Source organism: Choloepus didactylus, chromosome 7 (assembly GCF_015220235.1).
Source record: "Choloepus didactylus isolate mChoDid1 chromosome 7, mChoDid1.pri, whole genome shotgun sequence".
Taxonomy (NCBI): Eukaryota; Metazoa; Chordata; class Mammalia; order Pilosa; family Megalonychidae; genus Choloepus; species Choloepus didactylus.
In genome coordinates, this window is record NC_051313.1 from 119,942,517 (window position 1) to 120,208,049 (window position 265,533).

Below are 265,533 nucleotides of genomic sequence, written 5' to 3' on the forward strand. Positions count from 1 at the left end.
AGATATTACAACAGACATAGTACTCAACTAGGCCACACCTGGGGGAGGTAGGAAATGAGCTCAGCGAGTAGATTATCAGTGGCTCCCTGGGGACAAACAGGCCCAGCCGTTCTCAGAGGTCCTTTCTGTGCCCTGTGATGGGATTTTGAACCATGGAATTTTTCTTTTTGAGGGGAGAGGTTACTGAAGTCAGGGAGTGACTACAGAAAGTTTTGAGGAGGAGATGGTGAGAACCTGGATCCTGAAAAACAGGTGGAGATATGACTAGGTTCTATTAGGTTTTGTACAAAAAACAATTACAGATCCCTGGTTCATGGGAGAAGGCAGGAGAGAAAGCTCAGGGTAAAAAAGACATATTTCTTGCCCTTAAGGAGTTTACAAACCAGACAAAGAGTTCAATAAATAATTTAAACACAATTTAAATACAAACACATTAAAATATTTAAATTATTTAGATACAATCAAATAATTTAAATATCACAAATAATTTAAATACTCTACTAAGTAATGATAGAATTTGGCCCAGTGCACTTATTGGGAGACCAGTTGAAGGAATGGTGCCTCGGGACATTTGAAAGATGCATAGGGTTATCCAGATAAAGAAAAGGGGGAAGAGTGTTCCAGCTGAAGGTTCAGGTATTGCAGAGGGACAGCAAGAGAACATTGAATCCAATCATTTTGGAACACAATGTTTAGGTGGAGTTGAGACTGGAGAGAGCCCTGCAGCCAAGCCTTGGATAGTCTCACACTCCCTGCTAAGGGATTTAGATTTACCCCAAGGGAATTAATTGAAGGGTTTTAAGCAAAGGAGTAAAATACCTGATTTGCCATATTACTTTGCCTTCAGCATAGAGGCTAGAGCTGATGAGGGACAAAGCTAAGGTGGTGGTAGTTGGGAAGGAGAGAAGATAAATTCAAGAAATATTTACAAGATAAAATCAGAATTTAGTAGTTGAATAGAATGTGGAGCCAGGGAAGAGTTGTCTGTGATGCAGTTTTCTGGCTTGGAGGACCACGTGGCTGGTGAGGAGGAGCCAGTGTAGGGGCAGAGGGGACTAGGAAGTGGTTCGGAACATGTTGAATTTGGAGATGCCTTTGTGAGATCCAGGTGGATGCCCAGCAAGATTTATTAGTATGAGACTGAAACTCAGGGTAAGAAACACAGGTTTGGGCAGGTAGGTAAAACCGTGATCAGTGGCAAGATCACCCAGCGAGAGAAAGTGGAGTAAAAAGAGGCTGAAATCTGATAATTCCAACATTTAAGGGACAGGGAGAGGGAAGAAGAGGTGCCCACAAAGGAGACTGGGCAGGAATGGTCAATGTAGGAGAAGGATCAGGAGACATAAGCATCATGGAAGCTAAAGGAACTTTCAAGGACAAGTGATCAACAGCCTCATGAGGACCAGTAAGATGGAGACTAGTATCTTTCCTTGGGATCTCTCCACACAGAGGGTGCTGGGGCTTGGAGGGGACCACTTCAATGGCATGATGGGTGGCAGCCAGGCGGCACCAGACCGAGGGATGAATAAAATGTGTGGATGACTTACTCTCTTTAAGGAACTCTGGTTGAGACTGAGAAGAGGAATTGGGGGTGCAGAGTGGAGGGAGGATTAATTTTTCGTGGGATTAAAGAGACTGGAGCCAGTTTGTCGTCTGAGGAAGAAGCTGAAGATAGAGGGGAGAGGAATACAGGGAACAGTGAGGGTTAAGGTCAGAGAATGGGTGGAAGGCAACAGATTTGAGAGCACTGGAGGATGCCTGACCCTCTGAGATTGGGGGAAGACGAGGAGGATGGTGGTGTGGGTATTGGAAGAGTTCACGTCCAACTGTCTCAACTTCAGGGAAGTTGAGGTAGGGGTGATGGGCAGGTGGTGAGGGACCGGTAGGTCCCTGCAGGGCAGGAAAGGGAGAGTACAGGGACACTGGAGTGGAGGAGGGGCAGCTGTGACGAGACCATGGATCGATGGCTCCAATTCACAAGGCCCCCTGGACCTGCACTCAGGTGGCAGAGGGGAAGGTGAGATGGGGACACTGGGAGGGTGATGAGGGAACTGAAAGGGCAGAAGTAGGAGAGGGGATGGGCATGCCAGTGACCCAGGACAGCAGGTGGGGAGGGGGCTGCAGTCACTGGTTCTTCAGCAGAGGAAGATCACGTCATTGGGAGCAGATCATGCAGGGCCTGGATAGGTGGGTAGATGACACTTAAGGTGGTAGGAAATAGGAAGTCGTCCTGACTTGTCCAGTTGAGGGACATAACCAGTGTGAGGAAGTTAACCTGACAGTTGTGTGCACCCATGAGGGATGGTGTGGAAGCACAGACCAAGTAAGGGGATGGGGGAGAAAACTCAGACAAGGGAAAGAGCATGGGCTTTGCCATTAAGACAGATGTGGGTTTAAACTCCAGCTCCTCCTACACAAAGTGTCACAGCTCTGCACCTGTTTTTAGACCTGAAAAATGAGTTAACAGGATCTTTTGTGACTAACATTCACCAGGTAACAGCCCAGATACATATCAGATGCTCTACACCTGTTAGTCAGGAAAGCCACCAGGGAGGCTGCTACAACTGTCTAGGGAAGAACAGGGGGCTAGGTCAAGGCCAAGGCTGTAAGGGTAAAGATGTGCTAAAGGAAATGCCTTCAGAATGCGGAGGATGGAGAAGAAAGTTATAGGTGACTCCATGGACCTTGGTTCCAAGGAACACGTGACAGCAAAAGATGAGAATTTTTTAAAGAAAAATAAGGGCAGAACAAGAGAGCAATCAATGTCTGATGTTTAAAGCCTGCCTCCAAGAGGAGGGATTTAGAAGTAACTGGCATGGGCATCAAAGGCACCAATTTTAACAAAGGACATCAACTCTCCCCTTCAAATTAACTTACCCTTTTCCATCCGGTTCTCTTGCCCACTTTAATACAGCAGATAGCATCCTAACCAGCAGCCCCCAGCCTGACTTCCTCTATCTTTACATGGGCCATTCCTCTGGTTGCCCCACCCAGTAAATGGCAATTAATGCCCCATCTTGTGACAACTGAAAATGACCCCCTACACTTCAAAAAACCTTGGAATGGGGGTAAGTGTGCTTCAGTTTCCAATTAAGAACCTAAAGTGGAAGACATAGAATCCTAATCCACACTTGGGAGAAATCTTTCCTAGTAAGTCTGAATGATAAATCAGCAAGGTGATATTAGTGAAATAGGCAGGGAGCAGGTCCCCAGACAAAAAAACCTTTTGTACTTTTGAGGGGTTTTAATTAGTTTTAAATGTGTGGGCGTATACACATACACAGGGAGGGCAGTTTGTGGAGAAAGCAGAGGCAGCAAATGGCTAGAAATAGAGTATATAGGTAAGTCAGGCTATAAGCCATGTTAAAAGAATTTGGTTCTTGTCTCAAGAACACTAGGGTATCAGTAAAGGGTTAAGAATTTTGTCAAAATATATTAGTATTTTAATCCATGTTGTAGCTCCATTTGTTTGACTGTGAAAGCAGCAGTGTCAAGTGAGTCAATTTTACAAGATGAACTGATATGCAAACTATTGAGCAAAGCATTACCATCCAGGCTAGTGAGAGCAGGTTGAGAAAATGATCTTTTTTACTTCCCTAAATCTTTAAGATTGTTTTCACTGAGACAAAACATATTTGCATTAAAACATTTTTATTAGAATCTGTTTGGTAAAACCGGACATGTGTATAAAACAAATATAATAAAAATTTAAGTTTGTATCCAAAAATTCCGAGGTAGTTTTTACAGTCAAGTTCTCACGTTGCTTATACAGATAAATACAGTCAAGTTCCTAGGATCAGCCAAACACTAGATAGGATATTCCTTGTGTCAGCAAAATCCTGAAATTTCATAAAAGGAACATGTGTTAGAATCCATGGACTACAGTTAACAGTACAATTATAAAAATGTGCTGCCACCAACTGAAAATTGTTCACACCAATGCAAGACAATAAAAGGGTGGTACATGTAATTCTGTATTTCATATGATTATTCTGTAAACATACTTCTCTAATAAAGGAGAAAAAAAAAACCCTGAGGGCAACTCAAAGTAAAAACAAGAGCTGGGTGGGCAGGGGGTTGTCACAAGTCACAAGGGTCAAGGAGTTAAGAGTCCTCAGGGAAAAGCTCAGAGACTAGTCCAACCAAATCATCATTCCCACTCTGGGGCTGGGAGCCAAAATGGACACTCACCGCAGCAGCCAAAGACGTGTAGCTTTCCTCTTCTTGCAGATAGGTAGAAGGAACCATCACCACAAGGTTTCCCAGCCATCCCGACATCACTTCTCCAAGGAGGTAGAGATCCCAAACCTTAGGCCTTCAGGCATCAAACTAATGCAGTCTCCAGGAAGAGACACTGCCCCTGCCTGGGCATCCAGAACTCTCACCCTAGAAAAACAAGATAACCAATGAGAAGATGGACATGCAGAGAAAAACTGAAGGCTCCCCTATAGGTCCTTGTCAAAGACCCAAGTATCCTTTTCCCCAAATGAGTCAGAATTTGTTATTGACATCAGTACCAGCATCAGAGACTCTAGTCTGAGAAATCATCATTCCCAATTCAGGGACGGAAGACTTGGATCAAGAGAAACCAAAGAAATTGGCCACAAGACATGTAAAGATCTAGCAAGTAAGTTCAAGGATGGGAGATTTGGGAGAGTAGGAAACACAGAACTGCAGAGAATAGTACTATTGGGAGGGAATGAGAGCTTAACCAAAAATATGAATAATTACAAAACATTAATATAATAACTTCAAGATAAACGAAAACAAGTGGTGGAGAAAAACAATCGGTAAAACTTCTGCATTGCTGCACGTGTTCATTAGAAAATACGGGCAGATGCCATAATGCTTCATGGTCTGAGACACTCAAAAGGCTCACAGGTAACACTCACCTTTATTCAAGGACAACACACCGACCAACATCTTAAAGCCAAAGCCCCTAAAATATGGGGAAATAAATACAGAGAATTAATAAGAGTTCCTGGCCATCAAGTTCTTCCAGGTATCAAGGATCCCGATTCAGAAATTTGGGGCTGGGGCTTGTCAGCGCGCTGCGGTGATAGCGTCAGCGAGACACTCAGAATCACCTAGGGTCATCATCACCCCTAACCTCCCCTCAGCAGCCGCCACTGCAGCTCGCAAATCACTTACCCTCGTGGCGCTGGGACTCGCCTGCAGGATTCAGAGCCCTGGGAAGAAAGCAAAAAGTCAGCAGAGGCCGGGGAGACTCGGGCCAAGTTTCCCCTGCCCCAGGCTGGTCAGTTCCAAGTAGTAGCGTCACAGAGAGATCAGAAACTCTAGTCTGTAATGGTAGTTCATCCTTCTCAGCCTTGGACTGTGGTCCCCCTCACCCGGTAGGCCCCTACGGTACCTGCAGGTGGCGGTAGAGCAAAGATGGCGCAAGGGGCCGGGGCCTGCCGCATTCCCTTGGCTCAGGGGGTAACCGCCACAGAAAAGACGGCGCTTCCATTTCTCACTCCTTACAACAGCGTCGCACACGGAGGAAGAAAGGGATGAAACAACTAGGACAGGGCTATTTAAGGCGGTGCGGGTTCGGGGGCCTGACGGGCATAGCTGTCTTCTTAGTTGCCTGGCTTAACCCACGGTATTTTACGCAACGTTCGTTCAAATAGTAATGAAACAGTGAAAGAGAGACTATGAAACTATGTTTCACACTCTTCTGAGCAACTATTCGGAGGTGCTTTGGGAATTTTGAAAGACAAAAAACAGGCGACCTGGCTGGCCAAGCGAAAGAAAGTCCCCGGCCCTGGCGGGACGCGCGCCCGACCGGATGCCCTCCCCTTACAGTATTCCGGACAGTCTTGCGGGTTTAACTGCATGGACTGCTGGGGGCTAGGAAAGATGGTGGACATCGTTGCGAGCCTTTAATGACCCAAGGACTTTTCTCTCTTCCTAGCCCTTCCGATCTTAGTGTCCGGGTCAACCCCGGTTGACGCTCCCTTCAACCAGTGAAATCTGAATCGCTACCCGCCCTAGCCCGCAGACCCGCCAGGCACATTAAACTTTTCCTTTTTGCGTCCATTTCATGAGCAGCGCGTGGCCTGGAATTGGCGGCAGGGAGGTGGAAATGTTCAGTACTCTTGTCATAGGGGCATCGAGGGCGAACTGAGTTGCGGTGGAGGTGTTGCCAGGGTCTGTACTCCCTAGGCTATCGCTTTCGCTCCCTCAGAAATCTTCCCTAGTCATTTGTTCTTGTTTAATCCACCTCAATCCCACTTTCCTGCACCCTTCCCTACCCGCTCGTTTATCAAAGCAGACAGTGTTTGGTAATGTATGTTGGCATCTTTTCATCTTGTGAGAAAGCCACCTATAATTGGATGATTTGGGGGTTAACAAACCACACACAATCAGATTCCTTTTCTGAGTCACATAATTTTAGGTGCCGTGAGAATAAAATTTAGAAGGAGACCATTGTGGGTGCAGGGAAGATAACAGTGTCTTTCAAGAATCCTATATTGTTCACTTGCCTGTTTGACACATTTCTAATTTCTTGGCTCACAGGAGCTGAGTTGCACCAGTGGCAGATAGTACAAAGTGACTGCTTTTAAATTCCTAGATGTGTATATGTCACCTTGGTAGGCAGTGACTTCTCATGTTTCCTGACAAATCAAGAAGTCATGAACTTGACTGTTTCAGCCTCAGGAATTCTCCTTTCCATCCCATTAAGCTATTGCTGGAGATTTCCTAGCCTCTGTCACAGAGGCTGCTGCCGCTAGTCAATCAACCCTTTTAGGGCTTTCAAGCCTTCAGGCTCACACTCACAGCACAAAATCCCTTACTACCAGCTACTTCCCCAGGAAACAGTGACACTCTCCTTCCTCCCTCTCCCACTGCCCATACCCCCTAAAAAGTAAAATCATTGGTTCTGTTGCAATGGTTCTCAACGTTGGCTGCACGTTAAAGGTATCTGGGCACCTTTAAATACATACAAATACCCTGTGGGGAGCAATTCAGATTTCGCTGATTGAAGGGAGCAGGCTGACTGTCTCCGGGGTTGACCCAGACACCAAGATTGGAAGGGCTAGAAAGAGAGAAAAGTCCTTTGGTCATTAATGGCTCGCAATAATGTCCACCATTTTTCCTGGCCCCCAGCAGTCCATGCAGTTGAATCGGCGGGACTGTCCGGAAGGCGGTAAGGGGAGGGCATCTATGGACGAGGCCTGGGCATCTATCCATCTATTTTTTTAAAAGCTGTATATCTATATAGAATCATTTTACCTTCCCCAAATGATGCTATATTGCAACTGGGGTGAAGAACTGTGGTTCTAATGGCTTGAAGCTAAAGGATCTGTTTCTTCTACTGCCTGGCAAATAAAAAAGAGGAAAGAGAATCCCCAATTCCAGCTGCTGCAATTTTTTCCCATAGAGGTTATATTACACAGTGTGGTCAGAGGTGGTATTGAAGTCTACTTATCTTACAAGTAACACAGGTTTTGCCCAGGATCCAGAGAAACTCTTTTAACTATATTCTTTTTTCCTTTACAAATTTTCAAGGAGGGGCTTCCAATACTTTGTCATTCCTAAAATATGTGACTTTCTCAGAGGACGAAGATTTAATGAAAGGTGTAACCATGGAACTTTGATTTGAGTACACATTTCAGGGCTGTTTGAGGAAGGGTATTAGAATCCTCAGGCTGGAGATGACTACAACAGGAGGAATCCACTAGGGAAAGACATGTGAGAGAGATCCATTACCTGGGTCTTCCCAGCTCTATGTCTCCTCTCTTTTCTGATAATTAAATTTGCTTTTACTTTAAATTCTCATTGTTTTTAGATGGACCACAGAAAAAAGGAAGTGGCTACTGATTGTTAAACCATCAGTTGGAACCAGGGACGCACAGCCAAATGCCAACAGTAGTATGGTAGGGACATGTTCGAAGCAATGCAGTTATTTTAGGTTGTTTCTCTTATTCCTTTGTTTTGATTTTTAAAAATTTTTTATAAAGTTAAAAAAAAAACCCATTGCATTAAAAAAATTAGTTTCAATGTAGTTATTTTAGGTTATTTGGTTTTTCTTATGCTTTTGATTATGGTTTAATTTTGTTGGGGTATGATAGAAACATGTTGGAAACAAAATAGTTATTTTAGATTATTTTTCTTATTCCATTGCTTGGTTATGGTTTGTTAATTTTCTTGGGTATAGTAGGAACATGTTGGAAGCAAAGTAGGTTATTTGTTTTTCTTAATCTTTGTTTTGTTTAAAATGTGGGCTTTTTGTTTTTTTATTTTTTGATAAAGGTAAAAAAAAAAGTTAGAAAAAAAACCCACCAACAATACTCAAAGTAGAAAAAACTGTGGCCCCAAGACTGTCAACTTGCTGCTCTGGTCTTAGCCTGAATGTACAGCTGAAGTGACTACTTCCACATCCTGACCTATGAAACAAAGCTTTTGAATACCTAATATAGAGGGTGCTGTGGTGACTGAGATGCAAAGAACCTGGCTCATTCCTCTTTTGCTGCCATGACCCCAAACTCTGAATAGCTCACTGCTGAAGACCTTCACTTTGGAACCTAGCTTGCTTTGAAACTAAGGGTCATTCAGAGGTAATGCTTTGTTTTGAAGGAAGGCAACAAAAGCTAGGAGAGACTATATAATTTACATCTGGTCACACAGCTGATATTTCCAGAGCCAGAGGGTGAGCCCACATCTCATTTTGTCCTCCACCAAGGTTTATAATCCATATAAAAGCCTGTTAGGTGGGGAGTGAGAAATGAAAAGTCAAGGGCTCTGCACACATCAAGAGCAGGAAGGGGAAGAAGCCTTGCACTTTTCCTTCCTACTGCCTCTCCCCTTCCTGCCTAATCAACCCATACCAACCTCTCCTCACCCAAACCCTGTTGTGGCCCCCAACCCTATTTTTCCCCAGAAACAAGCCCCCACCTCAATCAAAATGGACACATGCAATTTTTACCTTCTCCCTAAGACAGACAATATTATTCACCTCCCTCCCACAAGTTAGCCATGCTTTGGATGTAAACCCTCCCCACCCCAAATTGTCCCATTCAGTATCTAAGGAATTCCATGGGATTCAGAGAAAAACCCACTATCCCTATCCAAATACAAAAAACAAACACATTTTTTAACATTTTATTTTCCATTGTTAGTGAACAAATTATAAAATGAAACATTCCCTGAATTTGACATGTGCAAAACAAAAAATTAGACAGAGGGTGGCAGTGTTGATTCATCTGGGAATCAAAAGGGCAGGGGGAACAAGACAGCTTTATAAAGTCAAACACATTAAATGTAAACAATTCTAACAAACACATTGGTTATATCACAATGAAATATGACACTAAAAAAAAAAACAGCTAGTTATCAGCAACTTACAAACTGAACTTCATAATGAACCAAACCAGAAAACTGAAACTAGAAAAATATAGGACAATGCAATGCTCATGACACCCAAACATGTCAAAGAAACACAGGCAGAGGAGAGAGGAGCCCCTAATCCACCTCCTCAATGGTGGGGCCAGACCCAGAGCTCCCCCTGGAGGCCTGAGCCCCGAAGCCACCAGCCCCGGGGCCGCCCGCGCCCTGGTACAGCCCGCTGATGATGGGGTTACACACCTGCTCCAACTCCTTCCTCTTGTGCTCAAACTCGTCCTTCTCCGCCAGGGTGTTGGCGTCCAACCAGGAAATTACCTCCTGACACTTGTCCAGCACCTTCTTCTTGTCCGCCTCGCTGAGCTTGCCCTTGAGCCCCTCATCCTCCACGGCGCTCTTCATGTTGAAGGCGTACGACTCCAGCGCGTTCTTGGCAGACACCCTCTCGCGCTGGACCTCGTCCTCGGCTTTGTACTTCTCGGCCTCCTGCACCATGCGCTCGATCTCCTCCTTGCTCAGGCGGCCCTTGTCGTTGGTGATGGTGATCTTGTTGGCCTTGCCCGTGCTCTTGTCCGTGGCGGTGACGTTCAGGATGCCGTTGGCGTCGATGTCGAAAGTCACCTCGATCTGGGGCACGCCCCTGGGTGCCGGGGGGATGCCGCTCAGCTCGAAGCGCCCCAGCAGGTTGTTGTCGCGCGTCATGGCCCTCTCGCCCTCGTACACCTGGATCAGCACACCGGGCTGGTTGTCCGAATAGGTGGTGAAGATCTGCGTCTGCTTGGTGGGGATGGTGGAGTTGCGCTTGATCAGGGCGGTCATCACGCCCCCGGCCGTCTCCAGCCCCAGCGACAGGGGGGCCACGTCCAGCAGCAGCAAGTCCTGCACGTTCTCCGACTTGTCCCCCATCAGGATGGCCGCCTGCACCGCCGCCCCGTAGGCCACCGCCTCGTCGGGGTTGATGCTCTTGTTGAGGTCGCGCCCGTTGAAGAAGTCCTGTAGCAGCTTCTGCACCTTGGGGATGCGCGTGGAGCCCCCCACCAGCACGAGGTCGTGGATCTGGGCCTTGTCCAGCTTGGCATCCCGCAGGGCCTTCTCCACGGGCTCCAGGGTGCTCCGGAACAGGTCGGAGCACAGCTCCTCGAACCGCGCCCTGGTGATGGACGTGTAGAAGTCGATGCCCTCGAACAGGGAATCGATCTCCAGGCTGGCCTGGGTGCTGGACGACAGGGTCCTTTTGGCCCTCTCGCAGGCGGTGCGCAGCCGCCTCACGGCCCGCTTGTTCTGACTGATGTCCTTCTTGTGTTTCCTTTTGAACTCCTCCACGAAGTGGTTCACCAGCCTGTTGTCGAAGTCTTCACCGCCCAGGTGGGTGTCCCCGGCCGTGGCCTTGACTTCGAAGATGCCGTCATCGATCGTCAGGATGGACACGTCGAAGGTGCCGCCGCCCAGGTCGAAGATGAGCACGTTGCGCTCCCCCTTGCCGGTCCTGTCGAGCCCGTAGGCGATGGCGGCGGCTGTGGGCTCGTTGATGATCCTCAGCACGTTGAGCCCGGCGATCACCCCCGCGTCCTTGGTGGCCTGGCGCTGCGAGTCGTTGAAGTAGGCCGGCACGGTGATCACCGCGTTGGTCACCGGGTAGCCCAGGTACGCCTCGGCGATCTCCTTCATCTTGGTCAGCACCATGGACGAGATCTCCTCGGGGTAGAATGCCTTGGTCTCCCCCTTGTAGCTCACCTGCACCTTTGGTTTGTCTCCGTCGTTGATCACCCGGAAAGGCCAGTGCTTCATGTCCGACTGCACCACCGGGTCTCCGAACTTGCGGCCGATCAGCCGCTTCGCGTCGAACACTGTGTTCTGCGGATTCAGCGCCACCTGGTTCTTGGCCGCATCTCCGATGAGCCGCTCGGTGTCGGTGAAGGCCACGTAGCTGGGGGTGGTGCGGTTGCCCTGGTCGTTGGCGATGATCTCCACCTTGCCGTGCTGGAACACCCCCACACACGAGTAGGTGGTGCCCAGGTCGATTCCAATGGCCGTGCTTTTAGCCATGCCGGACTGCTGCGCTCAGGCTGCGCTGACACTCAGGCCTGGAGGCGACGGAGCGATCGATGGCGAGAAGCTCGGGGCTTAGCTGAAAGCCGGACAGGGGCCTGCTCTCTCGGTCTGCGGCAGTCCAGCAACAGCGCTCGCGAAAAGCGAAAAAAAACCGCAGCTCTGCGATCAGGTTTGCTGCTTCTCCGCGGCGGCGCCGTGCTACCTTTATTGGTCTTCCCCGAGCCCCGCCTTTTCCCTGCTCCGCCAGTCACGGAGCCCAGCGGGGAGGGTGGGTCGGGAATGTTCCAGGGGGTTCTTCTTGCGTCCGGCCCACTTGCGTTCTGGAGCCAATCAGCGCCCGGGGTGCCGCCCCTCCCAGAACTCTCCAGACTCTTCTGGGATTCATTCGACCCGGGGGGAGCCCTGAGAGGGGCGGGGGAGGCGGGGGTTGGGGGAGGGCTTAGCCAAATCCGTCTACCCGTTCTCTGTGGCTGTGCTGGGCGCCAGCCCTTTAGTCAGTTTGGGATTGACCCGAAGAGCCACCGCTGGGGTTGTAATTGTAGGGATGAGAGGCTAGTGGGATTCAAACTAGTTGGGGGTTTACGGTAGGATTAAGGGCTACACACGCCCCCCCCCCCCGCCCGCTCCCCTCGCTCAGAAGCAAGTTCCTGAGTTTCTTTGAGGGGGGCGTGCCATTGGGCCTGATTGGACCGTGACGGTGAGGGGGGCTGCAGCCGCCGGGCACTGAAAGACCGAGTAGCCTGGGGTGCCTGAGCAGTCTCTGCGTCATCCGCTGCTTTTTTCTATCTTAAATTTTAAACTGGGAAGGAGAAGAAAAGGGATAATGCAGTACAATTTTAGACATGATCTTTCACCTGCACAGAGTATTTGGGCAGGGGGTGGGGGTGGGGGGCGCTATGAGTTTTCGAAAGAAAATTGATCAGATAAACGGGCTGTTCTGAAATAGAAGCTCCCTACCGCCGAGGGCGGGTGGGTAGGGCTGGGCCGGCTGGGCCGACTGGGCCCGCCGCGCCCCGCCGCGCCCCCGCGCCGAGCCGCGCCCCTTTGCCTCCGGCTGAACCCAAGTGTTGGGAAGAGAAAATTTTCCATAGAACAGGGAGAGTCTTTAAGGCCTTTTGGGCTTCTGCCTTTCCCTCACACTTCCCAGCCTGCGGTCCTAGCCATCCATCCTTCCGTCCTGCCTTGTTCCCAATTGCTAGGTCAGCCCCGGGTGGAGCACGGGGCCAGGGTCAGCCTTGGAGTCCCGAATTCGGTCGTCAGCTCTATCCCCTGCAAGCCCCCAAGCTGTGCACCGCTTTTAGATTAAATGTAAGGAGGCGGTGGACCTGCGAGGGAGGGAGGGATAGAAGAGGAGGGAGGCATTTCGAGCTACAGTGAGTTCAGAGATGGTACTTTTTAGGCAAAGCGTGTCGGGGTGATTCTGTATGGTTCTAGGTCCGACCCTCAAGTCTCAAATTATTTGGCATGCGCTTAATTCACCACTTAGTCTTTTCGTCTAGATTCCACCTTCCTTCACGTTTTCCACAACCTGTATTAAAGGCAATTACATCTGGTAATTTTCTTTTGCCTTTTGTCCGTTCATCCTTTGTGGGGATTCCAGACCCTTTTTAGGTGCTGCAAATGAAAACGTTAAGGTCATTGAAGCAATAGTACTGGGCTCGTAACCCACGGAAAAAAAAAAAATAGACCCATTACTTCACCCACAGGTCTTGAACGCAAAAAGCATGAAAGCACAAGTTGGGTGAAGGTAGTTTCGAATGTAGGTTGAGAAGCCTGCCTTTGAAACTCTACTCGCTTGGCATTCTCCGCGGGAGTACACACACACACACACACACACACACACACACACACACTCTCTCTCTCTCTGTCCATCCTCAATATACCGTTCCTGTTCACACACACACACACACACACACACACACACACACACACACACACACACTGTCCATCCTCAATACACCGTTCCTGGTAGTTCACTAGTGGTCTCCCAGGCAGCTTTGGCACTGTGAGGGCTCCAGGGCAGCAGCGGCAGCCTGCTAGAAAGACCACACTGCCCAACAGCGCTGCCAAAAGTGTCTGGCAGGAGAGATTTGTTTGCTAGTACTTGTGAAACACTCCCTGTAAATCCCAGAAATTTTGGAAAAATAGATAGATTGTAAAGGTGTAAGTTCTGCATGAGATGGGGTGGGGAAGAACCAATGAAACTTTTATTATGACTCAAATAGTAGATGGGGGAGGCTGGTAATTGTTATGGAAATTATAAGGAAAAACCTGAATTATTTCATACAGGATAGTACTAATCCTTTTGTTTTATTTTTTAGCTTTCCTGCCATCATTTTGAACATGAGAACTTGAACTCAGAATAAAGAAAAAGAACCATGTGCAAATGGAAAAAGAAAACACACCTTTCCTGGAATCCAAAGGTACCCAGTTGTTTGTTCTATAATTTGCTCAGCCTGATCGAAACTGATATTGCAAAGAGATTAATAATGCTGTGTGTGTTTATACGTGCATATAGGCTTGACTTCTTTTATATTTAGATGTGACTCCCTGATGAATCACCTCCTAATCTAGTCAAACTGGTCAAACTTCAGAAATTTTCCACTTCTCTCTGTGCAACTCTCTTGCTGGGGACTCCCCAGACTTCCATCCTCTGTATCCACACTGCTAATACCTCACCTCCTCCTTCTGGAAGCCCCCCTCACCACCAGGTGCCATCATCGGGAGCTCTGGATTAATTCCTTCCTTCCCTCCAAAATCTCCTGAAATTTAGGATACTTCTTTATTGGCTGGGAGTCTAGGGACTGTGTCCACTGTGTCCATGGCGTGGTAGGTTAGGTGATGATAGGGCCACAGATCTTGCTGCAGCAGGAGCAGAAAAAGATCCACTGAAAATGCTTTCTCCATGAATCAGTCAGCTACCCACTGTAGCCAAAGTCAATGGTACTATAATAGACCTACCTTGTGAGTTGTATCTCCTTCTTTGGACTGGCCTAAACCTCTTCTATAATCCTGTTCCATCTCCTCACGAGGAAAGGAACACCTGAATTTTGTCTTTGCAAGGCAGAAACCCAGCCATAAGTTCAACTAGTGTCTTAGGTGGCTATACAAACCTCTAGAGCTTTTCCCGAACTTTAATTAATTTTGGAACTAGGTTTTCATCAGGTTCACTGTTTGGAAACATCGGGGCTCAGGTTCCTCAAGCTGGCAGGACAATCAGGTCCTTTACAGGGCCAAGAATGCTGACTGCCACAGCAGACTGGGGTGGTGGTGGGGGGGGGGGGGGGGAGGTGGAGGGGGGGTAGTCCTCCTCAGCCTTGTGCTGCCGTCTTGTTTCTTCTCCCCCCTTTTCTTCTCTTCCTTTTTTTCTCATAATTTCTCAAGTGGTTACTGTTTTCCCCTCAGTTTTATTGGTTTTAAAACATGAAATAATTCTTAAGTTTATCCAGAAGAAAGCAAGAGATAACTGAGGTTAAATGGGACACATTAGATTATACATGTTACCACAAAAAAAACGTTAAAAAAAAAACAACTACACCCATAGAACTGTACAATACAAAATGTGAACCCTAATGCAATTGCTATTATGATTCTAATATTGGCTCATCAATTGTAACAAATGTACCATACTAATGTTAATAATAGGGAAAACTGGGGGGGGGATGGAAACTCTACTTTTTGCATTTTTTTAAAAACCTACAACTGCTCAAAAACGTAATAAAAAAAAAAAAGGTAACTGATCATGAAATCTAGAACCAGGCATTCTTAACCAAATGGCAAATGCTTCACTGATAGGGGATCCCTGTGGCTATCCAGTAGCTTGGATAAAACCTGAGAAGGGGAAGACCTGGGTTTGCATCTGGGCTGTACTTCTTTGTAGAGGCTGCTCTTCTTTTGTTTTTTAAACTATGAAGTACTTTTAAGTTACCTAGATTATTTTTCTCTATATGCTAATCTCTAAGATAGAATTAACAATACCTATCTCCATGGGATGGTGGCCTCAAGATTAATGGTTCAGGAAGGGTTAATAAGGGTTGCCGAGAACACACTTGCAGTTGGACTCCCTGTCCCTCCTCTCAGGTCTGACTTCCCTGTGTTTCTTATTGAGGTGCTTACAAGGCTGGGGACCACTACCAGGCTATGGCATTACTTCCAGTTTCTTACAGATCTTGTCTTAAGATTCTTAGGCAGAGGCCATTTGCCAAACCCTTTCATTTTCAGAGGGGCGCACAAAGGCTCAGAGAGGTTGAGTGGCTTGGTCTGGTCACCCAGATAATTCCAGAGCCCATGACTGAGCTTGTGTGTGCTCACACTTCCTATTTTTGACTCCTTCCCCCACAGGCTCATGGATCAGATCGTTTTATTCCCTAAATAAAGGAAAACAAGTGGCCACAGGGGAAGAGAGTGAAGAGTGAATAACAAGGGATCTGCGTGCATTAGGGGGGTCGTGACCAGCCAGGGCAGCCGCTCCAGCTTCTGGCTCACGACCATCCCCCCACAAACTCCCACCTTTCCTCCCCTCCCGCATCTCCCAGCCCGGATCCTCCCTCCTCTTCCGAGGAGAATGCTCTGTGGGAAAGAGGGGAAAGGAAAGGGAGCCCATTACTCTGGCAAGCCTGGCGTGTAGTTCACAGAATCTTCTGGAAGTTAAATATAGAGCAGTGACTAAGCTTCTTGTTCTAGGGCGGAGCGGGTTTGGGGGGGACGGGGGCAGACTCGGGCGGGGCAGTTTGTTTGTTGCGGAGCGTTCCTAAGAGCAAGGACAGGGCGCTTCTCACTTTGGGGCTCAGAAAACTGGAGAAAATTCTAGGCTGTGCCCGAAACAGGGCAAAGGAAGGACGGGGCGGGGCTGGCCGCGGAGCTGCCCGGCCGGCGCCTGCGTTTTCTGATTGTTTCTCAAAACCGGCTTGAAGGGGAAAGGAGGAGAAACTAGAGTTTCTCTCAAACTAGCTAATTTGACAGATGGAAAAGTTGGAAAGTCGTACACTTCTCATAAAACCAAGACAGATGAATTGGTTGGCCAGACGCGAGAAGACGCGGTTCCCAGCGCCCAGGAAGCGCGCCCCGCCTGTCGGGTGCTGGCGACGGGTCAGGGAGTGGGTTTGGGGGCTGCTGGGGACCCTCTGCCGCCACCTTCCCGGCCGGCTCGAGTCCCTGGGCCTGTGGGGCGTCTAGAGGCGTAGAACGATCAAGGACCTTCGGGAATCGTTCTGCAGCTCTGGACTCCTGGGCCCTCCCAGCCTCTGGACCTGCCCTCCCCTCCCCCGTTCTTCCCCCTCCGCCAGCTCCTGCTTCTGCCCCCTGGCGGCCGGCGGGGTGGGGCGCGATGAGCTACGCGGCCCGAATTTGCTCCGCTGCCCGACCGAAAAAAAAAAAAACAACCAAAAATGCAAGTCTGTCGACCACGTTAAGTTTAAATGTCTTTTTAATGGAAGGTGCAAGGAGAAAGCGTGGACGGAGGAGTTGCTCCGTCCCTGTGAACTGTACTCGTCACTGTAGAGGGCACCCAAAGGGACGGGATTTAGGGCGGTCCGTTAGGGTGAGGGGTGATGGCACTCACCGTTTCTCATTCCTACCACAAAGATCCCTCCTTTAGAAAGCTCCAGTGCTGGCCCCCGACATAACCCCATCACCACTCTTAGCCCAAACCCATGTTCCTGCCCACTTCCCTGACATTTGTGAAATAGTTAAGTTTTGGGCGTTTTGATATCTTACCCCCCCCTCAATCTTTTGAGGATGCCAGAATTCTCGTTAAATCCTAGGAATAACAGTAAATATATATTATTAATTTAGCAATATCCTGAATTCAAAGACCATAAAAATAAGTCTTATCAGCCTAGTCACATGCTTTCTGAGACCTGGCATAGGTAGGAAGACAGGAAGTGAGAATCGAATCAAGGAAGATAATCTATTTTTAAAAATTTTTCCTCACCCACTTTTCCGCCATGTGCACCTTCCTAGGCCAAAAAAAAAAACGTAAAAAAAAAAAAAAGATTCCTCCTGCTACCGTAAACATCACTTCTTCCAAGGATGGCAGTGTATTGTCTTGCTAATTCTACAGTTCTCAGCCTGTTCTTGACGTTACAAATTTATTATTTTCTAGGGATTCTTTGTCTGCCAGGGCATGCATGCATGGCAAGCCATACGTTATTTTGTATCTTAATGAAGCACCTACTCAGTAACCTTGGATGATCTAGAGGAACTCTTAATTTCTCCAGTCAGGATTATTTCTGGAGATTTCCCTAATCTCTATCTCTTGTGGAAGGTGTTTGGGAGGTCTTTCCTGGTCTCCATCCTCTTCCCCGCCCCCTGCAAAAAGTGATAAATTATTGGCTGAAAGAGTCAGTGTCTGTACTATCCATAGAGATAGATTCATTTTTCATTTTGAGACTTCCAAGGCAAGATAAGATGTCTCTGTATGTGCTATTTTCCTAATAGTGACGTTTCTTCAAAGGCAAAAATTTATTGAGAGATTTGATGGGCTTTGAAGTACACATAATTTCACAACAGGCTTTTATGGCGTGTCGATACATTTATTTGTGTTTTTTTACTGTATCTTTTTTTATTGTGAAAGTCACATAAAATTAACCATTTGAAAGTGTATATTTCTGTGGCATTTAGGATGTTCTCTCTGTTGTGTAACCATCATGCAGCATTTTCTAGTTTCACAACATTTTCATCACCTCCAAGATACAACTGACTTTTTAAAGGGGGCTGATGATGCCTTGATTTTGAACTTCTTTTAGCCACTAAACTGTGAGTCAGTAAATTCCCAGTGTTTAAACCAAGTCACTGCATGGAATTTGCTTTAGCAACAAGGAAACTAAAACAGTTTTTTTTTTTTTTTTTGTACCAGGAGAGTGTGATGAAGCTATTGCAAAAATACCCAAAAATGTAGAAACAGCTTTGGAATTGGGTAATGGGTAGAGGCAGGAAGAATTGTGAGGACATAAAAATGAGTGAGATCCCGGGGAGGAATGTAGACCCGGCATCGTGGGACGGAGAACATCTTCTTGACCAAAAGGGGGATGTGAAAGGAAATGAAATAAACTTCAGTGGCAGAGAGATTCCAAAACGAGCCGAGAGATCACTCTGGTGGGCACTCTTACGCACACTTTAGACAACCCTTTTTAGGTTCTAAAGAATTGGGGTAGCTGGTGGTGGATACCTGGAACTATCAAACTACAACCCAGAACCCATGAATCTCGAAGACAGTTGTATAAAAATGTAGCTTATGAGGGGTGACAATGGAATTGGGAAAGCCATAAGGACCAAACTCCACTTTGTCTAGTTTATGGATGGATGTGTAGAAAAGTAGGGGAAGGAAACAAACAGACAAAGGTACCCAGTGTTCTTTTTTACTTCAATTGCTCTTTTTCACTCTAATTATTATTCTTGTTATTTTTGTGTGTGTGCTAATGAAGGTGTCAGGGATTGATCTAGGTGATGAATGTACAACTATGTAATGGTACTGTAAACAATCGAAAGTACGATTTGTTTTGTATGACTGCGTGGTATGTGAATATATCTCAATAAAATGATGATTAAAAAAAAAATAACAAAGGGGTATATGGGAAAAAATGTACCTATTACAAACTATGGACTATAGTTAACAGTAATATTTTAATATTCTTTCATCAACAGTATCAAATGTACTACACCAATACTATGAGTCAGTAATATTGGGGGGATAAGGACATGGATTTTCTTTTTTATTTTTATTTGTTTTCTGAAGAAATGAAAATGTTCTAAATTTGATCATGGGGCTGTATGCACAACTATGTGATGATACTATGAACCACTGATTGTATACTTTGTGTGATTTCTATGCTGTGTGAATATATCTCAATAAAATTGCATTAAAAAAAAATGAGTGAGATCTGTAGAGAAAATTTGTATAATCTTCGAGAAAACGTACTTTGTCATGAAAAGAATGTTGGTAGAAATATGGATATTAAAGGTACTTCTGTTAAGGCCTTAGAAGAAAATGATGAATATGTCAAGGGAAATTGGAGGAAAAGCGATTCTTGTTTTAAAGTGGCAGAGAACTTGGTTAAACTGAGTTGTTTTTGTTTTTGTTTTTAAGATAGGCAGGATTTAATTATTAATATTATGAACTTTTTATTACAGATATAAGGGTACATTTTCATTTGCTTATGAAAAGATCTAATTTCTATGACCAGTGGTACAAGTCTCTGGCAAAGGGAAGATGGTACGATGGTATGGAGTGCTAAAAAGAATAGCATTGAAGAGCTAAATAGCTTCTGTTTACTAAATGTTTTCCCTGTGCTGGGTATTATTCTAAACATGCCATATGAATCTCATCTTTTGGTCTCTCAATATTGTAGAGAGATTAGTAGCCCCTTTGTACAGGCGAAGTACCCACAGACTCAGAGGGATTAACAGTCTTGCTCAAGACCACATCACCAGTAAGTCAGAGAGGTGAGCTACTAGTCCAGGTTTCTCTGATGCTGAATGATATTCTTTACCACAAATACTTCCTCTGTCTCTCCATTTGATGTTGGAAACAGATCACTTGTTTTCTAGGTTTCACAGGCTCCACAAACAGAGGGGAATTGTGCCCCAAGAAAACCACACCAATAACAGTTTTGATGAGACTTTGTACTTAGCCTTGTTACTGAAATGAATTATGGCTTTTGGGGCATTGTGATGTATTTTGCATGTGGAAAGAACACGTCCTTTTGGGATCCAGAGGGTGGGCAGCAGTGGTTTGGAACTATATACCCCAGAAGAACACGTTCTTAAACTTAATGCCTACCTGTGGGCCTGAACTTTCATAAATAGGACTTTTTGGTGAGGTTACTTCAGATAAGGTGCAGCCCACCTGAATCTGGCTGGGTCTTAATCCTATTAGTGAAGACTTATAGGGAAGGTCACAGAGGAAACAGCCAGAAGCTGAAAGTCAGTGGAAACTGGAGAGAATGGAGAGGTCAGGAGAGGCTACTGTCATGTGCATTGCCATGTGACTGAAAAGCTAAGCCCAAGGATTGCTGGCAGCCAGCCCTAGAACGTGTCTTTGGGGAGAAAGCATAGCCTTGATGACGCCTTGATCTTGGACTTCTCCCAGCCTCAAAATCGTAAGGCAATAAATATCTGTTGTTTAAGCCAGCTCAATGCATGCTATTTGCTTTAGCAACAAGGAAACTAAAACAGACCCTCACTTTCTAAGCCTTGAGGACAGTGGCAGGGCCTCCCAACAAGGAGGCTGTAGAGGGGATTACTTCCAGGCTGTCAGCAGCTGAGGCATGAGGCATCTCAAGGGAAGGAAATACATAGAAGGTCTTCTTGGCTCAGGCCTGCAGGGTTTTATTCTGTCTCACCTCTAAATTAAATAGTAAACCTTTATAATCTATTCTATAATGTATCTCGCATAATTGTTTTGAATTATGCAGAATAAAGGCAATTGTGAAACCCAGGGTGGTAACATAGCTTAGAATCAGTCACACACAAGCAAAAGCCCTGTGGACTTGGGGCAATATGACAGAAACCTCTAAAAAACCCTGGGTTGGAATCCAGGTTCAACATCTTTATTGAATCAGTGATCTTTTCTTTTTGACTTGTAAGGAGTTTTAGTTCAGGCATGCAATTTTTAAATCTCTCCATATGTTCACCTGTGAAAGTCAGTGATGCCTCACTCAGTGCGGTGGGAGTGAGGAGTGATAAAAACACACAAAAGGTCTTGGTACATAAGAGATCCAGCTGCTGGATCCCTTCTGCTGTTGGGGCCCCATATTCTTAGGTGACACCTCCTCAGGGTACTTAAATTTAGGTCATTACTGCTAGGAATGTGGCATTTCTATTTCAGCATCCTTCCAGAAATAACTTTAGGTTGAGGCATTTAGCTAAGCCCTTTCATTTGGAGAGATGAGAACAAGAGTGGGTAAAGTACTTGTGCCTAACTCAATAAGTGCTTGACTCATATCTCACTGCCAATTTAGGACTCTCATTTCACTTTGAATCCATGTTCTGGATGTATCAGGGGTACTTAGAGGAATAAGTATTTGAGGCCACAAACCAGCGAAGCCATAAATTCCTAGATAAGACAACCCCTGGCCGAAGGTGGATTTTAAAGGACATGTGTACATTCCTCGGCACAGTAGCTGTCTGTACTAGAAGCACTCCTGCTACATATCAGTAACTTCAAAGAGACGTGTTTGCAACCTTGCAAATCCCGGCTTGGCTCTGAGCCTGTCTTGTTCTTACCGATATAAACCCCTGTAACCTGCCAGGCGGTAAGGAGCACTACTCTGAACATCCTGGAACACCCAGGACCAACTTCCCAATCTGTAAGTTCCCTAATAAATTTACTGTTTTGCTAACTGGAGTGGCCTGCTTCGTTTATCAGGCTTAAGTGCCCATCAAACTGTGGCAGAAACTATTCTGTAGCTTCACACCCAGACAATTGGCAAGCCAGCCAGGGGACCAAAAACAAAACAAGTTGAAGGAAATGGGAATCCGGAGGAAATCCTGGGGCAACCAACTTCCAGTATTTGGAGAGAGGTAGCCCATTTTTTAGAACAGTTATGCCCAAGTGCATGAGTACAGGGATGTTCTGAATTTGCCAGCTGGAGTGTTATTTGTCCTGCAGGAGAGCCTGGGGGGAGGGGGGTGGTGCAAAGGGAAATTGCAGGGAGAAAATGCCATTGTGGCCCTGCGTGGCTCTCATTATGGGCAGCTGGATATGCTACCAAAGCCCAGTTAAAAGCAGAAGCAGAAGAAAGGAGATTAGAAGAAGCTTTAACTCTAGAAAAAATATTAGGTTAGCATCTTCCAACAACACTGATGTATTAGCAAAAAAGGTACAAACCCAAGAGGGGCCATTAGAAGTAATGGCATGTAAAGTTGCTAAAATGCGCAAAGGAGAAGCATGCCAAGTGGTTATCCAGAGGGAAGACTGGGATCCGAAGGCGTGGATCCCTGGGAGAGTGCAGAAGTGGGAGAATGGGAGGAGGAAGTTGAAACTGAAGATGAGCCTAAACAAGCAAAGCCATTAATTACTTCACAAATGAAAGTAACCAGAGATCCAGATGACCTTCAGGAAGCAATCCCTGCTCAGAAGCAAACAGTAATGAGGTAGTAAAACCTTGCAGAATTAGTAGAATTAACAGAAAAGTTTAAACAAAAGGACTGAGAGAGCATAGCTGCTTGTTTACTAAGATTTTGGGACATAGGGGGAGAAAGAAAGTGTTATGTTTTCAGGAGTGGAAATGGCAAAAATGTTAGCATAACTATGCATCCTCTCTTTGTCAGCATCTTTCCCAGGCACAGCAAAAACCTAATGACATTGAAAATGTATTAGTGTGGTGCATTTTAGTTGCAAAGTTAGTCTGGCCTAATCAGGGGGCCATGCTGTCCACAATAGGCAAATGGTTCTCTATGGAAGAACTACAGGATACAAGAGAATCAGGAATGAAGCATGTGGTATATGCTGAACACTTTGGTGGACCAGATGGCGCCTCCAGCCTGGTATGGGACATTAGTAGCTATTCTGAGCCCACTTGACAACCGGCCCAGTCACTGGGTGGCAATAGCAGACTGGGCAAGACAAGAAAGAATACTGTCGAAAGAGGTAAGGAAAGTAATCAAAGAGACCTAGCAAGGGAAGGGGCAAAGGGGGCCTGTATTGTAATCCGTAAACAATTATGGGCTGATTTAACTGCCGCAGGGACCCCCATAGAAAAAAAATAAACAACCTAATGCTATATTAGAAGGACTCTGGCAAAAGCTGCGTAAAGAGAAAAGATATCAGCCTCTGCCAACATCTAAATCTGTGCCACCAGTTATCACTCCCACATCATCCTCTGAGGAAAGAAAGTCTGGTGTAAAGAGGTGGATATCCCCTACCCCTATAGATTAGGGGTGGGACCATGGTCGCCTGCAAATATTGGCCGCAGCAGGTGATCGGAGGCCTCACATAGAGTTAGTTATCTAGTGGTTTCCAAGAAAATATTTGCACATAGTAGCCCTTATTGATGCTGAAGCAGAGTGCACACTCATCTATGGGAATCCCTGGAGATTTAATGGGTCCATAAAGGTGACATATGGGTATGGAGAAAAAGCCATACAAGTAGTGCTGACATTGCAAGTCAGGCACCTCACCCCCAAAAGTATATTGTATGTATTTCTCCCATTCCCAAATATATATTAGGGGTGGATGTGTTACAGGACCTACACCTTACCACCACCACCAGTGAATTTTGCCTTCACATCTGCACAGTGAAATCCATTATACGGGTGATGCTTGTCGGTCCCCAGAGCACCTGCCCCCACCCAGAAGGGTTACCCATACCAAGCAATATTGCCTCCCAGATGGACATGCTGAAATCAGTGAGAGGCTACAAGAACTGGCCAGAGTGGGGATCATACAACCAGCACAGAGCCCATTTAATACTCCTTTATGGCTGGTGAAAAAACCTGATGGTAGTTGGAGAATGACAGTTAATTATCAAGACTTGAATAAGGTTGTTCCTCCTTTTCTTGTTGCAGTACCTAATATTGTAAGGCTTCTTGATAATTTATTGGCCCAGTTAGGAGAGTTCCATCATGCACTAGACTTAGTAATGCCTTTTTCAGTATCCCACTAGTTGGAGATAGCCAAGATCAATTTGCATTTTTGTGGGGAGAGCAGCAGTGGACTTTGCAGGGTTTACCGCAAGGTTACCTACACGGTGCCACCATCTGTCACGGAATGGTAGAAGCTGATCTAGCAAAATGGGGAAAGCCACCAAAGTCTGCTGAGTGTCACTATACTGACAATATTATGTTTACTTCTGACAGTATTACATCTCCAGAAATGGTGGCCCCGCTGTTACAGTGCCTTTTAACAAGCCAAGATCCAGGGACCTGGAAAGTCTGTAAAATACCTAGGGTGCAAAGAAGCTAAGAGACACATTTTGGAGAGAAGCTAGGATTTGTAATCCAGTTTGCCCCCAGGAGAGGCTAAGAGCTGACACAGACCCAGATGCTTGGAGACACTGGGAGATGCAGACAAAAGGATGTTTGGAGATGCTAAGTTAAGAGATGAAGCCCAGAGTTTGTCCTGGAGAAGCTAAGAGAGGACTCCCAGGTGCTTAGAGAGAAATGCCCCAAGAGAACAAAGCAGAGAGCTGAGAGAAGCTAAGAGAGACAGAAGCCCAGAGACATTTTGGAGAAAGACATTTTGAAACACATCCCAGAGCAAAGGACCAGCAGATGCCAGCCATGTGCCTTCCCAGCTGACAGAGGCCATTGGCCATACTTTAGTGAAGGTATTATCTTGTTGATGCCTTAGTTTGGATAGTTTTATGGCCTTAGAACTGTACATTTGTAACTTAATAAATCCCTTTAAAAAGGCCAAAAAAAAAAAAAAATTCTTAGAGTGGTTTGGTCAGGTAAGACAAAGGTCATTCTGGCAATGGTCATAGATAAAGTACAAATGTGTCCAACTCCTCACACTGTACAGGAACAGCAAGACTTTATAGGCTTATGAAATTACCAGAGACATTTATATCCCACCTAGCTCAAATACTTTGACCATTACATAGATTGATTTAAAAAAGGGGTGGCGGGGGCTTACTGGCATTGGGACTGAGGCTGTGCTAGTATTCCAACAAACAAAAATAGCTGTAAAACAAAGCTGGTCTCTAGGTACTTTAATAGCAGGGCAAGCTTGTGAATTGGATGTTGCCAGCTCCAGAAGGGTCTGGTGGGGCCTGTGGCAAAAACAAAATGGGAAGCAGGTACCACCCGGGTTCTGGTCCCAGCTATGGAAAGGAACAGAGCAACGATATAGTCCTACTGAAAAACAACTGTTAACAGTATATCTTATTCTTATGCAAAGTGAGCCTATAACAATGACTTTGCCAATGATTCTGCAGTCGTTTTTGCCAGTACATGGATGGGTCAAAGACACTTGTATTTGACCAAAAAGTACTTGTGCACAGGCTAGCACACTGTAAGAACGGCATGCTTGTCTACAGAAATGGAGTTTTTTCCATACCAGCCAACTATCTGAGGAGTTACATAAATTATTAGGGCCAGTTACAAATGTAGAGAGTCTAAATTCTCCTACACCATGCCACCAATAAAGTAACATCAATAATAGAAGGTGTAGGAGTCCCAACTAAGGATGCCTGGTAAACTGATGGTTCCTACAGATGACAACCCCATCAGTGTACAGTAGCAGTTCAAATAACTACAGACACCATATGGATGGATGAGAACATCAGAGCCATCAGTGGGCTGAGCTATGAGCCATCTGGAAGGTTACAGTCCATAAGCCTATGTCGGTCTCTGTATGCACTGATAGCTGGGCCCTGTACCATGGTCAGACTCTCTGGATGGGACAGTGGCAACAGGAGAAATGGACCAGAGTCAGTAAGGACATATGGGGGAAGATATCTGGGTTAAGGCACAAAATCCCAATGCCAAAATAACCATCTGGCACATTCCAGCCCATACCTTACGCACACCTCTGGGAAATTTGGAAGCTGACAGCTTAGCTAAAATTGGATAGGTTGATGAAAACCATGACCAAGCAGACTGGCTACACCAGAAGTTGGGACACAAGGGTCCTAAGACTGCATGGGCATTATGTAAAAGGTTACATTTCTCTTTGAAATACAGCGATGTGCTCACAGCCTGTGAGTCCTGTCCAGCGTGCACTCAACGGAGGAGCCGACCCCTATCCCGTAACATGGGGCAGATACTGAGGAGAACGCAGGCTGGGTATACTGGTTTGTATCTGTTATGTCCCCCAGAGAAAGCCATGTTCTTTGATGCAGTCTTGTGGGGGCAGACATATTAGTGGGGATTAAGTTGGAACCTTTGGATTAGGTTGTTTCCATGGAAATGTGCCCCACCCACCAGTGGGTGATAACTCTGATTGGATAATTTCCATGGAGGTGTGGCCCCACTCATTCAGCATGGGCCTTGATGAGTTTATTGGAGCACTATATAAGCTCGGACAGGAGCAGGCTTGCTACAGCCAAGAGGGATGCTTTGAAGAATGCACAGAAGCTGAGAGAGTGGCTGCAGATGAGAGACAGTTTGAAGATGGCCATTGAAAGCACACTTTTGCTCCAAAGAAGCTAAGAGAGGACAAATGCCCCAAGAGCAACTGAGAGTGACACTTTTGAGGAACTGCAGCCTAGAAAGGAACGTCCCGGGAGAAAGCCATTTTGAACCCAGAACTTTGGAGCAGACGCCAGCCATGTGCCTTCCCAGTTAACAGAGGTTTTCCAGACCCCATTGGCCATCCTCCAGTGAAGGTACCCAATTGCTGAAGTGTTACTTTGGACACTTTATGGTCTTAAGACTGTAACCGTGTAACCAAATAAACCCCCTTTTATAAAAGCCAATCCATCTCTTTGTGTTTTGCATTCTAGCAGCATTAGCAAACTAGAACACTGGGCAACACCAGCAAATTGACTATATAGGACCCCTTCCTCTATCAGATGGACTAAAGTACACACTAACCTGTGTAGATACTGCTTCAGGTGTTCTGCAGGCTTTTGGATGTCGAGGGAATCAAGTTTCAACAATATGAGGACTCAAGAAACTTCCCTGTACATATGAGTACCCACAACACATTGACAGTGACTAAGGCACTCATTTTCCAGGTCACCAAGTCTAGAACCAGGTGCAAGAAAGAGAAATTGGCTGGCATTTTCATCTTCCATACAATCCCTAGGCTGCTGGTCTCATAGAAAGGAAAAATGGTATTTTATAACAAATACCAGCTGCGAAAAAAGAAAAAAAAAACAAAACAACAAAAAAAAACCAGCTGCAGCAGTTATCTCCCAACTACTCATTGCATGGGTGGGCCCCTCATTTACAGGAAGCAATTAGGCTGTTAAACAGAGAACCAAAGGCTGGAAAAACTTCAGCATATGAGCTTTTGAGAGCCCCAATGCCCACTCCATTAGCAATAAGAAATAACATTGGAACAAGGTATTCTTCCAATTAGAACAGAACAGGGGCTTGAATTGAAATTGCCACAGGCCATACCCAAAGGCACTCACTAAATTTGCTGGGGCTTCTGCTGGAAAATGCCACCCAAGTGAATAGAATTCTTATTCCTTAGGACGGGGTAAAGAATCAGCAATAACTGACTCGTATTTTATATGTAGAAGGCCCCCATTGCTCTAGTTTATAGTCTCTTCTCTAGAAATTGGGGCAGAAGTCAAACTCTTCGTATGGCTTAATACACAGGCTCCTTTATATAATGTTCTACCTCATGCCATAGAACCCTTGGGGGCTAGAGTTTGGTACAATCCCCAGGGAAGAAACCAATGTTGGGAAATATCTTATCAGGAAATGGGTCTATAACTTGCATATTACTGAACAGTCATGACCTCCCTATGTCAGTTCCCGCTAAATATCTTGTATTTTGTCTTTAGGTGAATGTTTCTAATTTTTACAACAGAAGGAAATTAATTCCTGAAATGTGCAACCAAAGCAGCTGCAACTCATTACCAAACTGTTGGGTGTGTAAACAGTTGCCAGCTTTCCCCAGAGATGGAACTCGTTGGATAGTATCACCTTTTAACCTAACAGAGGGGTGTTTGGGGATTTGCTTCTCTAATTTTCCCCTTGACATTAGCAGGCAGAGGTACCAGTATACTATTGTGGATTCTGCCTCCAGATGTGCCCCTTGATTACTGCTCAGGGATATTTGCAGAAGAGGGACATGCAGAGGGAATTTAAGGCATGCAGAGGGGTGGAGCATGAGGCCATAAAACAGAGAAGTCATAAATTCCTAGATACACAGACAGCCCTCCCACTACACTATGTGGATATTAAAGCACATGTGCACCTTCCTAAGTATCATAGCTAGCTTTCTGTACTAGAACCTATCAGTAACTTCAAAGAGACATGTTTATGATCATTTAATTCCTGACTTGACTCTGTGCCATCCCTGTTGTTGCCCATATAACCCCCTCTAACCCACCAGGAGGCAAGGAACACTAATCTGAATGTCCAGTGGCCACCCAGGACCAGCTTCCCAGTCTGTAAGTTCCCTAATAAACTATTATTGTTTTGCTATATGGAGTGGCCTGCTTCATTTTTCAGCCGTAAATTTTCATTGAACTTTGACAGAGCCAATTCTGCAGGCTCACAGCCAGAATACCCTGACATGACTCTCTCACCTAACTGCCTCTCCTTCCTGCCTGCTTGTCCAGGATTCTCTCCTCCCCCAACCACTTTTGAGGGCAGGAACCCTTAACTTTTTCTTGGCCCACACAGTGCCAACCCACCCAGAAGAAACAAGTCATTTTTACCCTTGAAAAGACACCATTTGCCTTACACAGATGAATCAATGCAATATAACATGCTTCCCAAGATCCCTGCTCCTGACTTGAGGCAAACTGCCATTCAATTTTGGATTCTGTGATAAAGACAACCTATGCAATCCCTTCTGACCACAAAGAAACCACAAACGCAGACATCACTCCAATTATTTTGATGTTTATTTACTTTCAAGTAACCAACTGAAAAAACTGACCAGAGTTTGGATATGAGTATTACAAAAAGCAAGATGTTAAAAAAAAAAGCAGTGTAAATTCATCTTTACATTTAGATACTGAAAAAGCAAGTCCAGCACGACTGATCTAAAGAGGTATAATTAAATGTTACAACCAACAAAGTCGAGGGAAGGGGAAATATAAGGCAATCCTAGGTTCTTGAGGTGCAATAGTTTCAAAGACAAACACAGGCAGAGGAGAGAGGAGCCCCTAATCCACCTCCTCAATGGTGGGGCCAGACCCAGAGCTCCCCCTGGAGGCCTGAGCCCCGAAGCCACCAGCCCCGGGGCCGCCCGCGCCCTGGTACAGCCCGCTGATGATGGGGTTACACACCTGCTCCAACTCCTTCCTCTTGTGCTCAAGCTCATCCTTCTCCGCCAGGGTGTTGGCGTCCAGCCAAGAAATCACCTCCTGACACTTGTCCAGCACCTTCTTCTTGTCCGCCTCGCTGAGCTTGCCCTTGAGCCCCTCATCCTCCACGGCGCTCTTCATGTTGAAGGCGTACGACTCCAGCGCGTTCTTGGCAGACACCCTCTCGCGCTGGACCTCGTCCTCGGCTTTGTACTTCTCGGCCTCCTGCACCATGCGCTCGATCTCCTCCTTGCTCAGGCGGCCCTTGTCGTTGGTGATGGTGATCTTGTTGGCCTTGCCCGTGCTCTTGTCCGTGGCGGTGACGTTCAGGATGCCGTTGGCGTCGATGTCGAAAGTCACCTCGATCTGGGGCACGCCCCTGGGTGCCGGGGGGATGCCGCTCAGCTCGAAGCGCCCCAGCAGGTTGTTGTCGCGCGTCATGGCCCTCTCGCCCTCGTACACCTGGATAAGCACACCGGGCTGGTTGTCCGAATAGGTGGTGAAGATCTGCGTCTGCTTGGTGGGGATGGTGGAGTTGCGCTTGATCAGGGCGGTCATCACGCCCCCGGCCGTCTCCAGCCCCAGCGACAGGGGGGCCACGTCCAGCAGCAGCAAGTCCTGCACGTTCTCCGACTTGTCCCCCATCAGGATGGCCGCCTGCACCGCCGCCCCGTAGGCCACCGCCTCGTCGGGGTTGATGCTCTTGTTGAGGTCGCGCCCGTTGAAGAAGTCCTGTAGCAGCTTCTGCACCTTGGGGATGCGCGTGGAGCCCCCCACCAGCACGAGGTCGTGGATCTGGGCCTTGTCCAGCTTGGCATCCCGCAGGGCCTTCTCCACGGGCTCCAAGGTGCTCCGGAACAGGTCGGAGCACAGCTCCTCGAACCGCGCCCTGGTGATGGACGTGTAGAAGTCGATGCCCTCGAACAGGGAATCGATCTCCAGGTTGGCCTGGGTGCTGGACGACAGGGTCCTTTTGGCCCTCTCGCAGGCGGTGCGCAGCCGCCTCACGGCCCGCTTGTTCTGACTGATGTCCTTCTTGTATTTCCTCTTGAACTCCTCCACAAAGTGGCTCACCAGCCTGTTGTCGAAGTCTTCACCGCCCAGGTGGGTGTCCCCGGCCGTGGCCTTGACTTCGAAGATGCCGTCATCGATCGTCAGGATGGACACGTCGAAGGTGCCGCCGCCCAGGTCGAAGATGAGCACGTTGCGCTCCCCCCTTGCCGGTCTTGTCGAGCCCGTAGGCGATGGCGGCGGCTGTGGGCTCGTTGATGATCCTCAGCACGTTGAGCCCGGCGATTACCCCCGCGTCCTTGGTGGCCTGGCGCTGCGAGTCGTTGAAGTAGGCCGGCACGGTGATCACCGCGTTGGTCACCGGGTAGCCCAGGTACGCCTCGGCGATCTCCTTCATCTTGGTCAGCACCATGGACGAGATCTCCTCGGGGTAGAATGCCTTGGTCTCCCCCTTGTAGCTCACCTGCACCTTGGGCTTGTCTCCGTCGTTGATCACCTGGAAAGGCCAGTGCTTCATGTCCGACTGCACCACCGGGTCTCCGAACTTGCGGCCGATCAGCCGCTTCGCGTCGAACACTGTGTTCTGCGGGTTCATCGCCACCTGGTTCTTGGCCGCATCCCCGATGAGCCGCTCGGTGTCGGTGAAGGCCACGTAGCTGGGGGTGGTGCGGTTGCCCTGGTCGTTGGCGATGATCTCCACCTTGCCGTGCTGGAACACCCCCACGCACGAGTAGGTGGTGCCCAGGTCGATGCCGATGGCCGTGCTTTTAGCCATGCCGGACTGCTGCGCTCGGGCTGCGCTAACACTCAGGCTTGGAGGCGGCGGAGCGATCGATGGCGAGAAGCTCTGAGATTGCCGAAAACCGGACACGGGTTCGCTCTCTCGGTCTCCGGGTGTGCACAGAACAAGCCGCAGGGCTCCGCTCACCTTTGCTGCTTCTTAGAGGCGGCGCCGTCCTGTATTTATATGCGTTCTCGGAGCCCCGCCTTTTTCCTGCTCAGCCAGTCACTGAGTCCGGCGGGGCGGACGGGTCGGGAATGTTCCAGGGGGTTCCTCTGGCGTTCGGCCCCCTTGCGTTTTGGCCCCAGTCAGCGCCCAGGTGCCGCCCCTCCCAGAACTCTCCAGACTCTTCTGGTCCCGCTCGGTTGAAGCGCGGGCGGGGGAGGGAGGGAGGGAGGAGGTGAGGCGGAAGGTGGTGCGGGGTGTGAGCAGCGCGGCAGGGGGCGGAGAGCCGGGCGGGGAGCCAGAGGGCGAGGGGCGTGGTCGCGGGTGACATCGCAGCGCCCGCCGCCGCGTTACAATGGCGATGTTGTTTCTGACCTCACGGGTCTGTTTGGAATCAGGATGACAGGACGCCGCCCGGCTCAAAGTGTCGGGAGGGTAGGGGTGGGGGGTGGGTGGACACCGACCGCGCCGTTTGTATGTTTAGCGAGCCCCTACCTGCGGGGCTTCGCAATCCGAAAGATTTCCAAACTGGATCCGAGACGGCGTGAGAAGAGGTGAGCCAGGAGGACTCCGATGGAATGGGGTTGGAATAGGCAAGGCCAGCGGGTCCTTGTTTGAGAAAGTGCTGCAAAGTTCTTTAGTTGGTTTAGGTCTAAGGTTGTTGGATCTATTGAGGACCTCCAAGGTGGCAGGAAGTAGTTCCAGCTACCCAAAAGAGGGTGGTGAGCAGCCCAGGAACACGTCAGAAAGATTTTGGAAAATGAAATAAAGTAAACTAAAGTAAAATAAAATAATAAAAGAAAAATTAAAGCAAAGACGTTGGAGCTCTTTCCTGAGCTGTCACTGGCCTCAGAGAACATAAGTTTTATTCCGGAGAAAGATATAGGAAGAGACTACCTGTAGTGCTCCACTTCTGTGGAAAAAACTTGTGTGGTCTTGATTGGAGTTCTAGACCCAGCTTCAGACTTGTTGAAATGTACTCCAAAGAATCCCTATTAGAGAGGAGTTCTAGACCCAGCTTCAGACTTGTTGAAATGTACTCCAAAGAATCCCTATTAGAGAGTAAAGGAGTCCAGGAGGGGAGCAGAAACTCAAATGTCGACATTTATTTTTCTTGGGGAGATGGGAAGGTAAGGTAACCTTAGCTCAGCAGAAGACAGGGACAATCCCACAATAAAATATGTCAGAGACCAAGGAACAAGACAGTTAAATCAGGCCCTGTGAATGTGGAAATAGTCCACACCCATTCCCTTCTACCTTCTGAGTTGGCTGAGAAGACTCTTGTCTATCTTGTACTGAAAGCACTCTGCCCAAATCCTATCTCATTCTTTCTCAATAGGCCTCAGAAAACCATGGCTACTCCTAAAGGAATGGCCATCGGCATCGACTTGGGCACTACCTATTCGTGCGTGGGGGTGTTCCAGCACGGCAAGGTGGAGATCATCGCCAATGACCAGGGCAACCGCACCACCCCCAGCTACGTGGCCTTCACCGACACGGAGCGGCTCATCGGGGATGCGGCCAAGAACCAGGTGGCTATGAATCCCCAGAACACTGTCTTTGATGCCAAACGTCTGATTGGTAGGAAGTTTAATGATCCTGTGGTGCAATCAGATATGAAACTTTGGCCTTTTCAAGTGATCAATGAAGGAGGCAAACCCAAGGTGCGGGTGTCCTACAAAGGCGAGAGGAAAGCTTTCTACCCTGAGGAAATCTCTTCTATGGTACTGACTAAAATGAAGGAGACTGCTGAAGCTTTTTTGGGCCACCTTATCACCAATGCTGTGATCACCGTGCCAGCATATTTCAATGACTCTCAACGCCAGGCCACAAAAGATGCAGGTGTGATTGCGGGACTCAATGTGCTAAGAATCATCAATGAACCCACAGCTGCTGCCATTGCCTATGGCTTAGATAAAGGAGGTCGGGGAGAGCGACATGTCCTGATCTTTGATTTGGGTGGAGGAACATTTGATGTGTCCATCCTGACCATAGATGATGGGATTTTTGAGGTCAAGGCCACAGCTGGGGACACCCATCTGGGGGGCGAAGACTTTGACAACAGGCTGGTGAGCCACTTCGTGGAAGAGTTCAAGAGGAAATATAAGAAGGACATCAGTCAGAACAAACGGGCAGTGAGGCGGCTGCGTACCGCCTGTGAGAGGGCCAAGAGGACCCTGTCATCCAGCATTCAAGCCAACATTGAAATTGATTCACTCTATGACGGTATTGACTTCTACACAACCGTCACCAGAGCCCGGTTTGAAGAATTGTGTGCAGACCTGTTCCAGGGCACCCTGGGATCCGTGGAGAAGGCGCTTCAGGATGCCAAGATGGACAAGGCTAAAATTCATGACATTGTTTTGGTGGGGGGCTCCACACGTATCCCCAAGGTACAGAAGTTGCTGCAGGTCTACTTTAATGGACGTGAACTTAACAAGAGCATCAACCCCGATGAGGCAGTTGCCTATGGGGCTGCAGTACAGGCAGCCATTTTGATGGGTGACAAGTCTGAAAAGGTACAGGATCTGCTATTGTTGGATGTGGCTCCCCTATCCCTAGGGTTGGAGACAGCGGGGGGCGTGATGACTGTCCTGATCAAGCGCAACTCCACCATCCCCACCAAGCAGACACAGATCTTCACTACCTATTCTGATAACCAGCCTGGGGTGCTGATCCAGGTGTACGAGGGTGAGAGGGCCATGACGCGGGACAATAATCTGCTGGGGCGCTTTGAACTCATTGGAATCCCTCCTGCACCCAGGGGAGTCCCTCAGATTGAGGTGACCTTTGATATTGACGCCAATGGTATTCTCAATGTCACAGCCATGGACAAGAGCACCGGCAAAGCCAACAAGATCACTATCACCAATGACAAGGGCCGCCTGAGCAAAGAGGAGATCGAGCGCATGGTTCTGGATGCTGAGAAATATAAAGCTGAGGATGAGGCCCAGAGGGAGAAAGTTGCTGCAAAAAATGCCTTAGAATCCTATGCTTATAACATGAAGAGTGCTGTGAGTGATGAAGGCTTGAAGGGCAAGATCAGTGAGTCTGATAAAAAGAAAATACTGGATAAATGCAATGAGGTCCTTTTGTGGCTGGAGGCCAATCAACTGGCTGATAAAGATGAGTGTGATCACAAGAGAAGGGAATTAGAGAGGGTGTGTAACCCAGTCATCACAAAACTCTACCAGGGAGGATGCACCGGACCTTCTTGTGGAACTGGATATACAACTGGAAGGCCTGCTGCAGGCCCCACTATCGAAGAAGTAGATTAATCCTATCTGGGACTGGAGGATTCTAGGGTGCCTCTCAGATGAATTTTGTTCCTCTCATCTTCAAATATCATTGATTCTGAAATTAACCAGATCTGAACCTAAGGTGACCATCCTTTGGATTCTGATGGAGGAGTCTTGTACACAACCTTTTCACACTTGAAGGTCCTGTTTTGACACTGCAATGGGACTCTTAGGAAACCTAGGCCCCTCTTTGAACCGTTTGATGAATTTGAATGTCTGTTATTTATTTCTGGCCAGCCTCAACTTTCTTCTTCCTGTGTGGATGGTTATTTGTCACTCAGTAAATTTGTTCTTAAAGCAAATTACTTTTGGTATCTTTAGTTTGTGAGTGTATCTTAAAAATTAGTGAAAAGAAGAGTTCATGGAGAGAGTGTGTTCATTGTGATCTCATTGTGAATGATTAAACTGCTAAGGGCAAAGGAATTGTTTCAAACAGGAAGATAATTTTTAACAATCAGCTAGGTCACTTGCTAACTATAGTTACTGTAGTAGTTACTGTGGTTAAACCAGTGCTATCTAGGCTGGTTTAGGTGCTTTAGGCATCAGCTCCAAGAGGCAAACTTCACCTTGATGTCCTGATGTGACTTACTTGGAGGGATCTAGGAGATCCAACATGTATGTACTCACAGTCCACTTATGACAAATGGGTACTTTTACGTAGAGATAAAGTGAGATGAGAAATGGATTTCGTAGTCTTATAGTCCATGAAAAAAATATTCCACCTATTGTGTCATGTCGCATATTTTGTATATGCTTGAAGGACATGAGTATAGAATATAAGTGTGTAACTGCATTCATATCCCTCTGTGTTTGAGAGGATAATATTTGAAAATGAAATACTGGAAGGGATATGGACAGTCCTAGGCAAAAGTGTATAAGAAATGTGGAGACGGGGGTTGGGTCCTTGGGAGAAATCTTATTTATTGGGAACCTTTGCTAAAAATCAAGATTTGTCCTCAGACTCCTTATCTCAGGGACTAAACATTTTTTAAAAATTTTGTCGAAAGTAACATGACACATGTTTAAAATGCACGAATCATACGTTTACACAAACTTCCCAACAATTTTCAGTAGGAAGTTTCTGTAGGGTGTAAACAAAGCATGCTGCGGACTGCACTGTCAAAGAAACCAACAAAAACCGGTAAGGGAATCTTGCAGCCTTGTGGCCAAAGCCGAGCCCGCGCCTGCGTGTTGGGAGTCGGCCGCTCCGGGAGGAAGTGGCCTGGCAGGAAGCACCGCCCTCTTGCCTGCAGCGTTACCCCGCCCGCCCGCCTTTCCCGAGTTGTGAACCCACCGCGCCTTGGTTTTCCTTGGCTCAGAGCTTTCAAAGGCTTTTTCCGCGGCGGCTGCGCGACCCTGTCCCGCCCCACGCGCGGGCTCGTGCTCCAGGTGCCTCCCGGCCCCCGACCCGCGGCCCCCGCCCTCTACTTCCCCGTGCGGCCAGCGGCTCGCGGCGCGGACATCATGGTAGGTTCCGTGACGTCACAAGGGGGGGCCCTCCGGGAGCGCGGGCGGTTTGGGGACAGTGGGGGGTGCGGGCTTTGTCCCTCTGGGCTGGAATTGAACCAGGGGGATTTTCTCTCTCTCCTTTGTTCCTGCGCCTCAAGTTCATTGAAGCACTTGGGAGAAAATGGGATTTTTTTTTCTTGTCTTATGAGAAAAAACTCCAAAACAAAATACGAGAGAGAGGCTTGAGGGAAAAGCTAGACATAAGAAGCGTTTTCTAGTCGGAGAACGGGCTTCGGGAGCGCGCGGGTTCGGGTGGGATGCTTTCCACAATTAACTAGTAATGGTCAGGCATCCCAAGAGAGGTGGGACGTTTGAGATTGCGGGGCCGGGGGTCTCGAGGGATGCGGGGCAGAGCCGCTCTCTGGGGCTTCAAGTGAGGGGCTCAGTTGAGTGTGCACAACGTTTGGGCTTCAGCCTTTCATCCCTGTCATGTGAGTCTTCTTTCCTGTGAAGTTTTGAGAACTGCCGGGGATGCGGTGGAGATCCCAATAACTAGCACCCGAGAAATGGCAGGGAACACCCCCTCTACCGTGACCTCCCCATGTGATGGTTTTCTCCTGTCGCCCAATAGCTCTTCTACTCCTTTTTCAAGTCCCTCGTGGGAAAGGATGTGGTTGTGGAACTCAAGAATGACCTAAGGTAGGTACCTATTCCAACAAATCTGTAGGGGATGATTGTGCCCAGGGACCTGGAACCCCTTTAATTTGACAAGTGTTTGAGGGCTGGGCAAGGTGGGAGAGATACTGAAGAAATAAATGATCAGCCCTTGCCTTCAGCTTACACATTAACTGGGGAGTTGTGTTTTGGAAAATATACAAAGTAATATATAATTTAAAGAGTAAAGACTGGAGAGACGTCAGAAGGTGGAGATAGCAATAAAATTTTTTCCTACTAAATGAACAGAATTTTTATTTTTTCTGATTAAATTATATACTCCTTTGACTCAAATTCTAGAAATTTAAGAATCACTTCCTCAAGATAAAATGTACAAAGATGTTTGTAGCTTTATTTGTAATACCCAGAGTTGGAAACAGTAGGGAATCAGTTTATTAAATTGTGGCACTTCCATGCTGTACGTACTGTGGATTTCAATTTATGGCACCGATGCCACTGTCAATGCACATATTGGACTTGGAAGACTCTAAGGCAGTCCCATGGGTTGGGGGAAGAGCTCTTTCTCTTATCCTTGTTGTCAGACCACATTTGTGCCAAACAGCTCCTCCTCAAGGGGTTGAATGAAGTGGCACCACCTTTTGCAATTCCTGAAAGTTGCTTCCACTGCAACTGGTGTAGTGTCAAAAGTTTTTGAGCAGGCAGGGATATGGTGAGACTGCCAAAGAAGCAGGAGGTCTCAGACACTGAATTTCAGACTTTTAGAATTTTACAAAAATGGGGGGTAGGGGTGGGGTGGGAGGTCCAACATAGAATTGTCAACTTTATTTTTGGTAAGATAAGGACACTTTAAAAAGTGCCGTTATCATCATCTCATTTAAAAGGCTTTTTTTTAAATACTAAAAAGTAGGAAAGACAATTAGAGCAGTTATTCTTAGGAAAAAACTACTGACAACCTTAAATACAATACATGCACACAGACTATGTTATACTGTGTTTCCTAGTTTGTGATGGACTCATAAAATCTTTGAGTATACATCAATGAAAACCACAGTTCTAAGGAACTTAGACTCTGGAGAGGACATGCAGGACAGTTAGGGTCAAGGTGACCAGGTTGGAGTCTGGTTTGGATTGAGGTGCTCCAAAACCTGGGTTTGTAGAAGTCAAACTAGAAAGGGATTACAGAAACATTGAAAGGAAGTCCGCAGACAATAGGGATTCACAGCTCATGGAGGGAGAAGAAGTACAATTCATAGGATTTGATGTTGTGGTACTTAAAGTATGGTAGCCACTGACAGAAATTAAAGAAATTGAGAGAAACTAAAGAAATTTAAAAAGTTGGGAGAGAGCTCCATGACTTGGAGCACTGGTGTTTAGATAACATTCCTCATTAACATTCATGGGGCTCAAGGATTGGGGAAGGGAGTAGATACCCCTGCATCATCAAGAGCATTTCTAGCTACCTTTATCTACATATAAGGCTTCTAGTTCCAAAGCAATAACTGTTTGAAAATAGCTGATGGTTCTGGGGGTCAGACTTGGACTGAAATCCCTGTCTATTTGTTCTAAACTTGGATATGTTATACAACCTCTCTGAGCCTCTCTACTTCTGTCTTGTAAGGTGGCTGTTAAAATTACAAATACAGGGCTCATGCTTAACAGTTGTTTGATGGTAGCTATTAAGAGTGGGTTGGTTTAGGGAGGGGAAGATTTAGGGTCTAAATAACATACCACTTAAAGCTCTTTCTTACTCCAGGGCTTAGAAATGCCCCCTTGGGTTCCACCTTTTCTGGGCTTCCTCACATTTTCACTTCTGCCAACCATGCCTTCATCACAGCCCTGAAGTCACCAAGTCACCTCTGTGTTGATTTTGGTGTAAACTAATAACAGTTCTTCCCTCTACCCCCAACAGCATCTGCGGAACCCTCCATTCTGTGGATCAGGTGAGATAAAGCAAGGGCCAAGAATCAGGTCTTGGGGAAGGAGAGGAAAGGTTTAAGGGCTGGGTACTTGCAGCTTGTTTCTAGGATTAATGATGGTGTCCATCTTCTCTTCTTAGTATCTCAACATCAAATTAACTGACATCAGTGTCACAGACCCTGAGAAATATCCTCATATGGTGAGTCAGGGATGGCCAAGAAGAGGAAAGACCTCCAAAAGCAGGAGGCCTCTGGGTGGGTAGCGGACATTTTTAAGGGTGTTTTCACATTTGTCCATCTATGTTTAGTTATCAGTGAAGAACTGCTTCATCCGGGGCTCAGTGGTCCGCTATGTGCAGTTGCCAGCAGATGAGGTTGACACACAGTTGCTACAGGATGCAGCAAGGAAGGAGGCCCTGCAGCAGAAACAGTGATGGCTCCTCCTCCCTTCCCTTCCCTTCCCTTTTCCAGTGGTGTTGCTTGACCTCATCCCTGTCCAGGATTCCTTGTCCCCAATACTTGAGATTTTTGTGTGTGTGTATTTTATATTGAAGCCTTTTTTTTTTTTTTTATAAGGATGAGTGGATGATAGAAATAAAAGTGGGGAGCAGCTATGGTCTGTTGAGAATGAGAGGTTCAGTAGGGTGGGGAACTTGTGTAAAGCCTTCCCAGTCCCCAGCACCTGCCTTCTCATTACTTCCCTGGAGCTCAAGGGAAAGTCTCCTAATCTCCAGGGCAGGATATGATTCCATATGGGGGTGAAGGACTTGTCCCGCATCGGGAATAAAATTTATGATGCAAATTTGAGTTCTGGTTCTGTGGTCTGTTGGGTGGTAAACTGTGGGGTGGGAAGGGAATGTTGGATTCATCCAAGCCCTGTTACTCTGCTCCCACAGCCAAGAATCCATCCCAACTTCTCAGCATCATCTGCCGCGACTCTCCTTGTATTAATCCATAAAATACCTCATCTGGACTGTACCGTGTGGCCTGAACATGCCCCTACCCAGAGTTCCTCACTCCAGCCTTTTGCTTATACTGTACATGCAACTGGGGTTGCTCACCGCCCTCCACCTCTGTGTACTTCCATAAATGTGACAGCCAATGCCTTGAGACACCAAGTGCCTAAGAGGTTTCCGGCACTCTAAATATATATACCGGGAAATACAAGTGACACGACTTGCAGTGTGGAGAGATTTATGACTGGGAATTATTAACTTTTCATTCACTCTGTCAGCAACTGAGTTTCCGCTACAGATGGAATTCACAGCTGACCTTAGAGGACATCTCGCGTGACTCTTTCACCTCAGAATAAAGAAACAAAGCTCAGAGAGGGAGCTGGACGCTGGCTCTTGGCGAAGCGGCCCTCCCCCTGCCGGTCGGCTCCCTCCTCGGTGTCCTTCTCACTACCCGAAATGCGCCGCGCCGCGCCGCCCTCCCCCGGCCTGGCCTGGCACAGTCCCCCTGACACTTCCCCGGCCGCCCGCTGGGCGCCGCCCTCCCCTGCCGGCAGCCCCGGCGCTCGCGCGCGCCCGTCTGGAAGACCCGTGCAGGGTGTCCGCGGCGGCGCCTGACGGGGGTGCCGTTCTCGGGGGCGCCCTCCCTTTCTGTGCCCGCGCGCCGCGCCGTTCCTCGTCAGCGCGCCCCGCGGCGGGAGTCTCGGGCCCTGGGGCAGGGACGAATAGGACAGTGGCCGCCCACACAGGCGGGACGCGGCCGCCCGCGCCAGGACCCGCAAGCCCGGAAAAGCTCCTTGTCACAAAGGGGAGTACACGTGGGCTCCGGCGGCGCGGCGGCGGTCGCAGGGAGCTAGGGTCGCCGGGAGGACCGCCTATCGCCCCCGCCCGCCCGACTCCTCGGCCTTTGCCACCCGGCCGGTAGCCGTGGCCGGCGCCCGGCTGCGAGGTGGATGCCCGGCCTGACCTGGCCGCCTCCCTCTAGTACGTACACGCTGCCCTAACGCGCATCCAGCCGGATGCCGAGGGGCCCCTAAGAGGACCCGCGATCGTGAGGAGTCCCTGTTCCCGAATTCCCCAGGCGCTTCCCACTGTCTTTGCCACTCTGAAAGCCGAGCCCTCGGCTCCTGAGGCCTGGTCAGACCCCCTGCCCTGGGGCGCCTGCGATAGAGGAGGCCCGGTGAGGGTTCCCTCTCTCATCAAATAGGACTGCCTTGAATCCCTCAGTCTTCCCCTGTATCTCTGTCTCCATAGGTTTTCCATCTCGTTCGGACCCCCTGCATAACCATGTCCATCCTCTACGTCTCCCCTCACCCGGATGCCTTCCCCAGCCTGCGAGCCCTCATAGCCGCGCGCTATGGTGAGGCAGGGGAGAGTCCAGGATGGGGAGGAGCCCACCCGCGCATCTGTCTCCAGCCTCCCCCGACCAGCAGGACTCCCTTTCCTCCACCTCGCCTGCCCGCCCTGGAACAGGGGCCCGGTGGGCTCTGGGTGTGGGGGGCCACTGCTGTGGCCCAGCTGCTGTGGCCAGCAGGCTTAGGGGGCCCTGGCGGTAGCCAGGCAGCTGTCCTTGTCCAACAGTGGGTCAGTTATGCCGACACGGAGCTAATACCAGCTGCCTGTGGGGCAACCCTTCCAGCCCTGGGACTCCGAAGTTCTGCCCAAGACCCCCAGGTGAGTGGTGAGAAGGAAAGAGAGGAAGGTGGGAGATTACAAGGAAAGAAGCAAGGATTGGGATGGATACTGAGATAGGAAGATAGTGTGTCAGATGTGGGAAGATTTCCCTCAAATCCCAGATTGCCACCTGGTACAGTAACCTTGAGCACATTAAATTCTCTGAACCTTAGTCTCTTTTTGTCTGTAAAATGAAAGTGATGTAATACCTGCCTCACTGAGTTAAGAAGATTAAAAGGTGTGTGCAAAACACTTAACCTCGATGCCTGGAGCTTTAAAGGCTCTGAGTAAATTGATGAGTCAAACTGGATGAGGATGAAGGTTACTTTGAATTGTGCGAAAAAACTGGGTGAAGGATTGATGAGGAGAAACAGGTTGGGCCAGGAGAGATGACAGTTGCTGGGGGGAGATAACCGTTTATGGAGCGCCCCACCAGATTGTAACTGCATGTGCCTGCAGAACGGGACTGTGCCTCAGTGTCCTTGTAGCTCCACCTCTTGTCCCTTTGCGGAGTTCTGAGCATATGGTGGATATTTAGTATTTCTTGAACGAATGAATATGTGACATAGACCCTTGTTTGCTCCCTCAGATCCTGATCACCCTATTTAAAATAGAGGCCCCCTCTTCTGGAATTCCCTCTCCCCCTCACCCTGCTTTATTTTTCTCCATAGCACTTAAGGAGAAAAATAGGATAATGCATTATATATTTGCTCATTTATTGTCACTCCCCCTAGAATGTAAACTACCGGGTCAAGGGCTCGGTCGGTTTAACTTGTCTTCTTGTTCCCTAGACAAGTGCCTGGCACATAGTAGGTGATTAATAAATATTTGTTGAAGCAATTGCTGTGTTGTCTCATGTAATCTTCACTCTAGCTTCCCATGCCTCTGACACATAGTGTTCAGTAGGAGTTGTTGAATAAATGGAGAGAAAGTATTTTTATTGTGACCATGTGAGCAAAGATGAAACTGGCCTCAGGTGGGTGGGTTTGTGGGAGTGGAGGGAGGCCAAATGGTTTGGGTTCCAGGTGAGGTGGTTGGGGAGTGGTGTTGAGGTGGGCCAGCCTTGTCTGGTCTTACCCTCTTCCCCTTCCTGCCAGGCTGCGCTGGGGGCCCTAGGCCGGGCCCTGAGCCCCTTGGAGGAGTGGCTTCGCCAGCACACCTATCTGGCCAGGGAGGCCCCCACTTTGGCTGACCTGGCAGCTGTCACGGCTTTGCTGCTGCCTTTCCGATATGTGAGTCGCTGAGTTCTGGGGAAGAATGAGGGGACTCCCTCAGACCTCACTGTAGGATGACTAAGGGTAGCTCATTTTTTTCTCTGTCCCAGGTCCTGGACCCTTCCGCCCGCCGGATCTGGGGTAATGTGACTCGCTGGTTTGTCACATGTGTCCAGCAGCCAGAATTCCGGGCTGTGCTAGGAGAGGTGGTTCTGTGCTCAGGTGCTAGACCTGTCTCCCAACAGCCAGGTGAGAAAGGATGGGCAGTGGGAGGGTAGGGGTTCCTTTGGAGCCTTCTGTGCAACGCACTTCCTTTTTTCTCTTGGGAATGGCAAATTCACTGCGGCAGGGAGAGATCCAAATGGGGGAACCCTCGGGCAGCTGGAATAGCCCATCTGAAACATACATAGTAGTAGGTTCATGAAGGATCCCCAGAGGGCTGAATCTACATTTCTCTGCCTTTCTCCAGGGCCTGAGTTTCCTGCACCACCAAAGACAGCTGCTCAGCTCAAGAAAGAGGCAAAGAAACGGGAGAAGCTAGAGAAATTTCAACAGAAGCAGAAGATCCAGCAGCAGCAGCCACCTCCAGGGGAGGTAAGAGGCTACGGTTGGAACTAGAAGGATGGTTGGTGCTGGTGATGGGGTGGCTGACATCTGGGCCTATATCTTATCCCTCCTATCAGAAGAAACCAAAACCAGAGAAGAAGGAGAAAAGGGATCCTGGTGTCATTACCTATGATCTCCCAACCCCACCTGGGGAAAAGAAAGGTATTGGGAGGGGGGAGTGACCTTCCACCACTATCCTCCTCAACTGCTCCTTGCAAGCTTTTACCCCTTCTTGCTCTGTCCTTGTTTCTACCGCTTTGTTTGGTGAGGGTTTGCAGATCCCAACATGATCAAGAGAGGCCCAGGTCCTTCTCTGCTGGCCCTTCCCCTTCCCAGCTGCTCCTGGCCTCAGCACTGACCTAGCCTGGGCACTGACCCTGCTTCTCCTCCCCCCCAGATGTCAGTGGCACCATGCCCGACTCCTACAGCCCTCAATATGTGGAGGCTGCCTGGTACCCTTGGTGGGAGCAGCAGGGCTTCTTCAAGCCAGAGTATGGGGTGAGTAGGTGCTGTTGCCCAGGCCTGGAGGGGTTGGGGGTAGGGAAGGACAGGGCTGAAGGACATATTGCCTGGGAACGGGTGGGGAGCGGTGACATGAGGCCTTAAGTGTGTGCCCCAACCCTCCTCCACCGGCAGCGTTCCAGTGTGTCAGTACCAAATCCCCGAGGTGTCTTCATGATGTGCATCCCACCCCCCAATGTGACAGGCTCTCTGCACCTGGGCCACGCACTGACCAACGCCATCCAGGACTGCCTGACCCGATGGTGAGTAGCATCCTCTCCTCTGCCTCTCTGGCTCCCCCTGCCCTGCACCCTCTTCTCTCCCACCATCTCACTCCTTCTCTACTGGCCCTCAGCTCTGCTCCCCAGGGAGACTACACTTCTTTTTTGGTCACTCCCATCTGATGCCTTAGTATCCTCCCCTAGTCAGAGAACCCCACCCAACATCCTCACCTGCAGACTGTCTTCCCTTCTACCTCTTTCTACTAAAAACAGCATTACTTTGAATTAAACAAGATGTATGTGAATATATTCATGTGAGATATTTAAGATTTCAAGTCTCCTTAGTAACCCCCCTTGCAGACCTGCATCCTTCCTGGAGATAGCCATTGTTTGTTATCACTTTGATGTGTGTCTTTCTAGATTTTTCTCATCTATTTATTTATCTACATATAACCATATAAATATATAGTTTCCATTTTAGGTGTTTTGATTTTTCTATTCTTTAATAGAAAAGGCTCACACCAAAGTTACTCTACAACTTTCTTCTTCCACTAAAGAGTTCGTCTTAGAGGTCTTTCCTTGTCCTTACAGAGAGACTGGCTTCACTTTAATTGCTTCATAGTATTCCATGGTGTGGGTACACCATACTGAAGTCATTTTTTTTTTATTAGTGGTTGTTCTGATCTTTCTCTGTTGAAACCCTTGCTGGAATACACATCTGTCCATGCTTCTCAAGCATATGTAGAAGGATTTCTCTGGTGTAGCCACCAGGAAGTGAGACTGCTCAGTTGGAGGGGCCTACCTTGTATTGCTGACGAATACACGCTGCCAGGTTGCCCCCCAGTTCAGCTTCCCTGTCCACACCTCCAAGCACTGAACGTGCCATGCTCTTGCCAACCCTAGATGTTAACGGTCTCTGTTTTGCCAACCAGTGGGTCCAAAATTGGTGTCTCTGTTATTTTCCTGTTTTTCTGATGACTGTTGAGGCTGTGCCTCTTGCCCTCGGTTTCTTGGCTAGTCAGGTTTACCCACTTGTGAATTTGTACCTATCGTTTACCCACTTTTCTTTTGGCTCTTTGTTATTTTTTCTTCTCATTGGTTGGTTTGTTAGAAATTTTTTTATGCATTCTTTTTAAAAATGCAGTTTTATTGAGATATATTCACATACCATACAATGATCCAAAGTGCACAATCATTTGTTCACAGTATCTTCAAATAGTTGTACATTCATCATCTTCATGCATTCTTGATAGTGATTTTTTGTTTGCTATATAAATTGTAAATGTTTTTTCCTATTCTAGCAAAACTTGCTTTTTAACTTCAGATAGAGAGTCTTCTGTTGTTCTGAGGTTTTACATTTTGATCCCGTCAACTTTTCCATGTTTTTCTTTGTGACTTTTGCTTTTGTGCCTGATTAAAGATGGCCTGTCCTACCTTGAAGATATAAACATACTCACCTAAGTTCCTCCCATTTTATATATATATTTGGAAGCTGTGTTAATTTCTATGCTTTTCTCATAGTTTTGTTTCTTGGGTTGAGTTCTTTGATCTGTCCAAAATTTATTTTTGTGACTATTGGGAAGTAGGAAGAAAAATTTTATTTTTTTCCAAATAATGAGTTAGTTGTCCCAAACAAATCTATTGAGTAGTTTGTTCTTCCCTACTGATTTGAAATGCCACCTTTAACAGTTGTTAAACTTCCTCAGATCTGTTTCCAGACAGTATTTTGTTTCCCTCATCTGTTTGTTTTTTCTTCTGCCATAACTTATTCTTTCATTCATCCTTTCACACGTATTTTGCTATTTTTAGTTAGGTAAGAGCCTCTCTTTGTTTTTTTGTTTTGTTTTGTTTTTTTTCAAAAGTGCCTTGGCTATTCTTACATATCTTCTTGACTAATTTTATCATTGTGGGGCGGGGGCTCCTAGCTCCACCTGAGTTCATCGACTCCCTGCCCAGAAGTCCCTTTTCCTGTGGTGCCAGGCTCCACTGGCCTAGCTCACCGTCTGGGTGGGCCTTTGCGTAACCTCAGCTCTCCGTGTGCCCCCTGCAGGCACCGCATGCGCGGAGAGATCACCCTGTGGAACCCTGGCTGTGACCATGCGGGCATTGCCACCCAGGTGGTGGTAGAAAAGAAACTGTGGCGCGAGCAGGGGTTGAGCCGGCACCAGCTGGGCCGCGAGGCCTTTCTGCGGGAGGTCTGGAAGTGGAAGGAGGAGTGAGTATGCAGCGTGCCTGTGGGCATCGCGGCCTGGCCTCCCTGTCCCTCCCTCCCCCTCCCCTGCCCGGCAGAGGCCTGTCCCCTACGACCCCTGGCTGCAGGGTGCAGAGCCCCTCACATAGGCTGAGTATCAGGTGACTCCCAGGCCTGGGCCAGATTCAGGGGATGAGTGACCCCCATACCGCCCCATTAGCCACCCAGTGCCCAGTGTCTCCCTCCAGCCAAGGCCTGAGTGCTGATGCTGGCCTGCCTGTCCGTCCACTTCCAGGAAAGGTGACCGGATTTACCATCAGCTGAAGAAGCTTGGCAGCTCTTTGGACTGGGATCGAGCCTGTTTCACCATGGACTCTGTGAGCAAAGGGGTCTCGGGCCTGGGGCTGGAAAGGGAGGTTCCCCCAGGGTACGGCACCCACAGAAAAGAGCACATCTGCTGCAGCCCGTCCCCCAGGAGGTGAAATCACTCACAGGAAACCACTAAGGGCTCAACTGTCCACACCTCTCCCCACCTCACATCATTATCTTTCATGTTCCCTGTGTCACCTGTGAGATCCACAGTCCTCTAGGCAGCTCTCCAAGCTTCTGAATCAGGCCTCTGCACCAGCACCTGTCCCCAGCTGGGTGGCTTCCCTGCCATCTCCAGCATTACCAGGCTTGTTCCCTGGCCCTCAGGTCCTGTAGCTTCCTCTCGTCCTCAGTAAAAGCTTGTCTACCCTCCAGCCCTCAAAGGGGCCTGTGTGCTGAAAGGTGGGAGTCTAGGCCCTGCTCAGGAGGCCCAGTCTCCCTGGACCCTGCCACCTTGGCATGTCTGTCAGGGCCCCTCAGACACCAGGGCCCAGCTCTCTGATGTTCTCCTGCCGCCACCCCAGAAACTCTCAGCGGCTGTGACCGAGGCCTTTGTCCGGCTCCACGAGGAAGGGGTCATCTATCGCAGCACTCGCCTGGTCAACTGGTCCTGCACTCTCAACTCCGCCATCTCTGACATTGAGGTGTGCCCGTCTCCTGCTCTCCAGCTCTTTCCATCTCTAGCCCTGGCCCCTCCCCTGGACCACTCCCTTAATATACAACTTGCAGGTGGATAAGAAGGAGCTGACAGGTCGCACCCTGCTCTCCGTGCCTGGCTACAAGGAGAAAGTGGAGTTTGGGGTCCTTGTTTCCTTTGCCTACAAGGTCCAAGGCTCAGGTAGGAGCTGGGGGCACCAGAGTTCTGGGTGGGGGGCAAGGGGGATGAAGGGGGGGGCCAGGGCTGAGACCACAAGGCCTCCTGTCACCCCAGATAGCGACGAGGAGGTGGTGGTGGCAACAACTCGGATCGAGACGATGCTGGGAGATGTGGCCGTGGCTGTGCACCCCAATGACTCCAGATACCAGGTGGGGCAGGCGCGCTTCCCACATTGGGATGACGCTGGCAGAGATGGGCTCCCAGGCTTTTGTGGGAGCAGGCAGGGGCCTGAGACCCTTGGCTGAGGAGAGGGAATTGGATTAGAAGCTCAGTCTTTCAGCTTCTTTCCCAGCCCTGAAAATGGAGTCATTTGGGGGAGTCTGGATTTTGGGACAGTCAGGGCCCTGGGTGGAAGCCCTTGGCACATTTTGGTTTTTTATTTAAACTCTTCTTATGGTAACACATATGCAACCTAACATTTCCCCTTTTAAGCACTCACAAGTGCACATGTCAGTGGTGTTAATCACGTTCAGTGTGGTGCCACCGTCACCACCACGTGCTACCTTGGTGCATTGTTGACACCTCCCTCTGTCCCCAGCACCTGCAGGGGAAGCACCTGGTCCACCCGTTCCTGTCTCGGAGCCTCCCCGTTGTCTTCGATGATTTCGTGGACATGGAGTTTGGCACAGGTGAGCAGCGGCTGGCCCTGTAGAGGGAGGGAGAGTCCGAGGCCCATCAGGCACTCCCTGCCCAGGCGTCTTTTCTCCCTTTAAGTAAAAGAAAATAAGCTTCAACTGAACAGGCAGGACTTGGGCTGGGTCTCAAGGTGGTTGTATTAGGAAATGGGAGTTGAGTGTGGGAAGGGACTTTACTGAGCCCCTCGTGCCCCTGGCCCCCCATGCGCCCCCAGGTGCGGTGAAGATCACCCCCGCCCACGACCAGAACGACTGCGAGGTCGGGCAGCGGCACGGGCTGGAGGCCATCAGCATCATGGACTCCCGCGGGGCCCTCATCAACGTGCCCCCACCTTTCCTGGTGAGGCTGGGGGTGGCATGGGGGGGCCCGGGGCGGGGGGAAGAGGGGAGTATCTAGGCCTCGCCCTGATGGGGTCTCTCTCCCACCCAGGGCCTGCCCAGGTTTGAGGCCAGGAAGGCCGTGCTGGCAGCACTGAAGGAGAAGGGACTGTTCCGTGGCATGGAGGACAACCCCATGGTGGTGCCACTTTGCAAGTGAGGGTGGGGATCAGGGAAGGGCGGGGCGCAGGGGCTCCTCAGGGGGTTCATCGCCCCACCCCCCCACCCCTGTGCACCCCCAGCCGCTCCAAGGACGTGGTGGAGCCTCTGCTGCGGCCGCAGTGGTACGTGCGCTGTGGGGAGATGGCCCAGGCCGCCAGCGCAGCTGTGAGGCGGGGCGATCTCCGCATCCTGCCTGAGGCCCATCGGCGCACGTGGCACGCCTGGATGGATAACATTCGGTGCGTGGTCCCCCAGGGTGGAGAGGGTGGCTGGGCAAGGGGCTGAGCAGGCTGCAGGCCAGGGCGCTGTCCTGTCCTCCCTGAACCTCCCCTCCCGCCCCCGGCCCGTTTGCAGGGACTGGTGCATCTCCCGGCAGCTGTGGTGGGGCCATCGCATCCCGGCCTACTTCATCACCATCAGCGACCCAGCTGTACCCCCCGGGGAGGTGAGGGCAGGGCCAGAGCTGGAGACTGGACCCTTTAGGGGAGCTGTGGGTTTGTTGGTTCCTTGGTAGGAGTGGGTCAGGGCTTCAGGGTTCACGGGGCCAGGCAGACAAGCCCCCTTGGATGCTCATTCCGCCCTTGGCAGGACCCCGACGGGCGGTACTGGGTAAGTGGGCGCAGTGAGGCCGAGGCCCGGGAGAAGGCGGCCAAGGAGTTTGGAGTGTCCCCAGACAAGATCAGTCTCCAGCAAGGCAAGGCAGGGCTTTGGGGGTGGGAGGGCAGAATTGGGGCTCTGATCCTCATCTCTGTGTCCTCTGACCTGTGACCTTCGGCCTTCCTCAGATGAGGACGTGTTGGACACCTGGTTCTCCTCCGGCCTCTTCCCATTCTCCATCCTGGGCTGGCCCAACCAGGTGCATTCCCGGGGCCAGGCAAGGGTGGGGGGTTCTTGGAATTGGGTGCTTGGCTTCCCATCACACCCTCTTCTGCCCCCAGTCAGAAGACCTGAGTGTGTTCTACCCGGGAACACTGCTGGAGACAGGCCATGACATCCTGTTCTTCTGGGTGGCTCGGATGGTCATGCTGGGGCTGAAGCTCACCGGCAGGCTGCCCTTCAGAGAGGTGCGCAGGTGCCGTGACCCCACCCCCAGCCCACTCCTCACCTGCCCGCCTCCTGTGCTGTAGGCTGAGCGTGGGTAGGCCCCGAGGGAGGGCTCCTTGGATGGCTGTGGGGGGTCCCAGCCAGGAGGGCTTGTGGCAGCCAAAATCCAGCCTGTGCCCTGGCACAGGGCTTCGTCTTCCCAGAGGAGAGAGCACCTACTAATTCGCATAAAGGCACTGAGTGGCCTGCAGGGGATGCTGGGAGGGGCCTGAGGTGTCGGCGTGGGGCAGAGCTGATGCCAGGTCGGTGGGGGCAGGGGGGTGGCATTGAGGCCTTGGTGTGCCCTTGGCCTCACGGGCCCCTCCTGCCCCTCAGGTCTACCTCCATGCCATTGTGCGAGACGCCCACGGCCGGAAGATGAGCAAGTCTCTGGGCAATGTCATTGACCCCCTGGATGTCATCCATGGGGTCTCCCTGCAGGTGGGGCCGGGGGGTGGGCCAGGCCAGGAGGGGGCAATGGGGCTGTGACCACGGCCACCTCACCGCTCCCCCCACCCCCAGGGCCTCCACGACCAGTTACTGAACAGCAACCTGGATCCCAGTGAGGTGGAGAAGGCTAAAGAAGGGCAGGTACGGAGGGTGAGGCCCTGAGGACTGCAGTGGGAGCAGAGGGTAGGAGGGCTGGCTGAAGACACCCCCTCTCTACCCCTGCTCCCGTAGAGGGCCGACTTCCCAGTGGGAATTCCTGAGTGTGGCACCGATGCTCTCCGCTTTGGTCTCTGCGCCTACACATCCCAGGGTATGGCCCCCAAAACCTCTCCCAGCTCCGCTCCTGCCTGAGGCCCACCCTCTCCTCCACCCTTGGCCCCTGGTGGCCGTGGGTTGGGGAGGGAGACCTGGTGAGGATCACACTTCACCCCCCACCCAGGCCGCGACATCAACCTGGATGTGAACCGGATATTGGGTTATCGCCACTTCTGCAACAAGCTCTGGAACGCCACCAAGTTTGCCCTCCGTGGCCTTGGGAAGGGTTTCGTGCCCTCACCTACCTCCGAGGTGTGGGCCTGCTGGGTGGTCATCAAGCAAAGCCTGTGTTGTGCCAGGATGGCAGCCAGCATCCAAGGCCCAGCCCCTGACCCCAGGGAGCCTTCATCTAATAGGGAGTGGGGGGTGGGGGGCAGATGGTTCACAGGGCTTGGGGGTCCTCCCCACAGGTGGCTGGCTGAGGGCCTGGGGTGTATGCTTGGTTGCCTTGGACCCCGTCTGGCTCCCTGACCTTGGGCATGTGCCCCCTGGGCCTGTGGGGCCCCCTGGCTGATAAGCACCCCTGTCCCCAGCCTGGAGGCCACGAGAGCCTAGTGGACCGCTGGATCCGCAGCCGGCTGGCTGAGGCCGTGAGGCTCAGCAACCAGGGCTTCCAGGCCTATGATTTCCCAGCTGTCACCACCGCCCAATACAGCTTCTGGCTCTATGAGCTCTGTGACGTCTACCTGGTGAGAAGCAGCAGAGGGAGGTCCCTGGGGAGTGGTAGGGGTGGCAGGGGCAGCAGAGCCCTGGGCCAGCTTTGCCAGTGGTTGGCCTCAAGGTGAGCCACCACTTCCCCTTCCTGGTCCCCACTGGCTCAGTGAGGGCTCGAGGTTAGACCTTCCCCAACCCTGCCCCCTGTACCTATACCTCCCCGCCCCATAGGAGTGCCTGAAGCCTGTACTGAACGGGGTGGACCAGGTGGCAGCCGAGTGCGCCCGCCAGACCCTCTACACCTGCCTGGACGTCGGCCTGCGGCTGCTCTCACCCTTCATGCCCTTTGTGACCGAGGAGCTATTCCAGAGGCTGCCCCGGCGGACACCCCAGGCACCCCCCAGCCTCTGCGTTACCCCCTACCCAGAGCCCTCGGAGGTATGAGGTGTGTTTGGTGGGGTAGGGGGTGTCTCTGGACTGCCCCCTCCAGCCTCCCTCACGCTCCCTCTGCCCACAGTGCTCCTGGAAGGACCCTGAGGCTGAAGCCGCCCTGGAGCTGGCACTAAGCATCACGCGAGCTGTGCGCTCCCTGCGTGCCGACTACAACCTCACCCGGACCCGGCCTGACTGTGAGCCTCAGACCCCCGTGCCCTCCCATGCCGCTGCCCCTCACCCACTCCGGGCGCCCACCCAGTGTCTGGCCACGACTGCCTCGTCTCCTGTCTCCTTGAGGCCACGCCTCACCTTCCGCCCTCCCCCACAGGTTTCCTGGAAGTGGCTGAGGAGGCCACGGGCACCCTGGCGTCAGCAGTGTCGGTCTATGTGCAGGCGCTGGCCAGCGCGGGTGTGGTGGCCGTCCTGGCCCTGGGGGCTCCCGCACCTCAGGGCTGCGCTGTGGCCCTGGCCTCTGACCGCTGCTCCGTCCACCTGCAGCTGCAGGGACTGGTTGACCCGGCCCGGGAGCTGGGCAAGCTGCAGGCCAAGCGTGGGGAGGCACAGCGGCAAGCCCAGCGCCTGCAGGAGCGCCGCGCCGCTCCGGGCTACCCTGCCAAGGTGCCCCTCGCAGTCCAGGAGACAGATGAAGCCAAGGTGTGGTGGGGCGGAGGGAGGGGGGCCCCCCTCCCCATTTCCCTCTCCCTCAGCTCCCTCTATCATCAAATCCCAGATCATGAGTCTGGACTCATTGCCCAGCCCTGGGGAATCTGGGGGAGCCCAGGGCCCAGGCTCCTTGAGCATGGGGGGTGTGTGTCTGGAGGGGAACAGATCAGGAAGAGGGGGCAGCCCAGGGTCACACAGCAAATTGGAGATGGAGGCAGGCCTAGACCCGGGTGTCCTGCCTCCCGGCCAGGCCCCAAACTCCTCCTGCTGCTCACACATGGAACCCACAGGCCTGGGGCTGGGCTGGGACCCCACGGGGCTGACCCAGGAAGGCCAGGCTCGCCTCCCAGTGCTCTCTCCGCACACTCACCACTCCGGGGAAGAGCAGGGGGTGAACCTCACCCAGGCACAGCAGCAGTGGGGCTGAGTTCTGAGCCTCGACAAGTGAATGCGGTTTCTCCATTTTCTGAATTGCCCTCTGAGGGCTGGCGGTATTATCTCCATTTTACAAATGAAGGTTTAGTGCCTTGCTGGGACTTTTGTCTGCCTCGAACCTTGAGCTCCTGACCACTGGACACTGGGGCAGGGGTCTGGGTGGGACATGTGGGCTCTGAGGCCCTTTTGTCCTGAGGGTCTGACCACTCTGTGGGAAAAGGTAAGACCCAAAAGGCCAGGTCATGGTAAAAACGGGAGGGGGTGCCGGAGGGGAAGGTAGAATTTGGGGGTACAGGGCTAGGCAAGCACACACACTTACCTGAACTTACCCTCCCAGGGTCCTCCCCCATCTTTCCAACTTTGCCCCCTCTGCCATCCTGGGTGTTTGGAGGCCTCTCTTGGGCCCAGGTCCTCACCACCCCCTCTTGCACCCCCAGCTCCAACAGACGGAAGCAGAGCTCAGGAAGGTGGACGAGGCCATCGCCCTGTTTGAGAAGATGCTGTGATACTCCCAACTCCCACCCTCACAACCCCCAGTGGTCCACCATGAGGATGGCAGCAATAAAATATTTTGCCACAAAACCATCTTTCGTCTGTGTGCATGGGGTGTGGGTGGGGAGGGGGTGCTGGAGGCGTGGGTTCCCGAGTCCTCAGAGCAGGCCGCCGGTGTCCTGGTGGGCAGAGGGGTGTGTCTGTCTGGGTCTGTCCCTGGCACTGAGCCAGGCCTGAGTCATGCTGCCCGCTCCCTGCCCCCTCCCTGGCGCTGCCTCACTCACCTCTGCACTGCGGCTGAGGGAGGCCCGCCCTGGAACTGGCTGCTGCTTCTAGCCATGAGCAAGCGTGAGTAGCAGGGCCGGGGGCCACCTGTCTTGTCCCCACCACGCTCGGGCCTCCCTCCCCTTGAACTGAGACCCGGCTAATTATAACTCTGACCTCAGGGCCCTGTGACACCACACCCCAGCCAGCCCTGCCCAGGAGACCCAGCAACCAGGTAGGGGAGAGGCCTGAGAAGAGACAGACTTCCGATGTGTGGGGACCGTCCCTGGGGCAGGGCTGGGGACTCGGCCCAGAGCTGGGGAGAGGGGGCCTGGGGTGGGGAGCCTTAGACCCTGCTGGCAGATGTGTGTCCCTACCAGCCTCATAAGGCCTTCAGGTGGTCTGGGTGACTGAATGGGGAGTGGGTGGGGGAGCCAAGCTGGAGCAGACAAGGCGCTCAAGGCAAAGCAGGTGGAGGAGGAGGAAGTGAAAGCAGGTGTCCTTGGAGACCGGCCTAACCTGGAATTGCCCACTGCTTCCTCCTCCCTTGAGAGCCTTTTCTTTCTAGGTCCATGTTTCAGCCATGCTGCCTGCAGAGGGGCCCCTAGCCCACCTGAGCCCCCCAGTGCTGCTCCTGCTGCAGCTGCTGCTGCCCCCAACATCTGCCTTCTTCCCCAACATCTGGAGCCTTCTGGCTGCCCCCGGCTCCATTACCCACCAGGACCTGACTGAGGAGGCGGCGCTCAACGCCACTCTGCAGCTCTTCCTGGAGCAGCCGCCCCCAGGCCGCCCCCCCACTTCGGCTTGAGGACTTCCTGGTGAGAGTCCCTGGGCCCCATCATGCCCCAGCCAGATTCCCTAATCCCCTGGACCTCTAGTCCTTGAGAACCTGGTTGCAAGAGAAGGGACCCCCTCCCACCACCCCACCCAGCAACAATACCCTGGGAAGCCTGGATGTGGAAACCAGGAGCCCCCTTCCTTGGAGAGGCCCAGGAATCCCACTTCCCTTATAGGGTCCAGCCATGAGTGCCAATTGCTGAGGTAAAGATGGGCTTTGCTGGAGCCCCTGCCCCCTACCACTGTCACCAGGGCCGCACCCTCCTTGCTGATGACCTCTTTGCTGCCTACTTTGGGCCTGGGTCTCCTTCCCGGCGTTTCCGAGCAGCCCTAGGAGAGGTGTCTCGTGCCAATGCCGCCCAGGACTTCCTGCCGACATCCAGGAATGACCCTGAACTGCACTTTGACGCTGAGCGGCTGGGCCAGGGGCGCCTGCGCGTGGCGGGGGCTCTTCGGGAGACCCTGGTGGCCGCCAGAGCCCTTGACCATACCCTGGCCCGCCAGCGCCTCGGGGCTGCACTTCATGCCCTGCAGGTGAGAACAGTGAACACCAGTTTGGGGTCATTAATTCTAGTTTTCCTATTTCTTGGATGGAGAAATTAACTGCCTTCTTAATCATGCCTCTCCCTATTGAGGAGGGTTTGGGGTACTTCCTGCCAATGCCCTGAGGCTATTTCCTAGTTTCTTACTTCCAAAATGGCAGCACTTTCTGTAGGAACAGCAAGAAGGCCATGGTGGCTGGAGAGAAGTGAGGGTGAGAGAGGAAGGCCATGAGGCTGGGAGGCGAAAGGGACACAGCGCTCCGTGTAGGGCCTTGGAGGCCAATGAAAGGCCTTTGGCTTATAATTCTGAGTGGGATGGAAAGAAAGAGTTCCCACTTGGGGTAAGGCCATCTTCTGGGCACTGGAGGAAGAGTAATGGAAGGGGACTCAAGGTGTCTGACAGGAGCAGTGGGGGTGGGAGAGGACTTTTTGGGTGGGAACCTCGGGGCAATGGTGTGTCAGGGCTGGAGATGGTGAGAGCAATCAGACCAGTGCCTCGTTTCCCCCCTTCTTCCTTCCCCAGGATTTTTACAGCCACAGCAACTGGGTAGAACTGGGGGAGCAGCAGCCACACCCTCATCTCCTGTGGCCAAGGCAGAAGCTCCAGAGCCTGGCACAAGGTAAGGGCATGACCCAGGTGGTAAGGTGGGAGCCCACCGAGCTACCTCCTCTCAGTCCACCCAGCCTCAGTGTCACATCCTGAGGTCACATAGATGTGACGTCACTTCATCTCTGGAAGGATCTATGAGGTCCCCTAGTCCAGCCAAGGGCCAGGTCAGTTAAGTGGCTTTTCTAAGGTCACACACGGGAGAAGAGAGCCAGGACGGGGTCTCAGACCTCAGTCAAGCACTGTTTCATGAGGCTCCCTCCCCTCACTGGGTCACATCCTGGTGCCTTCTCTCTGGTTGCATTCTTCTGTCTAAACTATGAACCAGAAGTTGCCTGCCGTATCCCATCACAAGCTCACTTCCTGTCCACAGCTCAGAGGGCAGAATCCCCATAGGATTGGTCCCCACACTTCCTGGGTTTCCTAGCACAGACCCAGTCTCAAATATTCAGTCTCATTGCCAGCCCATGAACTTTGGTTTTAGTCCAGAAAGCCTAGTCATAGTATCTATGAGCTTTTCACCTTCTTTCAGCTGAAAGGAAAAGCCAAAGAAGTTTGGATAGACAAGGATAAAAGGTTAGAGGTGGGGGGATCTTGGGTTCTAGCTCCCTGCCCTCTCTTCCCAGTGGGCGACCCGACCTGCTCCGATTGTGAGGAGTTGAGCTGCCCTGGGAATTTGCTGGGCGTCCCTCTCCTCACTTCTGGCTACTTTGGAACTCATCCCCCCAAACCTCCAGGTACCAGACAGGAAGGCTCCCAGAAGCAAGGGGGGGAAGTCACTTCCCTATGACAACCTAAAGGCAAAATGGACTCTTCTGAAGAAATGGGCCCTTGTCCCATTTCCTGTGGCATCCCTTCCTGGAAGAAGAGACTGTTGGGAATGGGGTGGGTCCACTGAGGTGGCTGTGATCATTGGGGTTGGGGGAGGAGGTCACTTCTTGCTCAGCTGATAGGAGTCTTCCATTGCCCCCAGGCAGCTTTGGGGGACTGACTGGCGGGATTGGGGGATCCCCTGCATGCCATGGTGACTGACCCCTCCACCTTTACTCCAGCTCTGTCCTCCACAAACTGTCATCATTTCCTGCTGATCCTTTGCTGAGGGACAGAGGGTCAGGCCAGGTCAGAGAGGGCAGCATTTTCTTAGGAAGCAGTGGGTTTTTGACCTCCACCCTCCAGAATCCCTTTTCCCAACCCAGGGAAATGTAGCCATGGGGGCCATTTTGACCGGAGCAGCTCCCAGCACCCCCGGGGAGGCATCAACAAGGATAGCACATCCCCAGGCTTCTCCCCCCACCACACGTTGCACCTCCAGGCTGCCAGACTGGCCCTTCTAGCCTCTATCCAGGCCTTCAGCCTCCTGCGAAGCCGCCTGGGAGACAGGGGTTTCTCCAGGTGAGCGGCCAGGGGCTCCCTGATGGGCAGATGCTCCTAGAGAGCTGAGAGACCAGGGGCTGGGGATGAATGTGCAGACCCTTCACTGGGTCTCTGGCCTGCTCCCCAGGCTGCTGGACATCACCCCAGCCTCTAGCCTGAGCTTCGTCCTGGACACAACAGGCAGTATGGGAGAGGAGATCAATGCTGCCAAAATCCAGGCTCGCCACATTGTGGAGCAGCGGCGGGGCGGCCCCATGGAACCCGTCCACTACATCCTGGTGCCTTTCCACGACCCAGGTAACTGTAGCCCAGGCAGGAAAGTCCAGGGCAGGGGGTAAGTGCCCCTGGTGGGAAAGTGGGCCTCATGCCTCCACTTCCTTAACAAAATGGTGGAACTTCCTTTGGTTCTTAGTGGGTCTTTACTGGATACATTTGTGTGTATAGGAGACAATCGGCCACATCTACCATAAGTCATGTTCAGTTTCTGCCATTTCCTGTAGAAAGATTGGGATGAAGATGGGGGTTGGTGGGTCCAGGGTTGAAGTGTCTGAGACAACTTTGTATTCCTTTCCCCCACTGAACTGGAAGTCAGAAGATTTGGCCCAGTCCTTAGGCCTGTCATTTCACTTCTCTTTATCTCAATTTCATCATCCCTAAAATAAGTCAGTACACCTGCCTTATCCTGCCTATCTCCCAGGGTTGAAATGATGATCAAATAGAACACCTACTGGACTGAGATTTCCCTAAGGGCAGGGTTTCCGTCTGATTTGTCTGTAAAATCTCATAGTGAGTGGCTGACATTTAATAGGGGCTTATTACATGTTTGCTGAAGATAGGAATAAATGAGTGAATGGTTAATTATGAATTTAGTACTTATTATGTGTCAAGGCCCTATTCTAAGAATTATGAAATCAACTCATTTAGTCCTCCCAATAATCCTGTGAAGTAAGTACTATTTATAATTTTTTCTGGCTTTTACCATGAGGAAACTGAGGCCCCCAATTGTTTTTTTATATGCACAAATATACCCAATAAAGGCCCACTCAGGACCATAGGAAGTGCCACCATTTTGTTAAGGAAGTGGAAGCATGAGGCCCAGTTTTCCACCAGACACACCTAACCCCTGCCCTGCCCTGTCAAGGTATAAGTAAGGGAATATTATTATTTAGATACTTGTCTACCCCAGGAGCACAGTGGGCCTCTTAACTGGGGAGGTGGCCTTGGATGGGAAAGAGGGGCAGTCCCTCCTCATTATCTCAACTTTCTTTTTCACTCCGCAGGGTTTGGCCCTGTCTTTACAACCAGTGACCCTGACAGCTTCTGGAAACAACTCAATGAACTCCATGCCTTAGGGGGTGGTGATGAGCCTGAGATGTGCCTGTCAGCCGTGGAGGTCTGACTCCTCCCTTCTCCTTCCCTTCTTATCCCGTCCTTTGCAGACCCCATTACCAAGGGAAGCCAGAGCCTTTCTGGGACACCCCCATACCCCACCTCACCTTCAGAGTCTAGTTCTTCTGGGCTCTCTCCAGGGTTCCAGGACCATATTTCCTCTCTGACTTCCTTTGCTCTACCCATTCCCATCACCGCCATTTTTAACACTAGCCCTGTTCCTCCCTGCCAGCTGGCACTGCTGTACACACCTCCACTCTCGGACATCTTTGTCTTCACTGATGCCTCACCCAAGGATGCCCTTCTCACCAACCGCGTGGAATCCCTGACTCGGGAGCGGCGCTGCAGAGTGAGCATAGCTGAGGGGAGACCCAGTGTTGGCCACTCAGTATGAGGATGTGGGAGAGCCTATGACCACACTTATAACAAGTGTCACTCCACACCATGGTGGTAGAACCAGCCTTAGCGTGGGGTAGGGAAGAGCGAACACTGAATGCAACACTTCCTGATACCTTTAACAATACTCAAGAGCGTGAGACCCTACTCTTGATGCTGAATTCAGATTTGAACATGCCCCAATAAACCATTTGAAGCACTAGAGAAGTAATTGCCAAGAATCCACTGTGAAATATCATACAGGTGGTTACAAGGAGTTGGCCAACTACTAACTGTGTCATTGGGAGACCCCGTGGGAGCAGCCAGAGGGTAGACAGGGACCTTATCTCCAGCCATCAGCTCTGTTGAAAGCCTGAGCACAGGCGATCCCTCATTCACAATGGTACGTGGCGCTCAGACCCCCAAATCCTGGGCTCTCTTCTGGCTTCAGGTGACGTTCCTGGTGACTGAAGACCCATCAAGGGTTCAGGGTCGAGCCCGGCGTGAGGTTTTGTCCCCTCTGCGTTTTGAGCCATATGAGGCGGTGGCTCTGGCCTCAGGAGGAGAGGTGATCTTCACCAAAGACCAGCACATTCGGGATGTGGCAGCCATTGTGGGGGAGAGCATGGCTGACCTGGTAAGTGTGGGGAGCCAGAGGGACCAGTGGCTTCCATTCAGAACTGAAGGGATAGGTGACACTGCATCTCATAGGGCAAAGGGGAATGGCTCTTGTTTCCCTCCCCCTGAGATCCATGGCTGCTCACCTTCAAGTGCTCCTTCCATATTAGTACCACCTCCCCGGACCCTGTTGCATCTTGAGGTCTCCACTATTCTGCCCTGCAGGGCTATCACAGAAAGTCCTAAGTCCTATCTTTGCTCCTACCGCATCCCATGGCTTATCTTCCCCCCATTTTTGATGCTGCCCATCCCCCAAGGTGACTCTTCCCCTGGAGCCCCCCGTCATGGTGCCTGGGAGGCTGCTTGTGTTCAGTGTGGATGGGCTGCTCCAGAGGCTCACAGTCCGGATCCATGGGCAGATCAGCACCTTCTGGATCAGGAACCCTGCAGGAACCTTCATGTGTATGTCTCAAGGGAGAGAAAGAATGGAGACTCAGGGGGAGGCTCTAAAGGAATGGGGTGGGAGTGGGAGACTGGAGCTCTGGTACTTGGGGGGAAGAGAGAAAAGGAATTATCTCCTGTGACAATCTCTTGTTCCCTCATCCCCCCACCCACCTTAGGGGTCTCCCAGGACCAGGAGGAAGGTGAGGGTCCTCTGGGTCACACTCACCGCTTTGGGCAGTTCTGGCTGGTGACCATGAATGACCCCCCACAGACTGGGGCCTGGGAGATCCAGGTCACGGCTGAGGGCACCCCTCGGGTGAGAGTGCAAGGTAAGGAGGGAGTTGATCCTTGGGAAGGAGAAGGGGAGGCTGCAGGCCTCAGGGAACAATATCCATCATATTTGCATTAGAAGTTCTCTGACTGCCTTCACCTCCCCAGCTCAGACCTCCGTGGACTTCCTCTTCCACTTTGGGATCCCCATGGAGGATGTACCCCATCCTGGTCTCTACCCCCTGACTCAGCCAGTTGCAGGTATTCTGCTCTCCCACCCTTCTTCATTAATTATTTTAATATATATTTTTTAACATTTTAATTGAAATACAATTTACATACAGTAAAGTGCACTAATCGTAAGTGTACAGTTTGATGGATTTCAAATGTACACCCTGTAACCATCACCCAGTTAAAGATACAGAACATTTCCAGCTTCCCAGAACTCCCTCCTGATGTTCCCCATCTTTCCCCTCAGAGGTAACCCTTTTTCCCCATCCATATTCCCCAGAGGTGACCCCTATTCCAAAGGCTGTTCATTCTTTTCTCCCTGTGACTGGTTTTCATGTAGACCACTGTTCTCCCCTCCCCTGCCCCAGGTCTCCAGACCCAGCTGCTGGTAGAGGTGACGGGGCCGGGCTTCAGAGGCAGCCCCAGGGAACCTCGGCCACATTTCTCCCACGTTGTCCTTCGAAGGGTCCCGGAGGGCACCGAGCTGGGCCGGGTCCCCCTGGAGTCCATGGGACCCGCGGAGCGAGGTCTCCTCTCCGCCTCGCTACCACCCACGCTGCTGTCCACCCCGCACCCCTTCTCCCTGGAGCTGGTTGGCCAGGACGGAGGAGGGCAGGGCCTGCACAGGGCAGCTCCCCAGCCCTGCATGGTGGTCCCTGTTCTGCTGGAGGTGAGACGGGAGAAGGTGCGGCTGGGGCTGGAGAGAGCAGGACCGGCTCCTCCCCTGACCAGCCCTCCCCTGCAGCTCAGTGGCCCTCCAGGTTTCCTGGCCCCGGGCAGCAAGGCCCCACTCAGCCTCCACATGGCCAGCTTCTCGGGCCCCCAGGATCTTGACCTTAGGACATCTGTCAACCCCAGCTTTGCCCTCACCTCTAACCTCTCCAGGTGAAGCCCTTGAATCCCCCTGCTCCCTTCAGGCTCCACCTTTCATTTCCTCTGATGTGGGACTTGGGTTCCCGCCCTTTTTTCCTTCTAATGTGCCCTCAGATTTCCTCTTCACTTGGCTCCCTGCTGTGGCTTTCAGCTCTCGGGTGCCTGGGGCCTCGGCAGGATGTCTGTATCCACTCTCCAGGGTTCGCCTGGGGCAGAATGAGTCCGCATGGGGGCGCCTGTGGTTGGAGGTCCCAGACTCAGCCACCCCGGACTCCGTGGTGACGGTGACAGTGACAGCGACCAGCAGAGAAGCCAGCGCAGTGCCCCCGACCCATGCCTTCCTCCGGCTCCTGGTGCTGGCCCCAGCCCCGCAGGTGAGACGCCCCCACTTTCCATTGGAAGATGGGCAGGGCAAGGCCAGAGTGGTGAAGGTTTAGTTTGGGTGCAGCCCTAGCCCCGCTCTGACATTCTCTCCTGTTTCCCCTTAGGACCAGCTCACTGTTGTCACCCACTCGTCCGGCCCCATCCTCACCACGGCCAGCCCTGCCTTTGGTCCCTCCACTTTGGTGACTCGAGACAGGGCTGGGGGAGGGATGGCGGGCAACTCCTGGTGGGGCACAGTTGGAGGGGTGCTGCTCCTGCTAGGTCTGACCTCCTGTTGACACAACAGCCCCTGAAGGGAGAGGCCTCTAGGGTACTTTACAATCTTCCCCTATTTGTGGGAAAGGAATGTGAGCCTTGGGGCTCCTTCTCTCCCAGCTGGGATGGAGGATTCCCTCCTAATGCACTTTGTCCCTTTTCTTTCTTAAAAACTATGAATCTGGGGTAGAGGGCAATGGATTTTCCCACAATGTCCTTTCCCTCCTAACCCTCCTGGGAACCAACCAAGACTTATTTTTGGAGAGAGTTGCTTTCTATTTCTCTGTAACATCTTTATTCCACTACCTATTCAGGCTCTCCCAGGCTCAGGTAGAAAGGAAGACATATGGGGAGGAGACTAGGGTTGGGAGTGGGGTAGGAGGATGCCAGGAAATGTTATTTATAGAATTGTTTTTATTTAAAACTCTGGAGCAGCCTCCATTTTATTTTTATATTTAAAGCTGAAGGACCAGTACAATAAAAGTGTCTTCTCCCCAAAGAGATTTCAAAGGAAGATCATTGTTGCACATCATATAGGGGAGAGAGAGGGCATGCAACAGCAAAAAGATGAAATGGAAGTTGCCAGAAGGAGAAGAGAAGCTTAACATCAAGAAGTATGAACTTCACTTGACCCACCACCTGTAGCCATTTGACTGTTGAGTTAAGAAGCAGAAAGAGGAGGTTGGGGGTTCTCTCAGCCTCCTCCCTCATCAGACCAAGGGGAGCAAGAGGAGGCCTTAGATGAGGCTGGGGCCCCTCCATCCTTTGGGGCAGCCCAGCTGAGCCCTCTCCCCCTTTGGCTGGATGACTCCTTTCTGCTGCCTTGACAACTCCTGGAGAAGAGGAGAGAAACAGACTAGGCATCTGTGCTGCTCCCTACCCTCAGGGTGAGGGCTCTGCCTTCCCCCACATCCCTAAAATTTACCTGTTGTAACCACAAGCCCTGTTTCCTTGACCTTTCCTTCCACTCCTGGGAGGTGCAGGGACTAGCCTTGTTCATTGGACACGGGGAGAACTGAGGGGAAATTGGTTGTGTTTTCTCTTAAACCAGCACTGAACCAACAATTCCCCTGTCCCCACTTACCAAATGCCTAAACTAAAAATAATAAACTCACCTTCTCCTGAATCAGGTTCTGCAAACAGATGTTCACCTTTAGAATCTGGGCTAACTGGAGGCCATGAGGCTCTGAGTATAAATCTGTCAGAAAAGTCTAAAGAAGGAGGAGTTGGAGGCTGACGACGTGGTGAAAATTTGAGGTTCATCTGCCAGCCTTCGTCTGTCATCACAGGACATTCCACTCCTCTATCTGGGTCCCCTCATCCCAGTACCCTCCAGGCAGGTAGAAAAATCCAATACTCCCCACCTGTATCTTCTTACCATTCCAATTCCTCCAACCCCTCAAATAGCACAATATACAACACCCCCTCTCCCTATGCTTTTGGATCCTCCCTGGCCATCCCTGCCCCAGCTTCCTAATCCAGGCCACTCCCCCATCTCAATGGAATGATCCAAATCATGTCCCTCTGAATAGAGTGTAGACCAGCCTCGTCCATCCCCAACAATGAACACTAACCTAACCCCCTGGCATCCTGTCATTACAATGCTGCCTTCAGTTCATGATCCTTATGATCCCTGCCCATTAACTCTCCCCTCTCCAGAGTGGTCTCAGGCTGTGTTCACACTTCCTTGCTCCCTCTGCACTGCCTGCCCCCCAAACACACACAGAGGGACAGCCCCGTACCTCCCCAAGGGCACCCAGATGCAGCTGCTGTCTCTGTGCCTCCCTCAGATGACTCTCAAACCAGGCCCGGCTGTGCTCCAGCAGCTCCAGCCCCTGCCACAGGACATCCTGTTCTCTCTCCAGAGTCTGCATCTTCTGCAGCTAGAAAAGGCAGAAAGCAGAGGCTTACTTTCCGTCCACAGCAGGGCTCTGGGCCCTGTTGGGTTCGTTGTCTGGTTACTGAGAACGAGCCCAGACTAGCCACTGAGCACCTGGCAGGCAGGAGAAGGAAGGGGGAAGACTGGTGAATCCTCAAAGTTGAGTGGAAATACAGAGGGCAGATCAAGGGAAAGGGGCTTTCCCATGGGCCTCCTTTTTAGGCTAATACTCACCCAAAGGAAGAAGTTCCGGGCCCCTGGGTCTTGGCAGCTTGTCCCCAGAGGCAGCAGCAGGACCGTGTAGGAAGCCTGCACCGGGCTCCCCATGGCTCTGAGGTGGGAGAGGGTGGAGCCACTCCCACGGGTGCAGCCCGGACTGGCCCTTCCCCCTCCACCCCTGACTCACACCGTCCTGAACTGTCAGCCTCTCAGGCTGTGTCTGTCTGAGGTTGGGGTGTTCCTACTTAAGGGCGAAGACCATATCTCCCCAGGGCTCCTTTTCTCCCCTCTAATCTGTTTTTGTAGGGCCGTCTTGAAGTGGCTTGTTCTCATGAAGTCCCCCCTGGGTAGAATCGGAGGTCTGCCTACAGCAGTGTCACTGTATCATTAATGAGGCAGGGCAGGTCCCTCTGTAAACTCCTGCTCTGTGTTTCATTTACTTCCTATTCTCTTGCTTTGTTGTAGCTGGTCTAAGAAAACAATAACCCTCTCAAAATAAACTTTATTCTTACTATTGAACAAAATATCCAGGGAAACAGAACTCTGAGTGTGAAAGAGGTAAGGCAACAAAGAGGGCGTGGCAGCCCACTGGGGTCCTGGGAGGTTGGGTTGGTCTTGGAAGAGGCCAGAGGAAGGGATCTCAGAGGACAGACTTGGCTGCAGGCAGCACTTCCTGATGCATGAAAATGTCCAAGTCCAGGTTGGGATCTTCCAAATCCAATTTCAGAAACTTATTCACTAAGGTCTGGCAACTGAAGGGGAGAGAGAGAACACTGAGATTTATGGGATATGGATACCCAAGTCCATGAGCAGAGGGGAGGGGCTGCAGCACAGGAAATTGAGGACCTTGATGATTTAGTGTTTCAGAAATAATTAGTGGGTCTTTGAAGGGTAAAGTGTTGGAAGAAGACCACCCAAGTCCATGAGAAGGGGAGAAGAGTTGTAGAAGATGCTAGAGACAAACAGGACACAGGGGCCACACTCACTTTTCCATCTGATTTTCCTTTAGCAACTCCTTGACAGGCTTGATGGGTTTCCCACTGCGGATCAAGTCTGAGACCTAGGAACGACAAGAAGGAAGGTGGACAGAGGAAATAAGAGTCAAATCTCTTGTGATCCCAGAAACCCAGGCCCCTGAGAGAGCAGGGACAATGGGAAGGGGCCCTGAGATGGAGGCAGTTGGACATTTGGATCTCATCACCTCCTTGCCACGAGCAATGAGTTTTTCAGGAAGCCCAGCCTGGGCAGCTGTGTGGGAGGCATGGCTGGCCTTGGCAACACCTTTGCACACCTGATAGAAGAAGACAAGCTCGTTCCCATCCTCACAGGTCTCCATGGTCTTAGAAGAGAACAAAAGGAAATAATGTGTCATCAATCATCCTACTTTCTGCCCCCAAATCCTTGGCCAGTCCCTATGGGGAGTGAGAAGAGGGAAGGGACATGGGCCCAGTGTTCAGGGAGCCTCTGTTCTGATGGAGGAGCCAACCTCCATCTCTGGGAAACACCCAATCTAGAGGCAACCAGGGGGCTGGACTGGTCTCCTCACCAAATACTGCACAAGAGGCCCTTGTGGCAGCAGCTGTAGCTGAACAAGGCTCAGAAAGTTGGTGGCCACAAAGATCTGGGGGCACGTGGCTCCAAGTGCCAGCCAGTGTCGGAGCACAGCAGCCAGAAGTGCCAGCCCATCCACCTGTAAGAGCAGGGATGAGGGTGTGGAAGCACGAGCAGCCCCATGCGCTCTCTTTCCACTTGCCTGGCCTTTCCCCACCTCCCACTCTGCTTTTCTGCCCACACATCTCTATTCTTTTCCTGAGCCCTCATGCTCCTTCATCATCCTCCATTTCCCCCTCCTTAGTTCCTGTTCAGTTTCTCCCCTCACCGTATTGGTTCCCTTTCCAAATTCATCAATAAGGACGAGAGACCGCTCAGTGGCGTTGTTCACTGCTTTCGCCACCTGCTGGCCAGAGGTAGACAAGGGAGAGTTTCTTTAGCATTTGTGTACTTTAATGCACTGACCATAGCCTGCCTGTGAATAAAGCCATGTCCATCCCACTGGACTGTAATTTCTTTCATGGTGAGGCACAGGTTTTGTTCATCCTTCTATTGTCAACAATGCTTCGCACAAGCATGGGTTCAATAAATGTTTACAGTATTGATTCCTCCAGTCTCTGAACTGGGTGCTCCCCACCCCTAGTATAGAGGGCATGAAGGTGCGGGTGTTTATCCTGTTCTGGGTAGACCTAGGAGGTCCCACGACCCTCTCCCCCAATCCCATCACCCTTTGCTCCCTTTGACCTGGTTGAGGTCGATCATAAAGGTGGAGAGGCCAAGGGAGATGGATTCACAGCTATGAATTCGGGTGAAGATGGCATCTACTGCCCCAATTTCAGCCTCTTCTGCTGGCACAAAGCTGCCCACCAGGGCCATGAATGTGATCAAACCTACCTGAATAGAGGAGGAGACAGAACCTGGGCCTGGTGAGGTGGGCTGAGGGGAAGGTGAGGCTAAACTGAGGGTGTGAGTGATAGATCAAGGAGAAATGGACAGAGTTTGATAGAGGAACAAAGGTAATAGAACACGCTGAATCTCCCCCTCAATCCTGACCACCACCCCTTATGCTCATTTTAGAATCAGTAAAGAGGGACAGGAGTGGGCAGAGGCACACTTGGGAACGGCCTGTATTCAGAGGTGGTGAAGGGAATTCAGGCCACAGAAAGATCTATGAGCTCATGGCTCTCCCTCAAAGTAGAGAATGAGAGCATGTGAGGTGGAGGAGCGGGGGGCAGGAGAGATGTGGATTATGGTCTGTCTGGACAAGTGGGGCCAGAACAGAGGGGAAGAAAAGCCAGGGGTGGCTGGCAGGTGAGGGGTGAAGAAGATGGAGATGATGCCAGAGGCCCAGGTTACAGAGATTCTCCTCACCTGTTTGAGGTATATGCTCTTCCCTGAGGAGTTGGGTCCGGTGATGACTTTGACCCTCCCTTTGTCCCCACCACATTCTGTGGAGTTGGGCACAAAGGTTCGGGCACAGAGTTCCATCAGAGGATGTCTGCAGTGGGTGAGAGGCTCCTTGCACACAGTCCGTGGAACCAGATGCCCATGGATCCCCCAGGAGATGAGGTCTTCAGGCCCCTCATGCCTGTGTTTCCACCCACTCTGTCCTCACCTGCCATTCTGGATTCGTACCCCAAGGAGTTGAGGGGAGTAATGGGGTCTTGAGTAGCCATACTCCCGGGCAGCACTGGCAAGAGCCAGCAGGACGTCCAGGCGGGAGGCAAGATCCAACACCCGGGTCAAGACGGCTGCCCGCGCCAGCACCTGGCACTGCAGCTGGTACATCAACAGGGTCTCCTGGTCTGGGGGGTGGGGTGAGTGAGGAGCTGGGGTCAGGGCCAGGGAACAGTGAAGGAAAGAGACAAAGACACCCACAGAGGGACCTGGAAACAGACTTGCAGATATAGTCTGAGACACTCAGAGACACTCAGAGGAGAAGATGCAGAGTCAAGAGTAGAGACACCGAGCAGGAAGGGAGGACCCTTTAGAATAATCTCCAGGCTCCCCATCCCCACCCCCAGCCTCCTGCTTCTCCTCACCCCGGATTTCGCAGTGCAGGTCTCCCAGGAATGCATCCAGCTCCTTGGTTCGAGCACTACGATAGTGCAGCTTCTCCTCTGAGAGAAACTGAGTTCAAGGGTTCAAAGCTGTAGGCTCTGCTCCCTTGGTCCTCCTTTCCTCTCCTTTCTAACCCCACCTCCAGCCTTCCACCTGAGTTCTCTCTTCTTTGTCCCAGAGCTGATTAAAACCAAAGTAAAACTACAGAGGAGAGATCCCATATTGGGCAGTGCTGATAGAGGGAGGCCTTCCTTCAGCTCCTGATTAATTTTCCTTATCACTCCCCTACAGAGGTCGAGGGTCTCACCATGAAGTCCAGTCCCTCGATCTCAAAGTCACTGGCTTCTACCATGGAAGGCAGGCGGGGAATAGAAAGAAGGAAGCCAATCTGGGGAAAGTAAAGAAGAGATAAAGCAGAGTGACTTCTTCCTAGAGTAGGCGCAGAGATCTCTGTATTCCCCAATGCCTCCCTCAGGGGGCTACAGCCACCAAAAGGTGTTCATGTTCTTCTTCAGACTCCTCAGAAGTCTTCTAATCTACCAGTGCGTCCTTCATAAGCTTAATATCTCCCCTAAAAGACCCTGGAGGCCACACCCACCCTCCTGCCCTCACCAGAGGAATGTAGATGACACTGCATGAAGGAATACGGGAGTCCAGAGTCTCCAGCTCCTTCCGAGCGACCTCAGTGAGGAAACTGGGAAGTCCCATCAGCCTTCGCTTTTCTAGGAGGGTGGAAAACACATAGATACTGAAAATAAGGCTGACTCCCTCTTCCTGCTCTGGTTGCTATGATGATGCCCAGTTGTGTTGAACGCCTGCCGAGGATGGTACACCATTACTGGGCAGGCTCGTGTTGCAGGGCTCACTGGCCCATCTGCACACCCAACACTCACTCTCATCAATTTCAGGATCTATGTTGGGGAGGACGGTGAAGCGATTTTCGGCAAGGCTGCCCTCAAAGTCCACCTGAGGAGATAAGAAGTCCGGTTTTTTATCACCCCAGGACCATCTCTCAGTCTCCAAGTCTCTCTGCCCAGTCCCTGCTTTAACCCCCAGGCAAGTCCCTGATATTGTGTCATCTCCTCTCACCACCCCCATTCTTTGGTCATCCAACTGACCTCAAAGCCACCCATGCCTCCGCATCTCCCACACTACATTCCCCACACCGCAGTCCCTCTCCATTCTCCAAGCCCATCTCTCTCGTCTACTTCCTCAGGTGCTCTGTCTCTTTCCTTCCACTCACCACTTTCCCAATGAGGCTGGCAATATGGTGCAGGTCATCAGAGAACTCTTGGGCAATGTCCTGAAAGAGCTGGATGGACTGGGGCAGGGAGCGGCAGGCATCCCTCAGGCCCAGGGCACTGTACACAGTCTGTGGGAGAAATGGACAGAGGAAGGCAGCCCTTACCTCCTGGGCTTAATGGAGGACACAGGGACTGACTCAGAAGAACAAAGACCAATAGGGAAAAACATGACAACAACAAAGACAGACGATGTCAAAAGCAAAAAGCAAGAAATAGTGAGAGAGCAAATGGCATCTATTACACTGTGCCAGACAGTGTACTAAAAGGTTACAATGGCAAATAAGATATGGTCCCTGTCCCAGAGGAGCTCATGGTCTAGTGAGGGAGACAGAAATACACTCCAAAGATTATGAAATAAGGTGTTAGGTGTTTTTATAGGGATTTGAAATCAGAGGTAACAGTATTAACTTATGAATTCTTTAATATACAGGTAGATAGATAAAGGAATACAGATGTACACGCATGGGTTAGTATACAGATGTACATTTCCTGGCTGTCTGTTGTGAGGGCCTACAAGAAGTGACAGACACCCCACACCTAAGATTTGACAGACAGCACACCTCACATCTAGATCTTGGTTTCTTATAAAACCAAGAAAAGTAACCAGGGCTCCTTGGAGAAGTGGTTGATTCCAGAGCTGGGACAAGGAAAATATCACCTTTTAGTGCTAGAAAGTAAGGAAGTGCTCAAAAAAGGATTAAAAGGACATATAAAAAACTAACCTGATTAAATGATATACCCAGAAAAAACAAATTTCATAAAGACAGACAGTAGATTAAACGTTTACTAGGGGCAGGGGCAGGGGGTGAGTGTGAGGGAATTATTGTTTAATGGGTGCCAAGTTTCTGTTTGAAAAAGTTGGGGTAATGGATATTGGTGATGATAGCACAAAATTGTGAATATAATTAAGACTATTGAATTGTACACTTGAATGTGATTAAAAAGGGAAATTTTGAGTTTTAGATGATATTACAATAAAAAATTTTTTTAATAATTTTTAAAATGTGGAAGGGCTCCCAATGACCAAACCTAGAAAATTTTGAGCAAAATTAAACAATGATATCATTGAATTATAGCCCATAAAATAAAATATCTATGAAATAATTGTACTATGGTTATATAAGATGCTAACATTAGGGGAAGCTGGGTAAAAAGCATCTGAGAACTCTGTACTATTTTTGCAACTTTTATTTAAGTCAAATTAGTTTTTTAAAAAGTTCAAAAATAGATAAATCTTAAAATTTTTAAACAAAAAAGGTAGAGAGAGGGCATAGGGTAGAGGGGACAGGAATAAAAGCTAAAATTAGTTAACTATAGCTCATTTCGGAGATTTAGTTGTGTAAATATTTTACAAAACTATAAACTGAAATTTAATTTAAAAAGCAAGTTCATAAAATCAAAAACAGAATGAAACAAATGAACATAAATGTATATCCAGACAGTGAAATAACCACACAGAGAACAACTATTCCATATGACTACAACACAGTAATTTGGCAGTATAACCCTTGTGTGGGCAAAAAGAATGTGCCTCCCTCCCCCCCAAAAAGTTACATGGTTTTCAATAATTATATGGTTAGTGGTAGTACTGGTATTGCTATTCTAAGATTATTGTGGATATACTGTGGGGAAAAGAAAATGAGTGATATTCTAATTTTATCATTCCCAGTGTCATTTTGAGAATCAGAATTTCTAGTGTGGAAGAAAGAAAATATTGGCAAGAATAAATAAAGAGAAACAAAAGAGGGTAAGAATCCTGAGGTTCTGATTTTAAATTGGTATATTTTATTTTTAAAAATGTTCTAGATCTGTTCACAGAAGAAATCTAAAAGCATTAAGCAAAATGCACTGAGCACTCTCTAGCACCCAGATTGTAGTACTGAATTACCATTTTCCATTAAAAGGAATCAGGAATTCTTGGAGAACTGGCTGATTCTGGTTCAGAAACCAGGAGATATAAATGATAATTTGGTACATCTTTTCAAACCAGAGAGCAGGGAAGCTCTCAAAGTCTACAGGTGTTGTGTTTGAAGGACTCAGAAACCAACATGAAGAAGTTCCCATTGGCCAAAGATTGAAACATGTAAAAGATTCATCTGAAGTAGATTGAAACATGTTTAATCCATGAGGTTGTAATGATACTAAAACAAAAACAAAATCGTTGGCTGCCTGGGAAGACATTAGGGAACAAATTTACTCTTTTGATAACTTGTAAATAAAGACCAAAAAAAAATCTAGCAATTTTCAGTATTTGTATATGAATTGTATCACTGGGTTACCAAATTGTAGCTGAGAGGAAGTTTGTCTTTACAGAAGTGTTTTGGCTAATAAATGAAGAAGGAATGACAGAATTTGAATTTTTTCATTTCATGAAAATGAAATTTTTCATTTGATTTTGCAATCCCTAAAGAATTAACGGATTTAGATATTAAACATTAAAGGTTGCTAATATCACAAAAAGAGAGTTCATTCCTCTATTTATGAAGCAGTCTTGGAAAAAAAAATCAAACCTGAACCTGATCAATCTTCTATATCTAACAATTAATTTACAGAAAATACAGAAGTGGCAGAAACATGTAAAATCACCTAGGGAATGTAATCAGCAAAATCCAGACTGAAGGAAACTCTATAGGATAAATAATCCAGTTTCTTCAACAAATAAATTGCAAGGAGGGTGGAGAAGAGAGATGGAGTAGGAGCCCATAGATTAAATGGGACTAAAGAGACATCATCCCATTGCCATGTTGACCATATTTGGCTACTAATTCAAATGAACTATAATAAAGAAAAATCATGGCATTTAAGAGATGATTGTAAATCTAAACATCAGATATTTGATGTCATTGTTCTGTTATTTTTAAGGTAAAATAATGATATCGTGATTCTTTTTTAAAAATACTTTTCTTTTAGAAATAATCCTGAAATATTTATGGATGAAATGATATGCTGGCTTGGATTTGCTTATGCAGGAAGAAGAATGTGGGTTAAGATATAGATGAAACAAGATTGGCATGAGTTGATAAGTATTGAAGGTACATGGTGGGTACACTGAGGTATATTATATTGTTCTTTTTTTTTTTTTAATTATCCATAATACAAAGCTTAAAAAAAAAAATAAAAGATAAAGGTGAGATAAAGTTGGACAGGGTGCCCAGAGTACAGAGGGTCTGGAACAAAGGCTGAGGGACTTACCTTGTAGAGAACCTGCCAGTCGCTGACCTTGGTGTGGGACAACTTCATGCGTTTCAGAATCAGCTACAGTCAGAGGAGGGGACAGCCATTATTTTCCCTCCCTCACCTTAACTCCCCTCAAGAAGCCCAATGTCCAGTACTAGCCCTCAACCTCCTTCTCTACCCTCTGCCCCCCACCCTGGGCACACAGGCCTCCTGCTCACAGGGACGTTCTTGATGTGACCCAGCAGCCGATGCAGCATCTGAGCCATCTCCAGATTTGGGGGTAACAGGAAAAACTGGATGACGTCCAGACGGGAATTTAGCTCCCCCAGGTCCTGAGTTGGACGTGTGAACCATAACCTGTAAATAGGGGTTGGGGGGTATAATTTACATCTGTTCTCATCACCGTCTTGACCTCAATTTGCCAAAATGTGTGTCTGAAGGCAACACACATTGGGAAATGTGGCAATATGTGTCAGTGATATGCAATAGGAAAAAACAGGCAAGTGCAGGGTCTTTATCCATATGGATGTGTTTACAGGTATCGAATGAGAATCCCTGCATGTGAGCACGACTGTGTCTGTATATTCCAGTTTCGATGGGTAGGACCATGTGTCTTTCCATGTGGATATGTGATGGAGCCCGTCAATATTTCAGATGGAAAGCAGTGTGTTGAGGTAGTGTGCCAGCACTCTGGCTCTCTCTGCAGCTGAGTAGGAGAGGGTGAATCAGTGTAAGTTTGTATATCTGGATTTAGCTGTGGAAGTGTCCCTAGGTGTAACAGTATAGACATTCCTCTTTTCATGTTGTCCACGAGAAAGTGTATAACCATCCCATGTGCAATGATAAACCCTCAATTCATAATAAAGGCTGTCTCTGCAGGGAAGAAAGGATTGGGGAGGGACACTTAAAAGGCTTTGATAGTTCTGTCTTATTCTTAAGAAGGCAGGTGGACAAACAGCGAGGTTTGTAACATGATTAGTTATACCTTTTTGCATGTCTGAAGCATTTTCTAACACACAGAAATAAATTAGTCTTCAGAAAATAAATCTCATCTGTTTGTCTAAGTCTAGGTGTCCCTATCACCCTATCAACAGTGAGACTCTGTAAGGACTTGTGAGCCCAGGGATTATTTTCTACACTAGAGCAAGCCACGACACAGGCCATTTTACATAAGAGCAAATGTGTGGAGACACTGGGGCCTGAGGATGTGCAGCTTACATGTTCTCTTTGGTCAGTTGCCCCAGCTTTGAATGAGGCAGATGACCTAGATGGTTTCGAGGATGGATTCAGACACCTCTACTCCTTGGCCCCAGAGGACTCTAGAAGAGGCAGTGTAAGTCAGTCTGTGAATACCCATCCCCGCTTTGGAGAGCACAGAGCACATGAGCCTCGCCTAGCAGACTCGCTTGTAAAAACACCTAGCTATCACTGAATCATGTACTGCCAGAAGAGACCTTAGTTATCACCTAGTCAAGTCAAACTCCCCAGTTTTATAGCTGAGGAAGTGAGGCCCTGAGATGATAAGCAACTTGTCCAATACCACACAGCTAGTAAGAAGCACAGCTGGGTCTGAAACTCTGGTCTTCAGACTGCTAGGACAGTGCTCATTAGAGCATGCTATGATATCCAGTCACCTGCAGGTACCCTGTCCAGCTTTAGGCCAGCTTTAGTTCATCATTTAGGTTATGATTCAATGCCCTGCTGGATCCTACCTAGGAAATCTGCAGTCCTCCCCTAACTTGAACTCAGCTGTCTTTTCCACTGAGAATTCCTTCCCTCCTATCTCTGGTTGAAATTAGAGATCTGTACCTGGAGCACTGGAGAACTTGTGAGTAATTAAATTACCCCTCCAATTAGGTGGAGATGAGCTCAGAGATTATCCTAAATTAACCCTCAAAAGACACCCATTGTGGGTGAGGTGGAGAAAGGCTTGTGCACTTGTAGACTAGCAAAGGTTTCTGCTCCGGGTTTTTAGAGATGTTATGACCAGTGCACTTGGGTCTGCGTACTGTGTTCACTCACCGAGTACTAATAAGTACAAGGCCACATGCCAGGCACTGAGATAACAGGAATGCCAAATGCACAGATTTCACAGCTCTGAGTACAAGTGGATTCACAGACTGCTAATTCTAAACTGATATGAGTGTGAAATAAGAAAAACATAAACAAGCCCTGTGTCGGCACACAGCAAGGTGTATGTCAGTCTCCTTTCAGGTGTCTGTAAAACTTCACCAGAAAGGTAAGAGTTGGGTTGCACCTTGAAGAGGAAGTAAGATTTTGACAGGTGGAAGCTAGGAGCAAGACTTACCAGAACAAATAGTATAAACAGGCATGATGTGTTGCCAAAACAGCCAGGGCCCTAAAGGACTGGAATATAGGGCGGACCCAGTAGGAATGGGCTTAGGAAGGGTTTGTAGAGATGAGCCTGGAAATTAAACTTGGGGTGAATGGTAGCAGGCTTAAGCACTGCTAAGAATGCTAATCTTCATCCCACAGACAATGGGGAAACCTCCTGAGGTTTCTGGTTTTGTTTTGTTTTGTTTCCACTTAAGGTTTAAAAAAACAAAGTGGAGTACATGTTCAGATTTCTGTTTTAGAATGAGGGATGGATTGGAAAAAGACGAGACTAGGGTGAGAGAAGCCAGACACAAAAAGATAAATATTGTATGACCTTACTTATATGAAATACCTACAATAAATTCACAGACAGATGGTAGACATAGGTTTTCAGGGGCTGGGGGCCAGGGGTGGGGTGATGTGAAGGGAATCACATCACAAAACACAGGTGATGATAATATGCACTTAGCACTATGAGCCATGGACTGACGCTTCTCCCTCACTCCCACCCTCACCATATTCAATTATTCACTAAAGCCTATTGATTGTATCTTGAAATGCCTCTCTCATCCATCCATATCTCCCTCTTCCCACTGCTCTAATTCTGGTTATCATCCTTTCTAACCTGGAGTCTTGCTCCCAAATTGGTCTCTGCCTTTAGTCTCTCTCTCTCTCTCTCTCTTTTTAGTTTGTATTGTAGTAATGTACACACAACTCAAAATTTCCCATTTTAACCACTCTCAAGGGTAGAATTCCATGATACTTTCATTCACAACATTGTACTACCATCATCAACATCCATTTCCCAAACTTTTTCATCACCTCCTGTTTCCTGATATTGGCACTCCTATTTCCGTCCTCTCTGTTATGTGTCTGTGTTCTATGTTCCAAATAGATATCTACATTTTCTCCACAATACTTTCCTAACCTGCATTTGATTTATTTCAACAACCATATTTGTAAAGTCTCAAAAATTTATTGTTTTTTCACTTTTTCTTTATTGTCATACCTGGCAGTTGTTTTTGTTACTACTAGATGGGGTGGTGTGTGTGGGAGTCTGGACACTGCTGTTGGTAGGCATTACTAGGCAGTGTGTACCTGTAACTCAGGCAGGAGTGTGTAGCATGTGTGTGAGACTCACCTGAGCAGCTTCTCTCCCCACTTAGAGCGGCATCTATTGAGGATTCCTGGGAGGAGTGGGGAGGACAGAGAGTGAGCTTGTTACAAGGTAGGGAAAGGAAAGGAATGTGTAGGTCTGGGGTACAGGTTTTGGGCAGACTGACCCATAGGAGTTCCCTAGAAATAGGACGCAAAGGCAGCCAAAGAGGGTGCCTGGCAGCAAACATGAGCAGGGATTATGGAACATGGAGACAGGGGAGGGGCTGGGCCCTCACAGGGACACTCAGCCAGAAAAACACAAAGATGCAGCATAGACTTGCACAATGCCTAACATACATATGTAAATATTAGCTACAACCCAGTGAGATATGTATAGTGAAACCATGTGGATACTTGGGGCAATATTCTCAATATACCTTAAAGCCAGGGTGATAAACTGATAAAGACTATGCAAATCAAATCTGGGCAGTTCTGTACCTTTCCTCTATACATACAGCCTCCCCAAAGTCCCTAGACAGGTGCACAACTTGTAGAAACATTCATATAAACCCAGGGAATGAACCGAATTGGTAAAGTAACCACTGATATGCAAATAACATTGTACTACTATGGGGTGTGGGAGAAGCTCAAGCTCAGAGAGGGTGCAAAGAGGATAAGAAAGCTGGATTGGACTGGCAGACATCTGGCAATGGGAGTGAAGTGGAGGGGAGGGGCTAGGACACATCCTTGGAAGCAACTGCTTTTCTGGCAGTCTTTTGTAGTGTGAGATGAGGGACAGGGCCCACCTACCAAAGAGGCTGAGCCCCTCCTTCAGTCCACTGGCCACTTTGTACACCGAGGGGTGTGACTCACTCTTAAATATCTGCAAAACACTGTCAGAGAGAAATGGAGGAAACTAGGGTACCTGAAAGGTTGGATATTTGAAGGGAATGGGGATTGGGACAGAAAAGGGTATCACACATTCTCGTGAGATGAATTTTGTCCCTCACTTCTTTGGGCCTCAGTTTCTCCCTTTAGAAAAGGAGATGACACCTTTGTGCTTTTCCTTGCTCTCTCCCTCTCACCCTCCTCTTCCCTTTCCTTCAGGGAGAGAGATTTATTAGCTCCAAGATTAGGGAAACTGGAGCCTCATTAGGATTAGCAGAGTATTAAACTTAATCCTTCTTCCTCCCTGACACAGCAGTCTGCCTCCACCTCCTTACCTGTAAGTGTCTTGATCCATGCTCACCAGATGGGTCCTGAGGAAAGAAAACAGAAGGGAAGGTGGCTGGGGTATGAGAGGTCTGAATTCATGTCAAAGCCCGCCTCCACCCCGAACACCATCCCCATCTTCTCTTCCCTGGAACTCCACAGCCCCTCAGGTTCTCCTGCGCGTCCTGGAACACTTTACCCACTGGGGCACTGCCCCCTCCACCCACCCATCTTACTCTTCAGGCCTCCCAATCCCACCTTTACTTTGGTTGGGTGGGTGAATCACCTACAACACAAATTTCTTAAAGCCCAGTATGGGGACGCTGACATTATAGTCTTCCAGTTCAACCCCGATTCTTCTCCGACCCAGGAACTTGAGCAGCCCTCCAAGTGCTCGAACCTGGAAGGGGATCAGTGTGGAGTTGGAGTAAGTCCCAGTGTCCTGGAGGCTGGACAACACCAGGGAAAACTATATTTTCCAGGGCTAGGCCAGTACCTCCAGGACTCAGTCCTAGGACTGGGTAGCTTGTGCCTTTCTCCAATCAGCCGCCTCCCAGCCCTTAGCCCTCGGGACCCATCTCACCGTGAGGAGGCAGTCAAAGGGAATAATGGAGGACAGGAAGAGGATTTTCTCAGTGGCGGTCATGGAATCTGGGATGAAAGAATAGTTCCCAGAGAGGAGGCGCTGTTTGCTTATCTCCAGACCTATTTTGGGGCAGAGGGCAGGAGGAGGGAGAGATCATAGAATCAATCCTAGAACTGTAGAATTAGAGGGGATTGGATGTCTTCTAGCCCAAATTTTTTTCATCCCATTTTAAGATGAGGCAATAGAAACAAGAGAGATGATGTGACTTGCCCAAGCTCACACAGACAGTTAACGAAAAGCTGAGGTTAAGAGCCAACTTTTCAGACTCTCAGTCTAATTCTTTTTTTATTCTACATATATGATAAGGATGTCTGGCTAAGAACATAACTTGAGAAAAATAAATGGCTCAGAGGAGTAAGATATCTCTCTGGAACTGGGAATTTTTAGTTAAAAAGACTGTATTAATAGAGGAACTAACAGCACAAATGCCCTAACATCTCTCTAGGATAGAACATTACCTGTCTTTTTTGCAAACCTGGGAAAGTCACAGAAGTATATTATAGATTGCAGAGTCATTGAGGCAATGCATATACACACACACACACACACACACACTTATATATATATACACATTTATTTATATTTTATATATATATATATATATATATAAAGGTATAAATAGCTTTGGCCTAAAGGGAAAATTTTCAACCATCAGAGCTGTCCCAAAGTGTCACCATTCCCTCTACTCAGCAAAGGCCCTCATCTCTAGACACACCTAAGTGGAGGCTGAAGTTTATGAAAGGGTAAGGAACAGAAGTTTATTAAAGGGTAAGGAACAGAAGAGATCTTGGGGAGACTGGTCATAGGGCATGGAGAGCACAAAGGTTTAGGGTGAGAATAAGGCTGAATGATGTCGATGGAGCTAAGAGAAAGGGTTGGGAAACTGGAGTGAGGGTGATACCAAAATCCACGCTTGGCAAAAATACGATTTCAGGTCTCTTAGGCTCTCTGTGCTCCTGGGAATCTGTAGGGGAGGCAAAGAAGGGGCCATCAGCCTGTATGTCTCAGTTCTGCCTCTGCCCCACCTTTTTTCTCACCCGATTCTGACCTCCTGGTTCTGGCTCCCTCCAAGACCCCTCTCTCCTGGAATGTTCCTCCCCTTAGTCCTTCCTTATGTCCCCTCTCTCCCTTACCCGTCCTTACCAAGCTCCCCTAGAAACTGAGTCATATTCTCATCTTGTTTGGCACTTGTAACAATGGACCGGGGATTGATTTCATCCAGAACTTGGAAAGAGAATGGAGACCAAATGAGTTAAAGTTTTACCCTTTAACTAAGGGGGAACCCACAGACCTCCCCTTGCTAATTCCCTCCTCAAAAACTTACTTCATCCCTCAAAGAGAAGGGAATGCTTTGTACATTAGGAGCTCAGTAGGAGGCAGGAATGAGATTTAAGGAGGAAAACAGTAGTGACTGGCTGGTATTGGGAGGGGAGAGGCGTGCCCGGAAGATTGTTACTAGACTATAAATCCCTGGAGGACAGATATGACTGATTTGTTCAGCAGCACTACATCTCCAGCACCTGGTACACCGTAAACACGTAACAAGTATTTGTTGAATAATGAAATGAATTCCTAAGAACAACAAAGGCGGGGCCTCTGGAAATCAACAATAAAATGCTATAGAAATGATTCAGGCAAGGACATATAGGACCAATGCATTTCCAGTCCTGGAGAAGAGGCATTCATGGTTCTGTCCCCACCTCTCTGGAGAAGCTTGAGGCTCTCCTGGTCTGGGGCATCTGGCATGAAGTGGATGGTGGAGTCACTAGTGTCATAGTAAGCAATGCCCAAGTATCCTGAATTCCACAGCACACACAGATGGATCTGTCCCGTGAGGAAAAAAAGAAACTAATATCTTGAACTACTTGCAACTGCAGGATCCTGCCATGCATTTTTAAGTCATTTTATCAAATCTGAGCTATGCATCACACACACACACTGCACTCAGTAAATGTGAAACAGGTGTTCAGCTGGAAACAAGTGACTCGCCCAGCACTACCCGACCCCTTTTTACTCTTAACATTCCGATCAACTCCCCGCTCCCCAGATTGAGCTTGGGCCTCCAGAGACCTCCGCCGGCTCCTCCTCGTCGTCCTCGGCCTCCGCGGAGCCAAGCCCTAGTGTCGGGCATGGGAAGCTGGCCGAGGCCGCCCGGGACCCCAATCCCTGCGGCGTCCTGCCTGGGGTCGCTCCCGAGAAGGCCATGGGCGGGAGGCGCTGCGGATGCAGAAAATTAAGGCCGTTCAGAAGCGGTTTCCCCCGCGAAGGTGCTGGAGTAGGGTAGCGCTCAGAAATCCAAATCCACAGAGAGCTTCTGGGAGAGGGTCGAGGCGCAGAGCTGCAAAGGGCCTTGAGAGCTGCGATAAAGTGTATGGGACATTTTGAGGGGGTGGGGCAATTTGTGGGGGTGATTTATCAGCTATTTCACTTAAGTACAGACTGTGGCAAACTCACTCGCCCCGCCCTCTTTTCAGTCACGCGGAGGTTGTACTTTGGCAGAAGTGCTGAGGACCCTCCCCACCCCGCCTCTGCCAGCCACGCCCCCGACCGCAGCCTCCCGTCCTTGACAATCTGCCCCACGCCAGCCACTGCCCACTCGCGGTGTTTTCCCGCCTTTTCTGTCACCTGGGTGGCAACGTGCGCGAGACCGCCCCCACTGATCAACAGTCACGAGCCGGCGGGAGGGGCGCGCCGGTGCGAGGGGGTGCGCGCGCACGCGCCCCGCCCACTTAGTCGCTTTGGCTGGAAAGACCCGGATCTCGCCTGGAGACCCAGCAGGGAGACGGCGAGGAGTGGACCGCAGTCCCGAGAAACCTGAAACGGATTGGCCTATTAGCATTAGGGGGCGGACCCTGAAATTTCAAACTTCCCGCCTTTTTCCGTTGCTTAGCAGCCGGGCCTGTGGCCCTCAGTGCTTCTGGGCTTTGATTGACGCGGGGTGGAGCCGGTGAGAAGATAGGAAGTGGAGCCGGGGTCGAAGCTAGGGGAAGGGGGCAAGGGACGTAGGGGGCTTAAAGGGCCAGGGGCGCGTTCTTTTTATCTGGAGATGAAGATAAGCAACATTAATTCAGCCTGTGCCAATAACTCTAGGTTAATATTGTATGCTCTGAGTTAATATTTATAAAGAACTTGAAACAGTGCCTGGCAAACATAGTAAGAGCGACGTGTTTTAAATAAATAAGCGGAAATAAGAAGAGAGACTCGTATCTCATCAGCCTTCCTTTGCCTGTTTCTTAGGTGCACGGTAGGGCCACTCCTTCAAGGGCACCGCAGCGCCTAATTTCGAATTTTCCGCCTCCCCCAAGAGGAGGTGGAAGCATTCAAATTACACCAAATTCTGACGGAGACAAGCAGACCTAAGACCACTATCTACACCCGTATTGGGGCACTCCCAGACCTCCCAGACCTCCCAAGGACAGAGAGGCGTAACTCATCCATTCAGAAATTATTTATTTATTTAGGTACCTATTATGGGCCAGGCCATGGACTCAGCAGCGAACAAAATTAAGCCTCTGCTCCGTGAAGCTTATTTTTGATTGTGTGTATTTGTGTGTGTGTGTGTGGGGGGGGTTGTGAATGAAACAGAAGTAAACAAATGCATAATTAATAAAACAGATCCCTTAAAATACATCTTCCTTCCAAGCTTTGTTCCAGATGCTCAGAGATAGGGAGATCCCAGCCATGAGGCTGGGGATGGGGGGTCGAGCTAACCTGGCTCTGCTGTCCATGACTAGAAATACCCTCCAGTGAGAAAGGAGGGGGAGGAAGTTAAGGGCTAGGTAAATAGTCAACCCTGGCAAATTACTGAGCAATGGAACTTTGGAAACCTGAGGGAGGACTGTGACAGTGCTGGGGAGTGTCAGGGAGGGCCACGCCTTCAATCTGTGGTGGAAAGAGATTAGGGACTGGTTTACCAAACTGAGGAAGGGCAGGGAGGAGAAAAAGAAGCTTGGGGAAGGAAAGGGGAGTTGTTGAGCTAGGAGAAAAATAGGGGACAGGAGATGAGACAGGAAGGAAACTTCTCTGATGCAGGATTTAGGAGTGCAGCCCCTCACCTCAAATCCATGGGGCACTGCTGGATGGCTCCAGGAGAGGGCAGCGTTGCCCATCACTGGGTAATTAAGGCAAGAAACCTTGTGAGTAGCCAAACCTGCCAGCCAAAGTCAATATTGATGATCAAGGCAGCTGCAGCTATAATGCTGTAGGAGAGAAAAGAGAAGCAGGGGAGAGGCTGCCAAACCTGTTTGGGCTCAGAGCTGGCCCCATTTCTCTGATGTTTCTCCCAGCCAGGAGGATTATGTGGGGCAGATCCTCTGATGAAGCAGGATGAAGCTGGAGCAGGAGAGAACTCTGGGAAGGAGAGCTGCTTTGACTCTCCTGCGAGGGAAGGGATCCCCTGTGCAGATTTTGAAGGTCACTCATGGAGATTCCCACCCAACACAAACATGTTAGTCTATATCCTTATAGGATGTTACAATTAAAGGGGGCAAACACCAAATGTATCCTCTCTTGCTGGGGAGGAAAGAGATGGCCTTCCCCCAGGGAGGAGAAAACCCCAGAAGAGGAAGCATGAGAGGAAACCACTAACTGCTGGTTTCCAGCAGCACGTCACGTCACGTCACTCCACCCCACTCCTCTCCAGGTCTCTCCCTTGCTTTAAGTCTCAAGCCTATTTTTTGCTTTCATGTCCTTGCACTCCACTATGTGCTTCTGGAGTCATGGGTCTCTTGTTCAAAAGAGTGCGGAGAGGAGGAAAGAGAAGAGGGGTTGGACAGGAGAGAGATTCAGGATGTAGGGGCTGGATATTGATCCACTTTGGGGGACATATTCTGGGTCCAAAAGTTTGAAAATCAAGGTTACCAGAGAAGGAGGAAGCTCCCCTTCCTCTGTCCTCCCTACTCATGAATTTATGTGCCCCCAAGGAGGCCATTCACACTATTATGTCTGATCTTTGCTTTCCCCCATGACAGGACCAGCTACCACCACTCATTAGGATCAGTGGTCACTGTGGCTCTATCCTAGGGACACAATAACCCCACCCCTCCACTCCATCTCCAAGGCAACCTGTCAGGGATAAAAGGGCAAGGGGCACAAGAAGGGGCCCAGGGATGGGGGACGGAAGAAGTAGAAGCATTAAAGCTGACCAGGCGACAGAGGAAGGACCTCCCCTGGCGATAAGGCCCCGTGGTTCGGCTTCCGGTTTCCCTAGCACGTGTCTGGCTATCTTTCTATCTCTTGGCCTCCTTTTCACAACCTCCTCCCCCAAAAAAACCCAGCTTCCACTTTCAATTTCTTCTCCCAGATCACAGTCCTAGCAATCCAGAATTTGTACGGGAGTCTGGAAGGAACATGGAAAAGGGAATCAACAATCAACCTTTCAGTTCTAATATCTCCTCTCTGTGTGCTTTTAGGCATTGCCAAGCTGTTGGTATCAGGTTTCATGTGCGAGGGTGGAATGGAGTTTGTTCTCTGATTAATTAGCAGGGAAACTGAGGTAGAAAAAAAAGTTCTGTGTCCAGGAGGCTGAGAGACAGGAGGGTTCCCAGGGCTCCCTTCCGTTTCACACCCTCATCTGCATCCTCCGGGAGAACAGAGGACCTCCCCTCCCAGCCCACTCCCTAGACCCAGGAGTCCCGCCCCCATCCCTGTCCCCTCCCCACAGGTTTAGGGCGGGGTAGGCTGGTGAGTCAGCGGCTCCCTGTTCTAGCCAGGGAGGGGACAGAGCTGGAGGGGCCGGGTGTGGAGTACCCTGGGCTGGTGGGGAGGTTGTGTCCTCAGCCACAGGGTCTGATCGGGCTTGCGCATAGCTGAAGGGACAGCCCTAGGTCTGGGGAAAAGACTCCTGGCCTGTGAGACCCGCCTTCCCCGGCCCCGGCCCCTCCCTGATCCCCCAGCGACTGCAGCTTCCTGGTCCCCGTCGCAACCATGGCTGAAGAACAATCGCAGGTCGAATTGTTCGTGAAGGTAAGGATACCTCCTCCCTTCTTGGCCACCCTCCGAATTCCTGGAAGCCAACTCTCACCTTTCCCTGGCTCCAGCCTTAAGTCCCTAATCCCTTCCCTTGTCCGCCTTCGTGTAATCTTTCAAGGGGTGTTGCGGGAAGGGAAAAAAATTGACTCGTGAACGGGTAAGGAGAGTTCTAGGCACACCCTAAAAAGTTTGTAAAAGTGCGAGTCGCCAGCAGCCTAAGGGAGAGGGACGTTGAGAAAAGGAGGAGCTCCCCGGAGTTGGGAAGATTGACTGGGGATCGAGGCGGGAGCCAGCTGATGGAAAGGCAGGGAGAGAAAGGGACAGCGGGAGCCCAGCGGGGTTTGTGAGGGAGAGAGGGGAACACCGATTAGAACATGTGGTCCTAAGAGAAGATCAGAGGTTTGTTCGGGTTGAGGGGTGCAGTGGGGGAGGCTTGAAGGAGGGAGAGGAGAGGTTGCAAGGAAGAGGGTGTGTTGAGAGAGGCCTGGGGTGGGAGGAGGTAAATTGGGAAGAATTTAGGTGGAAAGAAAGAGAGAGGAGAGTGGCAGCGGAGTTCAGGAAGCAAGGCCAGAGAGGGGATGGATGAAAACACATACCCTGGGGACTTGGGGAAGCAAGAGAAAGGGTGGCAGCCGGGAGACAGGAGTTTAGCAGTAAGGGAGGATTCGTGGGGAGAGAGATCAAAAGGAGGAGGAGAGTTGGGTTAGGGCATTTAGGAAGTTGGGGGTGTGGAAGCAGGGGAGAAAAGATGGCTCCAACTCTCCCCTCTTTCTGTGGGTCCCAGGGCATTTGGGTATCAAAGTCGCAGGCAGCAGCCTTCACTGTTTCTGCCCTGTCCCCTTCGGATCCCGGCAGTTGCCCCCTCCCCTTTTCCTCTCAGTGGACCCTGGCTCCGGGCCTCTCCCTGCTTTCGGTGCCCTCTTTTTCCGCCTCAGATTCTGTCTCTTGGAGCATTGTACCAGACCCTTTGCTTTCCTGCCTCCTTTCTCTCCACTTGCCCCCTTTTGTTCATCCTGTCTTTGTGTATTCCTGCCTGTTTCTCCCTCTCCTTTATGCTCCGGTTTCTCAGGCAGCCATTCCCTGTCCCTGTGCCCAGTGGAGTCCTGTGAGCCAGGGTCCGCCCCCTTAGGTGTGGTCCCCAGCTCCCTCTCACCCTCGCCTCAGGGGCTATTTTTACTCCTGGGTGAGGCTGGGCTGCAGAAGCCCTGGTCCTGTGTCCCGTGTGGGGAGGATCACCTGGAGTCAGAGGATGGAATCCTTGTGCTGGGAGACCCCGGCAATGCCTGGGGAAGAGGGAGGAGGCCCGAGCTGCCCAGGCCTCACAGGTCCCTGCCCCCACTTCCTTGCCAGGAAGGAAGCTGCTGAGGCTGGAGGCACCCAGAGATGAATCACCCTCAGCCTGTGGGGAGGTGTCCTTGGGGGATGAGGTCACCACTTGCTAATTAGAGGCAGCCCCCCTCTGCAAGGCCCTCCACATCCCTAGGATGAGGCTCGGGACCCTGAGGCTCCCCACCCAGCTGCCAGAAACAGCTAAAGTGGAAATATAGAGAACCAAAAATCTAGCTTCCAAACCCTGCCCCACCTCTCCTGCCCTCAGGCCTTCATTCATGCACCCAGACCTCTAAACTATACCTCTGTCCCCACCAAAGTCCCACATCCCTTCCCCCTTTGGGGTCCAGATCCTCCAAATTCTCCAGCCCTCTGAGAAGCCAGAAGACGCTTTTGCAGAAAACTTTTCCATTGATCTGCCCAGGTTTGACCCAGGCCCTAGGGTGAAGAACCCAGTTCTGGGAGAGCTTTTAGTGGTGGGGTGCTGTGTGTGTCACAGCTAGGCAGAAGACTTCTGGGGTCTGGAAGCAGGAGATGCAGAGAATGGTCTGGGGAGGGTGTGGATACACCAGGCCTAACCTTGGGGTGGGGGTTGCTTTTCAGGCCGGCAGTGATGGGGCCAAGATTGGGAACTGCCCCTTCTCTCAGAGACTGTTCATGGTGCTCTGGCTCAAGGGAGTCACCTTCAACGTGACCACCGTTGACACCAAGAGGTGGGCCCGCTTCTCTCCCTTTACACACCCTGCACACACACACACTCACGCACTCACCCACCCAAGCCCTTCACCCCAAGCCTATTTTTCCCTCCACCCAGAGCCCCTTTCTCTTCCCACATCCCTCCATCCCTCCTTTCTGGTTCTTTCCTGACCCCGTTTCTGGTCTTGATGCTCGGACTTTTCCTCCAGACGGACCGAGACAGTGCAGAAGCTGTGCCCGGGAGGGCAGCTCCCATTTCTGCTGTATGGCACCGAAGTGCACACAGACACCAACAAGATTGAGGAATTTCTTGAGGCAGTGCTGTGCCCTCCCAGGTATAGGGGTTCTTGGAAAGGGGATGGGGGAGCTGAGGGACTCTGGGAAAGAGATAGGTTGAAGAAATCTAAGACAAGACGGTGGTGGGGCCATGACAAGGGAGCTGAAGTTCCTCCCAGGAAGATATCATACTGTTTCTCCCATTGGTTCTAAGGTACCCCAAGCTGGCAGCTCTGAACCCTGAATCCAACACAGCTGGAGTGGACATATTTGCCAAATTTTCTGCCTACATCAAGAATTCAAACCCAGCACTCAATGACAGTGAGTCTTATGGATCAAAGGCCTGGGTCTTGGGAGGAATGGGGAAGACCCAGGGATTGGGAGACAGTAAGGGCACCAGGAAGTTCGGATATCAGGGAGAATGAGATGTTGGCAAACCTCCCCTCCCCGTGTTTGCTTAGCCCCTATATTTCTCTGTATTCTCATCCGCTGTGCATTTTTTCCCCCATGACTTTTAAGCCTCTCTCATGTGGTCCCTAGCCTCTTCTGCCCCATTGGTGGACACTAATTGGCTGCTGTACTTTTTCTGACAGAAAGGGGTTATGTTTAAGAACAAAGATGCTAACTCCAGACAACCTGAGTCCAAGTCCAACTAGCTGTGTGACCTTGGGCAAGTCATTTAACTTCTCTGTAAATCCATATCCTGATGTATAAAAATAAGGATAACAATACCTACTTTATAGAGCTGTGAAAATTACATGTTCTTGTATGTAAAGTGCTTGGAATGAGACAAAGAAAACCAACTACATAAGTGTTATTATTATTTCAGATAGGCCTCAGTCCCTTGGACTGGCTATGCAGGGCTTCTCCCAATATTCTAACCAATTCCTTCTCTTGAACAGACCTGGAGAAGGGACTTCTGAAAGCTCTGAAGATTTTAGACAACTACCTGACATCCCCCCTCCCAGAAGAAGTAGATGAGACCAGTGCTGAAGATGAGGGCATCTCTCAGAGAAAGTTTCTGGATGGCAATGAGCTCACCTTGGCTGACTGCAACCTGTTGCCAAAGCTCCACATTGTACAGGTGGGTGGTTATTGTGGGAGGAGAGGTTGACCACAGGGATGGCTCTTTAAGGAGCTTCCCCATGGGCATCCCATGACAACTGCTCCAAAAGTGGCTTCTTTCTTGGGGTGGTTTCTACAGATTGGCAGACCCCACTCCAGTCCTTGGCAGTCATTGTTGGCAAGACCACTGCTTAAGAGGATTAGATTCCATGATACAAGCCATGGGTGCAAACAGACTGTCCAAAACCAACACCCCAGTATTTTGTTCAAGAATCCTCTTCCTGTCTGTGTATCACTGCCAAATCGCCAGATCAGAGCAGGCTTTTCCTGAAGTCAGTTTTTAACTCTCTGTATAGCATCAGTCTCTACTTCTTCTCATAGAAGATGGAAACTGCTGGTTCCCATGTTTTTGCCAGAGCCTTAAAGCTATGTTTAGTTCGTGAAGCATGGTCCCAATGCAGTCTGCCACACAACTATGCATTGAACATCTGCTGTGTATCAGGCACCAAAAAATACAAAGATGTATGACAATTGGTCCTTGCCCTCAAAGGGTTTGAAATCTAGCTGAGAAGATAAAACAGTCATATGAAAGCTGATAATACATGACTAAAGTCAGATGAAAAATAGAGACAAAAATCACTGTGGGAATTCAAGAGAATGTTATGGTATGTGAATTATGTTGCAACAACAATGCCAAAGTAAAAAAAAATAAAAAATAAAAAAAATCAAGAGGAGAAAGTACTACCATGAAATGGGGTAGTCTGGAAAGAGATGGTTATAAATGGCCAGGATTTCAGTAAGTGGAGAGGATGGGTGAATGTATTACAACACAGTGAGGAGTTAAGAAAGCCGACTGGAGAAGATGATTCATGTGGGAGATAAGAATTGTTAAGAAGAGAATCCAGATGGTAGACGTTCTTGAAAGGCAGGACAGGGCACTACGGTAGCCACTGACTACCCAGGGCTGACATGTTGGGCCCTCTTCTCTCCCCACCCCCAGGTGGTATGTAAGAAGTATCGGGGGTTCTCGATTCCGGAGGAGTTCCGGGGTGTGCACCGGTACTTGCGCAACGCCTATGCTCGGGAAGAATTCGCCTCCACCTGTCCAGACGATGAGGAGATTGAGCTGGCCTATGAGCAAGTGGCCAAGGCCCTCAAATAAGCCTCCCGTGGGGCTCCCTCGCCCCCTCCATTCCCTCCACAAAGGCCCTGGGTGGTTTCCACATGAATACCCAACGGACACACTCCAAAATGGCCAGTGGGCAGGGATTCCTGGAACATGTGTAGGGCAGGCTGGGAGGGTGAGGGAAAAGGATGGGAGACCAGGGTGAGGTTTGTATTGTGGGATGGGGTGGGTAAGACAGCGTATTTCACTAATAAAATGCAGAATGAAAATATAATGTCGTTTTTACACAAAGGGGGCTTGAAGTATGGATGACAGTGAATGAGGGGTGGGTCGGTGACCTCGAGCTTAGAGCAGAAGCCAGGAATTAAGAAGGGGCTTGTGGCGGGGCTACCATTTTTTTTAGTGTGAAGGTGCAGAGCAGGACTCTGCGGGTCCATGTAGCTCAGCCTGGAGGTCCATGCCGTATTTGCAACCCGGCCGCCAGAGCCGGCCAGATCTGGGTGGGCCTGAGAGGCGGTCGCGGGGCGGGGCCAAATACTGGGCAGGGGGGCTCAGTCCCCGTGGAATGGGCGCGGCCTAGCAGGGCGGAGTGGGCGTGGTCTTGAGGAGTCCCTCCCCGTCCCGCTTAGACAATGCCCCGGAGCCGCCAGACCGTCGCGCCCCCGCCCCAACCTAGTGCATGAGCTCGCCTACCCCGGGACCCCCTAAAAGCCAGAGCTCCCAGTCCCCTAGGCTTGAAGAATAGGACTCTAATCTCCATCAACTCTGCCCCCGAGGAGGAGGGGCCCGAGCCGAGATTACAGCGCGGTAGGAGTGAGGGTGGCCGCTGGAGGTGAGTCTGGGGCAGGGGTGGGGAGGCTATCTTGGACCGTTTGGGGACCTGAATTTGGGAGTACCGGTCCGTGCCTGCACCGGACGGAGAGTGCAGGGGTTCGACATTTGGGTGCGGAGCTGGGCGGAGTGGATTTTGGGGGCAGATGGACCAGGGAACCGAGTCCTGGAGCCCGGAGTGTCGCCCGCTCCCCGGAACCACGCCCCCTGTTTCCCCGCCCCTCTGATTTCGTTTTCGACCTCTCCCAGTCTCCCGGGACTCAGTCTGGTTTATACTGGGTCGTGCTAGGGGCAGCGAGACCGGTCGGGTGGAGAGAAGATGTTTAACTCCTTAGGCGATAATCCCTCCGAACTGGCCCTTCCCTTCCTCGATCGGGGACCCGAACGTCCATCCCCCAGGCCCTGACTCTCCACAGCTGTCTCCTCCGGTCTCATAACCCCTGTGGGATCCTCGCCGGACTTCGGGTCCCTCCCGCCGTGAGCAGCTGAGGGTTAAGGGGCGGATCCACTGCATTTTTGGGGAGTGAGCGCATCCTAGCGGCTGCCAGGAGGGGCTCCCGGCAGGGACCTCACGAAGCCCCCGCGCTGGGGCAACAGGTGTTTAGGATAGCAGGGATCCCGGTATTGTTCCTCGGATTGCTCCCAAAGAGCCAGACAGCGAGGGTGCAGGGTGGAGTGCGGCTGTCCGAAGGAGCGGAGGTTCTGGAGTGGGTGGGGCGGGAAGTGGGAGGGGCGTCCGGAGACTGCAAGAGGGAGACCCCGGCGCTTTTAATTATCCTCCTCTCCCTTCTCTGCATGTCTCTTTCTCTGCTAACTCCCACCCCCGTTCTGTCTCTTCTCCCTGGCAGGTGAAGTAAAAAGAGAGACAACTAAGAAATCAGCGCGGCTGGAAGGAGCGTCTGTGTGGATGGGATGGGGACGCCGGGGGAGGGGCTGGGCCGCTGCTCCCATGCCCTGATCCGGGGGGTCCCGCAGAGCCTGGCATCGGGGGAGGGTGCGGGGGCTGGCCTCCCGGCTCTGGACCTGGCTAAAGCTCAGAGGGAGCACGGAGTGTTGGGGGGTAAACTGAGGCAGCGACTGGGGCTGCAGCTGCTAGAACTGCCTCCTGAGGAGTCGCTGCCGCTGGGACCTCTGCTCGGTGACACAGCCGTGATCCAAGGGGACACGGCCTTAATCACGCGGCCCTGGAGCCCTGCCCGCAGGCCGGAGGTGAGCGCCAGGGCACGAGTCGGGGCGGGGACGGGCGGGAGGAGCCGGGCATCCGGGCTTTAGGGAAGAAATGGGCAGGGGCCATCCCTCAGCCCCGCACCCCCTTCCTCTGCCCTGGCCCCAAGGTCGATGGAATCCGCAAAGCCCTCCAGGACCTGGGGCTCCGAATTGTGGAAATGGGGGACGAGAACGCGACGCTGGATGGCACCGACGTTCTCTTCACCGGTGAGGCTGGGGTACTGGCACACCTGTGTCCTGGCACAGGGAAGCAGAGTTTTGGGGAGTCTGGACCCGTCTCGGGCCTTGTTTCCAACTCCCTCGCGCTCAAACCTGCTCGGCTTCCCCGGGCTCAGGCCGGGAGTTTTTCGTAGGCCTCTCCAAATGGACCAATCACCGAGGAGCTGAGATCGTGGCAGACACGTTCCGGGTGAGGCGCGGGACCAGTCTTGGGTAGGATTGCGGGGCGTTGGTGGGGGTCTGAGGGACTGGGGCATCGCTGATCAGGGAAAGGTTGAGAGCAGCCTGTGTTTGAGGGTATCCGCTAACCCCTCCCACGCGCCTGAATACCTCCCCCTTGCTTCCCTAGGACTTCGCGGTGTCCACGGTGCCGGTCTCGGGACCCTCCCACCTGCGCGGCCTCTGTGGCATGGGGGGTCCCCGCACTGTTGTGGCTGGCAGCAGCGACGCGGCCCAAAAGGCTGTCAGGGTGAGGAGGGGCGGAGTTGGGGCGGGGCGGGGCGAGGACCACGAAAGTGGGTGTGGCTCCTCCCGACCCGGGCGGTGGGGAGCTGGGGAGGCTTTTCTGAATGACACCCTACCCGTGCCCTCACGGAGCTGTCCATCTACTGTGAAAACGCACGGAGTACACAAGTTACTATGGCGGGAGCTGGGAGACCACGGACGAGGGGCGATTAACTTCATTTTCCTGAGTTTCAGGAAATTCCTCCAAAAGTGGCATCTAAGCTCTGACTTGAAGGATGGGTGGGACAGACAGGTGAGGACTGGTAAAGGGGAGAAGAGGTAGGCAGGTGGAAGGAACTGTATATGAATCCGAGGCAGAAATTAGTAAACATAGTTAAAATGCTTAGAACAATGCCTGTCACATAACTGTCTGCTGGTATCCCACAAATTTAACTCCATTCCCAGCCCATCTGCAGTCAGACTCAGTTGCCAGAAAGGCTCTGAGACTTGAGTGCTTGCTTCTTTCTCTCCATCCATCCCTGGCCCAGGCAATGGCGGTACTGACAGATCACCCCTACGCCTCCCTGACCCTCCCAGATGATGCAGCTGCTGACTGTCTTTTTCTGCGTCCTGGGTTGCCCAGTGCGACCCCTTTTCTCTTGCACCGCGGAGGCGGGGACCTGACCAACAGCCAGGAGGTGAGGGAGAACAGGATCCCCTCCACCACCATCACCAAACAGGGAAGGGAGCCCTGGGCATTCCTGCTGGGAGGAAGGAGGGTTGTCTTCTTTAGAAGCCTAGATGGAAGACCTCAAGGGTCTTACCTCCCCTGACTCCATGCCCTCCCTGCAGGCACTGCAGAAGCTCACTGACGTCACCCTGGTACCTGTGTCCTGCTCGGAATTGGAGAAGGCAGGCGCTGGGCTCAGCTCCCTCTGCTTGGTGCTCAGCACACGCCCTCACAGCTGAGGACCAGGACCGTGGGGTCCTGGCTGGCTAGGGAAAGGGCAGCATAGGGAGTAGAAGGGGAAGGAAGGTTAGATAGAGGTTGGGAAGCAGGTAGTAGTGGGGAGAGGGCTTCAAGATGGCAGTTGGGCAAAGTGTGGGAAAAAAGAACAGGGGCCACTGGGTGAGCTCTCTCCCTCAGAACCAATAAAATAGAACTGACATTGTGGACTGGACTATGGCTGGTGTCTTACTGGGGCAGGGGGATGGGGTGGGGCTGAAACCCGAGGCTGGGGTCGGTGCTGAAAAGGAAGTCTCTTTCATTCAACCAACCCTCATTAGAAACTTACTTGTTGCCAGACCCTGTCATAGGTGCTTTGGTGCAAAATGGACAAGACAGAATTTCTCTCAGAGGGAGTATGTCCAGGGCAGAGAAGGGAGAGTGTGGGTGGATCACTTTCTGGATTTATCTAAATGTCAGATGATTCTAGATTACCAGCCCACCCTGATTTGTTAGAAAGGAAGAAAGACATGACCAGAGACAAGTATTTTCATTCACTCATTTACTGAAGCTTAGCAGTAATATAAAAGGGTCAGTCCCCTCACAGCACTTGAAAATTTCTTGATAATTCAAATACAAGTTAACGATGGGAAAATTCATAGGAGGCTCTTGCTAAGAGAGAAATAAGTGGGCTCCCTAAGGCATCAAAGTGTACATAGGGGTAGGCAAAGAGGGTTGGAATCAACTTCCCAGAAAGGGTAACATTCCTGAACTAAGTCCTGAGGATAAACAAGAATGAGCCAGGCAGGTAGGAGGGGATGAGGGAAAAGGATAATCCAGGAAGAGGGAAGGAATCACATGGGGAAAGGCACCTTTGGGAGCTGGGAGAATTTCTCTAAGGCCAGGCATGTTATGTGAATGTGGAATGAGGTGGCAAGATGTGACCCTGGGGAGCAGACAGAGTCCATTGGCAACTTGTACCCACAGCCAAGGACCATGGGCCCAGAACTGAAGGCCAAGGAGTTCTGAAATAAGGTTCTGAACTGCAGTTCTGAAATCAGGTTAGCATTTGGGGAGGATCCTCTGTGTTTCTTGCAAGGAGGGTGAGGGCAGGATGAGGTGAGGCTATGGGTAATCCAGGCAGGAAATGAGGAGAGTGCACCCTCACTGGGCGTGGAGAAGGGTGTGGATTTGACAGTGATGTTAAGAAGACATAAACAGACAAGAGTGGATGGCTCATTGTGTGGGGATGAGAGAGGAAGGATGTCTGCATGACTCGTAGTTTCTGACGTGGGCAACTGGGTTGATCAAGAGAGAATCTGAAGGAGGATTAAATGGGTGGCTTGGGAGAAGACAATGAGTTGGGCTTTGGAAGTGCTGTGTGTAAAATTCCTGGGGCCAGCCTGGGGCACGTCCCAGTGACAGCTATGGAAATCCCAGATCTGAGATCTAAATTAGAGAGAGATTTGTGTGTCCTTTGCAGAGGTGGGGGCTGAATGCTGGCTGTGCATGAGAACTTCCGAGAAGAAGAGGAAGGGGGAAAACAAAGTGTCGAGTCTAGAATGGTGGGGGATGCCATAAGGGAACAAAGAAGAGCAGTCCCAAAAGGAAGTCACCAGCAGCAAAGGAAAACAGTTCAAAGGGAGTAATCAAAGGCCAAGCCAAGTGAATGCTAACAAAATGACCATGGGGTGTGGGCATCAGGACATCACTGGCAGAAGAGCAATTTCAGCAGATGAGCAATCAGGGGTGGAATGAAGGAGAAGAAAATAGAAGAGGTAAGTGTAGGCCCATGGTTCAAAAAACTTGACTGTGAAGGGAAGGGAAGAATGGAAGTATCTGGGAGTTCTTGATGTCTTGAGGTGGGAGGGCAGGGCTTGACTATGTTTAATGATTAAGAGAGGACCCAAGTGATGAAGGAGAGACGAAAGCTATAGGAGAGATGGGGTAACTGAAAGGAGCAGCATCAGTGGCAGAGACATCCTGGAACCCAGGTTCCTGACTCCCAGTCTAGTGCTCATTTCTACCCCATGGTGCCTTCCTCTTTCAGGTGAGAGGCCAAGAGGGGCAGGGGGTTTATGGAGATCTGGGAGCCCCAGGTTGTGAGGTTTGGAGCAGGGGTTTTCCTTCAAACTACAACCGCATAGATGGTGGAGGCATCAGCAGGGACCACTGGGGATAGCCGGCGGGGGCTTCTTAGGGCCATATGGTCCAGGTCCGCGTAGTGCAGGCTCTGAGGGGTGGAAAGGAAGGCAGAATGGGAACAGCAGTCTGACTCCCTTGGGGACCCAGCCTTCCTGTCTTTCCTGGTCCACTTTCCCCAGGTATTCTGGCAGCCCCCTCCCATCCCCAAACCCTTACCGGCTCCTGGTCCAGGTCTCCTGGGAGCTGGGGCTCTTCCTCCTTTACTGTCCTCTGCGGATCGGCTCTCACGTGTGGAGCTATGTGGGGGGGACAGAGCTGAGGGGCGGAGAGAAGGTGACCAACTTGTCTGCTCCCGGCAAGGGCTCAGGCTCAGGAATCGAGGGGCCGTGAAAGGAAAATAGAATGAAGTCATTCTCACCAAATCTGGCAGATGGTGGAAGCGGGGACGGGGGCGAGCGCCTGAAAGGGATGTATGAGACTTTTGAGTCTTGTCTTGCCTTTTCTTCTTGGCCCCAGGCTCTGCCACCGACATCCCAGCAACTTACAGGCTCCGACTCAGAAAAACGTAGGCTCTACCCTCACAGATAGCCCCGCCCATGCTCTGATCCCACCCACCCTTCTAGCTTCGCCCCTTTTCCCTCGCCAGGGCTCCACCCACCAGGCCTGTGGCCTAGCCTCCAATTCTGACCTCGTCCATTCTTCTCCAAACCCCTGCCTTCTCCAATCTAGCTCTTTCTCGCCTGCCAAGGTTCTGGTCCCGCTCCTCCCGCCTCTGGCTCCGCCCCATGAAACCTGGCCCCGCCCCTCATGCCCACCTGCGCAGCCACCAGTACACGGCCAGCGCTCCCAGTCCCAGCGCCAGCCCCGCACCCAGCAGCGGGATCAGGAGCTGGGGGTAAACGGACCCTGGGGGAACGGAGGGGAATGCCAGGATCAGTAGAGCGAGGACAGAGAGTTCACTCTCCCCGCTCAGGAACCCCTGGGCCAAGATCCGCCTCCCTCCCGGGTGTGTGTCTATGTTCAGCCCCGCTGCGCGCGCAGGCCCTGACCTACCGTGGCGAGGCCCTGAGGCCCTGCAATCGGCACTGTCCCCCAGCACGTGAAGCACCATACGGCTCTCGTCCTCGTGACGACCCTTGCAGAAAAAGGTGCCGGAGTCCCCCGCTCTCAGGAGCAGCTCCAGACGCCGGATGCCAGAGTCCAGGGCGCGCAGGCGGCCCGCGAAGGTCTGGACGGGAGGCACTGTGGGGGTCCCACTAGACGACGCCCACAGAATCGGGCGGCGTCCTTTGGACAGACCTTGGCAGGCCGGGAAGCTAGGCGCCCAGGCCCAGCGGATGGGGTGCGACACCCCTGCGCAGGAGAGGTTCACCTTGTCCCCCGGGAGACCCTCCAGGGAAGCTAAGGGAGGCGGAGGGCGATGTTAGAGCAGGTCCAGAGGGGGAGTCGAGCACACGCGCGCGCGGGCACACACACACACACACACACACACACCGGCCTGTCGCCTCTCTCCCTGGCATCCGCCCTCCTGCTGTCCTGGGCCTTCCCCCTCCCCCAGACTCTCCCTGCTCCTGCCTCAGTCTTCCCTGACCCATCCCCACTTCCCCAGAGATCCTTACACCCCGGGTTCCCCTGGATCCCGGAGAGCAGCAGCGGCAGCAGCTGCAGAACCAGGGCCATGACTAGGATGTGGTGGGGAGAGGGAGTGAATCAGCCAGGGAGACCGGAGGGAAGAAGGGGGGTCGGGGGCATGGCTGGGGACTAGGATAAGAGCAGGGCGGGACCACTAGTTGCCCATATCCCTTCGGGAATCCTCACAGGCAAACTCGCTGCCCTCAAACAGTGCTCACTTAAAATTCACGCTCTGGATGTTTACACAAGCACTTTTGCATAGGTCAACTCCTGCAGTGTAGCTGTGGCTGGGAGCACCCCAAATTCTGGATCCTGACTGAGTTCAAATCCTGGCTTGCCACCTACTAGCTGCTTAACCTTTCTGGGCTGTTTGCTCATCCGTAAAATGGGGATAGTAGCACCTATCTCTTAGAGTATTGTTGTGAGGACTAAATAAATTAATATATGTAAAAATGCCTCAAACAATGGCTGACAGAAGCGCTATTTAAATGCTATTTAAATCACTATTTCTATTCCTATTTTAGCTTCTACTTCACCTCTTGTGCCCTTGCTGCTCTCCCTGCTTGTGTTGCCCACCCAAGCTGGAAGCTTTTGGTTGGGGAGGCGCTTCGGAGCAGGTGTAGACGCCCCACAAACAGGACCTCAGCAACTCTCAGCCCTCACTGAAACCATGTGACAGAGGCCATGCCAAGCCCAAATGGGGCCAGGGCGGGCCCTGAAATCCTTCAGGGGCTCTGCAGGCGGTCCGCCTTAGCAGGGGTCTGTGGCTGTCCTGGGCATGCAGCCCCAGCCTGCCATCTCCTCACAGAACCTCTCATCCTGGGGCTGAGGAGGGGTTGGGAAGGAGTTGGGGCAGAATCAAGATTAATTCTGCCCTTCCTATCCTCGATTTTTACTTGCTGCTGACCTACCCCCCACCCACACCTCCCATCTCACCCAACCTGGAGCTAAATTTGCCCGATCAGCTTGGACCACAGCTCACTGTCCACTTCCCAGGAACCAGCAGAAGCCACCACCACAGCCATTGTAACATCACAGAGGCCTTTGGTGACACTCCTTCAGAGGACTGGGCAGGCAGGGGCCTCAGCTGGGGACCAGGAGGGGCCTGTTTGTCTGAAAGCAAGACCAAAATGGAGTTGGTCCCTAATGGCACCTGCCCTCTCTCATCCCCATTCCCCCACCCAGGCCTGCTCAGCCCCTCCCCAACTCTTGTATTTCCCTCTGGCCAGCTGTGTGTAAATGGGGAGGGAGGGGCTACCAGAAGCCGGGAAGGGAGGGGCCTTTGGGATTATAAATCACAACAAGGCAGCTCAACTCCCAGAGGCAGATCCCTGAAATTCTACTCTGTCAGTTACTGCAGCTGCTACCATTCTCAAGACCCTCACCATGAAAGGCCTTCAGCTGCTTATCCTGTCTGCTCTGCTCTGCTGGGTTTCAGGTGAGTCCCTAGGGGACCCAAGGACTGGGTTCACCTGGTCGGGACTTTTGCATCCTGCCCTACTCACTGCCCTACCCTACCCATGACTTAGGAGCCCTCCCCTGGTTCAGCAATCCTGTGCCTCCAGGACCAGGCCTCCTTGTCTCAGGGTCTTTGTTACATTCCCAAGGATCCAGGCTTCCATCTTGCAGACTCCTCCCCACCTCCTAGACCCAGTCTTCTTACCTGCCAGAGCTCCAGCCCCACTGTTCCCCAACCCAAGGAGTCTCCTTCTCAGAAACCCTAATATCCAGTTGCCTGGCTAGCTCCCACTCCAGTACCCAGCTCTCTAGGATCCGGCTCACCTACCTTCGCCTCTCATCTTCTTACCCTTGTCCTCTCAGAAACCCAGGCATCCAGCTCCAGTCTCTTTTTGCATCCCACCTCCCACCTACTCCTTCAGGGACTTAGATTTCAGTCCCTCAGCTGTAGCCTCTCCTGGTCCCTTTTAGGTCACATACTCCCCTCCCCTACCAGGGATGCAAGCCCCACAACCTTCTCAAGACCAAAGTGGCTTTCTGGATAGTTCTCTTTCTGAGTGATCTCTTAGAGCCTCCTGGGGAGCCTCCTGGGGAACTTCTGAGCCTTCCTGGGAGGAGACATCAGGGCACACTCACCCTCAAGCTGCGGTGGGCTTCGCTGAGGTACACTTGCAAGGCTCCTCCACCCTGGAACTGACCCCTCCTTCTCCAAACCTTGCATGCCCAATCCTTGAAGCAGGAACTTGAGGGTGCCACCCTCTGCACCTACCCTCTCCATTTTAGTGAGATTCTAAGACAGAATCTGATCATCTTTCTCCTAGATATTATTCTTTTCTGCCAGAGCTACTGGGATAAGAGCATTCCATTCAGGTCTGACTCCTCTTCCTACGCTCTTGGCAGGGAAGAGTAAATTTCTAAAGCTGGCCACAGATGGCTTTCCCAGCTCCCTCAAGTTCTCCGTCTTTTCTGCAAGTATTGTAACCCCCATCTATGACCTCTTTGAATTCCTTCATCTTCTCCCTTGAGCCCCCCAGTCTTTCCCCACCATAGGTATCCTCACAGTCCATTCTATCCTCAACCCCAAATTTTTGTTGGTAGCTCTTGACCCCCTTGACTCATCCACAAATGGGGTGGAGTGAAGGAATGTATTTAGGGTGTGGGCCTTTTGCAGAGCAACACCACCACCCTCTCCTGCCGCCCACTTTCCACCTTCACTGCATCACTCACCTGCTCTGTCCCTACTAGACCAAACAGGTTCCAGGACCTACAGGAGTGACTCTTCCCCCACCCCTGCCAGCTCACCCCCCCACCCCCGCCAGGTGAGCCAGGCACTCCACCTTCTCAGCCCAACTTGTGTCTCCCCAGCTGACATTCGCTGTCACTCCTGCTACAAGGTGCCTGTACTTGGATGTATGGACCGGCAGTCCTGTCTCCTGGATCCAGGCCAGCAGTGCCTGACGACAAACGTGTACCTCGGTAACATCCTCTTCTCTGGTGGGCAGAGGGGGTGGTGGGAGACTCTATGCCTGAGACTGAGGCTCAACTGGGGCTAAGGCTGAGATGGGACAGAGAATTATAGCAGCGATAATATTTGGACAAGGATTACTATGTGCCAGGCACTGTCCTAAGTTTTTACACGGATGGTTTCAATTAATGTTCGTGACAACCCTGTGGTGTGGGTACTATTATTGTACCAAGGAAACTGAGCCTCAGAAAGAGACAGTAACAGGCCCAAGGCCTCAAACTCACAAATGGTGGAACCAGGATTGGGTAGGACAGGGGGAGGAAGTACAGGAGGAAGATGAGTCTGAGAGTAGATAAAGAAGGGGTGGACCAGGGGCAGGGTTGGGAAGGAAGGAAGTCTGGGTGGGTGCTTGGGGTGGAGGGACAGACCCAGGCATGCCAGGTGCCTACCCTAGCTGACCCTTCCCTGCTCCCGCCCCCAGGTAAGATGTGGCTTTACTCCAACCTGCGCTGTGGCACACGGGAAGAGCCCTGTCGTGAGGCCTTCAACCAAAGCAACCACAAGCTGGGCCTGACCTACAATACCACCTGCTGCAACAAGGACAGCTGCAATAGCCCAGCCCCCCGGCCCACCCCGGCCCTGGCCCTGGTCCTCACCTCCCTGACTGGCCTTGGGCTCTGGCTGCTGCACTGATGCTCACTCTGTGGCTGCCGCAGCCTAAGCCCCTCTCCCTGGCTCTCAGTTTCCCCTGGCTTCCAGAATGGTCTCTCTTCCTATCTCCCTTTGCTCTAAAAAGCATTTTCCCAGTCCCTTCCCATTCCCAGTTTTTATACACTTCCCCGCCCCCCCTCACTGTCTTACCTGTTCCTTCAGGACCCGGTGGACCTCTCCATTTCCCCCAGAGTGGTTTCCCTCTCCATCTTCTCCCACCACCACTCCACACCCTCCGCTCTGCTTCTCTCCAGCCCCTTCCAATTTCCCTTCTAGACCACTCCAGATCCCCCATTACCTCCCAAGAGGGCTTCCCCCTCTACCTCCTGCCCCCTACCCCATCCTGCTTAAGGAGAGACTGGGGTTGGGGCCTGAAATAGGACTCTTGTCTCCAACAAAGCCTCCCAGGAGGGACCCCATCACCTCGCCACATGGGGCTAATTCCCCAAACCATGGGTCCCCAGGACCCCATCCCCATGCTTACCTCTGGGGAATAATAAATATCTGTGTCTGGTAAATGGTATATTTATTGTCAGCAGAGTGACAGCATGTCAGGCCCCCTCCCAGGAAATCACCTGCCCACCATTACTAAACTCTCAGCCCCCACCCCCTCAAGAATCCTCTAGGGAGTTTCCCTGAGATGCTGGCCTAGGACAGCTGGGAAAACGGGTTTTTCAGGCCTCAATCCTTCCCTCCACTTCCTGAGGCTAGCACACAGGACCCAGTGTTTTGAGAAAGATTCCTTCTCCCAAATTTAGGCCACACCCCTGATGTGCTGCCAAGAAGGAGATGCAGCCTGGCTGGAGGGATCCTCAGAAAGGGTAGGAGACTTGGATGGAGATGGGGCCTGAGACCCGCTTTCCAGGCCTCAGACCCTGGGGTCAGAGCCAGAGGATTTGCCCAGCCTGGTTACTAAGTGAGGCACCAAGCAACTCTCCTTCCTATCACAGCGTTTACATTTCCTTTATCACTTGAAAATAGTCCTTCTGGGAGCCAGCTATAAATGGGGGAAATGGAAACAAATGCATACAACCAGGTTCATGGAGTCCTGGTGTCCCCCACTCGGAGCCCACAACCTGCACCACTCAGTGATCCTCCTTGTTGCTAAGGAAGATTCTCCCTAGCAACAAGACCCATCAGTCACTTAGGGCAGATTCTCCATCATCCTTTGGGGTTTAGCTGGATAGTGAGTACACTGAGCTTCGGTGACCCCCCAAACTGGAACCTGGTTGTCCCTCTATTACTCCTCCAGCCCTCCCATCAACAAAAGATAGAAAGAATTTTCCAATCACCTGCAGAGTGGTCGACAGATTTTTAATAGTTCACAGAGGTGTGTCTGTCTTCTCAACTTAGAAATCCAGAGCTCCCTTGCCCCTTCTCCCTCCCTCACCCCTTTCCCTACTCCTGCCCCCACCACCCTCTCCACAGTCCTGGCAGGAGCCAGGCCAAGGCAGGGGCTGCAGCAGTCAAGACGGCTGCTGGGGCCCCGGAGCTCGCCACGGCTCTGTTGCACAGGTCTCCGAGGAAGCAGTTTCTGTGGGTTGTGTCAGGCACATCTCCCACCAGCTCTGTTTCCACTTGATTGCAATGATGGGCTGCCACACAGGCTGGATGACGGTGAACCAGGGTCCCTGAGGCTAAGAAGAGACAGTGAGCCTAGGGTGTTGGACCTTAGCTTGAGGACTTGCTTTCTGAGGCAGAGCAGATGTACTTCAGGGAGCCTGAAGGCATTCGCACCCTCCTCAAAAAAACACATGTCTGAAACCAGGCAATCAAGGTTAGCATCCTGGTCCCTGCCTTTAAGAAACAGAGCTTTTGCAGTCATTTTCACTTTAGCAAATAGGCCTATGAGCTTCTTTCTGGAGAGTAAAGAGGAGGGAATTGCCAGCACAAGGGTGGTGGGCTTTGGGGGTCTCAGTGCCAAGAGCCAGAGGGACTCCAGACTGCTCCACTGGGACAGCTTCGCCATCTGCTTAGAGCCAGACTGAGCCTCAAAGGTTCTGGAAACCAGAGGGATTGGAGGGACATGGGGGCTGGAGAGAGGAAAGGGCTGGGGGCAGAGGGAGAAACTGAGGACTCACGGTTTCCAGCGAGCTTGATCTTTCCTGGGTCTGAGTGGGGTCTTCTGTCCAGGAAACTGCTGCATTTGCCATTACCACGGGTGGTCACCGTCTCTTTACAGCAGCTGCTGGGGCCACGGCAGCGATAGCGCATGCGGGTTCCTGGCAGGAGAGGGGAGGCACTGAGCCCAGCAGCCGGCCGGTGGGTGTGGGGGTGGGGAGGATAGAGAGTGGGTTTGGCTACAGAGGGGGAGGACAGGGCTGTGAGAGAGGGGCTTGGCCTCCTCCTTACCCAAGGTGGCCCCCAGCAGCGTGCCAAGGAGGATCCCAGTAAGTAGGGGGTTCATTGTATCCATAGGGCCTCTCCCTCCCGCCCATTCCCTCCTAGGCCTGCTCTGCCAGCCTTATATCCCCCTTGCTTTGGGCTTTATAGGACAATAAAAAAGGGAGGAAAGAGTTGTGTCTCACCCAGAGGGCATCAGGAGCCCCATTAAGGACAGGGAGGGGTCCTCACTAGAGAAAGAGCTTTCAGCACCCTTTGGAACCTCAAACTCCTCCATCCTCAGCAGCAGTTTTCAAACTGCAACCTGAAAACCCCTGGGAGTCCCTAAATTCCTTTTAGATTGTCCTCCAGGGTCCTCCTTTTCCAACTATTTAACTGTGTGAGGCAGATTTACTTCAAATACTTCCACCAAAACGACATATCCCAACAGACTATATGCAGAAGCAGAAATGAAAACCCAGCAAATTCTATTAAGCCCGACACTAAAAAGAGACACAAACATGTAAAGCAATGCCACTCTTCTCATTAGGTTGTTGGGAAATAATAGTTTTTGTCACGAAAATATGTTAACAAGCAATAGATTTATTATTTTTATCTTTATATGAATTAATGTCTATTTAAATTTCTTTGTTTTAAGTTTTTTTTACATTTTTTATTGAGAAATATAACATATACATGAAAAAATTATAACTTTTAAAGTATGATTTAATAAGTAATTAGAAAAAATATGGAAAACTTCACGAATTTGTGTCATCCTTGTGCAGCCGCCATGCTAATCTTCTCTGTATTGTTCCAATTTTAGTATATGTGCTGCTGAAGCGAGCACTGTTTTAAGTTTTAATATAGTAAGTATCAGTATAACCCACATAAAGAAAAGCTCTTTGGTGTTTTTGGTAATTTTTGAGTATAAAAAGGTCCTGAGATCAAAAAGCTTTTGGAAACTGCTGCTCTGCAGATACCTGTGTCTCCCCTGCCCCACCCACCCCCTTCCTGGTCTTAATCCTCCTAGCAGTTTCCTCCCCTGATCCCCCAGAAGCTGCTCTCCTCCTCCCCAATCTCTTGAACCCCAGTCTTCCAGACTCTACAACCCCACCCCCCAAATTTTCCTGGAGTGTCCAGGCCTCCCTTCCTGATCCTCCCCCCACCCCCAGTGGAAACACCTCCACCCCTCCTGCCCCACCCATGATTAATTCTTTTCTCCAAGGTAGTACAGTGGGAGGGATAATTGTGGGGTAGGAATGTTGAGGCTTGGGGGGATCAAAGGGATCTGAAGCTGGGTGGGGTCCTCCCTCAACGCAGCTGCACTTTGTGTGTGTGTTGGGGGGGGTGTTGCCTTCCACACACGCACACCTCTCAGATCTGGGCCACCCGGGCTCTTGAGGAGGGTGACCTTGAGAGTCATGAGTGCAGTGACGGGGAAGACTGAAAACAAAGACAAGGAGGCCAAGTTGAGAGAGCGGAGAACAGCTTGAGACAAGGGGAGGGAGGGAGGGGAGGAGTAGGAAGGTGACAGACGCACCTCGGGCAAGGCAGAAGGAGCTAAGCTTAACAGAGGCACTCCAAGAGAACAGAGAAGACCCTGGAGGCAAGGGCGGGCTCTAGCAGGAGGGTGTGAGTAACATGGGGTGTCAGGAGGAGAGGGCAGGGGGCAGTGGCCTGTGGCTGAGTGGATTCACTCCCTAGGGGTTTGTTTTCTGGCCCCTCCCAGTCTTGCTCCAATCCTCTGATTTGCCAACTCTCAGGGATCTTGGGGTGCAGAGCACATTCTCCCAGACTCCTGAGCTCCGGGTCCAGCCATGGGCACCTGCAGCATCTTCCTCTGCAACCTGTTCCTCTGTGGGGCACTGGATAAGGGTGACCTCGGGAAATCCTCAGGGGCGGGGCTGGTGGAGGGGCTGGAGGACAGGGACAGCTGAGTACGGGAAGAGGCCAAGAAGAGAGTAGAGGGGGCTTTAGGAAGAAGAGCGACAGGCGAGCCTGGTAGGATGCAGCAGGAAAAGTTCCAGGGAAAGTTTTCTTTCAAACGCATTTGAGAATAACTGTCTCTCCTTGCTGCATTGACATGCCTCTGTCCCCTCCCCCATTCCCCCACCTCTTGCTTTTTCTCTGGTCTTCTGACTGCCCCTGCGGTCAAGTCCTATTTTCTCATCTTTCTCTGGCACCATCGACTTCACTTTTTCCCTTCCCTTGTCTGACTGTGGCTCTGCCTCTATGTTCGTCTTGGATTCTCCTGGCTTTTGTTCACGTCTGTGTGCCTCTCTCAATCACTCATCCCTTTTGCCTCAGCCTCTCTCTCTGTTTCTTTTCCTGCATTGTCTCCCCTCCCTTCTCCATGTCTCTGCTGCTTTGGTCTGCCCTTCTCCCTCCTTTTTAACACTTCCCTCTCTGCATTGTGTTTCTGCTCTCTCTGCATCCTACCCCGGATCTGGGCTCTGCCTCTCACCTGTATGATTGCTACCCCTCCTCCCTAGATCTCTGCCACCCCCACACTTCCCCTGCCCCAGCCCAGCTCCCCTGTTACAACACCTGTAGCTTCGCCAAACGCTGCTGCCCTGTTGCCACGAGTGTCAGGACAAGGGAGCTTGTGGCATCAGCATTTCACTTCAGGTAGGACCTTGATTCCATGGCCCTTCTCTAGGTTGCCCCCCACTTTCATCTACCCTGCTCTTCCTGCTGCCCCCACCTCAGCCCCCTTGGATCCACAGAGCAGAGTGAGATCATTAAACGGAGGGGCTGCCTCCCAAGGGCCCAGGGCCCCCGGCTGGGCCATCCCACCTACTGGTCATGCTCCTATACCCTGTGGCACCACTGCTGCAAGCAGGACTTGTGCCCCAGCCCCCTCCAACTCGCCCACCTGCTCCTCCTTGCAGTCAGCTTCTCCTGGGGAGGTCACATCCTCTATTAGACATGTGCAGATGTGCAGTCCTCAACCCAGGATGCCTCCACCATCATCACGGGTCTGTGGACACCTGCAAAGATGCTTTGAGATATGCCCCTAAACCCATTTTGTACAGAAAACTCAGATCCCTGAGCCCAACACCTCCACAGACACCTCCAAACACCTGACTCCTATGGACACAGCTCTAGCCCCTACAGGCACCCACCTGCAGCCCAGCCTCATAAAGAATGTCTGTTCTCAGTCAGGTCTCTGGAAAGGCAGGTGTCTTGATGGGGCTGTGGGTCCCGGGCAAGGGGATTGAAAGTGCATCAGGTATGGAGAGAAAGAAAGTCTTGCTAAGAACAATCAATTTGCTAGGTCAGGAACTCAGGAAAGAGGACTTGGGGAGCTGTGGGAGTACATTTATTTTAATAAAAGGGACTATCTGGGATTCAAGTAACGCTGGGTGTGTATAAGTGTCCCTGCATGTGCAGACTCTCTAAAAGCCAACAGTAACTGCTTGGTGGGTTGAGCTGGGTGCTAGAAACTGAACCATTACTCTCACCTCATTGCCTTTGTCATTCACTTCCTCCTTCTTGCCAATAGCTGAGGTTAAGCCATCATGGCATGAGGGCTTTAGGCAAGACTTCCGAGAAAGCTTTTCTCTGGGGAGGCCCAACACTGAGCAGAGACGGGGTGCTTGGTGGAGTTGCGTGTGAGAGTGTGGCTGGGAGTCCAGCTCATTTCTGCCTGAGACCCGGGGGTGGCTGAGTTGCCCTCCCCCTCTTCACCAGCCCATACTTGTCCACAGCTCAGAGGCAGCCAGGCACTGGCCCAGGTCACAGTAACTCACCCCACCCAGAGCCACCACCGGGGAACCCTGCCTGCCCGCCCCTGTGGACACTTCCTCTGCCCAGGCTGAGACAGTAGGTGACTCCCGAAGAGGGGCAGGGGGGCCTTGCCGCAGGGCCACAGAGCTTTGATAAGCTGCTCACAGGCTCGGATGCCACAGTAGACCACCACAGGGGAGCGTGCGTGTCTGGGATAAGGAGGGGGGCCCAGGGGAGGGCAGCACGGGCACCCCCACCCTGGCTCAGTTCCCTCCCCTTCAGTCTCAGGAAGTCTGGGGCCTGATTAAAGACTTTTGTTCCTTCTCTCAATTTCTTCCCTTTGTGGAGGTGAGATATGGTGAGGGTTGGGGGTGGGCATCTGGCTTAACTGGGGAGTGAGTTGAGTCTTTATTCTGTGCTCTCTGTCTTTCAAGCCTCCCATTTTTCATCTTATTTTTCTCCATCTCTCTATTGATCTCTTTGTTCTTACTCAAATCTCTTCCCTTCTCTCTTCCTCAGTTTCCCCAATGTGTCCTTTGGTTCCCCCATGACTGATTCCCCACCATTGCTTAAGTCTCTGTATTCCTCTGTCTCCTCTCTGTCCACCCCCATCCCTCCCCACCCTCCCCTCAATCAAGACTGTTGTGCTGGCTCAGACCATCCCTCCACTAGCTACTACAAGACAGGAGACCACACCTTTTTTTAGGTGACACCCCAGATAATGCTCCCTTCCCCCCAAAAGCTCAGCTGCTGGAGACCAGCTGGACCGTGAAGTCACACCCTCAGCCCCTCCCCCCTCGCCAAGGTCGCGGGTTTCGCCAGTTTCGGCGTTCCAGATGGCCAGGGAGACAGCAGGTCACACTTCCCAGCAGATGTCACTGTTATCACCTGATCTTGAGGGCAGGTGGGCTGTAGGGTTTGCAAAGCAGAGAAGCAGATTGAGACTATCTCCATTCTCCACTTCCTCAGAAACCAGGGCCCCATCCCATCCCTGCCCCTGACTCCAGTGTTTCCTCTCCCCTCCCTGGCCCCCTCTGGGATTTAGGCTTCTGCCCCCTAGTTTTTCCTTACCCCAGATGGGCCAAATGAATGTTCTCATAGACTTGGATTTCAGGTTTAAACTGAGGAATCGAAGTATCTGAGGAGGAGCCATACAGGGTGGGGAAGAGAAGAGAAGTCACTGAATAACCAAGTTGTTCTTCACCACCACCCCTCCTTGGAGAGGATAGGGTACAGGGGCAAGAGGTGGGAGTCCAGCCCTCCCCCCCCCCCGCACCTGCATGCTCTCTTCCTCCAGGTGGCAGGGAGGGACTCACCTTTGCATGGAGCCCCAGGGACCCTCCGTCTCCAGAGCATGAAGCCAAGCACCAGGATGGCGAATCCCTGGCCTGCCACGAGCAGCAGCATCAGAATCCAGGGCACATCCCAGCCCGTGGAGGGGGTACAGAGGGCAGGAGAGGCACCCATGGAGGCTATAAGGACAAGATAAGAGGGATGGAGAAGGAGTCAGTGAAGGGGCCTGTCCTTGTGTCCAAAAGAGAGCTCCACCCCACCCCTGTTGTCCGGTGGCTTTTCCAACAGAAGGCTCCATGAGCTTCCCTCCGCTTGATGTCCACCTCCCCACTGTGGCTCTTTCCAGTATCCACCTGACCCCATGAGCCAACATCAATAGGCAATGGCACTGGCTCCCTGCCCACCATGGATAGCTAACTCCAAAGAGAACCACCTGTTGTAACTGTGCTTTTTTCTTTGGGCTCTTCATAGTAAACCACCCCTTCAAGAAAAAGTAAAGTGCCTTCCATTTATTCATTCTTCCTTCATTCACCCCATCGGCATTTGCTGCGTGCCCACCCCAGGCCAGATACAGTATTAGCTGCTGACGCTTTGGAGGTGAATAAGACTCAGTCCCATTAATTGGCCTTCATGCGCTGAAATAAAGGCCATTTGCTCCTCCCTCCTGCCTTGTAAATGGATTATTCTTAGCCCAAAAGCATTTCTTCCCTGTATAATGCACTTTTTATTGTAAAACAATTATACATTTTTCCTCCTTCTGCCTACACTAACAATGAGCCAGTAAAACATCAGTGCATATATCCTTTTGTAAAAAAAAAAGGCAACTTCTCCAGCAATAATTCTTATTTTCTTCCTTTCTGTTATAGAATATTCTACAAAAACCATAGATTACCCTATTTCATAACCCTGGTATATTCTACTAGAATCCTTCTCCTCCCTCTTGGTTGATGGTCTATTTTATAACCAGCCCCCTTTCCTGTTATGGAGGAAAAAGCCTTCCTCCTCCAGGCAGTGGTCTGCTCCATTAGAAGTCACCCCCCTGACCTGGCCGGTGCTGGATTTGGCTCCTCCCCTAGCCAGCAGGTGCGGGCTGTGCCAGAGGCGCGGTCCCTTCCCGTCTCCTCCCTCAGTTTACCTGCTAGGTTAAAGCTGACCCCTTTGCTCTCAGGCAAGAGGCAGCGGATGATTCTTGGTCTACGGCCTCTGGGCTCAGGAAGCCCTTCCCCAGGACACACCAAGAGCAGGGCAGCCCCATCGCTCCAGAAGGACTGAAACCAGCCCCTCACGAGTCCCTTTCCCTCCATCCAGGTCACAGAGTCCAGGCGTCTGGCGGGGACCACAGAGCACAGAAGGACAGAGCACAAGGATCCGTTTCCAGCCCTCGCTGATAACTGGGTGCCTGTGGGGTGAGAAGAGACCTCTCGGTTTCTGGCCTGTGCCTCCCCAGCCCCCACTGATCACTGATCCCGAAGCCCCATTCACCTCTGAGCACGGAGACGTCGTACACCCTCCAGTTCTGGTACCTGTGGTGCTGACCCAGCACGGAGCACCAGTACCGCCCGGCGTCTCCCTCCTTGGACCCCTCCAGCCAGAGAGAGTGGTTCCCCAGCAGCTTGAGCCTGGATTCTTGCCCGGGCTTCCTGGGGTCTGTGGCTGATCTGGCCACTTGGACTTGGGCTACCAGGGTAGTAGAAGAGCCTGCTGCAGGACTGTGGAACCAGGATAGGAGTTCATCCCCATGCAGGGTGGGCGGTGAGGGACATGACAGCTCCACGGCCTCCCCGAAGGCCACATAGATGGCCTGGATGTTGTCTGCAGGGGAGGGAGTTGTGAGAATCCAGAGACCTCCGCCAGACCAACAACCTCACACTTGACCTCCAAACCCCAGTTTCCTCCCCTGCTGGGGTTCCCCACCCTGGCCTGGGTGACGAGCACATTTCTCAATTGACAACTACAAAAAAGAGAGTGGAGAGAAAAAGAGGGTAAGGGCATTCCTCCCCTCTCCCCAGCTAGTGAGGGTTCGGAGGGCAAGAGAGAAAACACTGAAACAGTTGGAATAAATGCCTATTATCTCTTCCTCTCATTTCTCCTTTGCTGGAAGCATTTCCTCATCCATTTTTTATTTTCTAAGGGAAATGGTACGTAGCCAGGACCCTCATTGTTTTCGAGGCAGGGGGAAGCTAGTTGGGGTAAATTTATATTCTTGAGTCAGATGTCTTCCAGAGACCCCCAAGGAAAAAGAGCAGTGTCCCTTCCCTGAAGTTCCAAATAGCTGAAGAATGGCCCACCTCCTGCCCCTTACCTGCAGCAGCCTGAGGGGGCCAGCATAGGGACAGAAGGAGGAGGAATAAGTCCACCATGGGGACAGCCAGCCAAGTTCTCTTGCCCTGAGACCTGCTGTCCTCAAGGAGGAAGCAGAGCCCAGATAAAGACCCACATTCCCTGGTCTGGAGTGACGCGGGTCTCGGGTGAGGATGGGAATGCAGGAGAGATAAAACCACAGGCCACGCTAGGCATCCCCTGGGGAAAAGTGACCACCGCCTCTGTCTCCTGAGGGAGGAGAGGAGGAAGAGCCGGTTAAGGCCGCTCCACAGATGGCCTCCTAACCCCTTGGACCCCATATCAGCTAAAGGACTCGGATCAAAGGCTGTCCACCTCCCATCGTCTGGAAGTACGTTCTGTGGTCTCTCTCCCACCACTAAGAGTTTCCAGCCATGACCGGAGGAGCTGAGTCCACAGGACCCAGAACAGGGCTGGGAGCCCAGTCAGTGCTCCGAAAATGATTTTGAATGACTTTTGCTGTGGTTGATGAAATATTCCACTCATACAAAAGACTGTATGGTATAGGAAGTGGCGAATCGAGACATTTTCCACTCTCTTGAGAAAAGTTTCCCACAGTTGGACCTATGGGTTCAACGGTGGTCAGAAATTAGTTGGAGGCATTTGGATTGTGGAGACTTAGGAAATTATCAGGCGTAATAAAATCTTTTAGGTTTTTAGTCCCTTAATACTTGACAAACTTCCTCCTTCTGCCTACACTAACAATGAGCCAGTATAATATCAGTGCATATATCCTTCTGTAAAAAAAGGCAACTCCTCCAGCAATAATTCTTATTTTCTTCCTTTCTGTTATAGAATATTACACAAAAATCATAGATTATCCTACTTCATGGGAAAATTTATGCTGTATATATGTTAGCACAAGAAAAAAAGGCTATAGAGAATGCACAACTATATAATGGATAAATAAACTGTGGTACAGTCAAAAATGGAATGCTTGACAGCAATAAAAATGAACTAACCACAATGACTTGCAACAAGGATGAATCTCACAAACATGGGAGGTAAAGAAATCAGACACAAACAGCATGTATTATATGCTTCCATTTATATAAAGTACAAAAATAGGCAAAAACTAATCTTTGGGATTAGAAAGTAGGATAGTGGTTACCCTTGTGGGGTGGACAGTGACTGGTAGGGAGCTTGTAATGATCTGTTATTGATCCGGGTTCTGGTACATGGATCTATTCAATTGATGTACTTTTTGGTATATGTGTTTACTCCAATAAAAAAGCTGAAGAGACAATATATTATTAGGTGTAAGGAACAAAGAAAAAACAAATCTATATATCTACTAAGAATTAGAATATTACTATTTCAGTCAAAGACCCTCTATGCTATTTAACCACTATTTTAAATTTGCTTTTTATCCATCGCATCTCATTAAATTTATGTGTTTTTGCATCCTATACAATAGTGTCATGTTGTATGTATTCTATTATTTTCTTTTTTCATTCAACATTATGGTTTTGAGATTTGTCCATGCTTATGGGCAACCATTCATTCATTTCCTTTTCATGACTATTCCACATATCTTTACAATACTCAGTCTTTCTATCCACGACCATGGTATGGCTCTCCATTTATTCAAGCCTTTTTTTTTCTTTACCTCTTTCACTAACTTGTTAGTTTTCTTCATGAAATCTTGCATTTCTTTTATAAGATTTATTCCTAGATTCCTTATCTTTTCTGTTGCTCTTGTCAAGTGCTCCTAATCTTACCACTCATTCTCTTTTGTTCGGAAGTTTGTCAAGTATTAAGGGACTAAAAATCTAAAAGATTTTATTACGCCTGATAATTTCCTGTCTCCACCATTCAAACGCCTCCAACTAATTTCTGACCACTGTTGAACCCGTAGGTCCAACTGCACGAAACTTTTCTCAAGAGCGCTGAAAATGTCTCGATTCACCACGAGGCGGAGCCAGTACGCGCCGACGTCAAGGGCACGCTACACCTCGGAGGCTGGGGGAGGGCGGGGCCACCAGGGGGAGCTGCTGCTGGAAGAGCAGCGGCCCGAGCCGGGGCTATGGCGAAGCTGCTGAGCTGCGTCCTAGGCCCCCGGCTCTACAAAATCTACCGGGAGAGGGACTCTGAAAGGGCCCCGTCCGGTGTCCCTGAGACTCCAACGTCAGTCACCACCGCCTCTTCCAGCTCCTGGGTGAGTCGAGTTACCCCCCTACCAAAAACATGGTACGCTCCAAACCTCTTTGCGGCCTTTGCTACCCAGAAGGGCCCATTATCGGAAGTAGGGGGAACCTGTTTGTCAAACCAGTCTTCCTCAAAGCCTCCGCTCTTTGAGCTTCCTGGGTTAAAGTCACGTCTGTGGAGTGACCGCCTCGTTTCTTCATCGCTGTTTGCGTACCGCTTTCTGGTTGCGACCACCACTCCTTGCTTTTTTCTCTCTGCGGCCCTCCACTCTGTCTGTTGTGGTTCATGCCGCTGCCTATGTGCTCTTTAAGACCTGGGATAGCCCCTGCCCGGACTGGGGAGCTGGCAGACTTTGCCGTAAAATTCCCAATTTCTGCTTCCTCTGTGCCTCGCCTGACCCCGTTTTATCTTCCCTCTACACTGGCCTTGTATTTCAAAATGACTTCTTCAACAGATCATGTATCCGCCCCCCGCCCCCCAGTCTGGCCTGGAGACCGCAGGATTATTGCATTCATGAAAGCTGGGGAGTGGGGATCGTGGTAGGCTGAGCCCCCAAATGTTCTCTTCCTTTTTATCGATAGTCCCAAATTATGTTTACTGTCCCCCACAGACTATCCACTGCCAGCCAGTTCTTCCCATGCTGGTCTCTTCCCTAATCAACCTGCTCTTATTACTGATGCTCTTCTTTCCCTCTTAAAGTGGTCATGGTGTCTTTCCTTTATTCTGTAATCCCCCTTCCCCATATGCTCATGCCTACAACCCACTTGGAACAGAGTTGTGAAAAAAGGAAAAAGTCATCCTGTGCTGCTTTCATTTTGCTTCCAAGTCCAGCTCCCTGAACTTGTTCTGGGGTGAGAAATCAGCCTCATGGTGGGGATGGGGAAGGGGCGCCGGGTGAGGGGCTTTGTAGCAGCAGAGTCTTGGAGACCAGAACCAGAGCACACACATCTGGGCTTCTGAAGGGGGTGGGGAAGCACCTGGCAATGTGTGGAGTCCTTAACAAGCCCATCTGTTTTGGCAGGATACCTACTATCAGCCCCGAGCCCTGGAGAAACATGCTGACAGCATCCTGGCACTGGTATGTTGGCTGTGGCATCCGAGACTCGCTACATCTTTTCAAACCAGCTCCCCTCTTGAATTTACTCCTCCTCAGCCTGGGAGAAGGCAGTGCCTCTTGGGGATGGGGGATATTCTGGGCTTTGCAGCAGTCTTCTCCATCACATACATGTACAGACTGTCAAGCGAGCACACTTGACACTCCCCTTCGGTATGTAGTATTGCTCTCTCTGGGGCAACCTGAGCCATGAGGAAAGCCTGTTTACTCTTGGGACCATCTGCAGGTGCTAAGTTCTGCAGTCCCCAGTGACCTGTCCTCTCTGGCAACTAATTTCTTTGGCTGCACAGACAGCTGTTCTCTCTGGCAGGGTTCCTATGGTGACATTTGTGCATCTCTTGGGGACCAGGCCAGGGGCTGTCCTGAGCAGGGCCAATTGAAAAAGCTTGATTGACTTGAGTAGAAAGAGAGACTCGCCTTTAAATGTGATGAAATTATGTCCAGTGATGATTTGGGGAAGAAAATGAACCTGTACCTCATTTTATTTTTTGTTTTTTGTTTGTTTGCTTGTTTTTTTGTACCTGGTTTTGCCAGTCTCTGTTATGCTCTGACACACTGCCTTTCCACAAATACTGAGCACCTACTGTGTGCATGATGTCATGCACAGAATAGGTGCTTGGTTTGATGTTCCTCAGTTTACCCACAGCCTTGTTCAGAGCCTAGGCCTGGAATTGGCAGACCAGTACCTGTGTGTGTTTGTTGGTACATCGATTGCCTTCCCCTGTCTCTCTGCTGCAGGCTTCAGTCTTCTGGTCCATCTCTTATTACTCCTCTCCCTTCGCCTTCTTCTACTTGTACAGGAAAGGTCAGTGTGGTTTCAAAGGTGGTGGGGAAGGAAGCGGGCAGGTTATTGGCAGATGAGCTGGCCCCCTAAGGAGGAAAGGGGGCCTGTGAGCATGGCTTGACTGCCCCCTTCCATCAGGCGTCTTCTTCCTCTGAGGGTGTGGCTGTCCCAAAGAGAGATCCTCAGGAGAGGTTGGGGCTGAACGGGGAGAGGAGTTTAGGGACAGTGTGGAGAGCTTCTCACATGGTCCCGCTCCCTTCCCAGGTTACTTGAGCTTGTCCAAAGTGGTACCCTTCTCTCACTACGCTGGGACATTGCTGCTACTGCTGGCAGGTGTGGCTTGCCTCCGAGGTAGGTGGAGGAGGGGAAGCCAGGTTTGGATCTGCCCATGATTGGGTGAATATTTATTAAGTACCTTCAGCAAATACAATTCGGTGCTGGGCCCTGAGGGGGTACAATTCAGAATGGTCTAAGGCATGATCTTTTCCTTAAAGGGCATTAGTTGTAAATATGAAGAAATAATTAACAGAAAAGTTTGCCGTTATCTAGAAAAGATGCTGTGCCCTACAACTCAATAATTCCACTTCTGTATAAAATATATATACACACATAATATATATATACACACACTAGAGAAACTTTTGCACGTGTGTGAAAAATACGTATGTCTGAGAATACAGCATACAGCATTGTTTATAGTAACCCTAAACTGGGAACAACTCTGACGGCCATGAATAGTAGGATGGATAAGTGCATTATGTGGTATGGTCATCTGGCAGAACGCAGTACAGCAGTGCCAATGAACAAACTACCAAATGAGCTGCACCTACCAAAGCAGATGAATCTCACAAACATGTTGGGAAAGGAGCTGACCACAAAATAATGTATACAGTAGGTTCAAAAGAGGTGCAAATATAAGTGGTAAAAAACTAAGGAAATTCAAGGGCATGGTTAGCTTGAAGGTCAGAACAGCAGAGGAGTGATTGGGGTGCGGGGGCACAGGAGGAGGTGTAGGACAGGGGGCTCCCAGGGGCGTGGCTTTGGTTTCGCTCTTGATCTGAGTCCTAGTCACATGAGTGATTGCTTTGAAGTTTTTAAACCAAATGTATGTTTGACGTATGTAAGTTGTATTTCACAATTAAAAAAAATAAAGAGACAAAACCGATCATTGGCCTCTAGTGGGTGCATATGATGAGAGCCAGATGAGGGGGATGCTTAGAGAAAGGGCAGTGAGGAGGGAGCTGGATGGCTACAGCTGGGTCCAGTCTGGGGTAAGGACCTTCCTCCTGCGGTGTTGTGCCTCCCCACCCCAGGCCTTCCCTGACTGCCCCCTCTAAAAGTAGCTCCACTTCTCATTTTTGTCTTATACTTTAATTCCTGCATTTTTAATTCAGAAAAAAAAAATAAATGCAGAAAAGTCCAGAGAACAGAAGCATCAAAAAGAACTAAAAGGCTAATGTTTGGTAATATTTGTGTCAAATACTGTTTATCAATAAAAGAACTAAAGCATTACTGATGGGGTTGGAGTGCCCTCTGGCTTCCTTCTCAGGTCCTCTTTCCCCAGAAGTAACCGCTGTCATTTGGTGCAGTTTTTTTCTGGTCCATATTTTTATCCTATGAAGTGTAAACATCATTTCATTAAATTTAAGCTGCCATCAATCATAAAACATCCTGAGTTCAGAGTTTTCAAATGTGAAAAAAATTAGGTGTTTTACAATCTACAAATTTTGCTGGGTCTATAAACAATGTATAGCATTATTTTGTGTGTTTTACATTTTGGCATAAATGGCATTGATCCTTACAAGTCATTCCGCAGCTTGGGATTGTTTGGGGGGGGGGGCTGTACCACTGACAAGACACTGATTTTATTTTCTTTATAGCATTTCCCTTCTCTGATTGTTGTTTATTGTCTCTTCCCAGCCCAACCTCACCCCCACTTACCCCCACTTTAACCATCGTGCCAGCTCTGAGGGTCTAGGAGCTCGGGTGTCTCATTTTCTGCCTTATTTCCATGTGTAGAACAGTGCCTGGCACATGACGCCTGTCAGGGCGAGGAAGGAGAGAAGTCGGGTTTTGACTCCCCAGCAGTGAAGGGAAGGTGGGCTAGATCAGGAGGGGGAAATGGGGAGAGAAAAAGAGGTGAGCATGGAGAATTGTTCCCGATTCAGAGAGGGAAGTAGAAAGGAGGCAGGGGATGGACTAGCAGTCCAGGTGGTGGAAGGAGGCCCAGGAGGCAGAGAAGGAAGGAACTTCAAAGGACAGGCCCAGCTGAAGAATGAGGACCAAGGAAGGGTACTCGGGGAGGTAATTATGGGGCAAGAGCAAGAAGACTGAAGCTTCATTTCAGTGGGTTACAGATCAGAAAGCAAATATCAGAGAAGGGTGGCAGCAAGAAGAAGGGAAATCTGATGTTAACAAAGAATAGTAAGGTTGTCTGACAGTGTAAGCTGGGGAGAGTGAACATTCTGGAAGCTGGAAGGTTGAGGGTTCTAAAAAAGCAAACTGAAGAAACTAGCAGGGGAGGAACCTGTGGACCAGTTCCTGGATGTAGAGGAAGAGGGTCTCCTGTTTCTCCAGATCCCAGGCCCTCAGGTCCTTTTTCTCTCACTTCTCTTTGCATCCCTCCACTTCTCTTCCTACCATGTAGGCACTCTGCTTCCCAGTTTTCCTAGCACTGTGCCCTCTCTCCTACCAGGCATCGGCCGCTGGACCAACCCCCAGTACCGGCAGTTCATCACCATCTTGGAAGCCACACATAGGAACCAGTCGGCAGAAAACAAGGTGAGAGGCCCTGGGAAAGGTGCCCGGCAGGTGCCCTGGCAGCAGGTTTCTCTGCTGCCTCCCAGAGTACCACACCCCAGCTCTACCAGGAGAGGGAGGTTTGTTTTGTCACCCACCACCCAGGGTGTTTGCTTGCACGTTGCTGCATCCCTTCTCCCTTCTATAAGTGAACTGTCCACCTGAGGAATTTTTCCATTTCTAATGGAATGTTCTGCTGGAACAGTCCTCCACCCCTCCACCCTCCATCCACAAGACTTGTCTAAATGTAGAATGGACTATTTCTTAGATGAGAGTTTTCTCTACCACAGTAACCCAGTTCTGTGATGTTTGTTTATTTTTGCTGTGTGAGCGGAACACCGTGCTAGATTTGTTCAGGCCCGGGACAAGCTGGACAGGTACGTCCACTCCTGTGCCCCGGAGCACAGTGAAGTGCCAGCAGGGAGGAAAGCCAGGGCATCATATCCTTGGAGTCAGGCCAGCCCAGCTGGCGCTGGAGCGTGATTATCTTTGAGAAGGGGTTTTGGGGCCCCCTGAAGCTCTTTCCTGTCATGAGAGGGTTTCTCGGATCAAACATATATGATCACCATCTTCCTATTACTGGTTACTCCACGCCCCCATTTATGGAGCTGTGTAACCATGCTCCGCGCCATGCCGCCGTCTGAGGCATTTTGCTTACACTCTTTATGATCCTCCACAATGATGCCATGAGGTGGCCTTACTGCCCTTATTCATGCATATGAGGAAACAGAGGCAGAAAGGGGTTAAGTAACCTAACCAGAGCCGAGGAAGTGGCCGAGTCTGGATTCAAGTCCAGTCTGCAAAACCTGCATGAAGTATGCTTTTCTTCATTCTGTTCTGTTTTGCCATTTATATTTGTGTACAACTTTTCTATTGTTCTCTGCTAGTCAAGTTATTTTTGAAACTGTCAAAAAAGTTTTCTGGCAGAAAATAAAAACAACCCTCAAGACAGAGTGCTGGGAGCTCTGGGGGTCAGGGAGGGAACACAGGAGCACAAGACACAGCTCCTGTGCCCTCACGAGGACACTGTGGGGTGCCCGGAGGCACAGAGGGTCTGTGTGGTAGTGCTGGCCCAGGGCCACAGGAGTTGAGGGAAGGGAGGTGACTGTGGGGATGGGACAGTCAGAGAGGGCTTCAGTCAAGAGGTGGCCCCTGGTACAAAAGAGCCCACTGTGGGCAAGACTCTCCCACCTCCTCTCTTACAGCCTTGGGACAGTTGGTCTGGTCCCCTGGGGGAGTTCTGAGCCTCCAAGACAGCACCCTATAAAGGACCCAGGCAGGAAGGGGAACGTGATAGATCTCCCCAAACCACCCCTTCCCTCTTCAGAATCTCCAGTATCTCCAGCCACTTCTCCCAGGGGTGGGTCAGTTTTAGGTTTTTGGAAAAGCCAAGAGTGTTAGTTTCCTCACCTGGAAGAGGAAACACAGGCCAGCCCTGAGACTTAATAGGACATCCTCTCTCTCCTAGTCATTCTGGCCACGTCAGTGCTTTCCGAGGGAGAATGAGGAGGGTGGTGACCTCCACTTGGTCTCCCCATGCTGTGGGGGAGGCAGATCCCTGGACAGTGATGGTGTTGAGGGTGGGTAGGTGGGTCTCCCCCCAGGTCTCAACTCCCATTTTCCCCTCCTCTGTCTCTCTCTGCCCTCTACAGAGGCAGCTCGCTGGCTACAACTTTGACTTCAGGAGCTGGCCTGTCGACTTCCACTGGGAAGAACCCAGCAGCCGGTGAGGCTCCAGTGCCTTTGCACTATTCCTCCCCTTGGAATTGTCCCAGATAATCCCTCCCCTGTCCTGTCCCCACACCTCCACCCCCCCGGTGGGCCCCAGTGCCTGCCTTCCAGTGCCGTCTCCTCATTCCTAGACCTCCCAATCCTCTGGATCCCAGATGCCCAGGTTGCTGCTTCTGACCCCATCATCCCTGCATCTTTCCTTTCCTCAGGAAAGAGTCCCGAGGGGGCCCTTCCCGCCGGGGTGTGGCCTTGCTTCGTCCAGAGCCCCTGCACCGGGGGACAGCAGACACCCTCCTCAACAGGGTCAAGAAACTGCCTTGTCAGATCACCAGGTGGGAAATGGCAGGGAGGAGAGGCCAGCTGGGGTGGAGGGGACATGGGGCACGGGCTCTGGGGCAGGGCACTCCATTGTAGGTTAGCTGTCATGTGCTGGGCCTGTGCCATGTGCTTTATGTGCATTATTTGCAGCATAGTCATTTCTGTCAACATTTATATATGTAAAGAAAAGAGGTGCACAGGTAGTGAATGAAGAGCTGGGATATTGGAACAGTTCTTTCTGATACAAAAGCTTTTTTTTTTTTTTTTAAATTTTAATTGTGGTAAAATGCACAACATAACTTTTCCCATTTTATCCACTTTCATGTGTATGATTCAGTGCTGCTAATCATATTCACGGTGTTGTGCCATCCGCACCACATCCACTGCCAAAACTTGTCCATTCCCCAAACAGAAACCCTGTACCCATTCAGAAGTTCTTTCTAGAAAATGAGGCTAAAGGGAGGAATGAGGCTGGGACCGGGGAGAGTACACGTAGCCCATGTCTGGAGCACGTCTCGTGTGCGTCTGTCCCGTCCTGGCCCCATGACTCCTTGGTTATCCCATCTTGGATGAGTTACATGGCCCCTCTGTGCCTCAGCTCCTGCGTGTGTGGATAATCTGACTCGTGGAGCGCTGCTCCCTCCTTGCCTGGGCCCCAAGACTGCATAGTGGAGCCCCAGTAAATCATAGCTGTGGGCACCGATGGTGTTGGGTGTACCAGCGACACCTGTTTGTATCTTCCGGTGGAGCAGATGCTGGGAACTGCCTGGTGCAGGGGTTAGGAGGAGGTTCCAGAATACCACGGGAGGGGATTGACTTAGTAGTTGTTGTGGACAGTGCTGACTGATTAGAGGGACTAGCTGAATTTGGGGTTTGAAGGGGGATGCTGGATGGGTTTGTACAATGTTGTTCTGGGGACAAATCCTCCTCCAGGATGAACGGGAAGTGGTTGGTCATCTTTTTTCAGGAACAGCACCTACCACATGTTATCTGTCTAGATTAGAATATTTGTCCGGTAAATGTTTATTAAGCCCTTACTCTGCGCCAGGCTCTGGGCACCTGTGGTGTGGCAGGTATTAGGGATTCCTCAGGGAGCCAAACAGCCTGGTGCCTGCCCCAATGGAGTTTTCAGTCTAGTTCGGTGGTGTTCAAACTACAAATCTTTACCCATTAGTGAAGTTCGAAACAATTTAGTGAAATGCAACCATCTTTTTTTTCTTTTAAAGTATTGTTTATCTGAGGGACTTTTAATATGTTGTATTTGTACATTGACAGTACCATATTTGATAATAACTTTGTTTTTATTTATTGTATATAGAAAGTGTTATCTCATAAAACTCTTAAAATCATACATACATATGTGTGTAGGGAGCTACAATATAAAATTTGTGTCTTATGAAGGTTGCAGTAAAAAAAGTTTACAAAATACCAGCCTGGTACATTAATTATTTCATTAAATCCTAAAAGAGGGAAGGCGGAGCTCTGGAGGTCAAGGGTACAGCAGGCCCCAGAGTCCCCGAGTGCTAGAGCTCAGACTTTCCCAGGGTGGTCCCCAGGCCCCCTGGGGTTGGAGCTTCTTTAACCCTGTGCTCCCCACAGCTACCTGGTGGCACACACCCTGGGGCGCCGGATGCTATACCCAGGCTCTGTGTACCTGCTCCAGAAGGCCCTCATGCCTGTGCTCCTGCAGGGCCAGGCCCGGCTAGTGGAAGAGGTGAGGCTCCCCTGCCCTGCCATGCCCCCACCCCTGCCCCACCACCCCTCACCCCGCCCTCACCCCGCAGTGACATGGTCCTCCCGCCCCTCATGACCTGGCTGTTGCATTTCCCCCACTCAGTATAATGGGCGCCGGGCAAAGCTGCTGGCCTGTGACGGCAATGAGATTGACACTATGTTTGTGGACCGGCGGGGGACAGCCGAGCCCCAAGGACAGAAGCTGGTGAGAGGGAGCTGGGAGCCCTAAGGTGGAGTCTGTGGAGGGCAGTAGAGGTTCTGGGGTCCCCAGTTCTGCAGTAGTGCTAGGAATTATCCCATCTCTCAGTTCCATTCCAAAGACCTCTATAGGAAAACTCTGGGATAGGGAAATAGATGAAGTAGGAGTTACAAAAACTGTAAAGGAAAAAAATATCTGTAATTCCATCACCTAGAGATATCCACTTGGTGGTCTTCTAAGGAAAACCCGACAGGGTGCTGAATAGTTGAGCAGTTAAACTTCAGTCAGTCATCGCTGAGGACCAGCTTGCCATGCATTTGCATCTCACATTGCTTTGCATTTCTTTGGACCTTGTGGGGTGGTTTTCTGTCCCAGCCAGGCTCTTTCCCAGCCTTCCTTCCACCTCCTTCCCCAGGTGATCTGCTGTGAGGGCAACGCGGGGTTCTACGAAGTGGGCTGCGTCTCCACGCCCCTGGAAGGTAGGCCCCTGCCTCGGCCTCTTCTCTCTGCCCTTGGGAACAGAATGTCTCCACCTTCCCACACTGTTATGACCCCCTGGGGGCCTGACTTCACTTTCTCTGGGTGAGCTATGAGCCCCTCACCTTTGGGAAAAAATCCACTCCCCATTTGCTTTGACAATCTTCCATCCCTCCCCTAGGACTGTGTCCCTAACCTTGCCCTACTCTTCTTCATTCTGGTTCCCACACACGTGTGCCCACGCACACCCTGCATATAAAACACAGTCACATCTCTCTCCCTTTCTGCTGCCTTAAACCTTCGGTGTGATCTCCCCACTTCTGGGAAGGCTTGGTGTTAAATTCAACTCTGGAGCTGGGGGGTTGCTGAGAGCTCCTTGGTCCTTCTCCTCAGTCCCTCCTTCCCGTTACAGCCGGATATTCAGTCCTGGGCTGGAATCATCCAGGCTTTGCTGGAAGCACGGTGAGACCGTCTCTGGAATCCCTTCGTTTTCCTGAAATAGGGTTTGTCTGTCTCTCCTCAGCCACTGGAGAAAGTGCCCTCCCCTCTCCCCTGGAGAGAGAAGGGGAGGGGGTCGGATATTTCTGCAGGGGGCTCCCACCCACCTGTCACCAGGGTGCTGGGGGCAGCAGCATGGGGAGCCACAACCCCCTGGGGAGGTGGGGGGGCATGAGGTGGCTCTCACTGTAAACATCTGCCTTTGGGAGAGAACTGCCCCTCCCACACCCTTTTCTTCCACAGCCCTTCTGCTGCAGGGTGGCTGCAGGGATTGCGTGGCTGGGAGGGCTTGGATAGCCCGTGCGCTGGCCTTGGAGCTGATGCCCTCCTGCCTTTGCCCTTCCTCCTGCAGGGGGTGCCCTTCCCGCAGAACGAGGCCAATGCTATGGATGTGGTGGTCCAGTTTGCCATCCACCGCCTGGGTTTCCAGCCCCAGGATATCATCATCTATGCCTGGTCCATCGGTGGCTTCACTGGTACCAGCCCTCTCCCCACGCCCTGCCCCACTACCATGGTCCCATCCCTGCCCCCCTCTCTCCAGGAAAGGTGGGGAAGTGCCCTGTTGGCTCAGGATTGGGGGGGGGCTCTAAAAGGAGAGGGAGGAGGTTGGGATCTCCGAGTGGGCCTGGGAGAGACTTATTTTTGTACACACTTGACGTTTCCTTCCACCCTTATGCCTGCTCATTAAACAAAGGAGTAAACCAGGTTCTGGGTGGGGAGATCAGGGAAAGTAAATGTTTCCTCCCAACTTGTCTTCAGTGCACTTCAGAGAATGGTCTGTTCTCTCTCCATCCTCTCCAGATAGTGCCCTGACCAAGTGAAGTGAGGGCTTAAGCAGAGACCAGAGGGTAACATAGTAGGGAGGAAGGGGTTAGCCTGTAGGGTCAGTGGGATGAGGATGGCCTGGTAGGCAGGGGCCGCTCTCGGGCCTCACCGTTGTTCCCCGTCCCATTTCCAGCCACGTGGGCAGCCATGTCCTACCCAGACATTAGTGCCATGATCCTGGATGCCTCCTTTGATGACTTGGTGCCCTTGGCCTTGAAGGTCATGCCGGATAGCTGGAGTGAGTGCAGCTCCCAGGTCTGCCCTGCCAGGGGAGGGGGCGCTGGAACTGGGAGCCGTCCTAAGTGGAGATGGCTCCCTTTTCCATGGGTGCAGAAGACAGTGGGGACGTTTCTGTTGAGCAAGGGCTTTATCTCTGCCACCTCTTCACCTTTATTCCACTCTAGGGGGCCTGGTGACCGGGACCGTGAGACAGCATCTCAATCTGAACAACGCACAGCAGCTGTGCAGGTGAGGGCAGGCTGGGGTCCAGCATCCACTCCGTGCTCAGCCCTGCCGGACTCAGTACAAAAGTGCAAGTTGGCAAACGGTCACTGCCCCATACCCCTCAGTGGCCCTACCTCTACCCCAGCCAGCCTAAACCCTCCCCAGGTCCTCTGGATCCTAGAAGTCTTCATGCTCTGGCCACCAAAAGCTTAATGCCCAGCACAACCATAAAGCCAGACTTTGAGCAATTCCCATTCTTAAATATTCTGACTCCTAGACCTGCCATAGGGGAGGGAGCAGCGCGGTCAGTGCAGGGGCACGGTGAGCCAGTCGTCAGCTGTCTGCTTCCGAGCTCTCCCTCCCCACTACTCTGTCCCCTCTGAAGGTTCCAGGGCCCTGTGCTGCTGATCCGGAGAACCAAGGATGAGATCATCACCACCACGTGAGTGCCGGGGAACCTCTGCCCTCCCAGATCCCAGGCAGGGCTAGGGAGTCGCCTCTCCCACCTCTGTCCACCCGAAACCCAGGGATCCAGACCCTTCTCCCAACCTCCAGACCCTTGCAGTGGGCCTTCCTCTCCCCCCAGGGGTCCTGAGGACATCATGTCCAACCGAGGCAATGACCTCCTGCTGAAGCTGCTGCAGCATCGGTGAGAGCCAGGGTGTGTGTGTGTGCGTGTGCATGCACGCATGTGTATACTGGCAGCAGCACAGGGAGGGGGAAGGAGGAAGACTCAGGGATGGGGAGTGAAGAGACTTCTGTCCCGACCTCCCCTGGGCTCCTTGGTAGGTATCCCCGCGTGATGGCAGAGGAGGGTCTTCAAGTGGTGAAGCAGTGGCTGGAGGCCTCCTCACAGCTGGAGGAAGGTCAGAGGGGATCTGGTGAGACCTCTGGGTGGGGGGCCTGGTAAGGCTGAGTTGCTGACGGGCCCTCCTCTCTCTCTAACCAGCCTCAATTTACAGCCGATGGGAGGTGGAAGAGGACTGGTGTCTGTCTGTCCTCCGCTCCTACCAGGCAGAACATGGGCCTGAGTTCCCCTGGAGTGTGGGTAAGGAGGCCCTGGGGCAGGAGAGGGGCCTGGGGAGAGCCCAGGAAGGGCCTGTGTTGGAATGCCTGTTTCTGCAGGGGAAGACATGAGTGCAGATGGTCGGCGGCAGCTGGCTTTGTTTCTGGTGAGCTGAGGGGCAGGAAATACCCTGGAAGCATTGGCAGTGGCAGCTTGCGTGCCATGGGCGGTGGGCTTGGAGAGTAGAGGGGTGGGGGGTATCCAGTGGCTGCAGCTCACACTGTGTCCTGCACCTCAACTGCCCCACCCTGGCCTCTCTCCTCAGGCTCGGAAGCATCTGCACAACTTTGAGGCCACACACTGTACCCCACTCCCGGCCCAGAACTTCCAGATGCCCTGGCACCTCTAGGGACCATGCCAGGACTCCTGGAGAAAAGGGATGGGAGGAGGCATGAGGAAGGACCCTCTTATTTGTAATTCTCTCTGTTCATGTTGCTGTTTATAGTTTGTGGAAGGTGGGGGACCACATCCGCCTTCTCACTGTTGTTCTTGCACGTTTCCCCTCATCCATCCAGTAGCACCCTCCCTCCCAACACACACCCTGCATTAAATGAATAGATTATTCCTAATAATTAATTAAAAAGGTATTTTTTCTACTGGCTGACTACTTGTGTGACTTCCCAAATGCCTGCAAACCAGGGGCTGGCAGTGGGGAGAGCTGTGGCTCCAAAGGGCTGGGTTTTGGGAACACCCCACCTCCAGACAGCCATTCCCATCTCTGCTATCCCCTCTGGGCCTTCAGCCCCCGACCTGAGCTGTCATCAGGCAGTGGGCCACCAAGCCCCACCCTCCTGATGTGCCTGGTGTTTTCATCACTGCTATGCAGCCCTTCCGCCAGCCTCCCTGGCCCCACTGCTTGGGTGATACACAACCAACCAAGGAGCCCAGGGTTGCCCACTATTCCTTAAAACTCAAGGGTGTTGTTCACAAAACACTTCCCAGTACCTGATTTTACCTACTCAGCTTCTCTATCAATTTCTGGGTCCAACCTGCATGGTTTCATCATCAGGACGCCATTTCTCCTTGCTTGTTCAGCTCTTTTATTTCCATGGGGAGGAAGGCAAGGGCTGCTCCCCGTGTCTTGCACAGCAAACCTTGTGCCCCCTCCTGCCATGTCATCGCGTTTCTCCTCACCTCCTTTTTGCAATTCAACAAACACAGGGCCTGCCAGGGACTGAAAGCCAGTGCCAAGGGTTCACAGCCTCCGAGGGCTATACTGCATCTTTAAACAGCTTTGTTGAAAGAACAATCTTAGGTTTAACCTGAGGAAATTGGTTCCCCTGTACCTTCCTTCCTATTTCTAATCCTTAGCCCCACAGAGCAGAATGAGCCCTCCTCCCATCATCAGTTTGTTGCCTAGCCACCTTCTTCCCTTGGACACCTCTCTTTTCTAGATGACACCCTCCTCAGGTTTTTTACCCTAGGTCCCCTGTTTTGAATAAGATGCTTAGCATGGGCCACACTGTTCTGACGCCTTAAGGCATTCTCTGGCTATTTTCTGTGTCTCCTCAGATCCAGTGCGTGGAGCTCCTCTGTGAAACAGGGGCCAGAGGCTGTCTGGCCCCCAGATCAGCTCCTGGAGGGGAGCACTGGGTGTCTCCTGGGAAGGGGCATTTGTCAGGTGATAGAACATCTGAAGTTTGGGGTCAGAGGGGAGGAGGTGGCCACAGCTCCAGAAGCTCCACCTTCAGCAAACAGCAGGTGGAGAGCTGCTTGTGGAATTGTGGGACCGGCCGCATACTTCCGAACCTCGCTCTCCCAGACCAGATCCTCCAATCAACGAGCCATCCCGGTACCCAGTCATTCATTCTTTCATTCATTTATTCGAGTTAAAGAAACCCTTCCTCGCTCCCCCCGCCTCCTCGCCCCTAGAGTTCCTCTACAGACTGCAGTCTGGGCGCGTCCCCAAAGGAACCCGGCTCTCGCAGGGTTGGGTCACCTATAGCCCCGCCCCTCGTTGGCCCCGCCCCACACCCCTGGCTGGGGCGTTCTGTCCTAAGGCCCCACCTCCTTTGCTTCCTCCCTCGGCTGCTTACCCCCAGGTATCCCTTGTCCCCGGGGTTGGGCACCTGGCGTGGGTATCGTCATCCGCTGCTGTTACCATGGCGACTATTGCTACGTCCCGCCTCTTCAGCCCAGAAAAGTCTCCCCCGGGCCCGTCGCCCCGGTAACGAACACTCGGCGCTGCCGCCTCTCTGCGCGCTCTGGCCGAGCCCTGCTGCGTGGACAGAAGAGCGAGACAAGGCGGTGGGGGACAAACGACCCTGAGGCCCTGCCCTCTCCTAAGAAGGCCTCGCCTAGCCCGGCCCCGTCCAGCTCCAAAATACCACCCGCGTCTTCCCTCCCGCGACCCTCAGAGTCCACGGTCGGTAACGACACGACCGTCCTCCCAGACCTCCCAGGGCCACCCGAAGTTCTTGGCCTTTTAGTTGCGACCTTATTCGAGAGAGGGATTCGGAGGGCGCTGTGAGATCATCTCCGCCTCCTCTTGGCCCTCTTCTCCTTCAGAGGAGCCTCCACTTTCTGATTCTTTTTGTCTATTACTCTGTCCACTCATTCATTCATTCAACAGGTGCTCCTCCCCAGTTTTCTTTTACTCTGACTTATCTCTAACACAATTTATTTATTCACTTATTCCAAGACACTTGGGCGCGCAGCGGCGTGCGTTTTCCTCTTATTTTCTTCCCTTCCGGTTTTCTTGGTCCACGTCTTCCGTCCTTTTCTCCTCATCTTCCTCCGAGCCTGGATAATTCTTGGATAGCCTGGGACTCGAGCAGGGAATCCGACTGCAGGGCCCTGCCCCTAATTGGGGCAGGTGATGTCGTTCCTGGACGCCGAGGACCTCCCATAGCTCACCGACCCTTAAAGTAAAAACTCTGAGTCTCGCGCAGGGCCTGCGACTGACTAGGCGAGTAGAGACCAGGCAGGCAAAGTAGGAAGCCCAGGAGGCCCCCGGCGGAGGAAACGTGGCCGCTCAAGGTTTGCTAGGGGGTCTCCAGAATCCCCGCCGGGAGGGATACTGGTGCCATGGCGCCACCTTCCGGGGAGCCGCGCGGGGGCGGGACGCCTGGGTCACGATGCCGAGCTGGCGTGTCTCAGGTTTCTTTCTTTTCAGGCAGGGTTCGCCCTCGCGCCTCCCCGGGAACTGCGAGGCGCAGTCAGGCGCGGAGAAAGAACGCGCAGTGCAGGAGCCTGTGGGCGCGGGAAACCAGACCCACGGAGCTTGGGCGGAGCTAAGAAAGGGGGCGATGGGAGAGGCGCTGCGTGCCCGGAACTCCAATGGGGCACCCGGCTGAGGCGCAGGCCACCCGGGACCCAGCGGTCCTTGCTGGAAAACGGTACCACCAGCAACCCCCCTATATCGTCTGTCCCTTTTTCTTGCCCTACATCCAGCCCGACACCAAATCTGTACAATGTTCCTTCTAAATGTAACTCAGATTTATTCGCCTCTTCTCGGCGTCCCTACCACCCTTCTGCTAGGCTAGGCCGCCATCTTGTGTCTGGACTCAGGAATAGCGTCCTAACTCGTCTCCACGGCCTCCACAGCCACAGTGACCTCTGCTTGCTGAGTACTCCTCTGCTGAAATCCCTTTGGTCAGTGGTTTCCACTGTCCTGGTGCTCCCTGGCAGCACTCTGCCCTCCCCTCTCCATTGCTTGTTGCCTTGCCTCCCCTGCTAGACTGTATGCCTGGTGAGGACAGGGACTTTGTGCACTGTTGTATTCCCATCACCTGTGGCTGTCATTCAGTAAATGTCTTGTTGGATTAATTTGAAAGAAAGCTCCCTTCTCATTTTCCCCTTGCTGGGCCCCCACCCCCAAGCCAGGATGTTGGGCCTCAAGAGTGCCTGTGGGTGAGGACACCCTGACCTTCTGGCTCTTCTGGCACTGATTCCACCGCAAACTGGTGTTGCCTCTCTCTCTGCTCTCGGCCAACCTCTCTTCCTCCAATAAAAGGCCCAACTGGGGCTGGTGGGCAGCCATGCATTTCATGGCAGGCCCTGCAGGTAACCGGAGTCTGGGGCACCTGGGTCTCCACAGGGCCCTCCATGCCCTGTACATGGTCGTTTTGATAGTGGTGATCACCATGGGCTCAGTGTTTGGTAAGTGCCTCTTAGGGGTCAGAGGGGTCTCCTGGTGGGCTGCACAGGGAAATCCACAGACACCAGGCGACTGGGTACATCTGCCCAGGACATTCAGGTAAACCCAGGCAGGAGGGAAGATGGGATGGGTGGACTTGGTAGAATTCTGCCTATGACTGATGATGTTTGCCCTGAGGGAGAGTTCTAGTGACTACCCCAGGGCTTTCTTAACAGCACTGACCTAAATGGGGTTCTCTTCAAATCTGAGGGCAGGTACAGAATAGGGAGGGTTGGAGAACATGCCAGATGACAGAACCGGGCAGGACCCATAGGGCTGAACAAGGCTGAATCCAGCATGATGACTTCTTCATTTTGCTGCAAAACACCATCTGCCTAGAAAACAATTCAAAGTGTTTGTTCAGCATCGGCTATACACTAAGTGATCTGCTGGGTTCTGGGACTCCCTAAAAAATGTTCTGGGCCTGGGGCCAGAGGAACGGAGGTAGGGTGGGTGTTGTATATGCATGTAGTTGGGGAGGAGGAACGGAGAATGGAGGTTTTGGTTGACAAAGTTTAATATGAGTCTGTCCGTGATGGTATCAACAAAACAAAGAGTGTGACCCTGGGTTGCTTGAAGTCTCCTGTTTACATGAAGCAAAGATTCTTCCTGCCCTGGGATGCACTCTTGTTTTCACTTCAGAATATCAGATTAAAGTATGTTCAAATGAGAGTGACCAGGATGGTGAGGGGCTGAAAAACCAAGCCACGGAGGAACATATTGAATGAATGGATGAATGAATGAAGTTCCTTATTTCTGGTGGTATAGGAGCAGAGAATGGAGAAAAAAAAAACAGGGAGATTTTAATGATTAAAGCTTCTGGTGGACGGTTAAACCGAATGACTTTAAAGAAACAATGATTACATGGTTTTCTGACATGGAGAGGTAGGGAGGGAAGAGTGGAGTTGACCAGCCTGGAATCAGGCAGGCAGGGGCTTGGAGTCAGTGCTCTTCTGTGTTCTAGGTAGGCTTATTATCAATCGGGCACCCTCCCGTCCATTTGAGTTCCCCAAATACCTGCGCTGCTATCGATGCCTCTTTGAGACCAAGGAGTTGGGGTGCCTCCTGGGATCTGACATCTGCCTGGCCCCACAAGGCAGCAGCACCTGCATCACTCTCCACATAAGGAACAGTAAGTTGCCTTCTCTCATCATGGGCCCAGATCTCTCCCAAAATGAGTCTCTGCCAGCTTCCTAAGCTGCACCCCAAGTCTTGTTCCTGGAACCCTAAGACAATGGTCCATCCCTGTTTCTCACTTTAGAGCCACTCCCTGCCTCCACTTCCATCCCCAAACCCCCTTCCCTCCTCAGCCCACAGCTGACTGCACGCTCCTTACCACACTGGGCAGTTCCTGGTCATTAAGGTCTCCCCGCTTCATACACTCTCCTAGGAGGATTTTGTTTCCTTGGCTTCAACCAGCAGCCACATACTACTTCCTCCTGAATCTGAACGTTCAGGCAGAACTCTCCTTGAGTCAAGTTGCTCTCTGGACATCTCTGCCTCATTTTCAACTTGTGGAAAATTGACTCCATCTCCTTGTTCCTCATACATATTCTCCCACTCGATCCTCCTGCCTTTTTTTAAGTTAACAAACACATACCACATACTATGTGCCAGGCACTGTTCTAAGCACTTACAACCCTCTGAGTTAGGTCTCCATTTTACAGACAAGGAGACAGATGTGCAGAAAGGTTAAGAACCTTGCCCAAATCTCATAGAGGCTGAGCCAGAATTTCTAGTGGCTCCAGAGATAGTGCTCTTAAAAACGACTGCACAAAGATGCCTTTGTTCAAATCCTTCAATATGCTTTCTAAATAGCGAATACACAGACATGGTTCAAATATCAAAGAGTATACAAGGCTGTCAAAGAAAAGTCTCCTTCCTACTCCTGTCCCCAATCCATCCAGCTCCCATGCAGGCACAGCACATAATCACTCTTTTTAGTTTCTTGATTATCTGTCAGGCCATCTTTTATGCATATCCAGTTTATACAAATATGTTTACTCCTTTTTTGCCTCTTACCCCACTCCCCCCAACAGTAGCATGCTACTGTAAACTGTCCTGCATTTGTTTATTAAAGCTAATAGTTATGGAGACTTAATGTTTCTCTATCAGTTTGTAAACAGCCTCCTTGTTCTGCTGACTTCCTGCACAGCACTCCATGGCATAGGCCTAGCAGTAGAGATGTATCCAATTCATTAATGATGGCTGTTGGGGTTGTTTCTAATTGGTCACTCTCTCAAGCAGGGTAGCAGTGAACATCTCTGTATGACTTCTAGGGACATGGGCACAAGGATTTTGTGTGTGTGTGTGTGTGTGTGTCTAAGATATGTGTCTAGAAACAGAGATAATCATATTATGCTTCTACTTTTGGCCTATAAGATAAATGACAAATACCTCCTCTGCAATCTGACTTCCAGTACATCTTCCCAACTTTTTCTCACATGGTCCCTGGGTGCTGGTTCTCCCACTTCCTTCAAGTCCCAATTCAGTCCCTTCCAACCGTGATTACATTGTGAGTGGCTCTTTCTCCCCAACCTTCTGTGGGAAACCAGCCAAGTTTCATGGCCGGAGACTCACTAAGTACTGCCCACCCCTGCCCAGTTGTAGGAATCTCTTCCTTTTGGGAGGTCCAGGCCAGGGTGTGTGTGTCGGGGGGTAGTGTTGCTAAGTCCTGTGGAGTGTGGGGATTTGGGCCCCTGCCTGGCGACATCCACATCACTGGTGCCTCCCCCTCACCCCCAACAGGCAGTGGAACTGACATCATGGTGAGTGACTGCCGCCACAAGGAGCAGATGCAAGACTGCTCGTATACCCACACTTCTCCGGTGTTTGGCTTCTGGATATCCTCTCAATGCTGCTTCGTGGATTTCTGCAATGACCCTCAGAACAGAGCAGCCTATAATTCTTAGAACAGCTGCAGAGACCTTGCAAGTAAAATTCCACCCATTTCCAGCTACCCTCTTGACTCCCACCTGGGCTCAGCCAGGACAACTTCCAACCCCTCACACCAGCTCTCCCTGCCTCCTCCAGTCACCTGACCTAGCTCTCTTTCTCTTGGTTGACACCCCTCCAAGACCCCTATTCCCACTCTGACCCTCCCCCAGTTTCCCCGCTCCAGAATTTTCTGGAGTTTCGCCAACAGGGCCTCACAGTCCAATGTATTTTCTGCTCTCTTCTCCCTAGGCTGCTCCTTTGCTTCTTTGCCTTGATCCTTTTCCTCCACCACAGGCCTCTCCCTTGCCAAGTCTAGAGATGTTCATCCAAAATAAATTGGTGTACAAACTGTTTGGTTTGTCTGTCTCTTCTGTGGAGACTGAGGGAGGTGGTCCTGCCCAACTGCTCTACCATGGAGGCAAGTAAGAGGCTCCCAGCCTTGCTGAGCTCTGCTTCTGCACTCCCTCCATGCCTCTGATTCAGCTCCTTGGCTCAAAAAGGTGGAGAGGAACTAGACGCCCTTCTATGGTGAAGGCCAAAAGGGCAGGGGGCATCTTCAAAGTGCTGTCAGATCCAGGGTGGTGTGGGGGCTGGAAGCAGGAGGGCCCATGGGGGCTCTGTGTTGGCAGGAATGGGACTGTGAAAGGGCCAGGTCCAGAGAGGAAGGGGTGGGTGGAGATGCTAGGCCTAGCTGAGCCCTGACCTCTCTGACCCCCAAGCCCAGCTTCCCTCTTCAAGGACTTTGGCAAGTTCCTCCCTGATTTGAGGCCTTGGGTCCCTCAGCCTCTAAGGCTGTGTTCCAGTTTGCTAGAGTTGTAAAAACCTAGGCCTTTCTCTATCTTATGTTAATGTCAGGGGTTATGAAAAAAGGTGGGTTCAGTAAGTGGGAGACACATGGGATTTGTACCTCTCTGTGCCTGTCTTGTAACCTAAAAACTAACCAATTTTGGTGACTCCTGCCAGAGCATAGGCTTTTACAGGGCCACAGAGAGCTATTAACCAAGCTGTGGGCAAAGCTAAAGAATATATACTGCATGATGCCATTTATATGAAGTACAGTCAAAACTCATCTGAGCTGCTACAAAAAAGGACAGTGGTTACCTTAGAGTTGGGGAGAGTGCCTGGGAGGGGTTTTGAAAGTGGCTTCAAGTGCTGATAAAGGCCTTTGTCCTGATTTGGGGGTGGTCACTGGTGTGTATAGTTTACAAAAATTTACCTTCTGGTATGTTTAAGCTTGTGCCTTTTGTTAGAAAGTTTAAAAAAAAATATACAGGTCAAAAGTTGTGTGCACTTTTGTCTCTAAGGTGTATGGGGGGTGGGTGGGGGCAGTTTCCCTAACTTCCACCTGACACTCACACCCTAACAGCCAATGTTCACCGAGCACTGTGTGCTGGGCCCTATATCAGTACCTTTCCACGTGGTCTCTCAGTCCTGTGAGGACTCTATTTTGCAGGTGACCAAAGTGAGGCTTAGAGACCAACTTACCCAAGAGGAAGAGCTGGGACTGGGCCTCTTCGTCACAAAGCCATAGTGCTCTTCAGAAAGAGGCTCCACAATGCCAGCATGGGCTGAGACTGGAGGCAGACTGCAAGCTGCCCTCCTCTGCAAGTCCTGCGGCCTAAGATGGGGCTGTGCTCAGAGCATTGGGTGCCCCAGTGTTTACTGAATGTAGGAGAAAGGTCAAATTTGAGCATTCATTATTGCTCTGTGTGGGCAATTTTTCACAAGTAAATAAAAATGAAAGACCCAACTACTGCAGCCCCCTCTGTGAGTTCTCTGCACCCACCCCCACCCTCCATAAAGGGGCGTCGTAGGTGTCAGCACCAGGTGACAGCAAGATACAGGCCTGGGCCTTTTGTTTTCCTCCTGAGTTTTCTCGGCTCATAGAGAAAGTTTTGTCTTCTCTTCTAGGTTGAAAAGCTTGGCATCCTCTGGGTCTAACTTCCCAGGTTTTATAGGGTATGTTCGAGGTTGGGAGGAGTCATGAATCCTCTTCTTTGATCTCCAGCTAAGCAGATCAGCTGGCTGGCTGCCTGGGATAGAGGTGGACCCTTTGGAGAAGGCCAGGTGAAAGACACAAAGGTCAAATGGTGTAGGCAGGGCTGTGTAATCCTGTTTGAATCCCATACCTAACTCTCTTTAGCTTGCCTACAGTTGCCCACAACTGAGTCTGACCCCACAAACAATGTGACACAGTCTTAGCCCAGTCCCAGTTTATTGTGGAGAGAAACTGAGGGATGAGAAGCATAGCAGGTCAGACCCTCCCCTCTTCTGTTGCCAGGCACCTAGAGAGATGGGTGTCAGAACTCAGTGAGGTTCATGAAATGGGGCAGAGGAGGCCAGGGACTGTGACAAGAGATGATAGAGGGAGGGCCGCAGGAGACCAGGAAGGGAGTGGGGTTGGGAAAGAGTGAAGCAGGGACACCAGAATGCCAAGTCAGGAAATCTGCACAGAAGTCTACCCTTCATCCTTCTTGCTGAGGGTTCAGCCTGGCACTGGGTCTCAGAAATGGACATAGGACCTGGGAGAAAGGTGGATCTGAATGGACTTGGTAGATGACCAGATTAAGGGATGACTGGGAGGTGAACGGAGATGATGGAATATTCAGATGAGGAGAAAGGGATGGAGGAAACCACTGCACCTTTTCCAGCACAGCTTGGGCAGAACCCATGCTTGAGATTTCTAGAGGGAAGAAAGAGCAGCACTGAGTGCACTACCAACTAGTTTCAAGAGAGGAAATTAAACCAAAGCCATATAAATGTTGGCGATACAGAGGGAGGCCTCCAGAGTCAGAGTGACCAGCGAATGTGGGTGTTCTCCGAGAGGGCAGTGCAGGATGCCGGGGGTGTTAGGGGTGGGATGCTGGAAGAGAGTGGACTCTGGGAGGAGTAATGGGTCAGGATCCAGCCTGAGGAAGAATCAAAAGTCCGGAAGTGTTGAGAAACAGGTAGGTGCGGCGCAGGTCAGCCATGGACAAGCCCAGATTCAGGAGCAGAGTGGCCAGGGGATCCAGGCTTTCAGGTTCCTTCTCAGCATGGAAGCTTGGTAAGGGTAGTGAGAGGTTCAGGACCTGGTAGAACTTATGGATCTGGGACTCGGGCAGTGGCAGGGCCAGGAGCCTATCAGGGGGCTCAGGTGGGGGGTTCTGCAGCTGGGGGCTGGACCAGGAGTTGCAGTAATCATACTGGCAGCACTGGACATTGTACCAGTACTCCGAAAAGTAGGTGTTGCGTTTTTCTTGGCAGCGGAAGGAATGGTGCTGTCCACAGCCCCTGACATTGAAATGAACCTGGGTACCTGGAGGAGAGAGGAAGGCCACTAACCCCTACTACCCCCACCCCGTCTCCAAACCTGGCAACCCTATCACCAACTTCTCCCATCCCCCACCCAGACAAGAGTTGCAATCCCAGGCTCCTTCAGAAGGGGCCAGAGGGGGGGAAAAAAAAAAGCTCACATGACCCCCCAGAACTCCAGACCCCTCTTCCAAGATTCTCCTCTCTTCTTCCTACACCTCAGGCTCCAAGCAGCCCTTATCAATAAGAGGAGGGGAGCCCAAGCTCTGGGCTGTCCCACCAGAAGCCTTTCCCTGGGACTTAACTTACTATAATAGATGGAGATCACCATGCACGGGGATGAGCTGCTGATGGTGCACTTCTCTGAGCCTGAAATGCAACCTTTAGTTGGGTCCTCTAAGAGGCAGAAGTGGCAGGTCCGGACTTCAGGAACAGGAGCTGGAGAGGCAGAAGATAGGGGAGATGACAGCTCCCCTGTGGGGAACCCCAGCATCCAGAGCCCTTGCCCCACCCCCCTGCAGGACTCATCACCCCTTCCTCCCTGTCCCTGCATCCCACTTACCCTTTTCCACCGAGAAGCCCACCATGACCAGCGTGCCTACAAACACATGGACCTTCATTATGGAATTCTGGCAAGAGGGGCAGTCCCTGAGGGGGTGCCCTGAAACTCCACTCTTTGATCCTGAGCTGCAGGGTAGTTTTGACAGGCAGTCTGAGCAAGGGCTGATGTAGATGCAGAGCTATATTCCTGCCTGGGGCAGAATCCTGGGCTGAAGGAGGAAGTCATTAATTTGGCAGGAGAGACAGTATGTTCTCACCCACAAGGTCTGGTTCCTGAGTGTGGGAGCAGTGGCTTTGTGGATCCGTGGATCAGTATGTCTGTGTCTGGGACCATCTGGTGTCCTCCCCCACACAACAGGGTTGGGCCAGAGATGCTGAGAACAGGGGCCCGTGAATCCAGCATCCGCAGGCAGCGTTCTGACACAGTATGTCTTGGCTTCCCCAGCAGGGGGCCCACTTGTGCTACTGAGCAGAAAATTCTGTACCTTGCCCCTCCTCTCAACTCTTCAGAGTTTATTATAAGGACCACTTCCCCTTTAACACCCAAACTAAAAGACAATGCTGTCGAATTTCATTACGTACCTTAGACTATAAACAGGCAGTCTTAGACGGCCCCAGAATAACAAGTATTGCTCTAGTCTTTGAAACCTGACTTTTCTCTGGGTCTTTCTCCTTGTGACCGTGCACTCCTTCATACCCAGTTCTAGGAATTCTGCTCTGTTGTCCGCTAAGAACATCACCCAAACCCACCAAACACAAACTGTTCTGGGTTGCAACTTGGCGGGAGTGGGGGGGTGGGGGGGTAAGGGTGGGGGCCAGAAAGGGCCCTGAGGTCCAGCACGCTACTACCCTCCCTTCCCCAACTCCAAGCACCAGCAGACTGGCTCATGGCCTTTTCTTCCACTTTATTTCATATGCCCACCACAATAATGACTCCTTTAATTTAAACTAAAAACCATAAAGGGTTCCTGAAAGGGTGACAGAGAAGGAACGGGGCCGTCAAAGACTGAGGGACAGGTAGGGTGGGGAATCAGCGAATCGTCTTGACTGGACTCTTGAAGTTGCTGGCGGCCTGGAGCTGCAGCTGGTAGGCCATCGGATGGATCTTGAAACCATAGAGCCTGGGTTGGGGCAAAGGTCAGAGAGGCAGTGGGGTGAGCCCCATCCTGGTCCTGCCAGGGGCCTGCATTCCTGCCCCCCCACCGCCCCAGCTCCTCCATAGGCCTGCTCAATGCTCAAGGACAGCAATTTCCAAACTTCTACATTGGAAAATATCTGGAGATGGATCTTAAACTTGAAACTTTAGGATACAGACCTGTACTTGCTTCAATATAAAACTGAGCCTTTCCTCCCCACAACTAGACTTAAACTGATGCTCCAGGAAGATGAGCCAGGTTTAACCTGTGGCTCCCAGGATTCTCTGGCAAAAGGTTGAGCATCTGATAGTGGTGAAAATGGTTTAACATTTAAATGGTGCCGCACTCCCAAAATTTCTTGTAAACAATTTACATATTTAAATTGACCATTAGGTAGGCACTGTCATGAGTCCCATTTTATAGATAAGGAAACTGAGGAATAAGACATTTAAATAACTTGTTCAAGGTCACTCAGCAGGGAGAAGCCCTGGCACTGGGACAGCCAGGGGCTCCTAGGCCCTTCCTTTGACCCTTGGTAACTCTGTCCCTGCTTCCCACCTGGGCACAAACTGGTTGGCGGGCCGCTTCGGTCGGTACTCGGGGTGCACCATGAAGAGCATGTGAGGGAAACCAGTGCCGAAGTAGGCGCCATCTGTGTGGTGGTGCCTCGATGACTTGGGTGTGTACACGTCCATGCACTTGGGGCAGTAAAGCTTCACCATGGCCTCGCCTGGGATGTCCGACAGGCCTGGGAGACAGCCAGACTCAGCAGACTGGGCATCCGACAACCCTGGCCAAGCCCCCCAGGACTCAGGCTCCGACTTGCTGAGTCCCAATTCCTTCCCAAAGGACCTACTATATGACACCCTCCCCTCCCCAACACTCACCAATGGGAAGCATTGGCTGGTTCTCACAGTACACACGGGGACAGTAGCCAAAGTCTCCCTGCTGGTATTTTTCCAACTAAGGTGAATAAAATGGAGGAGACTGGTGGGTAGGCATGAAAAAAACAACCTACATGGTGTTGACCCCCTCCTTAGCCCATCTGTCTCCCAGTCCTCCCACCTCTGTCAAAGGCCCCTTCTCTGGCCCAGACAGGGCTCAGACTCCTCTGCTTCCTTTCCTCCACTTAGCCTGTTGCAGACCATCAGAGCCATTTGCATTTCTTCCCTGAGGAAGAGGCAGTCTATAAGAACTTCCATTCAGGGTCATGCCTCCCTCCCTGAAAACAAATGCCCTCTTTAACACGTCAGGACTCAATTCCCAGGCCCGGATTCTGGGGTTCTTCCCCTCTTCTCAGCTAGACAATTTGGCAAGGTTGAAATATGTGACTTCTCGCTGCAGGAACCTCTGCTTCTCTTATTTCTCAGAAAAAGTCAAGTGGGAGCAGAGAGGCCTCACCATCTGGGCAATGCCGCGGTTGGTGAGGATGTAGCGGGCGTGGATTAATCCGTACAGCATCTCGGCTGCCTGCTCAATCAGGTCACTCTGGTTGGGGTTGTCTTCCAGCTCTTCATCTGAAACATGTCCCGGCTTTCATGTCATTCAGCTTTCCTAGGTGCTCCACCCTCCCAGGGTGTCCACCACCCATCACTTAGGCATTTGACCCAGAAACCTGGGCCTCTGCCTTCCCTTTTCACCTCTCCAGCCTCTGCTTTCTTTTATCCCTCCCTACTCCCTCCTCAATGCATAAATGCAAAGATGTCAGTACAGAAAGTGGAATTTTAGTCTGGGCAGGAGAGGCAGAAAACAAGACACTTGGGGAAAATGGTATTATGAACAGAACTGAGTTATAAGGCAAGAAAGCACGGACACATTGGTACAAGTCATAAAACTAGGCAAGAATCAGATGGAGGATCAAAGCAAAACAAGGGTTTGGGGTTGAGGAAACCACAGAACCAAAAAATTTTTAGAAATTCAAGAAACAGGTGAACAGGAATTTGTAGAAAAGGGGAACAAAACAAAGACAAACAAACAAACAAAAAAACCCTGAGGATGCCTCACCAGGCTCCAGGTCCAAAATCATGTCTAGAGCTTGTCGATAATGGGGCACTTGCTCATTGAGACCTGTGAGGTTGAACTTGTCCTGGATGTAGTCTTCATCCACCTGTAAGGATGTGGAAGTCAAGAGGAAACCCACAGTGAAATCCCTGACTTTGGACCAGGCAAGTCGCTCTAACTGATGCCTTGTCCTAAATGCAGCTACTTCTATTAACCTTGTCCCCATTCCCAACTCAGAGAGGTACCTGACATGCTCTTCCCAGTCCATACACATTCCTTTCCATAAAAGCTTTAGTTTTTCTATTCTAAGGATAAACAGGTACACCAACCTCCACCTTGGAGAGACATTGCTTTTACACTCTCTATCTCTATTCCTGACCACTACCACCACCCACCCATCTCCAGGAACCCGTTTTGTCCTCTCCTTAGGGATAGCTGGTGCTCTCAGGAAGGTGGAAGCTGAACAGCTTGGGTTCTTAAGGCAGTTACAATCCCTTATATTACCACAGAGCTTTGCATTTCACAAAACTTTTTAAAGTATTTCAATTCTCCTAGTAGCCACCTGAAGAGATATTACCACTTCCACTCCAGTAATAAGAAAAGACACAGGCTGGCTTGCCCAAAGTTACACTGCTGGAGGATAGCAAGATTGGTACTTCAGCACAGATTACTGGGGAGAACAAAGAGGATCACTCTTTGACAGAAAGGAGTTTTCATGGAAGCATGTGAGAAAACTGTGGAAGCTAGATATGCAGGAGAATGTCTCAGACCAGAATAGGCTGGCAAGTAGGGAGGTTTAAGAGAACTCACTTCACAGAAGAATTCATTGCCACGGAGCCCACAGAACCAGGAAATCCAGGATACCTCCTCTGAGCTGCTCATCTTCACGTCTGTGGGGAAAAGAAGAATGTAAATGATGCTGATTACCCAGAGCTCTTGCTCCCTTCCTCTTCCCGATAGCCTCCCTCCTCCCACACTTTGCCCTCCAACCACAGAGGAATTTGGGGCCAACTTTTCTTAAAGGATCCCCGATTCTAAAGCACCCCTCTCCTGCTCCTCTTATTTACATGTCTTAGCCCCTTTTTCTTCCGCGGTCAGACATTCTGTACTGTTTCACCATCACCACTTCCACCACTTGCAAGGAGCCTACACATCTTGTCTCATTCTTCCTCTCCACATCCCTGGAGCTCCCGAATGCCAGGTCCCGCTTCCCTTCATGTCAACTCCGGTAGGGCCCGCGCCATGGACTCCCCACCCCACCGCAAGGATCTTCATGTCCCCGGGGTCGTTCCTAAGAGCTCCGAAGTTTATCCTTCCTGAACAAGGGCCGGGTTCCTTCTTTAGATCCCTTCCATGGAGTTTGTACATCCCGCCTCCACCCCTCAGGACACCCCTCCCTCGCCGGGTACCGGACCTGGTCACTTCCTTCCCGGCCCCCACACCAAGGCGCGGAGACCCCATGTGCCGCGCCAAGGGAGTAGGGGGCTCCGCGCAGCTACGACTTCGGACTCACCTGCTAGACAGGGGCCGGGACCGGGGGAGGGGGGTAGGGGAGTTCGTGCTTTCAAGGGCCGGCGGCGACGGCTACAGCGAAGGCCGCGGACCCGACCGCGGCAGAAGCGGGGTGGGGGGGGAATGGAAATTGGAGAGGGTGAGGAAGAGGGCAACGCGCAAGCGCCAAGGGTCAGGAGCCGCGGCGAACGCCGGGAGATGAAGTCTCCAGTAGGGAAAAACTGGCGAAACGGGGGAAAAGCGAACTACGAATCCCAGGATGACCCTCGCACGACCCTGGCGTCGCGGGGTCCGCAAGGAAGCCTCTCGGGGGCGGGGCGCAGCGAGTCGCTACCGGAAGCGGAAGCCCAACTCTGCGTTTGGGGCCAGAGACCAAGGGAAATAAAATGAAGTGTTCAGGGTACTGAGGGGACGAGTTGGGGTGCGGAAAGGAGCGAGTCAGGCTCTAGTCCCTCCCCGCCGCACCCCTCACCGCGCAAACATCAGGTCCCGGCATAGTGACGCCGTCCAGGGAACTAACTCCGTTCCCGACCGACGTATTGGATCCCTATATCCTGTCGGGCCCATCGCCTGAGTCAGGCCCGCCCCGAGGTGGGAGGTGCGGCCGGCATCCGTGCTGAGAAACTTGGGTGGGATGTGATGGGCTGGGCTGAGCGGCCTGAGAACCAGGACGGTCCACTGCGCTAACCTGAGGTGGAACCAGCCGTCATGCCGCTCGTCCCCTTGCACTTCTCCATCTCTTAGAGGTTGAGTGGGGAGGGGGTTTTTGCTGCGGGCTCCTAAGTGTGACCTTCGAACCCTGGTCAGAGTAGGGGTGAGGGGTAGCGTAACGTTATTTCATGTCACAGCTTGTTGGCATTCCACAGGTTTCCGTCCGCCCCTTTTAAGGCCTTTTTTTTTTTTTTTTTTTTTTTTTTTTTTTTTTTTTTTTAACCCAGGAAGTGGTTTCCCTGGTCCAGAAAATGAGCTCGGAGCGGGGGCCACCTTGAGGGAGGCGAAGGGCATGGTGGGGCCGTTATGTAAAAGCAGGGCTTCAACCGACGTAGCCTCCTCGGTCCTCGCGACAACTGGGCACGCGGCGCTTTGCACTCAAACTATTGGAACGATTTCAGGGCGGGAAATTGAACGCGGCGATTTGCGCACGCCTGTGTCCTGAGTAGTTGTATTCATGGTTTTGTCTTTTTTTTTTTCTTGTCACGCATGCGCCTTCGGGTCCTGTGGCTATTTGTTTGTATTGTCTTTTTTGATTAGAGTAGCGCCATTTTGCCGTACGGAAGTTCTAAGAGACGGGAGCCTCTGCCGGAAATCCTCTTCCGGAGAATGGTCATGTCAGTTTTATTTTGGAGAGAAGGAACCCCGAAAATAGGATTGAGGAAGATTTAAAGAGCCAGGCTGATGATTTTCTTAATGGTATGTCTTACGAGGTGGGAGAGTGGATTCAGAGAGGCTGGTATTATTTATTGTTGGGAGGACGGAGGGCGGGACCCAGGAAGTCTGGGCGCAACTAGATCAGGGAGTTTTCTTTGTTAACCTTTAGCAAGAGACAGGCCTGTTACTGTAGGGTTTCATGTTTTTACACATGACCTATGGCCCGTAGGCCTTGTAGGGCCCCAGGTTCGGGGATCACTTTTTGGGCAGGTGTGGTCTTTAGGCTAATAAACTCGAAGGCTAAGTTTTCTCATCCCGGCAGCTCCCTGGAGGTGGATCTGGTCACTGTAGAGCCATTAGGAGCTTGGCTTGTTTGTCTCAGCCTCCCTTGCCCATTCTCGTTTTCTCAGGTCTCTGCAAAGCCATGTCTAGGCCTTCTCTTATCACCTTCACCCCAGCCAGTGACCCCAATGACCTCTGGAAAGATGGGCAGCAGCAGCCACAGCCTGAGGAGCCAGAGCCTGTCCTGGATGGGGCTGCAGCCCGGGCTTTCTATGAAGCCCTGATTGGGGATGAGAGCAGCCCCATGGAACCTCAGAGATCTCGGCCTGAGCCTGTCAGGGTGAGAAAGAGGAAGAAAAGAAGAATGATGAGGGCACCTGTGGCAGAATCAGTAGCAACCACAGCATCAAGGAGATATGGACAAGGGAGGTCCCTTGAAGCTGAGGACAAGATGACTCAGTGGATACTGAAGGCAGCCCAGGAGGGGGACCTAGCAGAACTTCAGAGGCTGCTGGAGCCCTGTGAGGCAGGGGGAGCTGGAGGGAATATCAATGCCCGGGACAACTTCTGGTGGACTCCCCTGATGTGTGCTGCCCGAGCAGGCCAGGGGGCAGCTGTGCGCTATCTCTTGGGCCGTGGGGCTGCCTGGGTGGGAGTCTGTGAGCTGGGTGGCCGGGATGCTGCCCAGCTGGCCGAAGAAGCTGGCTTCCCTGAGGTGGCCCGCATGGTCAGAGAGAGCCACGGAGAGATGAGGAGCCCAGAGAACCGGTGAGGGGAAGCCTTAGTCCATACACATATTTTAGCTCTTCTCTTTCTAGTTACTCTGTACCAGAGTCTCCAGAATGGAGCTGAGAGTTTTTTCCCCCAACCCTGATGTAGGTTGATAAAGCAGTATAGTAGAATGGTTATGAACCTGAACTATCTGGGTTTGAATCCTGATTCTACTTACTTGGGCAAGCAGCCAAACATCTATGTGCCCCAATTTCCTCATCTGAGAAATGGGGGTAATAATTTCACCTTTCTCACAGGGTTGTTATTAGGATTAAATGGGTTAATATGCGTAAAACATTAGAATGGTGCTTGCCATATGGTAAGCATTATATAAATATTAGCTATAGTCATTATTATTTCTCCCTCTCCCAGGAGCCTTTTGAGACCTGGTTACCATCTCTTCTCCCAGCCATTCCCATCTGGGTTCTCACTGGGTTCCTTAGCTGGGGGTGGGGGGTGGGGGGGGTGCAATTTGTTCCTCAGCAAGGGGGCTGGATGAACCTGTCCCACCCTGCCAGTGTCCTCTGAGGCCTCTGTGCCCTTCCCCTGCCTCATAGCCCCCTACCCTCAACTCTTCAACTTCTCTTCTTCCTCTGCAGGCCCCACTTCCCCTCCCCCCAGTACTGCGAGACCTGTGATGCCCACTTCCAAGACTCCAACCACCGCACGTCCACTGCTCACCTGCTGTCACTGTCCTGGGTTCCCCAGCCCCCCAACCTGCTCCCTGGAGTGTCTGCCTCCAATCCAGGATTCAAGCTGCTAGTGAGGGGGGGCTGGGAACCAGGGATGGGACTGGGACCCCGGGGTGAGGGCCGTGCCAACCCCATCCCTACTGTCCTCAAAAGGGACCAGGAGGGGCTAGGCTATAGAGCAGCACCCCAGCCCCGAGTCACACACTTCCCGGCTTGGGATACCCGGGCTGTGGCCGAGAGGGATCGAGCCCCTCGAGTGGCCGCACTGAGCCAGAAAGAGGAGAAAAGGCATGAGGAGAAGGGCAGGGCCTGGGAGCGGGATCTGAGGACATACATGAACCTTGAGTTCTGACCTTGGTGAGGTCTGACCCTGGTCTGCTGTTAGCGTCTGAGCTTTGGCTTCTGATTTGGTCACTTTGGCCTCTGCTCCCTGGGGTCTGCCCACTTTCCAGACCCTTAGGTTTTGTTCAGTGGGCTCTGCCTTTTGGGAGGGAGGGGCTGAGAGTTGAGAAATAAATCAGTCTCTTCCCTCTTATGTGGTTTATTCTCTTTTCTGTGAGAGTTGTAAGGAAGCCATTCAGAAGTCTGGGGGCCACATTAGCAAGGTTCTCTGGAGCCACAAGGGGCAGCCCCTCCAGGTGATATGATAGGGTCATCTCCCTGCCAGTTTGGGTTCACTTTCAGGTCCTAGCCCTTCGTGGGAGTACCTTACCTATTCTTTCAAACTCCCTGAACCAGGAATTGCCTAGCTCCATGCAATTCTCAGGAAGCCTCCCCTGACCACTCTAGCCAATTCAGCCATTGACTTCATAAACATAAGTTGGTATCTAGTGTGCTGAGAGGATGAATGAGACATTCATTCAGAGGAGTAGGTAAGGCTGGCAGAGGAAGTGATGGGAGGGGTAGGGTTTGGTAAGTAGAGTCTAGTGTGGGGGGAGGACCTGGAGGTTTAAGACTATCCAGCCTATATGCTGTTGGCTGAATTGGGACCAGAACTCTGGCTTCCCAACTCTATAAACTTTAAGCCAGGGATCTTCATTTCACTACTTGAAAACTCTTGAGGGCAGAAGTACATCCTAATTGTTTACCTGTCCTGCTCATACCAGGTGCCAGGCTCATTAGTAGTGAAGCACTCACTATTATCAAATCCAGGAAGTGAAATGTGTGCATGGACAGGCAAAGCAGGGCTGTTCAAGTCCAAGGCTCCCCTCATCGTCTTCCATTCTGGAAAAGCCATTCATGAAGTTAAGGACGTGAAGATGGAACGCGCGAAGGGGAGTGGGTTGGGGAGAACGGGCAAGTTGAGGCAAGCAGTGGCGGCCCTGAGGCATCTGAGAGGCGGAAACCGAGAGCCGTGTATATACTGAGGCCCGGGCCCTCGCTAGCCCTTTCTCCGCGCTCCGCTGCACCACCCGGTGCGTACTAAGAAGCTTACTGACCGCGCCGGGGCTCTGGGGCGCGGGGGCGGTCCCTCGGCAGGGCCCGCCCCGCGAGCTGCCGGCTCCGCCCTCGCTTCTCCTGATCCCGGTGCGGCTGCTTCCGGGCTCGGCGGCTCCCGGCGGCTTCTCGAGGCCGCGGCCCAGACGTTGGGCCGGGGAGGGGCCGCTGCGCACAGCGCCCGGACGCTTGGGTTCACAGACAGGCCCACGCTTTGCCCCCGTGACCGGGATCTCCGAGGACACCCCCGGCCCGATCTTGCAGAAGGCCGCGTCTCAGCTGCGTGCTCGGGGGCGAATCGCGGCAACTTGCAGGGTCCATAGGCCCCAAATCAAGGAGGAACGCTGCTGCTGGCTGGAGTTTGCTGGACACCACCACCACCACTCCCAGACAAGGAGACTTCCTATTCCTTGAGCTACCTTAGGGCAACAGTTCAAGACTCCCCAGATCCAGGAGCACTTAGGACCCGAGGCCACTTTCCTACCTTCCTTCTCGGATGGAGCACCGCCTACCCAGTTTCTGGGGCATCTGGGGGCGTGGCTTTGGTGAGTGAAACTTGGGGTGCTGCCTGCTGGGAAGGAAACCCAGAAACATAGGGAAGACACGTTTTCAGGGTGACCCAGGCCTTCTCTGATCCCGAGACTTTTGGAATCGTGTGTGTTGAGGGATTGTGAATGAATTTGGGTATACCTCCCTTCTTTACCCTAAAATTGAAAAAGAAACTAGCAACCGCTGCCAGACTCAAGTCTGTATGACCACCTGGGGAAGTGGAGAACCACTTCTGAATTCAGAGTAGGACGGCCTCACCAAACGGACACCTGTTCTTCGGAGCCTGAACCGACTCTGACTTGCTTCTGAGGAGACCCTCGGCCCTCAAACCTGAGAGTCTGAGCAGTTTAAGGAAGGAGGCTCATTAACTTAAAATTTGGGGGCTCATTACGCATCCCAACCATGTTCTTGCGGCGGCTTGGTGGCTGGTTACCTCGCCCCTGGGGCCGCCGGAAACCAACGAGGCCTGACGTGCCTGCCCCAGAACCCAGACAGGTGGATAGCTCCTCAGAGAATTCAGGGAGTGACTGGGACAGTGCCCCAGAAACCATGGAAGATGTGGAGCCTCTCAAAGCCAAGGACTCAGGGGCACAGAGGAGCTCTGGGGCTGCCCCAGAACCAAAGAGGGAACCCTCAGTTGAGCAACTGGGGAGCAAAAGAATCGATTCCCTCAAACAGAAAAAGGCTGTCACTGGCACTGAAGAGTTTGGGGGACTGGACACCAAAAGGGCCATTCCCAACCTGGGATGGGATTCTGTAGACTCTGGTGGCTTCAGGAGACCCATGGTGCCCCCTGAAGGGGCCCTGAGGCCCCCTGGCCCTGAAGTCCCAGTGGAGAAGCCAGGCCGGCATCAGAAGCTGCTGGGCTGGCTGTGGGGGGAGCCAGGAGGTGGAGCAGGAGATCCCTCTCTGTACCTGGGGGGCCCAGAGGAGCGTCTTCAGATCTCCACCAACCTGACCCTGCATCTGCTAGAGTTGCTGGCCTCGGCCCTGTTGGGGTTGTGCTCAAGGCCGCTGCGGGCAGCCTTGGACGCGTTGGGCCTACGCGGGCCACTGGGTCTCTGGCTGCATGGGCTTCTGTCCTTCCTGGCTGCCCTGCATGGGCTCCATGCTGTGCTGAGCCTACTTACCGCCCACCCCCTGCACTTTGCCTGTCTCTTTGGCCTCTTGCAGGCCCTGGTGCTGGCTGTCAGCCTCCGGGAGCCCAGTGGAGATGAGCCGGCCACTGACTGGGAGGGTGAGAGATCAGGGAGGGCAGAGGAGGAGCAGAGGGGAGACCTGGGAAAGGGGCTGTGAACGTGGGGTGGGGTGGGGGCAGGGGGTGAAGATTGTGTGGCCTTTAGGAGGAGAATGGGGGGTGGGGCATGACCCAGGTCAGAAGCACAGGGACCTCAGGGATGGGGAAGAAACTCCAAGATATGAGAGTGCAGAGCCCCTCTTCACACACAAAACTGAAAAGGACTTCTTTAGAGCATTTGTTTTTATAGACAGTAAGGGCATTGCCCTTGGATTCACCAGCTGTTGTCACTTTTTGCTTTTACATTTTTTCCAACCTCCACTTTTAAAAATGGGGGAGGAGTGATAAAGACTAAAGTGTCCTCTTTACCATTCAAAATTCCCCAAGTAGGGGAGGAGGCCAGAGGCAAGAAAGACAGACCTCTGGCCAAGAGGGTGGTTGGGAGACCCAAAACATCCCCTGGATCCTGGGATCTGAGCCATTGAGGGGAGAGTGGGCTGCAAGGCAGGTTGATTGGGGCCGACAGGTGACAGGGAGCCTGCAGGGAGGATCTAGGTTTTCACAGGAGCCAGAGGGAGTGGCAGTATTGGCAGGAGGGCCAGCTCAGAGGGGCTGGCAATTCTGATAGGCAGTGGGGGGGGAGCACTGGAGCTTGCAGTCCCCACTCAGTGGTTAGGGGTTTGCTCATTCAGCAATAAATGTCACACCTAATTCTAAATATACTATTACAAAGTAAGAGTTACTGTCACTCAGTGTCCTTCCTGACGCCATCCAACTGGGGGGTTATGTGGTAGTGTTTCCAGGGGGAGTCCTGGAATGGGGGGAGTGGGATTGATGTCTGGAGACTAACCTCAGAATGAAATGAAGATTGAAAAATTATCTTTATTATTCTTGAAAGGAAGTTGGGAGTTTCCACCTTTTCCCCCCACTACAATCTCTGCTCCCACAGTATCTGTCTAGGGGCACAGATGTAGCCACAGGTCAGTTGCTGGACAGCTCACAGGCCTCTGTGGTGGGAGGAGAGAGAAAAGAGAAAAGGATGGAAAGGAAGGAAGACCATGGAGAGGAGCAAGGTTGGTGGTAACGGGGTGGTAGATAATGTGTTCCTTCATTTCACTGTGTCATTTTCTCTCCATGTCTGACCCTTGGCCTCCTTTATCCACTTTGAACTCAGAAATCCCTCTTGTGAGTAGCTCAGAGCCCATCCTGACTCCCTCAGGTGAATCCCAGTCTTTGGCCATGCCCTCTGGTGACATTACATGAGCCCCCTTTCATCCAGCACTCCCAGAAGACTTGTTTAGTCCTAGTCTTCTTCTGTGGGACTTTAACCCCTCACCTTGATTCCTGGGAGTCAGTAAGAAGGCCTTGGAATCCAGGCAGGAGGTCAGGGACTGGAATTCCTCCATGCACTTCTCAGGAGGGTGTGGCGAGCGATCTGGAAAGGCAGGCCAGTCAAAACCCCTGCTTCTCAGCTCCACCCTCGTGAGTACCTCATGGTCATGCTCACCCCTTCTTGGGATGATGTCAAGGGGCTCAGAGTAAGGGGCTTTCTTGCCTTCCCTTGTTTCCCTCCGGCCCTTCCTGCCTTGCATCCCCACTCACTGTAGAAGAGGAAACGCTGGTAACCCTGGCCCATCTCTTTCAACATGATTCCACCTGGGCATGTGCTGGAGAAGAGCTTCGTTTTCATGTCAGGGCGGCCTGTCAGGGTGGGTGGGGGCAGGGGTTGAGGACAGAGATGCAAAACCAAGCAAGCCCAGAGGACACGGGGAGGGCGGGGGCTGGAGGGAACCAACCTTCAGTGCTGAGATCGGTGCTCCTGTCAGTCATGTGGTAGATCCACTTCCGGGGCACACAGATCCCATTTTTCCTGCAGAGGTGATGGTGGCACGGAGGAGAGATTTAGAGACACCCCAACCACATAGTCCCATCCTCCATTTATTCCATCTTATTCCTCCTTGAAGCCTGCATCCCCTTGGGTTTCAAACTACCAAAGAATGGTTAGGCCTAGCTTTCTCTTTCCAGATGGAAATAGAGCTATTGAACTCAGTGAGCCAAGAATAGTGGAGGTACCAGCCAAGAGTTCAAGTCTTTGTGGATGAATGCTCACACTTTGGGCAAGAGACCACACCCACTGGTGCCTCTGCCTCATCATCACTCACGTGCGGATGGTAGCACTAAGCTGGAGCTGCCTCGGGGCAGAGCCAGTAGCCATGTTGAAGACAATGTTGTCCACAGAGTCAAAAGTTGCCAATTCCTGCCTGGTGGGAGCTGCGCCTGCGATAAAGTACCACCGACCCAGGTGGGGCTCTGGGAACTGGAGAGACAATTTGAGGAGCAAACTGTCAGGACACTAAGACTTAAGGGCTGAGGTGTTGGCTGCTTTCTTCTTTGCAGCTGGGGGTGAGATCCATGACAAGGAGTTATCAGTGACTTGGGAAGCCCCCACCCCCACCCCATTCAATTCTACCATGTCTCCACATTGAAAGCTGCAGAACTAAAGTTTTTCTCCTTGCTTTCTTCATCACAATACTCACACTGTCTTCTTCCCCACCTCTCCCCATGTGGCTTCTGGTCATCCCAAGTCACCCAACTGAATCCCTCAGAGCCTCTACTATAGACATCCCCTATTCTCAGTCCATACCTCTTTCCCATCCACTCCCAGAGTTGTCAGTTGACTGTGCTCAGGGCACTGGTATATGGAGTCAAGGAGAATGCCATAGAGGTAGAGCAGAGCTGCCCAAATTTGGTGGAACATCTTCAGGCAGGAGGGAACTGGTGTGTGGGGTGGCTTGTGCCTGCACTGCTCTCTCTCCTCTGCTGGCTGCTCAGTCCACTGTGTTTCCAGCCCCCTTGCCTTGACTCTTGACCCTTTCACCTGCTAATGAGTAACTTCAACCTTGTTTTCCAACCCAAGCCAGGATTACTTAGTGTTTTGGCCTTCCTCCCCCTTCTCTAGATGCAACCAGTCCACAATACACCCTAATATGTCCCACAATACACCCTAAAATGTCCAGGGTTTCTCAGGAGTTATGAGAACTGAGCTCTTCAGGTAGAAGCGTTTGGCCTTTCAACCCTTAGCTGAGCCGTATCTGCTGTTCTGTGCAGCATTGGAGAGGCTGCTTGATTTCATTCATTCACTTAGCAAACTTGAGTCCCAGCTGTTTGTCAGCAACTGACTAAGGCCTAGGGACTTCAAGACAAGACAATCCCCGGCCCTGAAGAAATCAGTCTTGGGAAAACTGGCTGTATAAACAAATCATTGCAATACAACCTAGGTGCTTTAGAACGGGTATGAACCAGGCAGTGAGACATACTGGGTGGGAGGCTTTCTCTCTAAAGGAGTTTGTTATAATTGGGGAAACAATGCATATACATTCTGGAAAAGTTTGCTGGCACTTAAGTAAGTGCACTCGTTCAATGTTTATTCCCAAATAAGGGGCTTTATCATCTAGTGGTTAAGACTTTGGTGTCAGGCAGTCCTGGGTTCAAACACAACACTGCTTAGATGCTGGGCAGTTTTATTGATCTCTGCCTGCTTTCTTCATCTGTAAAATGGGCAAATTGTCAGTCTCATATGATTGAATGAAATACAACTAAAGCCCTTAGCAAAAGCCTGCGCATTAAGTCCAAAGTAAAAATCCACTACAATTAATAGTAACATTCACACTTTTTACAGTTTCTGATGGGTACTAAGTTCTTAATAGGAGGTAAGGAAAGTTGTCAAGAGGCAGTAATTGGGTAATGCCAAGTGGGTGGAAGTTAATGCAGTGAAAGGGGCATCCTTAATAGTTTCATAACCCAAGAACTGCCCCCAAAAATTTGTCCCGAGAGGTGAGACTTGCTATAGGTTTGTGATATAGTTAAAACAAAACAAAAAATAATCTAGGTGATATATATGACTTCATGATACTAATCCTACTTCGGGGTGTGTTTGAAATATTTTATAATAAAAAATAAAAACACACTAATTTATTGGGGCAGCAAAGTAGAAGTGCTTGACCCTAAATCTGGCAGGCCTAGATTTGATTATCAGTTCTTTCCGCCACTTTAATGTTCGTCTAAGTATACTCACCTATAAAACGGATGTACTATCTCGGATGTAGAAAGGCTTAACTATGACAACGGTACGTAAAACTGTTGGCATGTTGGCTGGCACAAAGTAAATGCTCACTAAACAAATGTTTATTAAACTCTTAATTGAAACAGTATTAGAACTTATGTATATAAAAACTTCGGATTCTGGGAAGGCTGGGCAGCGCAGGCTGGCACCCTGGCAGCGACAGGCCTTGCTGGAGGGGTCGCAGAGGCGCAGGGCCGAAGACCTTGTTCGGGGGTAGGGCACAGACGGGCGATAATCCCACCCCCCGGGCCTGCCGAAGTCCCTTGACTGCCTCTTCAATTCCTTAGGGTCAGAGTCTCGTCGTTCGGTCCAGTCTGACTCCACTTGCTCCCAATTCCCAAATTCGGAGGCGTTCCTTTCTTTGACACAAATCCTGAAAGGATCCACAGCTTCTGAAAAATATGCCGTGTCCCCTCGGTCGTGCACTGCCAGTGAGGAACATGGCGCTCGCATCCCACGAAACGCCCTCCAGGCAGCGTCGAGGTCCCGCCAAACGACGCGGCAGCACGTAGAATAGGTAGCGCGCGAGCCGCCCCCAACCGCCTACAGAAAGGGTGACTTTCGGGGCCGCAGAAGGAAGAGCGCGACCAGGGCGATAGTGAGAGGAAAGCAGAGTTTTAGGTGGCTAGAGCAGTGCCGCCTCAAAATCTCCGCCTGCCAGGACTCTGACATAGATTAACGAGGCATAACCCCTAGTCCCCAGACTCCAAGATCCATACAACTGTCCAAAGTATCGCTCGAGGCATTCATAGAGAGCCATCTGGTAATCTCTTTTCAGGCATTTATAGCGGCCACCTCAGCCTTTTACGGCTCGCGCGCGAACAGGAAACTTGAACCGCGCAGGAGGGGTGGGGGGGGGTGGTGCTTAAGTGTGTACGCATGCGTAATGCGACGCACGCAGGCGCAGTACGGTCCCCCGGAGACGGCGGCGGCGGCTCCTCGGGGTATTCGGCTCCCTCCCATCTAGGCCGGCCCCGGTCCGTCTCGCCCCCAGGGATTCACTCTGTTTGGGGCCGTGGACTTTCTCGTCGAGCCCCACAAAAGGAAGGCTTGGGGGCCTTGGGGAGCCAGAAGTGCCGCCTCGCGAGCCCCTAATACTATCAGGGAAACGGAAGTTGCCGTCGGTAGCAGGTTGGGCAGGCCGGAAGTGACGGTACCGCGGGGGAAGACAGGGGCGGAGCCGCGAGGTGGTGTGCGTGTGTGTACAACACACGTGCGTGTGCTTGGTTGTGTGTTGATTACGCCGCTCTGCTGGAGCACCAAGGGAGGGCGGAAGAGTGCACACAGCTAGCCGTTCCGTTTCCCGTGAATGTCCGCGGTCTCCGGTGGGTCGTGACTTAGGCGGGTTCGATGGGCGTGGCGCGCGTGCGCGAAGCCACTTTCTCCGCAGTGTCTGGAGCGACCCCCACTCTCGCGTTGTCCCAGGGTTTGCTGACCTGTGGGGCCCTTTTTCTAGCGCGACCGGTGATGACACTCTTAGTCTCGTGCCTCCTTCCTCCCCTGCTTCTTATCCCTACTGGTCCTGTCTTATGGTGATAGGCATCGTGGAGCCCCTCCCACCGCCCCGTCTTCCAGCTCTCTATGCTGTCGGTCTCTTGCCCTTTGTGTTTCTCTCCTTGTGCCCCACAATCAGAAGGGGGATGCGGGAAGGTGTGCGGGCGTGTGCTTTTGTCGGAGAAACTTTCTAGGTATTCGGACGGGGATTCAGGCCGGGGAGGCTTCCGGGAATATAAAATCTGGTCCGGGCGACAGCGGGCCTCCCTCCCTGTCTTCCTGCATTCTTCCCTAGATAGCTGTCGGCCATGGAGCCCAGTGATAGTACCAGTACCGCTGTGGAGGAGCCTGACAGCCTGGAGGTGCTGGTGAAGACCCTGGACTCTCAGACTCGAACCTTTATTGTGGGGGCCCAGGTGAGATCCTAGCACGTTTGGAAGACACTGATTACCTCTTTTGTAGGCTTTGAGCCTGAGAGTCTGATTTTCTGGGGCTCAGATTTTTTTCTTTAATTTATTTGTTCATATTCTAGACAGAACGTTTTCTGATGTTTCTGTTAAGTGAGGCAGAGGAGGCAATTACCTTCTCTGTAGAACTCAGTACAGAGGAAAATACAGAGAAAGAAGGAATCTGTAGACCAACATTGCAGATGGACCCCAGCTCAAAGGAGAAACAAAACACACAGACCCGAAGCACAAGTGTGTTTGAAAGCAAAAATTGGCCAAGCCTGTCCTCTGTTTTTAAGACTAGAAATTAGACCCCACAATGCAGGAATTGTTCAATAAGCCGTTGAGTAGGAATTATGACTGTTTGTAGCATAATTTTAATCTCAAGTTTAATGCCATGGACACAGCTGTACCTTTAATTTTGTAACACTTGGAGACAAAATCTCGAATGGGTTGGTCTGTGGGTTTTTAAAACATGGTATTACATGTAGTGTCTAAGGAAGCCATATAGACTTTTCTGGTGTGATGCATGTAAACACCCTGGTACTTCCCAAGTTGTTTAGGAAAAATGTTTTTCTTTCTAACCTCCTCCTTGCTTGGGTCTTCCTCTCTTAACCTGATTTCCCCACCCCATCTTCATTGTCTTACTTTTATCTTTGAGATTATAGGGTAGTCTGTGGTATCATTTTGTTTGGGGAGGGGTCACTGATAGCTCTGGACACACATTCCCTTGGGAGCCAGACAGAGGGAGAGAGGAATGAGAGTTGGCTTTTCTGTTTCTCAGTCATGTAATTCTCACCTGGGCATATAACCTGAGCTTCACTAAGTTTATTGTCTCTACTTTGGAAGGTGTCATCTCAGCTCAGGGCTTTGCACAATAATTACCTCACAATTGAAACAAATGGCTGGTGTCATAAATCACCAAAAAAAATAGTTTTTACCCCTCACCTTGATAAGTCAGCAGTCCTTCCTGTTTTTCTTACATTCCCTGATTTCTATCCTTATCTCTTCATTCTTCCAGATGAATGTTAAAGAGTTTAAGGAGCACATTGCTGCCTCTGTCAGTATCCCCTCTGAGAAACAGCGGCTCATCTACCAGGGGCGAGTTCTACAGGATGATAAAAAGCTCCAAGAATACAGTAAGGGTGTGGGAGAGGACAGTCAGAGTTTAAGGCTTCTGTGCAGCTGGATGGGCTGAGGCCATGGGTTTACCTGATCATACAATGTCTTGCTGTGTGTTTTCTTTCCTGTAGATGTTGGGGGAAAGGTTATCCACCTGGTGGAACGGGCTCCTCCTCAGACTCAGCTCCCTTCTTCTGGGGCATCTTCTGGGACAGGGTCTCCCTCAGCCACCCATGGTGGGGGACCTCCACCTGGTACTCGGGGTCCTGGGTCCTCTGTTCATGACCGGAATGCCAACAGCTATGTCATGGTTGGAACCTTCAATCTTCCTGTAAGCTTGGGTTCCACATGGGAGGGCTTTTGTGGGGAATGGTAGATGTGGTTACGATAGCACCAGGGTGCTCCTAAGACAGGTGTCTCAGATTTTAAATTGGTTTTGGAAGGCCTTGTGGTTTGATATTGGCCTTGATCTTTGAAGGGAAAAGGGGGTGGAGCTTCAGAGAATGAGTTGGAGGTGTGGGGGCCTTAGTATTTGGCTTCTCCCAGAGCAACTTCCCTTACCCTTTCCTTAGAGTGACGGCTCTGCTGTGGATGTTCACATCAACATGGAACAGGCCCCAATTCAGGTATCACAGGGCCTGGGAGGGTCAGGGAAGGCGATCTGGGAGAAGGAGTCCTTGAGTTGGGGGTGGGCCTGGCTGAGGAGATAGCTGGGACCTGCTTTATTAGGCACTGGTGCTTGTGGCTGCATCTCATACCTGCCCTGATTGTCTCTTCTCTTTTCATAGAGTGAGCCCCGGGTCCGGCTGGTGATGGCCCAGCACATGATCAGAGACATACAGACCTTACTTTCTCGCATGGAGGTGAGTGGGTAAGGCCAGCCAGCCCCAGGGCTAGGGGCACGACTGGCCACATCTACAGGATTCTTCTCTGCAATCTTCATTCTTTTGGGCAGAAAAAGTATCTTTGTGAGACTATCTTGTCCCTGCAAGTTCTCTTGGTGCCTGATATCTGGAAAGTTTGTTTCAGATTTGCCAGATACGTCTCATGGTATCTCCTTTTTTTCAATTAAAAGTTTGAAAGGATTCTGAGGGGTTTTTGTATTTTTTAAGAATGTTTTAGTTATCATATTTAATATTGGGATGTCCTAATCTCATTAGTTTGTGGTATGAGCTGCAACCTATTGCCTTCCCTGTTTTCTCAGAAAGGTTAGAGAACCACAAGCCCTATTTTTGTCAGTGATTTATATATGTTACAGGTATTTATTATGCACCTAATTTATGCAAGTCTTGTACTATGTATTATGTTAGTTGCTAGGAGGTCAAAGATACAAACATGAAGCCCTGCTTTTGAGGAGCCTAGTTAAAACACGTTCTCTACTCAGTCTCCTTGGACCTGAGTAATCCTCTGCAGCAGTCTCATCCTGCCTTTGGTATCCTGACTCTTTCTCATCTTCAGTGTCGAGGGGGCTCCCAAACACATCAGGGTCAGCTGCCCCCACAGATGCCAACTGCAGTCCCGGAGCCAGGAGCCTTGACCTCTCAAACATCAGAACCAGTCGAAAGTGAAGTCCCTCCTCGGGAGCCCATGGAGGCGGAAGAAGTGGAGGAGCATACCCCAGCTCAGAGCCCGGAGCTCACCCCTTCTGGCTCAGCCCCAGCAGGCCCAACACCTGCCCCAGAGACAAATACACCCAAGTAAGAGAAAGAGGGCTCCTCTGGGGGTGGGGCGGGGGGTTCTAAGTGAAGTGTGAGGACCGGGAAAGGTATGATGGGAAGGGGAGGAGACCTCTAGGTGTGACTTGGAGGGACAATGTTGGGGGCAGGGAGGGGTTCTTGGTGTAGGTAAATGGGGTTGGGACTGGCAGCTGAGCAGAAGCACTTACCTCCTTGGGACAAGGAAATTCAAATGGTGCTGCCTGAGTTGGTCAAGACTGTCTCCTCCTGAGTTCACACAGAGCCCATTGCTTTTTTGAGTTCGTTTCTCACCAGTATAGGTACAGGATTGTGCGATGAGGAAGGTGGGAACAGTCCAGGAGGGATTGGATCAGGGTTTGGGGAGGCCAGGAGAGACAGGGCAGATGTGGTCCTTGCTGATGGCAAGGTTGGGAGCTGGAGGAAAGCTTTGGCTCCCTGCCCTCATGGTTGCCCACAGCCATCCTTCCCCTGCGGAGTACGTTGAGGTGCTCCAGGAATTGCAGCGGTTGGAGAGCCGCCTCCAGCCCTTCCTACAGCGCTATTATGAGGTTCTGGGTGCTGCTGCCACCACGGACTACAACAACAATGTGAGTGAGCCCTGTGACTCCCCTGCCCATCCCGCTCAGTCCCACGTATTCCCAGAAAGGAATAGGCTGAAATACAGATAATTTTTTACCCCTAAAAAAGCATTGTCTACATCAGAGTGGCTTCCCCCTAGATACGTAAATGATCTTCTCTCTTTCTTTGATACCCACTATTTTTGTTCTCTCGTTCTCCTAGATGAGTTATTTAAGAAATTTGTGAAGTAAAGGAGATTAGTAGATGCATTGTTGGGTACACTGTATGGTTTGCTTTAATAGGAAACTTTTTATGTCTATAAAATTTTGTCTGCTTGTAAAGATGTGACCTACACAAACATTTCCAAGGATATAATTAAGGCTTTAGGGGACTTAGCATTGTCCAAAGGCATGGTTGCATTGTTAGAGCAGAGGTGGAGTCCAGCATAATCTTCTCTTTTTGGGTTTGGTCTGGGGATACAGCACGAGGGCCGTGAGGAGGACCAGCGGTTGATCAACTTGGTTGGGGAGAGCCTCCGGCTGCTGGGCAACACCTTTGTGGCGCTGTCTGACCTGCGCTGCAATCTGGCCTGCGCACCCCCACGGCACCTGCACGTGGTCCGGCCCATGTCTCACTACACAACCCCTATGGTGCTCCAGCAGGCAGCCATCCCCATCCAGGTGGGTCTGAGGGGGGCGGAGCGGGGGGACCTGGCCTGCAGGGCAGTGGAAGGTTATTGGGATGACCCGAGGTAATTGCAGGGTTTAAAGGTGGTTTGAAGGGGTGGGTATGTGGAAACAGGTAGTAAGGAAAGATGAGGTTGACTCTGGAGGTTCATCCCAGGGTGCTCAGGGTTAGGCTTATGTGTTTTTCTTACTCCTGCCCATCTGTGTGTCTCCTCCAGATCAATGTGGGGACCACTGTGACCATGACGGGGAATGGGACTCGGCCCCTGCCGACTCCCGGTGCGGAGGCACCTCCCCCTGGTTCTGGGCAGACCTCGTCCCTGGCTCCCTCTTCTACCACGGTTGAATCCTCAACGGAGGGGGCTCCTCCCCCAGGAGCAGCTCCCCCACCAGCCACCAGCCACCCAAGGGTCATCCGAATATCCCACCAGAGCGTGGAACCTGTGGTCATGATGCACATGAACATTCAAGGTGAGTTAGGATCACTTGCTGCTAGTAGAGAAGAGCAGCAGGTGAGGGAGTGTGGGGTTGGTGCTGTGGTAAGACAGGGTGAGGGTAGGGAAGGGAGAGGCCAGACTGGCAGTGGTAGCAGAGGGACTAGGGCAGAGGCTTTGGTTGGCATGTGTGGGGAGGGGCAGAGGGGATGGCATTGTCCTTGGATGTTTGTTTGCATGGGGAAGGGAGCACTCCTTCCCTGTCAGATGGAGGGAAAGTTGGGCTTTCTGGGCAGGGGTGTGGGGGCTTGAAGGACAGCTGGTCTCAGGAGGATGCAGTTAGGCAGCTTATCTTGGGGCCACTCTCTTTGTCTTCCTGTGCAGATTCTGGAACACAGACTGGTGGAGTTCCGAGTGCTCCCACTGGCCCCCTAGGACCCCCCGGTCATGGCCAGACCCTGGGTAAGAGTGAGGGCCTTAGAACAGGCTGAGCTCTGGGTAGAGCAGGGGTAGGGCCGAGCGGGTGGGTTGAAGGGGTCCAGGTTCAAGGCTACATCAGACCCGCCCCTCAGGCTCCACCCTCATCCAGCTGCCCTCCCTGCCCCCTGAGTTCATGCACGCCGTCGCCCACCAGATCACTCATCAGGCCATGGTGGCAGCAGTTGCCTCCGCGGCCGCAGGTAATGACCCGGAAGGGGAGGCCTGGGTGGTGGGGCATGGTCCACAGTGGTGGATGCCGTCGGCTGGCGGGCAAGGGCCCAGTCCTCAGCCCTCTTTGGTCTCTCCTCTTGGCCACCCATAGGACAGCAGGTGCCAGGCTTCCCGACAGCTCCGACCCGGGTGGTGATTGCCCGGCCCACCCCTCCACAGGCTCGGCCTTCCCATCCTGGGGGTCCCCCAGTCTCTGGGGCCCTGGTGAGTAAGGGTGTTGGGGGTGTGTTCTAGTAGGGACAAGTCTGGGGAGAGATTCCTAGGGTGATAACAGGGCTGAAAACCTCCCCTTTTCCCCTCCTTCCTAGCAGGGTGCCGGCCTAGGTACCAATGCCTCTTTGGCCCAGATGGTGAGCGGCCTCGTGGGGCAGCTTCTTATGCAGCCTGTCCTTGTGGGTGAGTCCTCGTTCTTTCGCATCTCAGATTAAGGAGATCTTCACTACTCTGAGCTCTGATATTCCGTTTCTCAGCTTGCTCACTGGCACTTCCTCTTTCTCTCCGTATTTTCTTGGTTTTTGCTTTCCTACAGGGAAGACCTAAAGGGGGCCTGTTGTAGTGTCTTGTTTTTCTTCATATTTTGATTTTTTCCCTTTGGTCTCTACAGCTCAGGGGACCCCAGGAATGGCTCCACCTCCAGCCCCTGCTACTGCTTCAGCCAGTGCGGGTACCACCAACACAGCTACCACAGCTGGCCCTGCCCCTGGGGGGCCTGCCCAGCCTCCGCCCCCTCCACCCCCCACGGCCGACCTTCAATTTTCTCAGCTCCTGGGGAACCTGCTGGGGCCTGCAGGGCCAGGGGCTGGAGGGCCTGGCATGGCTTCCCCCACCATCACTGTAGCAATGCCTGGTGTTCCTGCCTTCCTGCAGGGCATGACTGACTTCTTGCAGGTGAGTGCCTGGCCTGCCCTTTGCCTCACCTGTCCTCTCCCTTGGCCCAGCCAGGCATTATGCAGACTGTGCTCCAGTCCCTTGGTGGCAAGTTAGGGTGGGAAGGAACCCTGGGATTGCACTGACTCATCCTCTCATTTTGGAGATGAGGGAAGCTAGGCTTGGAGAGATGAAGAACAGCTAACTAGTGTCACCTCTTCCTGATCTAATCTGTTCAGAGAGATGGGTTGTTGCTCAGCCTACCTCCCATCAAATCTGCTTTGGAGCACCTACCCATGAGTATTTTGTGCTGAGAAGTAAAGACCAGAACTTATAGCTCTCCATCTTCCCAGACTCCTGTTGGCTTCTGCGCTCCTGATGCCATTTTATGTCCTCCTCATTCTTACCTCATCTTCTGTTTTTTATCCCTTTTCTGCTTGCCAGGCAACACAGACGGCCCCTCCACCCCCTCCACCACCCCCACCACCACCCCCTGCCCCAGAGCAGCAGACCACGCCCCCACCAGGGTCCCCTTCTGGTGGTGCAGGGAGTCCTGGAGGGCTGGGTCCTGAGAGTCTGCCACCAGAGTTTTTTACCTCGGTGGTTCAGGGTGTGCTGAGCTCCCTGCTGGGCTCCTTGGGGGCCCGGGCTGGCAGCAGTGAAAGTATCGCTGCCTTCATACAACGCCTCAGTGGATCCAGCAACATCTTTGAGCCTGGGGCTGATGGGGCCCTCGGTGAGCATAATGGGGGGTGCCTTGGCCTTTTCCAGGAAGGGACAGCCAGGGGAAGGTAGATGGCCTTTGTTTATGGGGTGTTCCCATGGTGAGATTTGGCTGGTGGGTTGGAGGCAGGTGAGCAGACCAGATAGTAAAGACCACTTCTGACTTCTGCCCCTGCTGCCAGGATTCTTTGGGGCCCTCCTCTCTCTTCTGTGCCAGAACTTCTCCATGGTGGATGTGGTGATGCTTCTGCATGGACATTTCCAGCCACTGCAGCGGCTCCAGCCCCAGCTGCGATCCTTCTTCCACCAGCACTACCTGGGTGGCCAGGAACCCACACCTGGTAACATCCGGGTAAATGAAGGCCTTGGGCCCCAGAGCTTGCCTGCCTTCCCATCTTTAATTCCTTATTCCTGACTCTGCTTATCTGTCAGCTAAAGCTGTGACCCATCCCAGCCCAAATATGGACTCGTTGGGCTTGGGGGTGGGGACTAAATCTTGTTCTCCCTCCCGTAGACGGCAACTCACACGTTGATCACGGGGCTTGAAGAATATGTGCGGGAGAGTTTTGTGAGTAACTCTTCCCCATTTTCCTCCTCTCCTTTGGTCAGGGTAGCTGCTGTTCTGTTACCTGCTCCCACCTCTTTGATTCCCAAACCCTCAGGGTTCCTGACTTTGGGTCTTTGTGTTTCTTGTCTCTCAGTCTTTGGTGCAGGTTCAGCCAGGTGTGGACATTATCCGGACAAACCTGGAATTTCTGCAAGAGCAGTTTAATGGCATTGCTGCCCACGTGCTGCACTGCACAGGTCAGGCTGGCTGGGCGAGGGCGAGGGATGTGTGCTAGAGGTGCGGGGCTGCTCAGTGCCAGCATTCCCTCCCTGTGTGTTGCCCACAGATGGGGGATTTGGGGCCCGTTTGCTGGAGTTGTGTAACCAGGGCCTGTTTGAATGCCTGGCCCTGAACCTGCACTGCTTGGGGGGACAGCAGATGGAGCTTGCTGCTGTCATCAATGGCCGAATTGTAAGCACCACCCAGCCCCAGTCCCTAGCCTTTGCTTATTCAGGTTTCTATTCTTTTCAGTATCCTGCAAGTATCATTTTTTCCTCCAAACTGCCAGCCATTACTCTGGACCTATCTTTCAAAAACTGATTGAGGGTTCTTTATACAAAGTGTTTTGTTCCCCTCAGCGTCGCATGTCTCGTGGCGTGAATCCATCCTTGGTGAGTTGGCTGACAACTATGATGGGACTGAGGCTTCAGGTGGTCCTGGAGCACATGCCTGTAGGCCCTGATGCCATCCTTAGATATGTCCGCAGATTTGGTGACCCCCCCCAGGTAAGGGACTAGATGCATGGGCCAAGGGGTCAAGGGACTTGAGGAAACTGGAAAGGTCTGAGAGGGCCTTTTGTGCTGTTCTCCTCTGTCCAATTTCACAGCCACTTCCTGAGGAGCCAATGGAAGTTCAGGGAGCTGAGAGAACTTCTCCTGAGCCCCAGGTACCAGGGAGAGGTTGAGGGGCCAGGTATGGTAGATGGAGAACTGGGAAGGCTTGGGGAGGAAGGGTTGGAGGCCAAGAATTCTGAAGTGTGGATCTTCCTGCTTTGTGACTCTCAGAGGGAGAATGCTTCCCCTGCCCCTGGAACAACAGCAGAAGAGGCCATGTCCCGAGGTCCACCCCCTGCTCCTGAACGGGGCTCCCGAGATGAACAGGATGGAACATCAACTGAGACGGAACCTTGGGCAGCTTCAGTGCCCCCAGTAAGTGTCAAGAGGCAATCCACTGAGGCGAGGCAACTAAAAGTTGGGGAAATTACTACCTATCCTTTTTCTCCCCAGGAGTGGGTCCCTATTATCCAGCAGGACATTCAGAGCCAACGGAAGGTGAAACCACAGCCCCCTCTGAGCGATGCCTACCTCAGCGGTATGCCTGCCAAGAGACGCAAGGTTGGTTCACCTCTTCCCTGGGGGTCTCTCTCTATGAACATTCCCGTCATGCTTAGAATCAAACTCTTTAGAGCCGGTTCATTTCCCTCTTATGAGGAGGAAACCTTTTTAAGACTCATACTTGCTCAAAATTGTTACACAGACTTACCTTAGTCTCTTCTAGCAGTCCTGTCTTAGTTCCCCAGCTTTCTAATCCACCCATGACTTGGGCCCTTTGTCCCCAAGGAGGGCTTCCTCTTGTGGATTAGTGAGTACTGAATCCTGGATGGCTTGACCCATCCAGTCACTCTTATTTTGATTAAGTTAAGCACTTTCAAAGACTCCAGTTTTTGGCCAGAGCCAAACAGAATTAGGAAGGCATCTCTGCAGTCAAAACCACATGTGGATTATGTATATATATGTCCCTTTTCTCTGCTAGTGTGGAGACTCAGTTGTTGAGTCATGGAAAGGGTGAGCTGGGTGGTGGTACTGGATCTGACACTGATCCTCTTTTCCCTCCTCACTCCCCTATTCCCCAGACAATGCAGGGTGAGGGCCCCCAGCTGCTTCTCTCAGAGGCCGTGAGCCGGGCGGCTAAGGCAGCCGGAGCTCGGCCCCTGACTAGCCCCGAGAGCCTGAGCCGGGACCTGGAGGCACCAGAGGTTCAGGAGAGCTACAGGCAGCAGGTGCCCCCACTTTGAAGCAGAATAGGGATGGTCTAGTGGGAGGGGTTGGGCTAGGGTCTCCCCCACTGCCCTCCATTCCTGGAGATAATCTTGTGGGTTTGGGGCTACCGCTTGATGTTTTTTCCTAGTGGCATCTGGGATCAGTAATGATGCAGTAATGGGTTATTGACATTGTGTGGCTGGTGGGGGAAGTGTTAGCTCCTTTGTGTTTGCTGGGGCCGTAGGGGCTGAATCAGTGCTTCTCTAACCTGTCTGCTCTCTTACTTTAGCTCCGGTCTGATATACAAAAGCGACTGCAGGAAGACCCCAACTACAGTCCCCAGCGCTTCCCCAATGCCCATCGGGCCTTTGCTGATGATCCCTAGGTCTTCACTCTATGGCCCTCCCTCATCAGGGGACCGTTTCCCTCCCTTCCCGTCCCCCTTCACAGTATTTAAGAAATAAAAAGTCGGATTTTCCTGGCTCTTTGGCCTCTCAATTGTCTTAATATAAGCCCGCTGATCTTGTATGAGTATCTGATTTTTAAAATTAAGTACTGTAGGAATTCAGCTACATTGACAACTTTTAACATTTTCCCACAAGTATATTATGTCTCCTGGTTCTTGCAACACCTGAAACTGTTGTGATGGTTTTCAAGGAACACTTCTTTGTGTAAAGGTGTTTTGCATGTAAATAAAAGACTTAAGAAACCTATTCCAGATTTATGCTAGGATAGCTCAATATCCAGCCAAAAAAACCCCACAAAACCTTAATTTCCAGACAGCTGCAAACCTGTTTTAGAACTAGCAGCCATACCATATGCAATTCGACCATGCCTGACAACACAGGAACTGGCCTATTCCCCACTGTTCTTGTGCCTGAACAGAGACAATAAAGATAGCTACAGAGGCTTCTGAATGCTTCCTCAGTTTGTCATTGTGGACCAAAATGATCAATGGCTGCAAATTCTTTGCTACTACCTTTGAGAAGTCCCCTGCCCTTCTAGCTGAACCAACAATGTGGCCAGGTCATAAACTTCGCAGCTTCCACCTGGGTCTCCTGGTCAGTCATAAAAGAAGCCTGATGCTCTAGAACATGTTGCTGGAGAGACCATGTAGAGCCACTGACAGGTGGTACTCCACCCTGCAAACACTCCCCACCAAAATGCCACCATGCCAGTGAAGCTCTATGGGACAAGCCCAGCTGTCAGCCTCTACATGTAACCAAGTGACCACTTACTGCCACTGGAGCAGATGTGCCCAGCTGAGCCTTCCCCTAATGGCTGACCCACAAAGTTTTAAGATAAAATGTTTGGGAGTAGTTTTTTAACAGATGACTGGAATCATTAGTAAATAGTTCTCTACTGACACCAATCTATAGAGAACACTTAGCACTGTGTTAGGATACAACAGAAATGCAAACAACCTACCTATCCCCAAAACCATTTTGGAAATTTTTTTTAATCCTTTTATTATTTTTTAACAAACAGCCCCAGGGACAGGAGACCAGGGGAAGGGAGAGGAGGGGAAGCAAGGCCCCAGCCCCACAACTCCTCCCCACCCACCCCTTTCCCCCTTATATATTTATAATCTATATACAAGCCCCGGGGGGAGGGGGGCAAGGGGAACTCCCTCAGCGGGGTGGGGGCAACCCAGGTTCCTTGTCCCCTCGAGATCCAGGCTCCTCTGCCCATCGAGAGGACCCTTCTCGAGGGGGTGGACCTGTCCGCTCCCAAGGCTTCGGCATCCAGCGCAAGGCATCTGGTGGGGAGGCCTGGGGGCAGGTACATGTGGAAGATTAAGTCAGACCAGGAGAATAAATAGGGATTGAGGCACAGGAACTCAGGGTAAAAAGAGCTTGAGGTGGCAACAAGGGTTTCTGCTTCACCTGCTGGTAGAGGTCGAGGCGCTGGGAGCAGAAGACTCCGCTGTAGGTGGAAGGTGGGGCCTTGAGACGGGAATTGAGGCCAGTCAAGGACCTAGAGGAGGAAGGGTGTTGAAGGCAAGCCTCAGCAGGACCTCCCCAAGGTCCCACAGGTAATAAAAGAACTTGGGGATAGGGAGATCTGCATTCCCATTCCTTTCTCTTACCTTCCAGCTGGGGGAGTACCCGACGACCCAGGCCCCCCAAGGTTGCTGCTCAGTTTTCGATAATCCTGGAACGGCTTTAGTTCCATTGAGTGCAGCTGAGGGGAGGGGGGAATTCATGAGCCTCTTGCCTCTAGAACCATTTATTTTATTTTATTTTATTTTTTTGTGGTAACAATATACACAACATGAAATTTCCCATTTTAACCACTTTCAAGTACATAATTCATTGGTATTAATTACATTTACAATGTTGGATGACCATCACCACTATCCACTGCTAAAACTTTTCCATTACCCCAACAGAAACTCTGTACCCCCTGCCCTGGTAACCTGAACTCTTTGTCTCTATGAATTTACATATTCTATAGTTACTCCATGTAAGGGAGAATATACATTTGCCCTCTTGCATCTGGTTTATTTCACTCAACATGTATTCAAGGTTCACCCATGTGGTAGCATGCATCAGAACATCTTACCCTATTACAGCCAATATTGTATTGTAAGAATATACCACAATGTTTATCCATTCATCTGCTGACAGACACTTGGATTGCTTCCACCTTTTGGCTACTGTGAATAATGCTGCTATGAATATTGGTGTACAAATATCTGTTTGAGTCCCCACTTTCAATTCTTTTGAGTATATACCTAGCTAGAACTGGGAATGCCAGGCCACAGGGTAATTCTAAAGGGTTCCTATTTCTCTGAATCCTCAAGAATACCAGTTATTTTTTTCTTTGTTTGTTTGTAATACCCATCCTAGTGGGTATGAAGTGGTATCTCATTGTGGTTTTGATTTGCATTTCCTTAATGGATGATGTTGAACCTCTTTTTAGGTGCTTACTGGCCTTCTGTTTATTGTCTTTGTTGAAATATCTCAAGCTCAACCCATTCATCTTTGAGAAACTAAGATCCTACACCCCTAATTCCTGGGGTTTCCTAGCATCTTAATCTTAGTTCCTGTATCTTACCTCTGCTCGCCCCAAGCTAGGGGGGAAGGGCCTGGCGGGTGAAGGCAGCACCCGAGTAGCAGGAGCAGGTGGGGGATGCACTGCCAGGCTGGGGGGCTGCAGAGCAGGGCCCACAGGTAACAGAGAGAGGGGGGCAGGGGCAGGAGGTGGTGCTGGAGGCATGGAGCCAAAATTCACCACGGGCAGCTGTGAGTCCACCATGGGTAGAAGCATCTATAATGAGAAATTTGGGTGTGCATGTTGGAGATCTGACAATGTCAGGAACCCAGGGACACAGAGAACCAAAACAACAAAACAAAACAAAGCCAGAGGTTGAAAATGGAATTAAGGGGAAATGAGAAGATAAAAGGTACCTGCTGGGCAGGGGCCCCTGAAGGGAGGAAGCCACTCTGGCCACCAGGCTGCAGAGTAGAATAAAAATCCGAAGGGGATGGCAGGTCCTGGCGTACCTTTTGGAGAACAGGGTCAAGTAAGTCAAACTCTTTGTATTTCCTGTCACCCATAATACTCTCAAACCCAAGCAGCTGCCCACCTCTTACCTGAAGCAAGGGTGGGTCGGGCAAAGGGCTGGGACAAAAAGCTGGAGAGTACAGGAAGGAAGGTGGAGGATAGAGAACTCCTCCAGCTGGCAACTTCCCCAGTTCTGTTGCTTGCAGTGCTGAGAAATCCAGAAACTGGCCCTTGAGAGCTACCCCAGAGAGCAGTGCTGAGGGAGGGGCTGGGCCTGGTGGTAGGTATAAGGGCTGTGATCTGAAAAGAAAGGGTGTGTGTGGGGGGGCTGTTAATCAACAAAGACTCAGGAACCCAAAGCCATTTACTCCTTTATTCTGAGCAATTCCTTTAAGTCCACTAGCTTTTGGTACCATAGAATTCTGTTCTCCTTTCCCTCCTGCCCGAAACATAACCCATTTCCTTCTGAGATCTACAGGAACCTAGTCTTACCTGAAAGGGTGAAGTGAGGGTGTCCCAGGGCGGAAGCCTCCATTGTTGGGATGTAATTGAGAGTCTAGGGCTCCCCCAGAGACCTGCAGAAGAGGAGAGCTGGAAAAGCTCCAATTTTCCTGGTCAAAAAAAAGCTCACCCACCCCAGCCCATTCACTGATGAAAAAGCAAAGAGAAAAACAGAATGACAACAAATGATGTTTTAATACTACATAACTTGGGAAAGCTAGATTATCATTCAAGTGAAGCCTACCTGAGAACTGGTAGGAGGCCCAGGGCTGCCATAGAAGACCTCAGGATACAAGCGCTGGCCTGAGCTAGGCTCTGGGCCACAGTGCCCAGGACCCAGATTCTTGGACTGTGGCTCAGCTGAGGCAGCAGCACTGGGGAGCAGCTCCCAGTCTCGGGATATGGGAATGGTCTGCAAGGAGAAAGCTTATCAAGGATGAAGGGAACTTGGACAGATATCTGTAACACCAACATTCACTGTAGCATTATTCACAATAGACAAAAGGTGGAAGCAACCCAAGGATCCACCAATGGTTGAATGGGTAGACAAAATGTTGTGAGGTGCTTATACATGCTACAATATGCACAAACCTTGGGGACATTATGTTGACTGAAATAAATCAGACAAAAAAGGACAAATATTGTATGATTTCTCTTATACGAAATATTTGGAATAAACAAATTCAGAGGCAGAAAGCAGAACCAGTAGTCACAGGGCAGGGATAGGAAATTTTTAACGAGTATGATTTTGCTTTGGGATGACAAAAATAGTCTGGAAATAGTAGTCAAAGTTACACAGTATTGTCCATGTACTTAATAACAAAGAATTGTCCACTTAAGATGGTAAAAATTATTTTTTAAGTATATTTTGCCACAATTAAAAATAAACTAAAAAAAAAGGGATGAAGGATGCCTGCGCATCCTGGATGGCCAGATCATTCACAACAATCTTCTCTGGGAATCTAAGGCCTTTCAACCAACTCTCACTCTTCCACTTACCCCATCAGTGACTGAAGCTGTCAGCTCCTTTTCTGCTTTTAAACTGTCTCCTACCACTAGGTGCAAATCTGAGTCCTGTGATCATCAGGAAGGGGAGATTATCCCATGATTCAGACATGTGTCCTCCGTGGACCACCTCCAGCCCTTCCCTTCTCTCCACCCAACCCAGGACACCCACAGACCCAGCCCATGCGAACCTTGTCACCAGTTCCAAACTGGACTGGGGGTCCAGGTCGATGGGATGGCCGGAGGGGGACAAGCTCTGGGCCTCGATCTGTACAGTGTGATCGTTCTGTGCCAATAGGGCCAGGGAGCAGAGGCTGTTCCTGTGGGAGCTCCTGGGTAAAGAATAGTCAGGTATGGTTCAGGAAGGGAAGAGAACTTAAATCAGAGGATCTCCAGAAGACATTTGGGAGAGAAGAGAGAGACAAAGGAAGGACCTCCCCTTATCCATTCTCAGTCTTTTACCTTTCTATCCCCATCATGGGGGGCAAGTGGCCGTCTCCTAGGAGGTCCAGAAGATTCAGAGCCAGATGGAACCTCACTAGGAACAGCATTCAGGGGAGAGGGGCCTCCAGGCCGTTTGGGAGGCCCCTCTGCTGCTCCCTTGAATCCTCCATCAGGGGAACTTCGCTGGCTGCAGGGACCTGATGATACCTGCGACTCCCCACTCAGGTCTACCCCACTGTCAGATTGACTCATCTGAGAAGAGAAGAGAAGGAATAAAGTCAGGGTATCTTGATAACCAATACACAGACAAACTGAAGAAAAGAGCCAACTGTTAGGAGAGAAAGGTCCTAGACTAAACCCAAGACAGGTGGAGAAGTTTGGCAGTACTAGACAAAATCCTAGCTCAATCAAATGCTCCTGCTCCCTCACAGCCTCACTCACCTCTGTGCCAGCCACGTCCTCAAAAGGGCTAAGGGGTTCCATCCAGGGCTCCAGAGAGCCGGGTCGGTAACTCTTTCGGCTAGTGGCTGGGGAGAGGAGCACCAACCAGAATAGAGGAAGTGAGAGAAGAGGGTCCTGAAGCCCATCTGCTCTCCAAGCCCTCTAACACAGCCCTTCCTCCTTTCACTCAGCTTCACTCACCAGTATGTAAACGATTCCAGATGTGAGGAGTCAGAGCTTCGCTACCTGCATCTCTGGACTCTCCCCTGGGGCTTGGGCCCTCAGGCTTAGGGCCCAAGAATCCAGAGCTATGAGAAGGTGGCAAGGACTCCTAAAGGTAAAAGGCCAGAAGCAGAACGTGAATTAGATGAAAAGTGAAGAATGCATGAAATTTGGACAGTAAAGTTTGGAAACAACAAAAAAACACATGGGAGAAAAACAGGAAAAACGGAGTAATACTGAGGACTTAAGGTGAGAACATAATGCCAGGAACAGAACAAGTGAAGAAACGTAACCAAGGAGAATCTTCAGAAGTAAAAGGGTAGTGAAACACAACTTCAAGCCCCATCCCTCACCTCCTGAAGCAGCTCCGGTTTTCTGGCAGGCCGCTCCCGCCGTTTGGGGGGGAAGGGATTAACCCCAGCAGAGTCCCGGGGAGTCCCGCCAACTCCCCTCACCATCGGCCCTGGCTCTTCGAAGTGGGGGTCTGGAGAAAAGGAAAACTGTCAGCACATGCCTCACTCCATCCTTTACTCTAGCTTTTCCACCCTATTCCACCACCCAACCCTTGTGCCCTTGCTCACTGTAGATACTCAGCAGCAGGGCTCCCAGGCCAGAGACAGTCCCCACCCTTCCAGTCCCCTCCCAGCTTACCAGTACTGACACCACTGTTGTTGGCCCTTTGGGAGTCGTATCGGGTTGAGGGCCTAGGAGAGGGACCTTGAGGGACTTGGGGAGGCCCAGACTTGGGCCCTGGGTGCCCCCCCGGTGCAGTTGCATTCCCTTGGCGGCTGCTGAGCTGGGCCAGAGCCTGTTGGATGCCAGCAGGGTTGCTGTGGATAACTTGGTCCAGGCGGAAGACAGCAGAACTGCTGGGGGGTGGGGGAGGCAGAGGAAGCCCAGGGGGACGCTCCTCTGGAGGACGGCTAAAGAGAATAGAGCATCAGCTCCAGCATTTGCTCAATTGTTACCCCTTCCCTACAAGCCGAACATCTCTTTCTACCTCCCCTTCTAAACTGTCCTCCTCCCTGTTAAATCCAGATATTTTCGAGACCTTCTCTGGATACCTATGTGTGTAAGTCTACAGATTGAAAAGCAAAGGCAGGGAATATAAGTATTCCTATTAACTGCTTTCCAGCTACTTTACCCAGATACACAACCCCTACTTCCTTTTGAACAGGCCCATTTGTCCTTAGGTCTGAAACACCACAGCAACCCCACCTCACCTTTGCCTGGGGGTTTTCTCCCTTCTCCAAATATTTCACCCTTAAAGTAAGCAATCCTGACAACCTGTCCCTACCCACCTTCGGTTCTTGGGAGAGGGCCAGCTCCTCTTGTCCCCTCGTCCTGGGCCGGTCCTCCCCCCAGGGCCCCCTCCACCTCCTCCACTACTGCTGCTACTGCTGCCAGCCTTGCCCCCTGGGCCTGGGCGCCGGTTCTGCCGTTCCATGCCTGGCCGCTGACTTGAGAAGCTCCGCTTGCTCAAATCCTTGGCTCTCTGGCTTAGGTCTCCACGAGGGAGGGCTGAGATGCCTGGTCCAGCTCCACCTCCACTGCCCCCAGGAACTCCCACAGCTTTGGGGGTCAGCAGTGCTGGTGGGGGAGCCTCCTTGTCCCCCCGGCGCTCACTGGCAAAGTCGCTGCTCTCTGATGCAGTCTCCCATTCCTCATTGGCTTGGTCAGAGTTCTGGTTTGACAGATCAGGAGACTTTGCAGCTGCTCGGCGGGGAGGTGGGGGCACTGCTGCTGGGGTGAGGGCCTCCTCGGGTCCAGGAGCAGAGGCTGGAAGGGCTAGGGAAGAGGGCTTGCCCTCAGCCCCTCTGGTAGCATTCTCCCGTTCCTGTTTTAGCCTCCGGAAACGAGGTGGTTTGTCCTGCTGCTGAGCCCTTCCATGCCGCCTCCTTCGGGGACGCTCCCCATCTTCCACTCCCATGCCCACACTGCTGCCTCCATTACTGCCTCCTCGGGCCATGGGGGACAGAGGCCCTGGGATCAGCTTTTCTTTCAAAGGCTCCTTGCTTGGTGGCAAAGAGCCTGCTGGAGGCTTCTTGGAGATCAGGGACTTGGTTGGAGGGCTCCAGCCTTGGCAAATGGGGGGAGGGGGCCGCCCACCCCCACGGCCCCGGCGGGATGGCACCCCTCTGGGAGTGAAGACTCGCCCACCCCGGGCAGTAGAGAAGCGGGCTGGTGCTGGTGAAGGAGGAGCTCCTGGTGGTAGGGGAGCAAGAGCGGCCTGGGTGAGTACTCCCTCCTTGGGTGGGGGGGCCTCTTTGTCTGATGGGGCCAGATCACTTTCATGGGTCTCACTGCCCGTTTCTGAGCCCCGCTGCCTGCGCCGTTTGGGGATCTCTTCATACTCGGAACCCTCACTTCGTGTCTCGCTGGCAGTACGGCCTCGGGGAGCAGGGGGATGGCTTGGTCCCCCTGCCCCACCTCCACGCCCATCATCTCCACGGAACTCTCGGTAACTACGGAACTCTCGGCTTCGGGCTCCCCGCCCCCTCCCCCCGTAGGTCCCCCGAAAACCCCTTCCTCTTGCAAAATACTCCCCTCGGCCTCGACCCCGGCAAGAGGTGGGACCCACTCTTTCATAGGAATAGTCCCGCCGAAGCCTTGGTGCAGGGGAAAGATTCCCACTGGGTGGGGGGTCCTTGGGGCCCCCCATCTTTCCCTTGGCGGTCTTGAGTGGGTCTGGCTTTGGGCCCTTGGGGGTTTCATCCCCTTGTTCGAGGGGCTTGGGAGACAGCTCTTCGACTTTTGTAGATGGTGGTGGTTTCTTTATAGGCCCAGCCCGGCGGGGAGGGGCCCCTGGCTCCTCTAGAGGGATTCCACGGCGGCTGCTGCCAGGACGAGGGCCCCAGCGGGTTTCTGTGCGACTCTCTCTGCGTGGTGGTGGTGGGCCTTGGCCTCCAACTCCACGGGCAGGTTTTCGTCCGGCTTCTGGCCCTGTCAGCTGTGGAGTCTCCTCCTTAGGGGGTTCCTTTTTGGGTGGCGGAGCTTGTATCTTGGCCGCCTCGTCGCTGCCTGTGGGCCAGGGGAGTGGACGGGGCCCTGCGGGAGTTGGCTCCTCCAGAGGGAAGCGAGGGACTGGGGGCCCAGGAGCTCCATTCTCGGGGAAGCCTGGGTAACTGGCCAGATAGGATGGTGGGGGAGGTACTGGAGGAGTCTCGCTCCTGAAGAGGGAGACAGAAAAAGATGGAAATAAGTTATCTTAGGAAAAAGAAAACCGGGACTAACTAGGTGGGAAAAAAAGAACACTTTATTACAATCTAGATACTTCTTTCAGATGCCTGTCTACACTACAACCAAAATTCCAAAGTATTCTCTCCTATACTTAGATCATTTTACTAGGAACTCACCCATGTCTAACTACCCAGACTCACCTCATCCCCTTGTCATCCTCATCTGCAGCCTGGCGCAGTGGCGAAGTAAGTGGGCGGGGGTCGGTGGGTGTAGTAGCAAAGACATCTCCTACCCAGGCCAACTTTGTATCCACTGGTGGGGTGCCCCTTTCTCGTAGAAGGGGGGGTGCATGGCGTTCGAATGGTTCTGAACTTGATCCCCCACTGTCTGAGCGCTCCCGGGGAACTAGACCTGAAAACAAGAATATTTTAAAAAGTTAACCTTTTTTTTTTATACAGGCTCCCCAGATCAAAACACATCTCCTCAAATCTAGCCCTTCCCGTCAAATCAGCTCTATCTTATTCCAATGAATTTGGGTCTCGAATGCCTCCACAAAACAAGGTTATCCACTCAGCTTCCCTATAAAACAATCAATCCCCTCAAAAACATCTTAAGGAAGGACAACTGTTAGCCTATTCCTCTAACAAAGAGCAATCTCAGCAGTGCTAAGCATGTACCCTCCCCTCCCCTCTAAGACTCTGATACCCACCATCCAGGGCTGAGGGACTCCACCACTCAACCCTGTCCCTCCTGTGGACCCTTACCAGAGGGATGCACACCAGGAGGGTAGAAGTCCAGAGGGGGCCGGCCCTGGAGGAGCCGGGGGTCCACATACGGAGGAATCATCATCCAGCGGGGATCAAAGTTCATTGGGGGCATGGGAGGGGGCCGGCCCAGAGCACCTGGGTATAGGGCCTTGGGAGGTGGTGGTGGAGGAGCCTGTGGAGCTGGCACAGCTCCCATGGTTACAGGCTGTGGAGGCGATGGGGGCACTGGGGCAGGTGGGGCAGAGCCCTGTTGGTGTTGCTGCCACTGCTGCTGCTGCTGTTGCTTCAGGAGCTGCTCCTGGAGAAGCAAAAAACTGAGATGAGAGAGGCACCAAAGTCTCCACAGACAGGAAAAGAACTCAGCAAAAGAAAAAAAAAAAGATAATAGCAAAAGTGACAAAAACCTGTACTAGATGGAAACGGTGGTGATACAATGGAGACAGAACTGGATAAAAAGACAAAGGGACCCAGAAGGTAACTTATGGATAGGTTAAAAGCTGCTGAAGCCAGGGAGAGAAGCAGCCGTTAGGGAAGCAGTAACTTGATCTCACCTGCTGCTGCCGCTGGAAACGAGGCGGCAATGACTTTTGATATTTGGGGTAGCTTAAGCCTTGGCTGGAGGACTGCCGGGTGGGACCAACCCCATCGCTCTTGGGTTCCACCTTTGGGGCTGGGGGTGTGGCAGGAGGAAGAACCTCTTCTGGTTGTTCAGCACCCTCTTTTGAGGGCAGCTGGGGTTCCACTGCATTGGAATAAAGAAAATAACCTGAGTGACAGAGTCCATCAAAAGACATTCTACAAACACCTTCATTTCCATCTTCCTCTCCCAAGAGCTGAGGAAAGAAGCCTTTCCCAGTTAAAACATATGAAAAAAACTCCATGGCCCCTCAAGACCCAATGGTGGCATTACTTCCTATGAAACCACCAAAATAACAGATGCTTCTCCAAGGTCCTATGGGGAAGTGATGTTAGATCACTACTTATTCAGGACCCCAGGTAATCAAACCTCCCCCTTCTCAGATGCCCATACAAATGAAGGTTTCTCTTACAATTGTCCAATAAACCAAACTGCTTTTACTTCATTTACTCCTATCTTAACCATCCCACACCCTCAACCCAAATAGAGCAGTGACATCTGGTGGTACTAGCCCCATCCCCATACCTGGGCTGACTTCGAAGCTGCCACTGCTGGTGCTACTGGTACTGCCACCACCACTCGCCAGGGTAGGAGGTGGAGCCACACCTGGAATGGGGGTGGACTGGGCAGGAGGGGCCTGTGCTGGCTCCTCAGGTTCTTTCTCTGGTGTTGGTGTTGGTGTTGGGGCTGGTGCCGGTGGTGGAGCTGGAGGTGCAGGGAGTTCTTTGGAGACTGTAGGTGGTGGAGGTGGTGGAGGTGGGGCAGCAGGTTCTGCCTTGAGCCGCTTGTCAGGTGCCCCAAACTTCTCATCGAGCCGCTTGAGCTTCTCAGCACAGGCTGCCCTGCGCTCCTCCTGCATGCGTCGTTCTTCTTCCTCTCGCCGGCGCCGAGCCCGCTCCACAGCCAGGGAAATTTCAGATGACGACTGCTTTCGCCGCTGCCGCCACGCCTCATCCTCGTCTTCCGGTGCTGGGGGCTTGCAGGGAGGGCCCCCGCGATCCTGTCAATGGGCAAACCAGGCAGGACCAGGAATGTCAGTCGTTATTATTTCTTACCACCTCTTGCACAGACCAATCAGCTAACTGCAGCTGTGGAATGCAAGGACCAGGTTTCAGGATTCGTGACTTTTCTAGACAGGGCCAATCTCATTGCAAGAGTCTTATTTCCCTGTTCTCTCTTTTTTTCCAGGGACCCAAACACCCAGGCTCTCTTGTTCTTCCACCCTAGCATCCCTACTTCTCTTATTTTTCACCCATACTTCCCTAACACCAAAAGCGTTTCCAACATTTTCAGACATGAAACATTTTCAGACATGTAGCCCATTTTCAGCTCTCCCTCTAGCTTCTTCTATTATGACTGCTTCAATTACTCAGCTGACACCAATATCCCACAACTGACCCTCTCATCCCCTCATTGCAGACACTCACTGGGTAGTCCCCAGGGGGGCCCCAGTTCCCGGCGGGGCCCCGGTGAGGTGGGGGTGGGGGAGGCTTTGGGGCAGGAGGCCCCGGCTCTGTTTCTGGAGGCTGAGAAGTTTCTGCCCAGGCCGTCTTGGGAGGGGGCGGTTCGCTGCCAGGGGAGTTGCCCTTTTTGCCATCTGCTTCAGGGGGCCGTTCCTCACCAGCAGCTGATTGGGAATCCTTGCTGTGAGGCAGACCAACAGTGGAATTAAAATCAGCTGTAGCCCAGAACCTCTAAAAGTAGGTTAACACGACAGAACTGAGTTCCTACCCCTCCCCATATGGTCCTAACTCACTGGCCCTCAGCTCCCTCGTCATCGGAGTCTCGCCCATCTTCCTCATCGCTGAACTTGAGCTTTTCAGTGTAGTCGACCTCCTCATGGGCCCCTAAGAGGAAAAGCAAAGAGTAATAACCCAAGCGTTTTGCTCTCCAATTTCAGATTATCTTCCCAGGACACAGGAAGTGGTCTGGAACTCCACTACCAACACCTCCACCCCCTCCACCCTGCTGTCCGAAGTCTAGATCCCTGGACTCTTGCCATCTCTCACCCCAATTTTCACTCCTCTCAGAATCTTTACCATGACCCACCTTTCCTCCAGTTATCCCCCCCCTTTATTTCATGTTCTGCTTCCTTCCCACACAATCCTCCATTTTCTCATTAGACTTTGCCTTTTAAAGTCCAAATCTTGACCCTTATTACCCACTAACCTGCCCAACCGTCATCATTCTCCTGGTCCAACTGGTCGAACTCTTTGAGATTATCCTCTTTAAGAATGGAAGGCCGACCCACAGGTTCTACTAGGCGCATTGGTGGTCCTGAGCCCCGGGGGCCTGCCACACGGGGGAAACGGCTGTACATGGAAAAACAAATGGAACAAAGAGTAAAAGACTGGGCCTCCTGGCTTGAAAACCATCTCCTGCCCAAAAAGACCTCCCTGCCCCCAACCACAAACCCAGACCTGATCACTCACCTGGGCCCATCAGGAGTGGGGTACCTGTAAGGCCCCTGGGGTCCATAGGGCGGAGGGAACGGGAGATATGGGGGATACATCTGCAAAAGGGCCCAATAGTAGCCGCTCAGAGGGATAGTCAAAGAGCCTGCCAGCTCCCTAAACCAGCTATCATCCCACCCTCACTCTATCTCACAGGTTATCCCCTCAAAAAACTAAATCCTATTTCCTAACTCCCTAGCTTCCAGTGCAACCACTCCAAAATAAGGTATCCAAACTCACGAAGGGCGGCATCATTCCGCGGTAGGGAGGGAACTGGGGTGGGCCTGAAGGCTGCAGCCCCCCCCGGGGGTCATGACCATGATGAAGTTTGGAGTCTGGGCTCTCCAGCTCATCAGGGCCATGCCCACCACCGTCCCTCCAAGTTGTAGAATCTGTATTTTGGAAAAGGTAGAGAAGAGAAATTAATGACTTGGGGGCAAGTGGACATAGCTGAAAAGGACAGAGAGGAAGGTAAGCTACCACCTGGCTCTAAAGTGGCCACAAGGGAACAGAATAGATGAGTGAGTTTGAACCACCAGGGAAGAACATTTACTTTGGGGGCGGAGGCTTGGTCCGGGCCCAGACGACTGTTCGGCAGACTCCCTTTCCTTGGCAGCCTTGTCCTGGTCGCCAGCCGCCTGCAGGGTCGGAAATTCCTCTCGAGAGAATCGTGACAGTAGGCTTGATGCCCTTCCACCTGATGAGGTGGGTATACAGAAAACAGAAGGTAGAATAGTATGTCTACTATGGACCCACTGTGGAAGCCATAGAAGTAGAACGTTCAGTGTTAGGTAGCTGACTGTCAGGTTCCTGCCTTCAAACCCGCTCCCTATGGATTAGGTGCTTATTACCCAAGAAGCAAGGTCAGTTCTGGGACACCCCCAACCTTTATATGAGACTGAGACTTACACTTGCTCATGTACTCCTTAAAACTGAATACGGGGGCCCAAGATTTAGCCAAAGAGGATCAAGTACACCCACCATAGTGCCCAGACACAGCTCCCCAAACAGCCACACACTCACCATCTCCATGTGCTCCATGGGTGACGCTGGCTTGTGCCCAGGACTTTACCCCGCTTGGAACCGAAGGAGTGTTCTGGGGAGGTAGGGAGGCAGAGAGATGATGATGATATGAATGGTGAAGCTACAAACCATTCTTCCCTGCACCCCTCCAATATCGTCCACTTCGCCAGGTACCTCGGGGGCTGCTGGGGGTCGTTTCGGCTGGCTGGAGGCAGACGTCTGTGAAGCCGGCAGTGGCTGCGATTCCGGCAGCTGAGCGGTTGAGGCATCGGAACTGTGGGGATGGCAGAATGGGAAAGTTTTCTGGACTCTTAGACACTTCCCCTACTTCTCCAACTAGTGGAGGGTGGGGACTGAACCCAGGCCCATCCACTACCATTTGCATGTCCTAAGAAAAAATTCTATAACCTTGTCACCCTGCATAGGCTGTCTTCTGTTTTTTCATGCTTTCTCTCCATCTACGATAGGAAGCTAAAGGTACCATTCCTTAGTTGTTTAACAGGAGACCTGGAATAAGTAGGAGAGGGGCCTCCCTCCTTGTCCCTGGTTCTTATGTGGCAGGGCTAGACCAAGCCCCAATTCACCCCAAAGTTCAAAGTTAATATACTCATCATTCTTAGGTACCCCAAGCCTCTACCTACCTCTTGGGGTCGGACTGCTCCTGTTTGCTTGCCCATCCTGTCCCGTCTTTCGGCACTAGTGAGACATTGGGGTCGTTGCCTTTGTTCTCGGCTTTCAGGCTTGGAAGGTTGGCTGGGGGTGGCATACGCCGGGCAATGGCAACTTTCCCAAGACTCTGTAGGCCATGGCGAGGGGCAACTGATGAAAAGGTGGAGAAGAGGGTCAAAAATGCCTCACATGAGAGATATGACAACCTCCTACCCTAAGCCTTGTTAGGACATCCTCAACGTCTTATCCACCCATTTCAAACTTCCCTGAGGAGCTGTATCTTCCCCTGCTCTTGATGATCTTCAAGATCCCTGATGGCAAGGCTGAGATGCATTCATTACATTTCATGCTTCAATGTGGGAAGGGTGATCTCGAGCCTGCAGGGAGCAAGCTGGCTCCAGACTTCTCCAAGTCCACATCTCTTTCCCTCCAATTCTTACGTGTCCAAGGACAGGGAACCACAGACACGCCTTTGTAGGAGGATAAGTGGCATTCACCCAGAACCCAACACCCCCCTTCGGTACTCAAGGAAAAGTTGGGAAGCCCCCAGTGGTTCCCTGGCCTCTCAATTTCTCTGCTATAGTTCTGTTCCCCTTCAAAGAGCTCTAAAGTGTATGCCCTGTTCATGCCTAGCCTCCAATAATTAGGAACATCTTTCCAGGGCCCTCACCAGCAGGTTTCTGGATCTCTAAGGACTTGCCCTTATACGTATCAAACAGGTTGAGCGAGGAATACTTCTTTCCATCCTTCCCCTTGGCAGTCGGCCCCGAGCGATCGGACATTGCGCTGGAAGCTCATTGAGTATGTTGGGTCCCGCAGGCACCTCCTCTGAAACGTGCCGGAGCCTGTGGGCCAGACACCAAGTGCCTCAGTCTTTGCCCCCTTCATAGATTCCAACAGAAGCCCACAAGCTCCCTTTCAGCCTCATTAAGGACCCAGATATGTGGCCCTCTAGCGTCGTTTTTCCCTCCTACCTGCTTAAACTCCCCAGTCTCTTTAAGCAACCACAATTTATTCAGCCCTCAGACAACTCAAAGGCCATGTTCCCTCTTCCCCCCAGAAATCTCCTGCAAGGAAACACAAATGAAAATCTAACGTCCTCCTAGTAGAAACATTCTCTTCTTTGTGCCAATCTATGAAGATTGGCAGCCTCTTCATCATCCCCACTAGTAATAACCTCTTCTCTCTTCACCAAAATCATTTCAGAGACCTACAAAAACAACGGGGCAAGCAAATCCAAGCCCCACAGAAAATAAGCAAGAGAACTACAACTGCAAAGAGAAAGAGCCTTAGACACTACCTCCCTTAGCCATGCCCCAGGGCCCTATGGCCCCAGGCTCCATTCCCAGTGGCCTCGCCTTCCATCTGGGGAGGTTTGCAGGAAGGTATGCTGGGAGTTTAAGAATTTTATGAGCTTGCTCAGTCAGACTAGAGGCTGGCGCCAGAGAAATCCTCATGGAACAAGTGGGTTCCTACATACTTACAGGCTACAGAACCTCAAATGTTTGGAATACCATCTTTTTCTAAACTTGCCCCCATCTGGCTCTTGAAAAAACCTGGTGCCCAGATGAAATACTAGTGGGCTCTGGCTGACCCAATGTAGATCCGAGAAAACAAAGCATTACAGAGCCATCTCAAGAGCATCCTGTAACCATAGCTAGACCAACTTCATTTTCCTACACTCATTAAAAGGTCCATCTCCAGTCATTCCTTTCCTGAATACCCCCCACCCCCCATTTCCAAACATGGCCCCACGCTCCATCCTCAGCCCTTTCCAGCATGGCCAGGTATTCGTTTATTGAGGAGATGTGGGGTGGCAGTTAACAACACAGAGGAAAGAGATGGTAGTGGAAGAAAGCAGGAAAAGCCAGACAGGACAAAGATGAGAGCTAAAAAAATAAGAACTTTATGACAGGGTAGAGATGAGGGGATGAAGAATGCTTTGTACGTTTTTAGGGAGACCTATCTGTGAAATAAATAAATGAAAAAAAAGAAACACAAGAATCGTGAAGTGAAGAGACTGAGACTAGAAAAGAATACAAAAGCAGGTGGAAAATAATAATATATGAAAACAGAAATGGCAAGGTAAGGCTGAGAGCAGAGGGAAGTAGATTGATGATGTTAAAGCCACCGAGGAAAACAAATGGGGTTGGGGTAGAAAGAAGGGTGATAAGGCATAGGAAAAATAGAAAAGCAGAGAAGTGGAAACTGAGGAATGGAGAAAGCCAAGATGCGGGATTAAAAAGAGGGTTCCAGAGTGGGAGTGACTCAACACGAAGAGAGGAATCAAGAAGGGGAGACCGGTGCGCTGGGTGATGATGGGAGGGGGTACAATATGAAGGAAAGAAGACCCTCCGAGAGGAGGACCGTCGGGTGCGGCCCACCCCAGGGCAGCGGCGGAGGAGGGGGCCCAAAGAGGGGCTGAGAGGCGAGGAGCGCAGCCGAAGGTGGGGAATTACGGGCCAGAAGCGGGGGTCACCCCATGAAGCCACGGTGGGCAGGAAGGGAAGGGGCAGGCTGTAGATCGAGAGAGAGGAAATGGGGGTGCGGGTCCGAGGGTGGGTGTACCGGAGGGGGAGGGGCAGGCAGGTCCCGGCAGCAAGAGGACAAAATGGCGGCGGCAAATGGCAGCTTCTCCTACCCCCGGCCCGCCACTGCCGTCGCTACCGCCGCCACTACCGCTCCCGCGCCGGAAAAGGGCGTCAGCCCTCGGCTCGCTCAGACTCACCTGGCCGGGTGCGCAGGGGTCCGGGACCGGGACTTAGGGCTTCCCCGGGGCGGGATGGCGGTGGGGCGGGGGCGGATGGCGGCGGATGGCGCCGGGTTCGGCTCCTCCCGTCTCCCTCGCTCACTCCGCGGCTGGGCTCCGACTAACGGCCCATCCGGGCAACCGCCGCCCCCGGGAGCACCCCCCAACACCTCCCACCTCCCTCCGCGCATAGACCCGCCCCTTGATTTGCATAAGGGGCGGGGCGTTGTCTACTCGACCCCTTTTTACTCTCAGGACTGTTCTTATTTAAAAAAAGAGGAAGGGCGTGCGGAGCCTGAGAGCCTATTTGGTTAAAGAGGAGGGTCTTACAGGCGCTCGGACGCCGGTTGGCTGAGAAAGCGGGCTCCCGGCGTCGGCCGTTGAGACGTGTTAGAGGGGGCGGGAATGCGGTGCCGGCTGCCGGGCAGTTGGGGCGCAGAATTTACGCGACGAATGTGGTATAAAGAGGAGGAGCGTGCGTCGGACGTTCGTGGAAAGATGGGAACGGACAGACGTAGGGATGCCAGAGTAGAGGGGGACCATGCCGAGCCCGCGGCGCTTTCAGCGGAGAGCGGGCAGGATACATTAGCGACCCTAGGGCGAAACTTCCGTAAACCCGGGAAGGGTCCGGGTCTGCGAGTCCCTTCGCTAGAGGTGAAAGCACCATAGGGGCGGGGCCTTTGGTTTTTTTAAATCCCGTCGTGCAAATGAGGTGGATCGACAGGCCAGTCCGAGTGGGGAACGTTCTTAAGCATCAAGCATCGAAGGCATTCTTTGGGTAATTCTTTTTATTTGCGTAATATATGCAAATCGTTTAAACAAAAACAGGCTAGGAATGACTTATTCAAAATATCGGCAACCTATGACTAAGACGGACATTTATTTTCATAACTTGTGGTTTTCATTGATTGATTTTTACGCTTGATTCTATTGGAAACTTGTATTTCTTCACGAAGGATTTCATATTACGAAATGCAAGCAGTACTATTTTCCTCCTTTCTTTCTTGTTACTCTATTGTAGAACCTTCTGTTCCTGTCGGACCTACTGCCCAGTCAATAAAGCATTCAAGTTATGTTTTTTTAATTTTTTTTTCAATTTAGACACAGTAAATGTGACTTTTTTGCATATTATTCTTTAATTTTTACAGATTTATAAGTATATGTAATCACCACCACAATCAGGATACAGAATAGTTACAGCCCTAAAAAATTCCCTCATGCTGCTCTGTGTAGTCAAAAACCTGTCCCACCTTGGAAACCGCTTATCTATTCTCCATACCTGTTTGCTTTTCTCAGAAAATCATATAAATGGAATCATACAGTATGCAACCATATGAAACTAACTTATTTCACTCAGCATAAAGCCTTTGAAATTCATCCATGTTACTGGATTTACCCATAGTCCATTACTTTTTGTTGCTGAGTTTATTCCATATTATGGATGTAGAGCAGATGGTTTATCTGTTCACTCATTGAAGGGTATTTAGGTTGTTTTCAGTTTGGGGTGATTGTTAATAAAGCTACTACAAACATTTATGTACAGGTTTTTGGACGAATATAATTTTTATTTATCTGGAGTTATACCTAGAAGTGGGATTACTGGATCATTTAGTTTGTGTAGCTTTATGAGAAACTACCAATATGTTTTTCCAGAGTGGTGTATCCCACCAGCAATATATGAGAGTTCCAGTTGCTTCACATCCTTGTCAGCACTTGGCATTGTCAGTTTTATTTTAGTGATTATAATAGGTGTACAGTAGTATGTCCATGTTTAAAAAAAAATTTATTGTCATAAAATACATGCAACATAAAATTTCCCATTTTAACATCTTATTTGTATACAAATCAGTGATATCAGTTGCATTCTCAATATTGAACTACCATCACTACCATTCATTACTGAAACTTTTTCATCACTCTTAGAAACTTTGTACCTAGTAAGCAATAAATCTCCCCCCCCCTTCCTCTAGCAGGCCTCAGACCCTGGTAACCTGTACTTTTCTGTTTCTATGAGTTTACTTATTCTGTTTTTTCATGTAAGTGAAATAATACAGTATTTGTCCTTTTGTGTCTGGATTATTTCACTCAACGTGACATCTTCTAAGGTTCATGCATGTTGTAGAATGTATCAGAACTTCATTCCTTTAATGCCTGAATAATATTTCATTGTATGTATATACCACGTTTTGTACATCTATTCATCTATTGATGGACACTTCCAGCTTTTGCCTATTGTGAATAATGCTGCTGTGAACATTGGGTACAAATGTCTGTTCGAGTACCTGGTTTTAATTTTTTTGGTTATATACCTAGAATTGGGATTGCCAGGTCATATGGTAATTCTGTTTAACTTTCCAAGGATCCACTAAACTTCTCTACAGTGGCTGCACCACTTTACAATCCCACCAACAATGCATGAGGGTTGCTGTTTCTCTGCATCCTCATCAACAATTATTATTTTCCATTGTTCTTTTTGCAAACAGTTATTCTGGTATGTGTGACGTGGGCTCTTGTGGTTTTGATTTGCATTTCCCTAATGGCTAATGATGGTGAGCATATTTCATGTGCTTATTGGCTATATTTATGTCTTTGGCAAAATGTCTGTTCAAATCCTTTGCCAATTTTTTAACTGGGTTGTTTGTTTGTCTTTGTTTTGGAATTGTAAGAGTTTTTTATATATTATGGACATTAAACCCTGATGACACCAAAGTGTAAGCAACAAAAGAAAAAATAGATAAATTGGACTTCATCAAAATTATCAAGTTTTGTGTATCAAAAGAAAGTGAAAAGACAACCTTGTGCAATCAAAATGGGAGAAAATATTTGGAAAGCATGTATGTCAAGTTATGTTTTGAAGACCCGCTGAGGTCAGGTTTACCAAGGAGATAAGCACAGAATGTTGTAGAAGTACAGAGAAAGAAAATCTTTCTGCCTAGGGAAAGTTTAAAAACACTTCTAGAAAAATGTGACCCATTAGGAAATAACTAATTAGGACTTAGCCAAGTTTGAAGAGAGGGTGCGTATCTCTCAGGCCCTGTGATGTGATCAGATGAGTGAAAGTATGGAGTTAGTGGCTTTGGGGACCAGTGCCTAGACTAGGGTGGCTAAATAAAGGGATCACCTCTCTATTATGGAAAATGAAAATAGAAAATTTAGCAGGAATCAGATACAACTTTTATCCCAAATCAAATATCTCAGATGACTTCAGTTCTCAAACTTTCAGAATTATTCTTTTGTTCCCTCTTCTTGGCCAGTTACCATCCCATTTATTTGCTCCACTTTGCAGCAAAACTTCTTAGAAGAGCTATCCATACACACTATCTTCCAATTTCTTTCCTCCGATTCTCTCCTCCTCCCCTCCCCCCTTTATGCTCTCTCTTTTTTAGAGAAGTTGTAGATTTATAGTAAAATCCTGCATAAAATATAGAGTTCCTGTATACCACCTTAATATTAACATCTTGCATTAGTGTTGTTGTCTCCCGTTCCTTCTTAAACCCACTCCAGTTAGGCTTTCACCTCCACCCTCTACCTGACTTGGATTTGTTAAGGGCATCCAAGTTTCACTGCTTGAAATGGCATTTTTGTGCTGATGACTCCCAAATGAATATCTCCATCCCACCTGTCTCCTGAACTGCAAACTGGTGTACACAGCTATGTACTTGACATCTACTCTTGGATATCTAATAGATCATTTCAAAGTGATTATGTCCAAAATTGAACATTGGATCTCCAGTTCCCCCAAACTTACTCTATTCACAGCCTTCACCATCTCAGCAGATGGCTGTTAAAATAATCTAGTTAGGCTAAAAATCTTGGACTCCTCATTGACTCCTTTCTTTATCTCATTGTCCACTTACAATCAGACTAAAATTCATATCTTGAAAATATCTCCGGAGTCCAACCTCTTCTCTTTACTTCTACTGTTTCCATCTTGATGAGCCACCTTCATCTCTCAGCAGCAGCCTCCTAACTGGTCTCCCTGAGTGTGCTGGTTTGGATATATTATGTCCCCCCAAAAGCCATGTTTTAATCCAGTCTTGTGGGATATTTTGTTTAGGTTATTTCCATGGAGATATGACCCATACAACTTGGGTGAGATGTTTTGATTGTATTATTTCCACAGAGGTGTGGCCATGCCTGTTGAGGGTGGATCTTAATTAGATCACTGGAGTCCTTTAAAGAGAGCTCACACAGAGAGCAGAGAAGACAAAATGTGCCAAGAGCAGCTGAGAGACTTTTAGAGCTTGCTGATGCTTTGAGATGCTTGGGGACATTTGGATATGCTTGGAGACTTTTGGAGATGCTAAGCTAAGAGATTAAGCCCAGAGTTTACCCCGGAGAAGCTAAGAGAGAAACCAAGACAGACACCCAGAGACATTTTGGAGAAAGCCATTTTGAAACACAACATAGGAGATGCCAGCCATGTGCCTTTCCAGCTGATGGAGGTGTTCCAGATGTCTTCGGCCATTCTTCAGCATAAGTATCCTCTTGTTGATGCCTTAGTTTGGATACTTTTATGGCCTAAGAATTTAAAGTTCTTAATAAGTTGTAACTTAATAAATCCCCTTTACAAAAGCCAATCCATTTCTTGTATTTTGTCTAACGGCAGCATTAGCAAACCAGAACAGATTTTGGTACCAGAGAAGTGGGGTGCTGCTGCTGAATTTGCAAATACCAAATATACTGGAACAGGATTTTAAATGGATAAGGGGAAGATTCTGTAAGAATTGTAAGGAGCTTGATGGAAAAGGCCTAGATGGCTTTGAAGAGACTATTGGTAGAGATATGGACTCTAAAGATACCTCTAATGAGGTCTTAAACGGAAATAACGAATACGTCATTGCCAACTGGAAGAAAGGCAATCCTTGTTTTAAAGTGGTGGAGAATTTGGCAAAATTGACTCCTGGTGTGGATGGAAGGCAGAATTTGAAAGCAATGACCTGGGATACTTAGCTGAAGAGATTTCCAAACTACATATGGAAGATGCAGCCTGACCTCTCCTTGCAGTGAGATATAGTGAAATGCGGGAGGAAAGAGATAAGCTGATAACTGAACTCTTGGGTACAAAGAAACCAGAAATTGATGATCTGGAAAACTCTGGGCTTCCAGAAAGTGAAACGACAAAGGCTATAGCCCCATGTGAGGATTTAATGAAATCTGGAACAAACCAGCCATTTTAGTACAAGCCAGGATTGGAGAAGAAGTTATCCAGAAAGGGTTTGTGGAAAGACATATTGTCTGATGGTTTTGACCCCTATATACTGCATGCCAAGCCAACAAATTTTTTGTGAGATCTGTATAAATGGAACCACTACCAGTCTGGACTGGAGGGGATGGAGAAGAAACAAATTAAAGGAAAAATTTCTTCAAAGACAGAACCATGGAAATTGAGGTCTGGAGTCAAAAATCTCAGGCAGGGAGAGCACAACAAACAACCCGTGCACGTGGAAAGGGTGAGTTTGCCCCTGAGGCAGAGGGTGGGCCTTCTGCCCAGATGCTCAGGAAGAGTGTTGCCACCCCAGGCCTCAGAGAAGGTAGAGCACATTACCTGTGGATTGGGGAGAGCCTGGCCACCACCCCACTGTTTGGAGAGGGAAGAGCTTTTGCCCCGGAGATGCAGAGTCCGATGGTGCCCCGATGCTTGAGGAGGGTGGAGTCGAGAAGAAGGTGGTCTCCCCAGTGCGTGGATATGTTGGAGCACTCACCCCAGTGCTTGGAAAGAGAAGGGCTGCTCCGAAGGCCTTTGGAAAGGGTTGGACTCCTGCTCTCTCAAGCCCCAAGGATAAAACGTTGTTCAGTAAATGACTCTCAGACTGAAATCTAATGGAGTTTGCCCTGCGGGTTTTCAGAACTGTTTCAGTCCTGTTTTCCTTTCAATTTCTCCCTATGGCAATGGGAACATTTATTCTGTGACTGTCCCTCCTTTGTATATTGGAAGCAGTTAACTTGTTGTACGTTTCACAGGTCCACAGCCAGAGGGGAATTTTGCCTTAAGACAGACCACACCTGTAACTGATTTTGATAAGATCTTGTACTTACCTATTGTTACTGAAATGATTTAGGCTTTTGTGATGTTGTGATGGAATGAATGTATTTTATATGTGGAAAGAGCATGTCTTTTTTGGGGTCCAGGGGGTGGAATGTGCCAGTTTGGATGTATTATGTCTCCCCCAAAAGCCATGTTTTACTCGTCTTGTGGGATATTTGGATTAGGTTGTTTCCTTGGAGGTGTGACCCACCCAACTGTAGGTGAGACCTTTTGATTATATTATTTCCATAGAGGTGTGGCCATGCCCATTCAGGATGGGTCTTAATTTGATCACTGGAGTCCTTTAAAGAGAGCTCACTCAGTGTAGAGAGGACAAAATGCCCCAAGAGCAGCTGAGAGAGACTTTTGGAGAGACTCTTGGGAGCTGACAGAGATGTTCAGAGATGCTTGGAGTTGCAGATAGAGGACATTTGGGGATGCTAAGCTAAAGATGCACAGGAGCAAGCGAGGAGCTAAAACACAACCTGGGACCAGCAGACGGCAGCCTCGTGCCTTCCCAGCTGACAAAGGTGTTCTGGACGCTATCGGCCTTCCTTCAATGAAAGTATCCTCTTGTTGATACCTTAGTTTGGACTCTTTTATGACCATAGAAATGTAAATTTGTGACCAAATAAACTCCCTTTATAAAAGCCAATCCATTTTTTGGTATTTTGCGTAAAGGCAGCATTAGCAAACCGAAACACTGAGTCTATCCCTGCTCCTACAATCTGTTCTCTACACAGCAGCCAGTGGGCCTTTCCTCAAAAAAGGCCTGAAAGGACTCCTCTGCTCAAGGTTCTGCAATGGATCCCCACATCTCTCAGAATAAAAGCCAAAGTCCTTACAGTGGCTTACATGACCTGGATGTCCTGGCCCTCTGTTATGTGTCTGACTTTATTTTGGTAGAGCTGATTGATCTGGACCCTGGGAGAAAAGGCCTGGGAACCATCTCACTGAAGCCCCTTGGAACTATCTGTTTAGCCTCTTCTGCCACCTGGGGCTGCCCTCAGTATCCTTCCAATAAAACAACCTTTCCCCTTCATTAGCTAGACTCAGTTTCTATAGCACAGCCGCACACGTTTGTCCTCTAAAGGACCTCAGTGTGTCATTTAACTCATCAATTATGAGGCCCTATAGTGTTGTGTATCTTTTATTCTGTCCATTAAGGCCAGTTCTTTCATCCATCCATCCATTCAAGTTTTAAACATTATTGAGGGCTTATGCTGTATCAGACATTGCAATGTAGGTCATGTTATCTCCATTTTCAAATGACTTAGAGGGGGTGAATAATTTACCAAGTCCAAATCTCTTAGTAGTATACAATGTTGGCTCAAGGTAATCTTTGCTATTTGAGAAAGTGACCATGGGCCTGTGTGATATATCTTTGTCTCTACATGTCTTTTCTTCCCGCCTAAATTCCTTGAGGTCAAGGCTGTCTTACACATCTGGAATCCCCCTCGGCGCACAAAACCATCTGCATGTAGTAGACGCTACAGAATTGTTGATGGATTGCTCATATGGGCAAATCCTTGCCATCCTTCCCTCCTCCCCCAACCCAGGAAAAAAATCCCCCAAAGACCAAGCTGACTGGATCTGGAAGAGGAGGAGAGGATAATTTATTTAATTTACAGTTTGACTCTGGCTCACAATTTTGTCTTCTTCCAAATTGGGGTCACTAGAAGCCCTTCAGGCCCACCTCACTCCCTCAAGTCAGGGCAACTCAGAGATAGCTTTCTTGGCTGGGGGGCCCGTTGGCTTTTCCTGTTCTCTTGCTTTCTCCTCATACATCAGGATCCTGGTTGGGGTGAGATGGGAAAAGACGCAGAGGTCAGGGGACACTCTTCTCAGGAGGATAAATCTTAGGCTGCTGTGAAAGTCCAGGAGGGGGTGGGGTGGGGGTGGGGAGGGGGTTGTCAGGAGGAAGGGCAGGGGTGGGAATGGTGGGGGATCTGTGAGGAATAGAACCTCAGATGGGAGTTGGGGGGAGGACCTTGGAATGGTCGCTAAGGATGGAAGAAATGGATGCTGAGGAATGTGCAGAAGGTGAGCCTGGGGGCAGTCTGGGGGAGGCTGGAACTAGATGCTTACATTTTAAGGATGGCCGATCTCTTGCCTAACATCATCCTGAGGAAGTCAGGGTAGCTAAACGTTTCCCCAGAGCCACTGGACACCTCCCGAATTAATTTCTTTAGCTCCAGGTGGGTCTTGGGGACCCCAAGTTTCTCCAGCATTTGCTTCAGGGACATGATATCTGGTGGCAGATGATGGAGGGGAAGGAGAGGGAGGCACAGGCACATGTGCTCACACTCTCCTCACCCACCTCCATGTTCCCATTCCCCTTCTCTCTACTCAGGTGGAAAAGGCATTGAGCCCCTTAGGAGGGACCTCCCCCTTCCTAGATCTGCCCATTCCCACCCCCAAATCACTTTCCTCACCGATATCTCCGTTTCCATTCAGGTCAAACTCCATGTATTTCTCTGGGTTGGGGGAGAGATCAGGGAGGGGAAGATAAGCGGATAAGTGCCAGCTGGAGGGTCACAGGCAGAGGCTGGGCAGGGGAGTGAAGAAGGGGTGGCTGATGGCGCACAGGCAGAAGATACCAGAAGATGCGGGAGGAGGAAGCAGGGCAGACAGGCCAAGCTGGGGGTGGGCGGGTTTGGGGGCCTGGTAAGATGTAGGGAACTAGAGAGTGGGCTGAGAGGGACAGGTCAGGGAAAGGGACCGCAAACTGGGGGGCCAAAGAGACAGCCTCTTCCTTTCCTATGCAAAAGTACATTTTGTGCCTCTCCTGTCCCGCTCCGTTCTTGTGGGGATCCTAACTCCCCACACCCAACCTCTCCCGCTGCAGTTTCCCCCTCACTCTTGAAAACTTCCAGTTTGGAGGGCAGCTCCTCATCACTGCTGTATTTGGGATCGTCCAGGAATTGCTGTGGAGTGGGGCGGGGGGCAGAGTAAAAGCCTGGTAGGCCCTCCCAGTCCCAGCCCCCTTACCCCCTAGCCCTGCCCCCTCAGTTCTTCCTTTTTACCTTGTTGATTTCGTCAAGTCTCTCTTCCTGCTGGGCCTTCAGTAGTCCGAAAGCTTTTCCCCCTGAGTGGGCATAAAGGTTTATCGATATCGGTCCCCTTCCTGCTCTCCTCACCCCCACACCCAGCCAAGGACATCTACAGTTCTGCCTTCGGAGTTCAGCTCACTGCCCTCCTTGCCTCCAACCCAGGTCTGTCATCTCCTTGCTGCCATTTTATGCTCTTGCCTAGTCCATCTTCCCTACCCTGTAAATCCCTGGTTTGGCTCATGGTTCAGCAGAGGCTGATGGAGGTAGGGAGACCGAGCAAGTTGGCCGTCTCTCTGTCTGCCTGCTCTCGTCTCCCACTGACCTCCTCAGAGCCCTTCCTCCCAAACTTCCCCTTTCCACTCATTCCCTCGCAGGTTGCACTTCCCCATCAGCGTCTGCTGACACTAGCACCCAAGGAGGAAGGGGGAGCTGGGTGTAGAATCAAGATGAGAAAATAACATCCTCCCAAATTCCTCTTAGTGAGAGCCTTGTGTGGGTGTGAGAGAACTCTTTTGATAACCCAATGGAGTGTGGGGTAAGGGGCCCATAAGACCCCGGAGACATTTATTTTCAGGAACAAATGGCTTCAAACAAGTCCTGTGGTTCAGGTAACTAGAAGGCCCTTCATTTCTTTGGGTTTCATGAGTCTGGGCATGCAGGTTTGGATAGGAAGCTGAGGGAGGGCTGGCTGAATTTTTCTGCACTGTGGGCAGAAGAATCTGAAGGCTGCTGGGAGCTCTGGGAGGGTGGCAAGATGGGTACAGGGTCTGGAAAGGGAGAGAACTCTCTCCCAGCCCAGCAGCTCCAGAGACTTGCAAATATGGAAATGTCTAAGGAAAGAGTTCAAATGTAGGATGTGCAATGTAATCCCTCACCTTATTGCCTTTGAAATCTTTAGTAAGATCTACAGAGCTCAAGAATGCAAGGGTGTGAATAGATTCTTTGGAGGAACTGAAAGTGGTGCTGAGAGAGACAGCATTTGTAGACACAAGAACCAGGGCCAGACACAATTGTGCATGTATGTGTGTGTGTGTGCGTGCACATGCACACTTGCCTGTGTGTGTTGGGGAGTGGTGATGCTGGTCACTGTGGAGTCAACAGAGTGGGTGAGTAGCCTCTGATAACTAAGGCCCTCTTAGCATAACTTTTTTCCCTTTGCTGCTGTCTTTGGCTAGTCTCTTCTAGGGGAAGTAAGGATGGTGCGTCCTTCTCCCTGAGACATCCTTGTCCAAACTCTCAGCCCAGAGATCCATCCACCCTGCCCCAGCGTGGATGGAGACACCTTCCTTCTTCCCTCCCCCCCAACCTATTTCCCTCTCTGCTTCTGGGAGTTTTTACTTCTCACTGCCCTCTCCCTGGCCCATGCAGATGCAGGGAGCGAGCTGGTGTGGACTCTGACTTCTTTACTTCCCTTTATTGCAGCTGCTGTCTTCCCCTGCAGAGAGAGCTGCAACCCTGCACTTCCAATGGTCTCAGGGCCTGGTGGTGAAGAATTCATTCCTTGATCCATACATTCATTCAACAACTGTTTATTGAGTGCTTACTATATTTCAAGCATGCTCCTAGGTCCCGTGAACCAAACAAAAGTTCTTGTCCTTTATAGGCAGACAATAAAAATAAATAAATATATTAGATGTAATAGGTGCCTAGGGGGAAAAGCAATGTAGGGAAGCAGGACAGGCAGTGCTGGGGGACAGCAGCAATTTTAAATAGCATGGTCAGGGAAGGCTTCTCTGAGAAGGTAATATTCAAACAAAGATTTCAAGGAGGTGAGGGAAACAAGGCATGTGGATATCATGAAGAAAAGCATTTCAGGCAGAGGGAACCTGAGGTGAGAGCATGTCTAGATATCTGGAGTATTCATGGAATAGCCGGGAGGCCTGTTGGCCAAACTCCAACCAAGTAGCCTTGACTCTTGAAGACGATTGTATAACAATGTAGATTACAAGGGGTGACAGTGTAACTGAAATGGCTGGATGAGTAGAAAAATGGGGACAAAAACTAAATAAAAATTAGGGTGGGATGAGGGGGGATGATTTGGGTGTTCTTTTTTACTTTTATTTTTTATTCTGATTCTGATTCTTTCTGATGTAAGGAAAACGTTCAAAAATAGATTGGGGTGATAAATGCATAACTATATGATGGTGCTGTGAACAGTTGATTGTACACCATGGATGATTGTTGTATGGTATGTGAATATATGTCAATAAAACTGAATTTAGTTTAGAAAGAAAGGAAGGAAGGAAGGAAAGAGAGAGAGAGAGAGAGAGGGAGAGAGAGAGAGAAAGAAAGAAGAGAAGAAAGAAAGAAAGAAAGAAAGAAAGAAAGAAAGAAAGAAAGAAAGAAAGAAAGAAAAAGAAGGAAAGTAAGTAGTGGTTCTCAAAGAGTGGTCCTTAGGCCAGCATGAGCATCAAGTGAAAAAACGTTAGAAATGCAAAGTGTTGGGACCCAACCCAAACCTGAATCAGAAACTCTGGGCTGGGGTGGGCTGGGGTCCAACAACCTGCTGTTTAATAAGCACCTCAGGTGATTCTGATGCACACTCAAGTTTGCGCGCCCCCGCCTTAAAGAAACAGAGCGGTTCCCAGGTCCAAAGGCTTGGGTGTGCCTTGGCTGAATGTGTTAACAACATAGCTTAAGATGGGTCCACGAGTGGTTGGGCTGGTCAGCCTTGGAGGCCGGGAAAAAGAGGAGTCACCAAAGGCCAAGACTGTCTTGCGGACAACCCAGAGGAGCGAGCTGTCAGCATTCAGGGGGAGAATGCTGAGTGGTCTCAAGAAATAGACCTGCTAGAACCCCACGAGATTTGAGCCCCTCACGGAGACCGGGACCGTTTTGCTGAAGGTCCTTGTTATGATTCCTGCTTGTAGGAGAACTGCTGGTTAGAAATATGCCCCACGGAGTGTGCCCACAGGAAGAGAATGCTCTGCCCAGAAATCTTGTCTGTGTGTGTGCCCTGGCTGTCTTTTTGTCCCTCCATTTCCCTTCTTCCACTTTGTTCTCTGCCCCTAGAGGCTGCATCAGAGGGGCCTCTGACTTCCAGCTGGGCCCGGCTGATGGAGAGGATGGAAGGAAAACAGCAGGGGGAGGACACTTAGTTGAGGATATTCATTCCCCTGGCTACCTTCCCACAAGGTCATGGCAGACTGGCTGCACAAACGCCACCTAAGGGCAATACTCTCTAGGCCACTGGCTCTATGGGTCTGTCTTCTTACAGGTTTCAGTAGCCCAGGGGAGAGATTGGAGGTGGTCTGTGAATTGGGGTGGGGAAAAAAGGTACATTGAGTGCGTGGCCTTGTCAAAAACGACTTCACTTTTCAAAGTTCTTATTCCAACCCAGCAACAACCCCCTTTGCACTGATGTCTTTCACGTATTAAAATTTAACTTCAGTTTGCCCGTATTTGGAATATATTGTCTTGTTATTTAATGCAGTAATAAAGAAGTACATAAGTTATTCTATCACAAGCTTTTATTGATATTCTGATAAATGGAACTCAATATAATTATCTTGTTTATGTTTTTAAATTTTATACTTTACTAGAGTGCCAGAGGGATCCGTGGCACAAAATAAGTTAAGAACCTCTGCTGTAAGCCCTCCCTCCTCCTTGCCTTTGGGTCTGGGGTAGTAACAGCTCCTTTGCTTCTCACCCCAGGTTATTGCTTTGCCCCTTGTGGTTCCCCTACACCTGACCCACACTTTTTCTTCTTCTTCTTTTTTTTTTTTCATTTTTAATGCCATTTTTTTGAGATGTACTTGCATACCATATAATCCATCCAAAGTATGCAAGCAGTGGCTCACAGTATCATTGTATAGTTGTGCATTCATCACCACAATCAATTTTCAAACATTTTCATTACTCCAAAATAAAGAAAAAAATGTAAAAAGAAAAGAAATAAAAAGAACACCCAAACCGTCTGTGGGAGCCCCTGGCCCCCAAGTGTCTTGAAAACGGTACGTAGCAGTTTGCTTGACTAGGACCTATTCTCCTTGTAATATCAGATGTTAACTATAATCTATTCCCAAAACTACCCCGTCCCTGAGACTCACTGAGATACTGCTATCTCTATAATCCTCCCCTCCTCCCTGGTGATTACAATCAACCCCTCCCTACATTGCACGACCCCCGCTCCCTGCCTTATGCTCTCATACCCATTGGAATGTCAAGCCCCTATAACCAGCTTATTCAGCCCCTCAAAGGGCAGACTATTTCCACATTGTGCTCTGAACTGGCCACCATTCAGAGCAGCTCCTGAATCCATTCAGAGAAGATCCTGATTTCAGGGCAATGTGGCTCGACTTCCCTACCCTGTGGGTAAACCCTATAATAAAAGCTCATGTCTCGGAACATGTCTGGTGCTTTCTTTAGTCCTTTGGCTACAAAAGCCCTCTTGGGCCATGACACCATCCCATACTCCTTATCTCCCCCTATTATTATGACCCACACTTTTGTAAATAATTGTCCTCCTCAAATGGTCCTAATTTCAGGGTACTAGCTCTTCCCTGTCAGGCCCCTCTCAGATACCTTGTGCCCCTGGGTGTATGTAGCAGTGTCCAGAGGGGATTGTGAGGGGCTGGACCCCTACAACTCTCTTTCTCACTGTCAATGAACAAAAGGGCATCCTGGTGTCTGCACCAACCCCCGCCCCGCAGAGCTTGGTTAGTGAGAGGCTGCCCCTGAGTGGGGAAAACAAATCAGGGTTCTGTGCCTACAAAGTGCAGCCCTGTAGAAACATTACCAACTCACCAGCGTTGCCATTGCAAGAAACTGTTGCTTCTCTAAAAAGCATTCACGTAGGGTTTGAAAGGAATGGGGCAGCAGCTTATTTCTCAGTCTCTCTTCTTCTCTCTTGGAAACCATATAGAGCAATAAACATTAGTTAGATGCATGTGCACACACTCACATACACACATACTATTTTCAGTGAAACTAGGAGTTAGAGAAAACCTACAAATTCCAAATTATGTCTATGTGTGACCAAATTCCAAGCTGAGCAGGCAGCCCCCAACCGCACCTTGGGGAAGGGCAGGGAGGGTGGAAGGTCCCAGTGACAGCAGGCAACCAACTGTTCCTTCCTGGGGAGAAAAGGCCCCACCCCGGAGGGAAATGCTGAGAGCAGGGTTGGCCAAACAGATTCAAGCACTGGCGGTGAAGGGAGAATGTTTTATATGTGCCTAAAGGGACCCAGAGGTGGCAGATATCAGAAAGTGCCGTCAAAATTCTCCTTCTAATGTTAAGTGCATCATCCTAAAAGCACTTGGGTGATGGCACCCTGTGAGGCCTCCTGTGGAAAAAAAAAAAGACAAGGAAATCTAAGGTGGTAAAAGCTTTCTTTATCAGGAGAGGTTCTGAGAAGAAGAGGAGGTAGTGGTAACACAGAGATCCCAATTTTAAGGAGATAATCCATTTCATAACAAAAGAGGAAGAGCTCTTGAACTTGGAAGACTGGAAATCCACTATCCTAGGCCTCCCCCCACCCCTCCGCGAGGTCCTCTTGCTCTTTTTCATATTTTCTTGAAACATCTGCTTAACTCATTGATTTTCAAACTTTTTTCCTAATATGCACGTTGAAGCCTAAACATTTTCTTCCATGTATTGTTTTAGCTACAGCCCACAATTTTTTATAAGTCCTGTGGTTCAGTTGAAAATATGTTAAATTCCATGATATAATTCTATTATATGATATATAATTATATAATTATGATATTTTCTTTTGACCTTTTAATTATGTAGAAGTATGTTTTAAAAATTTTAAAACAGTAGACATGTTTTTTTTAATTTTTTTGAAATGTGTTTTTAAAATTCTCAAACACATAATAAATATTTTTTTTATTGTTCTTAAATTGTCATGGATTTTGTTCAGCAACTGTGTTCTGTATGATACTGATTCTTTTTTTTTCCTATACATTCATAGGTACCTGAAAAGAATGTGTATATTCTAGTTTTTCTAATTATTCTAAGATTCTGCGTATTCCTATTAGATCAAGCTTGTTAATTGTCTGGTTCCGCTCTTCCATGTCTTTATTAATTTTTCACCCACTTGATCTATGAGTTTCTGAAAGATGCAAGTTAATGTCTCCCCCTAAGATTGTAGATTAATAATACGAAGAATAATAACAACAAAACCTCCCTGTACAGAGAGTCCTGGGACCGCAGGAGCAGTGCCAAGCAGCCTGGTGGAAGGCTGCTCAGTGCAGGGGGGAGCAGCCCCTAGAGTAAAGAGGTGAGTGCCTTGTCAGCCTTCTTCTCCCGCCCAGAGAGAAGAGGGGGAGAAAGAAGGTGAGAGAGGGGTGTAGATTGGGAAGAATGGGGAGAAAAAATATGAAGATGGAAAGACAGAAAGAGATGTGGAGAGAGATGGGGGAGAGAGAACTACAGAGAGATGGGGCACATGGAAGGGTTCACTAAATATTTGCTGAATGAATGAATTGAAGAGTAAACAAGCAGATTATATATAACATTATATATATGGAAAGAAATATGTGGTAAGAGTTGTGGCCTGTGGGTAGAGAGATTAGAATGAATCAAAATGGTAAGATGGGGGAAGATATGAAAGAGATAAGGAGAGAGATGAGAGAAAGAGAGATAAGGAGAGATGAAGATAGGGTGTCTGGCACATTTCAGGCACTCAGTGAAAGTGGTGTTGAGATGGATGAGCCTCCCTGTGCAGTGGGGGAAAAATGGGATGGATATTGAGAGAAGCCATTGCACTAGTTTCATCTTGAGACGATGAGGATTACCTAGCAGTGGGAATGAAGATGTGGGGTGAGATACCCCTGATATTTCGGAGGCAGAATGGATAGGACTTGGAGATTGTTTGGATGGGGGACTTGAGGAGAAAAGGCAGAAAAAGATAAGTCCCAAGTTTTTGCTTTGAGTGACTGAGTGGAGTGTGTCTCCATTTGCTGAGACAGGGCATATAGGCGGGTGATGGGGATTTGGTGAATAATGATGATTTTGAAGTGCCTATGGAACACTCAGGGCAGAGGTCTAGAGGGCAGTTAGATGTTCTGGACCCAGGTCTCAAGGAAGAGACCCAAGAAGGAGATGTAGATAGGAGATTCAACCCAGAATAAGCAATAGTTAAAACAGGATGTGGCAGGATCGCCCAGGCAAGCACATGGTAGATGCTCAAAATTGGTTGAATGAGAGTGAAAAAAACAACCCCAAAGTCACCCAATGGGATGTTCCATTGGAAAATAACTGGAGGGTAAAAGAGGCTGGGGGGGACTCAGGCCCGATTGCTTCTATATTCACTGTGAAGGAGAAGGTGAAGATTCCAAAGTGGAACAGTATCCAGGGGTGGCAAAAGACAACATGTTGGTCATGTAGAGTCAAGGCAATGGTTGGAGTTGAGGAGGTGAAGGAACTCTGGAGTTAGGGTATTGACAAGTCATTTGCGAGACTTGTGCAAGACCATTCATGGCAGGTATATTCATCATAGTAAATAAATAGAAATGATCCAATTCTTCATCATCAAGTGAGTGGATAAATGAGCTGTGGGACATCCATACAGTGGAAAACTACTCTGCAATTGAAGGGAATGAATTACTGATACATGAAAACACATGGATGAATCTCACAGATATTATGTAGAATGAAAGAAGTCAGACACAAGAGTATATACTATATGATTCCATTTATATGAAGTTCAAGAAAACTAATCCTATGGATTTTGTGCCGGTTTGAATGTATTATGTCCCCTAAACGCCATTATCTTTGATGCAATCTTGTGGGGCAGACATTTTAGTGCTGATTAGATTGTAATTCTTTGAGTGTTTCCATGGAATGTGCCCCACCCAACTGTGGGTGATAACTCTGATGAGATAATTTCCATGGAGGTGTGGCCCCACCCATTCAGGGTGGGCCTTGATCAGTGGAGCCAATATAAATGAGCTGACGGGCAGAAGGAACTCAGTGCAGCTGTGAGTGATGTTTTGAAGAGGAGCTATAGCCAAGAGGGACACTTTGAAGAAAGCACAGGAGTTGCAGATGAGAGACAGTTTGAAGACGGCCATTGAAAGCAAACTCTCGCTCCAGAGAAGCTAAGAGAGGACAAATACCCCAAGTGCAACTAAGATTGACATTTTTGAGGAACTGCAGCCTAGAGAGGAACATCCTGGGAGAAAGCCATTTTGAAACCAGAACTTTGGAGCAGACGCCAGCCAACAGAGGCTTTCTGGACACCACTGGCCATCCTCCAGTGAAGGTACCCGATTGCTGATGTGTTACCTTGGACACTTTATGGCCTTAAGACTGTAACTGTGTAACCAAATAAACCCCCTTTTCATAAAAGCCAATCCATCTCTGGTGTTTTGCATTTCGGCAGCATTAGCAAACTAGAACAGATTTAAATCAGTGATTGCCTCTGGGAAGAAGAGTGACCAAATAGGGGCATGGGAGCACTGTCTAGGATGACGGAAATGATCTATACCTCAATTGCGGTGTTGTTTACATGGGTTTATATATTTGCCATATGTCACCAAACTGTACACTTGAGATCTGTGCACTTTCCTGTATGTAATGATATCTGAATGTTTTGAAAAGGTCATTTATGTGGACATTAAGTCCACTAGGAAGATTGCACATGTTGAAATGGTGGAGAAGTTGGAGAGTCAGGTGCCAAAACTCTTGATGAATGTGAGTGAGGTGGGACAGTGACAGCGAGAAGGAGGGATGGAGGGTGGTGAGATCAGATACCACGAACCTTAGAGGAGACTGGGGAGCCATTAATTAGCTGGAAAACATTTATATAATTGGCCAGAGAAGAACTGACCCCATCTCACCCCTGCCAACACTTGGAGGAGGAAACTCCAGGTCGGGGGAACCATATGTGCTGGGATTCTGGCCGTCCCTCCTGTACTTTCACCTCTTTTCCTGCTCTGGGCTCCTTGGGGGTTTATTGCCCTCCTTGCCCACCTCCCCAAAGCAGCCCCCAGTTGGATGTTAAAATTAGACCTGAGTACTGTGAACAATCGAATGTACGATTTGTTTTGTATGACTGCGTGGTATGTGAATATATCTCAATAAAATGAAGATTAAAAAAATGAAAGAAAAAAAAAAACAAAAAACAAAAGGAACCAGGACAAAAGAGAAAAAAAAAAAATTGGACCTGAGACCTATGCACATCCACTTTGGAACTTTTCTATTTGTTGACTTTCCAGTTAAGCCTCTGGTAGGAGTTTCTTCTGAAAACTTCCATCCTTGTGTCCACCGAACTGATTAGTGCAGTGTTCCAGAATCATTAAAAGGGATCCATGAATCCACCCACACACCAGAATTTATTCTGATGGACTGAAAAAGAATCCTACTACCATCTTCAGGATTTACAACATTTCTGGACATTACAAATGGGAATCCCTTAGGCAGAGAAAAGATGTGGAATACCCTTGAGTTTGGGCATGGCTGTAACGCTGATCATCTTATCCCAGAACTGGCGAGGAGCTGAGGGCTAACAGACCCTGAGCACCGGGTACAGTGGGATCTGGAATTTACAGGTGCTACTCTCATTTTACAGATGTGTGGGGAGTAGAGCCAGGACTCAAACCTGGGCTGCCTTGGCTTTTGGCCACATTGCCCTGGATGTAGAGTAGTTCTATGTGATTGTGTCTGTACTGTGATTGTAACCATTTAAGGTGTACAACTCAGTGGCAGTAAGTAAACTCACAATGTTGTACAACATCACTACCATCTAGTTCCAGAACTTGGTCATCATCCCAAATGGAAACCCCACACCCATTAAGCAGTCACTCCCTTTTCTCTTCCCCCCAGCAACTGGCAACCACTATTGTGCTTTCTGTCTGTGGATTTGTCTAATCTGAATATTTCATATAAATGGAACCATATAATATATGGCTTTTTGTGTTTGGCTTATTTCACTCAACATGATGTCTTCAAGGTTCATCTGTGTTGTTGCATGTATCAGTACTTCATTCCCTTTCAATGGCTGAATAATATTGCAGTATATCTGTATCCCACATTTATCCATTCATCTGTCGATGGATATTTGGGTTGTTCCCACCCTTTGGCTATTGTGAATAATGCCACTATGAACATTCATGGGCAAGATTTTTTTAATGCAATTTTATTGAGATATATTCACACACCATATAATCCATCCAAAGTATACAATCAGTGGCTCACAGTGTCATCCAATAGTTGTGTATTCATCACCACAATCAATTTTGGAACATTTTTATTACTCCAAAATAAAGGAAAAAGTAAAAAATAAAAATTAAAAAACACCAAAAACCTCCTATACCCCTTATCCCCTCCTATTATTTATATGTATTTTTGCCTTTATTTTATTACTCCTCTGCCCATACACTGGAATCAGGGAGTGCCAGTCACAAGGTTTTCACAATCACATGTCACATGATAAAAGCCACACAGCTATACAATCATCATCGAGAATCAAGGCTACTGCATTACAGTTCACCAGTTCGTGGGCAAGTTTTAAGTAAAGGGTTTCATCTTCAGGCCAGTTGCCCATTGCATCCCCCCCACCCCCACCCCACAGTCATGGACTTCTCACACAGTTGAAGTAGAAGAGACAATTTTCCCCATGCTGATGCTTTGGGGTGGGGATGGGGTATTGACAGAACGAGGCAAGCTAAGGGAGAGGGCAGAAGCTGAGGGAGGGTTCCCCATGCTCTGTGACCACCAGGGGGCAGCCTTGCCTGGCCCTGGCGCCTCTGCTCCAGGAGGGGCCCCCCCTCAGCTGACAGAGAATGACTGAATCCATCCTTCTCAGACTGTGTGGCAGTTGTGGTTACCCAGGTGGCTTAGAGAGGTTAAATAATTGGTTCAAGATTATATAACTAGTATTGGGGGATCTGGCATTTGAATCCTGCCTGACTTCAAGCCAGCATTTTTTCTTTTTTTAAAGTAAAAAAAAAATTATTGTGTTTATATACACACACACACAAAATTTACCATTTTAACTAGTTTTAAGTGTTAAAATTCAACAGCATTAATTACATTCACAATGTTATGCAACCATCACTAGCATCCATTACCAACACTTTTTCATTACCCCAAATAGAAACTCTGTACCCACTAAGTAACTCCCCATTCTCCTCTCCCTCCCCACCCCCTGCCCCAGGTAATCTCTAATTTATTTTGTCTCTACAAATTTGCCTATTCTAGGTTCCTCATATAAGTGGGGGCATGCAATGTTTGTTCTTTTGAGACTGGCTAATTTCACTCAGCATAATGTTTTCAAGCTTCATCCATTCTGTAGCATGTATCAAAACCTCATTCCTTTTTATGGATGAATAATTATTTCACTGTATGGATATACCACAGTTTGTTTATCAGTTCATCTGTTGACAGACACTTGGGTTGTTTCCACCTTTGGTTATTGTGAATTAAGCTGCTATGAACATTGGTGACAAGTATCTGTTAGAGTCCCAGTTTTCAATTCTTTTGGGTATATAACTTTTTGAGGAGCCACCAAATTGTTTCCACAGGGGCTGCGCCGTATTCCATTCCCACCAGCAATGCATGAAGGTTCCTGTTTCTCCACATCCTTGCCAACACTTGTTCTTTTCATTAAAATAATAATAGTAATAGTCATACTAGTGAGTGTGAAGTTGTATCTCATTGTGGTTTTGATTCCAAGCCAGCATTCTTAACGGTTATACTACTGCCTCTTCAAGAAAATGCTCTGAATCCATGCACCCTGAACACTGGGGACTGGACATTCTGTGAACATATTGGGAAATAGCCAGAAACACAGGCATAAAGAAAAACATGTATTAATATAAAAGGAGCTAAAGAGTCACTGTGTGGCCAGGGCTGGGCACGTTTCCCAGGTGTGTTAAATGCATTCTTTTCTATGTGCAGTATTATCTCATATAGCTGTGTAAATTTGTGGCACATTCTTATACTAATCCCTGTATATAACCTTGGAGTTACATGTAATGTAATATGTCTCATTTGTGTCTATAAAATCACTGTACATTTCCTTTAATGGACACTTTGTAGGTCTCGATAAATGTTAGTTAAATGGCAAATAAAATAACAAACGAATGGATTTCCCAGTGGATGACATGTCCCTCTGGAATGATCTAGATAAAACAGATGTCTGCTAGGGGTATATTGCTTTAATGGAGATCTCAGTATGAATGTGTCCAACCGTCTCCATTAGCTGCACACCCGGACAAACCACCCAAGTCAACACAATCTAAGTAAAATGAGTGAGTGATTGATTGATATGCAAATACCCCACCCCTCCCCATCAGACAGCTTGATTCTCCTAATCCCCTCATATTTAGAAATTTTAGAGCAGCCCTGGGGTCAGGCCAGACTAGAGGGAAGGGCAAGGCTGAGTGGTGCCTGGGCCCTGTTGGGTAGTAGGGAGAGGAAGTAGGTTATCTTCTGTCAGGTCCAGAAGGGCTTCTGGAGGCTTATTCTGGGTAAAGATCCGGCCTTCTTGAACCTTGCAAAGCAGGGGAACCACATCCTGGTCTCACCCGCCCACCCACTCTTGCATTACCAGCCATCTGAGCCCCACCCTGCCCGTCACACACTTAGGCAACCTGCCCACCAGCTGCCCACACCTCCAAGCATGCCACAGGAGGCACGCGTGTGATGCCCAAGGCCCCAGACAGTTGAGGTCATTGGCGAGTGAAGTGCAAGTCCGGGGCACCTTAGAAGCCCCCACCCCATCAGGTGGCTGAAGTCCTGGCACCAAGTCGGGGGTCGTCCCTTCCACGCAGACATCCCCCTCGCCAACTTGAATGCCTTCCGATGTGGCTCGGATGCTGTTGCTTGCCTTCATCACGGTCAATCTAGGTGACAGGGAATTTGCCCAGGACCCTGAGGGGTGTTGGGCTGGGAGTGGGGAGGAGGAGGAGGTCTGGACACATGGCTCCCGAGGCAGGTTGGTGGGGCCTGGACCTTGAGCTCCGGGGGCCTCTCCCAGGTCGGGCTCCTTCCAGGCCCCAAGCTGAATTTCTCTGTGGCCTGGCTGGAAGGGTCAGCCCCAGCTTCCATTCCAGAGTCCTTTTCTTCCCAGTCTCCTTCCTACTAAGATCAAGTTGAAAGGACCAGTGAAAAGGCTTTGAAGGAAGGGCTTGAAGGAAGGAGCTAGTATACATGTGATTAGTTTGACTAACCTATTAAACTAGGCTGATTATCTAGGGTCTACATATATAATTGGGAGTTTGAGAGACCTTATTAAATCTGAGATAGATTTCTTAGTGAAACTGATTTTAATTAACTAAGAAACCTTAAGAATCAGACATATTCATTAACTAGATGCAGTGCTTGTCAAAGTGTGGACTCCGGACCGGTAACTTCTGCATGATCTGGAAATCTGTTAGAAATGCAAATTCTCTACTCCAGACCTACTGAATCAAAAACTCTGGGAATGAGGCCCAGGAATCACATTTAACAAACCCTCCAGGTGATTCTGATATATACTCAAGTTTGAGAACCACTGAAACAGAAGCATGCCTGGTAAATTTCACTAACTAGGAAATGTCATCAGCGATTTTAATAATTGGTTTAATTCATTAATTTGGATGAATTAAATAGGGATCTCAACCAACGAAAGCCATGCCTTCATCTGGGAGATTTAATTAGTTAATGCTCTTTAACAAAAAATAAAGTAGCAAGAATGATTTATTATAGGCTGTCATTAGGACTAAAATAATACCTAGAATAATGTAATTATTGATGTTAGTTAATGAGGCAGTCACATTCATTAATGAGGTTCAATTTTACTGTGTCAGGTTAAATTTCAATAAGACACGTGACTAGTGAATGTAGCTGGAGGAGGGTGAGAGTTGATATGGGAAAGAATTTGAAACACCATTTAAGAAATAGTTAAGAAATTGGTAAAGAGGAGAAGGTTCGATGAGGCAGGTTTATTGCCCAAAGTGCTCACCCCGTGCGTCTTCTGACGGGGGACATTTGGGATATTCTGCTTCAAGCTCTCTTGCCTTTTCTTTTTGGAGTGACTGAGTCTTCTCTCTGTCCCCCTGTCCTGATGCCCAGGTCTGGCGCCTCTACCTTGCACAGATACCCTCTGGCAGTTTGGTCTTAGGAGGCTGAGCTCCACACCTGGAACACCTGAGACCGAGGTGCCGGAGGGTATCTGTGCAAGGTAGAGGCGCCGGACCTGGGCATCAGGACTGGGGATGGGGCTCCACTAGTGGTAGAGAAAAGTGAGGCGCTGGGATGTGGCCTCGGCCAGAGACCCCACTCCGCAGTGTCCCTGGAAGTTGGAGGGTCCCCGCCCTCTGTCCCTCTGTGGGCCTATGCACGCCTCTTCCCAGGGCACACTTCACCAGGCCCCGTCCCTTCCTCTGCCCACATGCAGGGTTGCCTCAGCTCGGCGCCACTCGGGTCTCCTCCTTCGGGCTGAATTCTGCACCTTCAGCCTTGGGTGCCACCATCTATTACCAGGGCAAAGGTGAACAACGAAGACAAGGGCAATGGCGGAAGAGATGGGAGGGCTGTAAGAGAGCTGGAGGAGGGACAGACAGAGACCAAGAAGAGGAGCAGAGCAAATGCGGTGGCTGCAGCTCTGAGGCGCTGCAGTGTGCTCTCCCACCAGGCCCCTATCCCGTGGGAAGAGCCTTCCATGCCTCGGATGGCCTCCGAGGAGTGACTCCACACCCCAGTGATCCCAGGCTCTCTTCGAGAGGCCCTGGTAAATCCCTCTCTGCTCCACCACCAACTCTTCCTTAGGGGCCTCATGTATTTTCCTCTCTGCTCTCCAGAAGCCCCAGACTCTTAGCTCTTCCTGCCACCAAGTTCAGCCCGAAAAGGTCCAAGGAGGTTGCTCTCCAGCCTCTCGGCCTAAACCCTCCTCCCAGCACCATCACAGAGCTCGACATGCCCACCTCTCCCAGATCCAGAGAGGCTGAGGCAGGTTCTCCTGAGAAATTGGGGGTTATCAGATCTGAGTATTCCCACCCCTTGACAGCTCCATTCTGGCTGGCCCACAAAAAAATACCCCTTTCTGGCCTTCAGGGGAGCTTGAGTCCCTAAACATCCTTCTTGTCCCAGTAAATCACCACTTGACACAGCTGGGTGGGGGTGGCGGAAGCCGCTTGAGTTTTGGTGGTGGTCATTTTGAACAGGGGCTTGAGAAGACCGAGAAGGCTGAGATGCAGAAGGTGGGGAGAGCAAAGTCTTTAATCGGTGAGCCACAGGGTGACTGCCCAGGCACCTGGGTTGAGGAGCCGCCTGGGGGTTCTCAGGTGGGTTTGTTCTTGGCAACGCAGGCATAGTCGGTGCTGGGGTCCTTCTTGGCAGCCTCTTCTTCTCCTTTGCTATGGTCAGGCCCACCACCACCACCTGGCAGCCTCTGCAGAGATGCGTAGTGGAGCTCCTGCTGGGAGGACGTGGTCTGGGGCAGCACAAGAGGGTTCTGAGGGGAGGGTTGCAGGAGGAGACCCCTGCTTCCTCCCTGCGAGTTTCTGCTCCCACCCCTCACCTTTCTTACCTCCTGCCTCCCTCTCAGTCTCCCCGCTTCTTGCTCTCTCATCTCTCAAAACTGTCCCCCCTCTTTCCCTGTCTCTCTCTCTCTCTTTCTCTGCCATTTTAAGCTCAGCTCTTGCTCTTTTCTCTTGTTCCCCTTTCTCTTTGTGTCTCTCATTTTTTAATCTCTTCATCTTTCATTTTTTCCCTCTTTCTCCTTCCTGTCTTCTTTTCTATTCTTATCACTGTACTATTTCTTCTTCTCTTCTCCTTCTCTTATTTCTCTCTTTCTGCCCCTTTCTCTCTCACACTCTCTTTTCTCCATCCTCTGACTCTCATTCTCCTACTTCCTCTCTATTTTTCTCTTGGTCCCCAGCCCTCATTTCCCCGCTTGCCCCATCTTATCCCCTTATCACCCACTCCTCTCTCTTGCTACCCGCCACCCTCGCAGTCCCCAGACTCACCCAGCTCCTCTCCAGCCTCTTCACTGGAGGAAAAAGAAGCAACTCAGCATGGCCGTCTCATTGGGCACCTCCCAACCCTCCATTCCCGGGGACCCCCCAGGAACCAAGCCCCCATCCTGGCCCTGAGCTGGGGAGTATTTCCTCATTTGCTTGCTCCTGTGTCGTTCCCAGGGCCAAAGTCCTCTCCTCTCTCCATGGATACTCTTCTCTCACCCCTTGCACCCGGGTCCCCTGTCCTCACCCCGGGCTTGTCAGGATTGATGGGAACTTCTGGGAAAGCAGTAGGAGGGGGTAGAGCAGAGGGCAACAAGGGTGCGGTGGGGTCAGTGGGGAGGTGAGGGCAGGACTTACCTCTCCGATGGAGCCAACACAGACAGGCAGACAGAATGACCACAACCAGCAGCAGGAGCCCTCCCAGCCCCAGCCCCCCGTATAGGAAAGGCCATATATCTGTAGGGAAAAGGGGTGGAGTAGAGGGCCCATTTCTCTCCTCAGCTCACCTCATCCTTCAGGTTGGTCGTGGATATCCCAGTTCTCCTCTCCAACAGTTTTAGTGCAGAAAAATATACTCTCAGAGATTCTTTACCCTAAACTGTGTTATCTCACCTCCTACTGGTGCCACCCATCCCTAACAGTTATCTCACCTCATCTCGGAGACCGCTCACTCCTCAGCGGCATCCTCTTGCCAGCCCTGATGCCTCTGGGGCCTCACTCTTCAACCCCTTTCCCACCTGCTCTAGCTGGTCCTGAGGGGCCCTGACCCTCTACTCGAGGAACCTCCCACACCACTTTCCATCCATTGCTTCCTGTGCACCCACCAACCTCCCCGTCCAGGAGGGCAGCCAACTGGCCCCTGGCCCAGTCAGGCTAAATGGCCTCAGGCGAGTCACATGCCTCAAGTGTCTCAACTGTAAAATGAAGGACCTCTGTTACAATCATTTCCCAGGCTGAGGAGCCTTGCCTGTGTGCCAACACTGAACTGGGCGCCTTCCATTTGTCACCGCTAACCTCCACAACAAAATAGGGTGGCATGGTGCCCATTTCCCGGTTAAGGAGACTGAGGCTTGAGCCGCAGACTTTTACAAGGACACCCAGTTCAGAAGTGGGGTGAAGAGCAGGGCTTCAGAACCAACTCTGCCAGCTCCTCTGCCCTGGGCTGACCGGGTGGTTCGTTGGGGTCTCCTCAGCATTGGATAGTTGAGGCTCTGGTGAGGGAGCTTAGAGAGGAGGATGGGTGAGGGTCTGGGGTGGCGACTGATGACAGATCGGAGGGCAGTGTCCAGTCCCTCCGGGAGCTCGTTCAGCCCCAGAGCAAGTCGAGAGAGCAGGGATAGGAGGGGGTGGGGGGCTGTTTGGCTAGTGTGGAGAGCCACTGCCCAAGGGCAAATACAGCAGGGGCTGAAGACTGCTGGGGCCCCTAACTTCCCCTTAGGCACTTCCTGCCCTCCAACCACTAGTTCCTGTTTGAGGTCAAAGAAGGGGCTGCTGACTTCACCCCATAGCCTGCTGTACTGAGCAGAATCTGGAAACAGGGACCCTCTAGGACTCAAGAGGAATGCTGGGGTGTATGAATGTGTGAGTGTGAGTGTGTTGGTGGGCATGTGCAGAAGCACAGTTGGGGTGAGGAGAGAGCTTGGGGTGTCCAAAAGGGGAGGGCAGTGGGGCAGGAATGGGGTTGTTTTTCGTGTCTTTGAGGAGTAGTGCCCCAGAGGCCACAGAGAGAATTCTTCTAGGGCCCAGGGAACCTCAGACCTATGCTATCTCTCCTCCCATCTCAGCCTCAGCTCACTCCGGGGGGGGATGTGGTTCCTCCCCCAACAACTCTCCCCATTGAGGTCCTTGCTGGTCCCCAGCTTACCCATCTCCTACAGCTTGCAGGGTGGATAGGCTCCAGTCTGGCCAAAGCTTCCTAAGTGGGGAGAAGTGTTGCCACCTCGGGCGTTCCTCTGGCTTTATAACTTCTCCCCCAGCCTAGGCGCCTCCCCAGCATCGCTAGGAGAAGTTGGGCTTTGTGGGTTAGGGTTGTGATATCTTTCCTTTCAGACTCCTGGGCCTGTAATTAGGCCTGTAATCCCCCTCACCTCTAACCATCCTGTTGATCCTGTGAGTCAGTGAATGTTCACCTCCTCCAAGCAGCCTTCCCTGATTAACTTTCCCCCAATTACCCCTTACATTGCATCAGCTGAGAGCTCACGACCTCTGTGTATGTGTGTGGGTACACACACCCCAGCTCCCACATCAGCCTGGGAGCTGTGGGAATGACTTCCCTGATGTTCTGAAGTTGTATCCAGCCTGGCTGGCTGACTAACAAAAAGGAGAGTCAGAGGCAGCCAGATTAGATCTATATGAGCACTGCCTTGAGGTCTAGGATACAAAGTTGATAAAAGGTTGGTGCTTAGGTAAGGTGAGGGCAATCCAGGAGGACCTCCTGTAAGTGACAGCATTCTGATGCTGAGCTCAGGACCAAGGAAGGGCAGTGATCTGAACCCCTCTGGACAGAGACCTGGGCAAAGGCCTATTAATGGCACATAGGGGAGGGAGATGGGTGCTGGAGGATTGCATGCCCAGTCCTCCAGGAGGATGAAGACTGGGGAGCCCTTGTGCAGGAGAGGGAAAGGAGGGGATCTGGTGCTGGGTTCACATGCTTCTGCATTTCCTTCTCTAAATTCAGGCTCTTTCTGCTACTTCCCCACCCCTACCCTTAGCATACTCTTGCAAGACAATAGGACAATACTCAATTTATTGTTTTAACATTTTAATATTTAAACATTCAAAGGGAGAAAAATTGAAAGAATTATACAGGGAACATATTCCTACTGCTTAGATTCTACAATTAATGTTTTGCTATATTTGTCTTGCCACATTTTTATCAATCCATCTCATTTTTTGATGCCTTTCAAAGTTGCAAACGTCAGTACATTTCACCTCTAAATGGTTCAGCATGCTTATTATTGACTCAAACTTAGTATTTGCTTCCTCATTTCTTTTTTGAGGGGTGTGGGGAAAGTATAATTTACATATAGTGAAATGCACAAATCTTAAGTGAATATTCAGTTTTAAAACTGCATGGCTGTGGATCCAGACTGCCTGAGTTCAAATCCTGGCTCTGCCACTTGCTTTGTGAAGTTCCAAAAGTTCCTTAACTTCTCTGCACCCCAGTTTCCTCCTTGGGCTTGTTTTTTGTTTTTTTAAATTTTTTCCAGGATTAAAAGAGTAATTATATGTCAAGTGTGTAGAACGATCGAAGGCACATGCCAAGTACCCTTTGTATATTAGCCATTATTATAATATTATTATTATTACCCTGAACATACGGAGATGTCATCAAGAAGGGGAGATGATCTGAACTACCTGCAACTTCCAAGGAACTGGTCTTTCCTCCGTTCAGTTCTTAATGCATTACTTACCTATACCATTCATTTGATCCTTGTTGCTTTGTTTTGCTCATTCATTCATTCATTCATTTGTTCATGTGTCCTTTTGCCCATGTATTCATCAACATTTAATAAGCACCTACAAATGGATGGGGATCATCCTAGATTGTGAAGCTTCTTGATGGTGGGGGCAGGCCTCTTCTCTCTCCTGTCTTTACTCCTCCCAGGAAAGGAGGCAATGCTTCATCTCCATCCCTCAGTGAATCAGCTAGTCAGTGGTGAGACTGAGGCCACCTTCAGCTGCCAACACTGGGTGGCTTGACTTTGCCTTTCCCACCCTCAAGAGGGATCTAAGGGTGAGCAAAGGAATGAGAGGGGGAGGTTGGCTCAGTGTGCAGATATGTTTTTCTCAGGGACCCAGACCTTCGTCGCTCAAAACCCCAGTTCTTGTCCTCCTACTCCAGCCCTTTGAGGTGTAGAAGGATGCAGACCTCACTGGCAACGGGTGTCCTGTGTTCTCCTTGCAGCCTTGCTACCTGACTTTCTGCGAGTTATCTTTCCTCCCTGGGCCTCAGTTTCCCTCCTTGCTGAGCCAGTAGATCTCTAAGCACCACCACCCCCCCACCAGCTCTACCCTGAAAACTTGTCCCTTCACCCCAACTTCTTCCCTAGTTCAGAGAACCCAGGCATCCACTTGCCCCACCCTAGCTCTGGGTAAACAGGAAGCTGGGTGAGGGGAGCAGGGGTTTGTGGAAAGTCCCAGCCAGGTACGTGGGTCTAGGGTGGAGCCCCACCCCTAGAGTATGAAAGCCCCCCTGCCGTGGCCCTGGCTCAGAGACTCAATGGGGGCACTGGGACTGGAGGGCCGGGGCGGGAGGACCCAGGGAAGGGGCTGCCTTCTGCTAGCGGTGGCAGGAGCTACTGCGCTGGGGACCCTGGTGCTGGCTGTGCCTACCACTGTCCTGGCTGTGCTGGCTTTGGTTCCCCAGGAGCAGGGAGGACTGGTGAGTGACCGCAGCCGGCCCCCAGGGCTGTATCCTAGGGATGCTATGTCTTGGAGCTGCCCCCTACCTCATCCTGCACAGCAGCCTCCTCTGTCCTTGGTGGGGATGTCTTTTCTGTCCTTTAGCTGGATTTCATTCCACATTCCTGTGATGCTGTTTCATCCTGATGTTTCCAGACCCCCTCCCGGTTATTTGTGCCTCTCCCCTCTTCTTCCTCAAACACAGCTCAGGCTTTGGTCTCTCTGCGTTGCTTGCTCTTCCTCCCAGGCAGATGGGTGTTGGAGGTCAGGCTGGGGGGAAACCCGAGACCTGGAGCTCGGGTCCATGTTGGGAGGGACATGATGGACACGAGTTGAATCTGAACTCTGGGCACTGTGACCCCACCCACCCAGGTAACGGAGACCACTGACCGAGGGGGACACACCCAGCAACAACTGGGTAAGAGCAGCCTTCCCTCCCTGCCGGACGGATCCCCACCTCCCATCCTCATCTCCAGATAGCCTCCTCCTCCAGAAATCCAGGCCCCCCATTCCTGGGCCCTCGTCCTCTGTCCTCTCAGGTCCATGCATGGGTGACCACCCACCCCCGATCATGGACTCTTCACCATTCCAGGGTCCCAAGAGCTGCCGGAGGAGGTGGAAGAAGAGGAGGAGGAGGAGGAAGGGGAGGAGAAACAGGAGGATGAAGAAACAGATCTCAGCCCCAGGTTCCCGGCTGCCCACCTCATAGGTAAGGACCACAGAGGCCGAGATAGGCGCGTAAATAGCCGAAGAAAATCGGGCAAGAATCCAAGGGGCTCACCTTAGGGTGCCGGTTCTGCTGGTTGCAGCTGGGTTCCCTTTGCCTTGTTATTCCAATGCTCAGAGTCTCTCTCCACCACCTCTGTCTCCTAAAGTGCCCACCTTACTGCTCAGCCCCTCACTCTGGCTTCTAGCTTCCCTCCTGGAGCAGGCAAAACTCGGCCTGGATCTTCCCGCCACAGCGCTCCGCACCCCACATCCAGGTCTCCTCAGTCCCCAGCTCATACTCATTCCAGAGGGCACCATCACCCCGTCCCCCCAACCTCGGCTCCGTCCTTGCAGGGCGCTAACAGCCCCACTCCCCTGCCGACAACCCCCCGCAATGTCCCCTGCCCACCTCCCCTGGATCGCTTCTCTTAGGATCGGATTCCCAGAGAGCCGTTTCTCCGCAGGTGCTCCGATGAAGGGGCAGGAGTTAGGCTGGGAGGCGAAGAAAGAAGAGGCATTTCTGAGGAACGGGGCGCAGTTCTCCGGCGCCGAGGGGCTGGCGCTCCCGCAGGGCGGCCTCTATTACCTCTACTGTCAGGTCGGCTACCGGGGCCGGGCGCCCCCTGCCGGCCAGAGCCCCCTCAGCCACTCGGTGACGCTGCGCAGCTCGCTGTACCGCGCGGGGGGCGCCTACGGGCCCGGGACTCCCGAGCTGCTGTTGGAGGGCGCCGAGACCGTGACCCCGGTTCTGGGCGGGCCCGGGAGGCACGAGTATGGCCCCATCTGGTACACGAGCGTGGGCTTCGGCGGCCTGGTGCAGCTCCGCGGGGGAGAGAGGGTGTACGTCAACATCAGTCACCCCCATATGGTGGACTACAGGAGGGGGAAGACCTTCTTTGGGGCGGTCATGGTGGGGTGAGGGTCGCTTGGGAAAGCGACTGCATGTGTGAATCGGCCCAGATATTCGGGACCCAGATATTCGGGACCCCACAGCAGTGGGAAAAATGGAGATTCTGAAAACTGATTTTGAGCCTGATGAAAATAAAGAATGTAAACTTCTAGTGCTGCCAATACAGATGCTGAGATGCTAACATGTCTTAAACCAGGGTGGGTGCACAAGGGTTGGTTAAATTCTTCTCTGTATTTTTCTGGTTGCTGGAAACAATTCATAATGTTGCCTCTTGCATCTGCCCTGTGGGATGGTGGTCTGCCCATCCCACCCACGCCCTGCTTCTGACTGGCCAGGCCTGGGCACTCACCCATTTGGAGGGGAGAAGGGTGGAGTTCTCCTCGAACTCCAGAGCATCTCCAAACATCCTGATTCTCAGAGCCAGATGGTCCCCACCAGATGCCTGCACTGTACTCTTTCTCTCTTGGGTCCCTCCCAACAATGAGAGGGGCTGTTGTGGGAAAAGGCAAGCACCCCTCAAAAAGTCCCGCCTGCAGAGTAAACTCAACATGGCTGAGGAGTGAAGCACTTAGGGGCCCAGCACTTCTCCCCTGTTGGCTATCTGAAGGTTCCGTTAGCCATTGCCCGACAGTCAATGGCTGTCCAAGGAGCTCATAAGGTCTGAAGGGAGGTGGCTGCAGGAGAAAGTTGGGCAGGGTATTTGAGAGAGAGGAAGAGAGAGTTGGGGTGGTGGGGAGGAGCTTGGGGAACCAAGGAAAGCCTTTGAGGAGGAAAAACTGTGATAGGAGGAAAAGCTGATGCCACCCAGCTCTGTCCAGGGCCGGATGGAAAGTTCTCACCCCTCATTCACACTTCAGGTCCCCTTTCCCCTAAGCAGGGGTGGGGGTGGGGGTGAGTAACGGCACTCCCCCCGCCCCATGACCGACTTTCAGCCCAGGTCTGGAGGAGGCACAGGGATCCTAAGGCCCTATCTAGGTCACCCCAGCGGGTCAGCCCACCCCTGTGGCACACCACATGGTTTGGCATCCCTGAGCTGGAAGGAAAAGACCAACTTCCGAACACTGCGGGGGCTCCCACTCCCTGTGTCGCCATCTCTAACTCCATATTTGTCTTTGGCCCTGTCTCAGGAAAAGAGCCCCTCCTTGGGGTGGGAGTGGGGTGGCTTTTTTCTTTCCAGTTCACTCACTTCACACTCCTTCCCTTAACATTTACTCAAAATTGGTGAGACCAAACCAACATGTGGGCCTTTCACCCACATCTTGTTGCTTGTGTTTTATTTGCTTCAATTTCACCCACTGAGAGAATGGAAAGGGTGAGAACAGCTGGGGGCTGGATACCTGAGTCTTGTGCTGGACGAAGGGAGAAAGCCAGAATTCACTGAGGGCCCCTCTGAGGTGCCCCAGTGGATGTTGGGTCTAGTCTCCCACGACCCCATGCAGTGGCCACTCCTATCTCCCTTTCATACATTGGTCAAGCGACTGGTTCAGATTACAAAGTCAGGAGACGGCTGGGTGGGTGGCCTGGGAGTGTGGGATTTGGAGCTCAGACACCTGAATCTCCGGAAGTTCCTTGGCTGTGATTCAGGTGCTGGAGAATGCGTCTCCTCCCTGAGGCCTGAGCCAGCCACCACAGCCGGAAGTCTCACCTGAGCGGCAGGACTTTCCCCAAGAGGGATTGGAATTCCCAGAATCGGAAATTCCCATGCCCTGAGGGAGAGGTCTTTGGGTTCAGGCTCCTGTTTCCTAGGAGAGGGGGATATTCTGCAGGGTTTTGTTCAGGTAGGGTCCCCTGGCCCCCAGGTGGTCTGAGAGTCTAAGGACGGGAGCCCTGGGCCTGGATGGGTCTTAGGCCCTGTGGAGAGTGGACTTCAGAGAGCAGCCTCCTCACCCCCAAGAGAGAAGGGGGCAGATGCAGTATTAATTCCAAGAAAGAGACCATGTTTCTTTTCTAAGCAAACTTTATTTCTCGCCACTGACTAGTAGGGCGGTTACAGACACAACTCCCCTGGGGAGCAGAGGTTTAGCGATGTAGCGACAGTCGGTCACCAAATCAGCATTATTCAGACAACTTGATCAGATAAATATTTCTTAAAAAACATAAGCAAAGAGAGGCACAGAGGCCAGGAGGCCAGGTGGGAACAGCCTAAAGTTCAGCTCTGTTTTCACAGAAAACACGTCTGAGCCAAGGCAGCCCCTACATTGGGTTCCCCAGGACACCCCGATCTCCCGAATAAATACCTTCATTTGTAAATAAATAAATAATAAATAAATAATAAATAACTGCTAGTGCAAACATAAATAGAGGGGGGGGCATTCTGTGGGGAGGGGCAGGGGCTGGGCTCTGTATCTCGGGGTACAGCCTGGAAACACCTGGAGAGAGGGGGGTCTGAGGTCCACTCATGTCAGGTTCTAGGTGAGGAATGTCTGAAGTGTTCTGGCCAGAACCAAAGGTTCTCCGGTCTCCACATTCCAGTGTCCTAGGTTGCATTCAGGGATCCAAAGCTGAGGCCCCAGTGGGTTCTGGAAGCCCCATTTTGAATTCTAGGTGGTGGCTGATTCCCCACTGTCCAGGCCACACCTCCTGGCATCCTAACGTTTCCAAGTGTTGTTATTTGAAGTTATTAGCTTGGGGCCCAGCCCTGAGCCCCTAATTCCCTTTCTAAGCCAGAAGGGGACGAGGAGGTCTGAGGAATGGATACCAAAGGGACTGAGGAGGGTGAGGGGACAGGGGAAGATGGGTGTCCATCCCCCTCACAAGGCGATGATCCCAAAGTAGACCTGCCCAGACTCAGCAAAGTCCAGGTAGTTGGGCAGATTGATCTCGGCGCTGAGTCGATCTCCCTTGTCCAGCTGGAAGACCCCTCCCAGGTAGATGGGCTCATACCAGGGCTTGCCCTCAGTCCCCTCTGGGGTCTCCCTCTGGCAGGGGCTCTTGATGGCAGAGAGGAGGTTGACCTTGGTCTGATAGGAGACGGCGAAGCGGTTGACGGTGTGGGTAAGGAGCACAGGGGTGGAGGGGCAGCCTTGGCCCTTGAAGAGGACCTGGGAGTAGATGAGGTACAGCCCATCCGACGGCACCACCAGCTGGTTGTCTGTCAGGTCCACACCGTTGGCCAGGAGGGCGTTGGCACGCCGGCTCAGCCACTGGAGCTGCCCCTCGGCTTGGGGGTTTGCTGGAGGGAGGGAGAGAGGGCAGAAGAGGTGAGTCAGTATGATCCTGCCAGTGGGTTCCACTCCCCACATCCTGGCCCTCAAGTCCTGCCCAGCCCCAACATCCGGTTCCTGTCGCCTCTGTCTGTCTTCCCACATCCCATCTGGCCGTGAGGTTCTGAGTAGCCTCCTTAAGGCCTGTGCTGTTCCTCCACCTTCTGCTTGAGCTCGGTGAGTCCTTCTCACACTGTCTCCAGATGTCTGTCCATCCTCAGCCTCGGTTCAACCCCCTAACTCTATCCCTCCTCATCCCAGTTCCCAAGACTCAGCCTCAGAATTCTTACCTACAACATGGGCTACAGGCTTGTCACTTGGGGTTCGAGAAGATGATCCTGAGGAGGAAAGAGGAAAGAAAAAGGTGAGACTCTTAAACTTCCCAGAAAATATCCCCTACCTGGGCCTCCAGTCCTCCTCCCCACACGGAATCTGCCCCCACTGCTTCCATCCCAGGACCAACCGCCACCCCCACCCAGACCCAGATTAGGAGAGAGGCTTTGGAGACACTTACTAAGTGTCTGGGCCAGGGGGCTGAGTAGATGAAGGCCATCCGGGAACTGCTGGAGAGAAGAAGGAGAAGTTAGCTTTAGAGACAAGTCACCACAAAAGGAGAAAGAGCTGTGCTGCCTCCGCTTGCACTCTCTGCCTGGCCCGAGGTCTCTGCTTCTTTTCTCTTCATTCATTCATTTATGCACTCATCCATGTTTTCATCCACTCATTCAGCAACACTTTCATTGAGTGCCTTCCCTGTACCAGACATCCTATCTCCATCTTCCCTTATCTCTCTTTCCCTCACCTCCCTCCTTATCTCTTTTCCTATCGCCCACATCTCTTTCTGTCTTACCATCTGTATTCATAGCAACTTATTTCTTCCCCGGCTCTCTACCCACACCACACATCTCTCTCCACATCTCTTTTTATATATATCTGCATGTACATTCATTCATTCATCCATCCATCCATCCATTCATTCATTCATTCAGCAAATCTTGAGGGAGCTCATTCCATGTGCCAGGCATCCAACTGCTCTATAGTTGTCTCTTCCTCTCTCCCCTCCTATTTCTTTCCGTATCTTTTTCTGCCTCCCCAGCTTTCTCCACATCTCTTCTCCCCCTATCTACACCCCTCTATCATGCCCCTTTCTCCTCCACTTCTCGCTGGGTGGGAGAAGCTGGAAGTCTGGTGAGGCACTCACCTCTTCCCGCTGGGGGCCAATCACCCCGAAGTGCAGCAGGCAGAAGAGCATGGTGGCCCCTGAGACGAGCAGAAAGGAGAAGAGACTGAGGCACAAGCACCGTCTGGAGGCCTGGGGGCCCCCTGCCTTCTTGGAGAGTGCCTCCTCGGCCAGCTCCACATCCCGGATCATGCTTTCTGTGCTCATGGTGTCCTTTCCAGAAGGGGCTCAAGTCCAGCTGGGAGATGGCGGAGCCCTGATGCAGTGTGTGTGAGAGGGAAAAAAATCCCACCTGGCTGCTTGTCTGAGGCTGTGGCTCTGAGGGGTTATTCACAAGGGGGTCTGGAGTTGCTTCTCTCCCTCCTGGCTGGTCCCCTGGTGTCCTCACTGAGGGAGCTTCTGCAGGCTGGCTGTGCAAGCAGCTGCCTTTATACACCCTTGGGGCGAGAGGAGGGCGGGGAAAGGCTCTCATTCAACCAGCGGAAAACTTCCTTGGTGGAGAAACCCATGAGCTCATCTGGAGGAAGCGGTAGTGGGCCCTGTATCCTCTGTCTCGGTTTCTTCTCCATCACGGGGGCGGGGGTTTGGAAAGTTGGGGACACCCAGGCATCAAGGATACTCCACTCTCCCCATTTGGATTCTGAGGGGGGCTTCCTGGGCCAGTTTCTGATGTGTATGTAGGACCCTGGAGATTGGACCCCAGCTCCTCGCTGCCTCCCAGTTGCCATTGCCTCCATTTTTTGGGGGGACCAGCTCCGTGACCTGTTTCCCTATGATCTCCAGACAGGACTCACAGGAGAAGAGGACTAGAAAGGGTAGGATGGGAGGGGCTTCAGAAAGCTGAGTCCGTGAAGGGGAGAAAACTTGGGGCCAAAGGCCTGTGACTGGGTCCTCAGGCATGTGTTTGGGTCCCTGGAGGGCGAGGAGCTGGGGGAGGGGAGATCGCTTGAGGTTGGGGGTATGGAAGAGGCCTCTGGAAGGATTGACTGGGGGGAGCAGGGACAAGCCTGGGACAGCCCCAGAGGGAGTGAAATCAGCCCTGGGAATTCACGGACCCCACCAGGGCCTGGCTTCTCCTTTCATTTTGACCTGGACCTCATGCTGCTAGTTTCAGTCTTGGCTTCTAAGAGGTCCCTATTTTTTGTGTGAAGCCCCCACCTTTCAGAGCCCTGTGTTTGGCATGTCTCCCCAGAGAACTCCCGTTCTCCCCGGATTCATGGAGACATCACTGCTCTTCAGTGTCCCTGTGTGTGGTCCTGTCACCTTACATGCCCCCTTCTTTCAAACCCCTATAGTCCTGCAGGCTCTCTCCCTCCATAGGACCCTCTGCACAGCCATGCCTTCTATGAGCCCCCATATCCCACCCCCATGAGAGTGGTCACTTCTCCCCAGAGGCCTCCCATAACCCTCATTTTTCAGAACTCCTACATATGGCCATATCTCCCAGGAGCCCTCTGAGTCTCAACCTCCAGACCCTGGACCCCCGTTTTTCCTGTCTTCTTATCCTATGGTTCCCCTGCAGCAAGCTGGCTGCTGAGTACCCCAGAATCTGCCACAACCCCCAGAGCACCCCAGACCCCATTATGTCCTGGTTCTGCCCACAGCTCCTGCCGCCTCTGAGGCCTCTGTCCCTCCCTCCATTTCTTATGGATACCTGGGAAATTCTCCCCTCCTAGACAACAGACATAGACAGACAGTATTTCAGAGAAAAAAAGTTTATTGGCTTTGTTGAGGGCACGGATCTCTCCTCATGGGGTGTCAAGTCAAGCAGCGGCTGACTCTTAAGAGTCTTTCACTTCCTTTAGAGCCCCTTGGTCCCTCAGACGTACTTTTTCTCTCTCTCTCTAGGTCAATCTAGTGCTGACACCCCCTCACTCCTTATCTCTTGGGTCTGTTTATTTCTTTCTCTTCTAATGTCCCTCTACTATTTCTCTCTATCCATCCTCCATAAATAAATAACTTAATTTTTTTTTTTTTTTTGCCTTCATAAATAATCCCCCCTCCCTGCCTCCAGTCATTCACCCAAGCTCCTCCTCCATGTCCGGATCTAGGCTCCCATCTAGATTGGCAGGACAGACAGACAGATCTGGGCTGGGAATTTCTAGGCAGGTGTGAAATCCTCAGCCAAGCATCCGGGGTGGTTCAGGAAGGTGTGGTCCCCTGGGGTGCTTAGAATGCCTTCTTTGGAAGCTCCAGGTGATGTGAGTAGGGAAAGAATTGAGACTGTTGGAATGATCAAAGGAGAGATGGTGGTGACCCTTGAAACTGTCAGAATGGAGGCAAAATAGGGAGTAGGCCTTGAAACTAATTGTTTTTTCTTTTTTGATTTTTCTAAGTTCTACAGAGCGAAGGCTCCAAAGAAGACGCTACTGGGGCTGAGGAATAGGTGGGAGATGCCATCTGTATGTGTGGACAGCTGGTCTCCCTGGGTGAGCAGGAACACAGCCCCCTGGTACACTGAGCGCACCCAAGGGCCCTGCGGCCCTGGGCACACGGACTTCTGGGCACTGAGGAGAGGCACGTGGAAGGGGTACCGGGAGGAGAACAGCTGGATCTCGTGGGCTAGGTAGAGAGGAGCAGTGGTGGCCTTGGGGGAGCAGCCTTTCCCGGAGAAGACCACCTGGGAGTAGACAAAGTAGAGGCCACTGGTGGGGACCAGGAGGGAATTGTTGCTCAAAGAGAAGCCATGGTGGAGGAAGGCATGATCTGTGTTTGCTCTCCAGCGCAGTGAGTTCTGGATGCTGGGATCTCCTAGGAAGAGCCATGGGGAGGGAGGTTAAGGGTCTGGAGGCTCAGAGGTCTCAGTCCCTGAGGAAGCAGCTATTAGGTGACCGAGATCCTGGAGGATGGGTGGGGGAGAGGTGGGGATGGATGCCTCTGCCCTTGGGGGTGGGGAAGGGGGGGGGAGGGGGAACTGAGGGAGAAGGGGGTGGATGCTTAGGTTCCTGTGTGGTGGGGGGGCAGGAGGAGAGGCGGGGGCTGGATGTCTGGGAGGTCAGATGGGTGTTTACCAACGAGATGAGCAGCAGGTTTGAGGGTGCCTTGGGTGAAGTGTTGATGGGCAGCCTGAGACGCAGAGGGAGGGCGGCCAACACCAGGGAGCCCCTAGGAGAAGAGAGTTAGAGGGGGTCTCGGGGGCCCAGGGTTCAGCTGGACCACCCCAGCAGCCCCCATTTTCCTGCTGCCTCACCTGGGCCCCAGACAGCAGGTCCAGCAGCATCCCCAGAAGGAGGAGGCGAGGGCTGCTGCGCACCCTCGGGAGGCGGAGACGTCCAGGTCGTGTCATGGGGAGAACCTGCAGGGAGACGGAGGGTGAGCGGGGCGGGGCGCGCGGCGGAAGACAGGCTTCCTGCCCGCGGAGGCAGCCGCCACGAGAGACAGGGCGGCAGGCAGAGAAGGTAACGAGATGTAGTCAGGGAAACCCCGAGGTGAGCTGGGGGGAGACAGAAAGAGAAACAGATTTGGGAAGGGAAGAGAGAGGATCACGGCAGAAACCGAGACTGTGCGCCAGAGCCACAGAGAAAGAGACTGACGGAGAGTGAGCGACACGGGGAACCAACCCAAACCAAACCCACCAAGGCCAAGCCCCAGCAGGCCGGGGCCCAGACAGGAGGCACAGGAGGGGCCGGGGTCAGGCGGAGGGGCAGGATGCCCGGGGCAGGAGTCCGTAGCCCAGGAAGCTGAGGAGATGGGGTCGGAGAGTCTCACCTGCTGTGCGGGGCCCCTGGGCCCGGACGCCTGTGTCCCTTTATAGAGGAAGCAGCAGTGGCAGCGTGGCAGGCGGCGGGCGGGTTCTAGGCCGGGGCTGGGGCCTGGGGAAGCCCCCAGGGCTTAGAAGATGCTGCTGTTTCAGTCGAAGGCAGGAAAGGCTGAGGCCTAGGAGGGAACCGCAGCCTGGGGGCTCAGGCGACTGAGTTCTGGGAAAGGGAGTGGGGTCAGGGGAACAGTGGGTGGGAGGGCCAGGGAGCAAGGTCAGGCTTAGGAGTTCCAGAGAAGGTTCAGTAAATTCGGGGAGAAGGAGGGGGAGCAGCTGGGGTGTGGGCTGGAGGCCGGTTCCCTGAAGAGTGATCATACCTGACACTTCTGCACCCCTGGTAGAATAAAAACTTTTCTCTGTACTCATCTTCTTTTCTTGCACCCCTGTCCTTGTCCCAAACAGCTCCAGCCACAGTTTTCCCAGTATGTATATTTTCCAGGTCTTTGACAGGTTTCCTATCAAGTTCTATTATATACTTCTTGCCTAGGTTTATGCCCATTGTCCTGGTGAAAATATTAAGGGAGCCTCCTTTTGCTCTCACAAGTGTCCGTTTGGAAGATAAATTTTATGGTTCCCTACTCAGAGATGATGCCACACACCTGTGTATGAGGAGGCCTCATCCCACTCCCAGCAGATGCCCTCAACCTCATCCCGACCTCAGGTTGCCCCCCCAGATCTGACTTACATAATCCCAAACAAACACACCAGGATCAAGGAACGTGACAGGCAACTTCCTGAGTTCTCTATAAAGGGAGGCTTCAGAATTCTACTTGGTGGGGCCTAAGGGTGGTGACCTAGGGTGCGGTGGGGATGGCTAAGGGACTTGGCTTGAAGCTGCATTTGCAGAGCCAATGCACTGCTTTAAAAATATTTTAGGAATTTTTTTCCTTTATGTTGATGCATAACTTAGGTACAGTGAAGTGCACACCTCTTAGGTGTATGAGTTGATGAATTTTTACGGATGTATATAGCCATGTAGCCACCACCCAGGTCCCCAGCGGGTTCCCCTATGTACCATCCCAGCTGATGCTGTCTAAAGGCAACCAACCACTGTCTGACCTCTTTCACCCTAGATTAGTTCTGCCTGCTTTTCAACTTCGTGTAAGTGAAGTCATACGGAGTGTATGCATTTGTGTTTGGTTTGTTCACTAAATATTGTGTTTGTGAGACTCATCCACGTTGTTGTCTGCATCCATGTTTTTTAAATTGTGGCACAATATTCTATTGTATGATCACACTCTAATTCATTTATCCATTCTTCTGTTGATGGGCATTGGTTTGTTTCCAGTTTTGGGCTAATATGAATGATGACACAAACATTCTTGTGCCCCAGCCTGTTTTCACTTAGCTTGTATGTTACATATTAAAAAAAAAAATCAAAGTTTCTGAAGATGATTTTATTCAGTTTTCATAAGATTAAGAAAAATGCAAATTGGCCACCTCAAATATTATTACTGCTATTATTGGTGCTGCTATGATTTCATTCGATGGTTTTGGAGGTGCTGTTGGTGATGGAGGCTAAAGCTCTCCCATCGTTGCTTTGGGCCCACCACTCTGCTGCTGTCCTCAGGCACCAGTTTCCAGAGGGGTCTTGATGTCCTGTGGTTCATAAGTAATGTACATGGCAGCACACACAGATGAGCAGTTTCCTCTCTGTTCTTCTCCCTCTCCTTGGGGCCCTGCAGCTTGGCTCTTCCAGTCTTACTACTATTCTCTATCTTTTCTTTTCTTTCTCATTCCATCTCTTTAGCTTTCTCTTGACTCCACAAACACTGGTTGAGCACCTTGTATAAGGCATTGGGGGTAAAGATGTGGAGGACTGCCCCTGAACCTCCAGGAGCTCAAGGGCCAGGGAAGCAAGTTACAGGTAACTACAATGAAGTGAGGTAAATTCTGTGATGGTGGGCTTATGGCAGTCCATAAAAAGCCATTGACCCTCGACATGGGGAGAGGGGATTCACGCATTAACTATCGAGACAAAGAAGATGGGGAAGAACAGTCCTGATGGAGGGAACAGTATGGGCAAAGACTGGAGGTGAGAGAGAGCATTAGGTGTGCTGAGATCTGTAATTGGGTACAAATAGAGGAAGCAGAGATGAGGCTTGAGAGGTAAGCTAACAACACATGCTGAAGGTTGAAAACCAAGCGAAGATGTTTGGACTCTATTCTAAATATGATGGGAAGCCCCCAAAGATTTTAAGGGAGGAGGGGAATCCACTCAGATTGGTGCATTAGAAAAAATGAGCCTGGAAGCTAGATAAACAATTTATTGGGGTAGGGGACTTGAGGGGCTGAAGGCGAAGCCAGAAGCATGGAGACCAGTTAGGACTTTGTAATAATCCAGGATGGAGATGACAGGAGCCTGCACTTATATCAAAGCAGCAGCAGAATGGAAAGGAGAGAGTTTCCAGGCAAAATCTGCAGGTCTTGTTGGCTGACCAGATGTGATGGAGGAAGAAGAGAAAAGTCGAGGATGCCTCTTTTAAATTTTCTGGTCTGTATTTTGGCTTCCTCTCATTCTTTTAACCTTACTATCTCTTGTGTCACTGCCACCTTCCCTCTTGTCTCCTGCTTCTTTCCTTTTCTCTGTGTCCCACTTACTATGGGGGTCCTTTTCCTTTCTGTTGTCTTTTTCTGTCTCTTTAATGACATGAAAAATGCTAGTTAAGCTATATTAAAATATAAAATGGTGTTGCAGTTAACAGTGAGAAACAGAGGAAAAGGAAGAAACTTAGATCATAGAGGAATACTGGGAAATGAGGGACAAAAAGAGGAAGGTGAGAAGGAGCGATGGGGAGACGTGAGGGGCAGAGAGGAAGGAAGGGCAAGAACCGGGTTGAAGCTCCGTGTCATGGGCGTTTGCGATGCACTGAAGGACGCTTCTCGAGATGGGCCAATCTTGGTTTCAATCTCAGTTTCGGAGGTTGTGTGAAATTTGGTTTCTTTCTTGGGGAAGCTGGCAGTTGGTCTGGGGCTTTCCCTGGGTGGGAGGGGTAATGACTGGAGTCTTGTGCCCCAAACTCAGGGAAACAGTCTTTGCAGTGGTCTCGGGGGAAACTAGTGAAATCTCTGAGGTCTCCAAATGAGGCTGAGATGATTTTAGCCTCAAACCTGAACTTAGCCCCAAAATCTAAATTGGAATTTAATACCAACTTTGACCCCAACTCAAATTTAACCTCAAAACAAATGACAACTCAAACTCAATCCCAACCTCAAATCTGCATACGTCCTACAAAATAAACCTCCAAATAAAACTTAGCCCCTAACCAACCCAACTCTCTTTCTATGGTTATTCTTGAACCAACTCATCCTCATCCCTAACCCTAACTTAAACCTGACTCTAAATGTAACTCCAATCTGAAGCACAAACTTAAGTTGAGCTTTTTCCTGGTTCACTCCATTATCCATTCATCCTTCCACTTGATACATATTTATTGAGTACCTACAATGTACTGAGCACTGTTCTAGGTGGGAAGGATATGGTGGTGAACAAGTCATACAAGGTACCTGCCCTCATGGAGTTTACATTCTAGTGAGGCAAGGCAGAAAATAAATAAATTGAAGGAGAAATCAATAAGCAGGCTATGAGAATATAAGACAGGGTGATGTGATAAGAGTGGCATATGGTGGTCAGGAAAGCCCTCCTTGAGCAGATGACATTTACGCTGAGATCCAAATGTCAAGAAAGAGTGACCAAGTGAAGGTTTGGGGGAAAAGCATTCCAGGCAAAGGGAAGAGCTACCTCAAAGGCTGTAAGGTAGAAACGAGCTGGAGGTGTTGAGGAACAGAAAGAAGGCCAAGGGCTAGTGTGGCAGGAGCAGCGAGAGAGGGAGAAGGGTGGGAGATGTGGTCAGAATGGCAGGGGCCAGATCCTGCAGGGCCATGCAAGGAGGAGTAAAGCATCTGGATTTTATTAAACCATAGGAAGTTTTTGGAAAGTATAAGCAAGTGTGTGTGTGTGTGTGTGTGTGTGTGTGTGTGCGCGCGCGCGCGCGCGTAGGGAGAGGGAGAATTGGATTTATGTTTTTAAAAGATCACTGTGGCTTCTGTGTTTATACTAGATTGTAGGGGACAGGCGTAAAAGCAGGGACACCAGTTAGGAGGCAACTGCAGTAATCCTGGAGAGAAGACAGTGGCAGCCACGGAGATGGAGAGAAGTAGACCAATTTGGGATGTACTTTAGTAGAGTTGACAGGATCTGTTGATAGATTGGATGGGCAGGGATAGGTAGGGAGACTGGGAGAGAGGCAGGATTCTGATAGAGTGGGAGAACCAAGGGTTCTATTTTGGTTCTAACAAGTCTAAATTTATTAAGCAAACACCCAAATGGAGATGTTACTTGGTGGCTGGATATATGAGTCTGAATTTCAGGGCTAAGGTCAGAGCTGAAAAGACAAAATTGGGAGTAGTCAGCATGAAGGTGGCATTTAAAGTCACGGAACAGGAAGAGATAGCTTATCTGGTGTATCCCCATAAGGTCCCTTCAAGGTATTTATCTTTTCCTCAACAATTAATGCAATGCGTCTTCTATTCTGAATTCAAAAAGCAGCATCCTCTTGCTCCCAGAAGCAAAACCCTCCACTAAAACCTGAACTCTCACTGGGATTTAATGTCCCCTGATTTAGTTCCCTATGCTCCAAGGACCCTTCTACAAATCCATTCCACAATATCCTCTAGAACTCCTCATATATTTGAATCCTTCATTTCATTCTTGAAATGTCTTCCACTGGGCACTTGTCTGAAACCTGGATTTCCCTTAATCTACTTTTCTCTTTCTTTTGACCCCATCACTGGGGTAGGCGGCTGAGGAGAGGTTACTATTTTCTTTTCTCCCCACCATACCACTGGTAACCTCCTCCTCCTCTTGAAGTCTATGCATTTTGCATGTGCCATGCTCTTCCTGCACAATGTGCTCCACTGACAACTCCACCATCCTCCTAGCAACACAGGTATCTGGCTCACTTTTTCTCCATACTTCATCCCCTACCCCTATCTTTACTGACTTAAAAACCATACAGACCAGATGAATCTTACACCTGGTCCCTCAGTTGACTTCAACTTTCTCGCAGCTTCTTTGCTCCACTTTAGCTACCCATGAGCAAGGTTGTACCTCCAACCTCTGCATCACTTGGAAGGAATACACCTTCAAGATCTTGAACTCTGAATTTTCCCTCAGATCACAACCACCCACTCTATACATCTCCCATTCCCTCCCTTCCGCTGAATCTATCTTATTCTCACCAAGATGTCCAGCTTTTTCTTCCTTGTTTTCCTTGTCTATTCAGTTTAACTTTTACTGCATAGTGGACAATTTCAACTAGCACTTTAGAATGTCTCACTCACCTGATGTTCTACCAAGAAGACCTTGACAAACTCCAGCTTTGGAAAAACTGGAGTCTCATTTTTGTATCTTTCTCCTAGTCTGCCAAACATTGCAGGAGTCATGTCTCTATGACAACAGGCCTACTAAACCTGGCCGTCTAACTTCAGAGAGCCCTCAGTACTCCTGGAGGTGATGTTCTTAATCTTCAAGTCTCTTAGCCCTCCACCCTGTCCACCTCCATCACTCTCCATTGATGATGCTGTCATCTATTTTATTGAGCGTAAGGCCATCTGAGGTGAATTTCCTCACTCCCTTCTTTTCTCTGCACTTCTAGCTTTATCTGTGTATCTTAATCTTCCCTTTATTCTTCACTCAGAGAAGTACTTTCTCCTTTCCAACAGTGATCCTTTCATCTGTACTCTATCCTAACCCGTCTTTATTCTCTCGTCCCTTTCTTATATTTCCAGTATTTTTGTTTTGCAAACACTGTTTCTTAAAATAAAACAAGAAATCCTTCCCTGGGCACTCTTCCTCCCTCAAATGTCCTTTCCATCTCTCACCTTCCTTTTTTTGTGTGTCTCAGGAGACCAGCCCCCCAGCCACTTTTTCAGGAACTGGTAAAATTTTCCTCATCTGTAAAATTCGTGGGTTGAACTAGAGATGAGTCTTCGGTATCTTCCATATTTGCTATTCTATGACTTTGTATCTCCCTTTCACCTCCCACTCATTCCTCAACCCATGTAAAGTGATTTCTGTCCCTCTATCAAATGGAAACAGTTTTCTCAAAAATTGTAATCATCTAGTTCCTGAACCCAAAGTATCTTCTCACTATGCACCATCGAGACCTCCCGGAATCATTAGATGTGGCTGCCCAGTGCCTGCTTGGCCCACAACTACCTTGGCCTACTGCTCTGCTCCTCCCACCTCTCTCCTTCATCGGCTCCTTTTCCTTTGACTACCTCAGGGCTCTCTGGTCACTTCCCCCTTCCTTGGTGCTCCTGTCCACTCAGAGGCTCAGCCTCCACTGTGAAGGGAATGATGCCCAAATCTATCCTTCCAGCCCAAAACTTCTCTTAAGCTCCAGACCTCCTTGCTGGAAATATCCAGCTGAGTGTTAAGCTGGCACCACACACTCAGCAAACTTTCTTCGACCACTTTATGCCTGGCCTTATTACTCCAAGCAGATGTACTTCCTGTTATTATGTGTAGTTGTTACTCGTATACTGTTTCTCTAGGCTGGAAGCTCTATGAGAGCAGTGACTTATCTATTACACCCACTGCCCAGCAGAGTGCCCTGCTCTGAGGGGGTACGTAATAAAAATGGATAGAATGTCTAAAAGTGAACTCATCTTTCCCTTCATCCTTCTTCTTGGTTTTGGGGATCACCATCTTTCCAATGCCCCAGGATCAAAATTTGAGTCATCTAAGAATCCTTTTCCCCCACTCGAACCATCCAGTCATTGTCATGTTCTAATGATTTATCCCCTCAAAGTTTATAAAATCTGTTCCCTCCTTTAATGTCAGTGGGAATTACTGGGACTGAATTAGACAGTACTTGAGCTTTGAAGTTAGATGAGTTTAATGCTAATTCCAGTATTTTTTAGCTGTGTGGCTTTGGCAAGTTACAGTATGTTTATAAGCCTCAGTTTCCTCATACACACACACACACAATGAGATGCCACCACTTACCTTTTGGATAGCTGTTGAAAGGATTACAGATGTTAGGAAAAGCACTTGACATGGCTAACTCACAGCAGGTGTTCAAAAAATGTTATTTTTCCTTATTCCTTGTCTCATACTGCTGCACTCTCTTGTTCTCCCGCTTCTTTGCATCTGCCACCAGTGACACTGTCCACAGGGTAAAGTCCAAATCCCTCACCTTGGCACTCGGTGGTTCTCTCTCACCATATACTCCCATAAACCTGTGCTTCATCCACCTCAGGACATTCATCTTTTCATGAACATTCTCTGTGTTTCCTGACTTCCCAGCTTCTGCTCAAGCCATTTTATTTATCTACAGAGCCCTTCAACCCGCCACTACCCATTTAAATCCTACCCTTTCATCAGAGCCAGCTCAAATGCCATCTCCCCTTCTTGAAGTCTCCCTATATACATTCAGATGGAATTTGCCTCCCCCTCTTCTGAATCCACTGTACCTTACTATAATGTTTACTCAGCATGTCTTGAACCAGTTAAATAGGTATGGTTTGCGTTCCCCATTGGATTGTAAACGTGTAAAGCAGGGTTTGAATTTACCTTTGGGCTGCCTGATGCTCCGCTGAACTGAACTGAATACGGTACCTCCCAGGTCCTTTTCCTAACTTAACCCAAACCTACCCCAACCCTAATCCCAAACATATCCTTTTCCAACCTCACTAGTCTTATCTCCAATCCTGTTTACATCCTCCACTGAGACATGATTCCTGGTTCCAGTTCTAGAGAGCAGAGATAGGCACTTCTATTTCCATGTTTCATGGTAGGCACTGAGTCACCCCTTGGGGATCCCTTGGCTCCCTTCCCCACCCCCACTGTGATGGACAGGATGCCTGCTGCCTGGCCCCAGGGGGTCAGAGGAAGCCAAGGGCCTCTAGGGCTCAGTATTTTTATCAGCCTAGGAAATAAGAGACACAGAAGCGGAAACCGTGTGGTCAGAGAAAGTGAACAACCTTCATCTCGGGGGAACCCCCACCAGGGCTGGGGGCCAGACACCAGGGAGGGATGTTGAAGAGGGAGGTCTGGAGGCTCAGGTATCAGGGCTTATTGTGTTTTGGTTTTGTGTAACTCTTGCAGAGGGGGAAATAATGTGCTTAAAAACCAGAGAAAAATATCCTGGATGGAGGAGTAAATTTGTACATCAAGGTTTTCTGCTACTCAACTCTCAACCCCCCACTTAGGGATACTAAACCCAACTCCCCCAACTCCAAACCTGGGCTCTTTGCATGCCACTTCCGAAATCTCCGGCCTGTAAGAGGAACCGGACGCCTGGGTTGCTCACAGCTCAAAGTCTCTTCTCTGAATCACAGCAGCTTCCTCTCACAGGATCTTTCTCACCAGCTCTTCCCCCTCCTGCCCCTGAACATCTGCCTGGTGGCTCAGAGGCCTTGGGCCCCTTCCTATCTTCAGGCTCAGGCTCCCTGTCTTCTTGGAGGGTCTGATGCCCACCCACTTTCCTGTGTTTAAGAGAGGCTTTCCCTCTCTGTCCTCTACTGCCCTCCACTTCCACTTCTGGGATTCTCCTGTGTAGACCTGGGCTCAAAACCTAAAAAATAAGTTTCTGAATTTGAGTATTTTCTGATGTAGAGACACACAGATTCAGCACACACCAGTACACACATGTGTGTTCTCCTTTCAGTCCTTTCCAATTGTGTCCTGGGGGGTATGAAGAGTGGGAGGGATGGAGTGAGCGACCTCTCCTACCCTCCATCCCTGTGGGAATCCCAGATCCCCTCCCTCTACCCCTCAGGACCTCAACCACAGGTTCATGGAAAAGGAGATGTTTACCTGGAAGGCCAAGCCTGGCTGCCCAGAGATTAAGTCCAGGTTTAGGATGGGGGCAGGAACTAGATGGGGAGAGACAAGGACTGGGGCCCTGAAGGGAGTGAGGTTGGAGGAGAAGAGACAGGATTAAAGTGGAGGGAACAGAGAGCAGATTAAACTGGAGGAAGAGAGCCGGGAGCAGCAGCCTGGCTGGCCTCGGGTGCGGATCTCTGGTTGCCCAAGAACAGACAACCCAGGTTACATAATTTGGCTCTTTCCTCCTCCTTCCCCTGCTCCTATTTTTAGCAATCGAAATTCCACTCCCCCACAGGGCTCTTCCTCCATCCATTCTGTTTCTAGCCCCCATCCTCCCACAGCCTCCTCATAGTCCCCCAGCCCCAGCTGCCCCCCAAATCATATCATTCAGTGACTCAGCAAAGGAAAAGCCCTGTGTTGGGGGAAGGCGGTGTGAAGTTATTAAGTGGGGAGGAGGATGTGGTTCTGGTTGGGGACCTGGGGAGGGGAGGGAAACTGGTTTTGTTCCCTTTTTTGCCTCTGTTCACATCTATTTCTCCAGCCGCAGCCTGGAGTGGAGCAGACCCTGGCAAAAGGAGTGGCAATGAAACTGGAAGGCAAACTGGGCCTTTGTAGGCTGATCTTGAGGGTGGGCAAGCAGGGGGCTTCTTGTCTCCAGCTGAGGGCACGTTAGTGCGTGCATGCATACAGGCTGCAGGTGTGTAGGAGCTGTGGGTTTCGGCAGGCAGGGCAGGAAAGGAGATGTCATGGGTGATGAAAACCACAGCAATGGAAAAAGGCAGAGGAGACACCGGGAGTGAGATGTGGAACTAGGTCTTATTAGGAAATGGCAGAGCCAAGGAGCAGTGGTGGTGGCCCAGATCCCCCCCACCCCCACTCAGTACAAGTCTCACCCCCCCCCACATCCTCTGTCGTGCAGCAGCTGCCTTGTCCTATCATCCCCATCCTAGACCTTTCCCTTCCTTCTGCCCCACCCCTAAGGCTTCATCCCCAGCAGTTTCTTGCTCTTTCCCTGGGGTCACTTAAGGGCTTCTGCATGGCGATTCAGGGCCTGAGAAAGGGCCGTTACAGCCCCCATCACACGGCCCAGCTCCCAAGTCTCAATCTGGTTCCGGAATCGCTGCAGGAAGCGGTCAGGATGCCAGCGGACCTGCTGGACCCTCAAGTACCTCCTCAGAGCCCCCTGTTCCTCCAAGGGGGGCCCCCTGGCCACCAAGGCTGCAGCCATGGCCTCTGGGTCCCCTCCTCCAGGGCAGGGCCAGGGTACATCACCAAAGCGCCAGAGGCTGCCCCTCCCTGCCCCTCTGGTGTGCTCTGCCCTGGGCCCAGCCCTGGCTGGCTCTGCCCCTGGGTCTCTGCTGGCTCGGCTCTCATGCAGTTCTTCTTCCTTGACCCGGGCTCGCTCTTGGAAGAGCCGCTGCTCCTCCTCCTGCTGTCGCCAGCTGTAGCTGGAGCCCTCAGCCCGTTGGGGTCGGCAGGCTCCCTGTGCCTCCCGCTGCTGCTGCTGGTGCTTCTGGGCATGTTCCCGGGCCAGGCGGTCTGACCAGGCTGAGAAGGACTCAGGTTCCTGGGCCTCATGGGAAGCATCATCTGTTTGGGAGGGTGGGAGGGATAGTTGGGGGAGAGAATGTGAGAAAGGGATGGGGCAAGGGAGGTAGGGAAGTACAGAAAAAGGGGGCAGAGAAGGCCCAGTGCAATGAATGCAGGACAAGTGGTCAGTGGGGAAGAAGGGCAGCAGTTGATGGGAATGGATTCCTCACCTTCAAACCTTCCAATGACCTCCTGCCACTCGTCCTCCAGCTCTCCCTGCAGCTTCTGCCTCCATTCCTGCTCCTTGGAAGCCTCATCTTCTTCCTCTTCTTCAGCAGAATCCCACGGGGGTCCCCAGCCTAAAATCTGTCCAGGGGTTTCCCCATCTTTATTCTTTATTCCCATGGCAGAGGGACAGCGACTCAGCAATGGCAGGAAGAAGTCCGTGTAGGCTGTTGATGGAAGAGCAGTCAGCAGAAGTTAGTTTGGATTCTCATTCCTTGGTGGGGCCACCATCTTGAATTCCAAGAAGTTCTGCTGCTCATTCCCTTGGTCTTAGAGTAACGGAAAGAGTGGCCCACATAGATGCCTCCTGGGTATTAGGAAATCACCATTGCTGACAAATATTTACTGATACTTTCCCACATGCATGATAAAGGTAGCAGTTTAAAATATTCTGACCTTTGTCACTCATATTTTAGTGTCCTGGGAATTCTACCATGAGAAATGACATTTAATGTCCTGCCTCCTGCCACTTAGAGCAATGTCAAAATCCTTCAACAAAGTATTCCTTTTTTTTTTTTTTGCTTGAAAATATTGTCACTATATACCTCTTATTATGTGTTTCTTACCCAAAACTATACTTCAGACTAGTAAAATATCTGAAAACTCTACTGTGAATCTTTATAACATGTAACTATAAAAAATAATATTTCCCCATTCGTATCATTTTTCAATGAACTATTCAGTTTATTAAATAGTAAATGTTTTCAGGGGAATTTCCCTCAATCAGCCTCAACCAGGGGATGCTGGGAGAGGGATGGGAAGTTCAGACCGCAGTGAATTTGAGTCAGAGAAATGGTCCCAGCAGCAGAGCAAGCTCTTTCCAAATAACTGCTGACCCAGGGCAGGGGAAAGGGGAATGAGACAGAGGGTCTCACCCAAGGGCTGGATGACACAAGGCCAGGCGCAAACAGTAGAGGGACTATATTCCTGACTCCCCTCTTCCTAAATCCTGTCATGCTACTCACTTCACTGCCAGCCCAGGCACCCCGATCCCTGACCAGGCCAATCTGCCATGGCCACCAACTCCGCTTCACATTGTGGGGACAGAAGAAGGTAAGGGAAGTATACCATCCCTTCCCGTGGACCTGCTTTCTCCCTCGGTATATAAGAAGGAGGAAATGGCTGAGAGTCCTGAAATCTTTATTCTGTGGTGGTGGAAAGTACTGGTTATCTAGCAAAAGGATAAGACCAAGGAAAGAGTTGTTCTGCCATTGCCAGGAAGGCAGAAAAACAGAATGGGTTCAGGCTTGTCTGGCTAAGGATCACCACTCCTTATCCATCCCCTGGCACATCTGAGTGGCAACCAACTCAAACCACATCAGGGTGAGGGGAGGAGGCATTTCTCTTTAGTTCTCATGTTACCTGCCGGAAGCCCTGCCAATTTGTCCCATCCAGCTAGTATCTGGCCTTGTCTTTCAAATGCTTATTTCCTACCAGGGTCAACTGCAGGCATGAGGGTGGGTGGGAGCTCAGGCTTGCATGGGAGGTTTTTAAATTCATAGGTTTTAAGGACTAAGGCCTCCAACAATAAAAACTTAGTAAGTAAAATGTGGTACAGAATATCAAACAGCCTCTAAAAATGATGTTTAAGTGTAAAAACAAACACTGTAAACAGGATCCAATCACAACAATGTAAAAAACAGAAAACAAACAAACAACAAAAAAAACAACAAAAAAAGAGAGACCAAATCCTATGGCTGAAAAAAATAGACTAGAAGGAAATATGTAAAAGTTCTAGTCTCTGGGTGGCAGGACTATAGGTGGCATTCACCTTCACCAGCCCCCCTGCCCAGTATAAGCTGATGAATATTCTAATATGAAAAGCATATAATTTGAAATTTTCTTTTTTAAAGAATGAAGAATAAATTCAATCTCCATTAGCAGTTTGCTTTGGGTCCTTCCAGTCCTGTCTTTATGCATATAAACATACACCCATAACAATTTTGTTCAGATATATGTGACTATGCTATACGTACTATTTGGCAATTTGCTGTTTTCTCATACATATCTTTCCACAGGAGTATCTACAGTCTACTTCATTCTTTTTACTGACTGTGTAGTGTTCCACTGTGTGTATGAAATACATCCCCATACCCTCTGCCAATCAACAGGCTTTGATTGTTTCAGAAAATGTTCAGCCTTATATGTCTTCGTGGACTCAGTACAGTATTTCTGTGGGGCAAATCCTCAAGTAGAATTTCTGAGTCAAAGAACATGTGTACTTTGGCCACACTGCTCTCAAAAACATTTGTGCCAATGTATACTCCCACCAAGAATACAGGAGTGAAATGAGTGCCTGCGTCTTCCTCTACGAAAATTGGCTATCATCAATTCTTTTAATTTTGCCAGTTTGATAAATTAAAAAATGATTTTTATTAATGAAGTTTTCCTCTTTTTCAAACACTTTTTGGCTATTTGTATTTCTTTTGTGAATGACTTGGTCCTTATTCTTTGCCTACTTTTCCACTAGAAATTATATACATAGATATGAGAGCTCTTAATATGTATAGATATAAATCCTTAGTGTCTGGTACCAATATTGCAAATATTTTCTTCCATCTGTGTTTAAAAATTTTTTATGTAGTTAAATCTGTATCAATCTTTTCTTTTATGGCTTTTGACTTTGTTTCATTCTTAGGAAGCCTTTCCTGACTTTAAGATTATAAAAGTATTCCCTTATATTTTCTTCTACTATTTTTATGTATCTAATATACACATTTAGAAATTTCAAAAATTCCCCAAAGTACAAAGTATAATACAATAAACAGCTATATTCCTATCACAGGGTATGTTAATATATTGTCATTTTTGAAACATTTTATTTTGAAGAAATGAAAACTATCATAGATAAAGCTAAAGTTCTCTTTGATAACCCCTTTCAAGTTTTATTCCTCCTCCTCTCTCCAGGGACATCCCCTCCCATGAATGTGGTATATATCTGGCTGCAATTTATTTTTGAGTCTGGTGTAAGGTAGGACTTTATTTTCCCCTCAGCTGAACCAAATGTCCCAACATTGTTTATCAAATAGTCAACCCTCTTCCAGTGTCTGAAACACCACCTTTATCATCAATTGAGCAGTACAGAACAACTTTTCCCAATGTTCTTAAATTAACATGTTCTACTTTTATATTGGGAAAAATAAATATGAAGAAAAATTTTGTGGAATAAAGTACTTTGTTTTAGCAATGGAAGCACCACTCTTCCTCTACCCGTAAGATTTTATTTCTACCTAAAAGGGACGTACAAAATGGGTACAAAAAAAAACACACTTAAAAACAATGCCACTATCAGAAGCTTATATTGAATGACAATTGACTGAGACTGAAGAAAAGGCAAGAGTGGGCGGGGTGATCAGAGAGGGCTTCCAGGAGGAGGTGGGGCTTTTACTGGGCCAGGAAGTGAGGATAAAAGTGGAAATCAGGTGAAAGGGAAGGCAACCAGGCAAGAGACAGGCAGGCTTGTAGGGTTACTGAAGGTAGAATTATGCAACTTGAGTTGTGGGTTTGTGGGTGTGCAGTGGGAGGTAAGGTTGGAAAGGCAAATGGAACATAAACCGGATGGTGAGGCCATCTGTAAAATGGGGCCACAGCCTACTTCTACTGTGCAGATTCAAGTGGGTTACGGGTGTTACCACTGGGGCTGGCAAACAGAAGTGCAGTGACTATTACCTTGAAAAAATATCAGGCTGGCTTTGGACTTTATTCTTTTTGCCAAGACTGAGAAAATCATCCTCCTGTTACTCAACTAATTCTTGCTAATTCGTGTAAGAGAATGGTTTTTGTCTGGTTAAGGTGTGTTCATACAGGGGTCTTGGGCAGCTAAAACTGCTTCCCCATGTGGAGATGGGTCCCAGTGAGAAGCCACCAAAAGCCCCAAAGGTACGGACATCCACTGGAGCCTTACTGGGTGTGATTACCCAGCCTAGCCAATCCAGCATGAACAATCCCATGGACCTAACGTGGGAACTCAGGGGAAAAAAACCTGGCAGGGGATTTTGGGTCATTTCATCTGTTCAAAGAAAATATTTGCATCCATTAAGGCAGGGTGGTCTCTAAAGCAGCTGGAAGTTGAATGACATAGGTCTTTTGATCAAGGAGTTAGAAGGCCACCTGGTGGCAAGGCTGCTGGGGAACCAGGAAGAAAAAAGGCCTGAGAGGACACCAGGGTTTAGAAGAAAAATCACTTAGTGTGAGTCCCCCTTGGAAGACAATGGCTTATCACCTGATTTCAGACAAGTTCCTGAACCTTTTGGAACCTGCTTTCCTCATCTGTAGATGGGATAATCAAATCAATCTCATATGCTTCTTAGAATATAATATGATGAGGGAAGTATCTACCACTCTATCAGGGACATTTTTATTACTCAAGAAGACTTTATTAAATAATATAAATAAAAATACCTATCATCTAGTGAGTGCCGAATACACAATATACTTCCCTCTACTGGTCACAACCCCTGTTTCAGAGAGACAAATAAGGCTCAAAGAGGTTAAGGTGCCAGTCCCTGTCACATGGTCTATAAATGTTAGAGCTGAGATTTGGATGCAGGTGTGCCTCATGGTGAAACTCTGCTCTGCTGCCTTCCAGCTGTCCTGCCTCTTAAAACATTAGCTGTTAAGTTAGATGCTTGCCTTTGTAAACCTCCTTTCTCTGTTTTTAAGTTAACAACAACAACAAAAAACAAACATGCCAGCCTATCTCGCATCTGTTAAAGGGAATTAAAGAAACAATGGATTTGACTACATGGGGAAGTTTTGTGTGTGTATGTGTGGGTGCTCCAGTATATACTTGGGAAGCTGGGGGATAATAATAGCAGCAAACCAAATTGAGTTAGGGCTGCTTATCCCCACCTAGAGGTTTTCCTCCAATGTTTTTACTTTAGAAGGAAAATCTCTATATGGAGAAAGACTTTCCCTTTTGTTTTAGTGAGGAGAGCAATACCTCTACGGAGCTGCTTCCACTGCCCCTCCAATATCAAGAGGTCCTCATCTAAAACCCTTAGTGTCAGAGATTTTTCAGTACTCAGACGTTCTTGGGATTTGATAGAGTTGATCTAAAAGTAAATACAGTGCATATTCAGTAACCCAGGATGCCTGGGCAGCCCCAATAACGAAATACCTGAATGTTTCTGCAGTGAAACATATGAATGTTGACATCAAGTAGGATAAAAACAAATCATAGACAGCCTTGCTTTAGTCCAGGTTATGTTTTGCCACCAAATGAGTTTCAATAGTAGACGGATGAAAAAGTGTTTTCTATTTATTTATTTTTTCAACAAACACCAATCTTTTTGAGCTTCAGAATTGTGGACTTGTTGATAACAACAGGAACAACCATCACCAGCATCTACTAAGTGCTTATTGTGTACCCAGCATAGTACACTTAATGTGCACTATGTCAGTTAATTCTCAAAACATACATGTCACAGCCTAGGTGCTTGGAACATGGGCACTATCACTGTATACTTCTAAAATGTATAACACAGGATAGCGTAGTTATTAAGAGTATGGATATTCTAGTGAGGCTGCCTCTGTTTCAGTTCCTGCTCTACCACTTACTAGCTGTGTGACCTTGACAACTTCTCTGTGCCCAATTTCTTCATCTGGGAAATGGAGGACAATATCAGTATTTACCTCACAGGGACGCTGTGAAGATTAAATAAGTTACTTTATGAAAAGTGTCTGGCACAAAGCAAGGGTTGTTATTTAACTTGCACACTGCAAACTAAGGCTCAGAGAAGTTTAGCAACTTGCCCAAGAGTACACAGCCATTAAGTTTGAAGCTGGGATTTGAACCCAGGCAATTTTACTTCCAAACTGGGCCTCTAAGCTTGCTTTTGCACCTCAAAACTTTACAGGCAAACCACCTGTCAAGAAACAAAGTAGCTACTAATCTAGAAACAATGTGCAATTTGAAGACCAGCTGCTGTTCTGGGAATGATGGGCATTTTAGTCTATAGGAGCTCAGTAAAGTAAAGGCATAAATGATAGCCACATACCAACTTGGTCAGCTACATCCTTGGGTCCCAGTGACCAATTAATTAGCTTATTTCTCAACTGCTGGCCTCCATTTCGGATCCAGTCAGTTCTCACGGCCTTATTCCCCACCGTGCAGACTCACCATCAGGGCCCTGGCGGGCAGCAGCGTGCAGCGCTGTGTCCCCATGGCGGTCCTGGTGGGCAGGGTCAGCCCCGAGCCGGAGCAGCAGGCACAGGGCAGGGGCATCATGGCGGGCACAAGCCCGGTGCAGTGGTGGGGGCTGCCCAGCATCTACATCAAGGCCTGGGTGTCGCTGGAGGAGGGCCTGGGCCCGGACCAGCCGTCCTGCAGACAAGTAACGACGGAAGCGACGCTCTCGGCGTTGGCGGCGGGAAGTGGAGGCCATGGAGCTCTTGAGCTGAGAAGGAAGAAAAGGCAGCAGTCAAGACCCCAGCCTTGGCTGGTTCCCTCCCCCCGCATCTCTAACATGTCTTGTGCCTCCCTTCAGTTCCCTGTTTCTGCTTATACCTTCAGCAAAAGGTGGGGCCTATTCTAATCCTCATCCCTTCTTAATAGATGGCAGGTTTGAAAAAAATTTTGAGGAGGCTGGGGTCACACAGATTTAATCTCTTAATGTAAAATATGAAAAAAGGATAAATAATTGCTTTAAGGCTCATGGGCCCAGGTAAAACTAAATTTTTGATAAAGGACAGAAGAAGATGAAGAGAGACTGATGAGGGAAATTTCTGTCAGTAGAAATTTGAATTTTAAAAAGTCAGGTAATTTCAAATAATGATTTAGAAATTGAATATAATATACCCGGCAGACAGAGGTAGAGGCTTCTCCCTCTGGGACCTGGGGGGAGGGGTTACTCATCAGACCTGCCCCCGCCCCCCCAAATACCCTCAGAGCTGTAGGCCCAAGGCCTGTGTTTGAGACGCTCGGAGGAACAGAGGCGGGAAGGGCGGAGACACTCCAAGGCTGGCGGAAATGACGCAAGCAGAGACGCGGTGAAGGGCGGAAATGAATTGTGAGGCGTGTTACTGCATGTCGTTCCACCCCGAAAAGGTGTTCCTCGGTCAGGCCTCCGGGGAGGGAAACTACGGAACCTAAAATAAAGGGTCCGCCTGGAAACAGAAGACTGGGCAAAGGGGGAGAAAAAATAAGAGAGTAAAGAATTGGGGGAGGGGACGAGAAAGGAGAGCGATTTATCCCTGCCTCCCTCAAGTGGGAGGAGGAGGTAGGAGATGGCTCAGTGATAGACGAAAAGATGAGGAGAAAAAGAGGAAAAATGGGAGATAAAGACAGTTTAAAACCCACAGGAAGAAACGGAGGAAAAAGAAGAAACAAAACAACCAAAACTGAAAAACAAAAACAAAAACAAAAACAAAACACCACAAAGTGGCCTAGAGCAGAGACAGATCAACAAAGAAAAACACAGAAAGAGACACAGGAGATAACCGGATGAGGTGGATGCAGAAATTTGGACTTGAGAAAGATGTATTTGGACCTGGAAAGGCATAGAAAAAGATAGAGATGGGGACGGGAATGAGAAAGAAAACAGGGGAAGATAAGTTAGAGAATTAAGTCCAGCACACCCTTTCCCCAATACACGTTGTATGATCACGTCCTTACCTACTCATCCCATTCTCAACCTTCTATGCCGCCTACCTTGAGACCACCAACCATGCTCTCCTCCTCCCACAGGTACTTTTCTTTCCTCCCCATGCCTGTCCCCATCCCCAGATCTTCTCGTTTGGAAAGGCCCTGCTGCAAGGGCGCTTTAGCTGGCAGCCTTGGGCCTGGGTTCTGCTGCTCCCAGGCGGTCTTTCTGGGTACTGCCTGGGTGAGAGGTGGGAGAGGAGGACCAGTCATCAAGGGGAGGATCAGAGAGGGGAGACGCCCGGTGCACGAGCTGAGTGAAAAGGGGAGCATTAAGACCCAGGAGTAGTGGGGGACTGCAGCATTGAGCAGGAGGAGGTGGAGAAGCAGGCAGTGAGGGTGGGAGCCATCTGGTACTTTGGTAGCATCTCTAACAGCATCAGCATTGGCCATAACAAGAGAAATATGGCCAGTCAGTCCCAGGGCATCCAGCAGCTCCTGCAAGCTGAGAAGCGGGCAGCTGAGAAGGTGGCAGATGCCCGAAAGAGTGAGTTTTCTCTTCCCTCCCTTAGGGGTCTGGAAAGAAGATGGAGGGGGGATGGCAGTAAACATCTGGGGCCTTCGGAAAACCCAAGGCAGGTGGGGAGAGAGCTGAGGACCGGGAGCTGGTAATGAGGTGGGTGTTAGAATCTAGCACTTGGTTGGCTGAGTGAAGGGAGAAGAACTTTCTGGAAGGGACTGACCCCTATATCACCTTGTGGGGGGAGGTCCACCCTGCCCCCGTCCTTCCTTCTGCCTCTAGGGAAGGCCCGCCGACTGAAGCAGGCAAAAGAGGAAGCCCAGATGGAGGTGGAACAGTACCGCAGGGAGCGAGAGCAGGAATTCCAGAGCAAGCAGCAGGCGGTGAGTTCAGGAGTTGGGGTGGGAGGCCAGGGGTGCAAGTCAAGGGTGTATCTGGTGAGGTGTATGGGGTGATTCAACAAGAAAATAAGGTGGTTGAGGGCTGAAGGGGACTCTGGCAGGGACCATATTCGAAAAGCTTTTTGATATATAAGAGAGTCTGGGACTTTTGAAAGGACATGTACAGCATGTGGAAGGAATTGCAGCTGTCTTTGTGGAGTATAATATTTGGGGTTGGGGCAGAGTTTTATGGTTATGGGTAGTGAGATGGTGGGGATTTTCTAATCTGTTTTAGGATGAAGGTGCATGCCAGGTCTTAGAGGAAAGGGATTATATTGATTTCTTTGGGGGTCTGGACATTACCATGAGATGGGGGTGGTTTCAGATGGAGTGGTCTTTCTTCTGTTCTTGCTCCAGGATCTTTCCCTCCACACACCTGGATCCATCTTTCTCTGTTTTTGCTTTTTCCTTTTTCTCTTCCATCCCTTTCCCCACCCTCCAGGCCATGGGCTCCCAGGGGAACCTATCTGCGGAGGTGGAGCAGGCAACAAGGCGCCAGGTGCAGGGAATGCAGAGCTCCCAGCAGAGAAACCGGGAGCGTGTCCTGGCCCAGCTTCTTGGCATGGTCTGCGATGTCAGGCCCCAGATCCACCCCAACTACTGGATCACTGCCTAAGCTCCACCCCAGAGCCTGACTCCCCCTGCCAGTCCCTTCCCTCAAAAAAATTCCCCAAACCCAAATCACCCCCTAACATAGTCCTTCTCTCCATTCCATTCCCTGGAAATTGTAGGAGGCAGATTCCAATAATTCTCCTGTAAAACTTTTAAATATCCTGCTCAGACCTGAATCTCCTTGATGTTCTTTAACTCTCACTGTAATCTTGTAAACTCCCAAGTCACTCTCACCCACCACCTACTTGAAATTTGTAGCATGGAGAAATACGGATGTGGGAAACACTTAGACTTCAGAGCCTGGCAGAAATGGGAGAGGAACCAGGCTTGCCACTCTCTACCTACATAACCTGGGACAAGATCCTTAGTCTCACAGCCTGTGTGCCCCTCTGTGAAACTGGAAAAATAATAATGCCTACCTTGGGGGTTGCTGTAATGGTTAAGAATCATCCTATAAAGAGCATAGTATGGTTCCTGGTATGTAGTAGCTGTGATGATAAGGCAACCCTGTGATATTATCACCACCAGTGCCCACCTGCCAAAACCTAAATATAACTCTTATATTTAGAGTTATATTCTCCAATGACTCTCCAAATCTACTAATTCATTCTGTGGCACTAGTAATTCTCTGAAGAATTGTTTTTTCCTGCCTCTCTTTCCCCAGAGACCTTATGGTCTCCTAAAGGATGAAATTATGACCTCATTTAGACCCTCTACTACAGTTCCAGGAAGAGACTGCATTTTATGGCCTTTTGTCTCCCTTAAGCTTGTCTTTCTCTTTCTTCGATTTCCCCCTTTTCCTGTTTCCTCAAAGACCCATCTGATGCCCATACTTCCTGACATTAAAGTGATGCTCTATAACCTCATTAGTACTGCCTTTCTGTCTAGATTCTCAACACCTTACTTTCCCTTTGAATTCCACCTGTTTGTGACAATTAAAAAAGTGTCAATAAAATAACCTGTGGGCAAACCATTTGGTGAGTGGAAGCAGCCTCCTTTTGCCTCATTTCTCATTTCGAGTCATTGTCCTTGCTTACATATTCCCCAAACACCCAAAAGGTATCCTTTGAAACTTGATGTAGAAGCAAAAGCAAATAGCATTTTATTATTTTTCTAAAGTGAGAAGCATAAGTGCTTCCTCATTTGAAAACCTGAGGACCATAGATGGCAACTGTGGAGAACAGCTTGGGTGTAAGAACAAGCACTCTTTGCTCCCTTACCTGAGTGTTCTTCATGACACTTACCACTACTGGACATTATATGTGTTTATCTGTTGTCTTCCCTTTTGTGTAAACTCTGTGAGGACAAGGCTGTTCACTGCTGTGTCCCCCAGATCCTAGGAAAGCACTCAGCACAGGGTGGGCAGTTGGTAAATATTGTTGAATAAATAATACTTAAAGTCAAAATGCGCTTATGACACCATCAGTCTCTGTTATTTTTCTGGGCCATTGAAGACAGGTTTGCTTCACCACCTCATTCACCAATGAGGTACTCAATCCATAGTGTATTTATTAACTCACCTCTTCTTATCTAAGCAGGGAGGCAGGATACAATATAGCTTAAGAGATCAGGTCCTGAAGGTGTTCATATCCTGGCTCTGCCACGTTACGTTACTAGCTGTTACGGTGGACATGTTGCTTTACTTCTATAAGCCTGTTTGCTTGTGTATGAAACTAGAAAAATAATGGTACCTACTCCATGGTGTTCAATGATTAAATGTGATAAGAGGTTGTTTAGTTCAGGGACTGGCCAAACAATTGTCATTTCTGTTAAGCAGTAGGACATCACATGTGACTTCCGTTGAATCTCAGACGGCGTGTTAAATACTTTATCCAGGAAAAATCTGGCTGAACAGGGCTGGTGTGTGTGTGTGGTGGTGGTGGGGGGGACGATTAAGAACATTCTGTTCCTGTTAACAGTAATTATGGAGCATTCTAAATCTTCAAGCTCTACCATTTATATTTAACACTTGGGATGGAATCTAGACCGCCCCCCCCCCCCCCCAATCTCCCACTCGGAAGAATCAGGACGCCTTCCCGACTTTCAGTCCCTGCCCACCAGCCTCAGGGTCTTGGAAGCATCAGCTACAGCAGACTGCACGATTCGGGGCAAGTCCCGCCCACCACCGGCTGGGGACTGACTAGCGTCGCGAATCCTCAGCATGTTTCACTCCAATTCCCTGAGACCCCCTCCCCCACTCCCAGCAGGAGGCTGACACCCCTAGCGCAATCCTAGCCGCCACTAGGTCACCTTGACGACCGGGCCAAGGACCCCGTGGGAACTCGCGGTCCCCTCTGCTCTTGCTCATCAAGCATCCATAGCGGAGTGCCCAGAGAGAAGACCTGCGTGACAAGAACCTAAACAGAAAGACAAGGGGCGTGGAGAAGAGTAGGACAAGAGAGAAAAGTTAACAGTGGGAACGGATGCTAGTTTCCTTCATGCTCTTTGTTATCCGCAGTAACGGAGGCATTAGAAGTGGCGTCTTAACATTTTTTACACAGGCATTTCCTAAAGGCAACCTCTATGCGTGCAGAGCTATAAAACCGTGGAAGGTCCTTCTTCCGGTCCTGTGCGGCTGCGCGCGGACAGCCGAGAAGGCGGGAGGGAAGCCGGGAACCGGAAGTGAAGGCAGATTCCCTCCTTCGTTTCTGTTGCCGCCGCCATACGCGCCCGCTCTGCTCAGGTAAGCTTCGGCCTTGGGTACCATCCACCTCCATCCGTACTTGTCCGCGGCCGTCTGGTCGCATGGGCTTCTGATAACCGTTCCACAGGCGATAGTCTTGTTGCTGGGGCCTAGTTGGGCCATAATTTCTGTTTTCTGCATCCTTTTCGAAAGCAAAGACCTTTTCGGGGGGAGGCCGGAGAAGCTGGGAGGGGGGCAGTCCAAGATGGTGGCCCAGGCGCCATTGTGTTCCTTTTATATTCGGCTCCTCCGTGGGTCTGTCGTTTATCCGAGGTTTCAGGGACGACGAGAGGCGGCGCTAGGCCTCTTTTGGTCCGGGGCATTTGTAGAGGGCGGGGCTCTTCTCAACTTCCCCCTTCTCCTCCGGGCCCTCTCTCGGCCCGCGGTGCAACAGGGGGAGGAGCTAGCTTCCGTGCCCTGGTGGACTTTTCTCATCTCCGCTTACCCGCCCTTACTTGGAGCGCTTTCCAAATGTTTACGAATTATGTCATTTGTGTAAGTGTTTCTCCGAAAGGAATCTCTTTTGCGGAATAGTAGAACGGTGATGGGAGACCAATTGGTAAAGGTTCTGTTGATATCAGAGCGAGTTTACTTCTTTCCCCTTTAATTGTTAGCTTTATTAGCAGTCACTGTATAATAGAGAGATGACTGTTTTTTTCTACCGAGTCATTTCTTTCCCCCGTCACCGGGCCTTCCCCGCTGTTAATTATACATAGAAATTTTTTTGTTGTTGTTTTTTGTTTTTAAGCAGCGAAAGGAGAGTATTGAGGAGTGAGGGGCTGGAGGGATGTAGGAGGTGGATGGCAGCCATATGATGTTTTCTTTTTGAGAAGTGAGCGCCTTGCGCCATGATGACCTTAATCTATCACCCTTGACTGATGGCTGCTATTTTGGAGGTTGACACTTTGAGATTATAGGGAAAGCACAGGATCTTTCTTTAAGGACTTTTTAGGAATTTTTGTCTTTTCATTTTCACTCTCTACAGTCTACCTCCTCCCCTGTTGGTTATAATATTTTTTAATATCCGTTTCTCCTCACTCTTTGTTACTTATGGGTCTAGAATTTATAACTGGTCTTCCTCTTCCAAATTCCTGATTTCTGCAATTCTGATTCTAAGTCTTGTTGGGAACCTGTGTCCTAAACACGTACCCTGGGACCACTTTTCCATTTCCTCTGTTATAATTGCTTTTCACTTTTATGTTTTGTATATGTTGTCTTTCTTTCCACGGAAAGGTTTCATAGTTTAGGGAAAGAGAAGAGTGTGGGAATGGAGACTTGAGGCAGTGAATGCTCTGTTACTGACTGATGTTTTCCATCTTTATTTTTTTTTTCCTAGCTCTTCTATCAGAAACTAGTATCTTCCTTTTCCTCTACTGTCCCCCAGGCTCCTACACTTTCTTCTTGATTTCACCTGTTCTGCCTGAACCCATCCAGAGATCCCCCTCCCCTTCTTCCCCTGCTGGCCCAGTTATGGCTGAAAACGATGTGGACAATGAGCTCTTGGACTATGAAGATGATGAAGTGGAGACAGCAGCTGGGGGAGATGGGGCTGAGGCCCCTGCCAAGAAGGATGTCAAGGGCTCTTATGTCTCCATTCACAGCTCTGGCTTTCGTGACTTCCTCCTCAAGCCAGAGTTGCTCCGGGCCATTGTTGACTGTGGCTTTGAGCATCCATCAGAAGGTAATTTTTCTCTTGGGTATAGAGTACTCATTAGGCTCTTTAGGGCCTACAAGAAACAGATGTGGTTGTAGTTCTTCAGGTTATAAGGTTTATATTTGGGATAGACCAAGAAGTAAGGAAGTATTAAAGATGATTTTAGCAATAGAGGAGATTTGCATAGGCTGGTCCGTCAATCATGGTAGCACAAAAGCAGCTTAAAGATCTGCTGTTCTTGTGACTGGCATTTCTCCTGTCTGCTTGTTTTTAATTTTGTCACTTTGACTCCTAATTTTAAACTCCCAGAGAGGGACTGGTTGGACCTTTAGCCTCCCTTTTTTGAGGGCCAACTCAGGTCTCTGGAAAACTTTATGACTGGTCTAAAGATGGTTGGCTTCTGGGTCAGGTCCAAGTCCATTTTGTCTAAGGTTGCAAGGTTATGTGACTCAAAGCATGGCAACCTAAGTGGAGGAAATGGCCTGTGGCAGGCACTTAAATGTCATGGATTGTTACAGGTATAAAGAAATAACAGCCAATATCATCAAAGGTGAGCTGTTTCTAGGTACAAGAGGGTTGTTAGTAGAACTGGGTAGTCTTGGAGCTAGAGGAGGCTAGAGCTAGAAGGGACCAGGAGGGTGATTTGGGGATGAATGTGATTGAGGGAACAGACAGGTAGAAAGGGCTGGGTGTTGACAAGAACAAGAACAGTCGATGGAAAACCGGTTTGGTGTGGTGAAGAAGGTTGTAGAGTTATCTGGAGACTGACGTCCAATTTATTTATTTTTACTTCCAGTCCAGCACGAGTGCATCCCTCAGGCCATTCTCGGTATGGATGTCCTGTGCCAAGCCAAGTCAGGCATGGGCAAGACAGCGGTGTTTGTGCTGGCCACCCTGCAACAGCTGGAGCCAGTTACTGGGCAGGTAAAATTTTGGGAGAGCACTGGGGAAGGCGTTTTGGTTACGAGTATTCAGGAAGGCTGTATTTGTCCACACTTTATGATGCTTTCAGCTCCTAGAGTTCTTGTCTGAGAGCACTTGTGGCTAAGATGATCCCTTGGCTTTATCATCACCCTTGACTGATGGCCATAGTAAGCCCTGTTTAGGTGGAGGGGTGAGGTTAATGATTTACGTCTCAGAATTGAACTCATTTAAGGTCTGCCACGTGTGCCTTTGTCACTTCCTTAGAGGGGAGAGTGTGATAGTGAAGGGATATACTATATGTCTGTATCCCCGCCCCCCCCAGGTGTCTGTGTTGGTGATGTGTCACACTCGGGAGCTGGCTTTTCAGATCAGCAAGGAGTATGAACGTTTCTCTAAGTACATGCCCAATGTCAAGGTAAGCCAGGGTGAAGCGATCTGGGAGAGTGGGGGTGTGTGTGGCAAGTTGGGATATCAGAGACTGGTAGATCAGCAGTCTTTGTTCCATAGAAAATACCTATCTGTCAGCTTCAGTGTACACATAATAGTAAGTTGCTGCAAACGGTGCACAAGAATTTTACTGAAATCAAAGCTTTTTTGGATATTCATTATAATTTTGGAGATGCTTGCTATACCTTAATTTTGGAGCATTAGTTTAACCCATAATGTGAATATGTTTATGTAGCAAAAGAGTTCATCATGATTGGGTTATGGGTAATGCTTGCCACTAGAGCACCCTTTTTTTATTACTTCTTTATACTGACTTCGAGTTGTTTCACTTGTCCCCTGGTTGACATTTTGAAAGTTTTGGGTTGTATGGCATGGAAAGGCTGGAAGCTCTAAAATAGCTCCAGTGTGGTGTGTGAATTTTGAGGATTCTTTAAAATGACAGAAGATTGAATGGTATCTGGGGGCTAACAACAGTGTTGGCTTGAGTTGTTTTCCAATTTTATAACCTCGGTACTCAGTGTGGTTCCCAGACTGGTAGTTTCAGTGTAGCATCGTTTGGGAGCTTGTTGCAAATGCAAACCCACCACGGACCTTCTGAATATGAATATGCATTTAAACAAGAGCCCCAGGTGATTGGAGTTTGATTGATTTATTATATGCTTCTTCAGGATGGGATGAAGAACAGTCATTTTTCAGATTCTTAAAATTTTTCTTTCTCTTCTGCTTTATGTTTTAAAGGAATTGAAAATATCTGAGTCAGAGCCTTACATAAAAAATAGTATTAAAAAAATCAGCGTCGTATTGGTAGTGCCCATGCATGGTAGAAATGCTTACATACTCATAAGAAGTCTTTGTAATGAAGAGATACGTGTCTTTTCACTTCCAATCCTACTTCGTAGATATTTGCTGACCTTTTTTTTTTCAGTTCTGGTGGTTCTGTGTAACCAAATAATAGTTTGAGTTTTAAAATTTATTTAGAGTGGATGTTGGTTTACAGAAAATGCAGGAAGTATGGAGTTCTCATATACCTCTCACAGCTAGTTTTCCCTATTAACATTTTACATTAGCATGGTACAGCTGTTAAAATTGAACAAGCAGTGTTATTATTAACTATTGCCCATAGTTTATGTTAGGGTTCACCCTTTGTGTTGTGTGGTTCAGTGGGTTTTTTTTGTTTTTGCTTTTGTTTTTTCTTGTGGTAACATATACAATGTGAAATTTTCCATTTTTACCACTTTCAGGTATACAGTTTAGTGGTGGTAATTATATTCACAATGTTGTGCTGCCATTAACATCATCCGTTATTAATCCATTACATCCATTACCAACACCCCAAACAAACTACCAGTTGTTATTAACTTCCCATTCCCCACCACCACCCCTTGCCCTTGATAATTTCTGACTGGGAATTTGCATATTCCATAGTTATTTCATATAACTGGAATCATACAATATTTGTCCTTTTGTGTCTGGCTTACTTCAGTCAATGTGATGTTTTCAAGTTTCATCTATGTTGTAGCATGTAGAACTTCATTTCTTTTTTGTGACTGAATAAGGCACTGTTTTCTTGGTTTATCAGCATATAGACCTATTTATCCTTTGTGAAAAATTATTTAGCTCATTTACACTATTCTTCCAGTATTTGAAAACTATATTAACTTGAGTTCTTTAAGTGTGTGTGTGTATTACTACGTATGTCTCTACTTTTATATTGTTAGAATAAATAACATTTATTATCTGTCCTTTCAAAAATCATTCTTGTCTGTAGATGGAGTCTAAAAGTTGAAACCAGGAAATAGTTGACATTGTTAGGACCATGGAAATGTTGTTGAACCCTGGAGTGAGCTAGGATTATGCTTTCTCAGTGGTTCAGTTTATCACTCTTGTGCCATTCAAAAGAAAATATTCTTGATCAAGATCAGATGTGAATTGTCTTTTCTTACTCCCCCTCAAAATTATGCTACAGAGACTTGTCAAAGAGTCTGGGCCAGTTCTACAGAATGTCCCACCTCTGGATTTGTCTGTTACTCCTTTTTGGTGTTGTTCAGCTTGTTCTTTCCTCCCAATATTTCCTGTAAACTGAGATTTATATCTGAAAGCTTAACAATTCCATTTAAGCATTTTTAACAAGCATTCACAGGTGATACTATAGCCTACCTGTTCCGTTACAGGAACCTACCTGATTTGCCCACCATTAGTGATTTTTAAATTTATCATAAAATTAGAGTTATGGCAGTCTGATGCCTCCTTTGTTCTTTTCCCCCTTGGAATTTGAAAGCAATTTCTTGTTTTATTTTTCTGGTGTAAACTGCTAATGCTCCAATCTTCACCAACCATTCACCTTTTTTTTTTTCCTTCACTTAATGTTTTTAACACTGATAGGCTTAGCCTGAATCAGTAGTCTCATAGGTTTTGTGTGAAGGAGTTTAAAAATTTGGGTTCACTTAGGAAAACTGCTTTTTGTAGTATTTGACATTCCTCTGGTGATCCTTGCTGTCCTCATTCTCAATGGCAAAGCCTGACCTTCGAGTCATTTGAAAGGAAGGCATTAGATGAAGTTAGAACTGAATGCTATCCCTGACTGCCCTGCTTAGCCCTATAACTTCGGACAAGACACTTTTGTTTCTGAGCCTCAGTTCTTTGGGGACATAATAAGAATATTTGATTAGGTGTCTTCTAAGGTTTCTTTTAGCTCCGTAATATTCTAAGAATTGGTTTAGATCAAACTGAAAGAATGGGAACTGTGGAAGATTTGAATCTTTCATTCCTTGTGAGACTCACTTTCGTTTCTTCTGGGTTGGCAGGTCGCAGTGTTTTTTGGTGGTCTGTCTATCAAAAAGGATGAAGAAGTGCTGAAGAAGAACTGCCCGCATATTGTCGTGGGAACCCCTGGTCGCATCCTAGCCCTGGCTCGAAATAAGAGCCTCAACCTCAAACACATTAAACACTTTATCTTGGATGAGTGTGATAAGATGCTTGAACAGCTCGGTGAGTGACAGTGCTGGGACTGGGATAGTAATCTGGAGAGTTGCACTTTGGAGCCAAATGATGTTTATTTGATACGGGAGTGTTTCGGTGCAAGGATGACTCTTAATCTATCACCCATGACTGATGGCTCTGGGTTCCCTGGTCAGTGACAACAGTCAGGGAGCTGAAGCAGGTATGCTTTTAAGCACTGGTTGTGATCAGAGAGAAGGATGTCATGTTTTGCTTTTTTGTAATAGATGTTTCTTTACCTTTGAGAGTAGGGGCTTTGCTGATCTTAGATACAGTTACCATCTCCACCCTTTCCTCTGTAGCTTCTGTACTGGGTGCCATAGAGGAGCAAGTAAACAGAGAGGAGACAATCTAACTGTCTGGCAGTCTCAGCACAGCATATATGATTTAGAATTGACAGCTGAATAGATCTCTAGGTCTAGAATTAATGTCAAGAGTGTGTGAAGTGGTATTCCTGATTAATAATGGAAAATCTTTTTTGAAAACTGAATTATGGAGAATGGGAGAGCAGGGATGGAGATTGCCTCAGGGAACAGTCATCCCAAATGATCTTTGGCTGTTCACAAATGTTAACTAGAAAATGGACTCAGGCAGAGGTGTCATATTTGTCTGACTAGGTAGGAAGGTGTGACCCAGAGGAGGCATGGAATGGATTCTTGACATTTATAACACAATAGGTGATTATTATTTGTTGACTGCTAGAGGCTGGGGTTTGGGGAGGGATGAGTTCGGAGAAGGGTCTTATAAAGCATTTTTAAAATGCCTTATCTGGTAAGACTCTGAAATGGGCTTTATCCCCATTATATAGTTGTGGACATTACAGTTTTGTAATTCAGAGCTGGAACCTGACTCCAATCTTCATTCCAAATTCATGCTCTTTCCATTGTGTTATTACTGTTGGTTTGATTTTATAGCAGTTAGAGAAAGTAAGAGACCCAAGGCAAATCTTTCCCTAACATGATTCCCTTGCTTACCCATTTCTAACAGTCTTCACTTCATTGGGAAGCCTACCTCTTATCTCTGTTTATCACATAGAGTTCTTTTTGCTTATGATTTGTTTCCTGTTTCCTTACAGACATGCGTCGGGATGTCCAGGAAATTTTTCGCATGACCCCCCATGAGAAGCAGGTCATGATGTTCAGTGCTACCTTGAGCAAAGAGATCCGTCCAGTCTGCCGCAAGTTCATGCAAGACGTAAATACCCTTCTACCTTCTCTCCCTCCAGTCCCCGCCCGCTGCCTCCTCCCCTTCCTGGCCCTCGTTTCCTCCAGACTCCCTTGTCCTTCAAGCATCCAGAAGGGGGCATGCGCCCGTGTGGAAGTGATGACTCCTTGAAGAGACAGACAGAGGCAGAGACAGCTAGTGTTAGGGTCTGCGCCGGTGCCAGGGAAACTCCGGAAGACTTGGTCGGGTTAACGTGAGAGCGGGTAGTGTTCGACTTTTTTTTTTTTTTTTTAAATCACAAAATGCTTTGAACCTCTTCTCCCTTTGGGGGGAGGGCAGGATTTTCTGCCCTTACCACCCATTGTATCCTATATCCCCCCTACAACCACGCATGCTCAAGGTGGCATCGAGCATACAACCGGAGCCTTCTGCTCCCCCAAACTCATACCTTCCGGTGGCAGGAGAGCAAGAGAGGGACAGAAAGATGGCAGGGCCTGTCCAAAAGAAGAGCAAACAGCACAAATGAAACCACCTCCTCCCCACCTCCAGGGGTGGGGGCCTTTGGCACCTCAGTCCCCGATCCCCTACTCCTTCCTGCCCTTACCACCTCGCACCCATCCGGAACCTCGGTTGATGTGAGCTGGCAGCAGAGACTCATCGTGGCGCGGCGGGGGAATGCAGACGGCACCCAGCGGTGGATGGCTGCAGCGGAGGCCGCGGGGAAACCTGACCACGAAGCTGAGGACCAAACCAGCCTGTTTTTTCTGTTCCCGTTTTTTTTCCTGAACACAATGCGTGCCGTGCCCCTTTTTTCTCCCCCATGTGTGTTGGAGGGAGGGTTGTCCTGAATGGGGTGGTGGTTTTTTTTCTTTATTTTTATTTTTTTAATACTCAGAAGAGAGGGGTATGGGAAAGATAAAGCAAGGAGCTCCACTTGGATGTAACCAGATGGTTGATAGGGTTTGGGATTAGGTTAGGCCCATTGTATAAGGCAGTGGAGTGTGTTCCTTCTCTCCCTGCACTGCTCTTTCCCATGGGATGATAGTCCTTCATTTTTGGCTGTATTTCGGGTCTCAGAGTAGATTTGAAGGAGGCCATGGAACTTTTCCTTTGGAAGGCCTACCTTCTGGGATCAGGCTTACTTTTTTTCCCATGACACACATCCTTCCCCGTCTCGCTGCTTGGGTCTTCATGTTCACCGTGTCTCCCAAATTAGGACGAAGGGTGTTAGGAAAGTTGAACTTTGGGGTTGATTAGTCTTACTTCAGTTTCTGTCTGTGTTATGCTGTCTTCCTTCCCTTCAGGGGTTTTTTTTTGTTTTGTTTTATTTTTGTTTTTTTTTTTTTTTTTGGTAGAAGCTGCTCTGAATTTGTTTTTTAGCACCATTTATTGATATCTTGCATGTAGCCTGTAAACTATTCCCCTGATGGCAAGTTGTTACTCATCTTGAACAATTTTTGCTTCTCCTTTTATGGGATTTTAGCCATTTTCATCACAGCCTTCTGATCTTAAAGACATTCACCCTTTTATTTACTGTGATTCTCCTAGTTTAGAGAATACTCAAAAGGAGCAATGCTTGTCCCCTCCCCTGTAATCTTCCTCTCCAATAACCATCTCTGATGGAGTTATTCTGACCTCGAGTCACCTTTTCCTGTCATTTCCCAGGTGTTGGGATCATGTTTTTCCTTTGAGAATCACTCCCAATTTTTTGATTCTTTTCCTCCCCACCTCCATTTGAGGTAATGGCACCTTGCCATTGGGTAGTTTCATTGCTCCTTTGCTTCCCATGAAAAGTTCCTCTTCCAGTGGCAGTTTTCAGTTGGGCAGTCTTAAAACCCCACTAGTAGGAAGGAAAATAGGTCTATTATGGAAGAGACCACATTGAAATGTGGGCATTTTTGGGGGGGAGGGGTTTTCAATCTTCTCTCTTCTCCCCCATCCCCCCATGGGGTGTATTGGAGATCAACTTCCTCCACCCCCCCAGGTTTAACCCCCCCACTCTGCCCTCCTCCCGTTCCCTACCCCCCTTCCTCCCCCCCCCCCCCCAGCCAATGGAGATCTTCGTGGATGATGAGACGAAGCTGACGCTGCATGGATTGCAGCAGTACTACGTGAAACTGAAGGACAACGAGAAGAACCGGAAGCTCTTTGACCTTCTGGATGTTCTTGAGTTCAACCAGGTCAGTTCTCGAGGTCCATTAGAGAGTTGAGCACTGGATACATCTCCAGCTGTAGTGGAAATCTGTATTAAGAGCCTTTTGATTGAGGAACAGTGATGTGGGAGAGAATGGTGGGGAAATTCTCTTAATTGGGAATATTAATGTCTTTTTTTATCTAATTGGTTTTCTCTGTAATGGGTATCAAGGGGCTGAGCATGAGCAAGGTGGGAGCTGCTTTTCTGTTCCATGGCTGGCATGGACAGGTACTCAAAAACCTCACCGAGTAAAATCTTAAAAAATAAAAATCTCAAAGGGTTTTAAATTGGTAAAAATCCACAACTATTTTGGGCCTGTTAGGATTCTTAAACCTGTTTATTTCTTGTGCTACTTACTGAGGAGAAACATTCCATCAGTTTACCTGTTATGTGACTTTTATTTGCATTAGAAATTACTTTCCTTAGGTTTCATGTTTTAGTGAGCAGGACTATCTAGTCATGGTCTTTTCAGACCCTAGTTCTACTTTTTCGCCCTTCCCATGTGGAGCCTTGCCTGTTAACAGGTCTGACTATTTCAGTTACTGTTCTCCAAACCTTGCCTGAGGCCAGTCTGTTATGGAAAAATCACAGCCAAAAGACAGAAGGAAAGGCAAAGTTGTATTTTGAGCAGAAGGAGAAATGTGGTGGGGAGTAAGAGGGACTGGGGGAATCACTTTAAAGAGAGTGAAATTACTGAAAACTTCTGGTGCATATTCTCTGTCACCCTCATGGGCCTACCCACACACACACAGGTGGTGATCTTTGTGAAGTCTGTGCAGCGCTGCATTGCCCTGGCCCAGCTCCTGGTAGAGCAGAACTTCCCAGCCATTGCCATCCACCGTGGGATGCCCCAGGAGGAGAGGTGATTTGGAGATAGGGAAGATGTTTTGTATTCTTGAGAGAGAGAGCATTTAGAGATGAGAATCTCAAATATTTTTCCAATTTCCTTCTTACAAAGGCTTTCTCGGTATCAGCAATTTAAAGATTTTCAACGAAGAATTCTTGTGGCTACCAATTTATTTGGCCGAGGCATGGACATTGAGCGGGTGAACATTGCCTTTAACTATGACATGCCTGAGGATTCTGACACCTACCTCCATCGGGTAAGCCCCACACCCAGGATGACATTGCACTTTCCTCTCCCACACCCTTATTTTCTAGATCGTTTTGTACTTCACATCTTCATTTCCTTGTGGGTATCTTCCCTCACAGGTCTTTGGGTCCTAACCTCTGTCTCCTTCCAGGTGGCCAGAGCAGGCCGGTTTGGCACCAAGGGCTTGGCCATCACGTTTGTGTCAGATGAGAATGATGCCAAGATCCTCAACGATGTTCAGGACCGCTTTGAGGTCAATATTAGTGAGCTGCCTGATGAGATAGACATCTCCTCCTACAGTGAGTATTGTCTTGTGAACTGGCTACTCCCAGCTCTCTGTTCCTTAGTGTATTAAAAAAAAAATCCTATTATGTTTGGAAGGCATGTGGTGGGCTCTTGACAGGTAATAAGAGTTCCTTCTCCCCTGGTTTCTGACACCATGTTGGAATGATTTTATTGACCTCTATACAGAGTTTCTTTTCCTCTCATCAAATTATTTCTTTCCCCTTCCCAAATCTGTTCTCTGAATCCACACACTACACAAAAACCTGCATGTACACATGCATGTTTGTACTAACTTTGCTTTTTCCTTTCCAAACCTTATTCTGTCACATTTTCTTTTCAGTTGAGCAGACACGGTAGAGGACTCATCCATTCTGGAATGTGACAGTCTGTCCATCTTCAGGAGACGACACAGGCGTGGGGATGAAGAGACACTACTGCCACTTACCCCTAACCCCCCACCCCTGCCCCACCCCTGCCATGGTTTCCCCCCTTTGCATCACCCCCTTTCCTAAACTCCCATTCCTGATTTGTCAGAATTTTTTTAACAAAACTAAAAATGAAGCGTGTGTCTGTGGTATCTTTAAACACTCTGCCCTTTTATTGGATTTTGGGTGAAGTTATTTTAGGGTGTGATCCAGGGTAAATTCCTATAGGGGATTGTGTACCCTGCTGTGGGGTGGGGCAGGGTGGGGTGGGGGGAATGTTGAGCCAAGGTCAGTGAGGGGTGTGACTAAGAGACTGCAGAGGCCACGGCTTCCCGAATAACTTCCAGTTTCTGGCCCTTTGCAGATGGCTAGCTTATATTTTCTCTGGTCTAGGAGACTGGGATATTACTGATTGAAGGGGTTGTGGGGTGGTGCACAGTATTTCCAGTACTGGGAGAGTGACTCGGGAACCTGTGGAAAGCTTAGGCATCTCCTCCAAGGCTCTCTCGGTGTCTTCTCATCTGTTCCTTCAGCTTGTGGATCTTGAGCACCAGGGCCTGCGCCTCCCAGGCCCCCTCTTGCCCTTCCAGCAGTGCCTGGTATAGCTCCAGCTGCTGCTCCAGCAGCTCCTCAGCTTGGACCAGCTCAGTTGTGCGGCGGGGCCCTGAACCCTGGGTGAAGGGAATTGGGGAGAGAGCATTAGTCTGGGAAGGGGCCTTAGACTCCTTGGAAGTTTGTTGCAGGGTCTGGCTAGAAGTCAGGAATTCCACCTTCCCTTTTTTCAGCCTCAGTTTAAGGTCATTGGTAGCTTGAAGCCAAGGACGTTTTCTCTCTCACAGGCCTAGGCCTGGGGGTGGGGTGGGGAGGCAGTTAGAGATCACCAGTCCAGAGGCTATAACCAGATCTAAGGCCCTTGTACGACTTTACGGGTCATGGGAAGGAGAGGGCTGGCTGTCCCTCCCCTCTAAGAAATAATTAACTGTTGAGTTGAGGGGAAATTCCTGTTCAAGGACTTTGTGGACTGTGCTGCTGGGGGGGGGAAGGGGAAGGAGTGCTGAGGGCTGGAGTGGTATGGGGGTGCGAAGAAGCTGGGAGCAGAGTTGGAACTAGGTAACAGCCTTCAGGGTTGCTAGTATCTGGTTTCCGCAGGCCAGTAGTGCAGAATGGGGTTGAGGCTTTTCCCCAACTCCTGGTTTCAATCCCCCTTTCTCGCCCTCCACCCCACTGTGGGTGCCACTTACCCTGGGAGGTGACACCATCTTCCCACTCGCTGTGGAGGTGGTCCCATCTGTGGTGCTCTGGGAACAACATCTTTGGGAGGCCTGAGGGCCCAGAGGCCGGAAAGGCAGGAGGCAACGGCAACAGCATCTAGAGAGCCAGGGCAGAGGAAGGACCATGGCAGGAAGGTAGGGAGCTGTCTGAGCCATCCAACAGCCACCAGGAACTGGCTCTCTCTGGGCTTTGGGCTTACTTCAGGCTTCAGTGCCCAACCCTGCCCAGGCCACCGCCCCTACCCTGCTCTGCTGCCCCCACCTCCCTCCCAGTCTGGCCCCAGACAGAGTCCAGGAACTCCTGTTCCTGATGTGAAAACCTTCCAGCCAGTTTAAGCAGAACTTGCTTTAGAATGCTGGTGCCCACCTCTCAGACCCCGTGTGTCTGTTTTTCTTAGCGCTATGTCTTTTTTTACTTATTCCTCTCAATTCCACAAGGTAGGAATTATATCACTGGTTTCAAATGAGGAAACTGGCTCAGCTGGTTTCATTCAGTACTCATTCAGCAAGTATCTCTTGAAGCCAACTCTGGGCCAGATGTGCTCAAGGCTCCACAGCTGGTTGGAAGAGCCTGGAGGATTCATGTCCAAGCCTGCCTTGGAAGCTCATACTCAGATTTGCTTTGAGTTTTGATTTTCCCTTTATTTCCCTTTCGTCTCCACTTGCTGACCCAGAATTACCTTTTCTTCTTGTCCCTGTTTTGCATCACTTGTCCTGGGGATTTGCCTTCTCTAGTAGATCTGAGCATCTTTGTATCACTTACAAGCCTGGCTCCTGCCAGTCTGCCACCAGTATAGGCTTCAAGCTTTGCTGAACTACTGAGCCCCTCCCTTCAAATCTGTACTAGAAAAAAAAGCCCTCTCCACACCCTATGTGTGTGCAAACCTGTGTAAAAATGCTGGACTTGCTGCGTGTGTTCTGAAATGGCCTGTTGTAGCTGTAGAGCCTAGCCACACTCCTGCGGGTAGAGGTGGCTCAGAAGGGAGTGGATAGTTCCAATTTTGAGCAAGTGGGCACAAGTGTGTTCTAAGACAGAAGAAAACATGCCTCAGAAGGCAAGGATCACTAGAGAATGGACAGCTGCTGACCAGCTTGCTATCTTTGGGCCACCACTCTGGATTCAGAAGGAAGATGCCCATGCCATGGCACACGGGTTCAGCCTTCCTAGAGGCCACTGGCTCTCAAAACTTGCATCACTGAAGCACCTTTAGATGAGGCCAAGGACCTCATATTCTCCATTTGTTGCGTTGTTCACTTTTCTGTGGAAAAGATACCAAGTGCCCCACAGAAGTTTTGGGAGAGAGGAATGTTTGTTCACTTCTTAGTGATAGGGTTATGAATTATAATCTCTACATGTCTTAAAATTTAATTATTGGAACATTAGAGGTTCAAAGTGCTGTTGTTACAGATACGTGAAACACCCAGTGTAAGGTTAAACAACCCACAACCAAGTAACAGAAGCAAAACTAACTACATTTGTAAATTAAAAGCAAGATTAACAACTATCGAAGAAAAAAAACCCATGAGGCTTCTGCAAGAGAATCTGGATGATGCACTAATAACAAAATAACCTTCCTAAAATAAAATAAATAACCTTCCTGAAAACTGGAAATTCCTTCTGAGTTTGTGCTTTAGGTTCTGAATTCCAAAATGTAGTAGCCCACAATGATTTAGAGTAGTTAGTACTAAACCATAAATTTAAAATAGTCTGTGGATTTTGGCTTTGCTCATCCATGAGAACTGAAGAAAGGGCTGGGCTTTGGGTCAGTTCAAGATTTACCGGAAGACCTGTGGATCTCAGTAAAGCTTATGAAGGGATGAAGATAAATGTGTAAAACAATTTAACTAGTTTTATGTTATTGCGTGTATTTATTTTTTTGTTAATCCTGGATCTCTAATAGAGTCTTTATCAAATGAGAGTTCTGGCCTGGCCGCAGGAGGAACCTGTCTCCAACCAGGGTCAATCAGGGCATTATATGAAGCCTTGTCCCCAGGTTCAAGGAGCTACAGAGACCCTGAGGCCAGTGTGCTGATGACACTTTCAATATTGCATCCTATGGAGGACTGGCAGGACTGGGGTGACAGAGATGGATCTTTGTACCCTTCATGTGGAACTCCACTGGAGATGGGGGCCTAGGGTTACTGAAATCCACCTGTTACATTAATGTGACAGCTAAATGGCAGAGACCCTGCTGGGCACTTTTTTTGTTCTTGTCATAGGGGACTTTTACAGCAACATTTCAAGAGAACTCTTCTAATTTCACTTTTTTTTTAAAATAAACTTATAATTTTGGAATAATTTTAGATTTACAGACATGTTATAAAGATAGAACAGTAAGTTTCCATATACCTTCACCCAGCTTCCCTAATGTTAACACCTAACAAAGCCATGGTATATTTGAAAACTAAGAAATTAACATTGGTACAATACTATAAACTATAGACTTTATTTGGATTTTACCAGTTTTTCCACTAATGTCCTTTTTCTGTTCCAGGATTCAATCCAGGGTACCAAATTAAGTTTAGTTTTGTCACAGCCCCTTAGTCTCCTCTGATCTGTGAACTTATCAGTTGTGCCAGTTTGAATGTACTGTGTCCCCCAAATGCCATTATCTTTGATGTAGTCTTGTGGGGCAGACATTTTGGTGCTGATTAGATTTGCTTGGAATGTGCCCCACCAGCTGTGGGTGATGACTCTGATGAGATATTCTCATGGAGACATGACCCCACCCATTCAGGGTGGGCCTTGATCAGTGGAGTCATATAAATGAGCTGACTTAAAGAGAAGGAACTCAGTGCAGCTGTGAGTGATGTTTTGAAGAGGAGCAAGCTTGCTATAGAGGAACGTCCTGGGAGAAAGCTGTTTTGAGGCCGGAGCTTTGGAGCAGACGCAAGCTGCCTTCCTAGCTAGCAGAGGTTTTCCGGACGCCATTGGCCATCCTCCGGTGAAGGTACCCGATTGCTGATGTGTTGCCTTGGACGCTTTGTGGCCTTGGGACTGTAACTGTGTAGTGAAATAAACCCCCTTTTTATAAAAACCTAACCATCTCTGGTGTTTTGCATTCTGCAGCATTAGCAAACTAGAACAGTGTCTCTCCCATGGGTGCACTCAAATGGCTGCTGGGGCTGAGGTCCCCTGGGGGTTCAACTGGACACTGAGACCATCCCTCCCTCTGCACGCAGTTCCAGTGCCTCTAACATGGTCTCTCTATGTGGTCTCATCTGCAAGACACACAGACTTTTTACCTGGAAAAAGGCTCCCAAGGGCATGTTTTCCAAGAGAGGAAAGTAAAAGCTGCAAGGCTTCTTTAGACCAAACCTTGACAGTTGTGCATCATCATTTGCACCACATTCTATTGGTCAAAGCAAGGACAGGGCCAGTCCAGATAGGAGGAGGAGAAATACAATCCACCTCTCCATGAGATGAATGGCCAATAATTGCATCCTTCTTTAATCTACCCCACATAATATATCAAAACTGACACAATAATTAGGCATTCTGTATTGCTTACATCTGATAAACTAATGGTAACTGTTAATAAAACCATCCCTTGAAGGAATTTCAAGGCCCAGTTTGCTTCAATGTTGAATTCTACTAAATATTTTCAGTCCATCTGGAATTGACTTTTATTGATGGTTTGCTTAGGCATGAAGGCAAATTTTCTAAAATATCCGAATAACCTAGCAGCATTTAATAAAAAGGCTATCTTTCTCGCGTTGGTCTATAGTACTGCTGGAAACCAGGCATTATATTCCAAAGGGGATCTGTTTCTGGATTTTTATACTGTCCCCTGCCCAACTTACCTACTTTTAAACAAATACCACACTGTATTAACTAATAGAAATTTACAGTATGTCTTGTTATCTTGTACACAATTCTGTCCAGCCTCCTCCCACCAATTTCTTTGGTAAATCTAAGCCTTTGCATTTACATACGAATTTTAAAACAGCTTGAGAACCCCCATTCCCATCCCCCAAAGAGAAAAGAGGAAATATGAAGAAATAAAACAAAACAAGCAACCAAACAAAAAATTTTGATATGATTTCAATGGGATTATACTGAAAACAGATTAATTGGAAGAAAATTGCCATCTTTAAAATATTTAGTCTTACATTCTGCAAATTGGCTATTCTCTCCATTCATGTAGGTTCATTAATTTCTCCAAATGATGTGTGGTATTTTTCCATACTGAAGTTTTGCTTTTGTTTTGTTGGATTTCTTCCTAGATATGTGATATTTTTAGATGTTCTCAGGAATGGTATTTTCTTGATTTTGTTTTCTACTTCTTTCCGGTAGAGCAGAATATTATTGCTATATGTATACTGTGCCGGTTTGAATGTATTATGTCCCCCAGAAAAAGCCATATTCTTTGATGTAATCTTGTGTGGGCGACCTGTCAGTGTCAATTAGATTGTAATTCTTTGAGTGTTTCCATGGAGATGCGACCCACCCAACTGTGGGTGATGACTCTGATTGGATAATTTCCATGGAGGTGTTGTCCCACCCATTCAGGCTGGGTCTGAATTAAATTACTGGAGCACTATATAAAACCAGACAGAAGGAGCAAGCTGCTACAGCCAAGAGGGACACTTTGAAGAAAGCACAGGAGCTGCAGATGAGAGACAGTTTGAAGACAGCCGTTGGAAGCAGACTCTTGCTCCAGAGAAGCTGAGAGAGGACAAATACCCCAAGTGCAACTAAGAGTGACATTTTTGAGGAACTGCAGCTTAGAGAGGAATGTCCTGGGAGAAAGTCATTTTGAAACCAGAACTTTGGAGCAGACACCAGCCACGTGCCTTCCCAGCTAACAGAGGTTTTCCGGACGCCATTGGCCATCCTTCAGTGAAGGTACCCGATTACTGATGTGTTACCTTGGACGCTTTATGGCCTTAAGACTGTAACTGTGTAGCCAAATAAACCCCCTTTTCATAAAAGCCAATCCATCTGTGGTGTTTTGCATTCCACAGCATTAGCAAACTAGAACATCAGTCTTCACTTGTTTTTGTGACTTTGAAACTTCTGAAGAGTATTGGACAGATAAAGTATAGAATGCCACTCAGTTTGGGTTTGTCTGATGTTTTCTCATGACTAGACTGGAGATATGGGTTTTGAGGGAAGAAAACCATAGTGGTGAAGTTCCCTTCTCATCACATCATTTCAGGGGGTGATGATATCAACATGACATACCACTGGTGATACTGACTTTCATCACTTGGTAAAGGTGGTGTCTGCCAGGTTTCCTCACTGTAAAGTTACTATTTTTCCCTTTTCATACTCTATTCTTTGGAAGCAAGTCACCAACTCCAGCTTGCTTTCAAGGGGAAGGAAATGAATTAAGCCCCGCCTTCTGGAAGGGGAGTTTTCTTCATATATTATATGGAATTCTTCTGTAAGGAAGATTTGTCCCTTCTCCTCCGTCTATTTAATTGTTTGTGCATTTCAGTATGGGCTTATGTTTATTTTATACTTTGGCTTATAATCCAATACTATTGTGATTTTCTTGCTCAAATTGTTGTAGCATTGTCCATAGAGAACTCTTTGAGGTTAACTCCTATGTCCCTTTGACATGCCCCACCCCCACCCCTTTTTAGGGGGAGCACTTCCTTTTGGGCACAGTTGGATGTTCCAGGCTTATCTTGTATATTTTCCCTGTCCCAGCTCTAGAGTCAGCCATTTCTCTAAGGAGCCCTGGCTCCTTGTATTGGAGAATGATGTATAGAAACCCAAATCTGGGCACTGGGTGCTCATTTTACTTTTACTAAAGAGGACACTAAGGCACACTGAGGTTCCAAGACCTGCCCAAGCTCACACAGGCAAGTAGGTGGCTCTCACTTTAGCACCACAACAGAGTTTATTCAGTGCATAATATATGTTATGAGTTGAATTGTGTCTTCCAAAAAGACATGTCCAAGTCCTAACTCCTGTCCCGAGAATATGACCTTACTTGGAAACACGGTCTTTGAAGATGTGACTAATTAAGATGGGACCAAACTGGGTTAGGGTGGGCCCTAATCCAATGTGACTGGTGTCTTTAAAAGAAGGGGAAAATGTGGACACAGAAATAGAGAGACATTGGGGAGGCCAGGTGAGATGGAGGAGGCAGACATGCAGCTGCAAGCCAAGGAACACCAAGGATTGTGGCCAACACCAGAAACGAGGAGAGGCAATGAAGGATTCTCCCCACATGCTTCAGAGGGAACATGGCCCTGCTGACATCTTAATTTCAGACATCTGAAAGCTTTCAGAACTGTGAGACAACAAATTTCTGTTGTTTTAAGCTTTCTAATTCATTGTACTCTGCTTTGGTAGCCTTGGGAAACCAAGACAATATCCAACACACAATGTCTATGTTGCCTTTCTTAAAGCTTCTTGTTTTTCGTTTTTTGTTTTTTTTTCTTTGTTCAGTCTGTGGGGCTTAGAAATTCAATACCCTTTTTCCTTAATATTTGGAGATTTTCCTAAAAGAAAAAAATCAAGTTTCAATGTGGGTCTCTGAATTCTGGAGTTCTGGGATTTGGTGAACACATCAATATAACTTACAAAATTGGCCAGAATAGGCAATAGGAAAAAGGTAGCAGAGAAGGGGGAATCACTTATATTTTTCTTTCAGGTGGAATATTTCCCTGTTCTTATTGCCCTTTCCATTTCCCTGTGTGTGAGGGAAGGATGGCTCCCTTGGACTATGAGAGAAAAATGATGATATGGCAACATCTTTCTTCATTACTTCCCTCAACAATTCAACTTTTGCTGTGGCTGTGTGCATCCTCCCTCTGCAACCTATGGTCCTTGAGCCTTTCCTTCTCCCAACCTCAGCTAGAGCCCAGATTCTTACCCAGAGCCGACTCCTCAGTGGGAAGTGAGCCATTACCTCCTGGAGGGCAGAAAAAGAGAGACCAGACCCTGGAGCTGTGGTAGAAGCAACAGCAGGAATGAAGGAGGTGAGAGGGAGAAGAACTTCCCAGTGAGGCTCCCCTCATTTGGTGTGAGTGATCAGAGGGCAAATGAGGACTTTCAGGGCATCTCCATTAGGAAGGAAGAGAAGGTAGAGAGAGCATGGGCAGGATCTAGAGGAAATTCACCCCCACCCTCATCTCAGGTCAAACCGAGAGGGCCCGTTCAGGCCAGGTGCTCCACCAGGCAGGTGTATCTCAGCTCCTGTCGGGACAGGACCCTGCAGCTGCCCAGTTCTGGGAGGTCTCATCCCCTCCAGGTCAGGTCTCCCTGAGTCCGGAGTCCATGTCAGCTCCTTCCCTTCCTGCAGCCACGTCAGCATGATGGTTGCAGAGGAGGAGCCAAATGCTCAGCCCCTCAGGGTGTGATGGCCCTCAGGGTCCCTGTCAGGTCACCAGGACCCTGGGGGGGATGGATGCAGGAGAGGGAGAGCAGAGAGACAGAGTGAGGGTGGGACCCCACCTCCGCTCCCAGTCTTCCTCCACACACCAGTGCTTCCCCCTCTTCCAGTTCCAGGATTTCCAAAAGCCCGGGCAGAAAATGAAGACTCAGATCCCCCTAACTCCCTCCAGGAAGTCTGTCCTCAGGTGAGCCTGCCTCCACCTCCTTTCCCAGCTTTAGTGTTGGCCCCGTGCAGGCCCTGGTATGTGTGAGGCTCTCCTGGAATGTTTTTCCTCAGACACCTGCACGGCTCAGTTCCTCACCTCCTTGTGTCAGCTCAAATGTCACCTCCGTGAGGTCCACCCTGACCACCCCGTTTAAAAGAGCTGCCTCTTCCATTTCCTTGCATTAATATTCTACTTTGCACCAAGTTTCCCCTCTATATCTCCTGTCGCTTTCTAACATACAGTGTATGTTTCTTTTTCCAAAGATGGCTAAACAGTTTCGCACACCCCACATGTGCTTCTGCACTGTGACCTTGTCATCTCCTTATCCAGAGATGGGACCCGAGGAGCTTAGATGAATAGACAAAACCCTGCTCTCCTGGTGCTGTCAATCTGAAAGGAAAGAAAGACATAAATAAAAACATAATTCCAATAGTAAAGTATACAGCATTGTATTCCCATTATCGTTTTATTGTTGGGTAACCCCAAACAATCCCAATAGAAAACAAGCTTTTGTTCTCTCTCTGTTTCTGTGGGTTGACGGGACCCCGTCAGGCAGCTTCTGCACCAGGTGACATGGGCTGGGGCTGCAGTGTCCGAGGCCCAATGGGTCAGAGCCTCCAAGAGGCCTCCTGGGCAGGGCTGCAGCTGGTGCTGACAGTCGGGGGAGCCCACCTGGGACTGTCAGTTGGGGTGTCTAGCCCCCTCCACCCATCTTCTCCATGAGACTTGGCTGCTCCCGGCTGACCCCTCGGATCCAGGAGCAATTGTTTCAAGAAGCCAAGTCAGAAACCACAAGACACCTTATGTCAGAACCTCAGAAGTGAAGAAGTGTCATCTCCCCGTGTTCTCCAGCTTGGTGGCTGGACACAGTTGTGAAGTCAAAGCAGAGGGAGTGGGACCCTAGAACTCCCCTGCAAATTCGGGACCAGGGCTGGTCCTACAGAGGCAGCCTGGGCACCTGTGGCCCAATACTCTGGAAACCCCTCTCCAAACACGACTCCACCGGCAGCCCTAAACCGGCCCTTTCCATGCTGCTCCCCTTCCTGGCTTCTTCCTCTCATTTTGGCCTTGAACCCCTGATGTCCCTATTTCCTCTGTCCTTTCACTTCCCTCCTTACGCTCCTTCTTGAACCTAACACCTCAGGTCCATGGTTGGACACTCACTGGCCGGGTTCCCGGGAGGAGGTATCTCAATCCCAGAAGCAGCTGCAAAAACAAGGGATTCGGGAGTCCTAGGTCCCATCCCGGGGGGTGAGGAATTGGGTATGGGGACACCCAATGTACGTGTGGAGTCCACGCAGGACTTGGGAACCAATTGTTATGGCCTGGAGACTTCACTCTGCCCCCAGGCCAGTCTGCCGCCCCTTTTTGAGGAGAAAATACCTGTGTCAGCGAGGATTATGGGAAACACTCCAGAACCCGAACTTGATATTTTCCTGCTGTGGGAGATCAGGGAAGCCTGGGGAGGTCCCGGCTGAATAAATGAAAAGCGAGCTGCGGGTCGTCAGGCTGCAGCCGCGCGGCCACACGGGGGCGCCCCGCTCTGCTGTTGGATCCCGGCGAGAAAGAGCTGGGCTGTGCTGAGCCCTGCAGAAGAGCTGACCCGGGGCTGGACGTCAGGGGAAGCAGGCAGAGCCTGGGAGCAGCCGCGGGCTCCGTAGGGGCCAGGCTCGGGGGTGGGGCGGGGAGTGGAGGACGGGAGAGCTCAGGGACCCTGATCTGCTTCTGAGGTCTCCACCTCTTCTCCCCCGTCCCTTTATTGTCCCTTGATGGTAAACCCTGAGAGTACAGAAAAGTAGAAGCACATATTCTACTCTCTATTTCTTGTCAGCACACCTTCTTGGAGTATCAATAGCAACATTTGTACGATTGTTTTTTTTTCAGGAAGGATACACGAGAAATTGCTAACTTAATTATCTCTGGCAAGAAACCTAAGTGCCTGGGGCCTGGGAGGCAGAGAGACTTTCCACTGTAAAACCTGGTATGTTTTGAATGATATTTTCAAATGTAAGTTTCACTGTAAATCTCCTTCATTTGCAAGATGCTTTGCAGTTCACGTCTGGTTTCCACAAATGTGGTCACCGGGTAGTCGCGATTCTAATGCTCTGCCCTGTGCTGCTGGAGCCGTGCAGGATGCCCAAATCTCAGAGCCTTTGCACCTGCAGCTCCCCAGCCTGAAAGCCCATCTTCCAGGTGTCACTTCCCTCCCTTAAAGAGAAGGACCTTGGAAGTTGAGTTCTGGATCGATGACAGACATCTTCTCAGACCAAGAGAGCAGGCCACCCATGGGTGTGGAAAGGGTGAGTCTGCCCCAGTGCTTGAATAGGGCAGGTCTTCTGCCCCGGCGTTCAGGAAGAGTGTTGGCACCTGACTTTGGAGAGGTTGGAGCAAATGCCTTGGGGATAGTGGAGAGTCTGGCCACCTCCCCAATGCTCTGCAAGGGTGGAGCCTATGCCCCAGCATTTGCAGAAAGCCTGGCTGCCATCCCGATACTTGAAGAGGGTGGAGCCTTCCCACCAGTGTTGGAGGAGAGCATGGTCGCTGGGCAAGTGTTTGGAAGGGGTGGGGCTGCTGCTTCTTCAGGCCCAGAGGTCAAAACAGCTTTCCATAGATTACTCTCACAACTTTAAATCTAATGGAGTATGCCCTGCAGGGTTTCGGAATTGTTTGGGACCTGTGTCTCCTCTCTTCCTTCCAATTTATCCCCATGGGAATGGGAATGTGTGCCAGTTCAATGTATTATGTCCCCCAAAACACCATTATCTTTGATGCAATGTTGTGTGGGCAGACATATTAGTGTTGATTAGATTTTGGAATCTTTTGGGTATTTCCATGGAGATGTGATTCAATGAACTGTGGACAAGACTTTTGGTTGGATACTTTCCATGGAGGTGTTGTGCCACCCATTGAGGGTGGGTCTGAATTAAATTACTGGAGCACTGTATAAGCTGAGACAGAAGGAGCAAGCTTGCTACAGCCAAGAGGGACACTTTGAAGAATACACAGGAACTGAGAGAGGAGGTGCAGATGAGAGACAGTTTGAAGATGGCCATTGAAAGCAAGCTTTTGTTCTGGAGAAGCTAAGAGAGGAAAAACACCCCAAGAGCAACTAAGAGTGACATTTTTGAGGAACTGCAGCCTAGAGAGGAACATCCTGGGAGAAAGCCATTTTGAAACCAGAACTTGGAGCAGACGCCAGCCATGTGCCTTCCCGGCTAACAGAGGTTTTCTGGATGCCATTGGCCATCCTCCAGTGAAGGTACCCGATTGTTGATGCATTACCTTGGACACTTTATGGCCTTAAGACTGTACTGTAACCAAATAAACCCCCTTTATAAAAGCCAATCCGTCTCTGGTGTTTTGCATTCTGGCAGCATTAGCAAACTCTAACAGAATGCTTATCATATGACTGTCTCTCCATCTGTATATTGGAAGCAGATAACTTGTTCTCTAGGATTCACAGGTCCACAGACTGAGGGAAATTGTGCCACAGTGGGGCCACATCCACAACTGATTTTGATGAGATTTTATACGTAGCATTGTTACTGGAATGATTTAAGGCTTTTGGGATGCTGTGATAGAATGACTATATTTTGCCTATAGAAAGAACATGTCTTTTTGTGGTCCAGAGGGTGGAGTGTGGTGGTTTGAAGCTGTATGTACTCCAGAAAAATATGCTCTTAAATTTAATCCATTCCTGTATGTAGAAACTTTCAATGAGGCTACTTCAGTTTACTTGTGGCCCTACTCAGAATGTGTCTTTATCCTATTACTGGGATCCTTTATAAACAGAATGAATTCAGACATGAAAGAGAGAGAGCCACAGACGGAGAAGCCAGAAACTGAAATCATTCGAATCAGGAAGAGTAGGGAGAGACCAGGATATGACACCATGTGCCTTGCCAGGTGACAAACTAAGGATCTCTGGCAACCAACCCCAGAATGCCAGTCTTTGGGAAGAAAGAATCACCTTGGTGATGCCTTGATTTGGACAATTTCTGGGCCTCAAAAATATGAGTGAATAAATTCCCATTGTTTAAGCCACACCATTTCATTGTATTTTCTTAAGCAGCCTAGGAAACTAAAACACTTCCCTTGGGCTTCTTCCAGCCAATGACTGAGAACAACAGGGAAACTAAGGCCAGACCATACCTCCAATAAATGTTGATTTAGATGCACTTACTGAATTTTCCTTAGACTGCACTGCATCTAGGATGATTCCAGCCATCCTACCTTCACTTAAGTTCAGACTTGCAAAGCTGTCTGATGACTCTCCCAGACTTTTCTGTCTCCCTTCTCATTTAATCTCACAGATGCTTGCCCTAATAAAATCCTTGCATGTTTAATACTCTATGGATGTCAGGATCCTAACTAACAAAAGTGTTATCAGGAGTGGTCTAGCAAAATAGGCAGAAAAATGGAGATTTTGATCTTGCTCACCCCCATCTTATAGGTCAAAAGGATACTGTGCTGGTAGGGATCTATTAAGTCCCCCAGAAAAGCCATGTTCTTTTAATCTAATCTTGTGGAGTCAGACCTATTGTGGGTGGGACCTTTTGATTAGATTATTTCCATGGAGTTATGACCTTGCCCATTCAAGATCCTTTATGAGAGGATAAAAGGCAGAGACATTTCAAAGAGAGCTGAGAGACATGCTTAGAGAGGACACCCAGAGACATTTTGGAGACATTTGCTGAAACAAGAGTTGCTAAGCTCAGATGAAGCCCAGAGTTTGCCATGGAGAAGGTACATGAGAACCCACAGATGCTTAAAGAAAAAGCCACTGGAATCAGAAGCCTAAAGCAATGCAAACTGGGAGCAAAGGGCAAGCAGATGCCAGCCACATGCCTTCCCAGCTGACAGAGATGTTCTGGACGGCATTGAACTTTCTTCAGTGAAGGTATCCTCTTTACTGAACTTAGAATAGTAAATTTGTAACCTAAAAAATCCCTGTTATAAAAGCCAATCCATTTTTGGTGTTTTGCATTCTGGTGGCCTTAGCAAACCAGAACAGACACCATCCTGGTTGGTAGATGGGGCATGGATAGTCCATGGCACAAGGTGGCAGCTCATCTGATAAGGATTTCACCATTGGGGATCTGATAACATTATCAGGTATGGGGGAATGCTGTGGCAAGTGATGATAGAAACCTTTGAAAAGTAACAAGGGGGGATCCTACAAAGACAGTGGAGTTGGTTACTGGTAAGTTGTCTTACTGCTTTGAGGAAGGATAATAAAAATCAGAGGGTTGTTAACAAGTGTGAGAGCCTCTGTGGTAGCTTATAGAGAGGATTTTATCTTCTGTTCAAGAGGGTAGATAGAGTGGACTGACCGGCTGAAGATAGAACTATGAGAGCCATAGGACTCTAGAGATGTTTGAGTGCTCAGTCAAGGCAGGTCTGTTATGTGAAAGTGAGAGCCTTGGAGGGAAAAGCTGTGACCCTGCAAACTGGAACAGAGTTATCCTGATGGATACTCTTCTGGACCCTCTGAGCATGCACAGCAGACTCACCCTTCTCTAATAAAGTTGGCACTTCCACAATGCTGGGAGATGCTGCAGAAGTCTCACCCCTATAGTGACGTAAGTATGCCACTCTGGCACTGCCTACATCTCCTCTCCTGAGTGCCATCCAATAACAAGGGTTAAATCCCAGCACAAAGTGGCTGGGGATACACTGGAGTTAATGAGGGAGAAATAGACTTGACACCTAAATAATTGCAAGAACTAAATGGGATGGGTATGAAGGATTGGATTTTGAGGGATCTTGATTAAGAGTCCCAAAATGTCAGGCTGGAAAAGCAGAAATTCATTGACTTGGGGGCACTTTCTTAGAACACAGGTTTATCAAAGATTCTAGGCGATGGGGCAAATTCACTGCTAGAATGGCTCTGTGTAAGCTGGAAAAAATGATGTCCAACTCTCAGTGAAGTAGACAAGACTTAGCTGCTCTGGAAGATGGTGGAGGATGGGTTAAAGAGGCTGAGGCAAATGGGCATGTGGAATGGATACATTATGTGAGCCAGAAAGCCCATCAGAGGGTCATGTTCCATGAGAGGCCCAGAGGACACACCTTTCACCAAGGCCATCAGAAATGTACTCTTGAGAGAGAATGGCATCACTAATAAATTTTGAGGGGTTGGTCTCTGCAGGCTGGTGATGACAGTAGGGGAAGTCTGGTTACTGACTTGGTCTCATTAATATCCATGGGGATGGTGGGGCCTCTGAAGAAATAGAGGCCAAATGGTGGCACTAAAGCCCCAGAAACCAAGAGGCCACAATAACCATAACAATCACAGAGAAGCAGGCAAAGGAACTTGAGCTTCAGGGAGTTGTGGAGAAGGTTAATAGGGGAGGGTGTCCTGGGTCAAAAGATGCAAGGCCAACAAGAGTGCTGCTCAAGGTTTACAATAGAACAAAACAAAACAAAACAAAACACACAATACAAGAATTTAGCAGGAGACTGAGAGTAGTTGTTTCCATAGAAACTCATGATCCATTGCTCAGTTCTAAGACCTGAGCCAATTTTCAGATTCAGAGCTCCTGACTGAGTCAGGTGTCCATGTCGCTAGGAAGAAGGCCCTTGGAAACCATGGCAAAGGTGTTCTCTCACCATTCTTCTAGTTCTTCTGCAAAAGGGTCTACCACCATTTACTCAAGGGATAGTACACTGGGGAAAGGGGAATACTCAGAAATTTTGAGGATTATTAGACATCTGGCTTTGGGTTGACTCTATATGCAGATACCC

At 49.9% G+C, this 265,533-nt stretch overlaps 33 protein-coding genes, 2 long non-coding RNA genes and 6 other non-coding genes across 80 annotated transcripts; 18 read left to right on the forward strand and 23 right to left on the reverse strand.

Moving 5' to 3' along the window:
* Positions 1-3,634: 3,634 nt before the first annotated feature.
* On the reverse strand, positions 3,635-5,530 carry LOC119539721. The gene is made up of 4 exons (XR_005217922.1): positions 5,372-5,530; positions 5,152-5,189; positions 4,192-4,939; positions 3,635-3,839 (listed from the first exon to the last, which is right to left on the reverse strand). It is a non-coding gene; the product is annotated as an uncharacterized LOC119539721 (long non-coding RNA).
* Positions 4,489-4,555, reverse strand: LOC119541022. Its single transcript, XR_005218158.1, has one exon. It is a non-coding gene; the product is annotated as a small nucleolar RNA SNORD52 (small nucleolar RNA).
* On the reverse strand, positions 5,042-5,104 carry LOC119541025. The gene has a single exon (XR_005218161.1). It is a non-coding gene; the product is annotated as a small nucleolar RNA SNORD48 (small nucleolar RNA).
* Positions 5,531-9,094: 3,564 nt separating the features above from the next.
* LOC119539719 (heat shock 70 kDa protein 1) lies at positions 9,095-11,588 on the reverse strand. Its single transcript, XM_037843437.1, has one exon. The coding sequence runs from the start codon at positions 11,392-11,394 to the stop codon at positions 9,469-9,471; it is 1,926 nt and encodes a 641-aa protein (XP_037699365.1). The 5' UTR covers positions 11,395-11,588; the 3' UTR covers positions 9,095-9,468.
* Positions 11,589-28,849: 17,261 nt separating this feature from the next.
* On the reverse strand, positions 28,850-31,346 carry LOC119539982 (heat shock 70 kDa protein 1-like). The gene is given in 2 exon segments (XM_037843926.1): positions 28,850-30,491; positions 30,493-31,346. Coding segments are annotated over 2 exon segments (1,926 nt in total). The 5' UTR covers positions 31,063-31,346; the 3' UTR covers positions 28,850-29,135.
* Positions 31,347-31,697: 351 nt separating this feature from the next.
* On the forward strand, positions 31,698-34,972 carry LOC119539382 (heat shock 70 kDa protein 1-like). The gene is made up of 2 exons (XM_037842909.1): positions 31,698-31,787; positions 32,573-34,972. The coding sequence occupies exon 2, from the start codon at positions 32,586-32,588 to the stop codon at positions 34,509-34,511; it is 1,926 nt and encodes a 641-aa protein (XP_037698837.1). The 5' UTR covers positions 31,698-31,787; positions 32,573-32,585; the 3' UTR covers positions 34,512-34,972.
* Positions 34,973-35,618: 646 nt separating this feature from the next.
* On the forward strand, positions 35,619-39,379 carry LSM2 (LSM2 homolog, U6 small nuclear RNA and mRNA degradation associated). Its single transcript, XM_037842910.1, has 5 exons — positions 35,619-35,999; positions 36,613-36,680; positions 38,566-38,596; positions 38,713-38,772; positions 38,881-39,379. The coding sequence occupies exons 1-5, from the start codon at positions 35,634-35,636 to the stop codon at positions 39,004-39,006; spliced, it is 651 nt and encodes a 216-aa protein (XP_037698838.1). The 5' UTR covers positions 35,619-35,633; the 3' UTR covers positions 39,007-39,379.
* Positions 39,380-40,148: 769 nt separating this feature from the next.
* VARS1 (valyl-tRNA synthetase 1) lies at positions 40,149-52,970 on the forward strand. 2 transcript variants are annotated; one of them, XM_037842907.1, is made up of 30 exons: positions 40,149-40,509; positions 40,780-41,199; positions 42,297-42,431; positions 42,524-42,662; positions 42,883-43,007; positions 43,097-43,181; positions 43,417-43,517; positions 43,656-43,783; positions 45,792-45,956; positions 46,228-46,309; positions 46,826-46,945; positions 47,031-47,139; positions 47,233-47,327; positions 47,717-47,807; positions 48,029-48,153; positions 48,244-48,347; positions 48,434-48,592; positions 48,708-48,798; positions 48,942-49,047; positions 49,139-49,209; positions 49,292-49,417; positions 49,773-49,877; positions 49,959-50,027; positions 50,118-50,196; positions 50,326-50,453; positions 50,735-50,890; positions 51,087-51,293; positions 51,373-51,484; positions 51,619-51,944; positions 52,826-52,970. In XM_037842907.1, the coding sequence occupies exons 2-30, from the start codon at positions 40,813-40,815 to the stop codon at positions 52,892-52,894; spliced, it is 3,795 nt and encodes a 1,264-aa protein (XP_037698835.1). In that variant the 5' UTR covers positions 40,149-40,509; positions 40,780-40,812; the 3' UTR covers positions 52,895-52,970. The 2 variants fall into 2 exon arrangements, with proteins under 2 accessions (XP_037698835.1, XP_037698836.1); XM_037842908.1 differs by having other exon boundaries at positions 43,100-43,181.
* Positions 52,971-53,099: 129 nt separating this feature from the next.
* Positions 53,100-61,939, forward strand: VWA7 (von Willebrand factor A domain containing 7). The gene is given in 19 exon segments (XM_037843676.1): positions 53,100-53,228; positions 53,327-53,379; positions 53,713-53,934; positions 53,936-53,962; positions 54,234-54,515; positions 55,047-55,143; positions 55,757-55,867; positions 56,327-56,522; positions 56,632-56,801; positions 57,785-57,897; positions 58,126-58,242; positions 58,720-58,905; positions 59,204-59,348; positions 59,507-59,659; positions 59,769-59,861; positions 60,200-60,501; positions 60,577-60,716; positions 60,904-61,078; positions 61,193-61,939. Coding segments are annotated over 19 exon segments (2,766 nt in total). The 5' UTR covers positions 53,100-53,218; the 3' UTR covers positions 61,367-61,939.
* On the reverse strand, positions 61,738-63,797 carry SAPCD1 (suppressor APC domain containing 1). Of its 2 annotated transcripts, XM_037843684.1 has the most exons (5): positions 63,457-63,797; positions 63,086-63,226; positions 62,459-62,554; positions 62,269-62,358; positions 61,738-62,176 (listed from the first exon to the last, which is right to left on the reverse strand). In XM_037843684.1, the coding sequence occupies exons 1-5, from the start codon at positions 63,547-63,549 to the stop codon at positions 62,081-62,083; spliced, it is 516 nt and encodes a 171-aa protein (XP_037699612.1). In that variant the 5' UTR covers positions 63,550-63,797; the 3' UTR covers positions 61,738-62,080. The 2 variants fall into 2 exon arrangements, with proteins under 2 accessions (XP_037699612.1, XP_037699613.1); XM_037843685.1 differs by lacking the exon at positions 62,459-62,554.
* Positions 63,798-63,929: 132 nt separating this feature from the next.
* On the reverse strand, positions 63,930-79,557 carry MSH5 (mutS homolog 5). 6 transcript variants are annotated; one of them, XM_037843677.1, is made up of 25 exons: positions 79,453-79,557; positions 78,898-79,184; positions 78,528-78,651; positions 77,971-78,051; positions 77,729-77,791; positions 76,765-76,886; positions 76,472-76,581; positions 76,193-76,228; positions 75,780-75,862; positions 75,013-75,058; positions 71,753-71,891; positions 71,550-71,612; positions 68,297-68,425; positions 67,947-68,019; positions 67,666-67,775; positions 67,361-67,441; positions 67,035-67,122; positions 66,608-66,797; positions 66,364-66,490; positions 65,737-65,886; positions 65,321-65,395; positions 64,988-65,131; positions 64,643-64,780; positions 64,428-64,501; positions 63,930-64,193 (listed from the first exon to the last, which is right to left on the reverse strand). In XM_037843677.1, the coding sequence occupies exons 2-25, from the start codon at positions 79,030-79,032 to the stop codon at positions 64,082-64,084; spliced, it is 2,493 nt and encodes an 830-aa protein (XP_037699605.1). In that variant the 5' UTR covers positions 79,033-79,184; positions 79,453-79,557; the 3' UTR covers positions 63,930-64,081. The 6 variants fall into 6 exon arrangements, with proteins under 6 accessions (XP_037699605.1, XP_037699606.1, XP_037699608.1 ...); XM_037843678.1 differs by lacking the exon at positions 79,453-79,557 and having other exon boundaries at positions 64,733-64,780; positions 78,898-79,209; XM_037843680.1 differs by lacking the exons at positions 65,737-65,886; positions 79,453-79,557 and having other exon boundaries at positions 78,898-79,209.
* Positions 79,558-82,520: 2,963 nt separating this feature from the next.
* Positions 82,521-87,558, forward strand: CLIC1 (chloride intracellular channel 1). The gene is made up of 6 exons (XM_037844198.1): positions 82,521-82,791; positions 84,730-84,839; positions 85,032-85,157; positions 85,313-85,419; positions 86,001-86,182; positions 87,164-87,558. The coding sequence occupies exons 1-6, from the start codon at positions 82,753-82,755 to the stop codon at positions 87,323-87,325; spliced, it is 726 nt and encodes a 241-aa protein (XP_037700126.1). The 5' UTR covers positions 82,521-82,752; the 3' UTR covers positions 87,326-87,558.
* Positions 87,559-87,657: 99 nt separating this feature from the next.
* Positions 87,658-91,191, forward strand: DDAH2 (dimethylarginine dimethylaminohydrolase 2). 3 transcript variants are annotated; one of them, XM_037844195.1, is made up of 7 exons: positions 87,658-88,121; positions 88,969-89,329; positions 89,455-89,554; positions 89,683-89,756; positions 89,916-90,035; positions 90,559-90,708; positions 90,863-91,191. In XM_037844195.1, the coding sequence occupies exons 2-7, from the start codon at positions 89,033-89,035 to the stop codon at positions 90,977-90,979; spliced, it is 858 nt and encodes a 285-aa protein (XP_037700123.1). In that variant the 5' UTR covers positions 87,658-88,121; positions 88,969-89,032; the 3' UTR covers positions 90,980-91,191. The 3 variants fall into 3 exon arrangements, with proteins under 3 accessions (XP_037700123.1, XP_037700124.1, XP_037700125.1); XM_037844196.1 differs by lacking the exon at positions 87,658-88,121 and adding an exon at positions 88,313-88,597; XM_037844197.1 differs by lacking the exon at positions 87,658-88,121 and adding an exon at positions 88,624-88,819.
* A 310-nt stretch (positions 91,192-91,501) lies between these two features.
* Positions 91,502-94,791, reverse strand: MPIG6B (megakaryocyte and platelet inhibitory receptor G6b). 3 transcript variants are annotated; one of them, XM_037843400.1, is made up of 6 exons: positions 94,721-94,791; positions 94,155-94,502; positions 93,917-94,007; positions 93,520-93,560; positions 93,318-93,397; positions 91,502-93,189 (listed from the first exon to the last, which is right to left on the reverse strand). In XM_037843400.1, the coding sequence occupies exons 1-6, from the start codon at positions 94,779-94,781 to the stop codon at positions 93,085-93,087; spliced, it is 726 nt and encodes a 241-aa protein (XP_037699328.1). In that variant the 5' UTR covers positions 94,782-94,791; the 3' UTR covers positions 91,502-93,084. The 3 variants fall into 3 exon arrangements, with proteins under 3 accessions (XP_037699328.1, XP_037699329.1, XP_037699330.1); XM_037843401.1 differs by having other exon boundaries at positions 93,318-93,416; XM_037843402.1 differs by lacking the exon at positions 93,917-94,007 and having other exon boundaries at positions 93,318-93,416.
* A 1,250-nt stretch (positions 94,792-96,041) lies between these two features.
* On the forward strand, positions 96,042-98,349 carry LY6G6C (lymphocyte antigen 6 family member G6C). The gene is made up of 3 exons (XM_037844881.1): positions 96,042-96,171; positions 97,557-97,667; positions 98,138-98,349. Exons 1-3 carry the CDS (start codon positions 96,120-96,122, stop codon positions 98,347-98,349), a joined length of 375 nt encoding a protein of 124 aa, XP_037700809.1. The 5' UTR covers positions 96,042-96,119.
* Positions 98,350-99,757: 1,408 nt separating this feature from the next.
* On the reverse strand, positions 99,758-105,040 carry LY6G6D (lymphocyte antigen 6 family member G6D). Its single transcript, XM_037843405.1, has 4 exons — positions 103,815-105,040; positions 103,565-103,679; positions 100,449-100,589; positions 99,758-100,004 (listed from the first exon to the last, which is right to left on the reverse strand). Exons 3-4 carry the CDS (start codon positions 100,579-100,581, stop codon positions 99,766-99,768), a joined length of 372 nt encoding a protein of 123 aa, XP_037699333.1. The 5' UTR covers positions 100,582-100,589; positions 103,565-103,679; positions 103,815-105,040; the 3' UTR covers positions 99,758-99,765.
* On the reverse strand, positions 101,432-101,536 carry LOC119541055. The gene has a single exon (XR_005218185.1). It is a non-coding gene; the product is annotated as a U6 spliceosomal RNA (small nuclear RNA).
* Positions 102,507-103,615, forward strand: LOC119540718 (lymphocyte antigen 6G6e-like). Its single transcript, XM_037844694.1, is given in 4 exon segments — positions 102,507-102,564; positions 103,182-103,265; positions 103,268-103,317; positions 103,418-103,615. Coding segments are annotated over 4 exon segments (390 nt in total).
* Positions 105,041-105,051: 11 nt separating the features above from the next.
* Positions 105,052-108,095, reverse strand: LY6G6F (lymphocyte antigen 6 family member G6F). Its single transcript, XM_037843404.1, has 6 exons — positions 108,014-108,095; positions 107,194-107,523; positions 106,847-107,110; positions 105,735-105,890; positions 105,490-105,556; positions 105,052-105,327 (listed from the first exon to the last, which is right to left on the reverse strand). The coding sequence occupies exons 1-6, from the start codon at positions 108,069-108,071 to the stop codon at positions 105,303-105,305; spliced, it is 900 nt and encodes a 299-aa protein (XP_037699332.1). The 5' UTR covers positions 108,072-108,095; the 3' UTR covers positions 105,052-105,302.
* A 1,927-nt stretch (positions 108,096-110,022) lies between these two features.
* On the forward strand, positions 110,023-122,792 carry ABHD16A (abhydrolase domain containing 16A, phospholipase). Of its 2 annotated transcripts, none has more exons than XM_037844235.1 (20): positions 110,023-110,209; positions 111,221-111,277; positions 112,052-112,118; positions 112,362-112,448; positions 114,793-114,878; positions 116,549-116,622; positions 116,837-116,959; positions 118,545-118,659; positions 118,783-118,884; positions 119,294-119,357; positions 119,768-119,817; positions 120,206-120,329; positions 120,812-120,916; positions 121,083-121,146; positions 121,508-121,564; positions 121,709-121,771; positions 121,912-121,988; positions 122,072-122,170; positions 122,248-122,294; positions 122,454-122,792. In XM_037844235.1, exons 1-20 carry the CDS (start codon positions 110,078-110,080, stop codon positions 122,535-122,537), a joined length of 1,677 nt encoding a protein of 558 aa, XP_037700163.1. In that variant the 5' UTR covers positions 110,023-110,077; the 3' UTR covers positions 122,538-122,792. The 2 variants fall into 2 exon arrangements, with proteins under 2 accessions (XP_037700163.1, XP_037700164.1); XM_037844236.1 differs by having other exon boundaries at positions 122,085-122,170.
* A 1,376-nt stretch (positions 122,793-124,168) lies between these two features.
* LY6G5C (lymphocyte antigen 6 family member G5C) lies at positions 124,169-129,583 on the forward strand. Of its 4 annotated transcripts, none has more exons than XM_037843546.1 (5): positions 124,169-125,167; positions 125,304-125,526; positions 125,669-126,293; positions 127,295-127,458; positions 129,075-129,583. In XM_037843546.1, exons 3-5 carry the CDS (start codon positions 126,169-126,171, stop codon positions 129,236-129,238), a joined length of 453 nt encoding a protein of 150 aa, XP_037699474.1. In that variant the 5' UTR covers positions 124,169-125,167; positions 125,304-125,526; positions 125,669-126,168; the 3' UTR covers positions 129,239-129,583. The 4 variants fall into 4 exon arrangements, with proteins under 4 accessions (XP_037699474.1, XP_037699473.1, XP_037699471.1 ...); XM_037843545.1 differs by lacking the exon at positions 125,669-126,293 and having other exon boundaries at positions 129,075-129,260; positions 129,513-129,581; XM_037843543.1 differs by lacking the exon at positions 125,669-126,293 and having other exon boundaries at positions 124,171-124,553; positions 125,080-125,167.
* Positions 129,584-131,461: 1,878 nt separating this feature from the next.
* LY6G5B (lymphocyte antigen 6 family member G5B) lies at positions 131,462-133,941 on the reverse strand. The gene is made up of 3 exons (XM_037843542.1): positions 133,120-133,941; positions 132,867-132,995; positions 131,462-132,561 (listed from the first exon to the last, which is right to left on the reverse strand). The coding sequence occupies exons 1-3, from the start codon at positions 133,175-133,177 to the stop codon at positions 132,161-132,163; spliced, it is 588 nt and encodes a 195-aa protein (XP_037699470.1). The 5' UTR covers positions 133,178-133,941; the 3' UTR covers positions 131,462-132,160.
* Positions 133,942-134,006: 65 nt separating this feature from the next.
* Positions 134,007-137,919, reverse strand: CSNK2B (casein kinase 2 beta). The gene is made up of 7 exons (XM_037843541.1): positions 137,769-137,919; positions 137,066-137,145; positions 136,259-136,361; positions 135,656-135,771; positions 135,142-135,217; positions 134,813-135,002; positions 134,007-134,239 (listed from the first exon to the last, which is right to left on the reverse strand). Exons 2-7 carry the CDS (start codon positions 137,135-137,137, stop codon positions 134,149-134,151), a joined length of 648 nt encoding a protein of 215 aa, XP_037699469.1. The 5' UTR covers positions 137,138-137,145; positions 137,769-137,919; the 3' UTR covers positions 134,007-134,148.
* Positions 137,920-138,112: 193 nt separating this feature from the next.
* GPANK1 (G-patch domain and ankyrin repeats 1) lies at positions 138,113-141,415 on the forward strand. Of its 3 annotated transcripts, none has more exons than XM_037843537.1 (4): positions 138,113-138,365; positions 139,019-139,177; positions 139,546-140,185; positions 140,788-141,415. In XM_037843537.1, exons 3-4 carry the CDS (start codon positions 139,560-139,562, stop codon positions 141,230-141,232), a joined length of 1,071 nt encoding a protein of 356 aa, XP_037699465.1. In that variant the 5' UTR covers positions 138,113-138,365; positions 139,019-139,177; positions 139,546-139,559; the 3' UTR covers positions 141,233-141,415. The 3 variants fall into 3 exon arrangements, with proteins under 3 accessions (XP_037699465.1, XP_037699464.1, XP_037699467.1); XM_037843536.1 differs by having other exon boundaries at positions 138,113-138,358; XM_037843539.1 differs by lacking the exon at positions 139,019-139,177 and having other exon boundaries at positions 138,113-138,358.
* Positions 141,416-142,254: 839 nt separating this feature from the next.
* C7H6orf47 (chromosome 7 C6orf47 homolog) lies at positions 142,255-144,182 on the forward strand. Its single transcript, XM_037843540.1, has one exon. It carries the CDS (start codon positions 143,269-143,271, stop codon positions 144,160-144,162), a length of 894 nt encoding a protein of 297 aa, XP_037699468.1. The 5' UTR covers positions 142,255-143,268; the 3' UTR covers positions 144,163-144,182.
* Positions 144,183-144,972: 790 nt separating this feature from the next.
* On the reverse strand, positions 144,973-147,142 carry APOM (apolipoprotein M). Its single transcript, XM_037844035.1, has 6 exons — positions 146,748-147,142; positions 146,266-146,420; positions 145,900-145,973; positions 145,706-145,804; positions 145,440-145,538; positions 144,973-145,110 (listed from the first exon to the last, which is right to left on the reverse strand). Exons 1-6 carry the CDS (start codon positions 146,859-146,861, stop codon positions 145,085-145,087), a joined length of 567 nt encoding a protein of 188 aa, XP_037699963.1. The 5' UTR covers positions 146,862-147,142; the 3' UTR covers positions 144,973-145,084.
* A 1,986-nt stretch (positions 147,143-149,128) lies between these two features.
* Positions 149,129-160,035, forward strand: BAG6 (BAG cochaperone 6). Of its 14 annotated transcripts, none has more exons than XM_037843507.1 (26): positions 149,129-149,379; positions 150,016-150,136; positions 151,188-151,305; positions 151,420-151,619; positions 151,861-151,914; positions 152,077-152,151; positions 152,747-152,985; positions 153,443-153,572; positions 154,026-154,223; positions 154,448-154,700; positions 155,048-155,125; positions 155,236-155,343; positions 155,466-155,578; positions 155,683-155,770; positions 155,979-156,262; positions 156,686-156,977; positions 157,147-157,316; positions 157,479-157,532; positions 157,666-157,768; positions 157,858-157,982; positions 158,150-158,296; positions 158,398-158,457; positions 158,576-158,719; positions 158,798-158,905; positions 159,424-159,570; positions 159,840-160,035. In XM_037843507.1, exons 2-26 carry the CDS (start codon positions 150,029-150,031, stop codon positions 159,933-159,935), a joined length of 3,492 nt encoding a protein of 1,163 aa, XP_037699435.1. In that variant the 5' UTR covers positions 149,129-149,379; positions 150,016-150,028; the 3' UTR covers positions 159,936-160,035. The 14 variants fall into 14 exon arrangements, with proteins under 14 accessions (XP_037699435.1, XP_037699437.1, XP_037699434.1 ...); XM_037843509.1 differs by having other exon boundaries at positions 150,020-150,136; XM_037843506.1 differs by having other exon boundaries at positions 149,129-149,357.
* Positions 160,036-161,029: 994 nt separating this feature from the next.
* Positions 161,030-177,306, reverse strand: PRRC2A (proline rich coiled-coil 2A). Of its 2 annotated transcripts, XM_037843582.1 has the most exons (31): positions 177,131-177,305; positions 175,073-175,247; positions 174,375-174,552; positions 173,908-174,007; positions 173,734-173,806; positions 173,264-173,407; positions 172,951-173,102; positions 172,690-172,769; positions 172,427-172,569; positions 172,014-172,104; positions 171,685-171,901; positions 170,783-171,257; positions 170,172-170,362; positions 169,618-169,918; positions 169,054-169,264; positions 166,975-168,843; positions 166,325-166,596; positions 166,027-166,157; positions 165,653-165,782; positions 165,452-165,537; positions 165,029-165,262; positions 164,758-164,898; positions 164,561-164,635; positions 163,806-163,973; positions 163,553-163,635; positions 163,150-163,360; positions 162,964-163,059; positions 162,611-162,823; positions 161,640-161,734; positions 161,437-161,527; positions 161,031-161,322 (listed from the first exon to the last, which is right to left on the reverse strand). In XM_037843582.1, the coding sequence occupies exons 2-31, from the start codon at positions 175,182-175,184 to the stop codon at positions 161,182-161,184; spliced, it is 6,504 nt and encodes a 2,167-aa protein (XP_037699510.1). In that variant the 5' UTR covers positions 175,185-175,247; positions 177,131-177,305; the 3' UTR covers positions 161,031-161,181. The 2 variants fall into 2 exon arrangements, with proteins under 2 accessions (XP_037699511.1, XP_037699510.1); XM_037843583.1 differs by lacking the exon at positions 164,561-164,635 and having other exon boundaries at positions 161,030-161,322; positions 177,131-177,306.
* Positions 174,755-174,885, reverse strand: LOC119541026. The gene has a single exon (XR_005218162.1). It is a non-coding gene; the product is annotated as a small nucleolar RNA SNORA38 (small nucleolar RNA).
* Positions 177,307-184,763: 7,457 nt separating the features above from the next.
* AIF1 (allograft inflammatory factor 1) lies at positions 184,764-186,601 on the reverse strand. 2 transcript variants are annotated; one of them, XM_037843551.1, is made up of 6 exons: positions 186,449-186,600; positions 186,206-186,267; positions 186,040-186,106; positions 185,615-185,656; positions 185,268-185,430; positions 184,764-184,974 (listed from the first exon to the last, which is right to left on the reverse strand). In XM_037843551.1, exons 1-6 carry the CDS (start codon positions 186,471-186,473, stop codon positions 184,890-184,892), a joined length of 444 nt encoding a protein of 147 aa, XP_037699479.1. In that variant the 5' UTR covers positions 186,474-186,600; the 3' UTR covers positions 184,764-184,889. The 2 variants fall into 2 exon arrangements, with proteins under 2 accessions (XP_037699479.1, XP_037699480.1); XM_037843552.1 differs by lacking the exon at positions 185,615-185,656 and having other exon boundaries at positions 186,449-186,601.
* A 14,763-nt stretch (positions 186,602-201,364) lies between these two features.
* LST1 (leukocyte specific transcript 1) lies at positions 201,365-204,078 on the reverse strand. 2 transcript variants are annotated; one of them, XM_037844577.1, is made up of 4 exons: positions 203,990-204,078; positions 202,483-202,581; positions 202,132-202,154; positions 201,365-201,596 (listed from the first exon to the last, which is right to left on the reverse strand). In XM_037844577.1, the coding sequence occupies exons 1-4, from the start codon at positions 203,991-203,993 to the stop codon at positions 201,444-201,446; spliced, it is 279 nt and encodes a 92-aa protein (XP_037700505.1). In that variant the 5' UTR covers positions 203,994-204,078; the 3' UTR covers positions 201,365-201,443. The 2 variants fall into 2 exon arrangements, with proteins under 2 accessions (XP_037700505.1, XP_037700507.1); XM_037844579.1 differs by lacking the exon at positions 202,483-202,581 and having other exon boundaries at positions 203,990-204,076.
* Positions 204,079-204,869: 791 nt separating this feature from the next.
* LOC119540217 lies at positions 204,870-207,580 on the reverse strand. Its single transcript, XR_005218057.1, has 2 exons — positions 206,577-207,580; positions 204,870-205,855 (listed from the first exon to the last, which is right to left on the reverse strand). It is a non-coding gene; the product is annotated as an uncharacterized LOC119540217 (long non-coding RNA).
* Positions 206,281-208,312, forward strand: LTB (lymphotoxin beta). The gene is made up of 4 exons (XM_037844299.1): positions 206,281-206,509; positions 206,902-206,947; positions 207,122-207,238; positions 207,702-208,312. The coding sequence occupies exons 1-4, from the start codon at positions 206,309-206,311 to the stop codon at positions 208,154-208,156; spliced, it is 819 nt and encodes a 272-aa protein (XP_037700227.1). The 5' UTR covers positions 206,281-206,308; the 3' UTR covers positions 208,157-208,312.
* A 1,696-nt stretch (positions 208,313-210,008) lies between these two features.
* Positions 210,009-212,906, reverse strand: TNF (tumor necrosis factor). 2 transcript variants are annotated; one of them, XM_037844301.1, is made up of 4 exons: positions 212,549-212,906; positions 211,865-211,910; positions 211,641-211,688; positions 210,009-211,319 (listed from the first exon to the last, which is right to left on the reverse strand). In XM_037844301.1, the coding sequence occupies exons 1-4, from the start codon at positions 212,732-212,734 to the stop codon at positions 210,898-210,900; spliced, it is 702 nt and encodes a 233-aa protein (XP_037700229.1). In that variant the 5' UTR covers positions 212,735-212,906; the 3' UTR covers positions 210,009-210,897. The 2 variants fall into 2 exon arrangements, with proteins under 2 accessions (XP_037700229.1, XP_037700228.1); XM_037844300.1 differs by having other exon boundaries at positions 211,865-211,913.
* Positions 212,907-214,226: 1,320 nt separating this feature from the next.
* Positions 214,227-216,278, reverse strand: LTA (lymphotoxin alpha). 2 transcript variants are annotated; one of them, XM_037843794.1, is made up of 4 exons: positions 216,236-216,278; positions 215,718-215,822; positions 215,539-215,632; positions 214,227-215,278 (listed from the first exon to the last, which is right to left on the reverse strand). In XM_037843794.1, exons 2-4 carry the CDS (start codon positions 215,811-215,813, stop codon positions 214,866-214,868), a joined length of 603 nt encoding a protein of 200 aa, XP_037699722.1. In that variant the 5' UTR covers positions 215,814-215,822; positions 216,236-216,278; the 3' UTR covers positions 214,227-214,865. The 2 variants fall into 2 exon arrangements, with proteins under 2 accessions (XP_037699722.1, XP_037699721.1); XM_037843793.1 differs by having other exon boundaries at positions 216,103-216,241.
* A 9,741-nt stretch (positions 216,279-226,019) lies between these two features.
* On the reverse strand, positions 226,020-234,677 carry NFKBIL1 (NFKB inhibitor like 1). Of its 4 annotated transcripts, none has more exons than XM_037843470.1 (5): positions 234,587-234,677; positions 233,819-234,425; positions 233,057-233,333; positions 226,881-227,102; positions 226,020-226,710 (listed from the first exon to the last, which is right to left on the reverse strand). In XM_037843470.1, the coding sequence occupies exons 3-5, from the start codon at positions 233,319-233,321 to the stop codon at positions 226,139-226,141; spliced, it is 1,059 nt and encodes a 352-aa protein (XP_037699398.1). In that variant the 5' UTR covers positions 233,322-233,333; positions 233,819-234,425; positions 234,587-234,677; the 3' UTR covers positions 226,020-226,138. The 4 variants fall into 4 exon arrangements, with proteins under 4 accessions (XP_037699398.1, XP_037699399.1, XP_037699400.1 ...); XM_037843471.1 differs by having other exon boundaries at positions 233,819-234,024; positions 234,587-234,647; XM_037843472.1 differs by having other exon boundaries at positions 233,735-234,024; positions 234,587-234,647.
* A 145-nt stretch (positions 234,678-234,822) lies between these two features.
* ATP6V1G2 (ATPase H+ transporting V1 subunit G2) lies at positions 234,823-237,076 on the forward strand. Its single transcript, XM_037843691.1, has 3 exons — positions 234,823-235,064; positions 235,320-235,420; positions 235,920-237,076. The coding sequence occupies exons 1-3, from the start codon at positions 234,983-234,985 to the stop codon at positions 236,091-236,093; spliced, it is 357 nt and encodes a 118-aa protein (XP_037699619.1). The 5' UTR covers positions 234,823-234,982; the 3' UTR covers positions 236,094-237,076.
* Positions 237,077-238,621: 1,545 nt separating this feature from the next.
* Positions 238,622-250,091, forward strand: DDX39B (DExD-box helicase 39B). Of its 2 annotated transcripts, none has more exons than XM_037844031.1 (11): positions 238,622-238,772; positions 240,109-240,453; positions 241,223-241,350; positions 241,673-241,765; positions 244,602-244,785; positions 245,870-245,988; positions 248,007-248,138; positions 248,905-249,014; positions 249,111-249,255; positions 249,397-249,544; positions 249,871-250,091. In XM_037844031.1, exons 2-11 carry the CDS (start codon positions 240,243-240,245, stop codon positions 249,885-249,887), a joined length of 1,287 nt encoding a protein of 428 aa, XP_037699959.1. In that variant the 5' UTR covers positions 238,622-238,772; positions 240,109-240,242; the 3' UTR covers positions 249,888-250,091. The 2 variants fall into 2 exon arrangements, with proteins under 2 accessions (XP_037699959.1, XP_037699960.1); XM_037844032.1 differs by having other exon boundaries at positions 238,682-238,772; positions 240,157-240,453.
* LOC119541013 lies at positions 239,579-239,656 on the forward strand. Its single transcript, XR_005218150.1, has one exon. It is a non-coding gene; the product is annotated as a small nucleolar RNA SNORD83 (small nucleolar RNA).
* On the forward strand, positions 244,838-244,914 carry LOC119541014. The gene has a single exon (XR_005218151.1). It is a non-coding gene; the product is annotated as a small nucleolar RNA SNORD83 (small nucleolar RNA).
* A 23-nt stretch (positions 250,092-250,114) lies between the features above and the next one.
* On the reverse strand, positions 250,115-251,407 carry MCCD1 (mitochondrial coiled-coil domain 1). Its single transcript, XM_037844034.1, has 2 exons — positions 251,197-251,407; positions 250,115-250,626 (listed from the first exon to the last, which is right to left on the reverse strand). The coding sequence occupies exons 1-2, from the start codon at positions 251,380-251,382 to the stop codon at positions 250,438-250,440; spliced, it is 375 nt and encodes a 124-aa protein (XP_037699962.1). The 5' UTR covers positions 251,383-251,407; the 3' UTR covers positions 250,115-250,437.
* Between the last annotated feature and the right edge of the window lie 14,126 nt (positions 251,408-265,533).

Coding starts and splice junctions, on each gene's coding strand:
- LTA (XM_037843794.1), bottom strand. CDS start 215,813: ATGACACGACCTGGACGTCTCCGCCTCCCGAGGGTGCGCAGCAGCCCT. Junction 215,633..215,717: donor ACCTGCTGTCTGGGGCCCAG/GTGAGGCAGCAG, acceptor CTCTTCTCCTAG/GGGCTCCCTGGTGTTGGCCG. Junction 215,279..215,538: donor ACCTGCTGCTCATCTCGTTG/GTAAACACCCAT, acceptor GGCTCTTCCTAG/GAGATCCCAGCATCCAGAAC.
- MPIG6B (XM_037843400.1), bottom strand. CDS start 94,781: ATGGCCCTGGTTCTGCAGCTGCTGCCGCTGCTGCTCTCCGGGATCCAG. Junction 93,561..93,916: donor GTGTACTGGTGGCTGCGCAG/GTGGGCATGAGG, acceptor CATCCCTTTCAG/GCGCTCGCCCCCGTCCCCGC. Junction 93,398..93,519: donor TCCACCATCTGCCAGATTTG/GTGAGAATGACT, acceptor CCCCCCACATAG/CTCCACACGTGAGAGCCGAT.
- DDX39B (XM_037844031.1), top strand. CDS start 240,243: ATGGCTGAAAACGATGTGGACAATGAGCTCTTGGACTATGAAGATGAT. Junction 241,766..244,601: donor AGTACATGCCCAATGTCAAG/GTAAGCCAGGGT, acceptor CTGGGTTGGCAG/GTCGCAGTGTTTTTTGGTGG. Junction 244,786..245,869: donor TAAGATGCTTGAACAGCTCG/GTGAGTGACAGT, acceptor GTTTCCTTACAG/ACATGCGTCGGGATGTCCAG.
- LOC119539719 (XM_037843437.1), bottom strand. CDS start 11,394: ATGGCTAAAAGCACGGCCATTGGAATCGACCTGGGCACCACCTACTCG.
- LTB (XM_037844299.1), top strand. CDS start 206,309: ATGAAAGCCCCCCTGCCGTGGCCCTGGCTCAGAGACTCAATGGGGGCA. Junction 206,510..206,901: donor CCCAGGAGCAGGGAGGACTG/GTGAGTGACCGC, acceptor CCACCCACCCAG/GTAACGGAGACCACTGACCG. Junction 206,948..207,121: donor ACACACCCAGCAACAACTGG/GTAAGAGCAGCC, acceptor TCACCATTCCAG/GGTCCCAAGAGCTGCCGGAG.
- LSM2 (XM_037842910.1), top strand. CDS start 35,634: ATGCTGCGGACTGCACTGTCAAAGAAACCAACAAAAACCGGTAAGGGA. Junction 36,000..36,612: donor CTCGCGGCGCGGACATCATG/GTAGGTTCCGTG, acceptor GTCGCCCAATAG/CTCTTCTACTCCTTTTTCAA. Junction 36,681..38,565: donor GAACTCAAGAATGACCTAAG/GTAGGTACCTAT, acceptor TACCCCCAACAG/CATCTGCGGAACCCTCCATT.
- LY6G6C (XM_037844881.1), top strand. CDS start 96,120: ATGAAAGGCCTTCAGCTGCTTATCCTGTCTGCTCTGCTCTGCTGGGTT. Junction 96,172..97,556: donor TCTGCTCTGCTGGGTTTCAG/GTGAGTCCCTAG, acceptor GTGTCTCCCCAG/CTGACATTCGCTGTCACTCC. Junction 97,668..98,137: donor GACGACAAACGTGTACCTCG/GTAACATCCTCT, acceptor TCCCGCCCCCAG/GTAAGATGTGGCTTTACTCC.
- LY6G5C (XM_037843546.1), top strand. CDS start 126,169: ATGCATTTCATGGCAGGCCCTGCAGGTAACCGGAGTCTGGGGCACCTG. Junction 126,294..127,294: donor ATGGGCTCAGTGTTTGGTAA/GTGCCTCTTAGG, acceptor TGTTCTAGGTAG/GCTTATTATCAATCGGGCAC. Junction 127,459..129,074: donor CACTCTCCACATAAGGAACA/GTAAGTTGCCTT, acceptor CACCCCCAACAG/GCAGTGGAACTGACATCATG.
- MCCD1 (XM_037844034.1), bottom strand. CDS start 251,382: ATGGCTCAGACAGCTCCCTACCTTCCTGCCATGGTCCTTCCTCTGCCC. Junction 250,627..251,196: donor AGATGGTGTCACCTCCCAGG/GTAAGTGGCACC, acceptor CCCTTCACCCAG/GGTTCAGGGCCCCGCCGCAC.
- MSH5 (XM_037843677.1), bottom strand. CDS start 79,032: ATGGCCTTCTCGGGAGCGACCCCAGGCAGGACGCCGCAGGGATTGGGG. Junction 78,652..78,897: donor ACGAGGAGGAGCCGGCGGAG/GTCTCTGGAGGC, acceptor CTCACGGGACAG/ATCCATCTGTGTGTGCTGTG. Junction 67,123..67,360: donor TCGAGGGACTGGACTTCATG/GTGAGACCCTCG, acceptor CCTTGAACTCAG/TTTCTCTCAGAGGAGAAGCT.
- ATP6V1G2 (XM_037843691.1), top strand. CDS start 234,983: ATGGCCAGTCAGTCCCAGGGCATCCAGCAGCTCCTGCAAGCTGAGAAG. Junction 235,065..235,319: donor GGTGGCAGATGCCCGAAAGA/GTGAGTTTTCTC, acceptor TTCTGCCTCTAG/GGAAGGCCCGCCGACTGAAG. Junction 235,421..235,919: donor TCCAGAGCAAGCAGCAGGCG/GTGAGTTCAGGA, acceptor CCCACCCTCCAG/GCCATGGGCTCCCAGGGGAA.
- ABHD16A (XM_037844235.1), top strand. CDS start 110,078: ATGGCGAAGCTGCTGAGCTGCGTCCTAGGCCCCCGGCTCTACAAAATC. Junction 112,449..114,792: donor AGGTGTGGCTTGCCTCCGAG/GTAGGTGGAGGA, acceptor CTCTCCTACCAG/GCATCGGCCGCTGGACCAAC. Junction 119,818..120,205: donor CAGGCTTTGCTGGAAGCACG/GTGAGACCGTCT, acceptor TTCCTCCTGCAG/GGGGTGCCCTTCCCGCAGAA.
- LY6G5B (XM_037843542.1), bottom strand. CDS start 133,177: ATGAAGGTCCATGTGTTTGTAGGCACGCTGGTCATGGTGGGCTTCTCG. Junction 132,996..133,119: donor GGGCTTCTCGGTGGAAAAGG/GTAAGTGGGATG, acceptor CTGCCTCTCCAG/CTCCTGTTCCTGAAGTCCGG. Junction 132,562..132,866: donor GGTGATCTCCATCTATTATA/GTAAGTTAAGTC, acceptor TCTCTCCTCCAG/GTACCCAGGTTCATTTCAAT.
- TNF (XM_037844300.1), bottom strand. CDS start 212,734: ATGAGCACAGAAAGCATGATCCGGGATGTGGAGCTGGCCGAGGAGGCA. Junction 211,689..211,864: donor CCCCCTGGCCCAGACACTTA/GTAAGTGTCTCC, acceptor TTTCCTCCTCAG/GATCATCTTCTCGAACCCCA. Junction 211,320..211,640: donor GCCTGTAGCCCATGTTGTAG/GTAAGAATTCTG, acceptor CCCTCCCTCCAG/CAAACCCCCAAGCCGAGGGG.
- PRRC2A (XM_037843582.1), bottom strand. CDS start 175,184: ATGTCCGATCGCTCGGGGCCGACTGCCAAGGGGAAGGATGGAAAGAAG. Junction 173,103..173,263: donor ACCAAGCCTCCGCCCCCAAA/GTAAATGTTCTT, acceptor TCCAAAATACAG/ATTCTACAACTTGGAGGGAC. Junction 163,060..163,149: donor CCGACCCACCCTTGCTTCAG/GTAAGAGGTGGG, acceptor GTTCTCCAAAAG/GTACGCCAGGACCTGCCATC.
- LST1 (XM_037844577.1), bottom strand. Junction 202,155..202,482: donor GTGTTGGCTCCATCGGAGAG/GTAAGTCCTGCC, acceptor TTTTTCCTCCAG/TGAAGAGGCTGGAGAGGAGC. Junction 201,597..202,131: donor AGAGGCTGGAGAGGAGCTGG/GTGAGTCTGGGG, acceptor GTGCTGCCCCAG/ACCACGTCCTCCCAGCAGGA.
- C7H6orf47 (XM_037843540.1), top strand. CDS start 143,269: ATGTTCTTGCGGCGGCTTGGTGGCTGGTTACCTCGCCCCTGGGGCCGC.
- CSNK2B (XM_037843541.1), bottom strand. CDS start 137,137: ATGAGCAGCTCAGAGGAGGTATCCTGGATTTCCTGGTTCTGTGGGCTC. Junction 136,362..137,065: donor GCAATGAATTCTTCTGTGAA/GTGAGTTCTCTT, acceptor ACATCCTTACAG/GTGGATGAAGACTACATCCA. Junction 135,218..135,655: donor ACCGCGGCATTGCCCAGATG/GTGAGGCCTCTC, acceptor TATTCACCTTAG/TTGGAAAAATACCAGCAGGG.
- GPANK1 (XM_037843537.1), top strand. CDS start 139,560: ATGTCTAGGCCTTCTCTTATCACCTTCACCCCAGCCAGTGACCCCAAT. Junction 140,186..140,787: donor ATGAGGAGCCCAGAGAACCG/GTGAGGGGAAGC, acceptor CTTCCTCTGCAG/GCCCCACTTCCCCTCCCCCC.
- AIF1 (XM_037843551.1), bottom strand. CDS start 186,473: ATGAGCCAAACCAGGGATTTACAGG. Junction 186,107..186,205: donor GACTTGACGAAATCAACAAG/GTAAAAAGGAAG, acceptor CCCACTCCACAG/CAATTCCTGGACGATCCCAA. Junction 185,431..185,614: donor GAATGGAAACGGAGATATCG/GTGAGGAAAGTG, acceptor ATCTGCCACCAG/ATATCATGTCCCTGAAGCAA.
- LY6G6F (XM_037843404.1), bottom strand. CDS start 108,071: ATGGTGGACTTATTCCTCCTCCTTCTGTCCCTATGCTGGCCCCCTCAG. Junction 105,891..106,846: donor GGTCAGCTTTAACCTAGCAG/GTAAACTGAGGG, acceptor TTGTCCTTATAG/CCTCCATGGGTGCCTCTCCT. Junction 105,557..105,734: donor CCCTGGGGCTCCATGCAAAG/GTGAGTCCCTCC, acceptor GCTCCTCCTCAG/ATACTTCGATTCCTCAGTTT.
- CLIC1 (XM_037844198.1), top strand. CDS start 82,753: ATGGCTGAAGAACAATCGCAGGTCGAATTGTTCGTGAAG. Junction 82,792..84,729: donor AGGTCGAATTGTTCGTGAAG/GTAAGGATACCT, acceptor GTTGCTTTTCAG/GCCGGCAGTGATGGGGCCAA. Junction 85,158..85,312: donor GCAGTGCTGTGCCCTCCCAG/GTATAGGGGTTC, acceptor ATTGGTTCTAAG/GTACCCCAAGCTGGCAGCTC.
- APOM (XM_037844035.1), bottom strand. CDS start 146,861: ATGTTCCACCAAATTTGGGCAGCTCTGCTCTACCTCTATGGCATTCTC. Junction 145,974..146,265: donor CTTAGTGCTACCATCCGCAC/GTGAGTGATGAT, acceptor TCACCTCTGCAG/GAAAAATGGGATCTGTGTGC. Junction 145,111..145,439: donor ACTGACTCCCAGGAATCAAG/GTGAGGGGTTAA, acceptor CTCCCACCACAG/AGGCCTGTGAGCTGTCCAGC.
- SAPCD1 (XM_037843684.1), bottom strand. CDS start 63,549: ATGGGGAGCCCGGTGCAGGCTTCCTACACGGTCCTGCTGCTGCCTCTG. Junction 63,227..63,456: donor CCCGGAACTTCTTCCTTTGG/GTGAGTATTAGC, acceptor TGCCTTTTCTAG/CTGCAGAAGATGCAGACTCT. Junction 62,359..62,458: donor AGAACCTGATTCAGGAGAAG/GTGAGTTTATTA, acceptor ATTTCCCCTCAG/TTCTCCCCGTGTCCAATGAA.
- VARS1 (XM_037842907.1), top strand. CDS start 40,813: ATGTCCATCCTCTACGTCTCCCCTCACCCGGATGCCTTCCCCAGCCTG. Junction 49,210..49,291: donor TCCTGGGCTGGCCCAACCAG/GTGCATTCCCGG, acceptor TTCTGCCCCCAG/TCAGAAGACCTGAGTGTGTT. Junction 50,454..50,734: donor TGCCCTCACCTACCTCCGAG/GTGTGGGCCTGC, acceptor CCCTGTCCCCAG/CCTGGAGGCCACGAGAGCCT.
- DDAH2 (XM_037844195.1), top strand. CDS start 89,033: ATGGGGACGCCGGGGGAGGGGCTGGGCCGCTGCTCCCATGCCCTGATC. Junction 89,330..89,454: donor GCCCTGCCCGCAGGCCGGAG/GTGAGCGCCAGG, acceptor CCTGGCCCCAAG/GTCGATGGAATCCGCAAAGC. Junction 90,036..90,558: donor CGGCCCAAAAGGCTGTCAGG/GTGAGGAGGGGC, acceptor TCCCTGGCCCAG/GCAATGGCGGTACTGACAGA.
- LOC119539382 (XM_037842909.1), top strand. CDS start 32,586: ATGGCTACTCCTAAAGGAATGGCCATCGGCATCGACTTGGGCACTACC.
- BAG6 (XM_037843507.1), top strand. CDS start 150,029: ATGGAGCCCAGTGATAGTACCAGTACCGCTGTGGAGGAGCCTGACAGC. Junction 151,620..151,860: donor TTGGAACCTTCAATCTTCCT/GTAAGCTTGGGT, acceptor CCCTTTCCTTAG/AGTGACGGCTCTGCTGTGGA. Junction 156,263..156,685: donor GCATGACTGACTTCTTGCAG/GTGAGTGCCTGG, acceptor TCTGCTTGCCAG/GCAACACAGACGGCCCCTCC.
- LY6G6D (XM_037843405.1), bottom strand. CDS start 100,581: ATGCGCTATCGCTGCCGTGGCCCCAGCAGCTGCTGTAAAGAGACGGTG. Junction 100,005..100,448: donor GATCAAGCTCGCTGGAAACC/GTGAGTCCTCAG, acceptor GTCTCTTCTTAG/CCTCAGGGACCCTGGTTCAC.
- NFKBIL1 (XM_037843472.1), bottom strand. CDS start 233,791: ATGAGTAACCCCTCCCCCCAGGTCCCAGAGGGAGAAGCCTCTACCTCT. Junction 233,334..233,734: donor CCTCTACCTCTGTCTGCCGG/GTATATTATATT, acceptor CTTCCTTCTCAG/CTCAAGAGCTCCATGGCCTC. Junction 227,103..233,056: donor TGCCCGCCAGGGCCCTGATG/GTGAGTCTGCAC, acceptor TTCCATCAACAG/CCTACACGGACTTCTTCCTG.